The sequence below is a fragment of the Nerophis ophidion genome, linkage group LG10 (assembly GCF_033978795.1).
Source record: "Nerophis ophidion isolate RoL-2023_Sa linkage group LG10, RoL_Noph_v1.0, whole genome shotgun sequence".
NCBI lineage: Eukaryota > Metazoa > Chordata > Actinopteri > Syngnathiformes > Syngnathidae > Nerophis > Nerophis ophidion.
In genome coordinates this window covers 2,192,776-2,438,086 of record NC_084620.1, presented here as the reverse complement: position 1 = coordinate 2,438,086, position 245,311 = coordinate 2,192,776, and the positions used below count along the sequence as shown (strand labels likewise).

Here is a 245,311-nt window from a genome sequence, read left to right as displayed (position 1 = left end):
GTGCCACCCACACTGGTTTAAATGTAACTTAGATATTGGGTTTCACTATGTAAAGCGCTTTGAGTCACTAGAGAAAAGCGCTATATAAACATAATTCACTTCACTTCACTTCTACAACATGTCGTCAGGTCCTCTTTTCCTCCATATAAACAGCGTGCTGGCCAAGTCACATAATATATGCGGCTTTCACACACACACATATGCGAATGCCATGCATACTTGGTCAACAGCCATACATGTCACACTGAGGGTGGCCATATGCCACATGACTAATAGACTCAAGAACTCCTTTTTCCCACACGCCATTAGACTGTACAACTCCTGTCTGGGACGGGGGGTGGAAGGGGGGGGGGGCACTAGGATGACAGGGGATGCAAAACATTAACAGTGCGATACGTTTTCATAACATGGTCACTACTGCCTACTTTGTCTTGTTATATTCTTATTTTACTGTTATATTGTTATTCCCATTGTTTTTATTCTTTTTGTAATATTTCTCTATTTGGTTTCCTTTTAAACCCCCATTATTTACTTTTTACTTTTTTTTAAAAATTGATTTCAACTCTACACTGCTGCTGGAATTTTAATTTTCCTGAAGGAACTCTCCTGAAGGAATCAATAAAGTACTATCTATCTATCTATATAAACAACTTTAACATTGTTACAAATATGCGCCACACTGTGAACCCACACCAAACAAGAATGACAAAACACATTTCGGGAGAACACCCGCACCGTAACACAACATAAACACAATTGAATAAATACCCAGAAACCCTTGCAGCACTAGCTCTTCCGGAACGCTACAATACACCCCCCCCCCCCCTACCACCAAACCCCGCCCACCTCATTTTTATTTTATTTTCGAATTTATTAGCCTGTGGAAAAAGTTAATGTTGATATTTACCTCAGAAGGCTGCAAATAGAAAAGGGGCATTAATGTTTTTAATTACATTTTATTTAATATACCACTGATGTTTTTGGAAAGTTGATTTTGCACTATTACGTTATATAAGTTCTGCCTGTTCCATGGGAGGAAGCCCGAGTACCCGGAGGGAACCCACGCAGTCATGGGGAGGACATGCAAACTCCACACAAAAAGTTCCCGAGCCCGGGATTGAACCCAGGATTACTCAGGACTTTTGTATTGTGAGGCAGATGCTCTAACCCCTGTACCACCGTGCTGCCCTATTTAAGCCTTGCTTGTTCAATATTCATTGCAAACTTGTTTGGGTCCCTATTAAAAGGTTAATTAGTTCAACCTTGGCCCGCGGCTTTGTTCCGTTTAAAATGTTGGCCCACTCTGTATTTGAGTTTGACACCCCTGTTTTAATACATGGGTGTCAGACTCTGGCCCGCCATACAATTTATTTTGGCCCTTGAGGCAATATCAAATTAACATTAGAGCTGGCCCGCCGGTACTATAATCGCACTGCCTTTAGTGTTGTGTACAATATGTTGTCACATCGCTTTTACTCCGTACAAACAGCGTGCCGGCCAAGTCACATGATATATGCGACTTGTACACACACTTAAGGGAATGCCAAGCATACTTGCTCAACAGCCATACAGGTCAGACTGAGGGTGGCCGTTTAAACAACTTTAACACTGTTACAAATATGCGCCACACTGTGAACCCACACCATACATTTCGGGAGAACATCCGCACCGTAACACAACATAAACACAACAGAACAAATACCCAGAACCCCTTGCAGCACTGACTACCACCAAAACCTGCCCCCCACCACCAACCCCACCCATCTCATTATTATTTTATTTTAAGATTTATTAGCCTGTGGAAAAATGTAATGTTGATATTTATCTCAGAAGGCTTCAAATAGAAAAGAGGCATTAAATGTTTTATTTAAATTTTATTTATTTGACTATTTTTTGCGTTTGTTTTTTGAATGTTGATTTTGCACTATTAAGTTGTATAATTATTGCTTGTTTCATATTCATTGTTCAAGCAAATCAGTGTAGCAAATAATTAATTTATTCATGCACTTTCTCTTGTTACTTTAAGGCTTAAATGTTTGATTCATTCATTATTGTTATTTTATTTTGAAATGTATTATTAGCCTGTGGACAAAGTTTGTTTTGATATTTACCTCAGAAGGCTGCAAATAGAAAAGAGGCACTCAATTTTTATTTAAATTTTATTTGATATGCCATTGATATTTTTTAATTATTATTGTTATTATTAGAAACTCGATTTTGGATTCACGGTGGCAGAGGGGTTAGTGCGTCTGCCTCACAATACGAAGGTCCTGCAGTCCTGGGTTCAAATCCAGGCTCGGGATCTTTCTGTGTGGAGTTTGCATGTTCTCCCCGTGACTGCGTGGGTTCCCTCCGGGTACTCCGGCTTCCTCCCACTTCCAAAGACATGCACCTGGGGATAGGTTGATTGGCAACACTAAATGGTCCCTAGTGTGTGAATGTGAGTGTGAATGTTGTCTGTCTGCGATGAGGTGGCGACTTGTCCAAGGTGTACCCCGCCTTCTGCCCGATTGTAGCTGAGATAGGCGCCAGCGCCCCCCGCGACCCCAAAAGGGAATAAGCGGTAGAAAATGAATGGATGGATGGATGCCATTGATATGTTTTAATTATTATTATTATTATTAGAAACTTGATTTTGCAAGTCACTATAAAGTTATTTAAGTCTCGCTTGTTCAATATTCAATGCAAAACTTGTTTGGGTCGCTATTAAAAGGTTCATTTGTTCAGTTTAAAATTTTGGCCCACTCTGTATTTGACTTTGACACCCCTGCTTTAAAGGCCTACTGAAATGAGATTTTCTTCTTTAAACGGGGATAGCAGGTCCATTCTATGTGTCATACTTGATCATTTCGCGATATTGCCAGATTTTTGCTGAAAGGATTTAGTAGAGAACATCCACGGAAAAGTTTGCAACTTTCGGTGCCAAGAGAAAAGCCCTGCCTCTACCGGAAGTCGCAGATGAGGACGTCACACGTGTGGGGGCTCCTAACATAGTCACATTGTTTATAATGGGAGCCTCCGACAAAAAGTGCTATTCGGACCGAGAAAACGACAATTTCCCCATTAATTTGAGCGAGGATAAAGGTTTGTGTTTAAGGATATTGATAGCGACGGACTAGAAAAAAAAGTAAAAAAAAAAAAACCCGATTGGGACGGATTCCGATGTTTTTAGACACATTTACTAGGATAATTCTGGGAAATCCCTTATCTTTCTAATGTGTTGCTAGTGTTTTAGTGAGTTAAATAGTACCTGATAGTCGGAAGGGTGTCTCCACGGGTGTGTTGACGCCAATGTCTCAGGGGAGTCGACGGCAGCTGCATGGACGACACAAGCTCAGCTTTTCTCCGGTAAGAAGCGACTTTTTAACCACAATTTTCTCACCGAAACCTGCTGGTTGACATTCCGTCTTGATTCATGTTCGCTTGACCGCGCTCTGATCCACAGTAACGTTTCACCCCCAGGAATTTTGAACAAGGAATCACCGTGTGTTTGTGTGGCTAAAGGCTAAAGCTTCCCAACTCTATTTTTCTACTGTGACTTCTCCAATATTAATTGAACAAATTGCAAAAGATTCAGCAACACAGATGTCCAAAATACTGTGTAATTATGCCGTTAAAGCAGACGACTTTTAGCTGTGTGTGTGTGCAGCGCTCATACTTCCTAAAAACCTGTGACGTCTTGCGTACACGTCATCATTACACGACGTTTCCAGGACGAAACTCCCGGGAAATTTAAAATTGTAATTTAGTAAACTAAAAAGGCCGTATTGGCATGTGTTGCAATGTTAATATTTCATCATTGATATATAAACTATCAGACTGTGTGGTGGCCTACTGAAACCCACTACTACCGACCACGCACAATTAAACAGTATTCTGGATATCTGTGTTGCTGAATCTTTTGCAATTTGTTCAATTAATAATGGAGAAGTCAAAGTAGAAAGATGGAGTTGGGAAGCTTTAGCCTTTAGCCACACAAACACACGGTGATTCCTTGTTTAAAATTCCCGGAGGTGAAGCTTTACTATGGATCAGAGCGGTCAAGCGAACATGGTTCCCGACCACTTGTCAACCGGCAGGTTTCGGTGAGAAAATTGTGGTAAAAAGTCGCCTTTTACTGGAGATCAGCTGAGCTTGCGGCGTCCATGCAGCTGCCGTCGACTTCCCTCAGAGACACCTGTGGACACACCTTCTGACTATCAGGTACTATTTAATCTCACTAAAACACTAGCAACACAATAGAAAGATAAGGGATTTCCCAGAATTATCCTTGTAAATGTGTCTAAAAACATCTGAATCGCTCCCAATGCAATCGCCTTTTTTTAACTTGATTTTTTTTTATTCTTTTTTTTCCTAGTCCTTCGCTATCAATATCATCATTCACGAATCTTTCATCCTCGCTCAAATTAATGAGGAAATTGTCGTTTTCTCGGTCCAAATGCTGTTGGAGGCTCCCATTATAAACAATGTGAGGACGTGAGGAGCCCTCACCCTTGTGACGTCATCGTCTGCGACTTCCAGTACAGGCAAGGCTTTTTTATCAGCACCAAAAGTTGCGAACTTTATCGGCGATGTTCTCAACTAAATCCTTTCAGCAAAAATATGGCAATATCGCGAAATGATCAAGTATGACACATAGAATGGACCTGCTATCCCCGTTTAAATAAGAAAATCTCATTTCAGTAGGCCTTTAAATCTCCATTATTACGTCACCTGTATACTTTAACAGAGAAATCAAGTGATAGCAATCGGCCCATCCTTGAATTTTAGAAATACTTAACTATCAATTTTCCTCCGTATCACCCTCTCCTACCCACAATTATTCTCCATTTTTCCTCACTCTTGAATTTATTTTCACCACCAACATTCCTGCCTGCTGCATTTAGTATTCATTCCTGTTAATACCACAAGTCGCCGCTAGAGGCCAGTGTTTGACCACATGTCGCAGATGATACCACAAGTCGCCGCTAGAGGCCAGTGTTTGACCACATGTCGCAGATGATACCACACATTGTCGCTAGATGCCAGTGTTTGACCACATTTTGCTTAGTGGACTTTTTTTTTTTTTTTTTAAAGTCAAATAAAACAAAGTCTAAATGGGTTCCAGTGATATTCAGCCCCTTAGCAAATATCATTAGTGTGTTTGTGTGAACAGTAAAAAGCTAATTTGACATCACATTGATGCTTTCTTTATGGCCTTGCAGGCATGTGCGGGTGTTTTAATCATGAACAACACAATAAAGACATTGTGACAAAAATAAAGTGCCCAGATAGCAAGAAACCTGCTCGTCACAACTCCACTCGAGTCATGTTTAATAGATAATTCATGCTCTGCTGTATATGAAATCTGCTGCTGCTGCGATGTAATTTTAATCGGCGCCTGCAGTGAGACAAGAAAGTGAGCAAAGCAGCCAGCTAGGCTGAATTATACCCTCTGCCTTCCATGTTTGATCTTTCTCCTATTTCAAATATAGGCACGTCTGCTCGTCACATGACCCCCTTCCGCCCCTCCCCAGTCGCCCTCGTTTTCAGTGTTTAGTCACACCTCTTGCACCGCGGAAATTTCTGGAACAAACCGGTAGTGATCGCACCACCCCCTGCAATCTCCGGAGCACAATTCCTGCAAGGCATGTGTGGGAAAAATGCAACTTTTATGACCTTTGCCCTCCCTTTGGCAAGAGTTGCAGTGCCTCGTCTGACTACCAGATGTCGCTGTTTCTTTCTCAGAAGACATTTTTGCAAAATTAATGATGAGGTGGCGACTTGTCCAGGGCGTACTGCGCCTTCCGCCCAAATGCAGTTGGGATAGGCTCTAGCATCCCCCGCGACCCCGATACGGACAAGAGGTAGAAAATGTATCTTTTCCTGCCGTTTCTCCCTATCCTTTCCCTGCTGAGTGAGTCCCCGCCCCCTCCCTCAAGTTGCCATGGTAACGGCCTCAGTAAGCGTGACAGGGCAATTGATTGCGCCCCACGAATTCTGCCTTGCGACATGTTGCAACTGTGGAGTTTCATGAGAAAATTATACTTATGCGGCAATGTTTCATGACCAAAATCAGAATCAGAAATACTTTAATAATCCTTGAGGAGAAATGAAGATTTTTAGCACAATCCAATTCAAGAACAGCCAAACATTACAGGGAGACAGAACAGGATCGCTGACGGGTCTGCCAACTTCCGGCGCCCCTTACAAAAATAGTGAGAAACATGTAAATGCTGGGGAGTGGAAGGGCAGGAAAAAAAAAATATTCAGTTGAAGTCCAGACTGAGGCCAAGGAAGAAAAAAAAACTCATAGCCATAGCATACATAAAGAGGGAAACATCAAAGGACACTAAAAGAGCAGAGCTGTTGTAACCAGCCACTTCTACACACAGACCATCCATCCATCAATTTTCTACCGCTTGTCCCTTTCTGGGTCGCTGGGGCTGCTGGAGCCTATTTCTGTTGCGTTCGGGTGGTAGGCGGGTTTACACCCTGGACAAGTTGCCACCCTCGTCACAGGGCTCTACACACAGCCACAAAAGTAAAACAACAACAAAAACATATACACTATGGTGGCCTCTGCGGTGTTCCACGCCATCGTCTGCTGGGGTGGGGGGAGCATGGCCAGGGACAGGAGCGGACCCAACAAAGCAACCAAGAGAGCCGACTCCACCCTCGGCCGCCAACCAACTCTCTTCAGCCGCATCTCCTCTAGTCTCTCCAAATTACATAAACTATTTTTATACAAAAAAAAAAAAAATACAAAAATGTTGACATGGAATGATCAAAAATGTATAATTAACGCTTTTAGAAAAAAACAACATTAACTGGCCAATATTTTGTAACATATACAGTTATGGAAGGAGTAGTAGTACATTTTCAAATCTTAAATAAATAATAAAAACAACCCAAAAATTCTGGAAAAAATAGCAAGCCACATCAAATTATTTTGATAATATTTTAATAACAGAAAGCGCTATGAAAAATGAAGACGCGTTGTTTCAAGACATGTGAATGAACATGTTGCTTGGTGACAAATGTGTCCTGACTCTTTCCTGAGGCTGCTGGAAAACCTGGGTGGTGAGGGGGGGAGGGGCATACGGGGTGGGGGGTCCCCGTTTATATAAACCCCTATTTTTTCTCTCTCTCTCTCTCTCTCTCTCTCTCTCTCTCTCTCTCTCTCTCTCTCAGACTCACAGTACGCACAGTTTAAAGGAGTAATATGAGTCGAATGAGACTCGGCTACAACACAGCTGCACTCTGATTATTTCCGCTCTTTTCCTTTTCCTTCCTTCCGTTTCATTCCAGCCATTTTTCTTCTCGCCGGATGACTCGCTGATGGCCCCCAATCTTTTTTTTCTACGCCCCTCTTGAGGTCTCAGCTGGGACATCCCTTTCTTCCTCTCGCTTTCTCTCCCTTCTATCTCCGTGTGATTTTTTTTTTCCCCCTCCTTCTTTCTTGTAAAATTCATGTGCGGAACCGATCCCGGCAGACGTTCTATAGTCGCGGTTGTAAGTGCTAGAAAATCCTACTTGACCCAAACACGTCACAGCAAGCCATGGGACGTCACTCAGTTCTCCTATAGGTGATAGTAACCAGGAAGTAGTCGTCAAAACATTAAAGGCCTACTGAAAGCCACTACTAGCGACCACGCAGTCTGATAGTTTATATATCAAAGATGAAATATTAACATTGCAACACATGCCAATACGGCCGCTTTAGTTTACTAAATTGCAATTTTAAATTTCGCGCCGAAAATTCCTGCTGAAAACGTCTCGGTATGATGACGCCTGCGCGTGACTTCACGGATTATAGAGGACATTTTCTTCCAGCACCGTTTACAGCTATAAGTCATCTGTTTTCATTGCATAATTGCACAGTATTCTGGACATCTGTGTTGCTGAATCTTTTGCAATTTGTTCAATGAATAATAGAGACGTCAAAGAAGAAAGCTGTAGGTGGGAAGCGGTGTATTGCGGCCGCCTCTAGCAACACAAACATTGTTTACATTCCCAAAAGATGACGGTGAAGCTTTACTATGGAACAGAGCGGTCAAGCGAACACAGTTGGATTGGACCACACACACAAAGTACAGTGTATTATGCAGCGATCATTTCGAAAGATCGTGTTTCGAAGAGGGTTCCTTGCGAAGGGCGGAGAAGGGCATCGCCACCACCCACTCGACAGGTGCTAAAGAAAGGTGCGGGGCCGACCTTCAGGTTGTACAGGTACAACCATATAATCTCACTAAAACAATAGTAACACAATAAGCAGATAAGGGATTTTCCAGAATTATCCTAGTAAATTTGTCTAATATCTGAATTACTCCCACTGTATATTCTTTTTTTTTTTTTTCTAGTCCTTCACTCTCACTTTCCTCATCCACGAATCTTTCATCCTTGCTCAAATTAATGGAGAAATCGTTGCTTTCTCGGTCCGAATCGCTCTCGCTGCTGGTGGCCATGATTGTAAACAATGTTCAGCTGTGAGGAGCTCCACAACCCGTGACGTCACGCGCACTTCGTCTGCAGGGCGTTTTTATTAGCGACCAAAAGTTGCGCACTTTATCGTCGATGTTCTCTACTAAATCCTTTCAGCAAAAATATGGCAATATCGCGAAATGATCACGTATGACACATAGAATGGACCTGCTATCCCCGTTTAAATAAGAACATCTCATTTCAGTAGGCTTTTAAACATGGAGCAAAAAGTGCTTTAATGATGAACAGCAAAACGACAAGTGCCTTTTTTAAGAGGACAATGCGATCATGTATTGTTGGTAAACTAGTGCCTTTTTCTGTTTTAAAGCTGAGTGCCGCTGGGATAAGCTCCAGCCCCCCTTCCAAACCCTATCTCCCCTGTGACACTGAGGGGGATAAATGGTAGAAAATGGATGGAAGTTGCAACATAACAGCGTTTGACTTACTTTTACATTTTAAGCATGTTACAATTGAGCTTCACAAGGCCGACTTTTTGACCCTGAATGAGATTCTAAGTAGTAACAAACACAAAGTAGCACATGTACAAACCCTGTTTCCATATGAGTTGGGAAATTGTGTTAGATGTAAATATAAACAGAATACAATGATTTGCAAATCCTTTTCAAGCCATATTCAGTTGAATATGCTACAAAGGCAACATATTTGATGTTCAAACTGATAAACATTATTTTTTTTTGCAAATAATCATTAACTTTAGAATTTGATGCCAGCAACACGTGACAAAGAAGTTGGGAAATGTGGCAATAAATACTGATAAAGTTGAGGAATGCTCATCAATCACTTATTTGGAACATCCCACAGGTGTGCAGGCTACTTGGGAACAGGTGGGTGCCATGATTGGGTATAAAAACAACTTCCATGAAATGCTAAGTAATTCACAAACAAGGATGGGGTGAGGGTCACCAATTTGTAAGCAAATTGTCGAACAGTTTTAGAACAACATTTCTCAACGAGCTATTTCAAAAAATTTAGGGATTTTATCATCTACGGTCCGAAAAATCATCAAAAGGTTCAGAGAATCTGGAGAAATCACTGCACGTAAGCGATGATGTTACGGTCTTTTGATCCCTCAGGCGGTACTGCACCCAAAACCGTCATCCGTGTGTAAAGGATATCACCACATGGGCTCAGGAACACTTCATAAAACCGCAGTCAGAAACTACAGTTGGTCGCTACTTCTGTAAGTGCAAGTTAAAACTGTACTATGCAAAGCGAAAGCCATTTATCAACAACATCCAGGAACGCCGCCAGCTTTGCTTGGTTCGAGCTCATCTAAGATGGACTGATGCAAAGTGGAAAAGTGTTCTGTGGTCTGACGAGTCCACATTTCAAATTTTATTTGGAAACAGAGGAGGTGGTGTCCTCCAGAACAAAGAGGAAAATAACCATTCGGATTGTTATAGGCACAAAGTTCAAAAGCCAGAATCTGTGATGGTATGGGGGTGTATTAGTGCCCAAGGCATGGGTAACTTACACATCTGTGAAGGCACCATTAATGCTGAATGGTCCATACAGGTTTTGGAGCGACATATGTTGTCATCCAAGCAATGTTATCATGGACGCCCCTGCTTATTTCAGCAAGACAAGTGTTACAACAACCTGGCTTCGTAAAAAAAGAGTGCGGGTTCTTTCCTGGCCCGCCTAAAGTCCAGACCAGTCTCCCATCGAAAATGTGTGGCGCATTATGAAGCGTAAAATAGGACAGCGGAGACCCCGGACTGTTGAAGGACTGAAGCTCTACATAAAACAAGAATGAGAAAGAATTCCACTTTCAAAGCTTCAACAATTAGTTTCCTCAGTTCCCAAACATTTATTGAGTGTTGTTAAAAGAAAAGGTGATGTAACACAGTAGTGAACATGCCCTTTCCCAACTACTTTGGCACGTGTTGCAGCCATGAAATTCTAAGTTAATTATTATTTGCAAAAAAAAAACAAAGTTAATGAGTTTGAACATCAAATATGTTGTCTTTGTAGCATATTCAACAGAATATGGGTTGAAAATGATTTGCAAATCATTGTATTCCGTTTATATTTCCATCCAACACAATTTCCCAACTCATATGGAAACGGGGTTTGTAGAACACAATCACAATATCATTGATTTATATGTATCTGAGCACCATTGAGCATATTTCTATAAGTCTTGAACAACTCTGGGCTTAATCTCACGTCCAGACCTTGTCTGTTACTGCACAGTCTCTCCTGTTATCTCTGAGGTGTGTTGTGTGCAGTGTATGTTGTGTGTCATGTTTTGTGTTTTCTTCAGTCTGAGTAGTCAGTCTCTCTGTTGTGTCCAGGAGATGTCGTCTGTGTCGACTGTATTCTAGCAGGATAACACTCCGGGAGCCACCACTTTTTTGCGCTTGCTATCCCGGTACTTTATTATCCGCCGACCGCCATGTTGCTGTAGGGAGGAAAAGCGGACTGACACACATTGTGGAAATAACATTATTCTCCGTGCGTGGGCTAAATACAAATATATTCCACAACCCCAAACATGTCTTTTTCAAAGCCTGCAGTGAATGGAAGGGTGAGTGACATGCAAAGACAATTCCAGGAAAAGTGGGAGATGCAATATTTCTTTGTTGAGCACAGTAAGGAATACAGTTTGAAACGTCATCATACAACTAAACATGCTGAGGATTATGCAAAACATTTTGGTGGCAGAGGGGTTAGTGCGTCTGCCTCACAATACGAAGGTCCTGCAGTCCTGGGTTCAAATCCAGGCTCGGGATCTTTCTGTGTGGAGTTTGCATGTTCTCCCCGTGACTGCGTGGGTTCCCTCCGGGTACTCCGGCTTCCTCCCACTTCCAAAGACATGCACCTGGGGATAGGCTCCGCCCACCTCCAAAGACATGCACCTGGGGATAGGCTCCGCCCACCTCCAAAGACATGCACCTGGGGATAGGCCCCTCCCACCTCCAAAGACATGCACCTGGGGATAGGTTGATTGGCAACACTAAATGGTCCCTAGTGTGTGAATGTGAGTGTGAATGTTGTCTGTCTATCTGTGTTGGCCCTGTGATGAGGTGGCGACTTGTCCAGGGTGTACACTGCCTTCCGCCCGATTGTAGCTGAGATAGGCGCCAGTGCCCCCCGCGACCCCAAAAGGGAATAAGCGGTAGAAAATGGATGGATGGATGGATATATATTTTTATGAATATTAATATTATATTTTTTAAAACATTTCCTTAGCCTCAGTCTGGATCCCCTCTCCAGGGGCCCAGGCTTTGGTTCCCTCCGGGTACTCCGGCTTCCTCCCACTTCCAAAGACATGCACCTGGGGATAGGCTCCTCCCACCTCCAAAGACATGCACCTGGGGATAGGCCCCTCCCACCTCCAAAGACATGCACCTGGGGATAGGCCCCTCCCACTTCCAAAGACATGCACCTGGGGATAGGCTCCTCCCACCTCCAAAGACATGCACCTGGGGATAGGCCCCTCCCACCTCCAAAGACATGCACCTGGGGATAGGCCCCTCCCACTTCCAAAGACATGCACCTGGGGATAGGCCCCTCCCACCTCCAAAGACATGCACCTGGGGATAGGTTGATTGGCAACACTAAATGGTCCCTAGTGTGTGAATGTTGTCTGTCTATCTGTGTTGGCCCTGCGATCAGGTGGCGACTTGTCCAGGGTGTACCCTGCCTTCCGCCCGATTGTAGCTGAGATAGGCGCCAGCGCCCCCCGCGACCCCAAAAGGGAATAAGCGGTAGAAAATGGATGGATGGATTTTTTAAGAAATCTTTTCTTGCGGCCCAGTCTCACCCAGACTCTGTGTCCAGTGGCCCCCAGGTAAATTGAGTTTGAGACCCCTGTTATAAACACCTGCATGTCCATACCTTCACTGAGGCTATAGTGTCCTGGTCACTTTCTGGAGAGAGTGTCTGCGACAGGAATGTCTTTGCCCGGTCTGTGAGTGATGGTGAAGTTATTCTTCTGTAGCTGAAGCATCATTCTTCGTAACCTTGGAGGCGCTGATTTAAGTGCTTTTTGTGAGATGGATTAAAGTGGCGGAGGAACAGTGTGGTTTTCGTCCTGGTCGTGGAACTGTGGACCAGCTCTATACTCTGGGCAGGGTTCTTGAGGGTGCATGGGAGTTTGCCCAACCAGTCTACATGTGCTTTGTGGACTTGGAGAAGGCATTGGACCGTGTCCCTCGGGAAGTCCTGTGGGGAGTGCTCAGAGAGTATGGGGTATCGGACTGTCTTATGGTGGCGGTCCGCTCCCTGTATGATCAGTGTCAGAACATAGTCCACTCCCTGTATGATCAGTGTCAGAGCTTGGTCCGCATTGCCGGCAGTAAGTCGAACACATTTCCAGTGAGGGTTGGACTCCGCCAAGGCTGTCCTTTGTCACCGATTCTGTTCATAACTTTTATGGACAGAATTACTAGGCGCAGTCAAGGCGTTGAGGGGTTCCGGTTTGGTGACCGCAGGATTAGGTCTCTGCTTTTTGCAGATGATGTGGTCCTGATGGCTTCATCTGACCGGGATCTTCAGCTCTCACTGGATCGGTTCGCAGCCGAGTGTGAAGCGACCGGAATGAGAATCAGCACCTCCAAGTCCGAGTCCATGGTTCTCGCCCGAAAAGGGTGGAGTGCCATCTCCGGGTTGGGGAGGAGACCCTGCCCCAAGTGGAGGAGTTCAAGTACCTAGGAGTCTTGTTCACGAGTGGGGGAAGAGTGGATCGTGAGATCGACAGGCGGATCGGTGCGGCGTCTTCAGTAATGCGGACGTTGTACCGATCCGTTGTGGTGAAGAAGGAGCTGAGCCGGAAGGCAAAGCTCTCAATTTACCGGTCGATCTACGTTCCCATCCTCACCTATGGTCATGAGCTTTGGGTCATGACCGAAAGGATAAGATCACGGGTACAAGCGGCCCAAATGAGTTTCCTCCGCCGGGTGGCGGGTCTCTCCCTTAGAGATAGGGTGAGAAGCTCTGCCATCCGGGAGGAACTCAAAGTAAAGCCGCTGCTCCTCCACATCGAGAGGAGCCAGATGAGGTGGTTCGGGCATCTGGTCAGGATGCCACCCGAACGCCTCCCTAGGGAGGTGTTTAGGGCACGTCCAACCGGTAGGAGGCCACGGTGAAGACCCAGGACACGTTGGGAAGACTATGTCTCCTGGCTGGCCTGGGAACGCCTCGGGATCCCCCGGGAAGAGCTGGACGAAGTGGCTGGGGAAAGGGAAGTCTGGGCTTCCTTGCTTAGGCTGCTGCCCCCGCGACCCGACTTCTGATAAGCGGAAGAAGGATGGATTGAGATTACAGTCCCCTGACCAACTGCGTGTGTGCCAAAAATAAGCATAAAATGGGCTGCGGGTGTGGTTTTGGACAAGAATACCCCTTTAAATACATTTTTTTACATTTGTTCACGCTGGGCTCCTTCTCTGGTTGTTTATCAAACAAATGATGCGCATCACACACAAACACAGGCACGCACATTCATTTTATTGGCGGTGAGGGTGGCGTTTTAGTCCGAGCCTGTGGTTTGTATTTGACAGGTTATTTTTTTTGCCCCGAAGCTTCTCCTGTTCTCATGCTTCTGATTGGACGTATCGACGAGGACTGGGTGACCCACATGGGGCGGTGTCCCAATACTTTTAGTGTTTTTATGTAACACGTCAATTGTTTGTATGTAGCCCTGCGGGAGTCACGCCACAAACAATCGACTCGCCCACCCTCCGTTTTGCATTATTGTGTTGCTTTTTGCCCCCCCCCCCCCCCCCCCCAAGTTCACCCCCGCCCGCATGAAGGTCGCGTCTCATTGACGCCTGGCCACGGAACAGCGCTATCGATCCCATGGGCTTACTGTGCGTCGTTGCGCGCAGAAATTGCCCGTGACAAATGTGATCACGTTGAGTCGTCACCGCTGTTTTTTTTTTGTTTTTTTTAAATGGAAGGAGCGGTAGTTAGCAAGCCAACACTAGCTAGCAACATTAGCGAGAGCTTGCTCATCATACCTTTGTGGAACAATAGTGTGTTGGTCTTGATGCTGGAATTTAACACAGTTTAAAAGTGCTTTTGTCTGTCTGTAGCTTTTATGCTAAAAAGCTGTATCTCCGACACAGTGTGTGGTTCTGTGGACAGACGGAGCCGACGGGCCGACGGCAGGGCGGGACACGCTTTGGCCCGGCTCAGGATGGTGGCCAGGAGGCGGAGTATGCAGCGGAACAAAGAGGCGGGGCGTGCCTGGAGCGACGCCGCCACAATCAAGATCAGGTGCGTGACACACACACCGGTTCTCAATATGCCTATCTCCTTGCGGCGTTTAAGAGGGGAGAAGGAGGAAGGAGCAAGAGAGAGAGTTGGGGTGTCCACAGGAGAGCAGAGGCGACAACAAAACACGAGCGATCGAAGAATGAGCCCCAGGGGAAGACGACGTCACCGGCAGCCGAAAAGCCAGCCGAGACGAGCAATGGAGGAGTAGGCGCTGAAAAGCGGCCCGATCGACTTTGACACTTCAATATTTGAAAAAATAATGAGTCAAACTTACTCGACGCGATGTCATTACTAGAAGGTCCATGCAATCCACGCTACGACGGTCAGAGTCATTCCCAAATCCTCCGATGGTCCATCTGCGTTGGGTGCCATTTGTGAACGACTCTGACCGTCGTAGCGTGGATTGCATGGACCATATAGGAAGGACATCGCGTCGAGCAGGCTTGACTCTTTTATTTTTTCAAATATCAATCAATCAATCAATGTTTATTTATATAGCCCTAAATCACAAATGTCTCAAAGGACTGTAAAAACGACTACGACTACTACATCCTCGGAAGAACCCACATAAGGGCAAGGAAAACTCACCCCAGTGGGCAAGGAAAACTCACACCCAGTGGGACGCCAGTGACAATATTGAAGTGTCAAAGTCGATCGGGCCGCTTTTCAGCGCCTCCTCCTCCGCAGCTCGTCTCGGCTGGCTTTTCGGCTGCCGGTGAAGTCGTCTTCCCCTGGGGCTCATTCTTCGATCGCTCGTGTTTTGTTGTCGCCTCTACGCTCCTGTGGACACTCCAACTCTCTCTCTCTCTTGACTGTGGCGGCGTCGCTCCAGGCATGCCCTGCCTCTTTGTTCCGCCGCATACTCCGCCTCCTGGCCGCCATCTTGAGCCGGGCCAAAGCGTGTCCCGCCCTGCCGTCGGCCCGTTGGCTCCGTCTCTTCACAGTCTCCAAGAAGCACTATTGTGTATTTCATCAGCTTTCTACTTGTACACTCTCCCAACGTAACTGATGCCTTAAATCACATACAATAACGTAACAATGCCAAGTGGGACACGCGGTACACAAACATCAGCAACACTAGCATAGCTGTGCTAGCTACACTGCTAGCTTTAACATCATGCTGGGTTAGCATTTTCGCTGAAGGAAAACAAAACACATCCAACATTATTTTAGGATGTGTAGCAAAGCCTGTTTTACTTCAATGTCAATCAATCAATCAATCAATCAATCAATGTTTATTTATATAGCCCTGAATGACAAGTGTCTCAAAGGGCTGCATATGCCACAACGACATCCTCAGTTCAGATCCCACATAAGGGCAAGGAAAAACTCACAACCCAGTGGGATGTCAAAATGAATGACTATGAGAAACCTTGGAGAGGACCGCAGATGTGGGTGACCCCCCCCCCCCCCCCCCCAATGGTCGTCGAGTGGGTCTAGCATAATATTGTGAAAGTCCACAATACTCCTATGCCTACTTCACTGTACACATTATCGTTGAATCACAAGCTAAACTCTCAGAAAGACGTTTCTTCAGCGCAAAAATTAGGACTGAAGTGGGGAACATATATCGGCATTTGCACTTTAACTTTTATTGACAGTTTATGTAAGAAACAACATTTATTATTTTTTATAATTACTTTAACTAGGATGTATGCATTTTAGCACTGCATTTTCATGAGTGCCTTCTTTTGCAGTAAATTTGATTAGTATTCATTTCTAGGTTATACGTTTTTATTTTTTAGGTTTATCTGGTTCAACTTGAAGTCTGTTAGATATGCCGTATTTTTGGGACTGTAAGGCGCACTTAAAATCCTTTCATTTTCTCAAAACCTGACAGTGCGCCTTGTAACCCGGTGCGCCTAATGCACGGAATAATTTTAGTTGTGCTTACCGACCTCGAAGCTATTTTATTTGATACATGGTGAAATGATAAGTGTGACCAGTAGATGGCAGTCACACATAAGAGATACGTGTAGACTGTAATATGACTCAAGTAAACGACACCAAAATTGTATATGTTCCTTTGAAAATATAGACCATTACACTCGGTGCTAAAAAAATCTATCCACATGTTTTAGTACGACTTTGGTAAACTATGAAGCTGCACCGCTTGATGTGCTTCAACATACGAGTATTATTATGGTGTGTGTATAAGGTAAGACATATCTGCCGTTTTTTTTTTTTTTGCAATATAATGCAAAAGCAACTTTTCTTGCCTTCTGGTACCTGCTGATCTGTATTTGGGATCTGCTTAAAACCTCTAAATGCTTAGTTGGCCACATGCGTGGACAGCACCTTTTAGCTCTTATTTCCAAAATTGTATACACTACTGAATGTCTTATGGCCCTTATGTGTACGCTTATACTGCTATCTAGTGGTGTCAGAAGAGTATAACATACAATGGAATTTGGAAAAAAAAAGTGTAAAAATAAGAATTCGCATGTCACTAAACATGAAGTACACGTTTGTTACTTATGGACTAAGTACATCATATAAAAATATGGTTCTTAGTCCATCCATCCATCCATTTTCTACCGCTTTGGGGTGGCGGGGGGCGCTGGTGCCTATCTCAGCTGTAATTGGGCGGAAGGCGGCGTATACCCTGGACAAGTCGCCACCTCATCGCAGGGCATGATTCTTAGTTTTTATTCTAATTAGGGTCCAATAAGCCCAAATAGCAAAGAGGGGAAAAAAAGCATGGAAATCAACAGCTTCGGCCTTAGGAGGCTGTTGTCCCGAAAATTTGCGCGCATCCGCCTTTGTAGTCCGTGGAGACAACGCAGTCGATAAGCTTCTTCTTTTTCTCTATCTTCTTGTTATGCGACATTCATCATCCGCTGTTGCTAATATGAAATATTGTAAAGTTCTTACTTACATCTGTCAGTGAACTCGCCTTGAAAGCTCTAAAACATACCGGTCTAGTGAGTTTACATTATCCACCCAAGGAACTTTAGTTATTAGAGAGTTCCGGTCGGACATTTTTTCACGGGACACATTTCCGGTGTTATTGCACAAGTAAGCCACGGATGAGGAGATGCTGCTCCATAGTTGATTTAAGTAAAGTCTGAATGTCATTAAGACAGTACACTCCATCTTTGCGCACTTCTTCCACTCCCGTCCTTGCACGCTACACCGCTACAACAAAGATGTCGGAAAAAAGATGCTGTCGAAGGTGAGCCACGTAAATAAGACCCCCCACAAAACGGCGCATCTTGAAGCGACTGAAGATGGTAGGTAAAACATAATCAATGCAACATTTTGAAAAAAGAGCCACCATTACATGTTATGTAGACCACAAGTAAGTGTTTTATATTTATACAAAATAATAGTAATTATATGACTCCTTTAAAGGCCTACTGAAAGCCACTACTACCGACCACGCAGTCTGATAGTTTATATATCAATGATGAAATATTAACATTGCAACACATGCCAATACGGCCTTTTTAATTTACTAAATTGCAATTTTAAATTTCGCGCGGAAGTATCATGCAAAAACGTTGCGGTATGATGATGCGTGCGCGTGACGTCACGCATTGTAGAGGACATTTTGGTCCAGCACCGTTCACAGCTATAAGTCGTCTCTTTTCATTGCATAATTCCACAGAATTCTGGACATCTGTGTTGCTGAATCTTTTGCAATGTGTTCAATTAATAATGGAGACGTCAAAGAAGAAAGATGTAGGTGGGAAGCGGTGTATCACAGGCCGCATTTAGCAACACAAACACAGCCGGTGTTTCCTTGTTTCCTCGTTTACGTTCCCGAAAGATGACTGTGAATATTTACTATGGAACAGAGAGGTCAAGCAAACATGGTTCCCTACCACCTGTCAACCGGCAGGTTTCGGTGAGAAAATGGTGGTAATAAGTCAGCTCTTAACGTAGACATGAGCGGAGAGCTGGCGTTGTTCCTCCTGCACCTGTCAAAGAGGCAGCTGCGGACTTTCTTGCCTCCTCCCAACGGCCGCCCCCGACTGTCGGATGCTTCCACTGTGGAGGAGGAAAAAAAAAAAAAAATCACCCTGGCCCCACTGGCTGTTTTCGCCTCGTCGAGAAACGTGGCTTCCCTTGGAGACACTGGCGGTCACCACACCCGTGGCCACACCCCTCTGACTTTCAGGTTGTACAGGTACGACCATATAATCTCACTAAAACACTAGTAACAGAATAAGCAGATAAGGGATTTTCCAGAATTATCCCAGTAAATTTGTCTAATAACGTCTGAATCGGTCTGCTGTCTAGTTTTTTTTTTTTTTTCTCGAGTCCTTCACTCTCACTTTCCTCATCCACAAATCTTTCATCCTTGCTCAAATTAATGGGTAAAATCGTTGCTTTCTCGGTCCGAATTGCTCTCGCTGCTGGTGGCCATGATTGTAAACAATGTGCGGATGTGAGGAGCTCCACAACCCGTGACGTCACGCGCACATCGTCTGCTACTTCCGGTACAGGCAAGGCTTTTTTATTAGCGACCAAAAGTTGCGAATGCTATCGTCGATGTTCTCTACTAAATCCTTTCAGCAAAAATACGGCAATATCGCGAAATGATCAAGTATGACACATAGAATGGACCTGCTATCCCCGTTTAAATAAGAACATATCATTTCAGTAGGCCTTTAATGCGCCCTTATAGTCCCGTGCGCCTTTTGTATAAAAATAGACCTGACTGGATCCACGCATCGAAAGTGCGCCTTATAATCCGGTGCGCCCTTTGGTCCGGAAAATACTGTAGTTATTAAATATTTGAGTGGGCCCCGGGCCCCTCTGTAGTGGAAAAGTTGGACTCTGATGCCGTAAAGGTTAACAAGCCCTGGTTGAGGGGATGGATGCAGGAAAGAAACTTAAACCATAAAGCGTAGGGGTGACCAAGTCCTTAAAGGTGCAACGATGCACTTTTACAAAGCAATATTTTTCAATGGTCCTTTAAAGATGAAAGGAAATCAGTAGACTCTGCGTTGATTACGATTCTAAAGGCCGCTCGCTTTCATAATCACTTCCATTTTACGACTCCACGCCAAGCGGAAAATCGCGGCAAGGCTGAGCGAGAAGGAGGAGGAGGAGGAGGGGGGCTGGGGGGGCGGCGGCGTTTTCATTTGTGTTTTATTTAGGTCAGTTTGGCTGCATTGATGTGTGTGTTAGCGTCTGTTAGCATACAGATGAGCAGGAATGGCGGGGCGAGGAGGAGGAGGAGGATGATGATGAAGAAGAGGAGGTGCTTAATGAGGGCGAAGAGGGGTGGGCGCTGCGGGCAGGTGGAGACGCACTGAGTTAACCTTTAACACCCCCGTAAGCATCCTCACCGCCGGCTGACAGATTGCAAACAATTCTCCAGGGCCGCGCTGGGAAATGAGGCTCGGGTTGGGGTCTGCCGAGACCTCGGTCTTGAGGCGACTTCATCCTTGTGTCGCCCTGCGCTCCTCATGCTCCTCATGCCCCTCATGCTCCTCATGCTCCTCATGCTCCTCATTTCCCTCACGCCCCTCATGCTCCTCATGCCCCTCATGCTCCTCACGCCCCTCATGCCCCTCATGCTCCTCATGCTCCTCATGCGCCTCACGCCCCTCACGCCCCTCATGCTCCTCACGCCCCTCATGCTTGTCATGCCCCTCTTGCTTCTCACGCCCCTCATGCCGCTCATGCCCCTCATGCTCCTCATGCCCCTCATGCTCCTCATGCTCCTCATGCGCCTCACGCCCCTCACGCCCCTCATGCTCCTCACGCCCCTCATGCTTGTCATGCCCCTCTTGCTTCTCACGCCCCTCATGCCGCTCATGCCCCTCATGCTCCTCATACACCTCACGCTCCTCATTGCTCCTCATGCTGCTCACGCCCCCCATTGCTCCTCATGCCCCTCATGTCCCTCATGTCCCTCATGTCCCTCACGCCCCTCATGCTCCTCATGCTCCTCATGCTCCTCACACCCCCCATTGCTCCTCATGCCCCTCATGTCCCTCATGCCCCTCATGCTCCTCATGCTCTTCATGCCCATCATGCCCCTCACGCTCCTCATGCTCCTCATGCTCCTCATGCCCCTCATGCCCCTCATGCTCCTCATGCCCCTCATGCCCCTCATGCTCCTCATGCCCCTCATGCCCCTCACGCTCCTCATGCCCCTCTTGCTTCTCACGCTCCTCATGCTCTTCATGCCCCTCATGCCCCTCACGCTCCTCATGCCCCTCATAGTCCTCATGCTCCTCATGCCCCTCATGCTTCTCACGCTCCTCATGCTCTTCATGCCCCTCATGCCCCTCACGCTCCTCATGCCCCTCATGCCCCTCATAGTCCTCATACCCCTCATGCTCCTCATGCCCCTCACGCTCCTCATGCCCCTCATGCCCCTCATAGTCCTCATACCCCTCATGCTCCTCATGCCCCTCACGCTCCTCATGCCCCTCATGCCCCTCATAGTCCTCATACTCCTCATGCTCCTCATGCCCCTCACGCTCCTCACGCCCCTCATACTCCTCACACCCCTCATACTCCTCATGCTCGGCCACACCGTACTCACCTTCGCAGTCTTTGCCACAGAACTCATGTCTTATGCACAGTATTTTCATCACTCAGAAATATTAACGCGCTCTTCGCTCCAAAAATGTATTATATCCCCAAACTCTTCTCATTCACCAGAAGTTGGTAACAATTTTATGAATAATAGGTAATAACTTGTACACTATAGTAACATAATACTTGGTAATAACTCATACAGTATAGTAACATAATACTAGGTAATAACTTGTACAGTATAGTAACATAATACTAGGTAATAACTTGTACAGTATAGTAAAACAATATTTGGTAAAAACTTGTACTGTATGGTTACATAATAATAGGTAATAACTCATACAGTATAGTAACATAATACTTGGTAAATCTTGTACAGTATAGTAACATAATACTAGGTAATAACCTGTACAGTATAGTAACATAATACTAGGTAATAACCTGTACAGTATAGTAACATAATACTTGGTAAAAACTTGTACAGTATAGTAACATAATACTAGGTAATAACCTGTACAGTATAGTAACATAATACTTGGTAATAACTTGTACAATATAGTAAAACAATATTTGGTAAAAACTTGTACAGTATAGTAACATAATACTTGGTTATAACTTGTACAGTATAGTAACATAATACTTGGTAATAACTTGTACAGTATAGTAACATAATACTTGTTAAAAACTTGTACAGTATAGTAACATAATACTTGGTATAAACTTGTACAGTATAGTAACATAATACTTGGTAATAACTTGTACAGTATAGTAACATAATACTTGTTAAAAACTTGTACAGTATAGTAACATAATACTAGTTAATAACTTGTACAGTATAGTAACATAATACTTGGTAATAACTTGTACAATATAGTAAAACAATATTTGGTAAAAACTTGTACAGTATAGTAACATAATACTTGGTTATAACTTGTACAGTATAGTAACATAATACTAGGTAATAACTTGTACAGTATAGTAACATAATACTTGGTTATAACTTGTACAGTATAGTAACATAATACTTGGTAATAACCTGTACAGTATAGTAGCAAAATATTTGGTATAAACTTGTACAGTATAGTTACATAATACTAGGTAATAACTTGTACAGTATAGTAACATAATACTTGGTTATAACTTGTACAGTATAGTAACATAATACTAGGTAATAACTTGTACAGTATAGTAACATAATACTTGGTTATAACTTGTACAGTATAGTAACATAATACTAGGTAATAACTTGTACAGTATAGTAACATAATACTTGGTAAAAACTTGTACAGTATAGTAACATAATACTAGGTAATAACCTGTACAGTATAGTAGCAAAATATTTGGTATAAACTTGTACAGTATAGTTACATAATACTTGGTAAAAACTTGTACACTATAGTAACATAATACTAGTTAATAACTTGTACAGTATAGTAACATAATACTAGGTAATAACTTGTACAGTATAGTAACATAATACTAGGTAATAACTTGTACAGTATAGTAACATAATACTTGGTAAAAACTTGTACAGTATAGTAACATAATACTAGGTAATAACCTGTACAGTATAGTAGCAAAATATTTGGTATAAACGTGTACAGTATAGTTACATAATACTTGGTAATAACTTGTACAGTATAGTAACATAATACTTGGTAATAACTTGTACAGTATAGTTACATAATACTTGTTAAAAACTTGTACACTATAGTAACATAATACTAGTTAATAACTTGTACAGTATAGTAACATAATACTTGGTAAAAACTTGTACAGTATAGTAACATAATACTTGGTAAAAACTTGTACAGTATAGTAACATAATACTTGTTAAAAACTTGTACAGTATAGTAACATAATACTTGTTAAAAACTTGTACAGTATAGTAACATAATACTAGTTAATAACTTGTACAGTATAGTAACATAACATGTTTTTGTTCTGTGTCTTTAGCTCATGTCTTGGTCCAGGTTTTTTTTTGTGTGCCTTTGCTTCATGTTTTTGGTCTTTATCTTGGGTCCAGGTTTTTGGTCCATGTCTTTATTCCGTGAATTCTCGGTCCATGCCTTTGCTTGATGTCTTTGCTCAGTATCCTCAGTTCATACCTTTGCTTCGTATCTTTAGTCCGTGTTTTTGTCCTGTGTCTTTGGCTCGTATCTTTACTCTGTGTTTTTGTCCTGTGTCTTTAGCTCGTGTCTTCGGCTCGTGTCTCCGGTCCAATTCTTCGGTCTGTGCTTTTGCTCCGTAAATTTTTAGTCCCGCCTTTGTTCCATACCTTTTAGGTCATGTATTTTCACCATATCTTTAATTCATGTTTTTGTTCTGTGTTTTCAGCTCATGTCTTGGTGCAGGTTTTTGTTTTGTGCCTTCGCTTCATGTTTTTGGTCTTCATCTTGGGTCCATGTCTTTGGTCCGTGCCTTTATTCCGTGAATTCTTGGTCCATGCTTTTTTTCTTGATATTTTTGCTCAGTGTCTTCAGTTCATGCCTTTGCTTCGTATCTTTACTCTGTGTTTTTGAAAATCCTGTGTCTTCAGCTCACGTCTTGATCCAGGTTTTTGTTTTGTGCCTTTGCTCCATGCTTTTGCTCTTTATCTTTGATCCGTGCCTTTATTCCGTGAATTCTTGGTCCATGCCTTTTTCTTGATATCTTTGCTCAGTGTCTTCAGTTCATGCCTTTTCTTCATATCTTTACTCCGTGTTTTTGTCCTGTGTCTTTGGCTCGTATCTTTACTTTGTGTTTTTGTCCTGTGTCTTTGGTTCATGTTTTTGGTTTGTGTCTTTGGCTCGTGTCTTCAGTCCAATTCTTTGGTCTGAGCTTTTGCTCCGTGAATGTCTTTAGGTCATGTATTTTCTCCATGTCTTTAATCCATGTTTTTGGTGTGTGTCTTCGGCTCATGTCTTGGTCCAGGTTTTTGTTTTGTGTCTTTGTTTCACGCCTTTGCTCCATGTCTTTGGTCCATGCATTTGCTTTGAGCCTTTGGTCCAAGCCTTTATGCCGTGAATTCTTGGTCCATGCCTTTTTCTTGATATCTTTGCTCAGTGTCTTCAGTTCATGCCTTTGCTCCGTATATTTACTCCGTGTTTTTGTCCTGTGTCTTTGGCCCGTATCTTTACTTTGTGTTTTTGTCCTGTGTCTTCAGCTCATGTCTTGATCCAGGTTTTTGTTTTGTGCCTTTGCTCCATGTTTTTGTTCTTCATCTGTGATCCGTGCCTTTATTCCGTGAATTCTTGGTCCATGCCTTTGCTTGATATCTTTTCTTAGTGTCTTCATTTCATGCCTTTGCTTCATATCTTTACTCCGTGTTTTTGTCCTGTGTCTTTGGCCTGTGTCTTTGGTGCATGTTTTTGGTTTATGTCTTTGGCTCTTGTTTTCAGTCCAATTCTTTGGTCTGTGCAAAAGGTCATGTATTTTCTCCATGTCTTTAATCTATGTTTTTGGTGTGTGTCTTTGGCTCATGTCTTGGTCCAGGTTTTTGTTTTGTGTCTTTGTTTCACGCCTTTGCTCCATGTCTTTGGTCCATGCATTTGCTTTGAGCCTTTGGTCCAAGCCTTTATGCCGTGAATTCTTGGTCCATGCCTTTTTCTTGATATCTTTGCTCAGTGTCTTCAGTTCATGCCTTTGCTCCGTATCTTTACTCCGTGTTTTTGTCCTGTGTCTTAGGCCCGTATCTTTACTTTTTGTTTTTGTCCTGTGTCTTTGGTGCATGTTTTTGGTTTATGTCTTTGGCTCTTGTTTTCAGTCCAAATCTTTGGTCTGTGCAAAAGGTCATGTATTTTCTCCATGTCTTTAATCCATGTTTTTGGTGTGTGTCTTCGGCTCATGTCTTGGTCCAGGTTTTTGTTTTGTGTCTTTGTTTCACACCTTTGCTCCATGTCTTTGGTCCATGCATTTGCTTTGAGCCTTTGCTCCGTCTGTCTTTGCTTCCCGCGGCATTCACATTTAAACTCTCAAGGGAGGTCACTCAAGTACATTTGGTGCACACCAGGTCTTGGATGGTCGAGTTACTGCTCGACTAAACGAACAGGACGAGCAATCGCATTTTAAAAATTCATATTCAGCACAAAGAGTCCACTTTGTCCTGTCCCTAATCTAAACGTCTTCCGTCTTCTCGGAAGTAGACATTTTTGGTATGGGCCCCCCTAAGCCGCCGCTGTTGTTTGAATAGCCGAGCAGGACATACTGATCCCAGATGCTGCACTTTGCGATGCCAGCTGTGTTTTTAGTTGCCTCGCGGCCCAGCGGGCTTGCACGGCGAGCACCTGCCAAAGGCCACCCCGCCGTGTTTACAACTGTGGCGCAGCGAGGCCAAGGAACTTTAAAGACGGGTTCGGAAGAAGCGTCAATATTTCGCCATCAAGAGTTGTCGCTGATCATTTCGCTCCTCGTCCATCGGGAGCGCCATGTCGTCTCAGCGTAAACACACGACGCTCCATAGGTCTTCGATGTGTACTCGGATGCGAATTGGCTCGAGTATAAAGGAGATCTGAATAAGGCAGGAAGTTGACTCACCTCTCAACTGTTTTTATATTTCTTTACTTTTAATTCAAGTATGGTGACGTCTTACGCAAATACGGTGTTAGCTTTCACTGTTATGCTGATGACACCCAACTCTACATGCCCCTAGTAGTCCGCTGGAGACGTGTCTTAATGAAATTAAACAATGGATGTCCGCTAATTTTTTGCAACTTAACGCCAAAAAAACGGAAATGCTGATTATCGGTCCTGCTAGACACCGAACTCTATTTAATAATACAACTTTAACATTTGACAACCAAACAATTAAACAAGGCGACACGGTAAAGAATCTGGGTATTATCTTTGACCCAACTCTCTCCTTTGAGTCACACATTAAAAGCGTTACTAAAACGGCCTTCTTTTATCTCCGTAATATCGCTAAAATTCGCTCCATTTTGTCCACTAAAGACGCTGAGATCATTATCCATGCGTTTGTTACGTCTTGCCTTGACTACTGTAACGTATTATTTTCGGGTCTCCCCATGTCTAGCATTAAAAGATTACAGTTGGTACAAAATGCAGCTGCTAGACTTTTGACAAGAACTAGAAAGTTTGATCACATTACCCCTGTACTGGCTCACCTGGAGGGGGGTCCAGTCCGATAACCATGGATGAAGTACTGGCTGTTCAGAGTTGAGACCCAGGATGGACCGCTCGTCGGGACCCAGGATGGACCGCTCGCAGGGTGTATCGGTTGGGGACATCTCTACGCTGCTGATCCGCCCCCGCTTGGGATGGTTTCCTGTGGACGGAACTCTCGCTGTCTTGGATCCGCTTTGAACTGAACTCTCGCGGCTGTGTTGGAGCCACTATGGATTGAACTTTCACAGTATCATGTTAGACCCGCTCAACATCCATTGCTTTCGGTCCCCTAGAGGGGGGGGGGGGGGTTGCCCACATCTGAGGTCCTCTCCAAGGTTTCTCATAGTCAGCATTCTCACTGGCGTCCCACTGGATGTGAATTCTCCCTGCCCACTGGGTGTGAGTTTTCCTTGCCCTTTTGTGGGTTCTTCCGAGGATGTTGTAGTCGTAATGGTTTGTGCAGTCCTTTGAGACATTTGTGATTTAGGGCTATATAAATAAACATTGATTGATTGATTTATTTCCATGAGGTACTTTCACTTTCCTTTGCCTGCATATTGATCAGTAAAAGTATTTTTAACCAAAACCACATTCAAATGTAAAAATACCTTTCGTAAACAGGAACCAAAAAATGTCTGCATTTTATGGTATTGCAAGAGCCTTAATGTATGGAATATTGTCATGATCCATAACCCGGATCATGGCATGATTTATGTTTGGTAGTTTTTCTGTGTTAGTCTGTTTCCTGGTTGCACCCTTTTCCAACGTTTCCATGAGCACTGATTCTCATCACCTGTCTTAGTTTTGCAATTGGTGTTCCCACCAGGTGTTTTGGGTTAATCACCTCCCTTTATTGTTTCCTGGCCCCCAGCAATAGTTGCTAGTTCAATGTTTACTATAGGCAACAGTTACGTTTCAAGTATTTAAGTCTCACCTTAAAACTCATTTGTATACTCTAGCCTTTAAATAGACTCCCTTTTTAGACCAGTTGATCTGCCGTTTCTTTTTCTTTTACTCCTATGTCCCACCCTCCCTTGTGGAGGGGGTCCGGTCCGATGGCCATGGATGACATACTGGCTGTCCAGAGTCGGGACCCAGGACCAACTGCTCGTCCAGAGTCGGGACCCAGAATGGACCGCTTGCCTGTGTATCGGCTTGGGATGGTTTTCTGCTGGCTCCGCTTTGGACTGGACTCTCGCGACTGTGTTGGATCCATTATGGATTGAACTTTCACAGTATCATGTTAGACCCGTTCGACATCCATTGCTTTCCTCCTCTCCAAGGTTCTCATAGTCATCATATATATTGCCATATATCAGCTACTGTGTGGAAATGTGGGGGAACACATATAAGAGTAACATAAAGGCATTGTATCAATTACAGAAAAGAGCTATAAGGATTATTCATAAAGTAGATTACTTAGAACACACTAACATTTTATTTATTAACTCTGGACTATTGAAACTACAGGAGCTAGTAAAGCTACAGACATTGTGTGTCATGTTTAAGGCTAGAAGTAAAACATTACCAGCAAATTTACAAAAAATGTTTGTCATCACTTCTGAGAATACAGAGCATAGAAGAAAAGGTCATTTCAAACAACAATATTCAAGGACAACTTTAAAGCAAATGTGTACATCAGTGGTGGGGGTAAAATTGTGGAATTCTCTTTACAACGAGATAAAAAACTGTAAAAATATATTCCAATTGAAAAAAAGATATAAAGATAGAACGATAAGATCATATGGACAGCCATAAGTGTTTACATTTTGTTTTTTATTTATTATTTTACTTATTTTTTGTCTGGTTTGGTATTTGCTCTGTATCATTCCGTGAGGTGTATATTATATTATTACTATTATTTTCTTGGTTTGGTTTATACTTTATGAAGTTTTGCACTTGTTGTGTTTTTCTTGTGTTTTTTGTTTTTGATTGTTTCATCACATTTGGATATATGAGTCGGCTTAAATGATATTCATGAAGTAAGATAATGTATTATGTCAAAGGGGGCAGGAAATTATAAGATTTTCTTCATCCTGCTCCTTCTCAGGAATTGTGTGAATTTAAATTGTATAATTGTGATATAATTATTTATCGTTCTAAATGCACATCAATGAATGAGATAAATAAAAATGAAAATGAAAAATGAAAATGAAAATTGTCACCGACGTCCCACTGGGTGTGAGTTTTCCTTGCCCTTATGTGGGCCTACCGAGGATGTCGTGGTGGTTTGTGCAGCCCTTTGAGACACTAGTGATTTAGGGCTATATAAGTAAACATTGATTGATTGATTGATTGATTTTTCTCTCCTCGCATCTAGTGTTCTTTGTACAGTCTAGCTTTCCTCGTTTTTTCACCCTTGGTGGCATTTTGGTTTTGCTTAGCTCCACGCTGGTTAGCGTCCTCAGTTTGTATTTTTTGTATACATTAAAAGAACTTCATCTCACCTCCACAATTCTCCTGCTTGCTTCCTGCGTCGCTAAGGAACACAACGATCGCGGCCATGCGCCCACGAAGACGCAACAGAATATAACATGGATGTAAGGGAAAAACAAGTAATGGTTAAAAAATATATATATATATATTTAAGCATTTCTTTGTTGCAACTATAAAGGAGAGTGCCCCCTCAATATACAGTTTTTCTTTGTTTAAATGTACTTAGATTTAACTGTAGGTAGCCAAATGAAACATTTCTCAGGTGAGAAACAAGTCAATGAAATAGGTACATCCATCCATTACCTGGTGGTGCCTATCTCAGCTACAATCGGGCGGAAGGCCGGGTGCACCCTGGACAAGTCGCCACCTCATGGCAGTGAAATAGGTACAAAATGACCAACAGCATCTTTGTCTGGACTGGAGCCTGCGATGCCTCAGACTGGAAGTCTCTCCAGAGAGTGGTGAGGACGGGGGAAACTATTATCAGGACTCCTCTTCCTCCTATCCAGGAGATTTGAAAAAGCCGCTGCCTGACCAGGGCTCAGAAAATCTGCAAAGACTCCTCCCACCCCCACCAAGGACTGTTTTCACTGCTGGACTCTAGCAAGAGGTTCCGCAGCCTCCGTAGCAGAACCTCCAGGTTCTGTAACAGCTTCTTCCCTCAGTCGTAAGACTCTTGAAAGCATCATAATTAAATTATCCCCTCAACTCCCCCCAAAATGGATTAACTCGCTGGAATGAAAAATACAATATAACATGCATCCGTAAACATGGACGCATGTGAAAAAGTGAATTGTATTTATCTGTACGGTAATCTATATATTTATATCTGCACCTTATTGCTTTTTTTAAATCCTGCACTACCAAAAGCTAATGCAACAAAATGTTGTTCTTATTTGTACTGTAAAGTTCAAATTTGAATGACAATAAAAAGGAAGTCTAAGTCCAGTCTAAGTTTAAAATACATTAAATAAATTAAATTAGATTAAATAAAACCTTTCTTTCACACCACATAAAACAAATACATTTGCTGTGTTTTCTTGAATTTAATATGATTTATATATCCTATCTCAGTTGTTAGTTGGAGAAACAAAGTCATGCAAACTGCTGTCATGTTCCGCTGCTCGGATCATGACATATTCTGGTTTTGGTTATGTTTTTGTATCTCGTCTTGTTATTTGACTTCCTTAGTTCCTGGTGGCACTTCCTGTTTTGTTTCCTTGCCATGGTGACGTATTAGTGTCACCTGCCTTGTGTTTTGTACGCCCACCTGCCTCCTAATTTCGGTCCCTATTTAAGCGGGCCTCCTTTGTTCATTCATCCTGGCAGTCTAAAAAACTTGCTTTCGATGCAACAGGTGACGTCGCTATCCCTCATTGTGGTAAAGACTATTTTAAAACTTGTTAGCTTCCACGCTATTCGTTTATTTCCCTAGCTCACATGCTAGCGTCTTTCGTTCTTTCTAGCTCACATGCTAGTTCTGTTGGTTTGTCTGTAGTGCCTTTGTGCAAGTATTTTTGTTTAGTCGGTTTTTGTAGTTAAATAAATCATCATTCTTACCTTCACGCTGTGTCATTCCGCCTGCATCCACGAAAGAACAAAACCCCACCATGATGACAGCCAAACGTCACTTTTCCTAGCCTTTTACTACACCTTTTTGCTAGCATTTTTCCTGGCCTTTTGCTACACCTTTTTTTGTCAACATTTTTCCTGGCATTTTGCTACACCTTTTTGTTAGTATTTTTTCCAAGCCTTTTGCTACAACTTTTTGTTAATATTCATTTTCCCGACCTTTTGCTAAACCTTTTTGTTAGCATTTTTCCTGGCCTTTTGCTACACATTTTTTAATCAGAATTTTTTCTAGCGTTTTGCATCACCTTTTTATTTTTATTTTTTTTCTGGCATTTTGCTACACATCTTTTTGTTAGCATTTTTTCCTGGACTTTTGCTACAGCTTTTTGTTTGGACTCCTACTTTGTAGACTACTCTTTTGTGGATACGCTATGTTTATTGAACCTATTCGAGACGTTTGTGTTTTGCAAAACTTAATACTGTAAAGTAAATTCAATGAACAAAAAATATATATATATATTTGCAGTACAATTAAAGGCCTACTGAAATGAGATGTTCTTATTTAAACGGGGATAGCAGGTCCATTCTATGTCTCATACTTGATCATTTCGCCATATTGCCATATTTTTGCTGAAAGTATTTAGTAGAGAACATAGATGATAAAGTTCACAACTTTTGGTAGCTAATAAAAAAGCCTTTCCTGTACCGGAAGTAGCAGACGATGTGCGCGTGACGTCACGGGTTGTGGAGCTCCTCACATCCTCACATTGTTTATAATCATGGCCACCAGCAGCTAGAGCTATTCGGGCAGAGAAAGCGACAATTTCCCCATTAATTTGAGCGAGGATGAAAGATTCGTGGATGAGGAAAGTTATAGTGAACCACTAAAAAAAAAGGCAGTGGGAGCAATTCAGATGTTATTAGACACATTTTACTAGGATAATTCTGTAAAATCCCTTATCTGCTTATTGTGTTACTAGTGTTTTAGTGAGATTATAAAGTCATACCTGAAAGTCGGAGGGCTGCGGTGACCGCCAGTGTCTCTGAGGGAAGCCAATTAGAGGAGCCAAGAAAGTCACAGCAGCCTTTTTGACAGCTGCTGCAGGAGGACGCAAACTCCGCTCAAGTCTCCGGTAAGAGCCGACATAATACCACAATTTTCTCCTCCAAAAACTTGCTGATTGACATGTGGTAGAGAAACATGTTCGCTTGACCGCTCTGTTCCATATTAAAGCTTCTCAACAAATAAAGAAACACCGGCTGTGTTTTGGTTACTAAAGGCAGCTGCAATCCACTGCTTTCCACCAACAGCATTCTTCTTTGACGTCTCCATTATTAATTGAACAAATTGCAAAAGATTCAGCAACACAGATGTCCAAAATACTGTGTAATTATGCGATTAAAGCAGACGACTTTTAGCCGTCAGTGGTGCTGGGACAAAATGTCCGCTCAAGCACGCGTCAACATAAGCGTCATCATTCCGCGACGTTTTCAACAAGATACCTCGCGGGAAATTTAAAATTGTAATTTAGTAAACTAAATCGGCCGTATTGGCATGTGTTGCAATGTTAATATTTCATCATTGATATATAAACTATCAGACTGCGTGGTCGCTAGTAGTGGGTGTAAGTAGGCCTTTAAAACAAAGCTAAAGTTAAGACAAAAATAAAATAAAATTGACAAAAATAAATCAAACTAAAAACATACTAAAACTGAGAATAAAATTGCAATAAAGCTAAGCTTAAATTAAATTAATTCAATGCTAATCCTGTTCAATGTCAAAGACTGGCTGAAGCCTATCACAGCTTGCTTTGAATGAGAGGCGGTTAGATTACTGAGAGGAAAAGTTTAATGAAAAAAAAAATGAGATAAAATGAATGTATTATACAAATAAATGTGTATTAACCAATCAGTCGTGGAACGCAGCAGGCGGAAGCTATATTCATTTTATTGAAGTTTTTTCCAATGAAAGCCTCATAGCGTTGAAACATGATATATTATAAAAATGTTACACATACACACTAAAAAAGCTCCTAATATCTTGTGTCCATCAAACAAGAAGACGCAAGGTCACGCTCTTCTTCGCCCCCCATTTGTAAAACATCCTGGCTTTAATGATCCTTCGTCTATGCGCAAAAATTTAAGATTGAAAAGTCATTAATGATAACAGCATTCTTCTTTGACGTCTCCATTATTAATTGAACAAATTGCAAAAGATTCAGCAACACAGATGTCCAAAATACTGTGTAATTATGCGATTAAAGCAGACGACTTTTAGCCGTCAGTGGTGCTGGGACAAAATGTCCGCTCCAACCAATAACGTCACAAGCACGCGTCAACATAAGCGTCATCATTCCGCGACGTTTTCAACAAGAAACCTCGCGGGAACTTTAAAATTGCAATTTAGTCAACTAAATCGGCCGTATTAGCATGTGTTGCAATGTTAATATTTCATCATTGATATATAAACTATCAGACTGCGTGGTCGGTAGTAGTGGCTTTCAGTAGGCCTTTAAAACAAAGCTAAAGTTAAGACAAAAATAAAATAAAATTGACAAAAATAAATCAAACTAAAAACATACTAAAACTGAGAATAAAATTGCAATAAAGCTAAGCTTGAATTAAATTAATTCAATGCTAATCCTGTTCAATGTCAAAGACTGGCTGAAGCCTATCACAGCTTGCTTTGAATGAGAGGCGGTTAGATTACTGAGAGGAAAAGTTTAATGAAAAAAAAAATGAGATAAAATGAATGTATTATACAAATAAATGTGTATTAACCAATCAGTCGTGGAACGCAGCAGGCGGAAGCTATATTCATTTTATTGAAGTTTTTTCCAATGAAAGCCTCATAGCGTTGAAACATGATATATTATAAAAATTTTACACATACACACTAAAAAAGCTCCTAATATCTTGTGTCCATCAAACAAGAAGACGCAAGGTCACGCTCTTCTTCGCCCCCCATTTGTAAAACATTCTGGCTTTAATGATCCTTCGTCTATGCGCAAAAATTTAAGATTGAAAAGTCATTAATGATAACAGTATTCTTCTTTGACGTCTCCATTATTAATTGAACAAATTGCAAAAGATTCAGCAACACAGATGTCCAAAATACTGTGTAATTATGCGATTAAAGCAGACGACTTTTAGCCGTCAGTGGTGCTGGGACAAAATGTCCGCTCCAACCAATAACGTCACAAGCACGCGTCAACATAAGCGTCATCATTCCGCGACGTTTTCAACAAGATACCTCGCGGGAAATTTAAAATTGCAATTTAGTCAACTAAATTGGCCGTATTGGCATGTGTTGCAATGTTAATATTTCATCATTGATATATAAACTATCAGACTGCGTGGTCGCTAGTAGTGGCTTTCAGTAGGCCTTTAAAACAAAGCTAAAGTTAAGACAAAAATAAAATAAAAATGACAAAAATAAATCAAACTAAAATTGCAATAAAGCTAAGCTTAAATTAAATTAATTCAATGCTAATCCTGTTCAATGTCAGAGACTGGCTGAAGCCTATCACAGCTTGCTTTGAATGAGAGGCGGTTAGATTACTGAGAGGAAAAGTTTAATGAAAAAAAAAATGAGATAAAATGAATGTATTATACAAATAAATGTGTATTAACCAATCAGTCGTGGAACGCAGCAGGCGGAAGCTATATTCATTTTATTGAAGTTTTTTCCAATGAAAGCCTCATAGCGTTGAAACATGATATTATCCATGCGTTTGTTACGTCTCGCCTCGACTACTGTAACGTATTATTTTCGGGTCTCCCCATGTCTAGCATTAAAAGATTACAGTTGGTACAAAATGTGGCTGCTAGACTTTTGACAAAAACAAGAAAGTTTGATCACATTACGCCTGTACTGTATATACCTTTATATACATATATACATACATATATACCTGTACTGTATATACCTTTATATACATATATACATACATATATACCTATACTGTATATACCTTTATATACATATATACATACATATATACCTGTACTGTATATACCTTTATATACATATATACATACATATATACCTATACTGGCTCACCTGCACTGGCTTCCTGTGTACTTAAGATGTGACTTTAAGGTTTTACTACTTACGTATAAAATACTACACGGTCTAGCTCCATCCTATCTTGCCGATTGTATTGTACCATATGTCCCGGCAAAAAATCTGCCTTCAAAGGACTCCGGCTTATTAGTGATCCCCAAAGCCCAAAAAAAGTCTGCGGGCTGTAGAGCTTTTTCATTTCGGGCTCCAGTACTCTGGAATGCCCTCCCGGTAACAGTTCGAGATGCCACCTCAGTAGAAGCATTTAAGTCTCACCTTAAAACTCATTTGTATACTCTAGCCTTTAAATAGACTCCCTTTTTAGACCAGTTGATCTGCTGTTTCTTTTCTTTTTCTTCTATGTCCCACTCTCCCCTGTGGAGGGGGTCCGGTCCGATCCGGTGGCCATGTACTGCTTGCCTGTGTATCGGCTGGGGACATCTCTGCGCTGCTGATCCGCCTCCGCTTGGGATGGTTTCCTGCTGGCTCCGCTGTGGACGGGACTCTCGCTGCTGTGTTGGATCCGCTTTGGACTGGACTCTCGCGACTGTTGGATCCATTATGGATTGAACTTTCACAGTATCATGTTAGACCCGCTCGACATCCATTGCTTTCCTCCTCTCCAAGGTTCTCATAGTCATCATTGTCACCGACGTCCCACTGGGTGTGAGTTTTCCTTGCCCTTATGTGGGCCTACCGAGGATGTCGTAGTGGTTTGTGCAGCCCTTTGAGACACTAGTGATTTAGGGCTATATAAGTAAACATTCATTGATTGATTGATATATTATAAAAATGTTACACACACACACATACACACTAAAAAAGCTCCTAATATCTTGTGTCCATCAAACAAGAAGACGCAAGGTCACGCTCTTCTTCGCCCCACATTTGTAAAACATCCTGGCTTTAATGATCCTTCGTCTATGCGCAAAAATTTAAGATTGAAAAGTCATTAATGATAACACAGCCGCTGTGGTGCAGAGACACAAATAAGCCATTAGAGATTAATGAGTTTTTAGGGGGGAGGGGAGTAGATCAACGCTGGGTGCTGGACTGGAAATTGTCGCTCAGAAATGAAGTGGAGAAACAGGACGGAAGACTTCTGACTTCCATGAGTTTGCTTGGCTTTGGAGGGTCTCTTCCTTGGGACCGCTGAGGTTTTCATGCCTTCCAGCAGTCCGGCATCGAGCTGATAAATCAGCAATCGACTAATCCATCGATTTCACTCGTGTTTATTGCTCGCCTTTCAAGCCGGCCGAGACTAATGAGCGGCAGGCCGTCTCCACGCTACTTTTTTAGCGGCGAAATCATTGTGAGAAATCCTTGTCTGCTTTGTGAAAATCCGGCGGGAACGTGAGCAATAAGAAAATCTCCTAAATTTTATCAGCTGGAGCACTGGTGCGGAAATATTCCTACTCAGCTAAAAGCTTTATGAATACACAAGTGAGGTAGCGGTGCAGTGTTGATCAAGATTGAGACACTTCATTACGTTTTAGCCCTGTTTACAAGGATTAAGAAAACAACAATTTTTAATCCAGATTTGCATGAAAATGCAACCATTTTCTATTTGCCCCCTCGCCGTCTCTCTACACTGCGTTGTGTCTTTGGTGTATGTTAGAAACATTGTGTAAATTGTGTGTGAATTATCAAAAAAAACTTTCAGCTCTCTTTTATTTATTGGTTAGTTGAGAGCTGTCCTTCTTCGACCAAGCAAGGTCTTGGGGCATTCCGCTGCGTACGTTGGAATGCGACGAGAGGGGTTTTCTTTTGTCCTCTAAGACCTGGATCGGTTCGCAGCCGAGTGTGAAGCGACCGGAATGAGAATCAGCACCTCCAAGTCCGAGTCCATGGTTCTCGCCCGGAAAAGGGTGGAGTGCCATCTCCGGGTTGGGGAGGAGACCCTGCCCCAAGTGGAGGAGTTCAAGTACCTAGGAGTCTTGTTCACGAGTGAAGGAAGAGTGGATCGTGAGATCGACAGGCGGATCGGTGCGGCGTCTTCAGTAATGCGGACGTTGTATCGATCCGTTGTGGTGAAGAAGGAGCTGAGCCGGAAGGCAAAGCTCTCAATTTACCGGTCGATCTACGTTCCCATCCTCACCTATGGTCATGAGCTTTGGGTCATGACCGAAAGGATAAGATCACGGGTACAAGCGGCCGAAATGAGTTTCCTCCGCCGTGTGGCGGGTCTCTCCCTTAGAGATAGGGTGAGAAGCTCTGCCATCCGGGAGGAACTCAAAGTAAAGCCGCTGCTCCTCCACATCGAGAGGAGCCAGATGAGGTGGTTCGGGCATCTGGTCAGGATGCCACCCGAACGCCTCCCTAGGGATGTGTTTAGGGCACGTCCAGCTGGTAGGAGGCCACGGGGAAGACCCAGGACACGTTGGGAAGACTATGTCTCCCGGCTGGCCTGGGAACGCCTCGGGATCCCCCGGGAAGAGCTGGACGAAGTGGCTGGAGATAGGGAAGTCTGGGCTTCCCTGCTTAGGCTGCTGCCCCCGCGACCCGACCTCGGATAAGCGGAAGATGATGGATGGATGGATGGACCTGCCGAAGCTGAGACCAGGACGAGCCCAAGCCCGAGGCATCGTCTTCTTTTGTCTTCGATGTGACCGAAAACAACGACTGTTTATATACTCCCCATTCCTGTTTTAACATGTGTTGTTGCGTAAACATTGAATATCTAAATAAAAGAGGAGACGAAAACCTTTTAGTTAGAGCTCGGTGCAGGAACTGTGCAAGGTGTACAGAGGCCATGTCTCTCCTCATGATCTGAGTCCAAATTTAAGTCTGTCTCTGTTTGATTCCTTGCCTTTTTGTCTCGTTTAATAGATGTCAACAGTGTTTGAACCTGACAGCGTATTTTCCACTAACGAACTCCCATGCCAAGCAAGTAACAAGCAGGAATGATAACAAAAGCTCTTGCTTTGCACTTTTTTTGCGCTATGCGAGAAAACTAAAAAGTAACAGGTGTTGTGGTCAGCCGCCCGGATCACGAATGGTTTTGGTTTCTGAGTCCTTTTGTGTTTTGTCGATCGTTTTGGACTCTTCCTGTTCTTAGTTTTTGTACTTACTGTTTTATCTTGTTTCCATGGTTTGTCATTTGTCCCACCTGCTCGTGTTTTTTAGGCGCACCTGTGTTCTGATTATTGTTTCTGTATTTAAGCCTGCCTGCTCTCTTTGTTCGGTCTTGGTCCGTTGTTTGCTACATGCAACAGTCACGTTTGTTTCTCGTATTTGTATTTAACCTTGCTAAGTCTCGTCTCAGCTTCGCGTGCGCTCGGCACGTCATTTTTTGGACTTTGTCTCATGCTAAGTTTAGCGTTAGCTTCCCGTGCGTAGGCACGCGCTTTATTTTGTCGTTTGTACCAGTCTTCTTTTAATTTTTATATATTAAATCAAGTCTTACCTGCTACTCCTTCCTGTCTGGTCCTCGTGCATCTGGGGGTGACACAACACGCGCTCAAGATGCGTTCCAAACGTGACAATAGGAATGAGAATAAAACATACATCGTTGAGAGTAAAGTAGCTACAGAATCTAATGAAAAGAGTCTATGATCACAAAGACAATTGTCTTGTCTTTGTGATCATGTCTGTTTAGTTATGTTTGGTTTTGTTTTTGACTCCATTAGTTCCTCTCATTGTGCACTCTTGTTTGTTTTTGTCACCATGACTACCAATTAGTTTCCACCTGTCATGTCAAGCACCTGGTTCATTTGGACTCATGCACCTGTTAATCACTGCACCTTTTTAAGCCTGTAGTTGCCAGGCAGTCAGCCTGGCGACATCAGTCTCTACCACCCTCTACACACCCTTGCTCTGTGCTGATGATCCATGCTCTTTTCTCGTTCCTCGTAAGTTTTGTTATTCATACCGTAATTGGCAAGTTTTGTTATATGTCCATACTGCACGTTGTCGTAATAGTTTTGTTTCATAGCCAAGTTTTTGTACCTCCTCTTAGAGCTTATTTTGTTTATACCCTTTGTTTTGTTTGTACTTTTCGAGATACAATTAAAACATGTCATTACCTTCACGCCATGTCCGGTCCAGTCGTTTTGCACCACGGAAAAACAAACCTCACCATAGTCCACGTCATGACAACAATAATGACGACCCTATTTTACAGATCGTAGGGCGCATCAGATTATAAGGCACACTTCCGGTATTTTTTTATACAAAAGGTGTACCGAAATGATCAAGTATGACACATAGGATGGACCTGCTATCCCCGTTTGAATAAGAACATCTCATTTCAGTAGCTTCACGGGCTTCACGGTGGCAGAGGGGTTAGTGCGTCTGCCTCACAATACGAAGGTCCCGCAGTCCTGGGTTCAAATCCAGGCTCGCGATCTTTCTGTGTGGAGTTTGCATGTTCTCCCCGTGACTGCGTGGGTTCCCTCCGGGTACTCCGGCTTCCTCCCACTTCCAAAGACATGCACCTGGGGATAGGTTGATTGGCAACACTAAATGGTCCCTAGTGTGTGAATGTTGTCTGTCTATCTGTGTTGGCCCTGCGATGAGGTGGCGACTTGTCCAGGGTGTACCCCGCCTTCCGCCCGATTGTAGCTGAGATAGGCGCCAGCGCCCCCCGCGACCCCGAAAGGGAATAAGCGGTAGAAAATGGATGGAATCATTTCAGTAGGCCTTTAATGATAACAAAAGCTCTCGCCCTGCACTGTTTAGCTAAAATATTTGGAACAGAACTACACCAAAAAAAAAAGTAGCCGTTATTGTGTTTGTGAAAGCAAAACATCATAATGCAGATCTTGTATTAGTTTGTGTAAACATTACTCATAGAGACACTTCATTACCTTTTCTCCCTCGGCTCGCGACAATGTATGTTTTTTATCTCTATGTCTGAGTGCACTTTTTGGGCTGTGGAAGGTGACCAAATTATTAGGAACAGTACACACTGTTTTTTGTGTTGGATCCCTGTTGTGTCGTATTACGGGATGTGTACGCTCACACGGCCTTCCCAGACATCCATGAATCCATTTCCTTGCCCATACGTCGCCCAAATTGAATTGTGGCTTTTAAGGAGAGAAAAAAAAAGCCTGATTATTTAATTTTGCAGCTCAGGAACTGCAGATTTGCAGGCTTCTTGTTGGCCAGCGGACACGTAATCAGTGAAAAAACTTCGGGCCTGGAAGGTCCTCGCAATGACCACAAAGTGAGTTAGGAAGTACTTTTGGTTTTAACCCACCCCCCCCCAAAAAAAAAAAGATCCTGCGTTTGTCCTGTCAGCACGACCTCTCTTGGAATCTTTTTTCATTTCATCTCCTCTAATCAGATGAGGCGAAATGATATCAGGCTCCCGGTGGTGGCCACTAAAGCGTATCCCCGCACTGGAAGGGGGTTGGGGGGGGGGGGCGGGTTGTTCCAGGGACGCAAATGGATGAGATGGATTATTAATGAGAAGAATATGAGACCACTGCAATGCGATGTCCTCATCAGCAGGGCGGGGGAGACATGCTGATGGCGGGGACCACAGCTGGAATCCCGACTGGCGGGAGGCACAGGAACAGGTGTTGCTTGGATTCCGGGTTACTTAACACCGGGAGAAAAATGTTTGAAACACAGGTGGCATACGCAGGCTTTTTGCATGCTTTGCTTTGGATATCAAAACTAGCCTTGGGGACGTCGTGGCGTGGTCGGGAGAGTGGCTGTGCCAGCAACCTGAGGGTTCCTGGTTCAAGCCCCAGCTTCTACCATCCTAGTCACGTCCGTTGTGCCCTTGAGCAAATGGTAAATGGGTTATACTTGTACAGCACTTTTCTACTTTTAATCCAATCCAATCCAATCCCCTTTATTTATATAGCACATTTAAACAACAATAACGTTTCCAAAGTGCTGCACAGCCATGTTAAAAACAAATGTAAAAAAAATAAATAAATAAAATAAAATTAAAAAAATATATATATACATATATATATTATGCACCACCAATGACTGAATAAAAACAAAAAATAAATGAATATAAAACCAATAAAAACAATATAAAAACAAATATGATTAAAAACTATTTTAAAGGGTCAAATCAATTAAAACAGTAAAATAGAAATCAAAGTGTATAAAAAACACAGAGGACAACAGAGAACAGCCATGTTAAAAACAAATGTAAAAAAAAAAATAAAAAATAAAATAAAATTAAAAAAAAGTAACCCCGCGACCCCAAAAGGGAATAAGCGGTAGAAAATGGATGGATGGATATATATATATATATATATATTATGCACCACCAATGACTGAATAAAAACAAAAAATAAATGAATATAAAAACAATATAAAAACAAATATGATTAAAAACTATTTTAAAGGGTGAAATCAATTAAAACAGTAAACTAGAAATCAAAGTGTATAAAAAACACAGAGGACCACACAACTCACGTAGTGTTAAAAGCCAAAGAATAAAAGTGGGTCTTAAGACGAGACTTAAAACACTCCACTGTGGAAGCAGTTTGAACATGGAGGGGCAGAGTGTTCCAGAGCTTAGGGCCGACCACAGAGAAGGTCCTGTCTCCCCTGGTCTTAAGTCTGGTCTTGGGCACCACGAGCTGGAACTGGCTCTCGGACCTCAGAGCGCGCGTAGGAATGTAAATTTGGATGAGGTCCGAGATATATTGAGGTGCCAGTCCATGTAAAGATTTAAAAACAAACAGCAATGTTTTAAAATCAATTCTAAAATGAACAGGGAGCCAGTGCAAACTCTGAAGAATTGGGGTTCTATGCTGGCGTTTCCTGGCCCCTGTTAAAAGTCCTGCTGCCGCGTTCTGGACTAACTGCAACCGGGAGAGAGCTTTTTGGCTAATGCCAGCATAAAGTGCATCGCAGTAGTCCAGGCCACTTGAAATAAAAACATGCACGACTTGTTCAAAAAGGTTAAAAGATAAAAACGGTTTAACCTTTACTAAAAGACGAAGGTGATAAAAACACGATTTTAAAACGCCATTGACTTGTTTGTCTAGTTTAAAATTGCTGTCTATAGTAAGGTAATAAAAGCGCTTTGACACTATTTCCACATTCACCCATTCATCCACACACTGTTGGCGGGAACTGCTATGCAAGGCCCTAACCAAGACCCATCAGGAGCAAGGGTGAAATGTTGTGGTGGAAAATCCGAAACTTAACTGCAAACAAAGTGGTTTTAGTACAAAAGTTTTATTTCCTCAATATCAAAAAGTAGAGGTTGGATTTAATTGCCGATACGCAGGCAGACATCCTCCCGTCCAAAGGCAAAACCTAGTAACTCACTTCTAGCTGATTTTGAGAAAACAAAGGAAAACCAATCTATCTTGATGCTGTCTTACAAAGATCTACAAAGTCATCAAAGGTAGAGATGTTTTCTTGAACTTTCATTTTCTTGCCGATTGAGCCACGGATTGAATCTGCTCTCATGAACGTGTGCCCTTTCTCCAGATATTTTATCACAATCTCGGGTGGGCCCCATTCTGCGTTTGCACATTGGGCAAGAGCCGTGTACAGCGTCCAGTTTTTATTTGGACCTCCACAGTTATCTGCCCAAAAGAGTATGCAAGGTGAAGAATCAAGAACAATACATTTAATGAAGGTGCTTGCAACGTCCTGGGCCAATCTTCCAAATATCCCCTCGTGCCATAATATCACATAATCAGGTTGACCGTCGGCCCCCATTCGTGCAAATGTCTCATTAAAGACAATAAGGCGACTGACAAAGAAGCTTCGATTGGTCCCTTGAGATACTAGGTTTTGTTGTATCTACGCGGTTATGTGGTAGTTGCTAGGTCCTGCCATGCGCGTAACAGCTTACTTACGGAACAAATTACAATATCGCATACACTAATGTAAAACATATCACCTGGGAACTCCAAAATTATTATCAGCTCAGTTTTGACCAAAATTGAGTTACTGGGTTTTGCCTTTGGACGGGAGGCATGTTTCCCACAATGATTATGAACAATAGGCAAAATTAAAAAAAATTAAAAAAGGTGCAGTTTCTCTTTAAATGTAGGAACAGGAACAGGAAGTAGGCGACACCTTCATTCAGGAGTCGGCAACCCAAAGGAGCCGCGAAAAAATTAAAAGCCTTATAAAAAAAAAGTTATAAGGAAGGCGTGACAGTTGCTTGCTGTCATCGCTCGGGTTAAGTGGACTTCTGTCGTGCTGCTGCTGCCGTGACTAATTCCCTCAGAGACTGGCGTCATCACACCCGTGGACACACCCCTCCGACTATCAGGTACTATTTAACTCACTAAAACACTAGCAACACAATAGAAAGATAAGGGATTTCCCAGAATTATCCTAGTAAATGTGTCTAAAAACACCTGAATGGGTCATAATGCAATCCCCCCTTTTTTTTTTTTACTTTATTATTATTATTATTTTTTTCTAGTCCTTCGCTATCAATATCCTTAACCACGAATCTTTCATCCTCGCTCAAATTATGGGGGAAATTGTCGTTTTCTCGGTCCGAATAGCTGTTTTTGTTGGAGGCTCCCATTAAAAACAATGTGAATATGTGAGGAGCCATCAAACATGTGACGTCATCGTCTGCGACTTCCTGTACAGGCAGGGCTTTTCTGTTAGCGACCGAAAGTTGTGAACTTTATCGTCGATGTTCTCTACTAAATCCTTTCAGCAAAAATATGGCAATATCGCAAAATGATCAAGTATGACACATAGAATGGACCTGCTATCCCCGTTTAAATAAGAACATCTCATTTCAGTAGGCCTTTATGGGTTGGAATTGGGGGTTAAATCACCATAAATGATTCCCGGGCGTGGCCACCGCTGCTGCCCACTGCTCCCCTCACCTCCCGGGGGGTGATCAAGGGTGATGGGTCAAATGCAGAGAATAATTTCACCCCATCTAGTATGTGTGTGACAGTCATTGGTACTTTAACTTTTAACTTTATTTACGTAACTATAACTTCCTGTGGGCGTGGCCCAAAACAAAGCATCTTCAATCAATCAATGTTTATTTATATAGCCCCAAATCACAAATGTCTCAAAGGACTGCACAAATCATTACGACTACAACATCCTCGGAAGAACCCACAAAAGGGCAAGGAAAACTCACACCCAGTGGGCAGGGAGAATTCACATCCAGTGGGACGCCAGCGACAATGCTGACTATGAGAAACCTTGGAGAGGACCTCAGATGTGGGCAACCCCCCCCCTCTAGGGGACCGAAAGCAATGGATGTCGAGCGGGTCTAACATGATACTGTGAAAGTTCAATCTATAGTGGCTCCAAGACAGCAGTGAGAGTCCCGTCCACAGGAAACCATCTCAAGCGGATCAGCAGCGTAGAGATGTCCCCAACCGATACAGGCGAGCGGTCCATCCTGGGTCCCGACGAGCGGTCCATCCTGGGTCTCGACTCTGGACAGTCAGTACTTCATCCATGGTCATCGGACCGGACCCCCTCCACAAGGGAGGGGGGGACATAGGAGAAAGAAAAGAAGCGGCAGATCAACTGGTCTAAAAAGGAGGTCTATTTAAAGGCTAGAGTATACAGATGAGTTTTAAGATGAGACTTAAATGCTTAATTGTGTTGACATCCTGGACTGCATGGGGTGAGGTGAGGGGGTGTGGGGTAGGTTGCTGGGTCTCGCCCTCCATTTCCCGTCTCCACTATAGTCGGGGATCCCGGCGGGGCGTCCCCGGAGTGACCTTGGGGGTAATGAGTTCCTGATCACGAGTCCTCGCACCCGCCCCCTGACCCCACCCCCTCACCCGTCCCACACACACAAACACACACACACATAGAAACAGAAGGAGTAGTGGTAGAGGTTCCCGATGAAAAGAGCTTAGAGGAAGACTTTTCTCCCGGCGCTGACACACAACGAGCAGACCTGCGGATAAAATGTAAGTGAGTCTTTGTTTTACTAACGTTGGGAAGACAGAAGGACTACTTTGTCGTTGCCGGCACGCCATCGGAGAAAGTTTAGGATGAAACCCTGAGAAAGTTTTGCTCTCGGCAGTTTTGTTGGAGGAACAAAGGAGGAGGAGAAGAAAAGTTTGTACTGTTTGGAATGGGAGGCCATACTTGTTGGGAATATTGTCGTCCGCGTGAATGTGTTGTTTCTTTTTCCCCAGGATGCTGGGATTTGTGGGATTTGGGTCAGGCCTGAGCGGAATGACAATCCCGCAGCGGGCGCTATTGTATCCGCCTGGTCCAGCGGAGCTTCTCACTGGCTGCCGTTGCCATGGTTTCCCTCATCTAGTCGGGGTCACGCCAAACACTCTTCCTGCGTCTTATGTGCATTCCTGCGACGGACAAAAGCCTTCTCCCCCCCCCTTAACCCCCTTTTATCCCGCTCTCATGCTCTAAATGAGGCGTCATTCGTTGTGGTCCCGATGAAAGGTCGGGCATGGCCGAGTTTTTCCAGGACTTTTACGACTCTTTTGTTCATGGAACCCTTAAAACATCAAAGATTCCTGCCCCTGTTTTCACGATGCCATGTCCAACACCTGTGTCTCTTTCCTTCTGTGATGCATCGCCCCCCCCGAGTTGTTCCTGTTCCTGCTCAGTCTTAATTATTTGTTAGGAACATTTCTAAAAAGAGCATATTATTGAAAGATTCATGCCTGTTTCTGTCACTTTTTGTCCAACACCACTGGATCATCGGCCCCGAGTCCAAATCGTTCCTGTTCAGATGATTCTGGGTCATTATGTTGAGCTCTCGGTCTCGCCCTGCCACATATGTAGGATAGTTCTTGTTCCTTGGTCAGTACTTTATGGCGCAGGTTCCTGCTTTTCTTCACCTGTCTCTACTTTCCTCAATTGCTCACACCATATACAACATATTACAATTACAAACCCCGTTTCCATATGAGTTGGGAAATTGTGTTAGACGTAAATATAAACGGAATACAATGATTTGCAAATCCTTTTCCACCCATATTCAGTTGAATGCACTTCAAAGACAAGATATTTGATGTTCAAACTCCTAAACTTAGTTTTTTTTGCAAATAATAATTAACTTAAAATTTCATGGCAGCAACACGTGCCAAAGTAGTTGGGAAAGGGCATGTTCACCACTGTGTTACATCACCTTTTGTTTTAACAACACTCAATAAACGTTTGGGAACTGAGGAAACTAATTGTTGAAGCTTTGAAAGTGGAATTCTTTACCATTCTTGCCTGATATACAGCTTAAGATGTTCAACAGCCTGGGGTCTTGTTGTTGTATTTGACGCTTCATAATGTGCCAAACATTTTGGATAGGAGACATGTCTGGACTGCAGGCGGGCCAGGAAAGTAATTGCACTCTTTTACTACGAAGCCACGCTGTTGTAACACGTGGCTTGGCATTGTTTTGCTGAAATAAGAAGGGGCGTCCATGATAACGTTGCTTGGATGACAACATATGTTGCTCCAAAACCTGTATGGACCATTCAGCATTAACGGTGCCTTCACAGATGTGTAAGTTACCCATGCCTTGGGCACTAATACACCCCCATACCATCACAGATGCTGGCTTTTGAACTTTGCGCCTATAACAATCTGAATGGTTATTTTCCTCTTTGTTCTGGAGGACACCACGTCCTCTGTTTCCAAATGTAATTTGAAATGTGGACTCGTCAGACCACAGAACACCTTGCCACTTTGCATCAGTCCATCTTAGGTGAGCTCGGGTCCAGCCAAGCTGGCGGCGTTTCAGGGTGTTGTTGATAAATGGGTTTGGGTTTGCATAGTAGAGTTTTAACTTGCACTTACAGATGTAGTGACCAACTGTAGTTACTGACAGTGGTTTTATGAAGTGTTCCTGAGCCCACATGGTGATATCCTTTACACACTGATTTTGGTTTTTGGTTTTTGATCAAAGGTTCGCAATATCATCGCTTACGTGCAGTGATTTCTCTAGATTCTCTGAACCTTTACATGATTTTTATGGACCTTACATGGGGAAAATCCCTAAATTCCTTGCAATAGCTCGTTGAGAAATGTTGTTCTAAAACTGTTCGACAATTTGCTTACAAAGTGGTGACCCTCACCCCATCCTTGTTTGTGAAATACTTAGCATTTCATGGAAGCTGCTTTTATACCCAACTGTTCCCAATTAGCCTGCACACCTGTGGGATGTTCCATATAAGTGTTTGATGAGCATTCCTCAACTTTATCAGTATTTATTTCCACCTTTCCCAACTTCTTTGTCACGTGTTGCTGGCATCAAATTTTAAAGTTAATGATTATTTGCAAAAAAAAAAATGTTATTAGTTTGAACATCAAATCTGTTGTCTTTGTAGCATATTCAACTGAATATGGCTTGAAAAGGATTTGCAAATCATTTTATTCAGTTTATATTTACAACTAACACAATTTCTAACACAATTTCCCAACTCATATGGAAACAGGGTTTGTATTAACATTGCAACACATGCCAATACGGCGTTTTTTGTTTACTAAATTGCAATTTTAAATTTCCCGCGAAGTGTCAGTTTGAAAACGTCGCGGTATGATGACGCATGCGCGTGACGTCTCAAATTGTAGCGGACATTATTTTCCAGCCCGATCCAAGCTATAAGTAGTCTGCTTTAATCGCATAATTACACAGTATTCTGGACATCTGCGTTGCTGAATCTTTTGCAATTTGTTCAATTAATAATGGAGAAGTCCAAGTAGAAAGATGGAGTTGGGAAGCTTTTAGCCTTTAGCCACACAAACACAGTCGGTGTTTCCTTGTTTAAAATTCCCGAAGATGAAGCTTTACTATGGATCAGAGCGGTCAAGCGAACATGGATCCCGACCGGCAGTTTTCGGTGAGAAAATTGTGGTAATAAGTCAGCTCTTACTGGAGACATCAGCGGAGCTTCCGTCTTGCTGCAGCTGTGTGACTTCCCTCAAAGACTCTGGCGTCAACACACCTGTGGCCACACCCCTCCGCTTTTCAGGTACTTTATAATCTCACTAAAATACTGGTAACTTAATAGGCAGATAAGGGATTTTCCACAATTATCCTAGTAAATGTGTCTAACAAAATCTGAATCGCTCCCACTGCCCTCGCCTTTTTTTTTTTTTTACTTTTTTATTTTATTTTATTTTTTCCCCTAATTATTCACTCTAAATTTCCTCATCCACGAATCTTTCATCCTCGCTCAAACTAATGGGGAAAGTGTCGCTTTCTCGGTCCGAATAGCTCTAGCTGCTGCTGGCTATGATTGTAAACAATGTGAGGATGGGAGGAGCCCTACAACCCGTGACATCACGCGCACATGGTCTGCTACTTCCGGTACAGGCAAGGCTTTTTTATTAGCGACCAAAAGTTGCAAAATTTATCGTCGATGTTCTCTACTAAATCCTTTCAGCAAAAGTATGGCAATATCGCGAAATGATCAAGTATGACACATAGAATGGACCTGCTATCCCCGTTCAAATAAGGAAATCTCATTTCAGTAGGCCTTTAACAGTGTGTTTGTTAGGATATTCAATTTTTTTTAAGGCATCTGGAGAAAGTTCCTTCTTGTTTTAGACACATGTGTCTTAGACCTGTCTTAGACTACTAGATCATTCATGTTCCTGTTCAAATGTTTACGGGTCATAATGTTGAGCTTCCTGTTTGGCCCTACCACCTTTTGTAGAATAGTTCCTGTTCCTGGTCAGGTCTTCATGGCTTAGTTGTCTGAAGTTCCTGTTGATCTTATACATCCTTTTCCTCACCCCCGTCTCTCATTGTGTTGATTAATTGTCAATCCATACTGTTCCTGTTCCGGTTCAGACTTATATAGGTTGTTTATTTATTTATTTTTTTAAAAGAGAATCTTGACAAGGGTCTTCTTACACCACTTGAATCATTGAGTCCAGTTCCTGTTCTGTTTGAGAGTCATTATTTTGAGCTTCCTTTTTAGCAGTGCAACCTACGTTGCACCATTTTCCTCACACCTATTTCTCCTTGTGTTCATTGACTCGGAACCCACGTTGTTCCTGTTCCCGCTCAGTCCATCATTGCTAATTTGATTCGGAACATTTTTCTAAAACTAGCACCTTAAAGGGGAACATTATCAGCAGACCTATGTAAGCGTCAATATATACCTTGATGTTGCAGAAAAAAGACCATATGTTTTTTTAACCGATTTCCGAACTCTAAATGGGTGAATTTTGGCGAATTAAACACCTTTCTGTTTACCGCTCATGTGGTGATGACGTCAGAATGTGACGTCACCGAGGTAACACAGCCGCCATTTTCATTTTCAACACATTACAAACACCGGGTCTCAGCTCTGTTATTTTCCGTTTTTTCGACTATTTTTTGGAACCTTGGAGACATCATGCCTCGTCGGTGTGTTGTCGGAGGGTGTAACAACACTAACTGGGAGGGATTCAAGTTGCACCACTGGCCCGAAGATGTGAAAGTGTCTGCCGCCAGACCCCCATTGAATGTGCCAAAGTGTCTCCACATTTTACCGGCAATGCTAAGACAGACATGGCACAGAGATGTATGGATAACCTGCAGATGCATTTGCAACGATAAAGTCAACGAAATCACAAAGGTGAGTTTTGTTGATGTTGACTTATGTGCTAATCAGACATATTTGGTTGCGGCGTGACTGCCAGCTAATCGATGCTAAAATGCTATGCTAATCGATGCTAACATGCTATTTACCAGCGGTGCTAAGGCAGACATGGCACAGAGATGTATGGATAACCTGCAGATGCATTTGCAACGATAAAATCAACGAAATCACAAAGGTGAGTTTTGTTGATGTTGACTGCCAGCTAATCGATGCTAACATGCTACGCTAATCGATGCTAACATGCTATTTACCGGCGGTGCTAAAGCAGACATGGCACAGAGATGTATGGATAACCTGCAGATGCATTTGCAACTATATCACGTTTACTTCCACCCACATTTAATGCGAAAAAAACACTTACCAATCGACGGATTTAAGTTGCTCCAGTGTCAAGAGATGCGAAAGTCCTGATCGTTTGGTCCGCACATTTTACCGGCGATGCTAACGCAGCTATTCGGCCATGCTAGGGCTGTGAATAGCATCAATAGCTATTCGCTCAATAGTTTCAGTTTCTTCTTCAATACTTTCATACTCCAACCATCTGTTTCAATACATGCTTAATCTGTTGAATCGCTTAAGTCGCTGAAATCCGAGTCTGAATCCGAGTTAATGTCGCTATATCTTGCTGTGGTATCTGCCGTTGTTTGTTTACATTGGCAGCACTGTATGACGTCACAGGGAAATGGATAGTCACATCGCAAATAGCGAAAATCAAGCACTTTAAAGCTTTTTTTAGAGATATTCCCGGACCGGTAACATTTTGAAAAAAACTTCAAAAAATACAACAAGCCACCGGGAACAGATTTTTATTGTTTTTAATACCTTTGAAATCGTGATAATGTTCCCCTTTAAGCTACCTTTTTCGTCACATGGCTCTGATGCCATGGGGTTCCTGTTCCTGTTTAGACCTTCAGGACGTATTTGTGTAAAAACCCAATAAAAATAACATTATTTAGAGCTCGGGCTGTGACCTCCATTGGGGGACAAACTCATAAAAAGACAGAAAAGGACCAGGACCTTTTCCAAGCCAGTGTGACAACATTGGGGGCCTTTAGGGAGACCTTTTTGGAATCTCCAAGACCACGTGACGGCACCTATAGAGCACAAAGACCTCTTCCTGCGCCTGCATCTTCACAAATGCTTTCTCCATGGAGGAGCTGCAGCAATAAGGCCGCTCCGGGGGTGTCCGTTTGAGGGGGGGGGATGATGTGAATGGCTCTATAAGTGACAGCAGGAGAAGTGGGGGTCTTATGAGGATGCTCACAGTGAGTGGCTGGTGCATTCTTTAAAGGGGGACACACTGACCCCCCCGCTCCCCAAACCCTCTTCACATCTGAACAGAATGAACCTCCATGGCGAGCAGAGGGCCTCTATAAAGAGTGGGAGGAATAGAAAGCAGGAGAATAAGGTGGGGCGGGAGGGGTGCTGGGGGTCTCTGTCCTCTGAAATGTGCAAAAAAATTCCTAAAGAGCCAGAAAAAGATTAATTTAGTCCCTCGACGTTTGAGGCTTGTGTATGCCTACACCAGCCAATGAGATCCTCTGCCAGGGCCAAATAATTGACAAAAAGTGCAGCGGAATGCCACATTTGTGTTTGTTAACTAGTTAGCATGCTACTTCCTGGTTCTCGGATAATGTCATCGAGACTCAAACTAGCCAGTAGTGTAAATATCGTGCTCAATCTGCACACCGAGTTAAAGTTCTTGTCGAGGTTTCATCCCCTGGTAAATTGTTTCTTGCCTCTGTCGCCCAAGCGGGGAGAAAAAAATGGCGGAATGCCGTATTTGTGTTTGTTAGCTGGTTAGCATGCTACTTCCTGGTTCTCGGATAATGTCATCGAGACTCAAACTAGCCAAGAGTGTAAATATCGTGCTCATTCTGCAAACTGAGTTTAAGTTCTGGTCGAGGTGTCATCCTCTGGTGAATTCTTTCTTTCCTCTGTCGCTAAAGTGGGGGAAATTTTTTTTCGGAATGCCGTATTTGTTTGTTAGCTGGTTAGCATGCTAGTTACCGGTTCTCGGATGACATCATAGTGACTCAAACTTAGCCAATAGTGAAAATATTGTGCTCAATCTGCACACTGAGTTTAAGTTCTGGTCGAGGTGTCATCCTTTTTCCTTGCCTCTGTCGCCAAAGTAAGGAAAATAAATGGCGGAATGCCGTATTTGTGTTTGTTAGCTGGTTAGCATGCTAGTTACCGGTTCTCGGATGATGTCATTGTGACTCAAACTAGCCAATAGTGAAAATATCGTGCTCAATCTGCACACTGAGTTTAAGTTCTGGTCGAGGTGTCATTCTCTGGTGAGTTCTTTCTTGCCTCTGTTGTCAAAGTGAGGAAAAAAAAATATGGCGGAATACCCTCAAACTTAGCCAATAGTGAAAATATTGTGCTCAATCTACACACTGAGTTTCAGTTCTGGTCGAGGTGTCATCCTTTTTCCTTGCCTCTGTCGCCAAAGTGAGGAAAATAAATGTCGGAATGCCACATTTGTGTTTGTTAGCTGGTTAGCATGCTACGTCCTGGTTCTCGTATGATGTCATTTTGATTCAAACTTAGCCAATAGTGTAAATATCGTGCTCAATCTGCACACTGAGTTTAAGTTCTGGTCGAGGTGTCATCCTCTGGTGAATTCTTTCTTTCCTCTGTCGCTAAAGTGGGGGAAATTTTTTTTCGGAATGCCGTATTTGTTTGTTAGCTGGTTAGCATGCTAGTTACCGGTTCTCGGATGACATCATAGTGACTCAAACTTAGCCAATAGTGAAAATATTGTGCTCAATCTGCACACTGAGTTTAAGTTCTGGTCGAGGTGTCATCCTTTTTCCTTGCCTCTGTCGCCAAAGTAAGGAAAATAAATGGCGGAATGCCGTATTTGTGTTTGTTAGCTGGTTAGCATGCTAGTTACCGGTTCTCGGATGATGTCATTGTGACTCAAACTAGCCAATAGTGAAAATATCGTGCTCAATCTGCACACTGAGTTTAAGTTCTGGTCGAGGTGTCATTCTCTGGTGAGTTCTTTCTTGCCTCTGTTGTCAAAGTGAGGAAAAAAATAAATGGCGGAATACCCTCAAACTTAGCCAATAGTGAAAATATTGTGCTCAATCTACACACTGAGTTTAAGTTCTGGTCGAGGTGTCATCCTTTTTCCTTGCCTCTGTCGCCAAAGTGAGGAAAATAAATGGCGGAATGCCACATTTGTGTTTGTTAGCTGGTTAGCATGCTACGTCCTGGTTCTTGTATGATGTCATTTTGATTCAAACTTAGCCAATAGTGTAAATATCGTGCTCAATCTGCACACTGAGTTTAAGTTCTGGTCGAGGTGTCATCCTCTGGTGAGTTCTTTCTTGCCTCTGTCGCCAAAGTGAGGGAAAAAAAATGGCGGAAAGCCATATTTGTGTTTGTTAGCTGGTTAGCATGCTACTTCCTGGTTCTCGGATGATGTCATCGAGACTCATACTAGCCAATAGTGTAAATTTTGTGCTCAATCTGCACACTGAGTTCAAGTTCTGGTTGAGGTGTCATCCTTTTTCCTTGCTTCTGTCGTCAAAGAGAGGAAAATAAATGTTGGAATGCCATATTTGTGTTTGTTAGCTGGTTAGCATGCTGCTTCTTGGTCCTCGGATGACCTCATCGTGACTCAAATTAGCCAATAGTAAAAATATCGTGCTCAATCTGCACACTGAGTTTAAGTTCTGATCAAGGTTTCCTTATCCGGTGAGTTCTTTCTTGCCTCTGTCGCCAAAGAGAGGAAAAAAAAAGGCGGAATGCCATATTTGTGTTTGTTAGCTGGTTAGCATGCTACTTCCGGGTTCTCGGATGATGTCCTCGAGACTCAAACTAGCCAATAGTGTAAATATCGTGCTCAATCTGCACACTGAGTTAAAGTTCTCGTCGAGGTTTCATCCTCTGGTGAGTTTTTTTCTTGCCACTGTTGCCAAAGTGGGGAAAATTAATGGCGGAATGTTGTATTCGTGTTAACTAATTAGCATACTACTTCCTGGTTCTCAGATGACATCATCGTGACTCAAACTTAGCCAATAGTGAAAAAATTGTGCTCAATCTGCACACTGAGTTTAAGTTCTGGTCAAGGTTTCATCCTCTGGTGAGTTCTTTCTTGCCTCTGTCGCCAAAGTGAGGGAAAAAAAAATGGCGGAATGCCATATTTGTGTTTGTTAGCTGGTTAGCATGCTACTTCCTGGTTCTCGGATCATGTCATTTTTGACTCAAACTAGCCAATAGTGTACATTTTGTGCTCAATCTGTACACTGAGTTCAAGTTCTGGTTGAGGTGTCATCCTTTTTCCTTGCTTCTGTCGTCAAAGAGAGGAAAATAAATGTTGGAATGCCGTATTTGTGTTTGTTAGCTGGTTAACATGCTGCTTCTTTGTCCTCAGATGACGTCATCGTGACTCAAATTAGCCAATAGTAAAAATATCGTGCTCAATCTGCACACTGAGTTTAAGTTCTGATCAAGGTTCCCTTATCCGGTGAGTTCTTTCTTGCCTCTGTCGCCAAAGAGAGGAGAAAAAAAAGGCGGAATGCCATATTTGTGTTTGTTAGCTGGTTAGCATGCTACTTCCGGGTTCTCGGGTGATGTCCTCGAGACTCAAACTAGCCAATAGTGTAAATATCGTGCTCAATCTGCACACTGAGTTAAAGTTCTCGTCGAGGTTTCATCCTCTGGTGAGTTTTTTTCTTGCCACTGTTGCCAAAGTGGGGAAAATTAATGGCGGAATGTTGTATTCGTGTTAACTAATTAGCATACTACTTCCTGGTTCTCAGATGACATCATCGTGACTCAAACCTAGCCAATAGTGAAAATATCGTGCTCAATCTGCACACTGAGTTTAAGTTCTGGTCAAGGTTTCATCCTCTGGTGAGTTCTTTCTTGCCTCTGTCGCCAAAGTAGGGGGGAAAAAAATGGCGGAATGCCATATTTGTGTTTGTTAGCTGGTTAGCATGCTACTTCCTGGTTCTCGGATCATGTCATTTTTGACTCAAACTAGCCAATAGTGTACATTTTGTGCTCAATCTGTACACTGAGTTCAAGTTCTGGTTGAGGTGTCATCCTTTTTCCTTGCTTCTGTCGCCAAAGAGAGGAAAATAAATGGTGGAATGCCGTATTTGTGTTTGTTAGCTGGTTAACATGCTGCTTCTTGGTTCTCGGATGACCTCATCGGGACTCAAATTAGCCAATAGTAAAAATATCGTGCTCAATCTGCACACTGAGTTTAAGTTCTGATCAAGGTTCCCTTATCCGGTGAGTTCTTTCTTGCCTCTGTCGCCAAAGAGAGGAAAAAAAAAGGCGGAATGCCATATTTGTGTTTGTTAGCTGGTTAGCATGCTACTTCCGGGTTCTCGGATGATGTCCTCGAGACTCAAACTAGCCAATAGTGTAAATATCGTGCTCAATCTGCACACTGAGTTAAAGTTCTCGTCGAGGTTTCATCCTCTGGTGAGTTTTTTTCTTGCCACTGTTGCCAAAGTGGGGAAAATTCATGGCGGAATGTTGTATTCGTGTTAACTAATTAGCATACTACTTCCTGGTTCTCAGATGACATCATCGGGACTCAAACTTAGCTAATAGTGAAAATATTGTGCTCAATCTGCACACTGAGTTTAAGTTCTGGTCAAGGTTTCATCCTCTGGTGAGTTTTTTCTTGCCTCTGTCGCCAAAGTAGGGGAAAAAAAAATGGCGTAATGCCATATTTGTGTTTGTTAGCTGGTTAGCATGCTACTTCCTGGTTCTCGGATCATGTCATTGAGACTCAAACTAGCCAATAGTGTACATTTTGTGCTCAATCTGTACACTGAGTTCAAGTTCTGGTTGAGGTGTCATCCTTTTTCCTTGCTTCTGTCGCCAAAGAGAGGAAAATAAATGGTGGAATGCCGTATTTGTGTTTGTTAGCTGGTTAACATGCTGCTTCTTGGTCCCTGGATGACGTCATCGTGACTCAAATTAGCCAATAGTAAAAATATCGTGCTCAATCTGCACACTGAGTTTAAGTTCTGATCAAGGTTCCCTTATCCGGTGAGTTCTTTCTTGCCTCTGTCGCCAAAGAGAGGAAAAAAAATGGCGGAATGCCATATTTGTGTTTGTTAGCTGGTTAGCATGCTACTTCCGGGTTCTCGGATGACCTCATCGGGACTCAAACTTAGCCAAAGGTTAAAATATTGTGCTCAATCTGCACACTGAGTTAAAGTTCTGGTGTAGCTTTCATCCTCTGGTGAGTTTTTTTCCCGCCTTTGTCGCCAAAGTGGGGAAAATAAATGGCGGAATGCCGTATTTGTTTTAACTAGTTGGCATACTACTTCCCGGTTCTTGAATGACATCATCGTGACTCAAATATATATATATATATATATATATATATATATATATATATATATATATATATATGTGTGTGTCTTGATTGGATTATCCCGGGAATAGTGCTCGATACCGTGGTAGAGCGCAATATGTATGTGTGGGGAAAATTCACAAAACTACTTCATCCCTACAGGACTGTTTCACGAGGGGTTCCCTCAATCGTCAGGAGATTTTTTTTATTTTTTTAAATCTCCTGATGATTGAGGGAACCCCTCATGAAACAGTTCTGTAGAGATGAAGTAGTCTTGTAAATTTTCACCACACATAATATATATATATATATATATATATGTATATATATATATATTTATATGTGTTTGTGGTGGAGAAGTGAATAACAAAACTGGGAAAAGTGGAACTAAAGTCTGTAATCCTCACACAGTTTCGTTTGACTTGTCTTCTTTAAGGGTGTTTGTTTCCTTGCCTCTGTCGCCAAAGTGGGAAAAAAATAGATAGGTGGGATGTCAACTTTACAATTTCAGCTAGTTGGAGCACTACTTCCTGGTTCACAAAGAAAAATGTACTGGTGGTGGTGGCCGGGCCGTAGGTTGCGGGTTGGCGTGACACGCTGAGCCACCCCACCCGAATAGTTCCCAGCCCTAGCCCCCCTCAAGGAGCGGATACCAGACACGCTCCCCGCGGTCTGCAACCGTTTTTAGGGGTGGGTGGAGGGAGGCCAGGAGGGGGGCAGAATCCTCCCCTTTAAATTGTCCAAACAGTCTTTTCTTATCCACCACCTGGGGTTGTGTGGGCGGGTAAGAATCGGCACAAAGATTCTGCAAAGATCGCAAGGATCATTTTCCTTTCCTCTGTCGCCTCAGTAGGGAAAAACACTGTGCAACGTTTATTAGTTATCAGTCTACTTCCTGGTGACTAAAATAGTAAAACGTCTAAGTAAACAAAGTTCTACACAAAATTTTGGATTCCAGGTTGTTTTCCTTGCTTCTGTCTTGCCTCTAAAGTGCTTGGTTTTCTATAACGTATGCGCTGCTCCACGACTTCCGCAGAGGATACATACGACTTCTAGAACGTTCCGTCTCTCTATGCAAGGCCCAGCTGGGAGTCTGCCAGGTAAAAGTGCCGACCATTATGCTGCAGATCTGCACGTACAGCAAAGGTTTTAATCCAAACGCACAATCAATACGATCTCATTTCATTCCCAGCCTTTGTGTCAGAAAGTGGATTTCGACCCGTTATTAGCCACGTTGTAATCATTCCCGCTGAGGGACGTAAACAATGTCGCCCCCCCCCCGATGAAAAGTTATATTGATTGGGACCTGCCACTTTCCCAAGGCCGCCGCTAATCGGACGACTAATGGCAGGCGCCGATACTCGTTAGATTTCGTTGATGTGTGCGATACTTCCCGACTGTTCCCCATGGACTGAAAGTTTGCAAGGAGCCAATGGGTGAACAGCATCAGTATTCCTGCCACAGACGGTGCTGTGAGACGGACGCCCTGTGCAAACAAACAACCAGCAGACCCCCCCCAAACTCCGTCCCCCCTCGTTATAATTTCCAACCGTCTTTCCCAAGTTCATGTTCGACCCGACGCCTCGACCTCCCGCCCTCGTTCCGCAACTTCCAGGTGCTCAATACTTGGAATTCGACCGCAAACAACAAACTGTGTGTTGTTATCATGAAATAAGTTTTATCTTAAAGGCCTACTGAAATGAGATTTTCTTATTTAGACGGGTCCATTCTATGTGTCATACTTGATAATTTCGCCATATTGCCATATTTTTGTTGAAAGGATTTAGTAGACAACATCGATGATAAAGTTCGCAACTTTTGGTCGCTAATAAAAAAGCCTTGCCTGTACCGGAAGTAGCAGACGATGTGCGCGTGATGTCACGGGTTGTGGAGCTCCTCACATCCTCACATTGTTTACAATCATGGCCACCGGCAGCTAGAGCTATTCGGGCCGAGAAAGCGACAATTTCCCCAGGACGAAAGATTCGTGGATGAGGAAATTTAGAGTGAAGGACTAGAAAGAAAAAAAGACGATTGCAGTGGGAGCGATTCAGATGTTTTTAAACACATTTACTAGGATCATTCTGGGAAACCCCTTATCTGCCTATTGAGTTGCTAGTGTTTTAGTGAGTTAAATAGTACCTGAAAGTCGGAGGAGTTTGGCCACGGGTGTGTTGATGCCAGAGTCTCTGAGGGAAGTCACGGCAGGTGCAGCAGGACAGAAGCCCCGCTGATCTCCGGTCAGAGCCGACTTATTACCACAATTTTCTCACCGAAAACTGCCGGTTGACATGTAGTCGGGATCCATGTTCGCTTAAGCGCTCTGATCCATAGTAAAGCTTCACCTCCGGGAATTTTAAACAAGGAAACACCGTGTGTTTGTGTGGCTAAAGGCTAAAAGCTTCCCACCTCCATCTTTCTACTTTGACGTCTCCATTATTAATTGAACAAATTGCAAAAGATTCAGCAACACAGATGTCCAGAATACTGTGTAATTATGCGATTAAAGCAGACTACTTATAGCTTGGATCGGGCTGGAAAATAATGTCGTCAAACGCAGGCGTCATCATACTGCGACGTTTTCAACAGGAAACTCTGCTGGAAATTTAAAATTGCAATTGAGTAAACTAAAAAGGCCGTATTGGCATTTGTTGCAATGTTAATATTTCATCATTGATATATAAACTATCGGTGGGTAGTAGTGGGTTTCAGTAGGCCTTTAATTAAATTGCTGCAGAAGAAAGTGGTTTCATCTTTGACCCCGTCGGACATTTTGTTTATGGTCTTGAAAGTCTATAATAGCATGCACAGCAGACAACAGACAAGTTGGACCAGGGGCGTCAAACTAATTTTAGATCGGGGGCCACATGGAGAAAAATCTACCCCCAACGCTGGTAAAATCACCGCACGTTAACTTAAAAATAAAGACATCTTCAGATTGTTGTCTTTGTTTAAAAAATACAACAAGCACATTCTGAAAATGTACAAATCATGATGTTTTTTTTTTACACTTACCTTTTGCGGTTAATAGTATATAGCAGGGGTCACCAACGTGGTGCCCGCGGGCACCAGGTAGCCCGTAAGGACCAGATGAGTCGCCCGCTGGCCTGTTCTAAAAATAGATCAAATAGCAGCACTTACCAGTGAGCTGCCTCTATTTTTTAAATTGTATTTATTTACTAGCAAGCTGGTCTCGTTTTGCTCGACATTTTTAATTCTCAGAGAGACAAAACTCGAATAGAATTTGAAAATCCAAGAAAATATTTTAAAGACTTGGTCTTCACTTGTTTAAATAAATTCATTTATTTTTTTACTTTGCTTCTTATAACTTTCAGAAAGACAATTTTATAGAAAAAATACTACCTTAAAAATTATTTTAGGATTTTTAAACACATATACCTTTTTATCTTTCAAATTCATTCCTCTTATTTCCTGACAATTTAAATCAATGTTCAAGTATTTTTTTATTTGTTTTGTCGTACAGAATAATATATACATTTAAATTTAATTCTTCATTTTAGCTTCTGTTTTTTCGACGAAGAATATTTGTGATATATTTCTTCAAATTTATGATTAAAATTAAAAAAAATATATTCTGGCAAACCTAGAAAATCCGTAGAATCAAATTTAAATCTTATTTCGAAGTGGATTTTAACCTATTTAAAACATGTCATCAAAATTCTAAAATTAATCTTAATCAGGAAAAATTACTAATGATGTTCCATAATTTTTTTTTTTTATTTTTTCAAAAAGATTCAAATTAGCTAGTTTTTCTCTTCATTTTTTTCGGTTGAATATTGAATATTAAAGAGTCGAAATTGAAGATAAACTATGTTTCAAAATGTAATTTTTTTTTCATGTGTTTTCTCCTCTTTTAAACCGTTCAATTATGTGTTTTTTTTCATCATTTATTCTCTACAAAAAACCTTCCGTAAAAGGAAAAAAAAATGTACGACGGAATGACAGACAGAAATACATATACATATATATATATATATATATATATATATATATGTCTTGATTGGATTATCCGGAGAATAGTGCTCGATACCGTGGTAGAGCGCAATATGTAGGTGTGGGAGTGTTGTGTTGGGTTTCGTGAATGGTTGGTAGCTGTTATTTCATTCACGAAACCCAACACAACACTCCAATACGTGCACCACGACAGCAACCACCCACCCACCACCACCAAAAGAATACCTACCGGAATTAATAAAAGGCTATCGATGCTGTCATCCAGCAAAGCTGAATTCGACCAAGCAACCCCCCCGTACCAGAAAGCACTTGATGAAAGCGGATACAACTTCACCCTCACCTATGAACCCACTCCAGGAAACCAACCAAAAAAGAGCAGAAAACGAAACAACATCATCTGGTACAATCCGCCATTCAGCAAAGACGTCTCAACCAACATCGGCCGCAAGTTCCTCACTCTGATCGACAAACACTTCCCCAAAGGCAACACCCTAAGAAAAATATTCAACAAGAACAACATTAAATTGAGCTACAGCTGTATGAATAACATGCAACAAATCATTTCAAACCACAACAAAGCAATTGCAAAAGGACTGCCTGCCCCCAGACTAAACGACTCTGAAACCAATAATGTGAATTATATTTATATAGCGCTTTTCTCAAGTGACTCAAAGCGCTTTACATAGTGAAACCCAATATCTAAGTTACATTTAAACCAGTGTGGGTGGCACTGGGAGCAGGTGGGTAAAGTGTCTTGCCCAAGGACACAACGGCAGTGACTAGGATGGCACAAGCGGGAATCGAACCTGCAACTCTCAAGTTGCTGGCACGGCCACTCTACCAACCGAGCTATGCCGCCCCACCATAATGAATGTAACTGTCGCAAGAAACCTGATTGCCCTCTCAACGGAAGGTGCTTACAGACATCAGTCGTTTACCAAGCAAAGGTAATACGCAAGGACATTAACACATCCGACATGTACGTAGGATTAACCGAAGGAGCGTTCAAAACAAGATGGAATAATCACAACGCCTCCTTTAGAAACCAGACTTTGCAGAATTCTACAGAACTCAGCAAACACATTTGGAACCTCAAAGACAATAATGTTGAATATTCAATAACATGGCAAATTCTTGCATCCAGCACACCTTACAACAGTGGTAATAAAAGATGCAACCTATGCTTAAAAGAGAAATTGTTTATTATAGATCATCCAGATCTATCATCCCTTAACAAGCGCAGTGAAATCATTTCAACATGCCGCCATAGACGGAAACACCTCCTAGGTAACACATGAGGCAATCACCACGCCCTACGCCTGCCTGTACCCACCCACTCTGTGCTCTATATAAACCATTGTATGTGAATGCTTCCATTAAAATCTCCTGATGATTGAGGGAACCCCTCATGAAACAGATCTGTAGAGATGAAGTAGTCTTGTGATTTTTTTTCCCACACCTACATATATATATATGTATATATATATATATATATATATATATATATATGTATGTATATATATGTATATATATATGTATATGTATATGTACATATATTTATATACATACATATATATATATGTATATATATGTATATATATATATAAATATATATATATATATATATATATATATATATATATATATATATATATATATACATACATATTAAAGGTAAATTGAGCAAATTGGCTATTTCTGGCAATTTATTTAAGTGTGTATCAAACTGGTAGCCCTTCGCATTAATCAGTACCCAAGAAGTAGCTCTTGCTTTCAAAATGGTTGGTGACCCCTGGTGTATAGACTTTATTTGTCTATATTTACATTTTCTGAATACATTACGTGACAATGTTCATGTTATTAACTTACAATCTCTCTAGATAAAAAAAATATGGGGAACATATTCATAATGAATTAGTGAAGTGAAGTGAAGTATATTTATATAGCGCTTTTCTCAAGTGACTCAAAGCGCTTTACATAGTGACACCCAATATCTAAGTTACATTTAAACCAGTGTGGTGGGTAAAGTGTCTTGCCCAAGGACACAACGGCAGTAACTAGGGTGGCACAAGCGGGAATCGAACCTGCAACCCTCAAGTTGCTGACACGGCCACTCTACCAACCGAGCTGTGCCGCCCCAATTAGTTGCTTATTAACATGATTTTTATGTTTTTTTCCAAATCATTTTAAAGTGTTGTATTTTTTAAATATATTTTTATATATTTTAAAATATATAATTGTTAAAGTAGTATTTTTGTTTTTGTATTTTAACCACATATATTAATATTTTTTTAAGAAATTCCATCCATCCATCCATTTCCTACCGCTTATTCCCTTTCGGGGTCGCGGGGGGCGCTGGCGCCTATCTCAGCTACAATCGGGCGGAAGGCAGGGTACACCCTGGACAAGTCGCCATCTCATCACAGGGCCAACACAGATAGACAGACAACATTCACACACTAGGGACCATTTAGTGTTGCCAATCAACCTATCCCCAGGTGCATGTCTTTGGAGGTGGGAGGGGCCTATCCCCAGGTGCATGTCTTTGGAGGTGGGAGGGGCCTATCCCCAGGTGCATGTCTTTGGAAGTGGGAGGAAGCCGAAATTATTTTTGAAATTTACATTACATACATTAAAATAAGTGTTAAAATGAACCAATTCCGCCCTTTAGGATTGTGCAGGGTGAAAAAAAGGCTTTGTTGATTTGCAGTAAGGAGTAGGACTATGACACACGCGGCGACGTCCATCCATCGACAGCCAGAACAATTTTCATTGCGAAAATATATCAGCCGGTGTGGACCGATGCGCTGCTATTGAATTCCCCTCAGACGTCAAAAAACCTCGAGTGTCAGGCCCCGGCGGTGCTGCTCGCCTTCCCTCCTCTAACTCTTTCTTGTCAACCCGGTGTTGTTTCCGTGCTCATAAGACGGGACTCAAAGGCGTTCATCTTGGAACAGACCGAGTTTTCTATCTCCTGCTTTCATGACAGCATCAGTGAAGGATGTGCGGTTGCATCCGTGACACATCCAACATCTTCAATCCTCGCCCGCCTTGTCTCTATTTCTACTAAATAAACCGCCGCCGCCGCCGCCGCCTGCAAATAGGACTGTCACCGGGTCGTGGATTGAGTCCGCAACGAGCTGGCGGTGATACATGGAAGATCGCGGCGCTGACACTATCGTCGCGGGCTCAGCGGTAAACAAACAAACAAACCGAAAGAATGTCCGTCACGGGGGGATGTTCCTGAGAAGAATTGTTGTTTTTCTTCCTATTTTTCAGTGAAATCAAAGCAGACGTGTGATTATGTACACAACCTTTCCATCTTACTTTTCCACCTTGGCGGAGACATTTTTTAGGACATCTAAATTAATTCGGATTTAGTCTGACAATAAATAAATAAATAAATAAATGATAAATGGGTTGTACTTGTATAGCGCTTTTCTACCTTCAAGGTACTCAAAGCGCTTTGACACTACTTCCACATTTACACACACATTCACACACTGATGGATTTAGTTTAGTTTATTTAGTTTAGTTTATTAAGGATCCCCATTAGTCTACACCGCAGTGGAGACTATTCTTCCTGGGGTCCAGGCAAAAAACATCACACAACCACAGAACAAACGATTAAAATGCAGTACAACATGATCCAATAATAAATTGTCATAATACAAAAATAGCAACAACAAAGAACCAAAAACTACTAATAGATGTTGTTACTTAATAATTTTCATACCAAAGATAAAAATAGCAATATAAAAATAGATATACTGTATACATTTTTGCAAAAATAAAACAAAGAACCAATGGCCTAAAACACATTAGTGTACCAAAGACAAACAATAAGTGACGAAAAAGTATCATCCATCCATTTTCTGCTGCTTATTCCATAATCAATAAAATATTCAATAGTCAATAAAAACAGTCATGACATTAGGTACAATCTAAAATAATCTCTTTACGCAATACTTCTCCTTTTAGTTTATTCTTAAAGCCCACTGGAGGGAGCTGCCATGCAAGGCGCCAACCAGCACCCATCAGGAGCAAGGGTGAAGTGTCTTGCTCAGGACACAACGGACGTGACGAGGTTGGTACTAGGTGGGAATTGAACCAGGGACGCTCGGGTTGCGCACGGCCACTCTTCCACTGCGCCACGCCGTCCAATACTAATTATCAATCAATCAATCAATGTTTATTTATGTAGCCCCAAATCACAAATGTCTCAAAGGACTGCACAAATCATTACGACTACAACATCCTCGGAAGAACCCACAAAAGGGCAAGGAAAACTCACACCCAGTGGGCAGGGAGGGGATTCATATGGCCCAATTCTGGGTGGATCTCCCATGCATACTTGCCGACCTTGAGACCTCTGATTTTGGGAGTTGGGGGGGCGTGGTCGGGGGTTGATCAAGGGGCGTGTTTAAGGGCGTGGCGAGGAGGGGAGGAGTATATTTACAGCTATACATCCATCCATTTCCTACCGCTTATTCCCTTTGGGGTCGCGGGGAGCGCTGGTGCTTATCTCAGCTACAATTGGGCGGAAGGCGTTGTACACCCTGGACAAGTCGCCACCTCATCGCAGTATGTGTAGAAATCTTTAATTATAACTAAATCAAGTGTTTATTTTTCAACAAGTTTTTAGTTATTTTTATATATTTTTTCCCCCCAAATAGTTCAAGAAAGACCACTGCGAATGAGCAATATTTTGCACGGTTATACAATTTGATAAATCAGAAACTGATGACATAGGGCTGTATTTTACGTCTTTATCTGTTTTTTTTTCAACCAAAAATGCAACAACGGCATGCAACAATCTGAAATGCAGCCAATATTACGCACAGATAATGTGTCATGAGACATGCAAAACTAAATTATATACAAAAAGGATAAAAGTAAAGGATATTAAGTGAGCTCAAATATAGCTAGAAGTGAGGCATAATGATGCAATATAGGGGTGGCATGGCGTAGTGGGTAGAGCGGCCGTGCCAGAAACCTGAGGGTTGCAGGTCCGCTTCCCACCTATTGACATCCAAATCCCTGCCGTTGTGTCCTTGGGCAGGACACTCATTTGTATGCTCTAGCCTTTAAATAGACTCCCTTTTCAGACCAGTTGATCTGCCGTTTCTTTTCTTTTTCTTCTATGTCCCACTCTCCTTTGTGGAGGGAGTCCGGTCCGATCCGGTGGCCATGTACTGCTCGCCTGTGTATCGGCTGGGGACATCTCTGCGCTGCTGATCAGCCTCCTCTTGGGATGGTTTCCTGCTGGCTCCGCTGTGAACGGGACTCTCGCTGCTGTGTTGGATCCGCTTTGGACTGGACTCTCGCGACTGTGTTGGATCCCTTATGGATTGATCTTTCACAGTATCATGTTCTCATAGTCATCATTGTCACCGATGTCCCACTGGGTGTGAGTTTTCCTTGCCCTTATGTGGGCCTACCGAGGATGTCGTAGTGGTTTGTGCAGTCCTTTGAGACACTAGTGATTTAGGGCTATATAAGTAAACATTGATTGATTGATTGACACTTCACCCTTTGCCCCCGGTGCCGCTCACACTGGTGAATGAATGATTGATGGTGGTTGGAGGGGCCGTAGGCGCAAACTGGCAGCCACGCTTCCGTCAGTCTACCCCAGTTGCAGCTGTGGCTACAGATGTAGCTTACCACCACCATTGTGTGAATGAATGATGGGTTCTCACTTCTCTGTGAGCGCTTTGAGTATCTAACAATAGAAAAGCGCGATATAAATCTAATCCATCATTATATGTACGTACATACAGCTAGCCTAAATAGCATGCTAGCATTGATTAGCTTGCAGTCATGCACTGACCAAATATGCCTGATTAGCACTCCAATGAAGCACACAGTATAAAATGTTTGGTGGACAAAATGAGACGAATAAGGAGTGGAAGATTTTACATGCGTCACAGTCCAAGAATCGCAAAAATTAGTAGGACAAAACGATGTTCACCAAATACTCTCATCGGTGAAGCATACACACAAACATATTAAACAGTGGGCTTTCCAGCAACTGGGAAGGTTTGTGCCATGTTTGTCCTCAAAAAAACAAAAACATTGTAAAAGAAAAAATATATTTCCCCACATCTTTTTCTATTTTCAATCCTTTTTTAAAACTGCTCCAGGGAGCCACCAGAGCAGCATGCGGCTCGATAGGCGCGGGTTTCTGACCCCCAAGCTAGCCGAATAGTAACACTATTAAAAAACAACAACAAATAAGATAGAATAACAGTGTTAGTAGTAGTCATGTATTAAGCGTTTTCCGTTCGGGCTCCAGTACTCTGGAATGCCCTCCCGGTAACAGTTCGAGATGCCACCTCAGTAGAAGCATTTAAGTCTCACCTTAAAACTCATCTGTATACTCTAGCCTTTAAATAGACCTCCTTTTTAGACCAGTTGATCTGCCGCTTCTTTTCTTTCTCCTAAGTCCCCCCCTCCCTTGTGGAGGGGGTCCGGTCCGATGACCATGTATGAAGTACTGGCTGTCCAGAGTCGAGACCCAGGATGGACCGCTCGCCTGTATCGGTTGGGGACATCTCTACGCTGCTGATCCGCTTGAGATGGTTTCCTGTGGACGGGACTCTCGCTGCTGTCTAGGATCCGCTTGAACTGAACTCTCGCGGCTGTGTTGGAGCCACTATGGATTGAACTTTCACAGTATCATGTTAGACCCGCTCGACATCAATTGCTTTCGGTCCCCTAAAGAGGGGGGGTTGCCCACATCTGAGGTCCTCTCCAAGGTTTCTCATAGTCAGCATTGTCACTGGCGTCCCACTGGATGTGAATTCTCCCTGCCCACTGGGTGTGAGTTTTCCTTGCCCTTTTGTGGGTTCTTCCGAGGATGTTGTAGTCGTAATGATTTGTGCAGTCCTTTGAGACATTTGTGATTTGGGGCTATATAAATAAACATTGATTGATTGAAGTAGTACTTATTAATTTCTTGTTTCACCACTTTTTTCCTCTCCCTGCTTGCCTCTTTGTCTCGTCCTGTCTTGTTTGACTCTTTCTTTGCACTGCTCCCCAAAATATAAACAAAGGAATTGATCAAGTGCCATCTCCACAAAATTTACACAATCTCAGGGTCAGGGTAACCTGTCAGTCCTGTCGGAACGCTTGTTGCTGGACACGTGTCGGACCACCGGGAGAGGAGAGGTGCTACGTGCATGGCGACCCTTTCAGTCATGGACGTTGACGATATCTACCTATTCGGAATCATGATAGCGGGAGATCTACTAATTGGAGTAAGCATCGTCCTGATGTATCGACAAATTGGAAGATGCCGGCAGCCATTCAAAGCTAAGCTGCCTCAAATGATTGGAGGATGCGAGCAGAACTCTGGACGTTTAAGTTAGATAACATCGGACGCCATCTGCCCTCCAGGAGGAATTTAAAGACCAGAAATAGACGATTAGAGCTAAAAGTTTCAATTTGTTTTCGCCCCCTCAAACATATTGATTGTTTTCCCTGGCTGCGACTTTGCAATGTTGTTGCTTCAAAATTCCCCTCGAGGACAGTGCAGCGAAGACGAGACAAACGTCTTCCCTGTCAACAACGCCTGGAAAGATAAACTCTGTTCCTTTGCCACTGAGTGCAGAGCGACTCCATGCCTACAGACTTAGCCCACGTACTTCCACCCCCCACCCCCCACGCCTTTGCCACTGTTTCACCCCACGTGGTGCGCCCCTAGTGGCTGGCAGCTTCAGGCCGAATGCCTGCCCACTCCCCTCCTGTTGCAAGTCTTGTGGTTTCTGTCTCAACATGTGTACATGTGCTTATCGGCTATCCAGTTTCTATTCTCGGCCCCAGTCTGTTCCCTCTCGCCCCACAGCAGCCCAGTCTGAGATAGACTTTTTTTTTTTTACTCACCCTTCCTCAGCGTCCATCTTTTTCCCCATATTTTATGGGATGGCGTAAGTTCCTGTTCTATTAGCCTAGTGGTTGGAGTGTCCGCCCTGAGATCGGTAGGTTGTGAGTTCCAACCCCGGCCGAGTCATACCAAAGACTTTAAAAATGGGACCCATTACCTCCCTGCTTGGCACTCAGCATCAAGGATTGGAATTGGGGGTTGAATCACCAAAATGATTCCCGGGCGCGGCCACAGCTCCCCTCACCTCCCAGGGGGGGATCAAGAGAGATGGGTCAAATGCAGAGAATAATTTTTCCGCACCTAGTGTGTGTGTGTGTGACAATCATTGGTACTTGAACTTAACTGTACAATATTTGTCTAATCTTAAACGGGTTTAATAATTGTAATTGTCCAGTAAAGAGCATAAAGGCTACTTCTCAATCAGGCTAGCTTAGCGGGTAGTAGGTTTCTCGACTGTCTCCTCCTGCCTTTGTTTGGCTTTATGTGTGTCTGCGCTAGTTCCGCAATTTAGAACAGTCTAAATTTTTTATTCGGTATATTTAAATAATTAATATTTGGACGTTTGTCAATCTAATTAGAATCGTCCCTTCTCCGACTAGCTGCTACTACTGTCACGGCCAGGGCGCATTCCAATGCGTCCTCATCTGTGCCTCATGACGAGCGCACCGCGGGCCACGCCCACACGCGCTCTGTCAGGTGGACACGCCCCTGCTTGCGCTGAGAGCAGCACGCCCACGCAGCTACAAGCCTGCAGACAATTGCCTTTCTACACACCTAGAATTGATCAGGGCGAGCTGCTTAAAAGACCAGTCGGACCCAGGGATCCTCACGGGAACTTAGTTTCTCATATGGTGAACCTCTTTTACTTCCGTTTCCCTGAATTTCGACTGCCTCCCTCGTTCCTGGACTCCTCGCTCTCCCCTGGACTCTGACGCCTCTCTCTCGCCCCTGATCTTGCCTGCCCCACCGACTTCCTCATTCCTTCGCTCTCGTCAACACTTTGGTAACACACACTTCAGCTAATCTACACACATAGTCACACGCATACTCTCTTGGATTTTCTTCTCACTGCATTATATAGTTCAGTAGTATTGTTTGTTATTATTATATATACATGACTATATATATAATACATTTATGAACATTACTGACCCCTGGTGTCAGTCTGCTGTCACATCCCCTTAGAAAACATTACTACTACTAATACACTCGTTAGCACCCATGTAGCTAATTTGAATAAATAATTAGGACTTAGCACTATGTTAAACACACACTAATGGGGCGGCATAGCTCGGTTGGTAGAGCGGCCGTGCCAGCAACTTGAGGGTTCCAGGTTCGATCCCCACTTCCGCCATCCTAGTCACTGCCGTCGCGTCCTTGGGCAAGACACTTTACCCACCTGCAACCAGCGCCACCCACACTGGTTTAAATGTAACTTAGATATTGAGCTTCACTATGTAAAAGCGCTTTGAGTCACCTGAGAAAAGCGCTATATAAATATAATTCACTTCACTAATGACTATGTTCTTGGTGCTCTTGATGGTTGGCTAGCTAGTGTTGCTAGCTTACTTGGCTACTCTCTAGTACGGCAGCCTTTGAGGGTTAAACATGGGACAGACGGACAGAAGGTTTTATTCGTCAGCCTACTATAGTTAAGGCGGCTAAAGAACTCAGTACAAAACATGGTTTAAGAGTTTAATATTAAGTAGGCTGACCATATTGGGAAATCCCCAAAAGAGGACACATCTATGCGGGCCAAGGCCGGGACTAGGTGAACATTTGCCAATGATACTCATACTTGTTTTAAAAATAATATATTTATTTAAATAAAGCATTTTTTCTCTTCTGTTAACAGCAGTGTTGGCGCTAGGAATTTTCAAAATGGGGTCCCATGGACCCCAGCAAGTCATAAAAATGGGGTCCCACTGTCAATTTTTGGGGTACCAATTTTTGTAAGCGTTTTGAAAACAAATGACAAACGTGTGCATTGTCCTGTTATATCTCACATTATATACTGTGTTTTGAAAAAAGGTTGTCATAAACATTACTTCATTCCTTGAAAGAAATAATAATAAAAGAAGAAGACAAACGTGTATGCATATGTAAATGTATTCAGTTATTAACATTCAATCAATCAATGTTTATTTATATAGCCCCAAATCACAAATGTCTCAAAGGACTGCACAAATCATTACGACTACAACATCCTCGGAAGAACCCACAAAAGGGCAAGGAAAACTCACACCCAGTGGGCAGGGAGAATTCACATCCAGTGGGACGCCAGTGACAATGCTGACTATGAGAAACCTTGGAGAGGACCTCAGATGTGGGCAACCCCCCTCTAGGGGACCGAAAGCAATGGATGTTGAGCGGGTCTAACATGATACTGTGAAAGTTCAATCCATAGTGGCTCCAACACAGCCGCGAGAGTTCAGTTCAAGCGGATCCAAGACAGCAGCGAGAGTCCCGTCCACAGGAAACCATCTCAAGCGGAGGCGGATCAGCAGCGTAGAGATGTCCCCAACCGATTCACAGGCGAGCGGTCCATCCTGGGTCCCGACGAGCGGTCCATCCTGGGTCTCGACTCTGGACAGCCAGTACTTCATCCATGGTCATCGGACCGGACCCCCTCCACAAGGGAGGGGGGGACATAGGAGAAAAAAAAGAAGCGGCAGATCAACTGGTCTAAAAAGGGAGTCTATTTAAAGGCTAGAGTATACAGATGAGTTTTAAGGGGAGACTTAAATGCTTCTACTCACTTTCATTCACTTTCTTCTGTCCTTCATGGATCTAAACATTACCGCTGCTGGTAGTTTTTTTATATGTTTTAATTAATAAGTCGTAGATGTATTACTTCAGTAAAAATTTTTTTGTTTTTTTGTTTTCCCCTTGGCCTCAGTCTGCACCCCCTCTCCAAGGCCCAGGCTAAGACCGATTTTTTTTTTTATTTCATTTTAATCTTCTATTCCCCCCCCCCCGTTGTTTACCTGTATCTCATCTTTTTTTTTGTAAGGGGCGCTGGAAGCCGGCAGACCCGTCAGCGATCCTGTTCTGTCTCCCTGTAATGTTTGTCTGATCTTGAATGGGATTGTGCTGAAAACTGTAATTTTCCTGAAGGAACTCTCCTGACGGAATGAATAAAGTACTATCTAATCCAAAATTGTAAAAAGGGTTTTGCATGGGCCATGAAATGATAATAATAGTGTGCGGGGCATTCATACATTTTTTATGTAATGCTTAAATCTCTACATCAAATTCCTCATTTTAAAATGTTTTATCTTTTTTTTATGTTTTTTTGTTTGTTTGTTTGTTTTCCGCCCTTTTTTGTCAAACAAAACTTTTTTAATGGCAAACACACAAAATATGTAAAATCTTCCACCAAAATTATTTTTCCAAGTGGAATATTTGATGTGACGTAATTGGGGTGTAAGTGGGCGGAGGAGTAGCCGGGGTGTATATTGCAGCGTCCCGCTGCAAAGGATTCTGGGTATTTTTTGTTTTGTGTTTATGTTGTGTTACGGTGCAGATGTTCTCCCGAAATGCGTGTCATTCTTGTTGGGTGTGGTGCATATTTTCAACAGTGTTAAAGTTGTTTATACGCCCACCCTCAGTGTGACCTGTATAGCTGCTGAGCAAATATGCCAACAGATCCACTGTCTCGCTCTCTCTCACAAATTCTGCTGCGTGCGCACACCTTCACAATTTGTGTTTTCCAACCCTTTCGTAACCATGCACGTCCATTGAAAATACACGCAACCAACCCGGACTCAAAACAGAGGCTTTTAAGAAACCCCGCCCGGACAGCCCGGACATGCCTGTAAAAGAGGACGTGTGGTCAGTCTATATTAAGTCTGTCCAAAATAGCAACAGGTGAATTTCTTGCAGCACAGACAATGTTTTTTTTAATTTTATTTCCTATTGATTCCTTCTGAGTGAAGCCGTGTAAAAGATTTCGGAGCACAACTTCAACACCTTGCTGGATATTTCATGGCCGCTTCTCCTCCATCTATCCTCACGAGCATCCTCCAGCGTCCGGAGCGAGCCTTTGTTCTCGCTCGCGTTTTCATGTATGATCAACCGCTGCCGCAGGCGGCCGGCGGCAAAAGGAGGAAGGAGTGCGGCTTGAGCACGGCCCCGAAAAGCTTGTTTGATCTATTTGAAAAACTTAAACGCTGCTATTCAAAGCCTGTCCGACAGAAAGAAGGTTCACTGCGAGGCGCTCGTATTGATGCGCTGCGGCACACTCTAAAAACTAGCATGGACGTTTCTACGTGGACCCTAGAACTGCTGCTCAACAAGAAATTTAGGTTACAACCACTTCTTCATGTTGAAGCTAACGCTGCTGCTAAACAACTGACAAAGATGAAAACCAAACGTTTATGTTAAAGATAACTATATCTTTACATCAACGCTAACACTGCTGCTAAACAAACTACAAAGATAAAAACTACATATTTACGTTGATGCTAACGCTGTTTATAAATAAACTAAAGACATACTTGCCAACCTTGAGACCTCCGATTTCGGGAGGTTGGAATTGGGGGGCGTGGTTTGGGGGCGTGGTTAAGAGGAGAGTACATTTACAGCCATTTCACCAACTCGAGTATTTCATATATATATATATATATATATATATATATATATATATATATATATATATATATATATATATATATATATATATATGTGTATGAAATACTTAACTTTCAGTGAATTCTAGCTATATATATTTATTTTATTAAACCTATATATAAATAAAATAAATAGTTGAATTTCAGACGGCACCTATCAAATACACAGTAATAAAAACACAGTTGTTCTACTAACTGTACTGTGCTTGCTGGTTACTAAAAAAAACCCAACAACAACACATACCTTTCACTATTTGAGTAACCTCACTTCTGAGTTTCCAGAAGACGGCGCCAGTATGTGCTTTGCCCTGCCGTCTCTTGCGGTCAGCTCTGTTCGTTTTTGTGTTGTTTTCGTCCATTTTCGTCTCTGTCAGCTCACTGCTTGTATATGACCGCCAAACCCTGTTGGATATTTGCCCTTTTCCCACTGATGTGATCAACTTTGACGTTGGTTTTTCGACGTCCCAGTCAGCTTTTTCACCTGGCTGGATTCCTGCCTTCCTTTCCCGCCTCATGGCTCCTCTCCCGCCACCTGCGGGCTGTGTGTCGGGCCCCACCTGGATTAGTTGCGCCCTTGGACGTGCTGCCCCCCCCCCCCGCCAGGTTCGACAAGATCTTTGACAAACAAAACGTTTATCTTGAAGGATTTCTTCACATTCCGCGGACTTGACTTCCTCTGTGTGACGGAAACATGGCTGAGAGCCGGTGAGTCCGCCCCTCTTAATGAACTTCTGCCTCCGGAGTGTTCCTACTTTAATTCTCCGCGGTCATCCATTCGAAAAGGAGGAGGATTAGCAGTCGTTTTAAAAAATGACTTTAAAAGCCATCAGATCCGCCTGCAATCCTCCCTTTTCAAGTTTCGAACCGTGCATGTTTGAGCTGGAGGGGGCGTGGCCTCCAGCTCGAGCTGAATTTCGGGAGATTTTCGCTAGAAAATTTCTTCCGGGAGGTTTTTGGGAGGGGCGCTGAATTTCAGGAGTATCCTGGAAAATCCGTGAGGGTTGGGAAGTATGACTAAAGATGACGAGTACGTCTTTACGTAGAAGCTAATGCTGCTACTGAACAAATGAAAAAGATAGCAACTGCAAATTTAAGTCAAAGCTAACACTTTTACTTAACAAAGAACAAATGAAAAATCTAAGATCTTCACAAATAAAACGAATAAAACAACTATCATTATTACGTTGAAGCTATTGCTACCGCTAAATAAAAGACAAATATAACAACTAACATCGTAACATTGAAGCTGTAATATTGTACATAGTAATTGGGATTTGTTATATATTATATATCCATCCATCCAGTTTCCTACCGCTTGTCCCTTTCCGGGTCGCAGGGGGTGTTGGAGCCTATCTCAGCTGCATCCGAACGGAAGGCAGTGTACACCCTGAACAAGTCGCCAGCTCATTGCACAGCTGTATATATTATATAAAAATATAATGTAACAGCCTGCGATGAGGTGGCGACTTGTCCAGGGTGTACTCTGCCTTCCGCCCGATTGTAGCTGACATAGGCACCAGCGCCCCCCGCGACCCCAAAGGGAATAAGCTGTAGGAAATGGATGGATGGATAATGTAACAGCCTATAATATGCTATGTATATAATATGTAAATATTACCATAATGTTATATTTTATATTGATACTTTGGTACATTTTATTCCACTTTATGCCTTCATTATCCTTTCCATTCTTACACTTTCCATCCTTTGTAACTAAGCTACTGTCTGGAGCTATTTCCCTTGTGGATCAATAAAGTTTGTCTAAGTCCAAGTATAACGCCACTGCTAACCAAACAACAAACAAAACAACCAATATCTTCACGTTGAAGCTAATGTTCCTGCTAAATTACGACAAAGAAAACTATATCTTGAAGTCAAAGATAACGCTGCTGCTAAAGCAACGCCAACATTTTCACGTTGAAGCTAATGCCACTACTAAACAAATGACAAAGATAGCAACAACAAATTTAAGTCAAAGCTAACGCTACTGCTAAACAAAGACAAAAGTAACGATACTTATTTACGTCGATGCTATCGCTACTGTTCAACAAACGGCAAAGATAACTAACTTCATCTCGTTGAAGCTGACGCCCCTGCTATACATACAAAAAAGATAACAAAAAACGTCCTCATGTTTAAACTCACACTGCTGCTAAACAAATGACAGCAATAACAACTACATCTTTATGTTGAAACTTAACGCTGCGTCTGCCAAAAAGACGACAACGAAAACAACTAATATTGTCACAATTAAGCTAACGGTGCTGTTAAACCAACGCCAAAGATAACAATTACATCTTTTCATCGAAGCTAATGCTGCTGCAAAACAAATGACAAACATAACAAATATCTGGAAGCTAGCGCTACTGGTAAACAAAGACATCATTACGTCGATGATAAAAATTTTGCTAAACTAACGACAAGTATAACAACGTCTTTAAGTAAAAAATAACGCTACTCCTAAATTAGTGACAAAGATAACGACATCTTAATGCTACTTCTAAAGTAGTGACAAAGATAACTATATCTTTAAGACGAAAATAATGGTACTCCTCAACTAACAACAAAGATAACAACTATATCTTCATGTCGAAGATAACGCTACTCCTAAACTAACTAAAATCTTAACAACTACACTCTTTAAGTTGACGCTAACACCGTTGCTAAACTAATGACAAGTATAACAACATATTTAAGTTGAAGATAACACTACTCCTAAACTAGTGACAAAGATAACTATATCTTTAGGTCGAAAATAATGGTACTTCTCAACTAACGACAAAAATAACAACTCTATCTTCACGTCGAAGATAACGCTAGTCCTAAACTAACTACAAACAAAACAGCTACAACTTTATGTCAATGCTAACTCTGTTGCTAAACTAACGACAAGTACAACAACGTCTTTAAGTCAAAGATAACACTACTCCTAAACTAGTGACAAAGATAACTATATCTTTAGGTCAAAAATAATGGTACTCCTCAACTAACGACAAAGATAACTCTATCTTCACGTCGAAGATAACGCTACTCCTAAACTAACTACAAACTTAACAGCTACAACTTTAAGTCGATGCTAACTCTGTTGCTAAACTAACGACAAGTATAACAACGTCTTTAAGTCAAAGATAACGCTACTCCTAAACTACTGACACAGACAACTATATATTTAGGTAAAAAATAATGTTACTCCTCAACTAACGACAAAGATTACTATCTTCACGTCAAAGAGAACCCTACTCCTAAACTAACTAAAATCTTAACAGCTACACTCTTTACGTTGACGCTGACGCCGTTGCTAAACTAATGACAAGTATAACAACGTCTTTAAGTCAATGATAACGCTACTCCTAAACTAGTGACAAAGATAATTATATCTTTAGGTCGAAAATAATGGTACTCCTCAACTAACGACAAAGATAACAATTCTATCTTCACGTCGAAGATAACGCTACTCCTAAACTAACTAAAATCTTAACAACTACACTCTTTAAGTTGACGCTAACGCCGTTGCTAAACTAATGACAAGTATAACAACATATTTAAGTTGAAGATAACACTACTCCTAAACTAGTGACAAAGATAACTATATCTTTAGGTCAAAAATAATGGTACTTCTCAACTAACGACAAAAATAACAACTCTATCTTCACGTCGAAGATAACGCTAGTCCTAAACTAACTACAAACAAAACAGCTACAACTTTATGTCGATGCTAACTCTGTTGCTAAACTAACGACAAGTATAACAACATCTTTAAGTCAAAGATAACGCTACTCCTAAACTAGTGACAAAGATAACTATATCTTTAGGTCAAAAATAATGGTACTCCTCAACTAACGACAAAGATAACTCCATCTTCACGTCGAAGATAACGCTACTCCTAAACTAGTGACAAAGATAACTATATCTTTAGGTCAAAAATAATGGTACTCCTCAACTAACGACAAAGATAACTCCATCTTCACGTCGAAGATAACGCTACTCCTAAACTAACTACAAACTTAACAGCTACAACTTTAAGTTGGTGCTAACTCTGTTCCTAAACTAACGACAAGTATAACAACGTCTTTAAGTCAAAGATAACGCTACTCCTAAACTACTTACACAGACAACTATATATTTAGGTAAAAAATAATGTTACTCCTCAACTAACGACAAAGATAACTATCTTCACGTCAAAGAGAACCCTACTCCTAAACTAACTAAAATCTTAACAGCTACACTCTTTACGTTGACGCTGACGCCGTTGCTAAACTAATGACAAGTATAACAACGTCTTTAAGTCAATGATAACGCTACTCCTAAACTAGTGCCAAAGATAATTATATCTTTAGGTCGAAAATAATGGTACTCCTCAACTAACGACAAAGATAACAATTCTATCTTCACGTCGAAGATAACGCTACTCCTAAACTAACTAAAATCCCAACAGCTACATCTTAACGTTGACACAATCGCTGTTACTAGACTAACGAAAAGTACGTTTTTGAGTCGAAGATAACGTTACTTCTAAAGTAGTGACAAAGAAAAATATTTCTTTAGGTCGAAAATAATGGTACTCCTCAACTTACGACAAGGATAACAACTCTATGTTCACGTCGAAGATAACGCTACTCCTAAACTAACGAACAACTCAACAACTACATCGTTACGTCGAAGACATCTCTGCTGTTAAACAAAAAAACAAACAAACATAACACCAAATATTTTCACGTTAAAGCTCACAAGATAGATTGGATAGTACTTTATTTATTCTTTCAGGAGAGTTCCTTGAGGAAAATGAAAAGGCTGCTAAACAAGCGACTAAGATTTAAATGCTCCGCTAAGAGACAACGTTTTTCTTTCGATATGACGCCAAGGCAAAGAAAAAGCCATCTATACACGGAGGTCAGACGTCACATGTTGCGGTCTCAGCAAGAGAAGAAGAGCATTGGATCAATGGGGCATCGAACAACGGCAACAAAGACGCACACTACCTGCGTGGTGACAGGTAATTGCAGAGGCAATCAGCCTTTTGTTTGAGGACCAAATAAAAGGGAGCATTTTCTCAATAGCCCCTTGGAAGGCTAATGATGATGATTAGGATGGATCATGACGACCCCCTGCTGTCACAGACATCACTAATAACCTCTGTGGCCATCAAAAGCAAGAACTGTCACACTACTTAGATTCATTGCCTGTGGGTGATAATGATATTTCAAAACATGATTAAATATTATAATACATGTACATCAAATACAATTTTGTAGATTTACACATTCATTTTCTTCTCTTTTTTACTGTACCATACAACACTATTAGTGTCTGTGATATTAGTTATACGTATAAACAATATCATCTTGATAATAATAATTACAAAATTAATAACGATGAACAATAATATCCATCCATCCATCCATTTTCTACCGCTTATTCCCTTTCGGGGTCGCGGGGGGCGCTGGCGCCTATCTCAGCTACAATCGGGCGGAAGGCAGGGTACACCCTGGACAAGTCGCCACCTCATCACAGGGCCAACACAGATAGACAGACAACATTCACACACTAGGGACCATTTAGTGTTGCCAATCAACCTATCCCCAGGTGCATGTCTTTGGAGGTGGGAGGGGCCTATCCCCAGGTGCATGTCTTTGGAAGTGGGAGGAAGCCGGAGTACCCGGAGGGAACCCACGCATTCACGGGGAGAACATGCAAACTCCACACAGAAAGATCCCGAGCCTGGATTTGAACCCAGGACCTTCGTATTGTGAGGCAGACGCACTAACCCCTCTGCCACCGTGAAGCCCGATTATAATAATACATTAATAAAATATTTAATATTTTTGTCATTTAGCAAGGAAGAAAAAAAACCATTGTAAAATCCAACGGTTGATTTATTTTGTGTATTTGTGACAACAATAATAATACAATTTATGGACGTATTATCGTAGCAAAGTTATTTACGAATGCATTCACAAGTTTGAAACATGAAATATAAACATATGCGCTTGTGTTCAATCACAAAGCTAACATAAGACCGTGCCTGTAACACGACTTTTCTTTTCTGTGTGGCGGGGTTTGCCTTGTCTGATGACCAGGGTTGATAGTCTTGAGCTTTGGGGTTGCGTCGCGTAGCTGAAATAGCAGGTAAGCAACGAGTAGCTTGCAGTCATGGATTGACCAAATATACCTGATAAGCCCTCCAGCAAATCGATAAAATCAACAAAGCTCACTTTTGTGCATTCACGCACAGCATAAAACATTTGGTGTACAAAATAAGACAAAGAAGGAGTGGGATACAACACGTCTTTCGAGGGCAGAATCGGCGAAAGTCGTACATGTAAACAAACTATGATGAGTTCAAGGATCGCTGAAATTAGTAGGACAAAACGATGCTTGCCAAATACACTCATCAGTGAAGCATGTTTAATACCAACAGTGGGATTTTTAACAATTAGGAATGTTTGTGTGATGTTTGTCCTCTTACAGAAAATATAATTAAACAAAAAATATATTTTTCTTCATCTTTCTCCATTTTCACACATCTCTGAAAGAGGTCCAGGGAGCCACTAGGGCGGCGCCAAAGCTAGAGCCGCGGGTTGCCGACCCCCGGACTAAAACTTCACCTTGCCTTCACTTATACCAGGGGCGTCCAAACTTTTTCCACTGGATGCCGCACACTGAAAAATCAAAGCAAGCGGGGGCCATTTTGATATGTTTTTATTTCCAAAACCAATACAATATGTGTGTAAAAATATACATTTAGGCCTCCACTCAGGCTTGATCCTAAGGACCCCAAAGGATTTTGGTCAAAAACAATATTTAAAATGTGTCATTATTTGGTATTATTGTTATTCAAGGTTTAAATCTGTAGATCAACATTAGGTCTATCTGTCAATATGGACGGCATGGCGCAGTGGGAGAGTGGCTGTGCGCAACCTGAGGGTCCCTGGTTCAAATCCCACCTAGTACCAACTTGGTCACGTCCGTTGTGTCCTGAGCAAGACACTTCACCCTTGCTCCTGATGGGTGCTGGTTGGCGCCTTGCATGGCAGCTCCCTCCATCAGTGTGTGAATGTGTGTGTGAATGTGGAAGTAATGTCAAAGCGCTTTGAGTACCTTGAAGGTAGAAAAGCGCTATACAAGTCAATCAATCAATGTTTACTTATATAGCCCTAAATCACTAGTGTCTCAAAGGGCTGCACAAACCACCACGACATCCTCGGTAGGCCCACATAAGGGCAAAGAAAACTCACACCCAGTGGGACGTCGGTGACAATGATGACTATGAGAACCTTGGAGAGGAGGAAAGCAATGGATGTCGAGCGGGTCTAACATGATACTGTGAAAATTCAATCCACAATGGATCCAACACAGTCGCAAGAGTCCAGTCCAAAGCGGATCCAACACAGCAGCGAGAGTCCCGTTCACAGCGGAGCCAGCAGGAAACCATCCCAAGCGGAGGCGGATCAGCAGCGCAGAGATGTCCCCAGCCGATACACAGGCAAGCAGTACATGGCCACCGGATCGGACCGGACCCCCTCCACAAGGGAGAGTGGGACATAGGAGAAAAAGAAAAGAAACAGCAGATCAACTGGTCTAAAAAGGGAGTCTATTCAAAGGCTAGAGTATACAAATGAGTTTTAAGGTGAGACTTAAATGCTTCCACTGAGGTGGCATCTCCAACTGTTACCGGGAGGGCATTCCAGAGTACTGGAGCCCGAACGGAAAACGCTCTATAGCCCGCAGACTTTTTTTGGGCTTTGGGAATCACTAACAAGTACAACCCATTTATCATTTATTTATTTAATATAACGTTTTTAAAGATTTAAGTTGTATGCCCTTTTTGTCTAAGAAAATCCTGTTTTATAATGAAAAAAAAACACAAAATATGCAATAGTTTCCCCCAAAAGAATTTTAAAGTGGAATATTTTCGATTATAGAATAATTGGAGCCTTAAAAATGTCAACACATAACACCATTGATTTCAATTTGTTATTATTTTTTTAGCAATGACACACACACACAAAAAAAAATCGCACTGAAATTATTGGGGATCCAAAAGGGTCCTACTCCTTAAAAATAAAAACACTTTTTTTTTTTTTTAAGGTTTACTTTAAACACAATCATCTTGAGATCAACTTCAGATCCATCCGTCAATTATATCTTTTATTGTTGTTTATGTTTTTTGTTTGTTGTTATTAGGCTGTCACACCAAATTTCTTCCCCCCCCCCCCACCCCCCCATTTACTTCTGGGGTCATGATTAATACAGATGTTGTGTTAACGCTATATTATAAAAATATAACGCTATATTATAAAAATACAGACGTTTTGTTAACGCTATATTATAAAAAACAATTAAAAACAATTTACAAACACAAGCTACGAGATGACGCATTTCCTTCGGGGGTCATGTTTCCTCTTATCCCATAGCTTGTGTTTGTAAATTGTTTTTTAAAATTTTTTATGATATAGCGTTAACAAAACGTCTGTATTTTTATAATATAGCGTTATATTTTTATAGTATAGCGTTAACAACATGTCTGTATTAATCATGACCCCGGAAGTAAATGGGGGGGAAGGTTTTTGTAGGGAGAAGAAATTTGGTGTGACAAGGCCCTTCTTTAGAAAAAAAAAAAACACTTTGTTTTATATATGGCAAACACAAAATATGCAACATTTTCCCCCCAAAATATCTCAAAGTGGAATATTTAAAGTGACATTGATTTTGATTATTTTAAGAAAATAACAGCCTGCATGGCAGCTTTGTGTTTTTAGAGTAAAGATTGGAACATTTTCTTGTCAGAATTCACCTGTTTACTCTTTTATACCACTTTTTCTGTTTTTAATTTTTTTAACTGTATTTTTAGAATGTGCTTAGGTCCGTTAAAAAAATTACCCCCCCCCCCCCCCCCGGCCGCACTTTGGACACCCCTGCCTTATACTCACCACTCGGCCCACTCGCACTTGTATTATCATTGAAGACAAGAACGATGAGCTTTCCATTATTTTCCATAGATAAAAGTTCACATTTTAGCAGTAACCTATTGATCAGAAGTTGTTGTATTCAAATAAGTTATTAGTAATGTTACGACATTTAGTGGCCAAAATGATGGAATTTAGAGGAGTTATGGGTAAAAACGCTGAGATGCCCCCCCGTACGCCCCCTTTGGGAGGTGCCTGGATCTGCCTCCCGGGAGCCTTTTGGCCATGGAGACCAGCTGCTGGGTCTCTGCTACACCAGAGTCTGTTTGGAGGGACTGGAGTAGATGCGGATGAGGGGACAGGGCTGCGGAGCTGGCACTGAGCGCTGGGACGGAGAGGCTTCGCGGTGTCTTGGCTGGGTGAGCAGGTGTCGGACACCTCAGTCACCTTGGACGTATCCTCGCTCATCCATGCGGACTGGACACTGGCCGAGAGTGGAGTCGGCTGTCTTGGTTGCTTTGTTGGGTCTGCTCCTGTCTCTGGCCATGCTCCCTCCACCCCAGCAGACGATGGCGTGGAACACCGCAGAGGCCACCACAGTGGATATGTTTCTTTTACTTTTTATTCATAGCTGTATGTAGAAGTGTCTGCTTGTATCTGCTGCTTTAATGTCTTTAATGTCCTCTGTGTTCTTTGATGTTTGATGTTTCCCTCTTACACACATGGAAGAGGGATGTGTACTATGGCTATGAGTTGTTGTTGTTTTTTTGTTTTTTTTTCCCTTGGCCTCAGTCTGCACCCCCTCTCCAAGGCCCAGGCTAAGACGGATTTTTTTATTTCATTAATCTTCTATCCCCCCCCCCCCTTGTTTACCTGTATTTCATCTTTTTTTGTAAGGGGCGCTGGAAGCCGGCAGACCCGTCAGCGATCCTGTTCTGTCTCCCTGTAATGTTTGTCTGATCTTGAATGGGATTGTGCTGAAAATTGTAATTTTCCTGAAGGAACTCTCCTGACGGAATAAATAAAGTACTATCTAATCTAATCTAATCTAAGTTTAGGACACATCTGACAGTCTCACAGTCACAGCACATTCTCTTGAAATAGTGAGTTAGGGTTCAAACCATTACTGACCTCCGAGGAGCAATTAAGGGGGTTTGGTGACTTTTGAGGGATTCAAACCTCGTGTTCGTTGGTCGTGGGCCACATCCTTAAACACAGCATCTAATATAAAGTTCGAATGCCAAAGACATTTTTTTTTTTGACAAACAGAATGAATGCGTATGAATGAATAGATTGGACATGACCAAAGATGACTTTTTGCAGGGATCACAGATCTTGCCAAGACTTTACTGTACGGGCATCATAACCCTCAAAAAGCATCGATAAAGAAGGACTTTTTTCCTTTGATGTCTTTATTTAACGTTATGTACTGCAGAGAGGCTCCCTTTACTTCAGCAAGCTCTCAGAAGATAACAGCTGTGATTCACCGTGTTGGCTGAGCAATGTGATGTCAAAATACTTTTACTTTATACGTCTATCTATACATCCATCCATCTATCCATCTACAAACCCCGTTTCCATATGAGTTGGGAAATTGTGTTAGATGTAAATATAAGCAAAATACAATGATTTGCAAATCCCTTTTAAACCATATTCAGTTGAATGCACTACAAAGACAAGATATTTGATGTTCAAACTCATAAACATTTTTTTTTTGTTGCAAATAATAATTAACTTAGAATTTCATGGCTGCAACACGTGCCAAAGTAGTTGGGAAAGGGCATGTTCACCACTGTGTTACATCACCTTTTCTTTTAACAACACTCAATAAGGAAACAAGGAGGAAACTAATTGTTGAAGCTTTGAAAGTGGAATTCTTTCCCATTCTTGTTTTATGTAGAGCTTCAGTCGTTCAACAGTCCGGGGTGTCCGCTGTTGTATTTTACGCTTCATAATGCGCCACACATTTTCGATGGGAGGCAGGTCTGGACTGCAGGCAGGCCAGGAAAGTACCCGCACTCTTTTTTTTTTTACAAAGCCACGCTGTTGTAACACGTGCTGAATGTGGCTTGGCATTGTCTTGCTGAAATAAGCAGGGGCGTCCATGAAAAAAACGGCGCTTAGATGGCAGCATATGTTGTTCCAAAACCTGTATGTACCTTCCAGCATTAATGGTGCCTTCACAGATGTGTAAGTTACCCATGCCTTGGGCACTAATGCACCCCCATACCATCACACATGCTGGCTTTTGAACTTTGTGTCGATAACAGTCTGGATGGTTCGCTTCCCCTTTGGTCCGGAAGACACGATGTCGAATATTTCCCCCAAAAATTTGAAATGTGGACTCGTCAGACGACAGAACACTTTTCCAATTTGTATCAGCCCAATTTAGATGATCTCGGGCCCAGAGAAGCCGGCGGCGTTTCTGGATGTTGTTGATTAATGGCTTTCGCTTTGCAAGGTAGGGCTTTAACTTGCACTTACAGATGTAGCGACACACTGTATTTAGTGACAGTGGTTTTCCGAAGTGTTCCTGAGCCCATGTGGTGATATCCTTTAGAGATTGATGTCGCTTTTTGATACAGTGCCGTCGGAGGGATCGAAGGTCACGGTCATTCATTGTTGGTTTCCGGTCATGTCGCTTACGCGGAATAATTTTTCCAGATTCTCTGAACCTTTTGATAATATTATGGAGCGTAGATGTTGAAATCCCTACATTTCTTGCAATGTCACTTTGAGAAACGTTGTTCTTAAACTGTTTGACTATTTGCTCACGCAGTTGTGGACAAAGGGGTGTACCTCGCCCCATCCTTTCTTGTGAAAGACTGAGCATTTTTTGGGAAGCTGTTTTTATACCCAATCATGGCACCCACCTGTTCCCAATTAGCCTGCACACCTGTGGGGTGTTTGAAATAGGTGTTTGATGAGCATTCCTCAACTTTATCAGTATTTATTTCCACCTTTCCCAACTTCTTTGTCACGAGTTGCCGGCATCAAATTCTAAAGTTAATGATTTTTTGCAAAAACAAAACTGTTTATCTGTTTGAACGTCAAATATGTTGTCTTTGTAGCATATTCAACTGAATATGGCTTGAAAAGGATTTGCAAATCATTGTATTCCGTTTATATTTACATCTAACACAATTTCCCAACTCATATGGAAACGGGGTTTGTATATACTATCCCTACAAGCCTGAAACAGGCATGTAGGGATGATATTAATTTCTGACCGTATATATATATATATATATATATATATATATATATGTATATATATATATATATATATGTATATATATACATATATATATATATATATATATAGTTACTTTACATGCAGTCAGCTTTTTGCCCCCGGCCAACATTTTTTCCGCCCAAAGTGGCCCCCAAGTCAAAAATGGTGTACAGGTGCTGGTCATATTATTAGAATATCATGAAAAAGTTGATTTATTTCATTAATTCCATTTAGAAAGTCAAACTTGTAGAATGTATACATTCATTCAGAACATACTGATACATTTCAAGTGTTTTTTTTACCAAAAAGGAGATGATTATAGCTGACAACCAATGAAAACCCTAAATTCAACATCTCAGAAAATTAGAATATGGTGAAAAGGTCAGATATTGAAGACACCTGGTGCCACACTCTAATTAGCTAACTAACTCAAAACACCTGGAAAAGCCTTTAAATGGTCTCTCGTTTTGATTCTGTATGACACACAATCATGGGGAAGACTGCTGACTTGACAACTGTCCAAAAGATGACCAATGATACTTTAAAGAAGGAGGGCAAGACACAAAAGGTCATTGCCAAAGAGGTTGGATGTTCCCAGAGCTCTGTGTCCAGGCACATTAATAGAGAGACCAAGGGAAGACAAAGATGTGGTAGAAAGTACAAGCAAGAAGGATAACCGCGCCCTGGAGAGGATTGTCAAACAAAACCGATTAAAAAATGTGGGGGACATCCACAAAGAGTGGACTGCAGCTGGAGTCAGTGCTTCAAGAACCACCACGCACCGACGTATGCAAGATATGGGCTTCAGCTGTCGCATTCCTTGTGTAAAGCCACTCTTGAATAAGAGACAACGTCAAAAGCGTCTCGCCTGAGCTCAAGACAAAAAGGACTGGACTGCTGCGGAGTGGTCCAAAGTTATGTTTTCAGATGAAAGTACATTTTGTCTCTCCTTTGGAAATCAAGGTCCCAGAGTCTGGAGGAAGACAGGAGAGGCACAGAATCTACGTTGCCTGAAGTCCAGTGTCAAATTTCCACAATGGGTAATGGTCTTGGGTGCCATGTCCTCTGCTGGTGTTGGTCCACTGTGTTTCCTGAGGTCTAGGGTCAATGCAGCAGTCTACCAGGAAGTTTTACAACACTTTATGCTGCCTGCCGCGGACCAATTTTATGGAGGTGAAGATTTCATTTTCCAACATGACTTGGTACCTGCACACAGTGCCAAATCTACCAGTACCTGGTTTAAGGACCATGGTATCCCTGTTTTTGATTGGCCTGCAAACTCACCTGACCTTAACCTCATAGAAAAGCTATGTGGTATTGTGAAGCGGAAGATGCGAGATGCCAGACCCAACAATGCTGAAGAGCTGAAGGCCACTATTAAAGCAACCTGGGCTCTCATAACACCTGAGGGTGCAACAGACTGCTGGACTCCATGCCACGCCGTATTGCTGCAGCAATTCAGGCAAAAGGAGCTGCAACTAAATATTGATTGCCGTACATGCTGAAACTTTCCATGTTCATACTTTTCAGTTGGCCCACATTTCTAAAAAATATTTTTTGGTACTAGTCGTAACTAATATTCAAATTTTCTGTGATACTGAATTTGGGATTTTCAGTAATTGTCAGTACTAATCATCAATCAATCAATCAATGTTTACTTATATAGCCCTGAATCACTAGTGTCTCAAAGGGCTGCACAAACCACTACGACATCCTCGGTAGGCCCACATAAGGGCAAGGAAAACTCACACCCAGTGGGACGTCGGTGACAATGATGACTATGAGAACCTTGGAGAGGAGGAAAGCAATGGATGTCGAGCGGGTCTAACATGATACTGTGAAAGTTCGATCCATAATGGATCCAACACAGTCGCAAGAGTCCAGTCCAAAGCAGATCCAACACAGCAGCGAGAGTCCCGTTCACAGCGGAGCCAGCAGGAAACCATCCCAAGCGGAGGCGGATCAGCAGCGCAGAGATGTCTCCAGCCGATACACAGGCAAGCAGTACATGGCCACCGGATCGGACCGGACCCCCTCCACACGGGAGAGTGTGACATAGGAGAAAAAGAAAACAAACGGCAGATCAACTGGTCTAAAAAGGGAGTCTATTTAAAGGCTAGAGTATACAAATGAGTTTTAAGGTGAGACTTAAATGCTTCTACTGAGGTGGCATCTCGAACTGTTACCGGGAGGGCATTCCAGAGTACTGGAACCCGAAATGAAAACGCTCTATAGCCCACAGACTTTTTTTGGGCTTTGGGATTCGTGTTTTGATACGTTCTAATAAAATATTATGATCGACGGTATCGAAAGCAGCGCTAAGATCGAGGAGCAGCAACATAGATGACGCATCAGAATCCATCGTTAGCAATAGATCATTAGTCATTTTTGCGAGGGCTGTCTCCGTGGAGTGATTTGCCCTGAAACCGGATAGAAAGGTTTCACATAGATTGTTAGACGCTAAGTGTTCATTTAACTGCTCCGCAACAATTTTTTCGAGGATTTTTGAAATAAAGGGAAGGTGAGACACCGGTCGGTAGTTTACCATGAGGTCAGGATCGAGGTTAGGTCTTTTAAGAAGAGGATGAATAACCGCTTTTTTGAATGCTAGGGGAACAGTGCCCGAGGAGAGTGATAAGTTTATAATATTTAGCACTGATGGACCTAATAATACAAAGAGCTCCTTGATCAGTTTCCCAGGAAGTGGGTCAAAATTTAAAGAAATAAACATTTCAAATATATCACTATGTGTGTAATTAATTGATATAATATGTAAGTTTCACATTCTGAATATAATTACTGAAATAAATCCACTTTTTCATGATATTCTAATAATATGAACAGCACCTGTATAATATCAAGTGTTAGTCAGTAGAAGCATTTAAGTCTCACCTTAAAACTCATCTGTATACTCTAGCCTTTAAATAGACCTCCTTTTTAGACCAGTTGATCTGCCGCTTCTTTTCTTTCTCCTATGTCCCCCCTCCCTTGTGGAGGGGGTCCGGTCCGATGACCATGGATGAAGTACTGACTGTCCAGAGTCGAGACCCAGGATGGACCGCTCGTCGGGACCCAGGATGGACCGCTCGCCTGTATCGGTTGGGGACATCTCTACGCTGCTGATCCGCTTGAGATGGTTTCCTGTGGACGGGACTCTCACTGCTGTCTTGGAGCCACTATGGATTGAACTTTCACAGTACCATGTTAGACCCGCTCGACATCCATTGCTTTCGGTCCCCTAGAGGGGGGGGGGGGTTGCCCACATCTGAGGTCCTCTCCAAGGTTTCTCATAGTCAGCATTGTCACTGGCGTCCCACTGGATGTGAATTCTCCCTGCCCACTGGGTGTGAGTTTTCCTTGCCCTTTTGTGGGTTCTTCCGAGGATGTTGTAGTCGTAATGATTTGTGCAGTCCTTTGAGACATTTGTGATTTGGGGCTATATAAATAAACATTGATTGATTGATTGATTGATTAGACTGTGCTGCTATTGTATTATAATCCTAGCTCATTATGCTATTGTGCTAACCTGGGCTCCATGTTGGTGGCTGTGAAAAAAAAAGTGGAACCGAGCTGAGTGGTTCTAGTGAGCGTGGTCATGGGAGACGCTGCTAAGTGCTTGGTTGACCTCGTCTTCATGTTCTTATCACATTGTCATCCTGCTGAGCGGCGTCTTCCGGACCCCCAAGAGTTCCGGCAGGGAACCCTTGGCTGTGCTGACCTTTGCCGAACACCAAATGTGTTATTGGCCTCCAGGAATGACGACATTTTGGCTGCAGGAGGGATTCACCTTGATGCATGCTTGCACCCCCTGATCAGTACATTCATTTTTTCATATTTTATTATTAGCTTGTGCACTAACTGGTCGTCGGTGATAAACGTGCGTCAATCAACTCCCTCTTTCCCCACTGTGTGTGTGTGAGTGTGTGTGTGTGTCTGTGTGTGTTTGCACACACTCACGAGAGGTTCCATTGATTGTTGCCCGCCCACTATTGGCTCTCTGCCCCGCTGTAACCCGCCAGTCCATTGTGTGTGAAACCTCAGCGGTGTGTAGATCGATATGGCAAATGGGAGCTTTGATCGCTCCAGTTCTCAGCGATTTTTCATAGGTTCAAGGTTCAAAGTTTATTCGTCACATGCAGACCACACCACAGTGAAATGTGTTTTTCCATGCTCTTCAGATACAGTGCTGCAAAAAAGTATTTAGTCAGCCACCGATTGTGCAAGTTCTCCCACTTAAAATGATGACAGAGGTCTGTAATTTTCATCATAGGTACACTTCAACTGTGAGAGACAGAATGTGAAAAAAAAATCCAGGAATTCACATTGTAGGAATTTTAACGAATTTAGTTGTAAAGTATTTGGTCAACCATTCTAAGCTCTCACGGATGGAAGGAGGGTTTGGCTCAAAATCTCACGATACATGGCAACATTCATTCTTTCCTTAACACGGATCAATCGTCCTGTCCCCTTAGCAGAAAAACAGCCCCAAAGCATGATGTTTGCACCCCCATGCTTCACAGTAGGTGTGGTGTTCTTGGGATGCAACTCAGTATTCTTCTTCCTCCAAACACGACGAGTTGAGTTTATACCAAAATGGATACATGGAGGATACAGCAGAGGATTGGGAGAATGTCATGTGGTCAGATGAATAAACTCAACTCGTCATGTTTGGAGGAAGAAGAATACTGAGTTGCATCCCAAGAACACCACACCTACTGTGAAGCATGGTGGTGGAAACATCATGCTTTGGGGCTGTTTTTCTGCTAAGGGGACAGGACGATTGATCCGTGTTAAGGAAAGAATGAATGGGGCCATGTATCGTGAGATTTTGAGCCAAAACCTCCTTCCATCAGTGAAAGCTTTGAATGGTTGACCAAATACTTATTTTCCACCATAATTTACAAATAAATTCTTTAAAATTCCTACAATGTGAATTTCTGGATATTTTTTTTTCACATTCTGTCTCTCACAGTTGAAGTGTACCTATGATGAAAATTACAGACCTCTGTCCTCATTTTAAGTGGGAGAACTTGCACAATCGCTGGCTGACTAAATACTTTTTTGCCCCACTGTATTGCGTACAGTGGGGTCCAAACACTAGTTGCTGAATCTAATCCACTAAATACAAGAAAATACAAAAAATTAAATAGCTGTGATGTACATTAATTACATGACAATTAAGTTGCACAATAAGTCACAGTAGTTATGGTAGAAGTATTGTTATGGTTTGCAAGGGGAGTGACGGCAAACGGACACCAGGTGGCAGTAGTGTACAGAGATTTATTATATAAATAGTAAATATATATATATATACAGTATATAATACTCCTACTTCTCCTACTACTACTAATAATAATAAACAATACTAATAACTCAGCTTTCCCGGTAAGGTTTATTCAGGTGTACTGGAGAGGAGGCTACGTCGGATAGTCGAACCTCGGATTCAGGAGGAACAGTGTGGTTTTCGTCCTGGTCGTGGAACTGTGGACCAGCTCTATACTCTCGGCAGGGTTCTTGAGGGTGCATGGGAGTTTGCCCAACCAGTCTACATGTACTTTGTGGACTTGGAGAAGGCATTGGACCGTGTCCCTCGGGAAGTCCTGTGGGGAGTGCTCAGAGAGTATGGGGTATCGGACTGTCTGATTGTGGCGGTCCGTTCCCTGTATGATCAGTGTCAGAGCTTGGTCCGCATTGCCGGCAGTAAGTCGAACACATTTCCAGTGAGGGTTGGACTCCGTCAAGGCTGTCCTTTGTCACCGATTCTGTTCATAACTTTTATGGACAGAATTTCTAGGCACAGTCAAGGCGTTGAGGGGTTCCGGTTTGGTGACCGCAGGATTAGGTCTCTGCTTTTTGCAGATGATGTGGTCCTGATGGCTTCATCTGACCGGGATCTTCAGCTCTAAATGGATCGGTTCGCAGCCGAGTGTGAAGCGACCGGAATGAGAATCAGCACCTCCAAGTCCGAGTCCATGGTTCTCGCCCGGAAAAGGGTGGAATGCCATCTCCCGGTTGGGGAGGAGACCCTGCCCCAAGTGGGGGAGTTCAAGTACCTAAGAGTCTTGTTCACGAGTGGGGGAAGAGTGGATCGTGAGATCGACAGGCGGATTGGTGCAGCGTCTTCAGTAATGCGGACGTTGTACCGATCCGTTGTGGTGAAGAAGGAGCTGAGCCGGAAGGCAAAGCTCTCAATTTACCGGTCGATCTACGTTCCCATCCTCACCTATGGTCATGAGCTTTGGGTCATGACCGAAAGGATAAGATCACGGGTACAAGCGGCCCAAATGAGTTTCCCTCTCCCTTAGAGATAGGGTGAGAAGCTCTGCCATCCGGGAGGAACTCAAAGTAAAGCCGCTGCTCCTTCACATCGAGAGGAGCCAGATGAGGTGGTTCGGGCATCTGGTCAGGATGCCACCCGAACGCCTCCCTAGGGAGGTGTTTAGGGCACGTCCAACCGGTAGGAGGCCACGGGGAAGACCCAGGACACGTTGGGAAGACTATGTCTCCCGGCTGGCCTGGGAACGCCTCGGGATCCCCCGGGAAGAGCTAGACGAAGTGGCTGGGGAGAGGGAAGTCTGGGTTTCCCTGCTTAGGCTGTTGCCCCCGCGACCCGACCTCGGATAAGCGGAAGAAGATGAATGTATGGATGGAATACTAATAAACTATAGAATGATGTGTGTCAAAAACCCAAGAGTGTGTAAGGTGTAAGACTATGTGAAGTATTTAATTGAAACGTTTTACCATAAGTGTTGGAGACGCGGTGTTGTCAGACAAGGGCGATACAGGCAGGATTGTTCAGGGGCGGAAGTGGGGTCGAGGAACGAAGGAGGCAGTCAGAGAAAGACGGAGATCCGGGGAAAAGTGAGACGCACAACTCACTTTGCAGGCACTGGATGGTACTGCGGGGACACGGGAGAAGACAAGAGACAAGTCAAGCCTCGGAGAGGAAACAAGAATAGCGCATCAAGCAGTCGCTTACGGTACATTATGGAAAAACTAAGTTCCCGCGCCGATCCTTGGGTCCACTGGTCCCTATAGTCAGCTCGCCCTCATCAATTGCAGGTGTGCAGATTGACTCATGGTGTGCAGGCTTGTAGCTGCGTGGGCGTGCTGCGCTTAGCGTGTCCGCAGGTCCTCTGGGCGGTCTCGCAGCGGAGGAAGACGCAGACTGCGCGTGTGCCGCAACAAGTATCAGTACAATTAGAAGTACAGCAGTAAAATACAGTACCAGTGCAAGGTCAGATAGTATAACAGTATATACAGTATGTACAGTATAGGAAACAACAAATATTAAGGTGTTTACATTTCTTTGGCAGTTGAGTAGTGACAGTAATATGAACAAAGGTAATGGAACAGTATGACTTCTTTATACTCTTGTTTTACATACACTTGAGTCGTGTACTTCAAGAGACAATGTTGGACTTCACTGTTAGCCGGCTTCAAAATTTAGCGTTATAGCCGCGATGTTAGCTGGTATTAAAGTTAGCCTTATAGCCGCAGTGTAATCTGGCATACAAGCACTGTAGCTGTTATTTTAGCTGGCTTTATTGTTGGCATATTAACTGTGATGTTAGCTAGCTTCACTGTTATCAAAATAACTATGACGCAATCTGGTTTTACTATTAGCATAATAACTACAATGTTAGTTGGCTTCCTTAGTTAGCTGGATTAATCTTTTTTAGCATTGTGGCTGCTGTTTTAGCTGGCTAACATGCAATTATAGCTGTGATGTTAGCTAGCTTCACTGTTATAATTACTATGATATTTACTTGTTTCACTGTAAGCATAATATAAACAACATTAGCTAGTTTTACGTTACCATTGTAGCTATGATGTTAACTAGCTTCACCAATATAATTACTATAATGTTAACTTGTTTCAGTGTTAGCATAATATAAACAACATTAGCTAGTTTAATGCTACCGTTATAGCTGTAATGTTAGCTTGCTTCACTGTTAGCATAATATTAAACAACATTAGCTAGTTTTACGTTACCATTGTAGCTAATTTTGTTTATATTTTGCTAACAGTAAAACAAGTTAACATAGCAGTAATTATAACGATGAAGCTAGCTAACGTCATAGCTATCATGGTAACATCCATCCATCCATCCATTCTCTACCACGCGTCCCTTTCGGGGTCGCCAGCTAATTTCGTTTGTATTATGCTAACAGTGAAACAAGTTCGCAGTAATTATAATGATGAAGCTAGCTAATGTCATAGCTATCATGGTAACATCAGACATCAGACATCTCTAATTGGAGCACTCCAAGTCGCTCTGGAGAAAGACCCAAGCGACATTGTCGTCTCTCGCAGGACATTTATAACGAAGTCCCGGCTCAACGTCCCCAGAGTGACCCCAGACGGCGTCTCATCTTGTTAAAAAAAACGAATACTATCCCTTTCATGCCGTCTTCTTTGCTCCGAGACGTCTCCCCGTATGAAAAAAGTGGCAATTAATCCTGGCGTTTGCATCAAATCACAAGTTTAACAACTCATTACGGCCTTCAAGCGAGACACCGATCAAACCTCAGCTCCGATCAAAGTGTCAAAGTTAATGGAAATTCATCACTGCTCCGAGTCGACGTACCTTTAATCAAAAGTGACACCGCCGTCTGCCTACTTTCCCTGCAGCGTGACAACGGGATTCTTATTTATTTATCCATTCTTCTCAGGATGGATGAAACGTCTTAACTTGCAGAGATCTAAAGTAATTTTGCTGCAACTTTAAGGAAGGAAAATGACTGTCTGCTAAACTCCCTTGTGGTTTTTAAACCTAAATGAACAAATCATTAATAGGTGAACGCTCCAAAGCATTCACACATATGGGTTTCGACATCAAAATTAATCTATTTATTAAACTTCTTCAACTTCTTCTTCTTCTTCTCCAGATTTGTCGCGCTTCTCCTTTCACATTTTTTACCCGATTCAAACTATTCCAACTTCAAACTGTTCATCCTTGACCATTTCCAAAAAATCCCAGATTTCCCATAATTCCAGGTTTTCCGGGACATTTTTACCAATCAAAGTGAATTGGCCATTTTTCAAACTTACACTATTTCTAAATTTTTCAACCGATTCAAACCATTCCACCAGTCTGGAAATTTAAACGACCTTTTTTTCCAAGCTAAAAGCAAATCCAGGATTTTCCAGAATTCCTGGTATTCCAAAGCCCTATTTCCACCCTTTTTTCTGTTGACTACTCCTTCCACATTTTTTAACGCATTTCAACTAGACATGTCTGATAATGGCTTTTATTGCCGATATCCGATATCCCGATATTGTCCAACTCTTAATTACCGATACCGATATATACAGTAGTGGAATTAACACGTCTTCCTATGAGGAAGCATTGCCTGGGGAGTCTGTGGTGGACACTCCTATTTCTGGGGCTGAGGTTGCTAAGGTAGTTTTAAAAGCTCCTCGGTGGCGAGGCCCCAGGGGTGGATGAGATCCGCCCGAGTTCCTTAAGGCTGTAGATGCTGTGGGGCTCTCTTGGTTGACAAGACTCTGCAGCATCGCGTGGACATCGGGGGCGGTGCCTCTGGATTGGCAGACCGGGGTGGTGGTTCCTCTCTTTAAGAAGGGGGACCGGAGGGTGTGTTCCAACTATCGTGGGATCACACTCCTCAGCCTTCCCGGTAAGGTTTATTCAGGTGTACTGGAGAGGAGGCTACGTCGGATAGTCCAACCTCGGATTCAGGAGGAACAGTGTGGTTTTCGTCCTGGTCGTGGAACTGTGGACCAGCTCTATACTCTCGGCAGGGTTCTTGAGGGTGCATGGGAGTTTGCCCAACCAGTCTACATGTGCTTTGTGGACTTGGAGAAGGCATTGGACCGTGTCCCTCGGGAAGTCTTGTGGGGAGTGCTCAGAGAGTATGGGGTACCGGACTGTCTTATTGTGGCAGTCCGGTCCCTGTATGATCAGTGTCAGAGCTTGGTCCGCATTGCCGGCAGTAAGTCGAACACATTTCCAGTGAGGGTTGGACTCCGCCAAGGCTGTCCTTTGTCACCCATTCTGTTCATAACTTTTATGGACCGAATTTCTAGGCGCAGTCAAGGCGTTGAGGGGTTCCGGTTTGGTGGCCGCGGGATTAGTTCTCTGCATTTTGCAGATGATGTGGTCCTGATGGCTTCATCTGGCCGGGATCTTCAGCTCTCACTGGATCGGTTCGCAGCCGAGTGTGAAGCGGCCGGAATGAGAATCGGCACCTCCAAGTCCGAGTCCATGGTTCTCTCCCAGAAAAAAGGTGGAGTGCCATCTCCGGGTTGGGGAGGAGACCCTGCCCCAAGTGGAGGAGTTCAAGTACCTAGGAGTCTTGTTCACGAGTGAGGGAAGAGTGGATGGTGGGATCGACAGGCGGATCGGTGCGGCGTCTTCAGTAATGCGGACGTTGTACCGATCCGTTGTGGTGAAGAAGGAGCTGAGCCGGAAGGCAAAGCTCTCAATTTACCGGTCGATCTACGTTCCCATCCTCACCTATGGTCATGAGCTTTGGGTCATGACCGAAAGGATAAGATCACGGGTACAAGCGGCCCAAATGAGTTTCCAGGTCTCTCCCTTAGAGATAGGGTGAGAAGCTCTGCCATCCGGGAGGAACTCAAAGTAAAGCCGCTGCTCCTCCACATGGAGAGGAGCCAGATGAGGTGGTTCGGGCATCTGGTCAGGATGCCACCCGAACGCCTCCCTAGGGAGGTGTTTAGGGCACGTCCAACCGGTAGGAGGCCACGGGGAAGACCCAGGACACGTTGGGAAGACTATGTCTCCCGGCTGGCCTGGGAACGCCTCGGGATCCCCCGGGAAGAGCTAGACGAAGTGGCTGGGGAGAGGGAAGTCTGGGTTTCCCTGCTTAGGCTGTTGCCCCCGTGACCCGACCTCGGATAAGCGGAAGAAGATGGATGATGGATGGAATTAACACATTATTATGCCTAATTTAGTTGTGATGCCCTGCTGGATGCATTAAACCAGTGGCTCTTAACCTGGGTTTGATTGAATCCTAGGGCTTCGGTGAGTCGGCCTCAGGGGTTCGGCAGAGCAAGACACACCCGACTCATCGTGTAAATAAAAACTTGTCCCTCTCGGCGTATCATGGATACCCCCTGAAAATGTTCCCTCTAATTTTCCATATTTGTGAGCAAACGCAAAAACTTGAGTGGAGCGCATGTGAGCCACATCATAACAAGTTCAATGTTGTATTATTATAATCAAAAGACAGCAGTCATTCCCATGATATTATTTTGCAATATAAGTGTTTTGTCGCACTTAAAAGGACTATAACATATTGTTTTTCATGAGCTGTGTACGAGTATTATATGTTTGGGTGGGGGGTCCTGCTTCGGAAACAATGTGTACCCCTTTCAGATATCGCATTTAGTTTCCAATAAAACACGGGCCAAATTCACACAATATTTACGGATTTTACACACACATAAGTGAATGCAAGTCATACTTGGTCAACAGCCATACAGGTCACACTGAGGGTGGCCGTAGAAACAACTTTAACACTGTTACAAATATGCGCCACACTGTGAACCCACACCAAACAAGAATGACAAACACATTTCGGGAGAACATCCGCACCGTAACACAACATAAATACAACAGAAGAAATACCCAGAACCCCAGCGCCCCACTAACTTTTATCCCACGCTACCACCAAACCCCACTCCCTAGCTTGTTCAATATTCAATGCAAAACCTGTTTGGGTCCTCTTAAAAGGTTAATTTGTTCAACCTTGGCCCGCGGCTTTGTTCACTTTAAAATGTTGGCCCACTCTGTATTTGAGTTTGACACCCCTGCACTAAAACAGTCACATGTTGCACAATGAGATGTAAACATGGGATTATGTGTACTGTACATTCCTGTAACTTTCAGTTTCTAAAATATAACTTCATTAGTATTTCTTTAATATAATAATATCATTTTATGATTACGGTTCGGTGAATTCGCATTTGAAAATGGTGGGGTTCAGTACCTCCAACACGGTTAAGAACCACTGCATTAAACAATGTAACAAGGTTTTACAAAATAAATTAGCTTAAGTTATGGAAAGTCACAATATACATTTTTTTTTTTAACATGCCTCAAAACATCAGCTTGGAATTTGGGACATGCTCTCCCTGAGAGAGCATGAGGTGGTTGAGGTGGGCAGGGCAGTTGGAGGGGGATTCGGGGGTAGAGGGGTGGTGTATATTGTAGCGTCCTGGAAGAGTTAGTGCTGCAAGGGGTTCTTGGGTATTTGTTCTGGTTTGTTTATGTTGTATTACGGTGCGGATGTTCCCCCGAAATGTGTTTGTCATTCTTGTTTGGTGTGGGTTCACAGTGTGGCGCATATTTGTAACAGTGTTAAAGTTGTTTATACGGCCACCCTCAGTGTGACCTGTATGGCTGTTGACTAAGTATGCCTTGCATTTACTTGTGTGTGTGAAAAGCCGCAGATATTATGTGACAGGGCCGGCACGTAAAGAAAGTACCTTTAAGGTTTATTGTTGCTTTGTACTCCTCCCTATGTCTGTGTACACAGCGGCATTTTAAAAAGTCATACATTTTAAATTTTTAAACCGATACCGATAAATTCCGATATTACATTTTAAAACATTTATCGGCCGATAATATCGGCAGACCGATACCAAATTTAAACTGTTCCACCGTCCCAACATTCCTCTTAATCAGGACAAAAAACAAAGTTGTTTTTTGAACAGGAAAAATTCCTGGTTTTTCCGAAATTCCAACACGTTTCTACTTCGACATTTCTCGACCGATTTGAACTATTCCAACACCAACCATTTTACCTCATTCAGACCATTCAAGTATTTTTTTGGGTTTTTTTTTACCATTTTCAAAAAAAAAAAAAAAAAAGAAAGAAAAATCCCGCTTTTTTCAAAATTCCCAAATTTTTGAGAAATTCCCATTGTAATCAATGGGAGGTTCTTCAAAGTTCTACAACTCCCACACTTTTCATATGATTCCAACTGTTCCATCTTCAAAATATTCAGCCTCTTTGGGAATTGTGCGCTCTGATTAAAAAATAAAAAAAATAAAAATTCCAGGATTTCAGTTCAAATTCCGCATTGGAGCATTCACACGCAATTCCTTCAGGAATTGCCTCATCTAGTTATTACATTATAATATTTATTTGCAAAGAGTACACATTTTGAAGTTCATAATAAATAAAACATGTTGAATATATTAGTGATGCTTTCAATGAATGCTTACTTAAAAAAATATGTCTATTATTTTTAGTACAATATTTGTTTTGTCATTATTAATCTGTTCATGTAATATGTATTGACTTTAGAAATCTGGTTAATTCCAATAAATTGTCTAAAAATGTGTTTTTTTGCAGGATGTATGTGCAAAAGCAATGGACGCGGGCGGCCATGATGGCCGTGCTGGTGCTGACGGCCATGGCGGCCGAGGGCGGCAAGTCTGAGAAACAAGGCAAGGAAACAACCGCCACATTTGTACGAAAACACTGTTGTGTTTTATTTATAGGAAGCGTGCTAAAAACCCTCCGGAGAGAACAGCACGTGTTTAATCACGTTATACAACATGTCTGAAAAGGCGTAGGAAGAAGTCGAGTTATTCTAATCTTACCCTTTCTTCATGACCTTTTAATGACTGATACTTTGTTCACTTAGTGGTGTTAATTAGATAATAATAAACCACTTGAGTCAGCACAATCCAAAGATATCAGACACTCGTGCATTCATCATTCACTGGCACATGCATGAATTTAGGATAAACGGTATCAGACATTATGGCATTCATTGGATAATATACTGTAAAACATACATAAACGTAGGCTAAATGATATCTGACATTGGCTTTCATTAGATAATATAAAATGTAGATTATCCTAGGACAGGGGTCGGCAACCTTTACCACTCAAAGAGCCATTTTGGCCCATTTCCCAAAATTAAGAAAACAATGATAGCCGCAACCATTCTTGCGAATATCTGCTGATGGCCACTCAGTTAACAATAATGAGGGCGTGCTATGAAGCCATTGCCAACATGTACCAACAGCGTGCCAGCCCAGTAACATGTCGTGTGTGGCTTCCGCAGATACACGTACACGACTGCAAGGCATGTAGTCAACAGCCATACAGGTTACACTGAAGGTTTTGATACAAACAACTTTAACACTCTTACTAATATGCGCCACACCGTGAACCCACACCAAATAAGAATGACAAACACATTTAGGAAGAACATCCGCACTGTAACACGTTATAAACGCAACATAACAATTACCCAGAATCCCACGCATCCATGACTCTTCTTGGCTATATTATACACCCCGCTAGCACCAAACCCCGCGCCCCTCCGTGCGTCGGTTGAGGTGGGCGGGGTTGGAGAAGCGGGGTGTATGATATAGCCAAGAATAGTCATGGATGCGTGGGATTCTGGGTATTTGTTATGTTGCGTTTATAATGTGTCACAGTGCGGATGTTCTCCCGAAATGTGTTTGTTATTCTTGTTTGGTGTGGGTTCACGGTGTGGCGCATATTAGTAAGAGTGTTAAAGTTGTTTGTATCACAACCTTCAGTGTAACCTGTATAGCTGTTGACCATGTATGCCTTGCAATCTCGTACGTGACGTGTGACGATAGAAGCATCGAAATGCATGCGTCCGACAAGCAAGCAGATAGCATGGTGTAAAAGCGGGCGCTATGACGTGTTGTAGAGGACATTCAAAGTAAAGCCATCACGGCACGCCCTCTATATTGTAGTCCGAGTGAAAATCGGAGAATGTTAACCCCGGGTGATTTCCGGGAGAGGCATCAAAATCCGGAAACCCCCCGAAACGATCGGGGTGGTCGGCGATTATGCAGCTGAGCCGCGGGTTGCCGACCCCTGTCCTAGGACAAATGATATCAGACACTGGGATTCATTGGATAGTATGATACTTACATGATTTTAGTATGAATATTATCAGACACTGCCATTAATTAGATTATATAATACATTTAAGATCAAATGTCTGACACTGGTATTCATTACATCGTAATAAAAAAATGAGGATAAATTATATCAAACACTGGAATTTTATTGGAGAATATTATGCATAAATACATTTAGTATAAATGGTATCAGACACTGCCATTAATTAGAAGATATAATACAAAAATACATTTAGGATGGATTATATCAGACACGCGCCCTGCGATGAGGTGGCGACTTGTCCAGGGTGTACACCGCCTTCCGCCCGGTTGTAGCTGAGCTAGGCACCAGCGCTCCCCGTAACTCCAATTTTGGATCGCGGGGGTGCTGTAGCCAATCTCAGCTGCATTTGGGTAATCCATCCATCCATCCATTTCCTACCGCTTATTCCCTTTGGGCTCGCGGGGGGCGCTGGTGCCTATCTCAGCTACAATTGAGCGGAAGGCGGTGTACACCCTGGACAAGTCGCCACCTCATCACAGAGCCAACACAGATAGACAGACAACATTCACACTCACATTCACACACTAGGGACCATTTAGTGTTGCCAATCAACCTATCCCCAGGTGCATGTCTTTGGAGGTGGGAGGGGCCTATCCCCAGGTGCATGTCTTTGGAGGTGGGAGGGGCTTATCCCCAGGTGCATGTCTTTGGAGGTGGGAGGGGCCTATCCCCAGGTGCATGTCTTTGGAAGTGGGAGGAAGCCGGAGTACCCGGAGGGAACCCACACAGTCACGGGGAGAACATGCAAACTCCACACAGAAAGATCCCGAGCCTGGATTTGAACCCTGGACTGCAGGACCTACGTATTGTGAGGTAGACGCACTAACCCCTCTGCCACCGTGAAGCCCCTCAGTTGTTTATGTGAGAGCATTTCAATAAGTGTATGTAAGAGGTCATTCTGAATAATGTCCCTAACGGCCCCTCATATATTGCAGCTGCCTTTAGCCACACAAACACACGGTGATTCCTTGTTTAAAATCCCCAAAGGTGAAGCTTTACTATGGATCAGAGCGGACAAGCGAACATGGATCCCGACCACTTGTCAACAGGCAGGTTTCGGTGAGAAAATTGTGTTAAAAAGTCGCCTCTTACCGGAGATCTGTGGAGTTTGCGCCAGTGTTAATTTTGTTGACGAAACATTTCGGTGAGAGAATTGTGGTAATAAGTCGGCGATTATCGTAGACATCAGCGGCGCTTGCGCCCTGCTCCAGCTGCGTGGCTTTCCTCAGAGACACAGGCGGTCACCACACCCGTGGCCACACCCCTCCGACTTTCAGGTACGATATAATCTCACTAAAACACTAGTAACACAATAAGCAGATAAGGGATTTTCCAGAATTATCCTAGTAAATGTGTCTAATAACATCTGAATCGCTCCCACTGCAATCGCCTTTTATTTTTCTTCACTCTCATTATCCTCATCCAAGAATCTTTCATCCTTACTCAAATTAAATAAATAAATGGGTTGTACTTGTATAGCGCTTTTCTACCTTCAAGGTACTCAAAGCGCTTTGACACTACTTCCACATTTACCCATTCACACACACATTCACACACTGATGGAGGGAGCTGCCATGCAAGGCGCCAATCAGCACCCATCAGGAGCAAGGGTGAAGTGTCTTGCTCAGGACACAACGGACGTGACGAGGTTGGTACTAGGTGGGATTTGAACCGGGGACCCTCGGGTTGTGCACGGCCACTCTTCCGCTACATTGTCGCTTTCTCGGTCCGAATCGCTCTCGCTGCTGGTGGCCATGATTGTAAACAATGTTCAGATGTGAGGAGCTCCACAACCCGTGACGTCACGTGCACATGGTCTGCTACTTCCGGTACAGGCAAGGCTTTTTTATTAGCGACCAAAAGTTGTGAACTTTATCGTCGATGTTCTCGACTAAATCCTTTCAGCAAAAATATGGCAATATGGCGAAATGATCAAGTATGAGACATAGAATGGACCTGCTATCCCCGTTTAAATAAGAAAATCTCATTTCAGTAGGCCTTTATGGAGTGTACAGTGAATAAATTGAGAAAAGGAAGTTAACAAAAGTGTGGTATGTAAAGGAAAAGGGGTAGGACTGAATAAACTCCTTCTTCCTACCCTTTTTTTGAACATGTTGAGAAGAGAGACTTGAAATAATGATGCATCATGTTGTAATTGTATGCATGTTCCAAATAAACTCAAACTCGTATTTTCTGCTGAGTCATATTCCTGCTCTGCTGCGGACAAGCAAAGTTGCACACATTTTATTTCCCTAAAATGCTTGCTTATGTTAAACAGCAACACAAGTGGAGTAAAATATCATTACCATAAACAGATGTTGGGAGTGGAGTAATTGTGTCTCCTTTGAGGATTGAGTTCAAAACAAATAGCCTGCAAGAAAAAGGCAGCTAAGTGGGATCATCCCACTCGGGCAAATTAAAGATGATTCATATTCCGCCGCAAAGCTTCATTTGCATGTCGAATTAGCATCAAAGCGACACAATGCTGTACTCTTAAACGCTCCTGTTGTCAGCCCCGCTGTTGCCGTCTGTGCAGGCAAGAAGGAGCGCAAGTCGGACTGCGGCGAGTGGCAGTGGAGCGTCTGCGTGGCCAACGAGGGCGACTGCGGCCTGGGCACCCGCGAGGGGACACGCACCGGCACCGACTGCAAGCAGACCATCAAGACGCAGCGCTGCAAGATCCCCTGCAACTGGAAGAAGAAGTTTGGAGGTATACGCTCTGTATTAAATACAAACCCTCGTTTCCATATGAGTTGGGAAATTGTGTTAGATGTAAATATAAACAGAATACAATGATTTGCAAATCCTTTTCAAGCCATATTCAGTTGAATATGCTACAAAGACAACATATTTGATGTTCAAACTGATTAACATATTTTTTTTTGTGCAAATAATCATAAACTTTATAATTTTATCCCTGCAACACGTGACAAAGAAGTTGGGAAAGGTGGCAATAAATTCTGATAAAGTTGCGGAGTGCTCATCAAACACTTATTTGCAACATCCCACAGGTGTGCAGGCTAATTGGGAACAGGTGGGTGCCATGATTGGGTACAAAAGCAGCTTCCATGAAATGCTAAGTAATTCACAAACAAGGATGGGGCGAGGGTCACCACTTTGTAAACAAATTGTCGAACAGTTTTAGAACAACATTTCTCAACGAGCTATTGCAAGGAATTTAGGGATTTTACCATCTACGGTCCGTAAAATCATCAAAAGGTTCTGAGAATCTGGAGAAATCACTGCACGTAAGCGATGATATTAAGGACTTTTGACCCCTCAGGCGGTACTGCATCAAAAACCGACATCAGTGTGTAAAGGATATCACCACAGAGGCTCAGGAACACTTTATAAAACCACTGTCAGTAACTACAGTTGGTCGCTACTTCTGTAAGTGCAAGTTAAAACTCTACTATGCAAAGCGAAAGCCATTTATCAACAACCCCCAGGAACGCCGCCGGCTTGGCTGGGCCCGAGCTCATCTAAGATGGACTGATGCAAAGTGGAAAAGTGTTCTGTGGTCTGACGAGTCCACATTTTAAATTATATTTGGAAACTGTGGCCGTGGTGTCCTCTGGAACAAAGAAGAAAATAACCATTCGGATTGTTATAGGTGCAAATTTCAAAAGCCAGCATCTGTGATGGTATGGGGGTGTATTAGTGCCCAAGGCATGGGTAACTTACACATCTGTGAAGGCACCATTAATGGAGTGCAGGCTAATTGGGAACAGGTGGGTGCCATGATTGGGAATAAAAGCAGCTTCCATGAAATGCTCAGTTTAATAACAACATTTCTTAACGAGTAATTACAAGGAATGTAGGGATTTTACCATCTACGGTCCGTGATATCATCAAAAGGTTCAGAGAATCTGGAGAAATCACTGCACGTACGCGATGATCTTACGGACATTTGATCCCTCAGGCGGTACTGCATCAAAAAGTGACATCAGTGTGTATAGAATATCACCACATGGGCTCAGGAACACTTCAGAAAACCACTGTCAGTAACTACAGTTCGTTGCTACATCTGTCAGTGCAAGTTAAAACTCTACTATGCAAATAGAAAGCCATTTATCAACAACACCCAGAAACGCTGCCGGCTTCGCTGGGCCCAAATTCATCTAAGATGGACTGTTGCAAAGTGGAAAAGTGTTCTGTGGTCTGACGAGTCCATGTTTCAAATTATTTTTGGAAACTGTGGACGTCGTGTCCTCTGGAACAAAGAAGAAAAGAACCATCCGGATTGTTATAGGCACAAAGTTCAAAAGCCAGCATCTGTGATGGTATGGGGGTGTATTAGTGCCCAAGGCATGGGTAACTTACACATCTGTGAAGGCACCATTAATGCTGAAAGGTCCATACAGGTTTTGGAGCAACATATGTTGTCATCCAAGCAACGTTATCATGGACGCCCCTGCTTATTTCAGCAAAACAATCCCAAGCCACGTGTTACAACAGCGTGGTTTCGTAGTAAAAGAGTGCGGGTACTTTCCTGGCCCGCCTGCAGTCCAGACATGTCTCCCATGGAAAATGTGTGGCGCATTATGAAGCCTAAAATACGACAACAAGACCCCGGACTGTTGAACAGGATGGACCGCTCGCCTGTATCGGTTGGGGACATCTCTACGCTGCTGATCCGCTTGAGATGAATTCCTGTGGACGGGACTCTCGCTGCTGTCTTGGAGCCACTATGGATTGAACTTTCACAGTATCATGTTGGACCCGCTCGACATCCATTGCTTTCGGTCCCCTAGAGGGGGGGGGTTGCCCACATCTGAGGTCCTCTCCAAGGTTTCTCATAGTCAGCATTGTCCCTGGCGTCCCACTGGATGTGAATTCTCCCTGCCCACTGGGTGTGAGTTTTCCTTGCCCTTTTGTGGGTTCTTCCGAGGATGTTGTAGTCGTAATGATTTGTGCAGTCCTTTGAGACATTTGTGATTTGGGGCTATATAAATAAACATTGATTAATTGATTGATTGATTAAGCTCTACATAAAACAAGAATGAGAAAGAATTCCACTTTCAAAGCTTCAACAATTACTTTCCTCAGTTCCCAAACGTTTATTGAGTGTTGTCAAAAGAAAAGGTGACGTAACACAGTGGTGAACATGCCCTTTCCCAACTACTTTGGCACGTGTTGCAGCCATACAATTCTAAGTTAATTATTATTTGGAAAGAAAAAAAAAAGTTTATGAGTTTGAACATCAAATATGTTGTCTTTGTAGTGCATTCAATTGAATATGGGTTGAAAAGGATTTGTAAATAATTGTATTCCATTTATATTTACATCTAACACAATTTCCCAACTCGTATGGAAAGGGGGTTCGTAGAAACTTTATCAAATAAGAAAACAGACATTAAGGTTATATGGTAAAGTGTCTACCTCAGCAGGCGCAAGACATCGATGCAACGTTGATTACACATAAAAGTCAACTAAAACTGACTTTGAAACAAAGTTACAAAATAGTTGCATTTGTAAACTGAGTACATTGATGGTTGGGAAATGACCACATTTTAAAAGTCGACTCAGCGTCACAACCTGACATTGAATAAACGTCAAAAATGATGTTTCTACGTTGTTAAGTTAAAAGTTAAAGTACCAATGATTGTCACACACACACTAGGTGTGGCGAAACTATTTCCTGCATTTTGACACATCACCCTTGATCACCCCCTGGGAGGTGAGGGGAGCCCGGGAATAATTTCTGGTGATTTAACCCCCAATTCCAACCTTTGATGCTGAGTGTCATACAGGGAGGTAATGGCTCCCATTTTTATAGTCTTTGGTATGAACTTCCTGGCAGTAAGTCGGACACATTTCCAGTGAGGGTTGGACTCCACCAAGGCTGTCCTTTGTCACCGATTCTGTTCATAACTTTTATGGACAGAATTTCTAGGCGCAGTCAAGGCGTTGAGGGGTTCCGGTTTGGTGACCGCAGGATTAGGTCTCTGCTTTTTGCAGATGATGTGGTCCTGATGGCTTCATCTGACCGGGATCTTCAGCTCTCGCTGGATCGGTTCGCAGCCGAGTGTGAAGCGACCGGAATGAGAATCAGCACCTCCAAGTCCGAGTCCATGGTTCTCGCCCGGAAAAGGGTGGAGTGCCATCTCCGGGTTGGGGAGGAGACCCTGCCCCAAGTGGAGGAGTTCAAGTACCTAGGAGTCTTGTTCACGAGTGAAGGAAGAGTGGATGGTGAGATCGACAGGCGGATCGGTGCGGCGTCTTCAGTAATGCGGACGTTGTATCGATCCGTTGTGGTGAAGAAGGAGCTGAGCCGGAAGGCAAAGCTCTCAATTTACCGGTCGATCTACGTTCCCATCCTCACCTATGGTCATGAGCTTTGGGTCATGACCGAAAGGATAAGATCACGGGTACAAGCGGCCCAAATGAGTTTCCTCCGCCGTGTGGCGGGTCTCTCCCTTAGAGATAGGGTGAGAAGCTCTGCCATCCGGGAGGAACTCAAAGTAAAGCCGCTGCTCCTCCACATGGAGAGGAGCCAGATGAGGTGGTTCGGGCATCTGGTCAGGATGCCACCCGAACGCCTCCCTAGGGAGGTGTTTAGGGCACGTCCAACCGGTAGGAGGCCACGGGGAAGACCCAGGACACGTTGGGAAGACTATGTCTCCCGGCTGGCCTGGGAACGCCTCGGGATCCCCCGGGAAGAGCTAGACGAAGTGGCTGGGGAGAGGGAAGTCTGGGTTTCCCTGCTTAGGCTGTTGCCCCCGCGACCCGACCTCGGATAAGCGGAAGATGATGGATGGATGGATGGATGGTTTCAACTCATGACCTACCAATCTCAGGGCGGATACTGTAACCCAGTGGTTCTTAACCTGGGTTCGATCCAACCCTAGGGGTTCGGTGAGTCGGCCTCAGGGGTTTGGCGGAGTTCAAAACACACCTGACTCATCGTGTAAATACAAACTTTTCCCTATCAGCGTATTATGCATACTCCTAAACAATGTTCCCTCTAACGTTCCATCTGATTTGCAGATGTGTAATTAGTTGTGGGTTCATGCACTGTGTTGGTTTTGTTCTTTGAACAAGGTGATGTTCATGCATGGTTCATTTTGTGCACCAGTAAAAAACATACAACTTTGTCTTGAATTTGAAAAAATAAAAATAAAAATCACTAAAGCAGGGTTCGGCGAATGCACATATGAAACTGGTGGGGTTCGATACCTCCAACAAGGTTAAGAACCACTGCTCTAGCCACAAGGACACTGAACAGGTTGTACAGTGGGGCAAAAAAGTATTTAGTCAGCCAGCGATTGTGCAAGTTCTCCAACTCAAAATGATGACAGAGGTCTGTAATTTTCATCATAGGTACACTTCAACTGTGAGAGACAGAATGTGAAAAAAAAATCCAGGAATTCACATTGTAGGAATTTTAAAGAATTTATTTGTAAAGTATTTGGTCAACCATTCAAAGCTCTCACTGATGGAAGGAGGTTTTGGCTCAAAATCTCACGATACATGGCCCCATTCATTCTTTCCTTAACACGGATCAATCGTCCTGTCCTCTTAGCAGAAAAACAGCCCCAAAGCATGATGTTTCCACTCCCATGCTTCACAGTAGGTGTGGTGTTCTTGGGATGCAACTCAGTATTCTTCTTCTTCCAAACATGACGAGATGAGTTTATACCAAAATTAGGGGTGTAACGGTACACAAAAATTTCGGTTCGGTACGTACCTCGGTTTAGAGGTCACGGTTCGGTTCATTTTCGGTACAGTAAGAAAACAACAAAATAAAAAAATGTTGGTTATTTATTTACCAAATATGTAAACAATGGCTTTATCCTTTTAACATTGGGAACACTACAATAATTCTGCCCACGTTAATCCACATTAAACTGTCTCAAGTTGTTGCTTAGATGAAAAAAAATTACACAACATTTCTTCTACATATAAAAAGTGCAACATTAAACAGTTTCAAGTCAACTCATCATGCTTAATTTATTACAGCATTGGGGAAGCCTGTAGAAGATTGTTTATTATGTAAATGTATCAACATGTGATAGCAGGGACCCTGCTATTCAAAACTAGGCTGCTACATTACTAATGATTCATGTAACTATAGCTGAAAATTCATCCCTGACCACCGTGGAGTTATGTAGACTTTATGATGCACTTGAATTATTTTATACACTATCAGAGACAGAAACTCTTCATTTAATATAATGTCCTTTTTTCAATCAATCAATCAATGTTTATTTATATAGCCCCAAATCACAAATGTCTCAAAGGACTGCACAAATCATTACGACTACAACATCCTCGGAAGAAACCACAAAAGGGCAAGGAAAACTCACACCCAGTGGGCAGGGAGAATTCACATCCAGTGGGACGCCAGTGACAATGCTGACTATGAGAAACCTTGGAGAGGACCTCAGATATGGGCAACCCCCCCCCCCCTCTAGGGGACCGAAAGCAATGGATGTCGAGCGGGTCTAACATGATACTGTGAAAGTTCAATCCATAGTGGTTCCAACACAGCCGCGAGAGTTCAGTTCAAAGCGGATCCAAGACAGCAGCGAGAGTCCCGTCCACAGGAAACCATCTCAAGCGGATCAGCAGCGTAGAGATGTCCCCAACCGATACAGGCGAGCGGTTCATCCTGGGTCCCGACAAGCGGTCCATCCTGGGTCTCGACTCTGGACAGCCAGTACTTCATCCATGGTCATCGGACCGGACCCCCTCCACAAGGGAGGGGGGGACATAGGAGAAAGAAAAAAAGCGGCAGATCAACTGGTCTAAAAATGAGGTCTATTTAAAGGCTAGAGTATACAAATGAGTTTTAAGGTGAGACTTAAGTGCTTCTACTGAGGTAGCATCTCTAACTGTTACCGGGAGGGCATTCCAGAGTACTGGAGCCCGAACGGAAAACGCTCTATAGCCCGCAGACTTTTTTTGGGCTCTAGGAATCACTAATAAGCCGGAGTCTTTTGAACGCAGATTTCTTGCCGGGACATACGGTACAATACAATCGGCAAGATAGGCTGGAGCTAGACCGTGTAGTATTTTATACGTAATTAGTAAAACCTTAAAGTCACATCTTAAGTGCACAGGAAGCCAGTGCAGGTGAGCCAGTATAGGTATATATGTATGTATATATGTATATAAAGGTATATACAGTATAGGTATATATGTATGTATATATGTATATAAAGGTATATACAGTATAGGTATATATGTATGTATATATGTATATAAAGGTATATACAGTATAGGTATATATGTATGTATATATGTATATAAAGGTATATACAGTACAGGCGTAATGTGATCAAACTTTCTTGTTCTTGTCAAAAGTCTAGCAGCCGCATTTTGTACCAACTGTAATCTTTTAATGCTAGACATGGGGAGATCCGAAAATAATACGTTACAGTAATCGAGACGAGACGTAACAAACGCATGGATAATGATCTCGGCGTCTTTAGTGGACAAAATGGAGCAAATTTTAGCGATATTACGGAGATGAAAGAAGGCCGTTTTAGTAACGCTTTTAATGTGTGCCTCAAAGGAGAGAGTTGGGTCGAAGATAATACCCAGATTCTTTACAGTTTTTTGCTGCTTCAACACACTTCAATCAACACTGTCCGTAACACACGCACACACACGTGCGCACACACACACTCGCGTTGCGAGTGAGCTGAGATGCAGTTTGTTTCTAGAAGGTCAACGGGCTCATAGTGATGTTTAGAAAGTGGTTCACTTGGAATATAATTTGGGGAGGGTGAGTTGTTCCCCTGCTAAAGACCTATCTGCTCGACATCGACATTGCTGATTGGCTTTGTATGTAACCAATCAGATGGTTGTGTGGGCGGGACAATGCAGGGTGCTGTGTACAGACAGAGGCAGAACGGAGCGGAGCAGCTTGTTAAGACTTTAGCATAGGCGGCGACTTCATATGTTCGTGTGGAACTCGTTCGGTATTCCTCCGCACCGAACCAAAACCCCCGTACCGAAACGGTTCAATACAAATACACGTACCGTTACACCCCTAACCAAAATGGATACATGGATGATACAGCAGAGGTTTTGGAGAATGTCATGTGGTCAGATGAAACCAAAATAAAACTTTTTGGTATAAACCCAACTGGTCGTGTTTGGATGAAGAAGAATACTGAGTTGCATCCCAAGAACACCACACCTACTGTGAAGCATGGGGGTGGAAACATCATGCTTTGGGGCTGTTTTTCTGCTAAGGGGACAGGACGATTGATCCGTGTTAAGGAAAGAATGAATGGGGCCATGTATCGTGAGATTTTGAGCCAAAACCTCCTTCCATCAGTGAGAGCTTTGAATGGTTGACCAAATACTTATTTTCCACCATAATTTACAAATAAATTCTTTAAAATTCCTGGATTTTTTTTTTTCACATTCTGTCTCTCACAGTTGAAGTGTACCTATGATGAAAATTACAGACCTCTGTCATCATTTGAAGTGGGAGAACTTGCACAATCGCTGGCTGACTAAATACTTTTTTGCCCCACTGTATTTGTGTTGTAGAATATTGCTTGGGTTGCATCCCAAGAACACCACACCTACTGTGAAGCATGGGGGTGGAAACATCATGCTTTGGAGCTGTTTTTCTGCTAAGGGGACAGGTCGATTGATCCGTGTTAAGGAAAGAATGAATGGGGCCATGTATCCTGAGATTTGGAGCCAAAACCTCCTTCCATCAGTGAGAGCTTCGAATGGTTGACCAAATACTTATTTTCCACCATAATTTACAAATAAATTCTTTAAAATTCCTGGATTTTTTTTCCCCATTCTGTCTCTCACAGTTGAAGTGTACCTATGATGAAAATTACAGACCTCCGTCATCATTTTAAGTGGGAGAACTTGCACAATCGGTGTCCGACTAAATACTTTTTTGCCCCACTGTATTTGTGTTGTAGAATATTGCTTGGGAAATGACCAAAATTCGATGGTCAAATCAACGTCTGAACCCGACATTGATTAAACGTCATCAAAAAGCGCGTTGTTTCAACGTTATGTTTGAGTTGCTCAATGTCAGGACCTAATTGAACAAGTTTTCAACGCTGTTTTAATGTCTTGTGCCTGCTGGGACAACACTGACTGTTCACTTGTTCGGTTTGGGATGCTGTTTCGCTCCAGTGACCAGAAGCCAGCGTGCCCCCGCCCTACTGCTGTCAACCCCCCCTCCCCCCGATCCTCCTCAAGTGACTCAAACGTTTACAGTCTGACCTCACACATCTTCAACACTTGTTCCTCCTCCAGCATCAACATCATCTCCCAACAGGCTGCTTGTCTGTTCCATCCCCAAGACATGTACTTCTTTGGGAAAAGCAAAGTTACTTTCAAGTTGCCAGGAAGAATCAAACTGACGTGTTGTGATGTCCCCGAGCGGGTGGAAAAAGTTCTCTACAGCAGTTATGTCCGAACCACAGAGTTGGGTGATATTGTGAAGTGAAGTGAATTATATTTATATAGCGCTTTTCTCTAGTGACTCAAAGCGCTTTACATAGTGACACCCAATATCTAAGTTACATTTAAAGCAGTGTGGGTGGCACTGGGAGCAGGTGGGTAAAGTGTCTTGCCCAAGGACACAACGGCAGTGACTAGGATGGCAGAAGCAGGAATCGAACCTGCGACCCTTAAGTTGCTGGCATGGCCCCTCTACCAACCGAGTTGTGCTACATTTACTTAAAGGGGAACATTATCACAATTTCAAAAGGGTTAAAAACTATAAAAATCAGTTCCCAGTGGCTTGTTGTATTTTTTGAATTTTTTTTCAAAATTTTACCGGTCTCGGAATATCCCTAAAAAAAAAGCTTTAAAGTGCTTGATTTTCGCTATTTGCGATGCGACCATCCATTTCCCTGTGACGTCACACAGTGCTGCCAATGTAAACAAACAATGGGAATACCACAGCAAGATATAGCGACATTAGCTCGGATTCAGACTCGGATTTCAGCGGTTTAAGCGATTCAACAGATTACGCATGTATTGAAACAGATGGTTGGAGTATGAAAGTATTGAAGAAGAAACTGAAGCTATCGAGCGAATAGCTATTGACGCTATTCATAGCCATAGCATGGCCGAATAGCTGCGTTAGCATCGCCGGTAAAATGTGCGGACCAAACAATCAGGACTTTCGCATCTTGTGACACTGGAGCAACTTAAATCCGTCGATTGGTAAGTGTTTTTTTCACATTAAATGTGTGTGGAAGGAAACGTAATATAGTTGCAAATGCATCTGCAGGTTATCCATACATCTCTGTGCCATGTCTGCTTTAGCACCGCCGGTAAATAGCATGTTAGCATCGATTAGCTGGCAGTCAACATCAACAAAACTCACCTTTGTGATTTTGTTGACTTTATCGTTGCAAATGCATCTGCAGGTTATCCATACATCTCTCTGCCATGTCTGCTTTAGCACCGCCGGCAAATAGCATGTTAGCGTCGATTAGCGTAGCGTGTTAGCATCGATTAGCTGGCAGTCACACCGCGACCAAATAAGTCTGATTAGCACATAAGTCAACATCTACAAACAAAACTCACCTTTGTGATTTCGTTGACTTTATCGTTGCAAATGCATCTGCAGGTTATCCATACATCTCTGTGCCATGTCTGCTTTAGCACCGCCGGTAAATAGCATGTTAGCGTCGATTAGCATAGCGTGTTAGCATCGATTAGCTGGCAGTCACACCGCGACCAAATATGTCTGATTAGCACATAAGTCAACATCTACAAACAAAACTCACCTTTGTGGTTTCGTTGACTTTATCGTTGCAAATGCATCTGCAGGTTATCCATACATCTCTGTGCCATGTCTGTCATCGCCGGTAAAATGTGGAGACACTTTGGTACATTCAATGGGGGTCTGGCGGCAGACACTTTCGCATCTTCGGGCCAGTGGTGCAACTTGAATCCCTCCCTGTTAGTGTTGTTACACCCTCCGACAATACACCGACGAGGCATGATGTCTCCAAGGTTCCAAAAAATAGTCGAAAAAACGGAAAATAACAGAGATGAGACCCAATGTTTACAATGTGTTGAAAATGAATATGGCGGCTGTATTACCTCGGCGCCGTCACATTCTGACGTCATCGCAAAAAGAGCGATGAACAGAAAGGCGTTTAATTCGCCAAAATTCACCCATTTAGAGTTCGGAAATCGGTTAAAAAATATATGGTCTTTTTTCTGCACCATCAAGGTATATATTGACGCTTACATAGGTCTGCTGATAATGTTCCCCTTTAAAGGAGCCCTACTATGCAAAACCAAATATTCTTACATAGCCATGCTAGCATAGCTAACATTTGTGTCATCCTTTCAAGCCCCTTTGTGTTATTTTCATGTGTAAAGTTACAGTGAAAATGCAAAATGTCATGTTAGCACTTTAGCACGCATAGATAAACATTTGTATCATCCTGTCCCACTCTGTATTGTCAGGTTGTTGTATGGCAGGGGTGTCCAAACGTTTTCCATGAGGGTCGCACACAGAAAAATGTAAGTTTGCGTGGGCTATTTTGATATTTTTCATTTTCAAACCATAACAAAATATATGGATTTTTTTTTTTTTTTTTGAATCTTTAGGGCTCCTGGGCAGCATAGAGGGTCTAAGTCACTAAAATGTTAAAAATAAGTCAAATTATTATTATTATTTTTTATTTAATGCTTACAGTAAATCTCTATATCAACTTGAGGTTGATGTAAATGAAAACAAAGAAGGTTTTATGCCTTTTCTGTCAAAGACAACTTTGTTTTTTTATAGTAAAACTGATATATGCAGTATTTAGATGGATAGATAGATAGTACTTTATTGATTCCTTCAGGAGAGTTCCTTTTATTTAGCAATTAAAACCCTCAAAGATCAATAATGCAGGACACCATTGATGTTAATTATTTAATATTTTTGAGTAATCACAGTGAACAGTCAAATAAAATCCGACTAAATATATTCGAGATCCGAAAGGTTCCCCACTCATAAAGTGATACATTTTTATTATTATTTTTTTTTAAACTTTTAACACTTAAATGTCAAGATCAACTTCCGATATATCTGTCGATTTGAAGTTTGAACTTTTATTTTGTTTGTTTTATGCTCTTTGGTCAAAACTTTGATGTTTTTAGATGGCAACCCCACAACATATGCAATATTTTTTCCACATAAAACATTTTAAAGTGATAATTTTAAAGTGATTATTCATTATAACTTCGATTTTTTTTGTCCTTTTTTTTGGAGCAATGGAAAAAAATTGGCTTCACGGTGGCAGAGGGGTTAGTGCGTCTGCCTCACAATACGAAGGTCCTGCAGTCCTGGGTTCAAATCCAGGCTCGGGATCTTTCTGTGTGGCGTTTGCATGTTCTCCCCGTGAATGCGTGGGTTCCCTCCGGGTACTCCGGCTTCCTCCCACCTCCAAAGACATGCACCTGGGGATAGGTTGATTGGCAACACTAAATGGTCCCTAGTGTGTGAATGTGAGTGTGAATGTTGTCTGTCTATCTGTGTTGGCCCTGCGATGAGGTGGCGACTTGTCCAGGGTGTACCCCGCCTTCCGCCCGATTGTAGCTGAGATAGGCGCCAGCGCCCCCCGCAACCCCGAAAGGGAATAAGCGGTAGAAAATGGATGGATGGATGGATGGATGGAAAAAAATTGAAAATAAAGACAAAAGGAACAAAAAAAAACTGCCTGCATGGCAGCTTTGTGTCAACATTGCCACTTTTTCTCATTAGATTTCACCTCATTCCACTGTTTTAATTTTTATTTTTTTATTTTTGCAATACTATCAATTTTGCAATGTTTGCAGAATGTGTGGCGGGCCTCACTTTGGACACCCCTGCTGTATGGCATCAATTACATTGGCCAAATTACAGTGTACTTTGAACAATTCTACAAAATGGGACCTTAAAGAGAGGAGGTGGCTTCCTGCCAGATTCCCAGGATCCTTAAGGCTTTTTCAAATGTGGGACATCCTCGCAACAAAGGCTCATCCTCCTCCCCTGATGATGGGCGCCCTCGGAATGTTGATGACAAGGGGGTTCTTTCATGTGTCGCCCCCCTACCAACTCCCCAAATGACTCAGAGTAATATAAGACAAATGTCCCCCAAATGGAAGCTGTCTTCACGTCAAAGCAACACATGCCACATGTAATAGCTGCCAGGATCCAATCCGGAAGTTTCTCCGGCATCCTGGATGCTCCTGATTGCCGTCATCTGTTAGCGGGCGCCATCACGTATCCTCGCCGCCATCTGTTCCTGTTAGCAGACAGCTATAAGCGCCTTTTATGCCGCCAATAAAGACAAAGCATCTGGCGGCGGACGCATTAGCGGGCGGGCGATGAGGAGACAATAAACAAAGCTGCGGAATATTTCTCTCCGCAGGGGAGTGCAAGTACGACTTCCAGGCCTGGGGGGAGTGCGATCCGGCCACGGGCAAGAAGAACAGGACGGGCGTGCTGAAGAGGGCGCTCATGGATGCCACCTGTGCTCCCACCGTCACGGCCAGCAAGCCTTGCGGGAAGATTCCCAAGACTAAACTGCAAGGTGAGAACTTTTACAAAAAAAAAAAAACACATTTCACTGTTAGAGTAACTTTTTAGAGCCTTTAAAAACGTATAACTTTTGTCCAGAGTGTGGCCTTGCTCTCGGTTTTTGTTGAAATGCTCCTCATTTTGTCAGGACCGCCCCTGCAGCTTACATCTGAATAGAATAGAATGGACTTCATTGTCATTAAGTTTGCATTTAAAGCAGGGCAGTCGAACTCAAATACAGAGTGGGCCAACATTTGAAACGGAACAAAGCCGCGGGCCAAGGTTGAACTAATTAACCTTTTAATAGGGACCCAAACAAGATTTGCAATAAATATTGAACAAGCAAGGCTTATATAACTTTAGTGACATGCAAAATCCAGTTTCAAATAATAATAATAATAATAATAATACAAATATCAATGGCATATCAAATACAATTTAAATAAAAATGTAACGCCTTTTTTTCTATTTGCAATCTTCTGAGGTAAATATCATTTTTCCCCCACAGGCTAATAATACATTTGAAAATAAAATAGCAATAATGAAAGAACCAAACATTCAAGCCTTGACGTAGCAAGAGAAAATGCATGAATTAAACGTTAATTATTGCTCAGTTTGCTGGAAGTTTCCTGGAAGAGTTAGTGCTGCAAGGGATTCTGGGTATTTTCTCTGTTGTGTTACGGTGCGGATGTTCACCCGAAATGTGTTTGTCATTCTTGTTTGGTGTGGCTTCACAGTGTGGCGCATATTTGTAAAAGTGTTAAAGTTGTTTATACGGCCACCCTCAGTGTGACCTGTATGGCTGTTGACCAAGTATACGTTGCATTCACTTGTGTGTGTGTGTGTGTAAAAGCAACAAATATTATGTAACACGCTGTTAGTATGAATGAATGAATAAATAGTTTATTTTGAGCCATGCAAACAAAACAAGAGAATGAAATAAAATACAAGAGAAATATATAGATACATTATTTTTACACCTACATTGAAAACATTACATGTGCCTAATCTTTTGTAGATGTCAAGATTGGCTCAAAAGGGAGTGGGAAGAAGTAAACTTATTAGGTCCCACCCCTATACATATACAATATATATATACAATATATAATATAATTCAATTCAGTGGTTGCTGCTATATATTGTCTATATAAAATACATTTAAATTCACACACACTTACATATATACATATGTACACACATATATACACACACACATATACAATTTATATACATATATACATATATATATACATATACATATATACATATATATATACATATACACACACAATCACATACATACACACATGCATATACCCAAAATACACACATATCCATCACACACACACACACACACACATACACACCTATATAAATACAATATATATAATAGTATAATAGTATATAATAGTAGCATACAGGCACACTGTACAACAATGAAATATAAAACCTAATAAACCAATAAAATTAGAGATATCCGATAATGGCTTTTTTGCCGGTATTCCGATATTGTCAAACTCTTAATTACCGATACCGATATTTACAGTCGTGGAATTAACACATTATTATGCCTATTTTTGTTGTGATGCCCCGCTGGATGCATTAAACAATGTAACAAGGTTTTCCAAAATAAATCAACTCAAGTTACGGAAAAAAATGCCAACATGGCACAACCATATTTATTATAGAAGTCACAAAGTGCATTTTTTTGTTTTGTAACATGGCTCTAAACAGCAGCTTGGAATTTAGGACATGCTCTCCCTGAGATTGCATCAGGAGGTTGAGGTGGGCGGGGTTGGGGGGGGTGTATATTGTCGCGTACCGGAAGAGTTAGTGCTGCAAGGGTTCTGGGTATTTGTTCTGTTGCGTTTATGTTTTGTTACGGTGCGGATGTTCTCCCGAAATGTGTTCGTCATTCTTGTTTGGTTTGGGTTCACAGTGTGGCACACATTTGTAACAGTGTTAAAGTTGTTTATACGGCCACTCTCAATGTGACCTGTATGGCTGTTGACCAAGTATGCCTTGCATTCACTTGTGTGTGTGTGTGTGAAAAGTCTTAGATATTATGTGATTGGGCTGGCACGCAAAGGCGGTGCATTTAAGTTTATTGGCACTCTGTACTTCTCCCTACATCCGTGTACACAGCGGCAAATTAAAAAAGTCATACATTTTAGTTTTTGAAGCCGATACCTATAATTTTGAAACCGATACCAATAATTTCCGATATTTCATTTTAAAGCATTTATCGGGCGATAATGTCGGCAGTCCGATATTATCGGATATTTCTAAATAAAATCATTGTGATCCCTAGCTCCTTACTGCTGTAATATAATGGAAAATCATTGTGTGAACGACTTAAGTCGTCGTCGTGTGGGTTCCATGGACCACTCAGGAAGGACATGATTGCTTGAGCAGGTTTGACTCTTGTTTATTTTTCAATAAAGCTTTCGTCGTCGCCGGGTTGCTCACGGTCCGCTTTTCAGCCGCCGTCCTCGTCTGCTCTTTGCTTTCGCTGCTGCTGCTCTTCATCCGTTGTTGCAGGCTCTCCAACTCCTTCTGCCCCGATCTCTCCTACTTCTCCCCTTTTATGCAGCGTGAGAAGAAATGTTAATCGTGTGCCGCACCTGAATTAGATTGCGGCGTCGCTACCGGCACGCCCCGCCTCTCCGCTCAGCCGCATTTCCCGCCTCCTTGCCGCTCCAGCGTGCCCTGCCCCGCTGCTCGTTCGTCGGCTGCGCCTCTCCACACCCTGCTTTTAATTATTCTCCGTCGGAAGTGTGTCAGGAAGGTTTGAAAATGTGTGTTTTTAAGTATGTGGAATTTATTATTTGTCACCAAAAAAATAGTGAATTATTAACATATCCAGTAATGTATTTTGGTACAAAACATGCATCAAAAAAAGTTTGATTTAAAATAGTGCAAAAATCCCTGGTTCATTTTTTAACCTTGTCTGCCGGTGGTGTGCCTTTGTATTTTTTTTTAATTAAAAGAATGTGCCTTGGCTCAAAAAGGGTGAAAAACACCGTCTTAATAAAACTAGATGATCTTTTGAGAATGGCGGTGATGGTAATAACGCTGATGTTGATTATGATTTTGATATTGGTATGAGATAGGCTCCAGCAACCCCCGCCACCCCGAGAGGGACAAGCGGTAGATAATGGATGGATGGATGGTGATACTGATGTTGATGATGATGACAAAGAAATAATGGAGAGTGCCATGCCCTTTGAGGGTAGACACTACATACTAAATGCACTTTATGAGGCAGCATCAAATGATGTTGGGTATGATGACAATTTGTGTTGCTATTTTACTTTTTTTATTTATTTATCATACTGTTTTGTATCATTGTCTCTCACTGAAACACGATCTTTCGAAAATGATCGCTGCATAATACACTGTACTTTGTGTGTGTGGTCCAATCCAACCGTGTTCGCTTGACCGCTCTGTTCCATAGTAAAGCTTCACCGTCATCTTTCGGGAATGTAAACAATGAAACGCCGGCTGTGTTTGTGTTGCTAAAGGCGGACGCAATACACCGCATCCCACCTACAGGTTTCTTCTTTGACGTCTCCATTATTCATTGAACAAATTGCATAAGATTCAGCAACACAGATTGTCCAGAATACTGTGCAATTATGCGATGAAAAGAGACGACTTATACCTGTGAACGGTGCTGGAACAAAATGTCCTCTACAATGCGTGACGTCACACGCACGCGTCATCATACCGCAACGTTTTAGCATGATACTTCCGTGCGTAATTTAAAATTGCAATTTAGTAAATTAAACCGGCCGTATTGGCTAGTAAGGTAAAGTGTTGTACCTGACAAGTACACGTCAGTAGGCTAAATGAACCTCTTCAACATATTACGTATTGGCATGTGTTGCAATGTTAAGATTTCATCATTGATATCTAAACTATCAGACTGCGTGGTCGGTAGTAGTGGGTTTCTGTAGGCCTTTAAACAGAGACAGAATTAAATTGGGCTCAATGAGGAGAAACGTCTGGACTGTACTCTTTTTACAGTTCCACCATGTTTTAACCAGTGTTTATTTGGACTTTTCCTGATTACACGGCAACAGCTGTTTTTAAGGGACGGAGGCCGTTAACAATCGGGCGAAAGGCGGGGTACACCCTAGACAAGTCGCCACCCCATCGCAGGGCCAACACAGATAGACAGACAACATTCACACTCACATTCACACACTAGGGACCATTAAGCGTTGCCAATCAACCTGGGGCCCGATTGTAGCTGAGATAGGCGCCAGCGCCCCCCCGCGACCCCGAAAGGAAATAAGCGGTAGGAAATGGATGGATGGAGGCCGTTAACAGCCTTTGCCTTTGATTACAACAGTTCAAAGAAAAGGTTGTAAAACAGTTCAATGAAACAGTCCCTGGAGGGGAGTCAGGTCCTGCTCCCTCTTTGCTTTGTAGTTTTCCGGTCAGGACAATATCTTTCTGTTGATAACAAGACACCAAAGAAACAGAACACTTTCATGTTGCTTCCCATCCTACACAGTGGAGTTTTACAAGCCTTCTTCTTGGTAGGATCAAAGACAGCTTTTGTCTTCTCGCCGGGAACTCATGGCAACAGAAAGTTTTGTGATAACTTAGATACAATTGTTTAACAGTAGCACAAGTTGAGGTTGATGGTAATTGTGAGGAAAAAGATTGTAATGATAATTGTTTGTGTTTGCTAATGGGCATGTATTGAAGTGGTGTGCTATTTCTGGGTCTGGCACCTTGCAGGGAAAAGTTTGGCCACCTTGGTGTGAGCTGGCAATCCCTGCTGCTTCCTGCAGCGCATGTTTGTTCCTCGGCTCCACACTTGCTGACTGACTCCATTTTATTGCAATACTTCTTCAAACAGACTTGTTGAAGCCGCTGCCTTCAATGAATAAATACGTGAAAATGTCCTTTGTCGGTGTCGGCCACAGCGAGGCATGTCGGCGCTGACTGAAGCTGGCGGTTTTGTGGTGTCAGCCAGGAAGTGTGTGTGTATGAATTATGGATGGCGTTCAGACACGCTAAGACTATCGAAAACTCGGAAAGCAACAAGAGCTCACAACATTGTCTTCTTCTACGTCCTGCATGCCAATAAGGACCTGCATCCCGGCATCCCTGTTGCAGGAATCCTTTAGAACAGGGGTGTCAAACTCAAATACAGAGCGGGCCAAAACTTAAAACTGAACGAAGCCGCGGGCCGAGGTTGAACAAATGAATCCTTAAATAGCGACCCAAACAAGTTTTGCATTGAATATTGACCAAGCAAGGCTTATATAACTTTATAGTGACATGCAAAATCCAGTTTAAAATAATAATAATTAAAAAATATCAATGGCATATCAAATAAAATAAAAATACAAATTGAATGCCTCTTTTCGGCGGTGGGTTTGAGTTGGGGCGGGGTTTGGTGGTAGCGGGGATGTATATTGTAGAGTTCCGGAAGAGTTAGCGATGCAAAGGGTTCTGGGTATTTGTTCGGTTGTTTTTACGTTGTGTTTATGTTGTGTTACGGTGCGGATGTTCTCTACAAAAGTGTTTGTCAATCTTGTTTGCCGTGGGTTCACTGTGTGGCGTATATTTGTAACAGTGTTAAAGTTGTTTATACGGCCACCTTCAGTGTGACCTGTATGGCTGTTGACCAAGTATGCATTGTGTGTGTGTGTATGAGCTGCATATATTATGTGAGTGGGCCGGCACGCTGTTTGTATGGAGGAAAAGCGGACGTGGCGACATGTAGAGAACGCCAAAGGCAGTGCTTTTCAACCCGCCCCCAATATTATTGTCCAGGTGGTAATCAGGAGAAATTCGGGAGGGGCACTGAACTCCAGGAGTCTCCTGGGAAAATCGGGAGGGTTGTCGAGTATGAGTAATTGTGGTGAATGCGGTGTTACAGCGGCGGGCCAGCTATAATGTTAATTTCATATTGCCTCAAGGGCCAAATGAAATTACACGGCGGGCCAAATTTGGCCCGCGGGCCAGAGTTTGACACCCATGCTTTAGAATATCCTCACTCTTCTGGCCCAGATGACAAAAAACGTTGGCTTCCCAAAAACTGCTGCCAAAATAGGAAAATGTCATGTTTTTTTTTCCCATTTTAGACAAGTCAGTCTTTCAATAATACTTCAGCGTAAAATGTACCGTCTTTTTTGGATTATAAGTCGCTCCGGAGTATACGTTGCACCGGCCGAAAATGCATAATAAAGAAGGATAAAAACATATACCGTATTTCCTTGAATTGCCGCCAGGTATATAGTATTGGCCTGCCTACAATTACTGCCGGGTCAAACTCGTTTTGCAAAATAATTAGCGCATGCTTAGCATTGCCGCCGGCTCAGGATTAACGCCGGGTCAAACTCGTTTGGCAAAATATTATTTTTATTAGCGCATGTCTAGAATTTCCGCCGGGTCAAATTCGTTTCGCAAAATAATCAGCATATGCCTAGAATTTCCGCCGGGTCGAACTCGTCACGAGTGAGACTTCACCTGTCATCATTTTCAAAATGGAGGAGGTGATTTGAATAATTTAAATCGCATAAAGGGAAGAAGATTAAGAGCTATTCAGTAGGATTAAAGGTCCAAGCTATTGAATATGCTAAAAAGAACAGTAAGCAGCTATGTTTTATTAATATACCGTAGCTGCGTGTGTCAAGTATGAGTCATTAAATGACTCCCACCTCCTGGTGGTAGAGGGCGCTAGTGATCTCGGCTGCAGAAGAAGTGACAACAAGCAGCAAGAGTGAGCAGCGATCGTTTATTTTTTCCTCTCGCCTGCACTTTTAACATGGAGGATTTCATATCTAAAATAATACCATTTTCTAAACTGGAGTTTCAATTGAAGCAGGAAGTAATAAAAGAAGATCTCCATCCAGACAGAGAGACTTTTAAAACTGAAGAAAGATAAGGAAGACTTCTACAAACAAGGTATCGATGTTTTTGATCAGAAGGAGCTGCGCATGGATTTCATTTATAAGTAAAGGTAAGACCATATTGTTTTTTTTTTAATTAAATGCGCTTTTCATGATGGTATCCTTACATCACACTCAAATTTATAAGCGCAGGCCTAAAGTTACCGCATGCCTTTGGTAAACGACGGAGTGAGAAGAGGTTTTAAATTAATTAGCGCCCTAGCGGTAATTCAAGGAACTACTTTATATGTCGCACTGGAGTATAAGTCGCATTTTTGGGGGAAATGTATTTGATAAAACCCAACACCAAGAATAAACATTTCAAAGGCAATTTAAAATAAATAAAGAATAGTGAACAGGCTGAATAAGTGTACGTTATATGAGGCATAAATAACCAACTGAGAACATGCCTGGTATGTTAACCTAACATATTATGGTAAGAGTCATTCAAATAACTATAACATATAGAACATGCTATACGTTTACCAAACAATCTGTCACTATACGTCGCTTCCTCTTGTCGTTTTCTGCTGCATATTTCACTACATCCATCTTGTAATCTGCACTACATGATTTCCTTTTCGGTGCCATTTTTGTTCAGCCCTTCTCAGTTTTTATAAGTTACTGCCAACGATGAAATGATCCATTTTAATAGCTACGACAGTACCATATAGCAGTTAGCATCCCACGACCCACAATGCACTTCTGCCATGACCCTCCCCCGCCGTATTTTTATTGGCTGACGTGTGTGTGTGACGATTATGGATATTTTCCTCGTCTCTTGCGCGAATGAGATAAATTATATTATTTGATGTTTTACGGTAATGTGTTAATAATTTCACACATAAGTCGCTCGGGAGTATACGTCGAACCCCCGGCCAAACTATGAAAAAAAAACTGCGACTTATAGTCGGAAAAATACGGTACTTATTAAGTAGCACTTATGTTTTTGAGATCCAAATCTCTTAAAATACACTATATTGCCAAAAGTATTTGGCCAGCCATCCAAATCATTAGAATCAGGTGTCCTAGTCACTTGATGTACAAAGCAAAATTTAAATCTTAGTATTAATAATGCATGGATTATATTTGTACAACATGCTAACAAAAAATTAGCCCCCCCGGGCGCACTTTGGACACTCCCCCCCGGCTTCCTCCCACTTCCAAAGACATGCACCTGGGGATAGGTTGATTGGCAACACTAAATTGGCCCTAGTGTGTGAATGTTGTCTGTCTATCTGTGTTGGCCCTGCGATGAGGTGGCGACTTGTCCAGGGTGTACACCGCCTTCCGCCCAATTGTAGCTGAGATAGGGACAAGCGTCCCCCGGGACCCTAAAGGGGAAAAGCGGTAGGAAAAATGGATGGATGGATGGTACAGAACATATCTGTCTTTGAGTTTAATCTTTCTGTGCATTGTCCCTTCAAATAAAGACTAAACATAATGTATTCAGAAAGTATAAATAACGACAAATAAAGATAGAATATAATTAGCCGTAGATTGTAAGTTAAAAAAAAATCCAACAACATGATTTGTACATTTTCAAAATGTGCTTCTTCTATTTTTAAACAAAGTGTCACGCCAAAGATATCATGTTTTGTTTCGGTCTTGTTATGTTTTGCTTTTTGGACACTTGTTTCCTGTTTTGCACTTCCTGGTTTGTTTTCGTTACCATGCCAACTCATTAATTTCAGCTGTCATGTCACGCACCTGTTCCATCACTGCTATTTAAGCCATTTTGTTTCTGTTCTTCGGCCTGGCAACTTTACATGTACCCACTTTACACATGTATACCTCAACTCCTTCATGTCTTTCCATGCTGTTCCTTTTATCCACGCCACGTAAGTTTTTGGTTTGTTGTTCATGCTACAGCCCAAGTGTTTTTGTTTCACGTTTATACTTTACAGCCTTTGTTCTAGTCATTTGTTTTTGTAGCCAAGTATTTGTTCTCCGCCATTGTGCGCGCCCTTTGTTTGCCTTTTTGTAGTTTGTTTGTGTATTTTTCTGAATGACCTAAGTTTACTTAGCGAGCGAACAAACATGAAACTCTGACGTACTCGCTCCACACAATTTGTACTCTGATGTAATCCTGCAATAATCCTGTTGGATTATTTCCAGTTTTACAGATTTGGTACTGATTCATGAAAAATCAAACCATAGTACCATAGTTTTAGCCCATTTTTACACATATTCATAGTATCAATCAGAGTAGTATTGATAATAGTCATAGTATCAATCATAGCCCTTAATCACAAGTGTCTCAAAGGGCTGCACAAGCCACGACGACATCCTCGGCTCAGATCCCACATCAGGGCAAGAAAAAACTCAACCCAATGGGATGACAATGAGAAACCTTGGAGTGGACCGCAAATGTGGGTGACCGGGGAAATGGACATCGAGTGGATCTAGTTAATAGTGTGAGAGTCCAGTCCATAGTGGATCTAGTTGATAGTGTGATTCCAATCCATAGTGGATCTAGTTAATGGTGTAATTCCAGTCCATAGTGGATCTAGTTAATGGTGTGAGTCCAGTCCATAGTGGATCTAGTTAATGGTGTGAGTCCAGTCCATAGTGGATCTAGTTAATGGTGTGAGTCCAGTCCACAGTGGATCTAGTTAATGTGTGAGTCCAGTCCATAGTGGATCTAGTTAATGGTGTGAGTCCAGTCCATAGTGGATTTAGTTAATAGCATGAGAGTCCAGTCCATAGTGGGTCTAGCATAATAGTGTGAGAGTCCAGTCCATAGTCAATTTAGTGAATGGTGTGAGTCCAGTCCATAGTGGATCTAGTTAATGTGTGAGTCCAGTCCATAGTGGATCTAGTTAATGGTGTGAGTCCAGTCCATAGTTGATCTAGTTAATGTGTGAGTCCAGTCCATAGTGTATCTAGTTAATGGTGTGAGTCCAGTCCACAGTGGATCTAGTTAATGTGTGAGTCCAGTCCATAGTGGATCTAGTTAATGGTGTGAGTCTAGTCTATAGTGGATCTAGTTAATAGCGTGAGAGTCCAGTCCATAGTGGGTCTAGCATAATAGTGTGAGAGTCCAGTCCATAGTCAATTTAGTGAATGGTGTGAGTCCAGTCCATAGTGGATCTAGTTAATGTGTGAGTCCAGTCCATAGTGGATCTAGTTAATGTGTGAGTCCAGTCCATAGTGGATCTAGTTAATGGTGTGAGTCCAGTCCACAGTGGATCTAGTTAATAGTGTGAGTCCAGTCCATAGTGGATCTAGTTAATGGTGTGAGTCCAGTCCATAGTGGATCTAGTGAATGGTGTGAGTCCAGTCCATAGTGGATCTAGTTAATGGTGTGAGTCCAGTCCATAGTGGATCTAGTTAATGTTGTGAGTCCAGTCCATAGTGGATCTAGTTAATGGTGTGAGACTCCAGTCCATAGTGTGTCTAGCATGATAGTGTGAGAGTCCAGTCCATAGTGGATCTAGTGAATGGTGTGAGTCCAGTCCATAGTGTATCTAGTTAATGGTGTGAGTCCAGTCCATAGTGGATCTAGTTAATAGTGTGAGTCCAGTCCACAGTGGATCTAGTTAATAGTGTGAGTCCAGTCCACAGTGGATCTAGTTAATAGTGTGAGTCCAGTCCACAGTGGATCTAGTTAATAGTGTGAGTCCAGCCCACAGTGGATCTAGTTAATAGTGTGAGTCCAGTCCACAGTGGATCTAGTTAATAGTGTGAGTCCAGTCCACAGTGGATCTAGTTAATGGTGTGAGTCCAGTCCACAGTGGATCTAGTTAATAGTGTGAGTCCAGTCCACAGTGGATCTAGTTAATAGTGTGAGTCCAGTCCACAGTGGATCTAGTTAATGGTGTGAGTCCAGTCCACAGTGGATCTAGTTAATAGTGTGAGTCCAGTCCACAGTGGATCTAGTTAATGGTGTGAGTCAAAGAAACAAGCAAAGTCCAAGTCCATGCTTGACACAAAGAAAACAATCTGAATTTGTCTTTATTCTTAAGTTATTGTGCCGTGATTTTACCAGTCCGGCCCACTTGGGAGTAGATTTTTCTCCATGTGTCCCCCCATCTAAAATGAGTTTGACACCCCTGTCTTAAAGGCTAAAATGCTAATTTTGTTTTCTGCCTGCTTCAAACTCGCTAAATGTCTTCACCATGACAAAAAAGTCGTCTTTGATTGTCTGTCATCTTCCAAGACAAGCTGATTGCACATTCCCAGCGCCGCAAAAAACAACGGCGCTCTGCCGTAATTAGCGCTTGGCGTGATGGAAATCCACCTACTTAAGTGTCGCTGATGAAGCGGCGTTGACGGCGAGGTGAGGAGGTTAACTCGCTATTCATCCGTAATCACACTGTTTGCTTTGCTTCTCACTCCCAACTTCCATCGCCCGCGCGCTGACGGGCGAATGTCAAACAACGCGCACTTTTGTTAGCTCCGCAAACGAGGACGTAATTGACCCGCCGACGTTTGTCCGAACAAGAGCGCCAGATTGATGCCAGTCTTATCGCGCTCGGCAGATGACTTTGCTTAACCCCGTGGTCTCGCTTGTTTGAACTCCATTACGCCCGGCGAAGCCTCGCATTTGCATAGCGAGCACGGACAAGGCTTTTCTTTGGCGCAAAAACGCTTGCTGCTCCACTTTGTTTGTTTCAATATCATTTTCTAGAACAATAACGCAATACTTTTTTGTCATCCCTCCACGTTGGGTTTTGTTGTCGCTACTTTCACTGCACTGCAAAAAGTCAGTGTTCAAAAACAAGAAAAATTAAAGCTGCAAGCAGCGATGGAAGGAACTGCTTTGGCTGCTGCCCCCGCGACCCAACCCCAGATAAGCGGTAGAATATGGATGGATGGATTATTACACCGAGAAAAAGTTGTATACATGTAGTGAGTCTTATTCTGCGTTGTGTAGTTTTTTAAGTAAGAGACACTTCACCAATTTCGTCGTTTCATCATTTATTGGCCACCTGTTTTGGAAACACGAAGTGAATTGTGAATTATATTTATATAGCGCTTTTCTCTAGTGACTCAAAGCGCTTTACATAGTGAAACCCAATATCTAAGTTACATTTAAACCAGTGTGGGTGGCACTGGGGGCAGGTGGGTAAAGTGTCTTGCCCAAGGACACAACGGCAGTGACTAGAATGGCGGAAGCAGGAATCGAACCTGCAACCCTCAAGTTGCTGGCACGGCCACTCTACCAACCGAGCTATGCCGCCCCACATTAACAGGTCTCTACTTTCCTGGCGGAGTGATACCTAACTACATATATATTCCTATTTTACTGTTATATTTGTATTCCCATTGTTGCTTTTTATTTTTTATTCTTATTGTAATATTTCTCTATTTTGTTTCCATTTAAACCCCATTTACTTTTTACTTTTATTTAAATTGATCTCAACTCCGTACACTGCTGCTGGAATTTTAATTTTCCTGAAGGAACTCTCCTGAAGGAATCAATAAATTACTATCTATCAATCTATCTATCTACCTCATCATTAAAAGTCCGATAGAAGAGGAAGTAAATACTCGAAAAAACAGCAAAGTCACTTCCTGCAACGGACATCTGGTTCTTCAAAGTACAACCAATACTTCAAAATAAAACATAACACCCTGTCTCCTTCATAATATAGCGCACCAACATCACACTATTCCATACACATGTGTTATACATCGGTCTCATAGTAATAACAGTTGTAAAGTGGCTTGGGCATTTTATAAGGACGCCTTAGTGCCGCCATTTTGAGACTCTAAAGCAGGGGTCAGCAACCTTTTTGAAACCAAGAGCTACTTCTTGGGTACTGATTAATGCCAAGGGCTACCAGTTTGATACACACTTAAATAAATTGCCAGAAATAGCCAATTTGCTCAATTTACCTTTTTTTTTATTTTAAATTGTTTTATATACCTTTAATAAATAAATCTTTATATATAAAAAATGGGTATTTCTGTCAGTCTTTTCCGTCGTACATTTTTTTCCTTTCACGGAAGGTTTTTTGTAGGGAATAAATGATGACAAAAACACTTAATTGAACGTATTAAAAGAGTAGAAAACACAAAAAAAATGAAAATAAAATTTTGAAACATAGTTTATCTTCAATTTCAACTCTTTAAAATTCAAAAGTAAACCGAAAAATATGAGGAGAAAAACTAGCTAATTCGAATATTTTTGAAAAAATTAAAAGAAGAATTTATGGAACATCGTTAGTAATTTTTCCTGATTAAGATTAATTTTAGAATTTTGATGACATGTTTTAAATAGGTTAAAATCCAATCTGGAATATATAACAAATTGGACCAAGCTCTATTTCTAACAAAGTCAAATCATTATTTTTTCTAGAATTTCCAGAACAAAAATTTGAAAAGAAATTCAACACTTTGAAATAAGATTTAAATTTGATTCTACAGATATTCTAGATTTGCCAGAATATTTTTTATTTTATTTTAATCATAAGTTTGAAGAAATATTTCACAAATATTCTTTGTCGAAAAAAACATAAGCTAAAATGAAGAATTCAATTAAAATGGATTTATTATTCTTTACAATAACAAAAAATACTTGAACATTGATTTAAATTGTCAGGAAAGAAGAGGAAGAAATCTTTGGGGGTTCAAGACCAGCGCCGCCATGTGGTTTGTTTGTCAGAGAAATAGTAGCAAAAAAAGCACCGCAGGTGTGCATGTTTTGTCAAAATGTCACCCTTTTTGTGCCCAGCATGTCAGGACAACAAGGGGGCGTGGTCATTTTCTCTCACGTCTGCTGGTTTGTCACTAAAATGACATCATGAAAATCGGCTGGGGTAGGTTCCTGCATCCCCTATTAGAAAATGGATGGATGGCTTCCTTCTCTTCTCTCCATGATCCCCACCAGCGCTGCTTCATTACCGTTAGCGTCATTTGAAATGAATATATCCACTAAATTGAATCCATAATTATCCCAACCGGGGAGTCAGAAATACCCTGACGGGGGTGGTAAAAATTCAATTAAAAAAACTTTTGTTTACGCCGTTGCTTTCATTACGTCGTGTTGACGTTCATCTTGTCGCAGTGCACATCGTTTGCCGTAATGCGGCGTGAACAGCAGGCAGCGGCGGTGGCGTTGTTTCCCCCGCATCCAATTCAATTCCCTGTAATGACGGCGCGGCTAAACCGGAGGAATTCGATTAGCTCAAATGTGATTGGGGCTATGTAACAAGCTAGGAGGACACAAAAACACACGAGGGGTGTTTGACTCCGTGCGAATACGAGTGTTTGTGACAAACAACATCAGCAGTCATGGACGTCCATCCACAGCTAAACCACGTTCTACGAGCGGCCAGGTTTTTTTCTGAATGACCTAAGTTTACTTAGCGAGCGAACAAACATCCAACTTTGACGTACTCGCTCCACACAACTTGTACTCTGATGTAATCCTGCGATAATCCTGTTGGATTATTTCCAGTTTTACAGATTTGGTACTGATTCACGAAAAATCAAACCATAGTACCATAGTTTTAGCCCATTTTACACAAATTCATAGTATCAATCAGAGTAGTATTGATAATAGTCATAGTATCAATCATAGCCCTTAATCACAAGTGTCTCAAAGGGCTGCCCAAGCAACTACAACATCCTCGGCTCAGATCCCACATCAGGGCAAGAAAAAACTCAACCCAATGGGATGACAATGAGAAAGCTTGGAGGGGACCGCAGATATGGGTGACCGGGGAAATGGACATCGAGTGGATCTAGTTAATAGTGTGAGAGTCCAGTCCATAGTGGATCTAGTTAATGGTGTGATTCCAGTCCATAGTGGATCTAGTTAATGGTGTGATTCCAGTCCATAGTGGATCTAGTTAATGGTGTGAGTCCAGTCCATAGTGGATCTCGTTAATGGTGTGAGTCCAGTCCATAGTGGATCTAGTTAATGGTGTGATTCCAGTCCATAGTGGATCTAATTAATGGTGTGAGTCCAGTCCACAGTGGATCTAGTTAATGGTGTGATTCCAGTCCGTAGTGGATCTAGTTAATGGTGTGAGTCCAGTCCATAGTGGATCTCGTTAATAGTGTGAGTCCAGTCCATAGTGGATCTAGTTAATGGTGTGAGTCCAATCCATAGTGGATGTAGTTAATGATGTGAGTCCAGTCCATAATGGGGCCAGCAGGGAATCATCTTGAATAGAGACAAGTAAGCAGCGCAGAGACGTCCTCAACTAAAGCACAGATGAGAGGTCCACCACGGGTCCCGACTTTGGACAGCTAGCGCGTCATCTGTGGTCACCGAATATAACCTCCCCACGCAGGAGAGGGGGGCAGAGCAGAAAAGAGACGGCAGATCAACTGGTATAAAAGGGGGGTATATTTAAAGGCTAGAGTATACAAATGAGTTTTAAGATGGGACTTAAATGCTTCTACTGAGGTAGCATCTCCAACTATTACCGGGAGGGCTTTCCAGAGTACTGGAGCCCGAATAGAAAACCCTTTACAGCCCACAGACTTTATTTTGGGCTCTGGAAATCACAAATACACATATTCATAGTATCAATCAATCAATCAAAGTTTATTTACATAGCCCTCAATTACAAATGTCTCAAAGGGCTGCACAAGCCACAACGACATCCTCAGCTCAGACTCCACATCACCGCCCCCCTCCGTGCGTCGTTTGAGGTGGGCGGGTTTTTGTGGTAGCGGGGGTGCAGCCCGGAAGAGTAGCGCTGCTTGGCATTCTGGGTATTTGTTTTTTTTGTGTTTATTTTGTGTTACGGTGAAGATGTTCTCCCGAAATGTTTGTTGTTCTTGTTTGATGTGGGTTCACAATGTGGGGCATATTTGTAACAGTGTTAAATTTGTTTGTACTGCCAACGTCAGTGTGACCTGTATGGCTTGTGGCTGTTGATCAAGTATGTCTTGCAGTCAACCTCGTGTATCATATTACAGAGAAAAATGTTAAATTATTAGTATGAGTACAAACCTTTATATAACGGGGCTACAAATATTTTCCAACTTGAATATAAAAATACACATATATATTAAAAAAATAAGATTTTCCCTAAAATTACATATAAAACTGTTAGATTGTTAGTATGGACATAGACTTTTATATAACAAGCTACATATTAAATGAAAGTTAATTACTGTAATTTTACATGAATTTGAAAGTAATTTGAGAAAACAGAAATGATATATTTAATATGGTATTTTTCTGTAAAAAAAAATAGAAATATACATAGTTTGTCATTACTGGCATATTACTTAAAATAACAGGCGGTTTGTTTATTTACAGATAATGTCTTCAATTCTACAGTTTTATAACCTATTTTAAAAAAAATAGAAAAATTACAGTAGAGTAAATTAACCATAAAAATAAGATTTTTTTTACAGTGTAGAGTATAGAAATGAGTTTTAAGATGCGACTTAAATGCTTCTACTGAGGTAGCATCTCTAACTATTACCGCGAGGGCATTCTAGAATACTGGAGCCCCAATAGAAAACGCTCTATAGCCCGCAGTCTTTGTTTTAGGCTCTGGGAATCACTAATAAGCCAGAGTTCTTAGAATACAGATTTCTTGCCGGGTAGACTGCCTGAGGCTAAGTCCACACAAACACAGATTCTTAATAAACGCATACTTATCTCTGTGTTAAGGCCTCTTGTCCACACGCAGACGCATACTTTTTTCTTTAAAAACGCAGACTTTTACAACCGCAGGCCGAACTGTAGCGATCCAAAACTCTCTGCTTAGCGTATGCGTGTACACAGCACAAACGGAGACTTGTGATGACGCCACGTTTGTGCGCTGTCATTTCCAAGCTCAACAACACTGCCTTGCTGCCTTTAAACACACAATAAGATGACTTTATTCTATGTCTGACTGTAAACATGCTGCTCTTTTCACTCAACATTAATAAAAAAGACACATCAAAATGGGCTTTGGGACACACCCGCTAACACAAATGACAGTTAGCTGTTTTGGATATGATGGCTGTGCAAAATCCACCTGATGAGACAACTTTGACAAGCAAGACTTTTTGCTCTGTGTCATAACAAAGGTGCAACATTTTCTTATGTTTTTAGTCCTTGTTTAACGACAACTCATGAAGTTAACTTACGTGTCCTGCTTTCGTTTTTGTAGACGGGCGCGACAGTGCTGGCGCAATAAAAGCGACCAAGCAAATAAAAAAAAAACAATGCAGCCTCTTCCTTGTAGTGTGTACTGATGTTAAAGACAATATACACTTCATTGCACATGTACCATAACACCATATCCATGATTATCAATCAATCAATCAATTTTTATTTATATAGCCCTAAATCACTAGTGTCTCAAAGGCTTGCACAAACCACAACGACATCCTCGGTAGAGCCCACATAAGGGCAAGGAAAACTCACACCCAGTGGGACGTCGGTGAAAGTGACAATGATGACTATGAGAAACCTTGGAGAGGACCTCAAATGTGGGCAACCTCCCCCCTCTAGGGGACCGAAGGCAATGGACGTCGAGCGGGTTTAACATGATACTGTGAAAGTTCAATCCATAGTGAATCCAACACAACCGTGGGGGTCCAGTTTAAAGTGGATCCAACACAGTAGCGAGAGTCCCGTCCACAGTGGAGCCAACAGGAAACCATCCCAAGCGGAGGCGGATCAGCAGTCCCCAGTCGATACACAGGCAAGCGATCCATCCTGGGTCCCGACTCTGGACGAGCGGTCCATCCTGGGTCCCGACTCTGGACAGCCAGTACTTCATCCATGGTACACCGGACCGGACCCCCTCCACAAGGGAGAGTGGGACAAAGGTGAAAAAGAAAAGAAACGGCAGAGCAACTGGTCTAAAAAGGGGGTCTATTTAAAGGCTAGAGTATACAAATAAGTTTTAAGATGAGACTTAAATGCTTCTACTGAGGTGGCATCTCGAACTGTTACCGGGAGGGCATTCCAGAGTACTGGAGCCCGAACGGAAAACGCTCTATAGCCCGCAATACTTTTTTTGGGCTCTGGGAATCACTAATAAGCCGGAGTCCTTTGAACGCAGATTTCTTGCCAGGACATATGGTACAATACAATCGGCAAGATAGGGTGGAGCTAGACCGTGTAGTATTTTATACGTAAGTAGTAAAACCTTAAAGTCACATCTTAAGTGCACAGGAAGCCAGTGCAGGTGAGCCAGTTTAGTCGTAATATGATCAAATTTTCTTGTTCCGTAATATGATCAAACTTTCTTGTTCTTGTCAAAAGTCTAGCAGCCGCATTTTGTACCAATGTAGTGAGTCTTATTCTGCGTTGTGTCGTTTTTTAAGTAAGAGACACTCCACCATTCCGTCGTTTCATCATTTATTGGTCACCTGTTTTGGAAACACGAAACACATAAACAGGTCTCTACTTTTCTGGCGGAGTGATACTTCATCAGCAAAAGTCCGATAGAAGAGAAAATAAACATTCATTCATACAAAAAATAATAATTTAAATTACATTAAAAAAACGTTTTATCACAAAACAATAATAATAATACACAAATCCACATACCTGTTTTGGAAACACGAAACACATAAACAGGTCTCTACTTTTCTGGCGGAGTGATACCTCATCAGCAAAAGTCCGATAGAAGAGAAAATAAACAACATTCATTCATACAAAAAATAATAATTTAAATTACATTAAAAAAACGTTTTATCACAAAAAAATAATAATAATACACGAATCCACATACCTGTTTTGGAAACACGAAACACATATACAGGTCTCTACTTTTCTGGCGGAGTGATACCTGCGTAAATACCATGTGTAATTATGACCAAACATTTCAAACATTCGACGCTCTAATCCTTACTTAACAAACTTGTGCATAAAAAAATACTTAAAACAACACATCACTTATACCTACAACATTAATGTTTTAACTTTCAAAGTATTATGAAAGTTTAGAAATAATATTTACACAAGAAACACAGAGCAATGAAGAACTATTACCTCATCAGCAAAAGTCCGATAGAAGAGGAAGTAAATATCCGAAAAAAACGCAGTCACTTCCTGCACCGGACATCCGGTTCTTCAAAATAAAACTAATACTTCAAAATAAAACATAACACCCTGTCTCGTTCATAATATAGCGCAACAGCATCACACTATTACACCAACTGTAATCTTTTAATGCTAGACATGGGGAGACCCGAAAATAATACGTTACAGTAATCGAGGCGAGACGTAACAAACGCATGGATAATGATCTCGGCGTCGTTAGTGGACAAAATAGAGGACATTTTTGCGAAATTACGGAGATGAAAGAAGGCCGTTTTAGTAACGCTTTTAATGTGTGAAACAAAGGAGAGAGTTGGGTCGAAGATAATACCCAGATTTTTTACTGAGTCGCCTTGTTTAATTGTTTGGTTGTCAAATGTTAAAGTTGTATTATTGAAAAGAGGTCGGTGTCTAGCAGGACCGATAATCAGCATTTCCGTTTTTTTGGCGTTGAGTTGCAAAAAGTTAGCGGACATCCTTTTTACATGCTTTATAACATGTAAAATGGTTTCCTTGGCTCGTTAGTGCATGCTGATTTTTAGAAATAATGTACACTTCCCTGCACATGTAATACATCACCGTGTTGCTAAACATGTTATAATTTGATGAGTGTTGGCTTTCAGCAGCACAGGCGTGCATTCGCTCTTTAATAATGTTCCCAGGAATGTGCAGGCTGGTTTTAAAGGGGAACATTATCAGCAGACCTATGTAAGCGTCAATATATACCTTGATGTTGCAGGAAAAAAACCATATGTTTTTTTAACCGATTTCCGAACTCTAAATGGGTGAATTTTGGCGAATTAAACGCCTTTCTGTTTATCCCTCTCTGAGCGACGACATCAGAACGTGACGTCACATCGGTCATCAACGCCATTTTCCTTACCACATGGAGTCAAATCAGCTCTGTTATTTTCTGTTTTTTCGACTGTTTGCCGGTACCTTGGAGACATCATGCCTCGTCGGTGTGTTGTCGGAGGGTGTAACAACACGATCAGGGACGGATTCAAGTTGATTTACGTAGAATGTGCATCGATTAGCACGGCATGCTAATCGATGCTAACATGCTATTTAGGCTAGCTGTGTGCATTATGCCTCATTTGTAGCTATATTTACATCCAGCCTTTCCCTCCATCCACATTTAATGCCAAAAACACACTTACCAATCGACGGATTTAAATTGCTCCAGTGTCAAGAGATCCGAAAGTCTCTCGTTTGGTTTTTACTGGCGATGTTACGACAGAGATGGCACACTGATGACAAGAATGTGTGGATATCCTGCTACACTCAAAGCAGATGCATTCCCAGCGATAAAGTCAACGAAATCACAAAGGCGAGTGTTGTTGTTGTTATTGGCTTATTGATTCAGTGTCAATACGAAAGTCCTGATCGGTTGGTCTGCACATTTTACCGTCAATGGCTATTCGCTCAATAGCTTCAGTTTCTTCTTCAATTTCGTTTTCGCTATCTGCCTCCATACTCCGACCATCTGTTTCAATACATGCGTAATCTGTTGAATCGCTTAAGCCGCTGAAATCCGAGTCTGAATCCGAGCTAATGTCGCTATATCTTGCTGTGCTATTCGCCATTGTTTGTATTGGAATCGCTATGTGACGTCACAGGGAAAAGGACCGTGGCATCGCAAATAGCGAAAATCAAGCACTTTAAAGCTTTTTTTAGGGATATTCCGGGAGATGTAACATTTTGAAAAAAACTTCGAAAGATAAAATAAGCCACTGGGAACTGATTTTTACTGGTTTTAACCCTTCTGAAATTGTGATAATGTTCCCCTTTAATGTTCGTCTAAAGCAGGGGTGTCAAACGTACGGCCCGCAGGCCTGATCAGGCCATGTGTACACCGCCTTCCGCCGTAATGCAACTGAGATAGGGACAAGTGGTAGAAAATGGATGGATGGATGTTCATTTTGTCCAATCAGAAGTCAGAAGAATCAACAACAGCGGAATTATTGTTTTTCGACATACCAAAAAAAGCACAGATTTTCTGAAAGAAAGTTTCTGTGTGAACGACAGACTCAAATATTAGCGTTTGTGGGGCCATATCTCTAGCGGATCAGGAGTCACTCCTGTTGGATCACAAGACTTGTGATGAAGGCCAGTGGCAACAAAGCAGGAGAAACCCAATATGACAGCAGATGGAGTTCCCAGCACAATTGGGAGATAAAGCTCCTAGAAGCAGAAGGGTCAGAAAGTAAAGGGGAAGGGATTCCGTTCCCCCGGCGTGGGATCAGAGGGCTTAGGTGGCAAGACAACAAAAACAGGAAAGTGTTTGACTGGGAGCAGCAGGGGGAGATTGAAGGAAGTCCTGTTTGCAATTCAGAGCAAGAAGCCATGTTGGATGGAGTGTGAGATCCCTCATGTCCACAGAGACATGACGTCTCCAAAGAACACAATGGACGGTTTGGGCAGAGTTTCTAGAAGCTTCTGTCTCGACATTTCAACTCACTTTCATTTTCACCGTGACCCACCGTGACGTCACATTTAAACAACACATTTATTGAGTTTGAGTATACACGACCAGTCATAAGTGGCTGGTCTATCAAAATAAAGAAAATTGTATCAAAATCAAATTACCGAGGGGGCGTGGCCTGCAGACCTGCAGCGAAGCGGGGTGTGCCAGGACCGGCTTCGATATCAGCGACAGGTAATTAGATAAAAAGGTACAGGTGATCTCAAACCCGGTCCTCGCACACCCCTTCACCGTTATTTATGTAGTTTGATCATTTTTCTCGACTGATGTACTAACATCACGTGGTTTATTTTGTACATACTTAGAATAATCTTCATAGATACAAAGAATTGCTATTGCGACATCCAGTGGCCGCATTTAGAACAGCTGTTTCTTTCATTCAAACATTTCAGGTTAATTTTTGTACTTCACAAACTCCTCCCGTAAAACCTGTCGGCGGGCCTGAATGGTACGTTTGACACCCCTGCTCTGACGTGATTACTCGTAGCTCAAACTTTGTTCTCGTTCTTTCTGCAGCGCTAAGCCTTCCGGGTAATGTAGTGTGTAAAGATTTATGGCTAAAAACTAACAAAGACAAGGTTGCAGAATACGCCGTATGGTTGAAACAAGACTACTAGGAATAAGTGGAGTGAAGTGAATTATATTTATATAGCCCTTTTCTCTAGTGACTCAAAGCACTTTTACATGAATCCAGATGGATCTCTATTACAATCCCCAAAGAGGGCACTTTAAGTTGATGATTACTTCTATGTGTAGACATCTTTATTTATAATCGAATCACTTGTTTATTTTTCAACAAGTTTTTAGTTATTTTTATATCTTTTTTTTCCAAATAGTTCAAGAAAGACCACTACAAATGAGCAATATTTTAGCACTGTTATACAATTGAATAAATCAGAAACTGATGACATAGTGCTGTATTTTACTTCAATCAATCAATCAATGTTTACTTATATAGCCCTAAATCACTAGTGTCTCAAAGGGCTGCACAAACCACCACGACATCCTCGGTAGGCCCATATAAATAAATAAATAAATAAATTGGTTGTACTTGTATAGCGCTTTTCTACCTTCAAGGTACTCAAAGCGCTTTTGACATTACTTCCACATTCACACACACATTCACACACTGATGGAGGGAGCTGCCATGCAAGGCGCCAACCAGCACCCATCAGGAGCAAGGGTGAAGTGTCTTGCTCAGGACACAACGGACGTGACGAGGTTGGTACTAGGTGGGATTTGAACCAGAGACCCTCGGGTTGCGCACAGCCACTCTCCCACTGCGCCACGCCGTCCCAGGGCAAGGAAAACTCACACCCAGTGGGACATTGGTGACAATTATGACTATGAGAACCTTAGAGAGGAGGAAAGCAATGGATGTCGAGCGGGTCTAACATGATACTGTGAAAGTTCAATCCACAATGGATCCAACACAGTCGCGAGAGTCCAGTCCAAAGAGGATCCAAGACACAGCAGCGAGAGTCCCGTTCACAGCGGAGCCAGCAGGAAACCATCCCAAGCGGAGGCGGACCAGCAGCGCAGAGATGTCCCCAGCCGATACACAGGCGAGCAGTACATGGCCACCGGATCGGACCGGACCCCCTCCACACGGGAGAGTGGGACATAGAAGAAAAAGAAAAGAAACGGCAGATCAACTGGTCTAAAAAGGAGGTCTATTTAAAGGCTAGAGTATACAAATGAGTTTTAAGGTGAGACTTAAATGCTTCTACTGAGGTGGCATCGCGAACTGTTACCGGGAGGGTATTCCAGAGTACTGGAGCCCGAACGGAAAATGCTCTATAGCCCGCAGACTTTTTTTGGGCTTTGGGAATCACTAATAAGCCGGAGTCTTTTGAACGCAGATTTCTTGCCGGGACATATGGTACAATACATACATCTCTTTTTTTCAACCAAAATTGCTTTGCTCTGATTAGGGGGTACTTGAATTAAAAAAATGTTCAAAGGGGGTACATCACTGAAAAAAATGTTGCTTTAATGTGTGGCAGCAGGTGAGTGACGTCAGGGAGTGTGTGGGCGAGCGAGGAGAGGGAGCGGTCGCTGAGGGCGGGGGAGAAATACATTGGCATCAAACTCCGTAGCTTGCTAGCTTTCTGAGACTCTTATTTTGTTAGCACAGGCAGGATGAAACAGGTCTTTTATGGTGAAGACAGGAACTGTGCAGTCGGTCTTTAGAGTTTTGACAGCAGGTACGGCCCAAGAGTCTGTTGAAATAAAAAGTGTTTCTATCCGCCCTGTTAGTGATTTTTTTCTTAATAGTGAGCTCGCAGCAGCCAGCGTCATCTCACAAGATCCTCGGGTGCCGAGAATGTCAAACAAATGACGAAAGTGAAGTCTTGGTGAAGATTGATGATTGCTCATTTTATGTCTATTTTTTTAATGCCTGGCTGGCGATCGACTGACACACCCTCCGCGATCGACCGGTAGCTCGCGATCGACGTAATGCCCACCCCTGGTCTAACCACTCGGCCACTGAGCAGGATGAATGGATGTGTGCATGGTTGGGTGTATGGGTTGGTTGATAGACATGGATGAATGGATGGATAGGTTGGTTGAAAGATAGGTGATGGCTGGATAGGGTGTGTGGAGCAGGGGTCACCAACGCGGTGCCCGCGGGCACCAGGTAGCCCGTAAGGACCAGATGAGTCGCCCGCTGGCCTGTTCTAAAGATAGCTCAAATAGCAGCACTTACCAGTGAGCTGCCTCTATTTTTCAAATTGTATTTATTTACTAGCAAGCTGGTCTCGCTTTGCTCGACATTTTTAATCCTAAGAGAGACAAAACTCAAATAGAATTTGAAAATCCAAGAAAATATTTTGAAGACTTGGTCTTCACTTGTTTAAAAACATTCATTTATTTTTTACTTTGCTTCTTATAACTTTCAGAAAGACAATTTTAGAGGAAAAAAATACAACCGTAAAAATTATTTTAGGATTTTTAAACACATATACCTTTTAACCTTTTAAATTCCTTCCTCTTCTTTCCTGACAATTTAAATCAAAGTTCAAGTAAATCAATATTTTTATTATAAAGAATAATAAATACATTTTTATTTAATTCTTCATTTTAGCTTCTGTTTTTTCGACGAAAAATATTTGTGAAATATTTCTTCAAACTTATTGTGATCAAAATTCAAAAAAAATATTTTGGCAAATCTAAAACATCTTTAGAATCAAATTTAAATCTTATTTCAAAGTCTTTTGAATTTTTTTTTTAATTTTTGTTCCGGAAAATCTAGAAGAAATAATAATTTGTCTTTGTTAGAAATATAGCTTGGTCCAATTTGTTATATATTCTAACAAAGTGCAGATTGGATTTTAACCTATTTAAAATCAATCAATCAATCAATGTTTACTTATATAGCCCTAAATCACTAGTGTCTCAAAGGGCTGCACAAACCACTACGACATCCTCGGTAGGCCCACACAAGGGCAAGGAAAACTCACACCCAGTGGGACGTCGGTGACAATGATGACTATGAGAACCTTGGAGAGGAGGAAAGCAATGGATGTCGAGCGGGTCTAACATGATACTGTGAAAGTTCAATCCACAATGGATCCAACACAGTCGCGAGAGTCCAGTCCAAAGCGGATCCAACACAGCAGCGAGAGTCCCGTTCACAGCGGAGTCAGCAGGAAACCATCCCAAGCGGAGGCGGATCAGCAGCGCAGAGATGTCCCCAGCCGATACACAGGCAAGCAGTACATGGCCACTGGATCGGACCGGACCCCCTCCACAAGGGAGAGTGGGACATAGGAGAAAAAGAAAAGAAACGGCAGATCAACTGGTCGAAAAAGGGAGTCTATTTAAAGGCTAGAGTATACAAATGAGTTTTAAGGTGAGACTTAAATGCTTCTACATGTCATCAAAATTCTAAAATTAATCTTAATCATGAAAAATGACTCACGATGTTCCATAAACTATTTTGTTAATTTTTTCAAAAAGATTTGAATTAGCTAGTTTTTCTCTTCTTTTTTTCGGTTGAATTTTGAATTTTAAAGAGTCGAAATTGAAGATAAACTATGTTTCAAAATTTAATCTTCATTTTTTTTCCCAGTTTTATCCTCTTTTAAACCAATCAATTAAGTGTTTTTTTCATCATATATTCTCTACAAAAAAATCTTCCGTAAAAGGAAAAAAAATGTACAACGGAATGACAGACAGAAATATCCTTTTTAAAAAAAAAAAAAAATATATATATATATATATATATATATAAAAGGTACATAGGGCTTCACGGTGGCAGAGGGGTTAGTGCGTCTGCCTCACAATACGAAGTTCCTGCAGTCCTGGGTTCAAGTCCAGGCTCGGGATCTTCCTGTGTGGAGTTTGCATGTTCTCCCCGTGAATGCGTGGGTTCCCTCCGGGTACTCCGGCTTCCTCCCACTTCCAAAGACATGCACCTGGGGATAGGTTGATTGGCAACACTAAATGGTCCCTAGTGTGTGAATGTGAGTGTGAATGTTGTCTGTCTATCTGTGTTGGCCCTGTGATGAGGTGGCGACTTGTCCAGGGTGTACCCCGCCTTCCGCCCGATTCTAGCTGAGATAGGCGCCAGCACCCCCCGCGACCCCCAAAGGGGAATAAGCTGTAGAAAATGGATGGATGGATGGATGAGCAAATTGGCTATTTCTGGCAATTTATTTAAGTGTGTATCAAACTGGTAGCCCTTCGCATTAATCAATACCCAAGAAGTAGCTCTTGGTTTCAAAAAGGTTGGTGACCCCTGGTGTGGAGAGTGTGATGGGATGGTGAGTAAATAAATGTATTTGTCAGAATAATTGTATCTAAGTTATCACCAAACTTTGTGTTACATTGAGTCCAGCTCACCCTGCGAGGGGACAAAAGCTGTCTTTGATCCAACCAAGCAGAAGGCATGTAAAACTCCTCTGTGAAGGATGGGGTGCGACATGAAGGCGTCTGTTTCTTCTGAAGTATTGTAATCCACAGGAAGATTTTATCTTGACCCGAGATCTACAAAGCGGAGAGTAAGCAGGGCCTGACCCCACTCCAGGCACCTTTTCTTTGAACTGTTCTCACTGTTTCTTGCTGTTTTACCAATTTCTGCTGGTGTTTTGTGTTTGTTTTTTGATATGTGCATAGGGCCAATGTCACGGGCCACAGATGCCCATATGCCACATTTTGGGCACCCTTGCTGTAGAAGCTAACTGTTTATAGTTTTTTGATATTTATATATATATATATATAGATCGACGGGTTGGCAAGCCCTGGTACGAGTGTATGTTAAGTAATTTACATACACAATAATTCACTTTTTAAACATAAAGAAACATCGTTAAATAACAAAGACAAAAGACAAAATCAAAACCTAAGAGAAATGTTTGAATTAATAATGATTTTAAAATGAAATATGTTTAAATATCGGGGTGAAAATCTGACACAAACCTTTGATTCTGTCAGGCTTGCCACTGACAGCTTGTTAGTGTTTTAGTTTTTCCTCTGTTTATTATTTCCTGTCCTTAGTTCCTGTCAGCACTCTTATTTTGGTTCAGCTTCCTGTTTGTCTTCTTGAGTGCTTTGTTTCCCCTCAGGCGCGGCCGATAGGCACCTGGCCACACCTGGTGTCAATCAGCCCGCTTCTATTTGTACGTGCTTTGTCTTCCAGTCAGGGCTGGATTATTGTCTTGTCAATGACTTCCGTATTGTCTCTCCTGTCGTGTCGTGCCGTGTCTTGTAGTTGCAGCGTAGCGGTAAGCTATATCTGTTAGATGTTTGTAGTTTACTGTTCTTTGTTCCCTGCTTCCAGTTTGTTTTTTACTACACATTACGACTTCTGTTTTCCTGCTCCCTACCCGCTAGCTTCCGCGCTAGACCCTTTTTGTTTTTGCTAGCTTCCATGCTAAGCTCCTTTTGTTTTTTCTATTTTCCAGGCTAAGACCTTTTTGTTTGTTATCCGCCTCGTGCGCGCTTTTTGTTGTACCCCTTTTGTTTCAACTGCGGCTGATTGGCACCTGGCCACACCTGGTGTCAATCAGCCCGCTCCTATTTGTACCTGCTTTGTCTTCCAGTCAGAGCTGGATTATTGTCTTGTCAATGACTTCTGTATTGTCGCTCCTGTCGTGTCGTGCCATGTCTTGTAGCGGTAAGCTATATCCGTTAGATGTTTGTAGCTTACTGTTCTTTGTTCCTTGCTTCCAGTTTGTTTTTTACCACACCTTACGACTTCTGTTTTCCTGCTCCCTACCCGCTATCTTCCGCGCTACACCCTTTTTGTTTTTGCTAGCTTCCATGCTAAGCTCCTTTTGTTTTTTCTAGCTTCCATGCTAAGACCTTTTCTGTTTGTTATCTGCCTAGTGCGCGCTTTTTGTTGTACCCCTTTTGTTTCAACTGCGGCTGATTGGCACCTGGCCACACCTGGTGTCAATCAGCCCGCTTCTATTTGTACGTGCTTTGTCTTCCAGTCAGGGCTGGATTATTGTCTTGTCCATGACTTCTGTATTGTCGCTCCTGTCGTGTCGTGGCGTGTCTTGTATTTTCAGCGTAGCGGTAAGCTATATCCGTTAGATGTTTGTAGTTTACTGTTCTTTGTTCCTTGCTTCCTGTTGGTTTTTTACTACACGTTACGACTTCTGTTTTCCTGCTCCCTACCCGCTAGCTTCCGCGCTAGACCCTTTTTGTTTTTGCTAGCTTCCATGCTAAGCTCCTTTTGTTTTTTCTAGTTTCCAGGCTAAGACCTTTTTGTTTGTTATCCGCCCCGTGCGCGCTTTTTGTTGTACCCCTTTTGTTTCAACTGCGGCCGATTGGCACCTGGCCACACCTGGTGTCAATCAGTCCTTTCCTATTTGTACCTGCTTTGTCTTCCAGTCAACTGGATTATTGTCTTGTCCATGACTTCCGTATTGTCGCTCCTGTCGTGTCGTGCCGTGTCTTGTATTTTCAGCGTAGCGGTAAGCTATATCCGTTAGATGTTTGTAGCTTACTGTTCTTTGTTCCTTGCTTCCAGTTTGTTTTTTACTACACGTTACGACTTCTGTTTTCCTGCTCCCTACCCGCTATCTTCTGCGCTAGACCCTTTTTGTTTTTGCTAGCTTCCATGCTAAACTCCTTTTGTTTTTTCTAGCTTCCATGCTAAGGCCTTTTTGTTTGTTATCCGCCTCGTGCGCGCTTTTTGTTGTACCCCTTTTGTTTCAACTGCGGCTGATTGGCACCTGGCCACACCTGGTGTCAATCAGTCCTTTCCTATTTGTACCTGCTTTGTCTTCCAGTCAACTGGATTATTGTCTTGTCAATGACTTCCGTATTGTCGCTCCTGTCGTGTCGTGCCGTGTCTTGTATTTTCAGCGTAGCGGTAAGCTATATCCGTTAGATGTTTGTAGCTTACTGTTCTTTGTTCCCTGCTTCCAGTTTGTTTTTTACTACACGTTACGACTTCTGTTTTCCTGCTCCCTACCCGCTATCTTCCGCGCTAGACCCTTTTTGTTTTTGCTAGCTTCCATGCTAAGCTCCTTTTGTTTTTTCTAGCTTCCATGCTAAGGCCTTTTTGTTTGTTATCCGCCTCGTGCGCGCTTTTTGTTGTACCCCTTTTGTTTCAACTGCGGCTGATTGGCACCTGGCCACACCTGGTGTCAATCAGCCCGCTTCTATTTGTACCTGCTTTGTCTTCCAGTCAGGGCTGGATTATTGTCTTGTCAATGACTTCCGTATTGTCGCTCATGTCGTGTCGTGCCGTGTCTTGTATTTTCAGCATAGCGGTAAGCTATATCCGTTAGATGTTTGTAGTTTACTGTTCTTTGTTCCTTGCTTCCAGTTTGTTTTTTACTACACGTTACGACTTCTGTTTTCCTGCTCCCTACCCGCTAGCTTCCGCGCTAGACCCTTTTTGTTTTTGCTAGCTTCCATGCTAAGCTCCTTTTGTTTTTTCTAGCTTCCATGCTAAGGCCTTTTTGTTTGTTATCCGCCTCGTGCGCGCTTTTTGTTGTACCCCTTTTGTTTCAACTGCGGCTGATTGGCACCTGGCCACTCCTGGTGTCAATCAGCCCGCTCCTATTTGTACCTGCTTTGTCTTCCAGTCAGAGCTGGATTATTGTCTTGTCAATGACTTCTGTATTGTCGCTCCTGTCGTGTCGTGCCATGTCTTGTAGCGGTAAGCTATATCCGTTAGATGTTTGTAGCTTACTGTTCTTTGTTCCCTGCTTCCAGTTTGTTTTTCACTACACGTTACGACTTCTGTTTTCCTGCTCCCTACCCGCTATCTTCCGCGCTAGACCCTTTTTGTTTTTGCTAGCTTCCATGCTAAGCTCCTTTTGTTTTTTCTAGTTTCCAGGCTAAGACCTTTTTGTTTGTTATCCGCCTCGTGCGCGCTTTTCGTTGTACCCCTTTTGTTTCAACTGCGGCTGATAGGCACCTGGCCACACCTGGTGTCAATCAGCCCGCTCCTATTTGTACCTGCTTTGTCTTCCAGTCAGGGCTGGATTATTGTCTTGTCAATGACTTCCGTATTGTCGCTCCTGTCGTGTCGTGCCATGTCTTGTAGCGGTAAGCTATATCCGTTAGATGTTTGTAGCTTACTGTTCTTTGTTCCCTGCTTCCAGTTCGTTTTTCACTACACGTTACGACTTCTGTTTTCCTGCTCCCTACCCGCTATCTTCCGCGCTAGACCCTTTTTGTTTTTGCTAGCTTCCATGCTAAGCTCCTTTTGTTTTTTCTAGCTTCAATGCTAAGACTTTTTTGTTTGTTATCTGCCTAGTGCGCGCTTTTTGTTGTACCCCTTTTGTTTCAACTGCGGCTGATTGGCACCTGGCCACACCTGGTGTCAATCAGCCCGCTTCTATTTGTACCTGCTTTGTCTTCCAGTCAGGGCTGGATTATTGTCTTGTCAATGACTTCTGTATTGTCGCTCCTGTTGTGTCGTGCCGTGTCTTGTATTTGCAGCGTAGCGGTAAGCTATATCCGTTAGATGTTTGTAGTTTACTGTTCTTTGTTCCTTGCTTCCAATTTGTTTTTTACTACACGTTACGACTTCTGTTTTCCTGCTCCCTACCCGCTAGCTTCCGCGCTAGACCCTTTTTGTTTTTGCTAGCTTCCATGCTAAGCTCCTTTTGTTTTTTCTAGTTTCCAGGCTAAGACCTTTTTGTTTGTTATCCGCCTCGTGCGCGCTTTTTGTTGTACCCCTTTTGTTTCAACTGCGGCTGATTGGCACCTGGCCACACCTGGTGTCAATCAGCCCGCTCCTATTTGTACCTGCTTTGTCTTCCAGTCAGAGCTGGATTATTGTCTTGTCAATGACTTCTGTATTGTCGCTCCTGTCGTGTCGTGCCATGTCTTGTAGCGGTAAGCTATATCCGTTAGATGTTTGTAGCTTACTGTTCTTTGTTCCCTGCTTCCAGTTTGTTTTTCACTACACGTTACGACTTCTGTTTTCCTGCTCCCTACCCGCTATCTTCCGCGCTAGACCCTTTTTGTTTTTGCTAGCTTCCATGCTAAGCTCCTTTTGTTTTTTCTAGTTTCCAGGCTAAGACCTTTAGGTTTGTTATCCGCCTCGTGCGCGCTTTTTGTTGTACCCCTTTTGTTTCAACTGCGGCTGATTGGCACCTGGCCACACCTGGTGTCAATCAGCCCGCTCCTATTTGTACCTGCTTTGTCTTCCAGTCAGGGCTGGATTATTGTCTTGTCAATGACTTCCGTATTGTCGCTCCTGTCGTGTCGTGCAGTGTCTTGTATTTTCAGCGTAGCGGTAAGCTATATCCGTTAGATGTTTGTAGTTTACTGTTCTTTGTTCCTTGCTTCCAGTTTGTTTTTTACTACACGTTACGACTTCTGTTTTCCTGCTCCCTACCCGCTAGCTTCCGCGCTAGACCCTTTTTGTTTTTGCTAGCTTCCATGCTAAGCTCCTTTTGTTTTTTCTAGTTTCCAGGCTAAGACCTTTTTGTTTGTTATCCGCCTCGTGCGCGCTTTTTGTTGTACCCCTTTTGTTTCAACTGCGGCTGATTGGCACCTGGCCACACCTGGTGTCAATCAGCCCGCTCCTATTTGTACCTGCTTTGTCTTCCAGTCAGAGCTGGATTATTGTCTTGTCCATGACTTCTGTATTGTCGCTCCTGTCGTGTCGTGCCATGTCTTGTAGCGGTAAGCTATATCCGTTAGATGTTTGTAGCTTACTGTTCTTTGTTCCCTGCTTCCAGTTTGTTTGTTACTACACGTTACGACTTCTGTTTTCCTGCTCCCTACCCGCTATCTTCCGCGCTAGACCCTTTTTGTTTTTGCTAGCTTCCATGCTAAGCTCCTTTTGTTTTTTCTAGCTTCCATGCTAAGACCTTTTTGTTTGTTATCCGCCTCGTGCGCGCTTTTTGTTGTACCCCTTTTGTTTCAACTGCGGCTGATTGGCACCTGGCCACACCTGGTGTCAATCAGCCCGCTTCTATTTGTACCTGCTTTGTCTTCCAGTCAGGGCTGGATTACTGTCTTGTCCATGACTTCCGTATTGTCGCTCCTGTCGTGTCGTGCCGTGTCTTGTATTTTCAGCGTAGCGGTAAGCTATATCCGTTAGATGTTTGTAGTTTACTGTTCTTTGTTCCTTGCTTCCAGTTTGTTTTTTACTACACGTTACGACTTCTGTTTTCCTGCTCCCTACCCGCTAGCTTCCGCGCTAGACCCTTTTTGTTTTTGCTAGCTTCCATGCTAAGCTCCTTTTGTTTTTTCTAGTTTCCAGGCTAAGACCTTTTTGTTTGTTATCCGCCTCGTGCGCGCTTTTTGTTGTACCCCTTTTGTTTCAACTGCGGCTGATTGGCACCTGGCCACACCTGGTGTCAATCAGCCCGCTCCTATTTGTACCTGCTTTGTCTTCCAGTCAGAGCTGGATTATTGTCTTGTCAATGACTTCCGTATTGTCGCTCCTGTCGTGTCGTGCCATGTCTTGTAGCGGTAAGCTATATCCGTTAGATGTTTGTAGCTTACTGTTCTTTGTTCCCTGCTTCCAGTTTGTTTGTTACTACACGTTACGACTTCTGTTTTCCTGCTCCCTTCCGCGCTAGACCCTTTTTGTTTTTGCTAGCTTCCATGCTAAGCTCCTTTGTTTTTTCTAGCTTCCATGCTAAGACCTTTTCTGTTTGTTATCTGCCTAGTGCACGCTTTTTGTTGTACCCCTTTTGTTTCAACTGCGGCTGATTGGCACCTGGCCACACCTGGTGTCAATCAGCCCGATACTATTTGTACCTGCTTTGTCTTCCAGTGATCAATGCATGCAGTGCATTGATCGTTGTTGTTGGACTGGGATTCTTTTCATTTGGATGTATGCGTTACTTCACGTCAGGTGACCAAGGTGAAAGGTCAATCGACGCCTTCTCTCGTCCCGTCTCACGCGTCTTCTTCCCGTTCCCCTTCGTCCCCCAGATGCCAAGAAGCAGAAGAAAGAAGGCAAGAAGCGAGAGCGCGGCCAGATGGACTGATGGCCGCCCGGGCGAGGACGACGACGGTGAAGACCGAGAGGAGGAGGATGAAGACGACGACTGCCCCAACATGGCCGCCGGTCCCCCTGTCTCGTAGGCCGTGCAGATTTGTCCTGTAGTGTTTGACGCTAGCGGTTACTTGTGTTCTTACTTAGCTTCATTAATGCCGGCAGAGACCTGTTCAAAAGTCCAGATCTTAACTCCTACTGACAACGCAAAAACTGTACATGAACTTTAACCTCTTAACTATGCTGCTTTCTTTCATTTTTGGTTACCTCAATTTGCCCCAATTTTAATCCTCATTAACGTCTACGCTAACACAACCCCCCCCCCTTCCTTCCTGAATAAATAAATAAATAAAAGAAGACATTTCAAACATTTTTTTTTATTATTATTAGTATCAACATTTCCATCCTGAAAGAATATGGCACAGTTGAAGCACTAAATGACGTGAAAAATCAATACCACTGTTACTCTACAGGGGGCGCTGTCGACAGGGAAGGGGGCGGGGCTTGGGGAGGGGGTGGAGTCAGGCTTCATAGATATTAGCTATTAAACACACACATTATGTACATTTTCCAACAGACTTATATAGTTCATTTTATATTTACCGTATTTCCTTGAATTCCCACTGGACATATAGTATGCGCCTGCCTTCAATTACTGCCGGGTCAAACTCGCTTCGCAAAATAATTAGCGCATGCTTAGTATTACCGCCTGGTCAAACTCGTGACGTCACGAGTGACACTTCCCCTGTCATCATTTTCAAAATTTGATTTCAATACCGGTAATTTGAAATCGTATAAAGGGAAGAAGATTAAGTGGGATTTAAGGTATAAGCTTACATCACACTCAAATTTTTACTGCATGACTTTGGTAAGTGCCGGAGTGGGAAGAGGTTTTAAAAAGTTAGCGCATGCTTACTTTTACCGCATGCCTTTGGTAAGCGCAGGAGTGAGAAGAGGCTTTAAATTAATTAGCGCCCCGGCGGCAACTCAAGGAAATACGGTAATTCAATATTTACAGCGCCAACAACTAAGCCACACGTCACAGGAAACAAGCACAGACACGAGCAGCAGGCTACTTGTGCGCCCCCTAGCGCCCAACGTTGCAAACCATGCCCACACAAATCGAGGGAAAAAATCAAATAAAATACAAATAAAAAGCAGACTAAAGCGTTTTTAGTTTATTTACAAAAAAAAAAAAAAAAGTGTGAAAATAGTCCACCCAGTTATTACACAAGTCTTTGGAAGCTTGTTTGTTCAACACTTTCTCTCGCTCTAATGTGCCATTTAGAAAACACACACACACACACACACACACACACAAACACACACACACACACACACACACACACACACACACACACACACACACACACACACACCCAGTGATGACAATGGCGGCTGTCAAACGAAAGTATAGCAGGAGCTCAGAGCGAACAAACACACAAGAGCAATTTGTCACATTCTCGCTAGAAGGCACTTTTAAAAAATTGCTCCGTACAATCTGCCGATATAGTTTTTTTATTTTTTTGGAGGACGCCTCGTTCCTCGGCGTCCTCCCTCCCACGTCCCCGCGAGACGTCCTCCGTGCTCCCTAGAAGGAGTCGAGCCCTTTGACATTAGCCGTGTGAAGACGAGCCCGTTTAGCTCTGACGGCACGTTGACGTCGTTTGTCATGACGACCGAACAAATACAACGAGAAGGGAGAAGATGGGATGTTGAATGTCTTCCACGTATCCCTTTTATTGCCATGGAGATGAGCGAGTCACCGATGAGTCGATGCTAGTTTTCTGTACCGCGAGCCGGATTGCAGTTTTTTTCTCAGTCACTGTGGTCCAATTATTTGATCAGAATCCCCAAAACTACTTTCACTTCGTTGTCGTCTGCTTGGGAGAATCGGCGACTGAATCGAGTGAGTGATTCGCGGTGACTCGACTCAGTCACTTTTTCAAAATGTTCCTCAATTCTGGGGTGAAAGTTCCACGGTGTTCGCACCGTTAGAACGTTTCGCTCAAGTAAGTAAATAAAGTAGCAATGATTGTCACACACACACTAGGTGGGGCGAAATTATTCTTTCCATTTGAGCCATCACCCTTGATTACCCCCTGGGAGGTGAGGGGAGCAGTGGGCAGCAGCTGTGGCCACGCCCGGGAATCAACATGTGTTAGCGTAGATGCACTTTTTTTTTTTTTTTAAGTCAGTAGATTTTACGGTAAAATACTGGCAGATCAGTCTGCAGAATTTTATCGTAAAAATAAAAGTGACAGCGTTTTTAATGTTCCGTACAGTAATGCGTTGCAAAAACAAATGTAATTTTTACGCTAAAATTTTACAGTAAAAATAACAGAGGTAACGTTTTTCCATGAACAGAAACAAACTGTAAAAACGACCATCGATTTTGCGTTAAAATACTGGAATTTTACAGTAAAAATAAAAGTGATAGCGTTTTTAATGTTCCATAGAGTAATGCGTTTCAAATTTTTATTTTTATTTTACGGTAAAAAAAAGAAAAAAAAGGCAGCCCAGTTGGGAAAATTTCACAGTAAAAAATTTGATTGATTGATTGATACTTTTATTAGTAGATTGCACAGTACAGTACATATTCCGTACAATTGACCACTAAATGGTAACACCCGAATAAAATTTTCAACTTGTTTAAGTCGGGGTCCACGTTAATCAATTCATGGTAAATGGTAAATAACAGCAGTAAAATTTAACAGTAATAATAACAGCTGTAACGTTTTTCCATGAACAGTAAAAACGACCATCAATTTTGCGGTAAAATACCGGCAGCTCATTCTGCAGAATTTTATCGTAAAAATAAAAGTGATAGCGTTTTTAATGTTCCATAGAGTAATGCGTTTCAAATTTTTATTTTTATTTTACGGTAAAAAAAAGAAAAAAAAGGCAGCCCAGTTGGTAAAATTTCACAGTAAAAAATTTGATTGATTGATTGATTGAAACTTTTATTAGTAGATTGCACAGTTCAGTACATATTCCGTACACTTGACCACTAAATGGTAACACCCCAATAAAATTTTCAACTTGTTTAAGTCGGGGTCCATGTAAATCAATTCATGGTAAATGGTAAATAACAGCAGTAAAATTTAACAGTAATAATAACAGCTGTAACGTTTTTCCATGAACAGTAAAAACGACCATCAATTTTGCGGTAAAATACCGGCAGCTCATTCTGCAGAATTTTATCGTAAAAATAAAAGTGACAGCGTTTTTAATGTTCCGTACAGTAATGCGTTGCAAAAACAAATGTAATTTTTACGGTAAAATTTTACAGTAAAAATAACAGAGGTAAGGTTTTTCCATGAACAGAAACAAACTGTAAAAACGACCATTGATTTTGCGGTAAAATACCGGCAGCTCATTCTGCAGAATTTTATCGTAAATATAAAAGTGACGGCGTTTTTAATGTTCCGTACAGTAATGCGTTGCAAAAGCAACTGTACATTTTTATGGTAAAAAAAAAAAATGGCAGCTCAGTAGGTAACATTAACAGTAATAATAACAGCTGTAACGTTTTTCCATGAACTGTAAAAACAACCATCGATTTTGCGGAAAAATACTGGCAGCTCAGTCCGCAGAATTTGATCGTAAAAATAAAAGTGACAGCGTTTTTAATGTTTCATACAGTAATGCGTTGCAAATTTTTTTTTAATTTTACGGTTAAAAAAATGGTGGCTCAGAAGGTAAAATTTTACAGTAAAAATAACAGCTGCAACATTTTTCCATGAACAGTAACAAACTGTAAAAACGACCATCAAATTTGCTGTAAAATACTGGCAGCTCAGTCTGCAGAATTTGATCGTAAAAATAAAAGTGACAGCGTTTTTAATGTTCTGTACAGTAATGCGTTGCAAAAGCAACTGTACATTTTTATGGTTAAAAAAAAAAAAAAAGGCAGCTCAGTAGGTAACATTTTCCAGTAAAAATAACAGCTCTAACGTTTTTCCATAAACAGTAACAAACTGTAAAAACGACCATCGATTTTGCGGAAAAATACTGGCAGCTCGGTCAGCAGAATTTTACAGTAAAAATAAAAGTGACAGCGTTTTTAATGTTACGTACAGTAATACGTTGGAAACAATGTTTAAAATTTTACGGTAAAAAAAAAAATGGCGGCTCAGAGGGTAAAATTTTACAGTAAAAATAACAGCTGCAACGTTTTTCCATGAACAGTAACAAACTGTAAAAACTACCATCACATTTGCTGTAAAATACTGGCAGCTCAGTTTGCAGAATTTTACAGTAAAATAAAAGTGATAACATTTTTAATGTTCTGTACAGTAATGCGTTGCAAAAACAACTGTAATTTTTATGAAAAAAAAAAAAGGCAGGTCGGTAGGTAAAATTTTACAGTAAAAATAACAGCTGCAACATTTTTCCATGAACAGTAACGAACTGTAAAAACGACCATCAAATTTGCTGTAAAATACTGGCAGCTCAGTCTGCAGAATTTGATTGTAAAAATAAAAGTGACAGCGTTTTTAATGTTACATACAGTAATACGTTGGAAACAATGTTTAAAATTTTACGGTAAAAAAAAAAATGGCGGCTCAGAGGGTAAAATTTTACAGTAAAAATAACAGCTGCAACGTTTTTCCATGAACAGTAACAAACTGTAAAAACTACCATCACATTTGCTGTAAAATACTGGCAGCTCAGTTTGCAGAATTTTACAGTAAAATAAAAGTGATAACATTTTTAATGTTCTGTACAGTAATGCGTTGCAAAAACAACTGTAATTTTTATGAAAAAAAAAAAAGGCAGGTCGGTAGGTAAAATTTTACAGTAAAAATAACAGCTGCAACATTTTTCCATGAACAGTAACGAACTGTAAAAACGACCATCAAATTTGCTGTAAAATACTGGCAGCTCAGTCTGCAGAATTTGATTGTAAAAATAAAAGTGACAGCGTTTTTAATGTTCCGTACAGTAATACGTTGGAAACAATGTTTAAAATTTTACGGTAAAAAAAAAAAAGGCGGCTCAGAGGGTAAAATTTTAAAGTAAAAATAACAGCTGCAACGTTTTTCCATGAACAGTAACAAACTGTAAAAACTACCATCAAATTTGCTGTAAAATACTGGCAGCTCGGTCAGCAGAATTTTACAGTAAAAATAAAAGTGACAGCGTTTTTAATGTTCCGTACAGCAATACGTTGGAAACAATGTTTAAAATTTTACGGTAAAAAAAAAATGGCGGCTCAGAGGGTAAAATTTTACAGTAAAAATAACAGCTGCAACGTTTTTCCATGAACAGTAACAAACTGTAAAAACTACCATCACATTTGCTGTAAAATACTGGCAGCTCAGTTTGCAGAATTTTACAGTAAAATAAAAGTGATAACATTTTTAATGTTCTGTACAGTAATGCGTTGCAAAAACAACTGTAATTTTTACGAAAAAAAAAAAAAGGCAGGTCGGTAGGTAAAATTTAATAGTAATAATAACAGCTGTAATGTTTTTCCATAAACAGTAACAAACTGTAAAAACGACCATCGATTTTGCGGAAAAATACTGGCAGCTCGGTCAGCAGAATTTTACAGTAAAAATAAAAGTGACAGCGTTTTCAATGTTCCGTACAGTAATACGTTGGAAACAATGTTTAAAATTTTACGGTAAAAAAAAAATGGCGGCTCAGAGGGTAAAATGTTACAGTAAAAATAACAGCTGCAACGTTTTTCCATGAACAGTAACAAACTGTAAAAACTACCATCAAATTTGCTGTAAAATACTGGCAGCTCAGTCTGCAGAATTTTACAGTAAAATAAAAGTGATAACATTTTTAATGTTCTGTACAGTAATGCGTTGCAAAAACAACTGTAATTTTTACGAAAAAAAAAAGGCAGGTCGGTAGGTAAAATTTTACAGTAAAAACAACAGCTGCAACGTTTCTCCATGAACAGTAACAAACTGTAAAAACTACCATCAAATTTGCTGTAAAATACTGGCAGCTCAGTCTGCAGAATTTTACAGTAAAATAAAAGTGATGAAATTTGTAATGTTCTGTACAGCCATGCGTTGCAAAAACAACTGTAATTTTTACGGTAAAAAAAAAAAAAGGCAGGTCGGTAGGTAAAATAAGTAGTAGGTAAGCCTTCTGGGTAATGTAGTGTGTAAAGATTTATGGCTAAAAACAAACAAAGACAAGGTTACAGAATACGCCGTTTGGTTGAAACAAGACTACTAGGAATAAGTGGAGTGAAGTAAATTATATTTATATAGCCCTTTTCTCTAGTGACTCAAAGCACTTTTACATAGTGAAACCCACTACCTGGGGCGTGCCAGCAACTTAAGGGTTCCAGGTTTGATCCCAGCTTCCGCCATCCTATCCGCTGCCGTTGTGTCCTTGGGCAAGACACTTTACCCACCTGCTCCCAGTACCACCCACATTGCTTTAAATGGAACTTAGATATTGGGTTTTTAATATGTAAAAGCGCTATATAAATATAATTCCCTTCACTTCACAATACCTAAGTTGCATTTAAACCAGTGTGGGTGGCACCGAGAGCAGGTGGGTGAAGTGTCTTGCCCAAGGACACAACGGCAGCGACCAGGATGGCGAAATCGGGGATTGAACTTGGAACCCTCAAGTTGCTGGCACGGCCACCTCAACCAACCGAGCTATGCCGCCCCAATATTAATGTCATAATCATTCACAGGTAAGATTAATTTTTATTACAAAAGTTAAAATGTTTTTACTTTCGCAATAAGATAAACCACATGAAAATTAATTGAAGTATGGTTTATATTTCAAAGGCCTACTGAAATGAGATGTTCTTATTTAAACGGGGATAGCAGGTCCATTCTATGTGTCATACTTGATCATTTCGCGATATTGCCATATTTTTGCTGAAAGGATTTAGTAGAGAACATCCACGATAAAGTTCGCAACTTTTGGTCGCTAATAAAAAAGCCTTGCCTGTACCGGAAGTAGCAGACGGTGACGTCACCGGTTGTAGAGCTCCTCACATCCTCACATTGTTTACAATCATAGCCGGCAGCAGCTAGAGCGATTCGGGCCGAGAAAGCGACAATTTCCTCATTAATTTGAGTGAGGATGAAAGATTCATGGATGAGGAAATTTAGAGTGAAGGACTAGAAAAAAAAAGGCGATTCAGTGGGAGCGATTCAGATGTTATTAGACACATTTACCAGGATAATTCTGGAAAATGGGCTTCACGGTGGCAAAGAGGTTAGTGCGTCTGCCTCACAATACGAAGGTCCTGCAGTCCTGGGTTCAAATCCAGGCTCGGGATCTTTCTGTGTGGAGTTTGCATGTTCTCCCCGTGACTGCGTGGGTTCCCTCCGGGTACTCCGGCTTCCTCCCACTTCCAAAGACATGCACCTGGGGATAGGTTGATTGGCAACACTAAATTGGCCCTAGTGTGTGAATGTTGTCTGTCTATCTTTGTTGGCCCTGCGATGAGGTGGCGACTTGTCCAGGGTGTACCCCGCCTTCCGCCCGATTGTAGCTGAGATAGGCGCCAGCGCCCCCCGCGACCCCAAAAAAGGGAATAAGCGGTAGTAAAAATAATGGATGGAATTCTGGAAAATCCCTTATCTGCCTATTGTGTTGCTAATGTTTTAGTGAGATTAAATAGTACCTGAAAGTCGGAGGGGTGTGGCCACGGGTGTGTTGACGCCAGGACGGAAGCTCCGCTGATGTCTCCGGTGAGAGGCGACTTATTACCACCATCTTCTCACCGAAAACTGCAGATTGACATGTAGTCGGGATCCATGTTCGCTTGACCGCTCTGATCCATAGTAAAGCTTCATCTTCGAGAATTTTAAACAACGAAACACCGTGTGTTTGTGTGGCTAAAGGCTAAAAGCTTCCCAACTCCATCTTCCTACTTGGACTTCTCCATTATTAATTGAACAAATTGCAAAAGATTCAGCAACACAGATGTCCAGAATACTGTGTAATTATGCGATTAAAGCAGACTACTTATAGCTTGGATCGGGCTGGGACGTCATTCCGCGACGTTTTCAACACGACACTTCGCGGGAAATTTAAAATTGCAACTTAGTAAACTAAAAAGGCCGTATTGGCATGTGTTGCAATGTTAATATTTCATCATTGATATATAAACTATCAGACTGCGTGCTGGCTAGTAGTGGGTGTCAGTAGGCCTTTAATATACTACAGATTGCCTTGTATGAGAAAATAGCCGCCACTATCATATCTGTTTCTTGATAAAGGTGTCATCACTTCCAATCAGGCACCCGTGTGGCCTACTACCACGAGGACCCTGCTGCCGCTATCTGACAGCTTTGCGGCCTAATGGCACATTCCTGGACGCTCTTCGGCACACAAAGAACACGTGAGAGCGATATCTGACAGCTACAAGGCCTCCTTTCGTTCCTTCACCCATGCGAGGAACATTTCTGAACAAAAAGACATTCTAACTTCTTCCGCTCACTTTGACATCCTCGCTCACGTTCCAGCCGTCGAAGAAGGTCAGTCTGGCGCAACAAAAGACCAAATTAACCTCCTGGTCAGCGGATTAATGTGAAATCTTGTCATTGAATGGAGGAAATTGAAGGTTTACTTCTGCTGGTGAGCATCTATGCGCTCTCGCTGCGCGTGTAATGAGCTAATAGTTCATCCTTCTTCTAAGTGGATTATGCTCATGTTGAGTGTGGATCTGACAAATACAAACCCTGTTTCCATATGAGTTGGGAAATTGTGTTAGATGTAAATATAAACTGAATACAATGATTTGCAAATCCTTTTCAAGCCATATTCAGTTGAATATGCTACAAAGACAACATATTTCATGTTCAAACTCATAAACTTTATTTTTTTTTGCTAATAAAATTACTTAGAATTTCATGGCTGCAACACGTGCCAAAGTAGTTGGGAAAGGGCATGTTCACCACTGTGTTACATCACCTTTTCTTTTAACAACACTCAATAAACGTTTGGGAACTTCATAACTTTTATGGACAGAATTTCTAGGCGCAGTCAAGGCATTGAGGGGTTCCGGTTTGGTGGCCGCGGGATTAGGTCTCTGCTTTTTGCAGACGATGTGGTCCTGTTGGCTTCATCTGACCGGGATCTTCAGCTCTCACTGGATCGGTTCGCAGCCGAGTGTGAAGCGACCGGAATGAGAATCAGCACTTCCAAATCCGAGTCCATGGTTCTCTCCCGGAAAAGGGTGGAGTGCCATCTCCGGGTTGGGGAGGAGACCCTGCCCCAAGTGGAGGAGTTCAAGTACCTAGGAGTCTTGTTCACGAGTGGGGGAAGAGTGGATCGTGAGATCGACAAGCGGATCGGTGCGGCGTCTTCAGTAATGCGGACGTTGTACCGATCTGTTGTGGTGAAGAAGGAGCTGAGCCGGAAGGCAAAGCTCTCAATTTACCGGTCGATCTACGTTCCCATCCTCACCTATGGTCATGAGCTTTGGGTCATGACCGAAAGGATAAGATCACGGGTACAAGCGGCCGAAATGAGTTTCCTCCGCCGTGTGGCGGGTCTCTCCCTTAGAGATAGGGTGAGAAGCTCTGCCATCCGGGAGGAACTCAAAGTAAAGCCGCTGATCCTTCACATCGAGAGGAGCCAGATGAGGTGGTTCGGGCATCTGGTCAGGATGCCACCTGAACGCCTCCCGAGGGAGGTGTTTAGGGCACGTCCAACCGGTAGGAGGCCACGGGGAAGACCCAGGACACGTTGGGAAGACTATGTCTCCCGGCTGGCCTGGGAACGCCTCGGGATCCCCCGGGAAGAGCTAGACGAAGTGGCTGGGGAGAGGGAAGTCTGGGTTTCCCTGCTTAGGCTGCTGCCCCCGCGACCCGACCTCGGATAAGCGGAAGAAGATGGATGGATGGATGGATGGAACTGAGGAAACTAATTGTTGAAGCTTTGAAAGTGGAATTATTTCCCATTCTTGTTTTATGTAGAGCTTCAGTCGTTCAACAGTCCGGGGTCTCCGCTGTCGTATTTTACGCTTCATAATGCGCCACACATTTTTGATGGGAGACAGGTCTGGACTGCAGGCGGGCCAGCAAAGTACCCGCACTCGGTTTAGCTCGGTTGGTAGAGTGGCCGTGCCAGCAACTTGAGAGTTGCAGGTTCGATTCCCGCTTCCGCCATCCTAGTCCCTGCCGTTGTGTCCTTGGGCAAGACACTTTACCCACCTGCTCCCAGTGCCACCCACACTGCTTTAAATGTAACTTAGATATTGGGTTTCACTATGTAAAGCGCTTTGAGTCACTAGAGAAAAAGTTCTATATAAATATAATTCACTTCACTTCACTTCACTACTACGAAGCCACGCCGTTGTAACACGTGGCTTGGCATTGTCTTGCTGAAATAAGCAGGGGCGTCCATGATAACGTTGCTTGGATGACAACATATGTTGCTCCAAAACCTGTATGGACCTTTCAGCATTAATGGTGCCTTCACAGATGTGTAAGTTACCCATGCCTTGGGCACTAATACACCCCCATACAATCACACATGTGTAAGTTACCCATGCCTTGGGCACTAATACACCCCCATACCATCACAGATGCTGGCTTTTTAACTGTGCGCCTATAACGATTCGGATTATTATTTTCCTCTTTGTTCCGGAGGACACCACATTCTCTGTTTCCAAATATAATTTGAAATGTGGACTCGTCAGACCACAGAACACTTTTCCACTTTGCATCAGTCCATCTTAGATGAGCTCGGGCCCAGCCAAGCCGGCGGCGTTTCAGGGTGTTGTTGATAAATGGGTTTGGCTTTGCATAGTAAAGTTTTAACTTGCACTTACAGATGTAGCAACCAACTGTAGTTACTGACAGTGGTTTTATGAAGTGTTCCTGAGCCCACGTGGTGATATCCTTTACACACTGATGTCGGTTTTTGATGCAGTACCGCCTGAGGGGTCAAAGGTCCGTAATATCATCGCTTAAGTGCAGTAATTTCTCCAGATTCTCTGAACCTTTTGATGATTTTGCAAAAAAAAAAAATAAAAGGTTTATCAGTTTGAACATCAAATATGTTGTCTTTGTAGCATATTCAACTGAATATGGGTTGAAAATGATTTGCAAATCATTGTATTCCGTTTATATTTACATCGAACACAATTTCCCAACTCATATGGAAACGGGGTTCGTAGATATCACAAACCTTTTCCACCAATGACCGCTTGGTCTTGTGGGGGAGGATAAGAATCAACTTAATATGTTACTGTATGTTTTAAAAAAAATAATTTTTCTGTTAAATGTGTTTTTGTCAATAAGCTATTAGCATAAGTGCTATCTGGCTATGTTACATGTATTTGCTCGTTCTGTGCTTAAAAAAAGTCACTCCTACTACTTTTCAGTTCTGTTACCCGTTCCATTGATTGATTGATTGAAACTTTTATTAGTAGATTGCACAGTACAGTACATATTCTGTACAATTGACCTCTAAATAGTAACACCCGAATAAGATTTTCTACTTGTTTATTAAGTCATGGTAAGATGAGCTTTACATAATTATCGCTGTTAATTGGTTCCAATAGTGTTGTCCCGATACTGAATATTTTAGTACCGGTACCAAATTTATTTTGATACTTTTTGGTACTTTTCTAAATCAAGGGGACCACAAAGAATAGCAATATTGGCTTCATTTTAACAAAAATTCTTACAGTACATTAAACATATGTTTTTTATTGCAAGTTTGTCCTTAAATAGAATAGTGAACATGAAAGAAAACTTGTCTATTAGTAGTAAGTAAGCAAAAAAAGGCTCATAATTTAGCTGCTGACATATGCAGTAAAGTACTGTGTCATTTTACATTGTATTATTTTATGTATTATAAAATATTATTTTTATTTATTATTAATCTACTTGTTCATTTACTGTTTATATTTGTTTATTTTCTCTTTTAACATGTTGCATCTACACTTCTGTTAAAATGTAACAATCACCTACTATATTTCCTTGAATTGCGCCTGCCTAGAATTACTGCCGGGTCAAACTCGTTTTGCAAAATAATTAGCATATGCCTGGAATTTCCGCCGGGTCAAACTCGTCACGTCAGGAGTGACACTTCACCTGTCATCATTTTCAAAATGGAGGAGGCTGATTTCAATAATTTGAAATCGCATAAAGGGAAGACGATTTAGAGCTATTCAGTAGGATTTACGTTCCAAGCTATTGAATATGATAAAAAGAACAGTAAGCAGCTATGTTTTATTAATATACCGTAGCTGCGTGTGTCAAATATGAGTCATTAAATGACTCCCGCCTCCTGGTGGTAGAGGGCGCTAGTGATCCTTCTTGCGACTACTCGGCTGCAGAAGAAGTGACAACAAGCAGCAAGAGTGAGCAGCGATCCTTTATTTTTTCCTCTCGCTTGCACTTTTAACATGGAGGATTACATATCTAAAATAAAACAGTTTTCTAAACTGGACTTTCAATGGAAGCAGGAGGTAATAAAGGAAGATCTCCATCGAGACAGAGAGACTTTTAAAACTGAAGAACGATAAGGAGGATTTCTTTAAACAAGTTATCGATGCTTTTGATTAGAAGGAGCTGCGCATGGACTTCATTTATAAGTAAACGTAAGAACATAATAACGTTTTTTTTATTAAATGTGCTTTTCATGATAGTATCCTTACATCACACTAAAATTTTTGAGCGCAGGCCTAAATTTACCGCACTCCTTTGGTAAGCGCCGGAGTGAGAAGAGGTTTTAAATTAATTAAGGCCCCGGCGGAAATTCAAGGAAATACGGTATTCTTCTATTGTTTGATACTTTACATTAGTTCTGGATGATACCACAACATTTTGGTATCAATTGTTACAGGATCCTACATTGGTCATATTCAAAGTCTTCATGTGTCTAGGGACATATTTCCCGAGTTTATGAACATAATATACATTAAAAGAAAAATGAAAGAAGTATCATAGTAGTATCAACTCCATACGCTACTGACTGGTACTTTTCAGAGGCGGTATAGTACCGAATATGATTGATAAGTATTGCAGTACTATAGTAATGCCGGTATATCGTCCAACCCTAACTTACGGTGTTAAATGAATTTCCGGAACATAAAAATGATGAATTATTAATCTAGTATATAGCACTTTACAACCCGAGACCCTGTAGACATGAAGTAAAAACCACATAGCCAACCTCACTCCTGTTTAACACAAATGGTAATGGTTTCCGAGGCTTCTGGTCTAATCTAGAGGCCAATACTATTGTAGTATTGACATTTTAAATTCAATTAGCATTCTTTTTTTTGTTGCTTAAGTTAGCGCAATAAAATGTGGAATATGCTTACAAAGCAAACAAAAATATGTGGTGAGGGACGACTGTAGTTCAATATGTAGATTTGGAAAGTACGGCCCGGTGGGCCATTTTTGGCCCGCTGGTAGTTTTTATTGGCCCTAATACATTATTAATTACTTTTAATAACCAGTTTCCTTGTTACCTACAACAAAAACGCTAAATATAATATTTTTCCCAGATAGCTTAGCATATATCGACGTGCATTGAATTTGTTTTCAGCGTATTTAATTTACAAAATGTATCAGTCTCTCATTTTTCAGTATGCAGTCCTCAGGGACAAAACGTTTGGACACACCCGATTACAGTTATTTGTATAACAATGTGCCTTTTTGCTGTTTTTTTTTCCCATTTTAGCATATTTTTTTTTGGGTTAATTTGACCCTGCTGTACAAAATGAGACACCTCTGGCTTAAGGAAACAACACAATGATGGACACGATAAGACTTATGACGATATGCACGCAAAGTGATGGATTACATTTAACCTCTTAAGCCCGACACCACGTTTTTCGGGGATACGAAAAAAATCTAAATAATTTAGATTGAACTCTTGAGTCTTTGAAGTGAAGTGAATTATATTTATATAGCGCTTTTTCTCCTCTAGTGACTCAAAGCGCTTTACATAGTGAAACCCAATATCTAAGTTACATTCTAACCAGTGTGGGTGGCACTGGGAGCAGGTGGGTAAAGTGGGGCGGGGATCGAACCTGGAACCGTCAAGTTTCTGGCGCTCTGCCAACAGGGGCTATACTGACCCAGATGTGGTTTTAATGTCGCTAAAATGGATTTTACTGAGCTTGTAGCGGACGTTGATTACTAGGGCTGCGAATCTCTGGGTGTCTCACGATTCGATTCAATATCGATTGTTGGGGTCACGATTCGATTCGATTCCTCGATTCAAAAACTATATTTTTCCCATTCAAAACGATTCTGTGAAGTGAAGTGAAGTGAATTATATTTATATAGCGCTTTTTCTCTAGTGACTCAAAGCGCTTTACATAGTGAAACCCAATATCTAAGTTACATTCTAACCAGTGTGGGTGGCACTGGGAGCAGGTGGGTAAAGTGGGGCGGGGATCGAACCTGGAACCGTCAAGTTTCTGCCGCTCTACCAACAGGGGCTATACTGACCCAGATGTGGTTTTAATGTCGCTAAAATGGGTTTTGCTGAGCTTGTAGCGGACGTTGATTACTAGGGCTGCGAATCTCTGGGTGTCTCACGATGCGATTCAATATCGATTGTTGGGGTCACGATTCGATTCGATTCCTCGATTCAAAAACGATATTTTTCCCATTCAAAACGATTCTGTGAAGTGAAGTGAAGTGAATTATATTTATATAGCGCTTTTTCTCTAGTGACTCAAAGCGCTTTACATAGTGAAACCCAATATCTAAGTTACATTCTAACCAGTGTGGGTGGCACTGGGAGCAGGTGGGTAAAGTGGGGCGGGGATCGAACCTGGAACCGTCAAGTTTCTGGCGCTCTGCCAACAGGGGCTATACTGACCCAGATGTGGTTTTAATGTCGCTAAAATGGGTTTTGCTGAGCTTGTAGCGGACGTTGATTACTAGGGCTGCGAATCTCTGGGTGTCTCACGATTCGATTCAATATCGATTGTTGGGGTCACGATTCGATTCGATTCTCGATTCAAAAATGATATTTTTCCCATTCAAAACGATTCTGGGAAGTGAAGTGAAGTGAATTATATTTACATAGCGCTTTTCTCTAGTGACTCAAAGCGCTTTACATAGTGAAACCCAATATCTAAGTTACATTCTAACCAGTGTGGGTGGCACTGGGAGCAGGTGGGTAAAGTGGGGCGGGGATCGAACCTGGAATCGTCAAGTTTCTGGCGCTCTACCAACAGGGGCTATACTGACCCAGATGTGGTTTTAATGTCGCTAAAATGGGTTTTGCTGAGCTTGTAGCGGACGTTGATTACTAGGGCTGCGAATCTCTGGGTGTCTCACGATTCGATTCAATATCGATTGTTGGGGTCACGATTCGATTCGATTCTCGATTCAAAACCGATATTTTTCCCATTCAAAACGATTCTGTGAAGTGAAGTGAATCATATTTATATAGCGCTTTTCTCTAGTGACTCAAAGCGCTTTACATAGTGAAACCCAATATCTAAGTTACATTCTAACCAGTGTGGGTGGCACTGGGAGCAGGTGGGTAAAGTGGGGCGGGGATCGAACCTGGAATCGTCAAGTTTCTGGCGCTCTACCAACAGGGGCTATACTGACCCAGATGTGGTTTTAATGTCGCTAAAATGGGTTTTGCTGAGCTTGTAGCGGACGTTGATTACTAGGGCTGCGAATCTCTGGGTGTCTCACGATTCGATTCAATATCGATTGTTGGGGTCACGATTCGTTTCGATTCTCGAATCAAAAACGATATTTTTCCCATTCAAAACGATTCTGTGAAGTGAAGTGAAGTGAATTATATTTATATAGCGCTTTTTCTCTAGTGACTCAAAGCGCTTTACATAGTGAAACCCAATATCTAAGTTACATTCTAACCAGTGTGGGTGGCACTGGGAGCAGGTGGGTAAAGTGGGGCGGGGATCGAACCTGGAACCGTCAAGTTTCTGCCGCTCTACCAACAGGGGCTATACTGACCCAGATGTGGTTTTAATGTCGCTAAAATGGGTTTTGCTGAGCTTGTAGCGGACGTTGATTACTAGGGCTGCGAATCTCTGGGTGTCTCACGATTCGATTCAATATCGATTGTTGGGGTCAAGATTCGATTTGATTCTCGATTCAAAAACAATATTTTTCCCATTCAAAACGATTCTGTATTCATTCATTACATAGATTTCAGCAGGATTTACCCCAGTCTGCTGACATGCAAGCAGAGTAGTATTTAAAAAAAAAAAAAGCTTTTATAATTGTAAAAGACAATGTTTTACAACACTAAAATTGGCCCTAGTGTGTGAATGTGAGTGTGAATGTTGTCTGTCTATCTGTGTTGGCCCTGCGATGAGGTGGCGACTTGTCCAGGGTGTACACCGCCTTCCGCCCGATTGTAGCTGAGATAGGCGCCAGCGCCCCCCGCGACCCCGAACGGGAATAAGCGGCAGAAAATGGATGGATGGATGAATGTTTTATCAACTGATTGCAATAATGTAAATTTGTTTTGACCATTAAATGAACCAAAAATATGACTTATTTTATCTTTGTGAAAACATTGGACACAGTGTGTTGTCAAGCTTACAAGATACGATACAAGCCACTGTGACACTATTCTTCCTTTTTTTAGTTCTATAAATGTCTAATGATAATGTCAATGTGGGATTTTTAATCACTGCTATGCTGAAATTATAACTAATATTGATACTGTTGTTGATAATATTCATTTTGGTTTCACTACTTTTGGTTTGTTCTGTGTGGTGTTTGTGTCTCCTAAATTGCTCTGTTTATTGCAGTGTTGCTGGGTCAGGTTCTGTTTTGGAATTGGATTGCATTGTTATGGTATTGCTGTGTATTGGTTTGTTGGATTGATAAAAAAAAATAAAATAGATTTTTTTAAAATGAGAATCGATTCCCACACCCCTAATGATTACATTAGGTAGATGTTTATCTTAGGTATAAAGATCAAACCATATAGCTAATACAGCCAAAGCCTGGTGGACCTGCTACTGGGGTACACTGGTGTCCATCGGGGCACACAGGGGTGTCGCGCTCAAGAGGTTTTAAATACATCAACTAGCGAGTATGCTAGTAGCCCTTTTTGTTCAAAAAGGTCAGCAGTTCATTAAGCCGCGACCCAAAAAGTTCACCCCAAATTCGGAGTGCGCAAACACGCATCAGCATGCACGGTTTGCACGTACGCTCACACCCGTCCTATTCATCCACCGCACACTCATACAAACACGCTAATCAGCTCTGAGCTCCAACTATAACTTCTTTGACAGCACACATGAATATGTTATTAGCCCGCGTTAGCAAACATTGAGATTCTGTCAACAGAACAAACACCTTCCTTCCGTGTACGAGCTCCTGAAAACGTCATAGCATTTAGAACAGTGGTTCCTAACCTTGTTGGAGGTACCGAACCCCACCAGTTTCCGCCGAAACCTTCTTTAGTGAAAAAAAAAAATATATATATATATATATATATATATATTTTTTTTTTTTTTACATATTCAAGACAAAGGTATGTTTTTTTTTACCGGTGCACAAAATGAACCGTGCATGAAAATCACCCTGTTCAAAGAACAATACAAACACAGTGCATGAACTCACAACAAATTACACACCTGCAAATCAGAGGGAAAATTGTTTGGGGGTATCCGTAATACGCCGATAGGGAGAAGTTTTTTTTTTTTACACAATGAGTTGGGTGTGTCTTGACCTCCGCCGAACCCCAGACTCACCGAACCCCTAGGGTTGGATCGAACCCAGGTTAAGAACCACTGATTTAGAAGAAAAATAACACAGTGACGCCCAAAATCTTGAACTTGAACATTAAAGGCCCCATGTCAGAATATACCTGTATATTTCTACTGGTCTTACTGGTAACATGCCGTTTTCTCTGTCTGTACCTTTCAGGGTAATGAGGTGTGTGTGTCTCCAGGAAGTGCTATCGTGCTATCGTACATTTGATATATACATTGTAACGCTGCACTTAGGTAATAGAAGCCATTTATCAACTGAATTTTAAGCAGTGGGAGAGAGGACATCAATGTTAGCAACACTGGCGTACATGCTAACACTTGAACGATATGCTAGGTTCGCATATTCACTGGAAAAAGAACATCTCCCAAGAACCAGTCGCTCCCACATCTCTAACTGACTAAGGACAATTTGACTCCTCGGTTTATTCCAGATGCTTTTCCGAATGAGCTCTGACAGGGGTTGGTACCCATTTATTTGTTACTGATGTACAACCCAGATTAGACCGGGTAAAAGTAGACTATTAGAATGTATCCCTGAAATTTCAATGGCTCCCCCAAAACTGACTTAGCCTGAATAGGCTTCCCCTAAAGGTCCATGGTTTCACTCAAACAGGATTTATCTCGAGGGGTCCCAGTGACTCCACAGGGGGATGAAATGTGCCCGAAGAATAAGGGCTGGGGTCATTTCTGCAAATGGGGTGAATTCAAACCTTTTAGTTTTTTGCTTAAGTAGATTAACGTTTGATTAGGGTTAGGCAGCATCGCGTGGACATCGGGGGCGGTACTTCTGGATTGGCAGACCGGGGTGGTGGTCCCTCTCTTTCAGAAGGGGGACCGGAGGGTGTGTTCCAACTATCGTGGGATCACACTCCTCAGCCTTCCCGGTAAGGTTTATTGAGGTGTACTGGAGAGGAGGCTACGTCGGATAGTCGAACCTCATTCAGGAGGAACAGTGTGGTTTCCGTCCTGGTCGTGGAACTGTGGACCAGCTCTATACTCTGGGCAGGGTTCTTGAGGGTGCATGGGAGTTTGCCCAACCAGTCTACATGTGCTTTGTGGACTTGGAGAAGGCATTCGACCGTGTCCCTCGGGAAGTCCTGTGGGAAGTGCTCAGAGAGTATGGGGTATCGGACTGTCTTATTGTGGCGGTCCACTCCCTGTATGATCAGTGCCAGAGCTTGGTCCGCATTGCCGGCAGAAAGTCGAACACATTTCCAGTGAGGGTTGGACTCCGCCAAGGCTGTCCTTTGTCACCGATTCTGTTCATAACTTTTATGGACAGAATTTCTAGGCGCAGTCAAGGTGTTGAGGGTTTCCGGTTTGGTAGCCGTGGGATTAGGTCTCTGCTTTTTGCAGATGATGTGTTCCTGATGGCTTCATCTGGCCGGGATCTTCAGCTCTCAATGGATCGGTTCGCAGCCGAGTGTGAATCGACCGTAGTGAGAATCAGCACCTCCAAGTCCGAGTCCATTGTTTTCGCCCGGAAAAGGGTGGAGTGCCATCTCCGGGTTGGGGAGGAGACCCTGCCCCAAGTGGAGGAGTTCAAGTACCTAGGAGTCTTGTTCACGAGTGAGGGAAGATTGGATCGTGAGATCGACAGGCGGATCGGTGCGGCGTCTTCAGTAATGCGGACGTTGTACCGATCCGTTGTGGTGAAGAAGGAGCTGAGCCGGAAGGCAAAGCTCTCAATTTACCGGTCGATCTACGTTCCCATCCTCACCTGTGGTCATGAGCTTTGGGTCATGACCGAAAGGATAAGATCACGGGTACAAGCGGCCGAAATGAGTTTCCTCCACCGTTTGGCGGGGCTCTCCCTTAGAGATAGGGTGAGAAGCTCTGCCATCCGGGAGGAACTCAAAGTAAAGCCGCTGCTCCTCCACATGGAGAGGAGCCAGATGAGGTGGTTCGGGCATCTGGTCAGGATGCCACCTGAACGCCTCCCTAGGGAGGTGTTTAGGGCACGTCCAACCGGTAGGAGGCCATGGGGAAGACCCAGGACAGGTTGGGAAGATTATGTCTCCCGGCTGGCCCGGGAACGCCTCGGGATCCCCCGGGAGGAGCTAGACAAAGTGGGTGGGGAGAGGGAAGTCTGGGCTTCCCTGCTTAGGCTGCTGCCCCTGCGACCCGACCTCGGATAAGCGGAAGAAAATGGATGAATAGGGTTAGGCTAGGTTGAAAATAATAGTTCAACTTTCCCCAATGTGCCTGATATTTGGCAGTTATAGTTGTTTTAAGATAGTTAACAAACCCTGAACTTCAAACATTTAAAGGGGTCATATTGTGTCTTTTAATTCACTGTATTTTTCCCACTATTAGGCTTACTTTACATCCTTTCATTTTCCCAAAAAGAAAAGACTCATGTACGTATAATTCTGTTTAGGCATACCGACCTCCAAGCATCTGCATTTGGTAAATGGTGTAATGATAAGTGTGACCAGTAGACTGCAGGCTGATGCCCCCTGTTTAATAAAGGACGCTAGAAAGTACAGGTAAGCAAGTAAAACCAAAACTTTGATACTTCATTAATAATATAGAACATTACACACGGCACTCAAAAATCCGTCAAAATGTTTAAGTACGATTTTGGTAAGCTACAAAGCTGCACCGATAGTGGATTGTCGGAGCATTACAGCTACATTAATCCAGTCCTTTCTTAAATAGTGGGGCGCACCCAAAAATGTGCGTGCGTCCGCCATTGTAGTCCATGACAAAGTCAATAAGCTCCTTCTTTTTCTTTATCCTCATATCGTCTGATGTTGCCATTTCTAATATAAAGTAGCGTGCAGTTCTGTAAGTAGACTCGCCATAGAAGCGCTAAAACTACTGGTACCACAAAGAGGACGGGGAGAATATGTTATCGAGGTGGAGCCATTTAAATAAGACTGTCCACCAAACGGTCAGAAAGCGGCTTGAGGATGGTCTGTAAAACAATCTTCAGTATGTAACATTTTGATCAAAGAACCACCATTACATGTTACTTACACCAGTGTGTGTTTAAATGTGGAAAAAAAATACATTCAAGGGCCTTATATTCTGGTGCGCATTTTGTATGAAAATAGACCTGCTTATCAGAAGTCTACCTTATAATCCGGTGCCCCTACAACCCAAAAAATATGGTTCATTTAAACACTTCCTTGTGGTCTATATAAAATATACCGGTAGTCCAAATCTTCGATACATTTACAGACTATCTTCAAGCTGCTTTCGAGCTGTCTCTTAACAAGCCCTTTTATGGGGGGTCTTATTTACATTTTAAAGACCTACTCGCCCCGACCGCTCAAGGAAGCCATAACGAAACACAAAAGTTAGCCAAGCAGTTTTCACTTCTTCAGACTAGGATGCAAGATAGATAGATAGTACTTTATTGATTCCTTCAGGAGACGTCCCTCAGGAAAAGTTTGTGCAACTTGCAAGTTTGTGGAGTGATCTGCGTTGGTTAACACAACCAATTACAGAGCATTTATAGTCCTCGGATCGCACTGTGGATGTATTTTATTTGGACAACAACCATGATTAGGGAGAATAAAAACGTCAGACTTGCGCAGACGTCTACTGGAAAACCTTATACCAGGTCGGTAACCTTTTTGGCTGAGAGAGCCAAGAAGCCAAATATTTCAAAATGTATTTCCGTAAGAGCCATATAATATTTTTTTTTAACACTGAACACAACTAAACGAGTGCATTTTTAAGTAAGACCAACATTTCTAGAGTATAACAGGTCTCTTATTCTTTGTAATAACATTGTTATTCGGAAGCTAACTGTGGAGGGGGGCGTGGCCTGCGGGCCTGCAGCGAAGCGGGGTGTTGCCACGATCAGCCTCGAAATCAGCAAGAGGTGCGTAGATGGCCTACCTGGGCCTTGTTATCTAATCACCTGTCGCTCTGTTATAAGCAGCAGCCAGGAGAAGAGATGGGGTTGGAGCTGGAGCCGAGCGTGAGCGAGAACGAAAGAGAAAAAGACAATTGCTGGAAAGCAACTGAGAGACTTATTGAAAAATAAAACAATATTGTAACCCTGAAACAGGCTCTCAGGTTGGTGCTTGGTGGTCTGGAGAACCCCCAGGAGGGCAAGCCCCACACTAACCAATAATAAATAAATAACTTCTTACCATTAACGCGACTTCTCGAACAGGTGCGGTAGAAAACAGATAGATGGATTAAAAATGCATGAGAATGTTTTATATTTTGAACGTTATTTTCAACACTGTGATTACAAGTGGAATTATTCATTACTTATCGTGTTCAGCAAAGTCAGCTCAGATTTATCCGAGAGCCAGATGCAGTCATCAAAAGGGCCACATCTGGCTCTAGAGCCATAGGTTCCCCACCTGCGCCCTATACCATGGATGGAGATAGCCGCAACAGCTTGTTTGGAACACAGCAAAATCTCCTCAACCTCAATGGTTTTAATTCACATTTCTGGCACTTGTTGGGGGCTTCACGGTGGCAGAGGGGTTAGTGCGTCTGCCTCACAATACGAAGGTCCTGCAGTCCTGGGTTCAAATCCAGGCTTCGGATCTTTCTGTGTGGAGTTTGCATGTTCTCCCCGTGAATGCGTGGGTTCCCTCCGGGTACTCCGGCTTCCTCCCACCTCCAAAGACATGCACCTGGGGATAGGCTCCTCCCACCTCCAAAGACATGCACCTGGGGATAGGTTGATTGGCAACACTAAATGGTCCCTAGTGTGTGAATGTGAGTGTGAATGTTGTCTGTCTATCTGTGTTGGCCCTGCGATGAGGTGGCGACTTGTCCAGGGTGTACCCCGCCTTCTGCCCGATTGTAGCTGAGATAGGCGCCAGCGCCCCCCGCGACCCCGAAAGGGAATAAGCGGTAGAAAATGGATGGATGGATGGCACTTGTTGGGATCCCAAATTTAAAAAACAGGTGCCAACTGTCAAGAACGTAATAGGACTCCTTTAGAGACTGACTATTTATTTCAAAAGTGGAGCACACAAGTGCGAGAGATGGTATATTTAGTTTTCTTTAGAACATAACTCTTAGGTATATTACAGTAGAATGGGGATTCATATGGCTCCATTCGTCGTGGTTTACCTGACACACTGAACATGACGAATTGAGGGTGTGCACTATGCACTTTAGCAGCCAGATGGCAGTAGAGTGTTGAATATCTTAAAAGTGTTCAGTGGCAATTCTAACTTTGACTGGTTCTGGCTATTCAGAGTGGCCCGTTCCATCATTTTCAGCAGACTGCACCACAAAATGATTTACCCCCCTCCCCCCTACACCTGCTTCCTCTCACATGATATCAACCCTGGAATGGGGCCATACTGTAGATATGTTTCCTACGGTGCTAACATTACATTCACATTTTAACACCGTGCTAGGTTTGCTTATTTTCTGCAACAACAAAATGATTCATCTCCCAAGTGTGGGTTTATTTAAAGATGTAAAGCAAAGTGATGTGTGTGTCTGTGTGTGTGTGTGTGTGTGTATAAATGGTGCAGGCGGAGGCAGTACCATGAGGTTTTTCCATCAAAAACAGGCTCTCGGGAGACATAGTACTGTTAAAATATAATTAAAATGTTACTATTAGGGCACCTTTAAAGGCCTACTGAAATGAAATTTTCTTATTTAAACGGGGATAGCAGGTCCATCCTGTGTGTCATACTTCATCATTTCGTGATATTGCCATATTTTTGCTGAAAGGATTTAGTAGAGAACATCGGCGATAAAGTTCGCAACTTTTGGCGCTGATAAAAAAGCCTCGTCTTTACCGGAAGTCGCAGACGATGACGTCACAAGGGTGAGGGCTCCTCAAGTCCTCACATTGTTTATAATGGGAGTTGTCGCGCCAAATTTCTTCCCCCTATAAAAACCTTCCCCCCCTCATTTACTTCCGGGGTCATGATTAATACAGACGTTTTGTTAACGCTATATTATAAAAATACAGATGTTTTGTTAAGGCTATATTATAAAAAAAAATTAAAAAACAATTTACAAACACAAGCTATGGGATGACATAAGAGGAAACGTGACCCCGGAAGTAAATGCGTCATCCCATAGCTTGTGTTTGTAAATTGTTTTTTAATTTTTTTTATAATATAGCGTTAACAAAACGTCTGTATTTTTATAATATAGCGTTATATTTTTATAATATAGCGTTAACAAAACGTCTGTATTTTTATAATATAGCGTTATATTTTTATAATATAGCATTATATTTTTATAATATAGCGTTAACAAAACGTCTGTATTTTTATAATATAGCGTTATATTTTTATAATATAGCGTTATATTTTTATAATATAGCGTTAACAAAACGTCTGTATTTTTATAATATAGCGTTATATTTTTATAATATAGCGTTAACAAAACGTCTGTATTTTTATAATATAGCGTTATATTTTTATAATATAGCGTTAACAAAACGTCTGTATTTTTATAATATAGCGTTATATTTTTATAATATAGCGTTAACAAAACGTCTGTATTTTTATAATATAGCGTTATCGGATCGGTGCGGCGTCTTCAGTAATGCGGACGTTGTATCGATCCGTTGTGGTGAAGAAGGAGCTGAGCCGGAAGGCAAAGCTCTCAATTTACAGGTCGATCTACGTTCCCATCCTCACCTATGGTCATGAGCTTTGGGTCATGACCGAAAGGATAAGATCACGGGTACAAGCGGCCGAAATGAGTTTCCTCCGCCGTGTGGCGGGTCTCTCCCTTAGAGATAGGGTGAGAAGCTCTGTCATCCGGGAGGAGCTCAAAGTAAAGCCGCTGCTCCTCCACATCGAGAGGAGCCAGATGAGGTGGTTCGGGCATCTGGTCAGGATGCCACCCGAACGCCTCCCTAGGGATGTGTTTAGGGCACGTCCAGCTGGTAGGAGGCCACGGGGAAGACCCAGGACACGTTGGAAAGACTATGTCTCCCGGCTGGCCTGGGAACGCCTCGGGATCCCCCGGGAAGAGCTAGACGAAGTGGCTGGAGATAGGGAAGTCTGGGCTTCCCTGCTTAGGCTGCTGCCCCCGCGACCCGACCTCGGATAAGCGGAAGATGATGGATGGATGGATGGATGGATGTATTTTCATAATATAGCGTTATATTTTTATGATATAGCGTTAACAAAACGTCTGTATTTTTATAATATAGCGTTATATTTTTATGATATAGCGTTAACAAAACGTCTGTATTTTTATAATATAGCGTTATATTTTTATAATATAGCGTTAACAAAACGTCTGTATTTTTATAATATAGCGTTATATTTTTATAATATAGCGTTAACAAAATGTCTGTATTTTTATAATATTGTGTTATATTTTTATAATATAGCGTTAACAAAACGTCTGTATTTTTATAATATAGCGTTATATTTTTATAATATAGCGTTAACAAAACGTCTGTATTTTTATAATATAGCGTTATATTTTTATAATATAGCGTTAACAAAACGTCTGTATTTTTATAATATAGCGTTAACAAAACATCTGTATTAATCATGACCCCGGAAGTAAATGGGGGGGGGGGGAGGTTTTTGTAGGGGGGAAGAAATTTGGCGTGACACCGCCTCCAGCAGCAAAAACTATTCGGACCGAGAAAACGACAATTTCCCTATTAATTTGAGCGAGGATGAAAGATACGGGGATGATGATATTGATAGCGAAGGACTAGAAAAAAAAAGTAAACAAATGAAGTAAAAAAATAAAAGGGCGATTGCATTGGGACAGATTCAGATGTTTTTAGACAAATTTAATAGGATAATTCCGGGAAATCCCTTATCCTTCTATTGTGCTGCTAGTGTTTTAGTGAGATTAAATAGTACCTGATAGTCGGAGGGGTGTGTCCACGGGTGTGTTGACGCCAGTGTCTGAGGGAAGTCTACGGCAGATACAAGGACGGCGCAAACCAGTGTTAATTTTGAAAGCAAACTTTGATTTAGTTTTAGTCATAGTCTTTTGACTAAAATGTAATTTAGTTTTAGTCATAATGTAGTTATTTAAATTGTTTTAGTTTTAGTCTAGTTTTAGTTGACGAAATATCATAAGATTATAGTCGACGAAAACTACAGTAGATTTAGTCGACTAAAGGGTAATATGTAAACTTTCCCTTCAATTTCTGAAAGTCAAAGCAAAACAGCGGAAAAATCACCGATAAAAGTTGTATTTTGATGAAAATCATGTCTCAAATTTAGTATTTCACGAGTAACGTCGAGTGAGTTTTATGTTGTGGAAAATGCTTACCTGGGTGTGGATTTCCGGGTGATTGGACTGTAAATGTCGCTTCAAGTTTGTTGTGTTTTTCCCCGTAATCCTCGCGCTGCATTTCTTACACTGCGGCTTGTTATCTCTGACGTCAAATATAACATTTCCCCATATGTCCTCTCTCCTCTTCCTCCCCGGCGTTGACATGTTGTCTTCTCAAACGCAAACTACGTTTACGTAACTTCCTTACCTCGTCGCTCCGATTGGTTCTCTTCCCAACTCCTCCCGCCTCTTCCTAACGAAATGAGTTCCGATTGGATTTTGTCTCTGGCAGACATTTTCGTCTTGTTTTTATTCGTTGACGAGTATGTCAATACAACTCGTCCACGTAAATTATTTTTTATTTAGTTATTGTCTCGTTTTAGTCAGAAAAAAAGGTCGTTGAGGGGGTCCGGTCCGATGACCATGGATGAAGTACTGACTGTCCAGAGTCGAGACCCAGGATGGACCGCTCGCCTGTATCGGTTGGAGACATCTCTACGCTGCTGATCCGCTTGAGATGGTTTCCTGTGGACGGGACTCTCGCTGCTGTCTTGGAGCCACTATGAATTGAACTTTCACAGTATCATGTTAGACCCGCTCGACATCCATTGCTTTCGGTCCCCTAGAGGGGGGGGGGTTGCCCACATCTGAGGTCCTCTCCAAGGTTTCTCAGAGTCAGCATTGTCACTGGCGTCCCACTGGATGTGAATTCTCCCTGCCCACTGGGTGTGAGTTTTCCTTGCCCTTTTGTGGGTTCTTCCGAGGATGTTGTAGTCGTAATGATTTGTGCAGTCCTTTGAGACATTTGTGATTTGGGGCTATATAAATAAACATTGATTGAACTATGACGAAAATGTTTCGCAAACTACACAGATCTCCGGTAAGAGCCGACTTATTAGCACAATTTTCTCACCGAAACCTGCCTGTTGACAAGTGGTCGGGATCCATGTTCGCTTGACCGCTCTGATCCATAGTAAAGCTTCACCTCCGGGAATTTTAAACAAGGAATCACCGTGTGTTTGTGTGGCTAAAGGCTAAAGCTTCCCAACTCCATCTTTCTACTTGGACTTCTCCATTATTAATTGAACAAATTGCAAAAGATTCAGCAACACAGATGTCCAAAATACTGTTTAATTGCGCGATGAAAAGAGACGACTTTTAGCCGCAAATGTTGCTGCGCTAATGTTTCCTGACAGTCCGTGACAAGAAACTCCGCGGGAAATTTAAAATTGCAATTTAGTAAACTAAAAAGGCCGTATTGGCATGTGTTGCAATGTTAATATTTCATCATTGATATATAAACTATCAGACTGCGTGGTCGCTAGTAGTGGCTTTCAGTAGGCCTTTAAGATTCACAAGTGCAGAAGATTTAGTGGCTTCAAGTGGCGAGGTTGCACATTGCAGCCACTGGAATTTAATCAAAAGGTATTCGATCCAGTTTTACGTCCGGTCAGGGATGTGCAGCGATGAAGTGTGAACACAAATAGGGGTGTGGTTTTTACACCTATCTACAAGTTTTGTCACTGAACTTAAAAGTCGCTAAAAAGTTAGTAAATTCAGGCAGCCCTATTGCCCCGGAGTGAACAACATGTTCACTCGTCCTCTTGAAGGAGGAACAACATGTTCACTCGTCCTCTTGAAGGAGGAACAACATGTTCACTCGTCCTCTTGAAGGAGGAACAACATGTTCACTCGTCCTCTTGAAGGAGGAACAACATGTTCACTCGTCCTCTCGAAGGAGTGAACAACATGTTCACTCGTCCTCTCGAAGGAGGAACAACATGTTCACTTGTCCTCTTGAAGGAGGAACAACATGTTCACTCGTCCTCTCGAAGGAGGAACAACATGTTCACTTGTCCTCTTGAAGGAGGAACAACATGTTCACTCGTCCTCTCGAAGGAGTGAACAACATGTTCACTCGTCCTCTCGAAGGAGGAACAACATGTTCACTTGTCCTCTTGAAGGAGGAACAACATGTTCACTCGTCCTCTCGAAGGAGTGAACAACATGTTCACTCGTCCTCTCGAAGGAGGAACAACATGTTCACTCGTCCTCTTGAAGGAGGAACAACATGTTCACTCGTCCTCTTGAAGGAGTAACAACATGTTCACTCGTCCTCTTGAAGGAGGAACAACATGTTCACTCGTCCTCTTGAAGGAGTAACAACATGTTCACTCGTCCTCTTGAAGGAGGAACAACATGTTCACTCGTCCTCTCGAAGGAGTGAACAACATGTTCACTCGTCCTCTCGAAGGAGTGAACAACATGTTCACTCGTCCTCTTGAAGGAGGAACAACATGTTCACTCGTCCTCTTGAAGGAGTGAACAACATGTTCACTCGTCCTCTCGAAGGAGGAACAACATGTTCACTCGTCCTCTTGAAGGAGTAACAACATGTTCACTCGTCCTCTCGAAGGAGTAACAACATGTTCACTCGTCCTCTCGAAGGAGGAACAACATGTTCACTCGTCCTCTCGAAGGAGGAACAACATGTTCACTCGTCCTCTCGAAGGAGGAACAACATGTTCACTCGTCCTCTTGAAGGAGGAACAACATGTTCACTCGTCCTCTTGAAGGAGGAACAACATGTTCACTCGTCCTCTCGAAGGAGGAACAACATGTTCACTCGTCCTCTTGAAGGAGGAACAACATGTTCACTCGTCCTCTCGAAGGAGGAACAACATGTTCACTCGTCCTCTCGAAGGAGGAACAACATGTTCACTCGTCCTCTTGAAGGAGGAACAACATGTTCACTCGTCCTCTTGAAGGAGTAACATGTTCACTCGTCCTCTTGAAGGAGTAACAACATGTTCACTCGTCCTCTCGAAGGAGGAACAACATGTTCACTCGTCCTCTTGAAGGAGGAACAACATGTTCACTCGTCCTCTTGAAGGAGGAACAACATGTTCACTCGTCCTCTCGAAGGAGGAACAACATGTTCACTCGTCCTCTTGAAGGAGGAACAACATGTTCACTCGTCCTCTTGAAGGAGGAACAACATGTTCACTCGTCCTCTTGAAGGAGTAACAACATGTTCACTCGTCCTCTCGAAGGAGGAACAACATGTTCACTCGTCCTCTTGAAGGAGGAACAACATGTTCACTCGTCCTCTTGAAGGAGGAACAACATGTTCACTCGTCCTCTTGAAGGAGGAACAACATATTCACTCGTCCTCTCGAAGGAGGAACAACATGTTCACTCGTCCTCTTGAAGGAGGAACAACATGTTCACTCGTCCTCTCGAAGGAGGAACAACATGTTCACTCGTCCTCTCGAAGGAGTGAACAACATGTTCACTCGTCCTCTCGAAGGAGGAACAACATGTTCACTCGTCCTCTTGAAGGAGGAACAACATGTTCACTCGTCCTCTTGAAGGAGGAACAACATGTTCACTCGTCCTCTCGAAGGAGGAACAACATGTTCACTCGTCCTCTTGAAGGAGGAACAACATGTTCACTCGTCCTCTCGAAGGAGTGAACAACATGTTCACTCGTCCTCTCGAAGGAGGAACAACATGTTCACTCGTCCTCTTGAAGGAGTAACAACATGTTCACTCGTCCTCTTGAAGGAGGAACAACATGTTCACTCGTCCTCTCGAAGGAGTGAACAACATGTTCACTCGTCCTCTCGAAGGAGTAACAACATGTTCACTCGTCCTCTCGAAGGAGGAACAACATGTTCACTCGTCCTCTTGAAGGAGGAACAACATGTTCACTCGTCCTCTCGAAGGAGGAACAACATGTTCACTCGTCCTCTTGAAGGAGGAACAACATGTTCACTCGCCCTCTTGAAGGAGGAACAACATGTTCACTCGTCCTCTCGAAGGAGTGAACAACATGTTCACTCGTCCTCTCGAAGGAGGAACAACATGTTCACTCGTCCTCTTGAAGGAGGAACAACATGTTCACTCGTCCTCTCGAAGGAGGAACAACATGTTCACTCGTCCTCTTGAAGGAGGAACAACATGTTCACTCGTCCTCTTGAAGGAGGAACAACATGTTCACTCGTCCTCTTGAAGGAGGAACAACATGTTCACTCGTCCTCTTGAAGGAGGAACAACATGTTCACTCGTCCTCTTGAAGGAGGAACAACATGTTCACTCGTCCTCTTGAAGGAGGAACAACATGTTCACTCGTCCTCTTGAAGGAGTGAACAACATGTTCACTCGTCCTCTTGAAGGAGTAAGTCCCTTTGTGAACAACACAGCTAATTAGTGTAAAGTGCTCCGACATGAATGAAAGAATGGTCACAAACATCCACACATGGCACTCTCTCCATACCAGCATCTCTACCTGGCGGACCGACTGCTCTTGTACTGGCAGAGCAGGAGGTGCTTGAACGTCTTTTTGAAGGTGACGTTGCACAGGGCGTAGCAGGCGGGGTTGATGGTGCTGTTGATATAGCATAGCCAGTACCCCAGCGTCCACACCGTGTTGGGGATGCAGCTGGAGCAGAAGGTGTTGATGAGCACCATCACGTTGTAAGGCGTCCAGGTGGCCACGAACGCCACCAGGATGGCCATGATGGTGCGGGTCACCTTCTTCTCCCGCGACGGCGCCGCTTTCTTCTTTTTGTTGGGCGGCTGCTTGGTCATCTTGACGATCTTGCGCGCCACGTGGTTCTGCCTGTCGGAGGCGGGGACTATTTCTACGGTGGTGTTGGAGGGCGTGTAGCAGTCCCCTTTGGGGGATTTTGCTTTAATTTTGATGCAGGTCAGCTTGGAGACGCCTGCCTTGGCCCGCTGGCGGGGAAGAGACTGGCCGGGGTCCGCGCCGGAGTTGGCCGCGGAAGGCACCGCCCCCTCGTCTTTCAGGTTGGTTGCGGCCACGCTGCCCGAGGTGGAGTCGTTGGAGCTCTCCTTCTCTTCTGCGGGAGCGCAGACGTCCTTCGCCACATCGTCACCCTCGGTTTCGCCCTCGTTCGTGTTCGAAGAAGGTGCTTTGCCGTTCTGCATCCTTTCGTCATGTTGGCTTGCGCCATCGTCCACGTTCTGGCTCTGGGAACACCCCACGCTCTCGGCAGGTATGTTGTTATTGTTGGGTTTGTTGTTCCTCCGCTGGGCTGGCGACAGAGGCTCGGCGTTGCCTCCTGACGGCTTTCGGTTATCCTTCTTCACCCGGCTTTTGCTCGCCCTGGAGATCTGCCAGTAGAGCTGAATCATGATGATGACGGGCAAGTAAAATGCGGCAATGGCTGTGCCGAAAGTGACAGCGGCGTTGGAAAAGAACTGAATGTAACACTCCTTCTCAGGCACTGTCCGCCCACCCACAATAAACTGCCAGAAGAGGATGGCGGGCGCCCACAGGATGAAAGACAACACCCAGGCGGCGGCAATCATCATCCCTGCCATCTTGGTGGTTCTTTTGACAGGGTAGCTGAGGGGCTTGGTGACGCAGAAGTATCTGTCAAAGCTTATGATAAGAAGATTCATGACAGAGGCGTTGCTGACTACATAGTCCAGCGCCAGCCACAGGTCGCAAACCACCGGGCCCAGAGGCCAGTACCCCATGACGATGTAGACAGTGTACAAGTTCATGGAGCACAGTCCGATAATGAGGTCAGCGCACGCCAGGCTGAAGAGGAAATAGTTGTTGACGGTCTGCAAGTTCCTGTTGACTTTGATGGAGAGCATGACCAGGATGTTTCCAATGACGGTGACCAGACTGAGGGAGCCGGCCACCAGCACGATGAACACCACCTCCACCGTCTTGTAGGCGCTCTCGCCCTCCTCCGCCGCGTCGGTGTCATTGCCTTCCGAGGCGTTCCAGTAAGTGAAGTTAAACACGTCCATGGCATCTGCTCCTGGTTGGCGACGCCTCCTGCTCACGCTGAACCTGCCGAGGAGAACAAAGAGCGTTTAGAACAGGGGTCAGCAACCTTTTTGAAAGCAAGAGCTACTTCTTGGGTACTGATTCATGTGAAGGGCTACCAGTTTGATACACACTTGAATAAATTGCCGGAAATAGCCAATTTGCTCAATTTACCTTTAATAAATAAATCTATATATATATAAAAAAAAAAAAATTATTTCCGTCTGTCATTCCGTCGTACATTTTTTTTCCTTTTACGGAAAAGAATAAATGATGAAAAAAAAAACACTTAATTGAATGGTTTAAAAAAGGACAAAACACGAAAAAAAATGAAAATTAAATTTTGAAACATAGTTTATCTTCAATTTCGACTCTTTAAAATTCAAAATTCAACCGAAAAAAATCAATCAATCAATGTTTATTTATATAGCCCCAAATCACAAATGTCTCAAAGGACTGCACAAATCATTACGACTACAACATCCTCGGAAGAACCCACAAAAGGGCAAGGAAAACTCACACCCAGTGGGCAGGGAGAATTCACATCCAGTGGGACGCCAGTGACAATGCTGACTATGAGAAACCTTGGAGAGGACCTCAGATGTGGGCAACCCCCCCCCCCCTCTAGGGGACCGAAAGCAATGGATGTCGAGCGGGTCTAACATGATACTGTGAAAGTTCAATCCATAGTGGCTCCAAGACAGCCGCGAGAGTCCCGTCCACAGGAAACCATCTCAAGCGGATCAGCAGCGTAGAGATGTCCCCAACCGATACAGGTTGGGGACATCTAGCTAATTCGAATCTTTTTGAAAAAATTAAAAAAGGAATTTATGGAACATCATTAGTAATTTTTCCTGATTAAGATTAATTTTAGAATTTTGATGACATGTTTGAAATAGGTTAAAATCCAATCTGCACTTTGTTAGAATATATAACAAATTGGACCAAGCTATATTTTTAACAAAGACAAATCATTATTTCTTCTAGATTTTACAGACATTTAAAAAAAAAAAGAAATTCAAAAGACTTTGAATAAGATTAAAATTTAATCCTACAGATTTTTTAGATTTGCATGAATAATTATTTTGAATTTCAATCACAATAAGTTTGAAGAAATATTTCACAAATATTCTTTGTCGGAAAAAAAAGAAGCTAAAATGAAAAATTAAATCAAGATTTATTTATTATTCTTTACAATAAAAAAAATGAATTTACTTGAACATTGATTTAAATTGTCAGGAAAGAAGAGGAAGGAATTTAAAAGGTAAAAAGGTCTTTGTGTTTAAAAATCCTAAATTCATTTTTAAGGTTGTTTTTTTCTCTCAAATTGTCTTTCTGAAAGTTATAAGAAGCAAAGTAAAAAAATACATGAATGTATTTAAACAAGTGAAGACCAAGTATTTTCTTGGATTTTCAAATTCTATTTGAGTTTTTTGTCTCTCTTAGGATTAAATATGTCGAGCAAAGCGAGACCAGCTTGCGAGTAAAAAAATAAAATTTAAAAAATAAAGGCAGCTCACTGGTAAGTGCTGCTATTTGAGCTATTTTTAGAACAGGCCAGCGGGCTACTCATCTGGTTTTTACGGTCGACCTGGTGCCCGCGGGCACCAAGTTGGTGACCCCTGGTTTAGGACGAGGCTAAAATGAAAGCGCTGTCACATCAGTGTTTCCTGAACATGTGTTTAATAATCAGTCTTGCTTGCATTTGACAACGGTGTCAAAAAAAATTAACCTGCTGAGAAATGTTTGCGTTGTTAATTTCCCTCAACAAATTCATTGAAGCATTAATATAACATCAAATAAGCCGTATTATTTATCATATCGAAATGCATTTACATTAAAATCAATTTAATTATCCCCACAAATTATCTAAATATTGTACCACACAAGCAGTTCCGCAGCGTGTCAACATCTAAATATCCTCCATTATGCACACAAGGTTGGTCTTTTTGTGTATTATAGTCAAGTAATTCACAAAAAGTCAACATGGTTGGCCAAAGACTACTAGGAACAAGCAGCTACACAACAGCTAAGCACACAATAGCACACAAGTTAGACTTACACATTAAGTGTCCCCTATAGCAGTCTAAAACAGCACATTTGTCAATACGGTAATCTCTCATTAATTTACTGTATTTCCTTGAATTGCCGCCGGATATACAGTATGCGCCTGCCTAGAATTACTGCCGGGTCAAACTCGTTTTGCACAATAATTAGCGCATGCTTAGCATTACCTTGCTCAGGATTAACGCAAGGTCAAACTCGTTTCGCAAAATATCATTTTTATTAGCGCATGTCTAGAATTTCCGCCGGGTCAAACTCGTTTCACAAAATAAGTAGCATATGCCTAGAATTTCCTCCGGGTCAAACTCGTCACGTCACGAGTGACACTTCCCCTGTCATCATTTTCAAAATGGAGGAGGCTGATTTCAATCATTGGAAAACGCATAAAGGGAAAAAGATTAAGATCTATTCAGTAAGATTTAAGCTCCAAGCTATTGAATATGCGGCAGCTATGTTTTATTAATATTCCGTAGCTGCGTGTGTCAAATATGAGTCATTAAATGACTCCCGCCTCCTGGTGGTAGAGGGCGCTAGTGATCCTTCTTGCGACTACTTGGCTGCAGAAGAAGTGACAACAAGCAGCGTGTGTTTATTTTTTTCCTCTCTCTTGCACTTTTAACATGGAGGATTACATATCTAAAATAAAACAGTTTTCTAAACTGGACTTTCAATCGAAGCAGGAGGTAATAAAGGACGCTCTCCATCGAGACGGAGAGACTTTTAAAACCGAAGAAAGATAAGGAAGACTTCTATAAACAAGTTATCGATACTTTTGATCAGAAGGAGCTGCGCATGGACTTCATTTTTAAGTAAAGGTAAGACCATAATAACGTTTTTTTTAAATTAAATGTGCTTTTCATGATGGTATCCTTTCATCACACTCAAATTTATAAGCGCAGGCCTAAATTTACCGCATGCCTTTGGTAAGCGCCAGAGTGAGAAGAGGTTTTAAAATAATTAGCCCATGCTTACCTTTATCGCATGCCTTTGGTAAACGCCGGTGTGAGAAGAGGTTTTAAATTAATTAGCGCCCCGGCGGCAATTCAAGGAAATACGGTATACTAATAAGTCCTGCAAAGTAGGAATCAAAAATCATTAATCAAATATGTTTTAAATTACAAGAGCCCTCTACACATGAAATAACCTCATAATCACTTTTATACTTGTTTAAACCAATATATTAATGCTGCCTGAGGCTGATCATATCAGTGGCCACAATATTGAAGTGAGGTGAATTATATTTATATAGCACTTTTATTTAGAGACTCGGAGCAGAGCGCTTTACATAGTGAAACCCATTATTTACGTATTTAAGCTACATTTAAACCAGTGAGGAAAGTACTGGGAGCAAGTGGGTAAAGAGTTTTGCCCAAGGACACAACGGCAGTTACTAGGATGGCGGAAGCGGGAATCAAACCTGGAACCTTCAAGTTGCTTGCATGGCCTCTCCACCAACCGAGCCACGCCCCACTCCAATAATGAACAGCGCACTGATTGGTTTAGTGTCATCTACTGGCTAATACTACTGTTGCTATTTTTAATTCAATTAGTCATGTTTAGACTTTAAAATGCTTTATTTAAGCAAAAGATACATCGTATATACGAATAAATTAGACATATTTGTGAACAATGCCCCAAACTTCGAAGCCAGTTGTGGTAAGTTTCATACTGACTATTGTTCTCTGACTAATTTCACTTGATCCAAAAGGCTCTAACATAAAGATCTACAAAATAAAACTACTTGGTGATATCATATCAGGTCAATATCCTAGAGTCTGTTTTTTTGCGGTCCAGTTGGTATCAGTAACTGTGTCTACCCCGCAGTTTTGAGGACCAGTCAAAGACAATTTAGAGTGAAAAGCCAATTTTATTTTCACCCGCATACAAAACATTCTAACTTGGACTGTTTCCCTGGCTTCGAGATTCTCCCGAAGACGGTGCGGTGAAGACACAACAAACTCCTTTCTTGTCTCTCTTTGAACACACCCCTGTTGTTGTTGACTTTGGACTAGCGACTGCACAATACATCAAGGCCGCGGAACAGAGACACACTACGGGCTTACACACACACACATCCACAAAAATATACGCCACACATACACACCCCATCCCCCCAATCCAAATCCCATAGGGGTGATGAATGGATAATCAGCGCCTGAGAGCTCCGGCCTACCATCATGACCCCGAACCCCCTTCACTCTGTTGCTAGATATCTCGAGATGTATGTTGTAATATGTATATGTGCTTTGCTATGGAGGTTTTTTCCCACTCCGGACTGGGCCCCCTTAGGATCCCGGTCTGAATTGTATTTTTTTACTCATCCTTCCCCACCGTTTACTTTTTTCCCACCTTTTACGGGGCGCCTTATGGCGACCCATCAGCGTTCTTGTTCTGTAACCCTGTGCACTGTTTGTTTGTCTAAACTTGAACAGGTTTGTGCTGAAAACAAAGTTTCGTTGTACTTGTGCAATGACAATAAAGACCTATCCTATCCTATAACCCAGGGGTGGGCATTACGTCGATCGCGATCGACTGGTCGATCTTGGAGGGTGTGTCAGTCGATCTCAAGCCAGGCATTAAAAAATAAGAAAAAAATCACTAACAGGGCGGACGCAGAGAAACACATTTTATTTCTAGAGACTCCGTACCTACTGTCAAAACTCTAAAGAGCGACTGCACACTTCCTGTCTTCACCATAAAAGACCTGTTTCATCCTGCCTGTGCTAACAAAATAAGAGTCTCAGAAAGCTAGCGTGCACAAGCTAGCAAGCTACGGAGTTTGATGCCAATGTATTTCTCCCCCGCCCTCAGCGACCGCTTTCTCACTTGCTTGCCCACCCGCACACTCACCTGCTGCCAGACATTAAAGGGCCACACACATATGCTACTCTCATAACAAAGTGTTTAAAAAGGAGTATGCAAGTTGGACAAATGAGATGCCAAATCCAACCACTTTCATGTGGTATTGGACAGAAAGGAGGACTTTTTTTTTTCCTCCATTTGAAAATGCGGACGTTATCAGCACCACTGTCTGATTCCAATCAATGCAAGTCATCAGAATCAGGTAATACACCAACTTATATTCTTGTCTTCATGGAAGAAAGGAATCTATGTGTGTTAAACATGCTTGTATTATCATTAAACACCATTAACTTGTTAACAAAAATGTCTCTTTCATAAATATAAATTATAAATAGGAAAGAGGTAGATCTCCTCGACTTGGTCAATTGAAAAAAAATTAGTTTATTAGTTTATTAAGGATCCCCATTAGTCTACACCGCAGTGGAGACTATTCTTCCTGGGGTCCAGGCAAAAAACATCACACAACCACAGAACAAACGATTAAAATGCAGTACAACATGATCCAATAATAAATTGTCATAATACAAAAATAGGAACAACAAAGAACCAAAAAATACTAATAAATGTTGTTACATAATAATTTTCATACCAAAGATAAAAATAGCAATATAAAAATAGATATACTGTATACATTTTTGCAAAAATAAAACAAAGAACCAATGACCTAAAATATACACATTAGTGTACCAAAGACAAACAATAAGTGACGAAAAAAGTATCATCCATCCATTTTCTGCTGCTTATCCCATAATCAATAAAATACTCAATAGTCAATAAAAACAGTCATGACATTAGGTACAATCTAAAATAATCTCTTTACGCAATACTTCTCCTTTTAGTTTATTCTTAAAGCCCACTATGCTGGTGATTGATAGCAGATATTGTGGAAGTCTATTCCAGTAAGTGATTGCCTGATACATTACATCCATCCATCCATCATCTTCCGCTTATCCGAGGTCGGGTCGCGGGGGCAACAGCCTAAGCAGGGAAACCCAGACTTCCCTCTCCCCAGCCACTTCGTCTAGCTCTTCCCGGGGGATCCCGAGGCGTTCCCAGGCCAGCCGGGAGACATAGTCTTCCCAACGTGTCCTGGGTCTTCCCCGTGGCCTCCTACCGGTTGGACGTGCCCTAAACACCTCCCTAGGGAGGCGTTCGGGTGGCATCCTGACCAGATGCCCGAACCACCTCATCTGGCTCCTCTCGATGTGAAGGAGCAGCGGCTTTACTTTGAGTTCCTCCCGGATGGCAGAGCTTCTCACCCTATCTCTAAGGGAGAGACCCGCCACACGGCGGAGGAAACTCATTTCGGCCGCTTGTACCCGTGATCTTATCCTTTCGGTCATGACCCAAAGCTCATGACCATAGGTGAGGATGGGAACGTAGATCGACCGGTAAATTGAGAGCTTTGCCTTCCGGCTCAGCTCCTTCTTCACCACAACGGACCGGTACAACGTCCGCATTACTGAAGACGCCGCACCGATACATTACAGTCTTTTTCAAAACATCACTTTTGGGTTTAAGACGGGTGAGAGCACCTCTTTGGGCTAGCCTGGTACTGTAGTTGTGACTGTCACTGGCAAGCAAGAGCTGAGAATACAGATGTGAAGTAGCTCGCCTGCAGAAAACGTGTGAGCGCCCCTGCTATAGCCCTACAAACACACCCCCTGGTGGCTGTGAAAAGCATTCTCTCACAAATGTTGTGTATTCCGGAACCATTAGGTCACTAGGTGTGACATCTGTGCCTCAGTCTTGAACCTTCACTTATCTGCTTTGCCAGAAATCCCTAATGGTAACATCGGGGCTGGGAGCTAAACTGTCCTAATCCCCATAAAATGCTTAAGTCCAAGTGATTTAGGCTGGGAAACGCTAACAACACAAATGGGACACACTTGTTTCCCCGCTGAGGACAAGTGGATTAGAGCGGCGGCGAGAGGGCCATATAGCGTGGTACTGTAGCCCCACAGGTGGCTGCTCTTTGTGCACCTTTGTGCTGCCCCGTTAAGCCTCACAGTCCGCAGAGGCCAAACACTGCGGACACTTTTCCCTCCTCCCCTCTCGTTTTGACAGTCTTTCTGCTGGAACATCTCCCCGAGGCACCAGCAGTCATCGCGCTCAAGTTGAAAGCGCCGACTCGAAATCTCGCCGGCACGCTGAGCGAGCGATTGCCCGGGGAGAGCGACGGCGACGACTATCTTAGCGTAGCGATCAATCACGGGCATCCCTACCCCCCGCTGTTTCCTGGACGCAACCTCATCAGGATAGTGATGACAATGATCGTAGCCTTTTGACTGATGAGCATAAGGTGTGTGCCAGCCTCCTTTCAGTTCCACACAAACGCCTAAATGGCTTCTTTTGTCTTATGTGGCTTCATGGGACAATGGAAATAAATGAGCTTCGCTATTGTTCTTGCTCCGGCCGACGTATCTCTGCTCACTCGAGCTGAAAATTGCTTACAGAGAGAGCAGAAAAGGGCCAAGCTCACCCTTTCGCCACCACCTTTACCTCCATCTTTTCTTTCGTACCAAAGAGAGGGAAAGAGTTCTGAAACGACGAAACCGGCCTTTAATTTGATGCCACTTAAACGGGTCAGCGGTTCTGTCGAGGACACACAACAGGTGGCACATGTCGCCGCTTCGAGCACACAGTGTGATTTGTGAGCAGCTGTGTCGCAGTCCAGCTTCGCTCCCCATCTGATCCAAACTATATCCCCGGGGGGGTGAGGTGGGTTGGGGGCGGGCATACCCTGCTATCAATGAGGACATGCATTTTCATCTTTGGCAGCGCCGACTCAATCCTCGCAAAAAGCGCCTAGGTTTATTTGCCATTTGCAGGGGAGCATGACTAGAATGCACACACTGCCATTGCGGCGCCACAGCTGGGACCTGGAGACGGGCCGACAGCGGGGTCCGAAAAATCCACTCAAGGTTCCTCCCAATCATGTCTCAAAGTTGGGTGCAAGGACAAGTTACTTCCTATGCACACTTTTGCAAAAAAAAAACTACGGCAGGGATTTCCATGAAACTTTTCAGCTAGTTGGCACGTATCCAGAGAAAGAACTCATTAAAGTTTGGTGCGAATGGAAACAGATGTACAAAGCTGCAGAATGCAAATAGAACATTCTGCCATGCTACCCAACACGACATCAATCTACGGCTTTGTGTAACTAGCAGTGTCGGTTGTTGGTTGTTCATCTCCAAATCCCAATTGGTGCAGTACTTTCTAATAATCAATCAATCATTGTTTACTTATATAGCCCTAAATCACTAGTGTCTCAAAGGGCTGCACAAACCACTACGACATCCTCAGTAGGCCCACATAAGGGCAAGGAAAACTCACACCCAGTGGGACATCGGTGACAATGATGACTATGAGAACCTTGGAGAGGAGGAAAGCAATGGATGTCGAGCGGGTCTAACATGATACTGTGAAAGTTCAATCCACAATGGATCCAACACAGTCGCGAGAGTCCAGTCCAAAGCGGATCCAACACAGCAGCGAGAGTCCCGTTCACAGCGGAGCCAGCAGGAAACCATCCCAAGTGGAGGCGGATCAGCAGCGCAGAGATGTCCCCAGCCGATACACAGGCAAGCAGTACATGGCCACCGGATCGGACCGGACCCCCTCCACAAAGGAGAGTGGGACATAGAAGAAAAAGAAAAGAAACGGCAGATCAACTGGTCTAAAAAGGGAGTCTATTTAAAGGCTAGAGTATACAAATGAGTTTTAAGGTGAGACTTAAATGCTTCTACTGAGGTGGCATCTCGAACTGTTACCGGGAGGGCATTCCAGAGTACTGGAGCCCGAAATGAAAAAGCTCTATAGCCCGCAGACTTCTTTCACAGTATCATGTTAGACCCGCTCGACATCCATTGCTTTCGGTCCCCTAGAGGGGGGGGGTTGCCCACATCTGAGGTCCTCTCCAAGGTTTCTCATAGTCAGCATTGTCACTGGCGTCCCACTGGATGTGAATTCTCCCTGCCCACTGGGTGTGAGTTTTCCTTGCCCTTTTGTGGGTTCTTCCGAGGATGTTGTAGTCGTAATGATTTGTGCAGTCCTTTGAGACATTTGTGATTTGGGGCTATATAAATAAACATTGATTGATTGATTGGGCTTTGGGAATCACTAATAAGCTGGAGTCCTTTGAAAAAAGTCATAGTAAAGAACAATTTGATCACTCCTCTCGCTTCTTGATCGGATTCTTTACAGCAATAACAAGAGTCACACAAAATAATCCACAAGTCAAAGCACAGGTTTGCACAAAGGGCCTGGATTACTTTACAAATACCTAACGCTAAACTGTCTGCGCATTCTATAAAACAGTGTGTACCATTAGTGGACGTGTGATCTACTAAGACTGTGTGCAATTGAAAAGTGGTGCAAACCGCCTCATTTACGTGAGGATTTTGCGTGTACTATATGGGGTGGATGTAAGCTTTGCTTGGTGAAATAACTCGACTTCAAGGCATTGCAATCCATAAACTTAAAGTGTATAATGTAGCCCGGAAGAGTTAGGGATGCAAGGGATTATGGGTATTTGTTCTGTTGTGTTTATGTTGTGTTACAGTGCGGATGTGTTTGTCATTCTTGTTTGGTGTGGTTTCACAGTTTGGCGCATATTAGTAAGAGTGTTAAAGTTGTTTATATCACAACCATCAGTGTAACCTGTGGGGCTGTTGACCAAGTAAGCCTTGCAGTCGATGATGTGTGCTAACAAGGGTCGCATGCTACATGTGACCGGCCGGCACGCAGATAGCATGGCGTGAAGGCCGGCGCGACGATATGTTTTAGAGAACGTTAAAAGCATTGTTACCACGACACGCCCTCAAAATAGTTATGCGGGTGAAAACCGGAGATTGTTAGCCCAGGGATATTTCTAGGAAAGGCACTGAAATCCGGGCAACCTCCCGGAAAAATCTCGAGGGTCGGCAAGTATGCAGCTGAGCCACATCAGAGTGATCAAAGATTCGCATGCTGCTCCGGGGCCGCGGGTTGCCGACCCCTGATCAACAAAGATACACAGAATTGCTATTGTGACATCTAGTGGACATATTTAGAACAGCCGTTTCTTTCAGTCAAAAATTTTGTCTCATTTCTATATCTAGCGAACTCATCCCGCTGGTCGGATAAAACCTGTTCGAGGGCATGTTCTTTATTGTCTTATTGTCCCGAATAATTCGACAAGACTTGGTACCTGCACACAGTGCCAAAACTACCGGTACCTGGTTTAAGGACCATGCTATCCCTGTCCTTCATTGGCCGGCAAAGTCGCCTGACCCCCAGAGGAAAATGCGATAAGCAAAACCCGACAATGCAGAACCCTGACCAAGTCTTGAATGCTGCTCATGTTCATACTTTTCAGTTGGCTAACATTTTTTGAAAACCTTTTTAGAAATTGTTGGTCATATTCTAATTTATTGAGCAGCACCTGTGTTATTCGCAGTCACAAGCGGCCTTCTGAGGGCAGCCATACCTACGGTGTGGCCCTCAATGAAAACACCCCTGATCTAACATATCAAATTGAACCATAAAAATCCTTCATGAAAGACAGCCTTAGTATTATCCACTGACAACATACAGTCATGGTCAAAAGTTTACATACACTTGTAAAGAACATAATGTCATGACTGTCTTGAGTTTTTCAATACTTTTTACAACTCTTATTTTCCTACTTGCCAACCCTCCCGGATTTTCCGGGAGACTCCTGAAATTCAGCGCCTCTCCCGAAAACCTCCCGGAAGAAATGTTCTCCCGTAAATCTCCCGACGTTCAGCCGGAGCTGGAGGCCACACCCCCTCCAGCTCAAACATGCACAGTTCGAAGCTTGAAAACGAGGATTGCAGGCGGATATGACGACACACAGCCCGCAGGTGGCGGGGGAGAGGAGCACCGAGGCGGGAAAGGAAGCCAGGTGAAAAAGCTGACTGGGACGTCGAAAAACCAACATCGAAGTTGATCGTATCAGAGGGAGAGGGGCAGAGATCCAACAGGGTTTGGCGGTCATACACAAGCAGTGACCTGACAGAGACGAAAATAGACGCAAACAACACAAAAACGAACAGAGCTGACAGCGAGAGACGGCAGGCCAAAGCACATACTGGCGCCATCTTCTGGAAACTCGGAAGTGATGTTACTCAAACAGTGAAAGGTAAGTGTTGTTGTTTTTTTAGTAACCAGCAAGCACAGTACAGCTAGTAGAACAACTGTGTTTTTATTACTGTTTATTTGATAGGTGCCGTCTGAAATTGAACTATTTATTTTATGGGACGGCGTGGCGCAGTGGGAGAGTGGCCGTGCGCAACCCGAGGGTCACTGGTTCAAATCCCACCTAGAACCAACCTCGTCATGTCCGTTGTGTCCTGAGCAAGACACTTCACCCTTGCTCCTGATGGGTGCTGGTTGGCTGCCTTGCATGGCAGCTCCCCCCATCAGTGTGTGAATGTGTGTGTGAATGGGTAAATGTCGAAGTAGTGTCAAAGCGCTTTGAGTACCTTGAAGGTAGAAAAGCGCTATACAAGTACAACCCATTTATCATTTATTTATTTATTTATATATATATAATAAAATAAATATATATAGCTAGAATTCACTGAAAGTCAAGTATTTATACATATATATATTTATATATATGAAATATATATGAAATACTCGAGTTGGTGAATTGGATGTAAATATACCCCTCCCCTCTTAACCACGCCCCTCCCCTCTTAACCACGCCCCTGCCCAACCCCCCACCCCCCACCTCCCGAAATTGGAGGTCTCAAGGCTGGCAAGTATGCTTATTTTTTTTGTGATAGAGTGTTTGGAGCACATACATGTACTTGTTGGTCACAAAAACATTCATAAAGTTTGGTTCTTTTATGAATGTATTATGGGTCTACAGAAAATGTGACCAAATCTGCTGTGTCCAAAGTATATATACAGGAATATTTGATTATACAAGTCACTTGGCAAGTTTCACTGCAATACACCGCTTTTGGTCGCCCTCCACAAGCTTCAGCATTGTCCACACATTTAAGTCAAGACTTCGGGAAGGCCATTTTAAAACCTTAATTCTAGCCTGATTTAACCATTCCTTTACCACGTTTGACGTGTACATGGGGTCATTGTCCTGTTGGAACACTCAACTGAGCCCAAGTCCCAACCTCCGGGCTGATGATTTTTGGTTGTCCTGAAAAATTTGGAGGTAATCCTCCTTTTTCATTGCCCATTTACTTTCTGTAAAGCACCGGTTCTATAGCAGCAAAACAGGCCCAGAGGATAATACTACCACCACCATGGTTGAAGGTAGGTATAGTGTTCCTAGGGATTAAATGCCTCACATTTTCACCTCCAAAGCTGTTGTAACACGTGCTGAATGTGGCTTGCTGAAATAAGCAGGGGCGTCCATGAAAAAGACGGCACTTAGATGGCAGCATATGTTGTTCCAAAACCTGTATGGACCATTCAGCATTAATGGTGCCTTCACAGATGTGTAAGTTACCCATGCCTTGGGCACTAATGCACCCCCATACCATCACAGATGTGTAAGTTACCCATGCCTTGGGCACTAATGCACCCCCATACCATCACACATGTGTAAGTTACCCATGACTTGGGCACTAATGCACCCCCATACCATCACAGATGTGTAAGTTACCCATGACTTGGGCACTAATGCACCCCCATACCATCACACATGTGTAAGTTACCCATGCCTTGGGCACTAATGCACCCCCATACCATCACAGATGTGTAAGTTACCCATGACTTGGGCACTAATGCACCCCCATACCATCACAGATGTGTAAGTTACCCATGACTTGGGCACTAATGCACCCCCATACCATCACACATGTGTAAGTTACCCATGACTTGGGCACTAATGCACCCCCATACCATCACAGATGTGTAAGTTACCCATGACTTGGGCACTAATGCACCCCCATACCATCACACATGTGTAAGTTACCCATGCCTTGTGCACTAATACACCCCCATACCATCACAGATGTGTAAGTTACCCATGTCTTGGGCACTAATACACCCCCATACCATCACACATGTGTAAGTTACCCATGCCTTGGGCACTAATACACCCCCATACCATCACACATGTGTAAGTTACCCATGCCTTGGGCACTAATACACCCCCATACCATCACACATGTGTAAGTTACCCATGCCTTGGGCACTAATACACCCCCATACCATCACAGATGTGTAAGTTACCCATGACTCGGGCACTAATACACCCCCATACCATCACACATGTGTAAGTTACCCATGCCTTGGGCACTAATACACCCCCATACCATCACACATGTGTAAGTTACCCATGCCTTGGGCACTAATACACCCCCATACCATCACACATGTGTAAGTTACCCATGCCTTGGGCACTAATGCACCCCCATACCATCACAGATGTGTAAGTTACCCATGCCTTGGGCACTAATACACCCCCATACCATCACACATGTGTAAGTTACCCATGACTTGGGCACTAATACACCCCCATACCATCACAGATGTGTAAGTTACCCATGCCTTGGGCACTAATACACCCCCATACCATCACACATGTGTAAGTTACCCATGACTTGGGCACTAATACACCCCCATACCATCACACATGTGTAAGTTACCCATGCCTTGGGCACTAATACACCCCCATACCATCACAGATGTGTAAGTTACCCATGACTTGGGCACTAATACACCCCCATACCATCACACATGTGTAAGTTACCCATGCTTTGGGCACTAATACACCCCCATACCATCACACATGTGTAAGTTACCCATGCCTTGGGCACTAATACACCCCCATACCATCACACATGTGTAAGTTACCCATGCCCTGGGCACTAATGCACCCCCATACCATCACACATGTGTAAGTTACCCATGTCTTGGGCACTAATACACCCCCATACCATCACAGATGTGTAAGTTACCCATGCCCTGGGCACTAATGCACCCCCATACCATCACACATGTGTAAGTTACCCATGCTTTGGGCACTAATACACCCCCATACCATCACACATGTGTAAGTTACCCATGACTTGGGCACTAATACACCCCCATACCATCACACATGTGTAAGTTACCCATGCCTTGGGCACTAATACACCCCCATACCATCACAGATGTGTAAGTTACCCATGACTTGGGCACTAATACACCCCCATACCATCACACATGTGTAAGTTACCCATGACTTGGGCACTAATACACCCCCATACCATCACACATGTGTAAGTTACCCATGACTTGGGCACTAATACACCCCCATACCATCACACATGTGTAAGTTACCCATGCCTTGGGCACTAATACACCCCCATACCATCACACATGTGTAAGTTACCCATGCCTTGGGCACTAATACACCCCCATACCATCACAGATGTGTAAGTTACCCATGACTTGGGCACTAATGCACCCCCATACCATCACACATGTGTAAGTTACCCATGACTTGGGCACTAATACACCCCCATACCATCACACATGTGTAAGTTACCCATGCCTTGGGCACTAATACACCCCCATACCATCACACATGTGTAAGTTACCCATGCCTTGGGCACTAATACACCCCCATACCATCACACATGTGTAAGTTACCCATGCCTTGGGCACTAATACACCCCCATACCATCACACATGTGTAAGTTACCCATGTCTTGGGCACTAATACACCCCCATACCATCACAGATGTGTAAGTTACCCATGCCTTGGGCACTAATACACCCCCATACCATCACACATGTGTAAGTTACCCATGCCTTGGGCACTAATACACCCCCATACCATCACACATGTGTAAGTTACCCATGCCTTGGGCACTAATACACCCCCATACCATCACACATGTGTAAGTTACCCATGCCTTGGGCACTAATGCACCCCCATACCATCACACATGTGTAAGTTACCCATGCCTTGGGCACTAATACACCCCCATACCATCACACATGTGTAAGTTACCCATGTCTTGGGCACTAATACACCCCCATACCATCACACATGTGTAAGTTACCCATGCCTTGGGCACTAATACACCCCCATACCATCACACATGTGTAAGTTACCCATGCCTTGGGCACTAATACACCCCCATACCATCACACATGTGTAAGTTACCCATGCCTTGGGCACTAATACACCCCCATACCATCACACATGTGTAAGTTACCCATGCCTTGGGCACTAATGCACCCCCATACCATCACACATGCTGGCTTTTGAACTTTGCGTCGATAACTGTCTGGATGGTTTGCTTCCCCTTTGGTCCGGATGACACGATGTCAAATATTTCCAAAAACAATTTGAAATGTGGACTCGTCAGACCACAGAACACTTTTCCACTTTGCATGAGTACATCTTAGATCAGTGGTCCCCAACCACCGGGCCGCAGAAGAATTTTTTATTCATTTTTATAAAAAAATAAAAATAAATATATATATATATATATATATTTTTTAATTAAATCAACATAAAAAACACAATATACGCTTACAATTTGTGCACCAACCACAAAAACGTCCCTTTTTCATGACAACAACCTCCCTTTTTCATGACAAAGAAGAAGAAAAAAAAAAAGATTCCCCCCCTGCGGTCCGCGGATACAAAAACGTGGGGGACAACTGTCTTAGATGATCTCGGTGGTTTTCTGAAGTATTCCTGAGCCCATGTGGTGATATCCTTTACTCTCTGTAAAGCACCGGTTCCATCCATCCATTTTCTACCGCTTATTCCCTTTCGGGGTCGCGGGGGGCACTGGCGCCTATCTCAGCTGCAATCGGGCGGAAGGCGGGGTACACCCTGGACAAGTCGCCACCTCATCGCAGGGCCAACACAGATAGACAGACAACATTCACACTCACATTCACACACTAGGGACCATTTAGTGTTGCCAATCAACCTATCCCCAGGTGCATGTCTTTGGAAGTGGGAGGAAGCCGGAGTACCCGGAGGGAACCCACGCATTCACGAGGAGAACATGCAAACTCCACACAGAAAGATTCCGAGCCTGGATTTGAACCCAGGACTGCAGGACCTTCGTATTGTGAGGCAGACGCACTAACCCCTCTGCCACCGTGAAGCCGGTTCCATTAGCAGCAAAACAGGCCCAGAGAATAATACTACCACCACCATGGTTGAAGGTAGGGATGGTGTTCCTGGGATTAAATGCCTCACCTTTTCACCTCCAAACAAACATATTGCTTGGTTTTGTGGCCAAAAAACTCCATTTTTGTTTCATCTGACATCACATGGACAAAGATAAGACCTTCTGGAGAAAATTAATGAGGTAAGCTTTCGACCACGACTGTATACTCTAATAAAAATGCTTGCTGAAATGTGAAGAGTGTACAAGTGAATATTAAGCCACCAAATAAGGAGATGTTTTGTTGTCGCCGGAAGCCTTATTTCTTAAAATTAATAGATTTAGACACAGGTCCTAAGAGCACTGAGCTCCTTTTTAGACTCCCGAAGCAGCACTGAGGACAGACAGTCTTTTGGCTCGCTGTCAGTGAGACGTTACCCAGACTGTGGACAGTGAACATTGACGAACAGGCTTTGAGGTCGCTCAGGCTGGAAATAAGCCCGAAAAAAAAAATGGTTTTCTAAAATCCTAACCTTATTCCCAGGGGTGTCCTCCCGAGCAAATATATCCTCCTGCATTAGAGAGGAGCGAATACAAAGGTATCGCTAGAGGTTGGGGATGGAAAAAAAGGACGTGTTTTTCTAGCTGTCTAAATATTTATGTTGTATCTCTGCAGGCATCTGTTGGGACCAGTCCTGCTGCGAGCCAGGTACCCCTGAGACAGGAATGGCAAAAGGGGGGAGGTGCGAGGAAATGAATGCAAATCTGTAAATATATCTCTGGTTGTGTTGCCATGTTTAATTTCCTGCCTCTCGTGCGTCCCCACTGCCACCTCGCAGTTTGAGTCACCTGCAGCCGGTGTTTGCCGAAATGTGACGCTTCTATTTTTCTCACATGTCTCGCAGCGCTCGCAGGAAGGAGGTGTCAGAAAGAAGCTGTGCTAATGTGCTCGGTCAGTACTCAGACATTCCCAGGAGAGCCCGCAGGGGGTCCAAAGCTTTGCAATTATTATCATGGTAGCGAGTTGGGATTTGTTGTTGTGACATTTCATTAAAGGCCTACTGAAAGCCACTACTAGCCACCACGCAGTCTGATAGTTTATATATCAATGATGAAATATTAACGTTGCAACACATGCCAATACGGCCGCTTTAGTTTACGAAATTGCAATTTTAAATTTCCCGCGAAGTGTCCTGTTGAAAACGTCGCGGAATGATGGGGCAAAAAAGTATTTAGTCAGCCAGCGATTGTGCAAGTTCTCCCACTTAAAATGATGACAGAGGTCTGTAATTTTCATCATAGGTACACTTCAACTGTGAGAGAAAAAAATCCAGGAATTCACATTGTAGGAATTTTAAAGAATTTATTAGTAAATTATGGTGGAAAATAATGGATACATGGATGATACAGCAGAGGATTGGGAGAATGTCATGTGGTCAGATGAAACCAAAATAGAACTTTTTGGTATAAACTCAACTCGTCGTGTTTGGAGGAAGAAGAATACTGAGTTGCATCCCAAGAACACCACACCTACTGTGAAGCATGGTGGTGGAAACATCATGCTTTGGGGCTGTTTTTCTGCTAAGGGGACAGGACGATTGATCCGAGTTAAAGGGGAACATTATCACCAGACCTATGTAAGCGTCAATATATACCTTGATGGTGCTCACAATGTTGTATGCAGGGGACCAAAGATTTGGAACCAGCTTAATGAGAGCTCAGTGCTCCAACTTCAAAAAGAAACTGAAAACTTCCCCATTAACCACCTACCTATAATGCCTCATGTGGGGTAGTCTACTGTTGGGTTTTGCATGGTTGTATGAATGTATGTATGTATATATGTGTATGCTTGCTTTGGTACTACTATCTTGTGTTTATTATGTGACTTTAAGGTTTTACTACTTACGTATAAAATACTACACGGCCTAGCTCCATCCTATCTTGCCGATTGTATTGTACCATATGTCCCGGCAAGAAATCTGCCTTCAAAGGACTCCGGCTTATTAGTGATTCCCAAAGCCCAAAAAAAGTCTGCGGGCTATAGAGCGTTTTCCGTTCGGGCTCCAGTACTCTGGAATGCCCTCCCGGTAACAGTTCGAGATGCCACCTCAGTAGAATCATTTAAGTCTCACCTTAAAACTCATTTGTATACTGTAGCCTTTAAATAGACTCCCTTTTTAGACCAGTTGATCTGCTGTTTCTTTTCTTTTTCTTCTATGTCCCACTCTCCCTTGTGGAGGGGGTCCGGTCCGATCCGGTGGCCATGTACTGCTTGCCTGTGTATCGGCTGGGGACATCTCTGCGCTGCTGATCCGCCTCCGCTTGGGATGGTTTCCTGCTGGCTCCGCTGTGAACGGGACTCTCGCTGCTGCGTTGGATCCGCTTTGGACTGGACTCTCGCGACTGTGTTGGATCCATTATGGATTGAACTTTCACAGTATCATGTTAGACCCGCTCGACATCCATTGCTCTCCTCCTCTCCAAGGTTCTCATAGTCATTATTGTCACCGATGTCCCACTGGGTGTGAGTTTTCCTTGCCCTTATGTGGGCCTACCGAGGATGTCGTGGTGGTTTGTGCAGCCCTTTGAGACACTAGTGATTTAGGGCTATATAAGTAAACATTGATTGATTGATTGATTGATAGTAAATGTGTCTAAAAACATCTGAATTTTTACCTTATTATTATTATTTTTTTTTTCTAGTCCTTCGCTATCAATATCCTCAGCCACAAATCTTTCATTCTCGCTCAAATTAATGGGGAAATTGTCGTTTTCTCGGTCCGAATAGCTCTTTTTGCTGGAGGCTCCCATTATAAACAATGTGAGGATGTGAGAGTCCTCACACTGGTGACGTCATCGTCTGCGACTTCCGGTAAAGGCAAGGCTTTTTTATTAGCGACCAAAAGTTGCGAACTTTATCATCAATGTTCTCTACTAAATCCTTTCAGCAAAAATATGGCAATATCACGAAATGATCAAATATGACACATAGAATGGACCTGCTAGCGGCAGCATGTAGAAGCTGAAGAGTGCAGGGCCAAGGACCGAACCCTGGGGAACTCCACACGTTACCTTAACGTAGTCAGAGGTCACATTGTTATGGGAGACACACTGCATCCTATCAGTAAGATAAGAGTTAAACCAAGGCTGATCCGCCTCCGCTTGGGATGGTTTCCTGCTGGCTCCGCTGTGAACGGGACTCTCGCTGCTGTGTTGGTTCCGCTTTGGACTGGACTCTCGCGACTGTGTTGGATCCATTATGGATTGAACTTTCACAGTATCATGTTAGACCCGCTCGACATCCATTGCTTTCCTCCTCTCCAAGGTTCTCATAGTCATCATTGTCACCGATGTCCCACTGGGTGTGAGTTTTCCTTGCCCTTATGTGGGCCTACCGAGGATGTCGTAGTGGTTTGTGCAGCCCTTTGAGACACTAGTGATTTAGGGCTATATAAGTAAACATTGATTGATTGATTGATTGAACATCTCATTTCAGTCGGCCTTTAACGAAGGCCAGCCTGCAGAGTTCTGTCTCGATAAAGAATGAAAGGCTCACTTTCAAGAGGCGTCTTTATCGCGTCGGCAAAACTTTCTGCTGCATTGTCCTCTGTGACTCTGACGTTGATATTCCGGCCATCTGTGAAAAATGACCGTGTCATTACGACCTGGGCTGCGTCAAAGACACACGTATCGCAGGACGTGGTCCGGGAACAAAAAGGTGCAGACAAGGGCCCGTCTTGCATCTGGCGCTAATAACTATGAACCCTCCTCTGATTTGCCAGTAATTAGCAGATTTCCATACGTCCGAAGATAATGGCTTCTCCAGAGAAGAGGCAGCTGCTGCCTTCACCTGCAGCAATCTCCTCCCTCTGCACCTCCATGGGGACTTTTTTGATATCAGCAAGAAAACGGCAGCTGTTAATAGCAACTCCGGGCTCCGTCCAAACTTTTCTAAACATCTCCTCTTTTGGTTCCTCCTTGGCTGAAGCTGGAGGACGTGATTCAGCACCACTCAAGGACGTTAGCTCGGAACCATGAGCAGAACAGCGGCGCTTGCCAAAATCCTGCAGCCGTATCGCAGAGAGCAATGCGACGCCGCGCTGTGTGGATGCTCAATCCCCCGGGAGTTTGGATACATTTACTGCCGTGTCCCGGAGAATATGTGAAAGAGAATATGCCAGCGTGTGTGTCTTTCAGGCGTAGAAGCTGTTCTTGCTTCAGCAAACACCAAGGAAATGGAGTCTCTGCTAGGCTGGAACAGCATCTTGTCCTACATAATGCTTCCACATAATGGTGTCTCGCTATTGTTGCTGCCCGTTAAGATCATTTCCCGGGAAAGCTGTTTATGACGTGGAGCCTATTGTATGTTGCCTGTGGGACTCACCTGCTTCTTCTAGCATGCATGCTAATGAGCCGGCCCGCTATAGTCTCTGCTGGCTCATTATGGGATGCATGCAGACCCGCTATGGAGGCCCTGCATTCATGTTACAGCTATTTGTGATGCTAGTTAAAGGCCTACTGAAAGCCACTACTAGCGACCACGCAGTCTGATAGTTTATATAAATAAATAATAAATAAATGGGTTGTACTTGTATAGCACTTTTCTACCTTCAAGGTACTCAAAGCGCTTTGACACTACTTCCACATTTACCCATTCACACACACATTCACACACTGATGGAGGGAGCTGCCATGCAAGGCACCAACCAGCACCCATCAGGAGCAAGGGTGAAGTGTCTTGCTCAGGACACAACGGACGTGACGAGGTTGGTTCTAGGTGGGATTTGAACCAGTGACCCTCGGGTTGCGCACGGCCACTCTCCCACTGCGCCACGCCGTCCCTATATATCAATGATGAAATATTAACATTGCAACACATGCCAATACGGCCTTTTTAGTTGACTAAATTGCAATTTTAAATTTCTCGCGGACTTTCTTGTTGAAAACATCTGTGCAATTTTCAATTTTTTCAATTAATAATGGAGAAGTCACAGTAGAAAACGGAGTTGGGAAGCTATAGCCTTTAGCCACACAAACACAAGGTGATTCCTTGTTTGAAATTCCTGGAGGTGAAGCTTTACTATGGATCAGAGCGCTCAAGCGAACATGGATCCCGACCACTTGTCAACCGGCAGGTTTCGGTGAGAAAATTGTGGTAAAAAGTCGCCTCTTGCCGGAGATCAGCTGAGCTTGCGCCATCCGTGCAGCTGACGTCGACTTTCCTCAGACACTGGCCTAAAGACACACCCCTCCGACTATCAGGTACTATTTAATCTCACTAACACACTAGCGACACAATAGAAAGGTAAGGGATTTCCCAGAATTATCCTAGTAAATGTGTCTACAAACATCTGAATCCGTCCCAATGCAATCGCCTTTTTTTTTTTTTTACTCTATTTTATTTTTTTATTTTTTTCTAGTCCTTCGCTATCAATATCATCATCCACAAATGTTTCATCCTCACTCAAATTAATGGGGAAATTGTCGTTTTCTCGGTCCGAATAGCTCTTTTTGTTGGAGGCTCCCATTAAAAACAATGTGAATATGTGAGGGGCCATCAACATGTGACATCATCGTCTGCGACTTCCGGTAAAGACAAGGCTTTTTTATCAGCACCAAAAGTTGCAATCGTCATCGTGGATGTTCTCTACTAAATCCTTTCAGCAAAAATATGGCAATGTCGCGAAATGATCAAGTATGACACATAGAATGGACCTGCTATCCCCGTTTAAATAAGAAAATCTCATTTCAGTAGGCCTTTAAAGTCTTCTAAGCCCCTTTGAGACATTTGTGATTAAGGGCTATATAAGTCAACTTTGATTGATGTTTCATTGATAATGCCAAATTTGTCAAACCATGGACCGCTTTATTGTTATTATAATTATTAATATTTTTCTGTGGATGTGAATGTTGTCTGTCTATCTGTGTTGGCCCTGTGATGAGGTGGCGACTTGTTCCAGTTTGTACACAGCTTTCCTCCCGCCCCCCGCTACCCCAAAAGGGAATTAGCGGTAGAAATGGATGGAATATTTTTCTGAAAAATATGCCACATGTATTAATCCCCAAAGTTTGACTTGAAATGTGTTTAAATCCATTCATCCATCCTTCTTCTTCCGCTTATCCGAGGTTGGGTCGCGGGGGCAGCAGCCTAAGCAGGGAAGCCCAGACTTCCCTCTCCCCAGTCACTTCGTCCAGCTCTCCCGGGGGATCCCGAGGCGTTCCCAGGCCAGCCGGGAGACATAGTCTTCCCAACGTGTCCTGGGTCTTCCCCGTGGCCTCCTACCGGTTGGACGTGCCCTAAACACCTCCCTAGGGAGGCGTTCGGGTGGCATCCTGACCAGATGCCCGAACCACCTCATCTGGCTCCTCTCCATGTGGAGGAGCAGCGGCTTTACTTTGAGTTCCTCCCGGATGGCAGAGCTTCTCACCCTATCTCTAAGGGAGAGACCCGCCACACGGTGGAGGAAACTCATTTGGGCCGCTTGTACCCGTGATCTTATCCTTTCGGTCATGACCCTAAGCTCATGACCATAGGTGAGGATGGGAACGTAGATCGACCGATAAATTGAGAGCTTTGCCTTCCGGCTCAGCTCCTTCTTCACCAAAACGGATCGATACAACGTCCGCATTACTGAAGACGCCGCACCGATCCGCCTGTCGATCTCACGATCCACTCTTCCCCCACTCGTGAACAAGACTCCTAGGTACTTGAACTCCTCCACTTGGGGCAGGGTCTCCTCCCCAACCCGGAGGTGGCACTCCACCCTTTTCCGGGCGAGAACCATGGACTCGGACTTGGAGGTGCTGATTCTTATTCCGGTCGCTTCACACTCTGCTGCGAACCGATCCATACACGTAGATCGACCGATAAATTGAGAGCTTTGCCTTCCGGCTCAGCTCCTTCTTCACCACAACGGATCGATACAACGTCCGCGTTACTGAAGACGCCGCACCGATCCGCCTGTCGATCTCACGATCCACTCTTCCCCCACTCGTGAACAAGACTCCTAGGTACTTGAACTCCTCCACTTGGGGCAGGGTCTCCTCCCCAACCCGGAGGTGGCATTCCACCCTTTTCCGGGCGAGAACCATGGACTCGGACTTGGAGGTGCTGATTCTCATTCCGGTCGCTTCACACTCGGCTGCGAACCGATCCATACACGTAGATCGACCGATAAATTGAGAGCTTTGCCTTCCGGCTCAGCTCCTTCTTCACCACAACGGATCGGTACAACGTCCGCATTACTGAAGACGCCGCACCGATCCGCCTGTCGATCTCACGATCCACTCTTCCCCCACTCGTGAATAAGACCCCTAGGTACTTGAACTCCTCCACTTGGGGCAGGGTCTCCTCCCCAGCCCGGAGGTGGGACTCCACCCTTTTCCGGGCGAGAACCATGGACTCGGACTTGGAGGTGCTGATTCCTATTCCGGTCGCTTCACACTCGGCTGCGAACCGATCCATACACGTAGATCGACCGATAAATTGAGAGCTTTGCCTTCCGGTTCAGCTCCTTCTTCACCAAAACAGATCGATACAACGTCCGCATTACTGAAGACGCCGCACCGATCCGCCTGTCGATCTCACCATCCACTCTTCCCTCACTCGTGAACAAGACTCCTAGGTACTTGAACTCCTCCACTTGGGGCAGGGTCTCCTCCCCAACCCGGAGGTGGCACTCCACCCTTTTCCGGGCGAGAACCATGGACTCGGACTTGGAGGTGCTGATTCTCATTCCGGTCGCTTCAGACTCGGCTGCGAACCGATCCATACACGTAGATCGACCGATAAATTGAGAGCTTTGCCTTCCGGCTCAGCTCCTTCTTCACCACAACGGACCGGTACAACGTCCGCATTACTGAAGACGCCGCACCGATCCGCCTGTCGATCTCACGATCCACTCTTCCCCCACTCGTGAACAAGACTCCTAGGTACTTGAACTCCTCCACTTGGGGCAGGGTCTCCTCCCCAACTCGGAGATGGCACTCCACCCTTTTCCGGGCGAGAACCATGGACTCAGACTTGGAGGTGCTGATTCCTATTCCGGTCGCTTCACACTCGGCTGCGAACCGATCCCTACACACACCCATACACCATACACATACGACATATATATATATAATATATGTCATATACTATTTATTATTATTATTGTTTATTGTGAGCGAACTGTGGTGCTGAATTACCCCCAGAGATCAATAAAGTACTTTCTATTCTATTCTATTCTACTCTAAAAGACTGACATCACCTGACCATAACTGATCCAATATTTTGAAAGTTAACATAGTGGATTTCTTTTTTGCGTTTTGTGAACCTGCAATAAGGTGAAGTCCCACTGCTGCTTATGTCGGTGGATTTAAATGGACTTAATAGGCGATGGCCGTCCTGGCCCGCCAGCTCCCCGTGTGCCCTGCTTGCTTGCCTGCAATGCATCGCTCAGGCTGGCGCTCGCCCTTGATGGAAAGCCGGCGCTCATTAAGATAGCCGGCGATAGCGGAAAAAAAAAAAATGGAGAAAAGGCAATGGGAAAACGGGGATGAGATAAAGTGGGTGCCTGTTGGATTGGTTCCACTTCATTGTTTCGCCAGCCATCCTCCACACATCCTCCTGTGATTCACAGCAAAGCGATAAAACAGCCAAGCAAATGTTGCCCTTGGACAGCTTGTGCTATTTACAGTTCTCCCAGTCTTAAAATGCAAGGAGGAGTGCGGTTTGTGCGAGAAAGTGATGTTCAGATCTTTAAAATGTGACTTCACCAGAAGGGGCTACGACAACGCACTCCGCCGTCAATCAGCAGCTCTCGCGGCGGTAATCATAGCGTGCCGACGCCTACTGAAAATAAAAGCTGACGGAATGTTAATCCGGCAGAGTCAACCTTGACCGACGCCTTAAAAGCCCGATGGTCCTTCAAAGCATTGTTATGACAGGACCCGCTTAGGTCCCTGAATCCACCGCTGTGCGTCCCGTTTATCCTACGATGAAGAGATTAGCACCGGGATAATGTTACACCTGTCAGGATGATTTTCATCCTTTGATTCCCACTTATGTCGTTTTTAGAGGAGGCACGTCTCACAAGAAAAAAAAAGGCACAAACTTCAACTCTGCAGATCTAATTTCACAGATCTGTGATGCTCGCCCTTAAAGAACCTCTCTGATGCAAACTTACTGGTGCCAAACATTAACAGTCAGACTTGATGGCCGGGTCTAATGGCGTCTACAGCTGAGGATCTATTAAAGAAGTAGACGTACAGTATTAGTGCTTCTCTATATTGAACATTTTATCTAGACCAGTGGTTCTCAAATGGGGGTACGCGTATACTCTAGCCTTTAAATAGACTCCCTTTTTAGACCAGTTGATCTGCCGTTTCTTTTCTTTTTCTTCTATGTCCCACTCTCCCGTGTGGAGGGGGTCCGGTCCGATCCGGTGGCCATGTACTGCTCGCCTGTGTATCGGCTGGGGACATCTCTGCGCTGCTGATCAGCCTCCGCTTGGGATGGTTTCCTGCTGGCTCCGCTGTGAACGGGACTCTCGCTGCTGTGTTGGATCCGCTTTGGACTGGACTCTCGCGACTGTGTTGGATCCATTATGGATTGAACTTTCACAGTATCATGTTAGACCCGCTCGACATCCATTGCTTTCCTCCTCTCTAAGGTTCTCATAGTCATCATTGTCACCGATGTCCCACTGGGTCATTATTGTCACCAATGTCCCTCTGGGTGTGAGTTTTCCTACCGAGGATGTCGTGGTGGTTTGTACAGCCCTTTGAGACACTAGTGATTTAGGGCTATATAAGTAAACATTGATTGATTGATTGATTGATACTTGAAGGTATGCCAAGGGGTACGTGACATTTTTTTTTTAATATTCTAAAAATAGCGACAATTCAAAAATCCGTTATAAATATATTTATTGAATAAGACTTCAACAGATTATTAATGTAAGTTCATAAACTGTGAAAAGATTTTTGTGGACATGTTCCATAAATACTGATGTTAAAGATTTATTTTTTTGCGAAGAAATGTTAAGAATGAAGTTCATGAATCCAGATGGATCTCTATACAAAATGCGGCTGCTAGACTTTTGACAAGAACAAGAAAGTTTGATCATATTACGCCTGTACTGTATATACCTTTATATACATATATACCTATACTGTATATACCTTTATATACATATATACATACATATATACCTATACTGTATATACCTTTATATACATATATACATACATATATACCTATACTGTATATACCTTTATATACATATATACATACATATATACCCGTACTGTATATACCTTTATATACATATATACATACATATATACCTATACTGTATATACCTTTATATACATATATACATACATATATACCTATACTGTATATACCTTTATATACATATATACATACATATATACCTATACTGTATATACCTTTATATACATATATACATACATATATACCTATACTGTATATACCTTTATATACATATATACATACATATATACCTGTACTGGCTCACCTGCACTGGCTTCTGTGCACTTAAGATGTGACTTTAAGGTTTTACTACTTACGTATAAAATACTACACGGTCTAGCTCCATCCTATCTTGCCGATTGTATTGTACCATATGTCCCGGCAAGAAATCTGCGTTCAAAAGACTCCGTATTATTAGTGATTCCTAGAGCCCAAAAAAAGTCTGCAGGCTATAGAGCGTTTTCCGTTCGGGCTCCAGTACTCTGGAATGCCCTCCCGGTAACAGTTCTAGATGCTACCTCAGTAGAAGCATTTAAGTCTCACCTTAAAACTCATCTGTATACTCTAGCCTTTAAATAGACCTCCTTTTTAGACCAGTTGATCTGCCGCTTCTTTTATTTTTTCTCCTATGCCCCCCTCCTTTGTGGAGGGGGTCCGGTCCGATGACCATGGATGAAGTACTGGCTGTCCAGAGTCGAGACCCAGGATGGACCGCTCGTCGGGACCCAGGATGGACCGCTCGCCTGTATCGGTTGGGGACATCTCTACGCTGCTGATCCGCTTGAGATGGTTTCCTGTGGACGGGACTCTCGCTGCTGTCTTGGATCCGCTTGAACTGAACTCTCGCGGCTGTGTTGGAGCCACTATGGATTGAACTTTCACAGTATCATGTTAGACCCGCTCGGCATCCATTGCTTTCGGTCCCCTAGAGGGGGGGGGTTGCCCACATCTGAGGTCCTCTCCAAGGTTTCTCATAGTCAGCATTGTCACTGGCGTCCCACTGGATGTGAATTCTCCCTGCCCACTGGGTGTGAGTTTTCCTTGCCCTTTTGTGGGTTCTTCCGAGGATGTTGTAGTCGTAATGATTTGTGCAGTCCTTTGAGACATTTGTGATTTGGGGCTATATAAATAAACATTGATTGATTGATTGATATTACAATCCCCAAAGAGGACACTTTAAGTTGATGATTACTTCTATGTGTAGAAATCTTTATTTATAATTGAATCACTTCTTTATTTTTCAACAAGTTTTTTGTTATTTTTATCTTCTTTTCCAAATAGTTAGAGAAAGACCACTACAAATGAGCAATATTTTGCACTGTTATACAATTTAATAAATCATAACCTGATGACATAGTGCTGTATTTTACTTCTTTATCTCTTTTTTTCAACCAAAAGTGCTTTGCTCTGATTACGGGGTACTTGAATTAAAAAAAATATTCACAGGGGGTACATGACTGAAAAAAGGTTGAGAACCACTGATCTGGACTATAGCACTGATTATTTGACCCTAATTGTGCCTTTTCCAGGACCCAGAACAACTGAAGTCTGATCCCAAATTGTAAACATTCAATACCAAGTGTTGAAAACCAGAACCTTTCTCATCTTGCACAAAATACAACTTTTTCTAAATTCCTTTTTTCGGTGGGCAGCACAGTGGGAGAGGGGTTTGTGCATCTGCCTCACAATACGAAGGTCTTGAATAGTCCTGAGTTCAATACCGGGCTCGGGATCTTTCTGTGTGGAGTTTGCATGTTCTCCCCGTGAATGCGTGGGTTCCCTCCGGGTACTCCGGCTTCCTCCCACTTCCAAAGACATGCACCTGGGGATAGGCCCCTCCCACCTCCAAAGACATGCACCTGGGTATAGGCCCCTCCCACCTCCAAAGACATGCACCTGGGGATAGGCCCCTCCCACCTCCAAAGACATGCACCTGGGGATAGGCCCCTCCCACCTCCAAAGACATGCACCTGGGGATAGGCCCCTCCCACCTCCAAAGACATGCACCTGGGTATAGGCCCCTCCCACCTCCAAAGACATGCACCTGGGGATAGGCCCCTCCCACCTCCAAAGACATGCACCTGGGGATAGGTTGATTGGCAACACTAAATTGGCCCTAGTGTGTGAATGTTGTCTGTCTATCTGTGTTGGCCCTGCGATGAGGTGGCGACTTGTCCAGGGTGTACCCCGCCTTCCGCCCAAATGCAGCTGAGATAGGCTCCAGCACCCACGTGACCCCGAACGGGACAAGCGGTAAAAGATGGATGGATGGGTCCTTAAACGGTAGTTCCACGTTCGTATTCTCCCGCACGACTCCAGAGTTTCATGAAAATTGGTCTAGTCGACCCCCCGCAACCCCAAAAGGGACAAGCGGTTGAAAATGGATGGATGGACGGTTTGAATTGGGCTAATCATAGTAAAAAGAAAAGAAAAATGGTGATTACAGTTACCAGCCTTGAAGGTAATTTTAAGTAGACCCTTGCCCCAGAGCACTTCCTGCTTCCGCCATCCTAGTCACTGCCGTTGTGTCCTTGGGCAAGACACTTTACCCACCTGCTCCCAGTGCCACCCACACTGCTTTAAATTAAAAAATTAGATATTGGGTTTCACTGTGTAAAGCGCTTTGAATCACTAGAGAAAAAGCGCTATATAAATATAATTCACTTCACTTTATGTGGTTGGCAGGTTTTTGCCTGGTAAAAATGTGATGTTGGTGAACGAGTTGTCTTTTGAACAACATTTTTGAGTGAAAGATGACATTCACAGTCAAGTCCTTGGTTTACGAGCCCTTCTTACATGCGCACATCAACATTGAGAATGTCATCAGTTTAATCAAGACTAGTCGCAGACCGGGGTGGTGGTTCCTCTCTTTCAGAAGGGGGACCGGAGGGTGTGTTCCAACTATCGTGGGATCACAGTCCTCAGCCTTCCCGGTAAGGTTTATTCAGGTGTACTGGAGAGGAGGCTACATCGGATAGTCCAACCTCGGATTCAGGAGGAACAGTGTGGTTTTCGTCCTGGTCGTGGAACTGTGGACCAGCTCTATACTCTCGGCAGGGTTCTTGAGGGTGCATGGGAGTTTGCCCAACCAGTCTACGTGTGCTTTGTGGACTTGGAGAAGGCATTGGACCGTGTCCCTCGGGAAGTCCTGTGGGGAGTGCTCAGAGAGTATGGGGTATCGGACTGTCTTATTGTGGCGGTCCGCTCCCTGTACGATCAGTGTCAGAACATAGTCCACTCCCTGTATGATCAGTGTCAGAGCTTGGTCCGCATTGCCGGCAGTAAGTCGAACACATTTCCAGCGAGGGTTGGACTCCGCCAAGGCTGTCCTTTGTCACCTATTCTGTTCATAACTTTTATGGACAGAATTTCTAGGCGCAGCCAAGGCGTTGAGGGGTTCCGGTTTGGTGGCCGCAGGATTAGGTCTCTGCTTTTTGCAGATGATGTGGTCCTGATGGCTTCATCTGACCGGGATCTTCAGCTCTCAATGGATCGGTTCGCAGCCGAGTGTGAAGCGACCGGAATGAGAATCAGCACCTCCAAGTCCGAGTCCATGGTTCTCTCCCAGAAAAGGGTGGAATGCCATCTCCGGGTTGGGGAGGAGACCCTGCCCCAAGTGGAGGAGTTCAAGTACCTAAGAGTCTTGTTCACGAGTGAGGGAAGAGTGGATCGTGAGATCGACAGGCGGATCGGTGCGGCGTCTTCAGTAATGCGGACGTTGTACCGATCCGTTGTGGTGAAGAAGGAGCTGAGCCGGAAGGCAAAGCTCTCAATTTACCGGTCGATCTACGTTCCCATCCTCACCTATGGTCATGAGCTTTGGGTCATGACCGAAAGGATAAGATCACGGGTACAAGCGGCCCAAATGAGTTTGGGTCTCTCCCTTAGAGATAGGGTGAGAAGCTCTGCCATCCGGGAGGAACTCAAAGTAAAACCGCTGCTCCTCCACATGGGGAGGAGCCAGATGAGGTGGTTCGGGCATCTGGTCAGGATGCCACCCGAACGCCTCCCTAGGGAGGTGTTTAGGGCACGTCCAACCGGTAGGAGGCCACGGGGAAGACCCAGGACACGTTGGGAAGACTATGTCTCCCGGCTGGCCTGGGAACGCCTCGGGATCCCCCGGGAAGAGCTAGACGAAGTGGCTGGGGAGAGGGAAGTCTGGGTTTCCCTGCTTAGGCTGTTGCCCCCGCGACCCGACCTCGGATAAGCGGAAGATGATGGATGGATGGATGGATAGTCGCCTACGGGTGTCCCCATCCGACTTTTTCCCCTTCCGATCCGATACGATATCAGCACAAATTATACGTTTGTACTTGCTTTTATTATTTTGTAGAGTGGAATGTTACAAATGGCTTGATTAAGTTGAATGACTCAGAGAAGAATGCTCGGTAGTGAAAAGACTAGCATATTTATTATTACCTGTCTGGAATGAACTTATGCATTTAGATGTTAACCAGCAAGGCTTTTTTATTAGCGACCAAAAGTTGCGAATTATATCGTCGAATTTCCAGAATTATCCTAGTAGATGTGTCTAATAACATCTGAATCCCTCCCACCGCCCTCTTTTTATTCTTTTTTTTTTGGGGACGGCGTGGCGCGGTTGGGAGAGTGGCCGTGCCAGCAACCGGAGGGTTCCTGGTTCCATCCCCACCTTCTACCAACCCCGTCACGTCTGTTGTGTCCTTGGGCAAGACACTTCACCCTTGCTCCTGATGGTTCGTGGTTAGGGCCTTGCATGGCAGCTCCCGCCATCAGTGTGTGAATGTGTGTGTGTATGGGTGAATGTGGAAATAGTGTCAAAGCGCTTTGAGTACCTTGAAGGTAGAAAAGCGCTATACAAGTATAACCCATTTACCATTTTTTGTTTAGTCCTTCACTCTCACTTTCCTCATCCACGAATCTTTCATCATCGCTCAAATTAATCAGGAAATCGTCGCTTTCTAGGTCCGAATCGCTCTCGCTGCTGGTGGCCATGATTGTAAACAATGTTCAGATGTGAGGAGCTCCACAACACAATGTCTGCTACTTCCGGTAAAGGCAAGGCTTTTTTATTAGCGACCAAAAGTTGCGAACTTTATCGTTGAATTTCCGGAATTATCCTTGTAGATGTGTCTAATGACATCTGAATCGCTCCCACTGCCCTCTTTTTATCCTTTTTTTTTTCTAGTCCTTCACTCTCACTTTCCTCATCCACAAATCTTTCATCATCGCTCAAATTAATGGGGAAATTGTCGCTTTCTAGGTCCGAATCGCTCTCGCTGCTGGTGGCTATGATTGTAAACAATGTTCAGATGTGAGGAGCTCCACAACACAATGTCTGCTACTTCCGGTAAAGGCAAGGCTTTTTTATTAGCGACCAAAAGTTGCGAACTTTATCGTCGAATTTCCAGAATTATCCTAGTAGATGTGTCTAATAACATCTGAATCCCTCCCACTGCCCTCTTTTTATTCCTTTTTTTTGGGGGACGGCGTGGCGCGGTTGGGAGAGTGGCCGTGCCAGCAACCGGAGGGTTCCTGGTTCCATCCCCACCTTCTACCAACCCCGTCACGTCTGTTGTGTCCTTGGGCAAGACACTTCACCCTTGCTCCTGATGGTTCGTGGTTAGGGCCTTGCATGGCAGTTCCCGCCATCAGTGTGTGAATGTGTGTGTGTATGGGTGAATGTGGAAATAGTGTCAAAGCGCTTTGAGTACCTTGAAGGTAGAAAAGCGCTATACAAGTATAACCCATTTACCATTTTTTGTTTAGTCCTTCACTCTCACTTTCCTCATCCACAAATCTTTCATCATCGCTCAAATTAATGGGGAAATCGTCGCTTTCTAGGTCCGAATCGCTCTCGCTGCTGGTGGCCATGATTGTAAACAACATTCAGATGTGAGGAGCTCCACAACACAATGTCTGCTACTTTCGGTAAAGGCAAGGCTTTTTTATTAGCGACCAAAAGTTGCGAACTTTATCGTCGAATTTCCAGAATTATCCTAGTAGATGTGTCTAATAACATCTGAATCGCTACCACTGCCCTCTTTTTTTTCTTTTTTTTGTCTAGTCCTTCACTCTCGCTTTCCTTATCCACGAATCTTTCATCATCGCTCAAATTAATGGGGAAATCGTCGCTTTCTAGGTCCGAATCGCTCTCGCTGCTGGTGGCCATGATTGTAAACAATGTTCAGATGTGAGGAGCTCCACAACACAATGTCTGCTACTTCCGGTAAAGGCAAGGCTTTTTATTAGCGACCAAAAGTTGTGAACTATATCGTCGAATTTCTAGAATTATCCTAGTAGATGTGTCTAATAACATCTGAATCGCTCCCACCGCCCTCTTTTTATTCTTTTTTTTGGGGGACGGCGTGGCGCGGTTGGGAGAGTGGCCGTGCCAGCAACCGGAGGGTTCCTGGTTCCATCCCCACCTTCTACCAACCCCGTCACGTCTGTTGTGTCCTTGGGCAAGACACTTCACCCTTGCTCCTGATGGTTCGTGGTTAGGGCCTTGCATGGCAGCTCCCGCCATCAGTGTGTGAATGTGTGTGTGTATGGGTGAATGTGGAAATAGTGTCAAAGCGCTTTGAGTACCTTGAAGGTAGAAAAGTGCTATACAAGTATAACCCATTTACCATTTTTTGTTTAGTCCTTCACTCTCACTTTCCTCATCCACGAATCTTTCATCATCGCTCAAATTAATGAGGAAATCGTCGCTTTCTAGGTCCGAATCGCTCTCGCTGCTGGTGGCCATGATTGTAAACAATGTTCAATGTCTGCTACTTCCGGTAAAGGCAAGGCTTTTTTATTAGCGACCTAAAGTTGCGAACTTTATCGTTGATATTCTTTACTAAATCCTTTCAGCAAAAATATGGCAATAACGCGAAATGATCAAGTATGACACATAGAATGGACCTGCTATCCCCGTTTGAATAAGAAAATCTCATTTCAGTAGGCCTTTAATCTTACTTAATATGCAGGTTTTGCAGTGCATTGTTTAGTCCAACCACAATGAAGACTTTGGCCATATACTGTACATCCGCCCTATCGATTTCTAGCATTTTCCGGGTGGTTCTGTTGCATCCGCAAGAGGTCGTCAGTTCTTAACATGATTAAGCCTCCTTGTTAATTTGCTTTGGTCTGGTCTCCTCTTTCATGTCGTGTATTTTTGCTTGTTTGGATATGACTGAGGACGTTGATGTATTGCCTCTTCATCCTATTTGATCATGAAGCTGTCTTTCTAGTGAGTGAGTCGCATTGCTTTCTTCTGTTCTCTTCAATAAAGCTCAACCCCGAAAATAAAGGACAAAAAGATCCATGCATACCCAAACAAAGGCGTCTTTTGAATCATTACTGTAGAAACCTGCAAAATACTCAAACTGCAGCTGTGTAATTACGACTTATTCATCTCTCCCTCTCCCTTGTGTTCCCGCTGACAGCTTTATTTTTCAAGGCGGGCACGCCGCCGTACCGCCGCGGCCCACAAGCACTTTCCGCCCCGTTCCGTGCGACTAATTAGCGCAAGCCCGAGGAACAACAGCGCGTCTGTCTTGACATGGCGTCAACAAAATGCCCGCAGCCAATCACATCCTTCCATCTGAGCTTTCATTAGCATGACTGATGGCTGCGTTTTTCTAATTTATCATTACGTTGGCAGCGGAGGAAAGACGCCGAAGGAAACCGTCTGTCATTGCGGATTTAGTTAATCGTTGGGCCTCAGGGTGAAGTCCAGGGAGAAGGCCAAGATTTGACCCAATTTTCACTGATGACAATATTTGTCATTGGGTTCAATACTTGGTCCAAAGCCTGCTGGTGTGTTCAGCCTGTTGGCAGCCGTCAGCGCCGGGTGCCATCTTTTACGGATAATTGAGCTCGAATGTTTTCTCAGGGAGAGCGGTAAAGTTCTTCAATTTGGTTCGATTGTGTCCGTGACTGAAGGGTTCGTAACCATGCCATGGTGAAATGAGACCAACAATAGCCAGTGCAGACTACTGCCCTCTGCTGGCATAGGAGATATTTATCAACATCCATCCATCCATTTTCTACCGCTTATTCCCTTTTAGGGTCGCGGGGGGCGCTGGCGCCTATCTCAGCTACAATCGGGCGGAAGGCGGGGTACACCCTGGACAAGTCGCCAACAATCATGTACAAAACCCAAAACCAGTGAAGTTGGCACGTTGTGTAAATTGTAAATAAAAACAGAATACAATGATTTGCTAATATTTTTCAACCCATATTCAATTGAATGCACTACAAAGACAACATAGTTGATGTTCAAACTCATTAACTTTATTTTTTTTATGCAAAAAAATAATTAACTTCGAATTTCATGGCTGCAACACGTGGCATAGTAGTTGGGAAAGGGCATGTTCTCCACTGTGTTACATCACCTTCTCTTTTTAAAACACTCAATAAACGTTTGGGAACTGAGGAAACTAAATGTTGAAGCTCTGAAAGTGGAATTCTTTACCATTCTTACTTGATATACGGCTTAAGTTGTTCAACAGTCTGGGGTCTGTTGTCGCATTTTACGCTTCATAATGCGCCACACATTTTCCATGGGAGACAGCTCTAGACTGCAGGCGGGCCAGGAAAGTACCCGCACTCTTTTACTATGAAGCCACACTGTTGTAACACGTGGCTTGGCATTGTCCTGCTGAAATAAGCAGGGGCGTCCATGATAACGTTGCTTGGATGACAACATATGTTGCTCCAAAACCTGTATGTACCTTTTAGCATTAATGGTGCCTTCACAGATGTGTAAGTTACTCATGCTTTGGGCAATAATACACCCCCATACCATCACAGATTCTGGCTTTTGAACTTTGTGCCTATAACAATCCGGATGGTTCTTTTCTTCTTTGTTCCAGAGGACACGACGTCCACAGTTTCCAAAAATAATTTGAAACATGGACTCGTCAGACCACAGAACACTTTTCCACTTTGCAACAGTCCATCTTAGATGAATTTGGGCCCAGCGAAGCCGGCAGCGTTTCCGGGTGTTGTTGATAAATGGCTTTCTATTTGCATAGTAGAGTTTTAACTTGCACTGACAGATGTAGCAACGGACTGTAGTTACTGACAGTGGTTTTCTGAAGTGTTCCTGAGCCCATGTGGTGATATCCTTTACACATTGATGTCGGTTTTTGATGCAGTACCGCCTGAGGGCTCAAAAGTCCATAATATCATCGCTTACGTGCAGGTATTTCTCCAGATACTCTGAACGTTTTGATGATTTTACGGACCGTCGATGGTAAAATCCCTAAATTCCTTGCAATAGCTCGTTGAGAAATGTTGTTCTAGAACTTTTCGACAATTATCTTACAAATCGGTGACCTTCGCCCCGTCCTTGTTTGTGAATGACTTAGCATTTCATGGAAGCTGTTTTTATACCCAATCATGGCACCCACCTGTTCCCAATTAGCCTGCACTCCTGTGGGATGTTCCAAATAAGTGTTTGATGAGCATTCCTCAACTTTAAAAGTCTTTTTTTTTTTGTTACTTGTGTCAGCATTTTTGAAACATATTGCAGGCATCACATTTCAAATGAGATAATATTTGAAAAAAAAAAGTTTTCCAGTTCGAATGTTAAATATCTTGTCTTTGCAGTCAATTCAATTGAATACAGGTTGAAAATAATTTGCATTTCATTGTATTCGGTTTTTATTTACGATTTACACAACGTCCCAACTGCACTGGTTTTGGGTTTTGTAAAAGAATATAAGACAACTTACTGTAAAACACATTTGTGGTGCCCTCAAAGGGTTGTGGTCAAAATAATTAGTACACCTTGCTAGCATAATACTTAAAGTTGTATAATCAACAGACAAATGGTCAATGACTTATGGGCATACAGCCCCACCCAATGCAAAGATATGTTTTTCAACCAACCTTGCTCTGATTTTACACACCAAATTTAGCGTTGATTCAACTAAACATTCTTAAGTTACCGTGTTTTTGTTGAGAGCATGGAGCTCTGCGAAAAGTTCCCAGTCAATACCATTACAGGAATGTAGCAATATGACAATTTTATATCGAGGTTTTGCAGCCAAAATTGTCACAGTTATCATTATTGTCGCGGTATTGTTGAATGCGTGTCACGTCTACATGATCATGTTTTGTTTTGGTCAAGTTCGGTTTTGTTTTTTGGCCGGGTGCCAATCAGCCGCACCTGAGGGGAAACAAAGCACTCAGGGAGACAAACAGGAAGCTGAACCAAAATGAGAGTGCTGATAGGAACTAAGGACAAACTAAAACACAAACAAACTGTCAGTGGCAAGCCTGACATGCTATATGTTTACCAAATAATCTGTCACTCCTAATCGCTAAATCCCATGCAATCTTATACGTCTAGTCTCTTACGTGAATGAGCGAAATAATATTATTTGATGTTTTACGGCTTGGGTGTCAAACTCTGGCCCGTGGGCCGAATTTGGCCCGCCGTGTAATTTAATTTGGCCCTTGAGGCAATATCAATCTAGCATTAGAGCTGGCCCGCCGGTGTTATACAGCGTCGGTGCCGCTGTAACGCCGCATTCACCGCTAATACTCATACTTGCCAACCCTCCTAATTTTCCCAGTAGACTCACGAAGTTCAGTGCCCCTCCCGAAAATCTCTCGGGGCAACCATTCTCCCGAATTTCTACCGATTTCCACCTGGACAACTATATTGGGGGCGTGCATTTAAGGCACTGCCTTTAGCGTTCTCTACAACCTGTCGTCACGTCCGCTTTTCCTCCATACTAACAGCGTGTTACATAATATTTGTGGCTTTTACACACACACACATACACAAGTGAATGCAAGGCATACTTGGTCAACAGCCATACGGGTCACACTGAGGGTGGCCGTATAAACAACTTTAGCACTGTTACAAATATGCGCCACACTGTGAACTCACACCAAACAAGAATGACAAACACATTTCGAGTGAACATCCGCACCGTAACACAACAGAAGAAATACCCAGAATCCCTTGCAGCACTAACTATTCCGGGAAACTTCCAGCAAACTGAGCCATAATTAACGTTTTATTCATGCATTTTCTCTTGCTACGTCAAGGCTTGAATGTTTGGTTCATTCATTATTATTTTATTTTCAAATGTATTATTAGCCTGTGGAAAAAAATGATATTTACCTCAGAAGATTGTAAATAGAAAAAAAGGCATTACATTTTTATTTAAATTTAATTTGATATGCCATTGATATTTTTATTATTATTATTATTATTTGAAACTGGATTTTGCATGTCACTAAAGTTATATAAGCCTTGCTTGTTCAATATTTATTGCAAAACTTGTTTGGGTCCCTATTAAAAGGTTAATTTGTTCAATCTTGGCCCGCGGCTTTGTTCCGTTTAAAATGTTGGCCCACCGCTAATACTCATACTTGCCAACCCTCCTAATTTTCCCGGTAGACTCACGAAGTTCAGTGCCCCTCCCGAAAATCTCTCGGGGCAACCATTCTCCCGAATTTCTACCGATTTCCACCTGGACAACTATATTGGGGGCGTGCATTTAAGGCACTGCCTTTAGCGTTCTCTACAACCTGTCGTCACGTCCGCTTTTCCTCCATACTAACAGCGTGTTACATAATATTTGTGGCTTTTACACACACACACATACACAAGTGAATGCAAGGCATACTTGGTCAACAGCCATACAGGTCACACTGAGGGTGGCCGTATAAACAACTTTAGCACTGTTACAAATATGCGCCAGACTGTGAACTCACACCAAACAAGAATGACAAACACATTTCGGGTGAACATCCGCACCGTAACACAACAGAACAAATACCCAGAACCCTTTGTAGCACTAACTATTCCGGGAAACTTCCAGCAAACTGAGCCATAATTAACGTTTTATTCATGCATTTTCTCTTGCTACGTCAAGGCTTGAATGTTTGGTTCATTCATTATTATTTTCTTTTCAAATGTATTATTAGCCTGTGGAAAAAAAATGATATTTACCTCAGAAGATTGCAAATAGAAAAAAAGGCATTACATTTTTATTTAAATTTAATTTGATACGCCATTGATATTTTTATTATTATTATTATTATTTGAAACTGGATTTTGCATGTCACTAAAGTTATATAAGCCTTGCTTGTTCAATATTTAATGCAAAACTTGTTTGAGTCCCTATTATAAGGTTAATTTGTTCAACCTTGGCCCGCGGCTTTGTTCCGTTAGAAATATTGGCCCACTCTGTATTTGAGTTCGACACCCCTGTTTTACGGTAATGTGTTAATAATTTCACACATAAGTCGCTCCTGAGTATAAGTCGCACCACCGGCCAAACTATGAAAAAAACTGCGACTTATAGTCCGAAAAGTAGGGTAAGTCTCCCAGTTCTATTTGGACGCCTCTTTCTGAAAACTAGTTGACACAAACGAATCATCATTTGAAGAGCGAGCTTACAGTCCTTCTTTCGCCGAGACATGCAATCTTCGCAGGGATCTTTGCCCAAATCCCGCGGCAGGTTTGGATAATATGCAATCACAGCAACACCCGTCTCAAGTGGGAACGAAACCGGTCGCCTCACCATGTGGCTTTTTGGCGCCGGCCACAGGTCAAGCCGCAAGCCTCGCCAAAGTCAAGCACGGCGCTAAGACGCTCCCTGATCGCGCTAATCCGCCCGTGGACACCTTGGCGTCAGGCACGCTGCGTGCGAGCGCATCTCGCCGGGAGTTAAACCTACGGCCTTTATGACCATCGTGGCGAGAAAGACTGGAAGGAAAAAAAAAAAAAAAGCGTCTTGATTGTTTTTTGAAAGGCATGAGGAATAATAAAGTGTGCTGATTTGGTGTGATTGAAGTGAAGCCAGAGTGAAGAGTCTTCTTATCTTGATTGCAAGTGTGCTCGCTAAACAAAGGCAAGCAGGAGAGAGCTTCTTCGAGGACGAGCCAGGCAGGTAAAGGTGACCACACACAAAGTTGCAAACCCCGTTTCCATATGAGTTGGGAAATTGTGTTAGATGTAAATATAAACGGAATACAATGATTTGCAAACCGTATTCAGTTGAATATGCTACAAAGACAACTTTTTTGCAACTCAATGCCAAAAAAACGGAAATGCTGATTATCGGTCCTGCTAGACACCGAACTCTATTTAATAATACAACTCTAACATTTGACAACCAAACAATAAAACAAGGCGACGCGGTAAAGAATCTGGGTATTATCTTCGACCCAACTCTCTCCTTTGAGGCACACATTAAAAGCGTTACTAAAACGGCCTTCTTTCATCTCCACAACATCGCTAAAATTCGCTCCATTCTGTCCACTAAAGACGCTGAGATCATTATCCATGCGTTTGTTACGTCTCGCCTCGACTACTGTAACGTATTATTTTGGGGTCTCCCCATGTCTAGCATTAAAAGATTACAGTTGGTACAAAATGCGGCTGCTAGACTTTTGACAAGAACAAGAAAGTTTGATCACATTACGCCTGTACTGTATATACCTTTATATACATATATACATACATATATACCTATACTGTATATACCTTTATATACATACATATATACCTGTACTGTATATACCTTTATATACATATATACATACATATATACCTATACTGTATATACCTTTATATACATATATACCTATACTGTATATACCTTTATATACATATATACATACATATATACCTATACTGGCTCACCTGCACTGGCTTCCTGTGCACTTAAGATGTGACTTTAAGGTTTTACTACTTACGTATAAAATACTACACGGTCTAGCTCCATCCTATCTTGCCGATTGTATTGTACCATATGTCCCGGCAAGAAATCTGCGTTCAAAGGACTACGGCTTATTAGTGATCCCCAAAGCCCAAAAAAAGTCTGCGGGCTGTAGAGCGTTTTCCGTTCGGGCTCCAGTACTCTGGAATGCCCTCCCGGTAACAGTTCGAGATGCTACCTCAGTAGAAGCATTTAAGTCTCACCTCAAAACTCATTTGTATACTCTAGCCTTTAAATAGACTCCCTTTTTAGACCAGTTGATCTGCCGTTTCTTTTCTTTTTCTTCTATGTCCCACTCTCCTTTGTGGAGGGAGTCCGGTCCGATCCGGTGGCCATGTACTGCTCGCCTGTGTATCGGCTGGGGACATCTCTGCGCTGCTGATCCGCCTCCGCTTGGGATGGTTTCCTGCTGGCTCCGCTGTGAACGGGACTCTCGCTGCTGTGTTGGATCCGCTTTGGACTGGACTCTCGCGACTGTGTTGGATCCATTATGGATTGATCTTTCACAGTATCATGTTCTCATATGTTCTCATAGTCATCAGTATCATCAGTATCACAGTATCATGTTCTCATAGTCATTATTGTCACCGATGTCCCACTGGGTGTGAGTTTTCCTTGCCCGAGGATGTCGTAGTGGTTTGTGCAGCCCTTTGAGACACTAGTGATTTAGGGCTATATAAGTAAACATTGATTGATTGATTGATATTTAATGTCAAACTCTTTTTCAAATAATCATTAACTTTAGAATTTGATGCCAGCAGCACGTGACAAAGGAGTCGGGAAAGGTGGCATTAAATACCAATGAAGTTGAGGAATGCTCATCAAACGCTTATTTGGAACATCCCACTGGTGTGCAGGCTAATTGGAAACAGGTGGGTGCCATGATTGGCTATAAAAACAGCTTCCCAAATAATGCTCAAATAGTCAAACACTTAAAGTTGAAGTACCAATGATTGTCACACACACTCGAAATGATTCTCTGCATTTGACCCATCACCCTTGATCACCCCCTGGGAGGTGAGGGGAGCAGTGGGCAGCAGTGATGCCGCGCTCGGGAATCATTGTTGGTGATTTAACCCCCAATTCCAACCCTTGATGCTGAGTGCCAAGCAGGGAGGTAATGGGTCCCATTTTCATAGTCCTTGGTATGACTCGGCCGAGATTTGAACTCCCAATCAAACCGATCTCAGGGCGGACACTCCAACCCAGGGGTGTCAAACTCAAATACAGAGTGGGCCAAAATTTTAAACGGAACAAAGCCGCGGGCCAAGGTTGAACAAATTAACCTTTTAATAGGGACCCAAACAAGATTTGCATTAAATATTGAACAAGCAAGGCTTGTATAACTTTAGTGACATGCAAAATCCAGTTTCAAATAATAATAATAATTAAAACATTATCAATGGCATATCAAATAAAATTTAAATAAAAATGTAATGCCTTTTTTTCTATTTGCAATCTTCTGAGGTAAATATCATTTTTTTCCACAGGCTAATAATACATTTGAAAATAAAATAACAATAATGAATGAACCAAACATTCAAGCCTTGAAGTAGCAAGAGAAAATGCATGAATAAAACGTTAATTATGGCTCAGTTTGCTGGAAGTTTCCCGGAAGAGTTAGTGCTGCAAGGGGTTCTGGGTATTTGTTCTGTTGTGTTACAGTGCGGATGTTCACCCGAAATGTGTTTGTCATTCTTGTTTGGTGTGGCTTCACAGTGTGGCACATATTTGTAAAAGTGTTAAAGTTGTTTATTTGGCCACCCTCAGTGTGACCTGTATGGCTGTTGACCAAGTATGCCTTGCATTCACTTGTGTGTGTGTGTGTGTGTGTGTGTGTAAAAGCCACAAATATTATGTAACACGCTGTTAGTATGGAGGAAAAGCGGACGTGACGACAGGTTGTAGAGAACACTAAAGGCAGTGCCTTAAATGCACGCCCCCAATATAGTTGTCCGGGTGGAAATCAGTAGAAATTCGGGAGAATGGTTGCCCCGGGAGATTTTCGGGAGGGGGACTAAACTTCGTGAGTCTACTGGGAAAATTAGGAGGGTTGGCAAGTATGAGTATTAGCGGTGAATGCGGCGTTACAGCGGCACTGACGCTGTATAACACCGGCGGGCCAGCTCTAATGCTAAATTGATATTGCCTCAAGGGCCAAATTAAATTACACTGCGGGCCAAATATGGCCAGAGTTTGACACCCATGCTCTAACCCAGGGGTCGGGAACCTTTTTGGCTGAGAGAGCCAAGAATCCAAATATTTTAAAATGTTTTTCCGAAAGAGCCATAAAAAAAAATTGTCAACACTGAACAACTAAATGTGTGCATTTCTAGAGTATAAAAGGTCTCTTATTCTTTGTAATAACATTGTTATTCTGAAGCTAACTGTGGAGGGGGGCGTGGCCTGCGGGCCTGCATCGAAGCGGGGTGTTGCCAGGATCGGCCTCCAAATTAGCGACAGGTGCGTAGATGGCCCACCTTTGCCTTGTTATCTAATCACCTGTCGCTCTGTTATAAGCAGCAGCCAGGAGGAGAGACAGGGTTGGGGCTGGAGCCAGAGTGCGAGCGAGAACGAAAAAGGAAAAGACAATTGCTAGGAAGCAACTGAGAGACTTATTGAAAAACAAAACAATATTGTAACCCTGAAACAGGCTTTCTTGTCGGTGCTTGGTGGTCTGAAGAACCCCCAGGATGGCAAGCCCCACACTAACCAATAATAAATACATAACTTCTTACCATTAACGCAACTTCTTGAACAGGTGCGGTAGGAACGGATGGATGGATTCAAAATACATGAGGATTTTTGATATTTTGAGCGTTATTTTTAACACTGTGATTACAAGTGGAATTATTCATTACTTATCGTGTTACGCAATGTCAGCTCAGATTTATCCGAGAGCCAGATGCAGTCATCAAAAGAGCCACATCTGGCTCTAGAGCCATAGGTTCCCTACCCCTGCTCTAACCACTAGGCCACTGAGTAGTAAAAAGTAAAAAGTTTAAGCTGATCCGCTTGAGATGGTTTCCTGTGGACGGGACTCTCGCTGCTGTCTTGGAGCCACTATGGATTGAACTTTCACAGTATCATGTTAGACCCGCTCGACATCCATTGCTTTCGGTCCCCTAGAGGGGGGGGGTTGCCCACATCTGAGGTCCTCTCCAAGGTTTCTCATAGTCAGCATTGTCACTGGCGTCCCACTGGATCTGAATTCTCTCTGCCCACTGGGTGTGAGTTTTCCTTGCCCTTTTGTGGGTTCTTCCGAGGATGTTGTAGTCGTAATGATTTGTGCAGTCCTTTGAGACATTTGTGATTTGGGGCTATATAAATAAACATTGATTGATAAACATTGAAGAACAACGTTTCTCAAAGTGCAATGGCAAGAAATTTAGAGATTTAAACATCTACGGTCCATAATACCATCGAAAGGTTTAGAGAATCTGGAGAAATCACTCCACGTAAGCGGCATGGCCGCACGTGTTACAACAGCGTGGCTTCGTAAAAAAAGAGTGAGGGGATGGCGTGGCGCAGTGAGATAGTGGCCGAGCGCAACCTGAGGGTCCCTAGTTCAATCCCCACCTAGTACCAACCTCGTCACGTCCGTTGTGTCTTTGAGCAAGACACTTCACCCTTGCTCCTGATGGGTGCTGGTTAGCGCCTTGCATGGCAGCTCCCTCCATCAGTGTGTGAATGGGTGTGTGTGATTGGGTGAATGTGGAAGTAGTGTCAAAGCGCTTTGAGTACCTTGAAGGTAGAAAAGTGCTATACAAGTACAACACATTTATCGTTATCATTTAATTTCAGTCCAGACCTGTCTCCCATCGAAAATGTGTGGCGCATTATGAAGCGTAAAATACGACAGCAGAGACCCAGCACTGTTGAACGACTGAAGCTCTACATAAAACAAGAATAGGAAAAAATTCTACTTTCAAAGCTTCAACAATTAGTCTCCTCAGTTCCCAAACGTTTATTGAGTGTTGTTAAAAGAGAAGGTGATGTAACACAGTGGTGAACATGCCCTTTCCCAACTACTTTGGCATGTGTTGCAGCCATGAAATTCTAAGTTAATTATTATTTGCCAAAAAAAATTCAGTTTATGAGTTTGAACATCAAATATGTTGTCTTTGTAGCATATTCAACTGAATATGGGTTGAAAATGATTTGCAAATCATTGTATTCCGTTTATATTTACATCTAACACAATTTCCCAACTCATATGGAAACGGGGTTTGTATACGCCGACACGAGCGCGCACACACAGGAAATGATCAATGCTATTTAAAGCGAGGTTCATTTACTTCCTGAAGCACTTCCACGTTCTCTCACGGGTCATTTAAAAAAATAAAAAATAAAAAAAAGGACAATTCTCTAGAATCACAAAGCACTAAAAGCTCCCAGGCAATCTTTAAACTGTTAAACTGCAAACTTGCTTGAGAAGTTCTCACATTTAAGAGAAAACCGTCAAGGAAAGAAAAAAGGATTTCCAGCCGCGCCAGTTCTGTTTAATTTGTCTGCGAAGGACATAAAAGCCAATAAATAAGCAAACGACATGGAAGGGGGTTCGGCGGGGGAGAGCTCGCCTGCCGCAGTCGCCGCAGTCGCCGCAGTCGCCGCAGTCGCCGCAGTCGCCGCCATCTTATCTCCCAGCGATGCTCTGATCACAATCCTCATGCATTGAAATATGTCATTTAGACGTTTTTTTCCCCCGGCATTTGTGTTGGCCGCCAACATGCTTGAGGAGAGTATATTTCTTCCTCTCTATTTTTAGACGTTAACCTTCACAATTTCTATGCCGATTCTCCGTCCATTCATTTAAAATGTCACCACGCAATATTGCATCTGCTCCACGAGGGGCCACTTTTATTGCAGCGCGTGCGATTCAATAATTTTTTTCTCCCTTTTTGTGACTAATCTGTTACAAGAAGCGCAAAAACCTAATTGTACGAAAATCGAAGCAATTTTTTCCCATTATGAACAATATAAGTCCGATACAGTCGGTCATTGCTTAGCACAGCTAATGACAAAATTAATTTCAGCAAATTATGATTTTTATGAATGCATACTACCATTTTATTCTGTATAGACCATCCATCCATTTTCTGCCTTATAGACCAGAAGTTCTTATTGGAAAAATGTTTTGTTTGTTGTTTGCTAAGCTGTTGAATTACTCCCCCAGGCCTCAGGGGGCAGTGCGCATACGTGGCTGTGGAAGAAGGAGACCAGGTAAAGAACTTTGTTATATTTGTTATAAATATGCGCAAATGCAATACACATAATAATTATATATATATATATATGTGTGTGTGTATGTATATATATATATATATTGTATATGTATATATGTATATATATATAAATGATAAATGGGTTGTACTTGTATAGCGCTTTTCTACCTTCAAGGTACTCAAAGCGCTTTGACACTACTTCCACATTTACACACACATTCACACACTGATGGAGGGAGCTGCCATGCAAGGCGCCAACCAGCACCCATCAGGAGCAAGGGTGAAGTGTCTTGCTCAGGACACAACGGACGTGACGAGGTTGGTACTAGGTGGGATTTGAACCAGGGACCCCTGGGTTGCGCACGGCCACTCTTTTCCACTGCGCCAGGCCGTCCCTAAATATAACCGCATTTTTCGGTGTATAAGTCGCACCTGCCGAAAATGCATAATAAAGAAGGAAAACCACATGTATAGGTCGCATTTTGGGAAAGTTATTTGATAAAACCCAACACCAAGTTCTCCCACTTCAAATGATGACAGAGGTCTGTAATTTTCATCATAGGTACACTTCAACTGTGAGAGACAGAATGTGAAAAAAAAATCCAGGAATTCACATTGTAGGAATTTTAAAGAATTTATTAGTAAATTAAGGTGGAAAATAAGTATTTGGTCAACCATTCAAAACTTTCACTGATGGAAGGAGGTTTTGGCTCAAAATCTCACGATACATGGCCCCATTCATTCTTTCCTTAACACGGATCAATCGTCCTGTCCCCTTAGCAGAAAAACAGCCCCAAAGCATGATGTTTCCACCCCCATGCTTCACAGTAGGTGTGGTGTTCTTAGGATGCAACTCAGTATTCTTCTTCCTCCAAACACGACCAGTTGAGTTTATACCAAAAAGTTCTATTTTGGTTTCATCTGACCACATGACATTCTCCCAATCCTCTGCTGTATCATCCATGTATCCATTTTGGTATAAACTCAACTCGTCTTGTTTGGAGGAAGAAGAATACTGAGTTGCATCCCAAGAACACCATACCTACTGTGAAGCATGGGGGTGGAAACATCATGCTTTGGGGCTGTTTTTCTGCTAAGGGGACAGGACGATTGATCCGTGTTAAGGAAAGAATGAATGGGGCCATGTATCGTGAGATTTTGAGCCTAAACCTCCTTCCATCAGTGAGAGCTTTGGATGGTTGACCAAATACTTATTTTCCACCATAATTTACGAATAAATTATTTTAAAATTCCTACAATGCGAATTCCTGGATTTTGTTTTCACATTCTGTCTCTCACAGTTGAAGTGTACCTATGATGAAAATTACAGACCTCTGTCATCATTTTAAGTGGGAGAACTTGCACAATCGGTGGCTGCCAAAATACTTTTTTGCCCCACTGTATGTATACAAACGTTTGCAGATATATTGTGTACATCTTGTGCTCAAAGTATGTAGACCTTCTCCTGATTTATTTGTTTATTCTCTTCTTGCAGCCTCCCTCTGATGATTTTTTACGCCCCTGTGGAGCACAGCTAAATGAGGTGCAGTCCACACACACACACACACACACACACACACACACACACACACACACACACACACACACACACACACACACGCAGAATGTGGCACATATTTCTGGCAGGGACTAGCGGGTACAGGGACAGGCGTCGCCACGGGTTCCTGCCTGTGAGATTGGATGGTTGATTTTTGTCTTTAAAGAGACAGCAAATGTGAAATATTGAGTGTCGCCATGGAAACACATCAGCATGTCAGGACTCTAACAGTTACAGCTGCGAGTACACACATGGCACTGGCGTAGTCAAAATGGTTTTGCAAAATTGGCTAAATGTTTCAATTTTGGGCCCTGGAATCCATAGAGGGCCCTGTTTTACACAAATAATTGCATATTTCTTTTCGTTATTGAATGACAGGGCACTTCATATGAAATTTTGCCACAAATGTACTCCTAGCACCTTCCTGCTCTGCCAGTAAAGGAATATAATTGCACATTTCCCTGTTTCACTGTACCTGTCAGAGTTGCCATTGACAGTTTGTTTGTGTTTTAGTTTCTCCTCTGTGTGTTTAGTATTTCCTGTCTAGTGCTCTTATTTTGGTTCAGCTTCCTGTTTGTCTCCCTGTGTCCTGTCTTCACTCAGCTGCGGCTGATTGGCATCTGGTCACACCTGGTGTCAATCAGCCAACTCCTATTTTACCTGCTTTGTTCCTCCAGTCAGTGCTGGATTATTGTATTGTCGTTGCCTCATGTCACTCCTGTGTCTTTCCTACCTGTCGTGTCTGGCATCATTTCAGCTACTACCTGTCGTGCTACATCTTGTCCTGGTCGTCGTAGCGGTAAGCTGTTTTTGTTAGCCATTGGCTATTTCCGGTTTTTCTGTTTGTTAACCTCTAGCTTCCATGCTAAAGTTCCTTTTTGTTTTTCTAGCTCCCAGTGCTAGCTCTCTTAGTTTGTTATTCCGCCCACGTGCGTGCTTTTCGTTTGTTCTTGTGTAGTTTTAATTAAATCAGGTTTTCATATACCATGCCTGCCTCCGTCTCTGCAACTTGGGATTCAATAACAGAGAATCCTGACAGTAGTCCGTGGTGCGAAGCATGAGTGCTGATCTTTTAAGGCAGTTGTACTTGTCTTCCATCTATGGTTGGAGTTAGAAATGCTTTAAAATGGTATATCGGAAATTATAGGTATCGGTTTCAAAAAGTAAAATGTATGACTTTTTAAAATGTATGGAGTGGTACACGGATGTAGGAAGAAGTACAGAGCAGTTGCGTCTCCCAGTCGTACTTGCCAACCCTCACGATTTTCTCGGGAGACTACCGAATTTCAGTGCCCCTACCGAAAATGTCCCAGGGCAACCATTCTCCCGAATTTCTCCCGATTTCCACCCAGACAACAACATTTGGGGCGTACCTTAAAGGCACTGACTTTGCGTGCTGGCGCAATCACATAATATCTACAGCTTTTCACACACAAACAAGTGAATGCACGCATACTTGGTCAACAGCCTTACAGGTCACACTGAGGGTGGCCGTATAAACAACTTTAACACTGTTACAAATATGCACCACACTGTGAACCCACACCAAACAAGAATGGCAAACACATTTCGGGAGAACATCTGCACGGTAACAAGTGAATGCACGCATACTTGGTCAACAGCCTTACAGGTCACACTGAGGGTGGCCGTATAAACAACTTTAACACTGTTACAAATATGCACCACACTGTGAACCCACACCAAACAAGAATGGCAAACACATTTCGGGAGAACATCTGCACGGTAACACAAAATAAACACAACATAACACATACCTAGAACCCCTTGCAGCACTCACTCTTCCGGGACGCTAGAATATACACTCCTGCTACTCAGATCACTTGCCCTTCCTTTTGTGTCATCAGTCTGACGTCATCCCTGATTGTTTCCACCGGTTTCCCATTACCCTCATGTGTCTTATAAGCCCACGCCTCCCCTTGTTCTCTACCATTTTGTCATGAGTATTTGTGCCTCTCTACCCTCCCGTCACGTTGGTATACCTTGATCCTGAATTCCTTTGTTGGTATTTTGAGTTTTCTTTTTCTCCTCCTCAGCAGAGTGATTTTGTGTTATTTAGTTTTACAGCCAAAGTGGTGAGTTGTCAGATTTTTCTCACGCTTCCTTTCTTTCCTCAAGTTTTTGAGTGACATTTTTTGTTAACTCGTATTAGATCAGAGAAAGTGTAAAATTTTTCATAGCCATTCTTTCTTCCTCCTGTTGGAGCGTTTTGTGTTTATAATACATTTCATAACTGTCATGTCTTGGTGATCATGTTTAGTTTGGCTATGTTCTGTTTGGTTTTTGGATTTTGTCAGTTCCTGTTTTATCACTCTCTGTTTTGTTTCCATGACAACCCATTAGTTTTCACCTGTCCTCATGTCACGCACCTGATTCATTTGGACTCACGCACCTGTTGTTAATCACCTCACCACTATTTAAGCCTGTACTGACCTGGCAACATCACATTCATGCTCTGCACTCTTGACACTCTGAGGAGTACTCTGTCCAGGTCATAGTTCATGCTGCCCTTTTCTTCCCACCGTCGTATTTTTTGTTTATCCAAGCCACAGTTTAGTGAGTTTTTTTAGTTCATGTTTTCATGTCTATAGTTTACGTTATAGTAATAGTTTTTGTTTTCTTAGCCGAGTTTTGTACCTCCGCTGTGAGCGCCTTTTGTTTTCACCTTTTGATAAATTCATTAAAAGATGTCATTACCTTCACGTGGTGTCCGGTTCAGTCGCTTCGCATCACGGGAAATCAAACCGCACCAAAGTCCACGTCATGACAATAACATATACGGCGCCAATTAGAGTTCCTCATTGTTTTTGTGTTTTCGGTTGTTCCCTTTTTTTTTTTGGAACTTTTTTCGCCGACTAGATTAGTTATTGTAGGTATTGAATTACCCTGACTCTGGAGGTGAAAGGAAGCTTTCAAAATAAAAGCCTGCGGAAATATTCCCTACTCTGCATATTATCTCTCTCCTTTTGACCAGGCCTGACATTAATTATATAAAATACCGTATTTTTCGGACTACAAGTCGCAGTTTTTTTTATAGTTTGTCCACGGGTGCGACTTATACTCAGGAGCGACTTATGTGTGAAATTATTAATACATTACTGTAAAATCCATCCATCCATCCATCATCTTCCGCTTATCCGAGGTCGGGTCGCGGGGGCAGCAGCCCAAGCAGGGAAGCCCAGACTTCCCTCTCCCCAGCCACTTCGTCTAGCTCTTCCCGGGGGATCCCGAGGCGTTCCCAGGCCAGCCGGGAGACATAGTCTTCCCAACGTGTCCTGGGTCTTCCCCGTGGCCTCCTACCGGTTGGACGTGCCCTAAACACCTCCCTAGGGAGGCGTTCGGGTGGCATCCTGACCAGATGCCCGAACCACCTCATCTGGCTCCTCTCGATGTGAAGGAGCAGCGGCTTTACTTTGAGTTCCTCCCGGATGGCAGAGCTTCTCACCCTATCTCTAAGGGAGAGACTCAAACTCATTGGGGCCGCTTGTACCCGTGATCTTATCCTTTCGGTCATGACCCAAAGCTCATGACCATAGGTGAGGATGGGAACGTAGATCGACCGGTAAATTGAGAGCTTTGCCTTCCGGCTCAGCTCCTTCTTCACCACAACGGATCGATACAACGTCCGCATTACTGAAGACGCCGCACCGATCCGCCTGTCGATCTCACGATCCACTCTTCCCTCACTCGTGAACAAGACTCCTAGGTACTTGAACTCCTCCACTTGGGGCAGGGTCTCCTCCCCAACCCGGAGATGGCACTCCACCCTTTTCCGGGCGAGAACCATGGACTCGGACTTGGAGGTGCTGATTCTCATTCCGGTCGCTTCACACTCGGCTGCGAACCGATCCAGTGAGAGTTGAAGATCCCGGTCAGATGAAGCCATCAGGACCACATCATCTGCAAAAAGCAGAGACCTAATCCCGTGGCCACCAAACCGGAACCCCTCAACGCCTTGACTGCGCCTAGAAATTCTGTCCATAAAAGTTATGAACAGAATCGGTGACAAAGGGTGTACTGTAAAATATCAAATAATATTATTTAGCTCATTCACATAAGAGACTAGACGTATAAGATTTCAAGGGATTTATCGATTAAGAGTGACGGATTGTTTGGTAAACGTATAGCATGTTCTATATGTTATAGTTATTTGAATGACTCTTACCATAATATGTTAGGTTAACATACCAGGCACCTTGTCAGTTGGTTATTTATGCCTCATATAACGTACACTTATTCAGCCTGTTGTTCACTATTCTTTATTTATTTTAAATTGCCTTTCAAATGTCTATTCTTGGTGTTGGTCTTATCAAATAAATTTCCCCCAAAAATGTGACTTATATATGTTTTTTTCCTTCTTTATTATGCATTTTCGGCGGGTGCGACTTATACTCTAGAGCAGGGTTGTCAAAGTCAAATACAGAGTGGGATAACATTTTAAACGGAACAAAGCCGCGGGCCAAGGTTGAACAAATGAACCTTTTAAAAGGGACCCAAACAAATATTGAACAAGCAAGGCTTATATCAATCAATCAATCAATGTTTACTTATATAGCCCTAAATCACTAGTGTCTCAAAGGGCTGCACAAACCACCACGACATCCTCGGTAGGCCCACATAAGGGCAAGGAAAACTCACACCCAGTGGGACGTCGGTGACAATAATGACCCAGTGGGACGTCGGTGACAATGATGACTATGAGAACATGATACTGTGAAAGATCAATCCATAATGGATCCAACACAGTCGCGAGAGTCCAGTCCAAAGCGGATCCAACACAGCAGCGAGAGTCCCGTTCACAGCGGAGCCAGCAGGAAACCATCCCAAGCGGAGGCGGATCAGCAGCGCAGAGATGTCCCCAGCTTGACTTTAGTGACATGCAAAATCCAGTTTCAAATAATAATAATAATAATTAAATATAATTTAAATAAAATGATTGCCTCTTTTCTATTTGCAGCCTTCTGAGGTAAATATCAAAATAAACTTTGTCCACAGGCTAATAATAAATTTGAAAATAAAATAACAATAATGAATGAATCAAACATTCAAGCTTTGAAGTAACAAGAGAATGTGCATGAATAAATTGTTAATTATTGCTCAGTTTGCTACACTGTTTTGCTTGAACAATGAATATGGAACAAGCAATAATTATACAACTTAATAGTGCAAAATCCACATTCAAAAAACAAACAAACAAAAAAAAAGGTAAAATAAACACAATTTAAATAAAGCATTTAATGCCTCTTTTCTATTTGCAGCCTTCTGAGGTAAATATCAACATTACATTTTTCCACAGGCTAATAAATCTTAAAATAAAATAATAATGGGATGGGTGGGGTTGGTGGTGGGGGGCAGGTTTTGGTGGTAGTCAGTGCTGCAAGGGGTTCTGGGTATTTGTTCTGTTGTGTTTATGTTGTGTTGGGACGGCGTGGCGCAGTGGGGAGAGTGGCCGTGCGGAACCCATGCGTCCCTGGTTCAATTCCCACTTAGTACCAACCTCGTCACGTCCGTTGTGTCCTGAGCAAGACACTTCACCCTTGCTCCTGATGGGTGCTGGTTGGCGCCTTGCATGGCAGCTCCCTCCATCAGTGTGTGAATGTGTGTGTGAATGGGTAAATGTGGAAGTAGTGTCAAAGCGCTTTGAGTACCTTGAAGGTAGAAAAGCGCTATACAAGTACAACCCATTTATCATTTATTTACGGTGCGGATGTTCTCCCGAAATGTATGGTGTGGGTTCACAGTGTGGCGCATATTTGTAACAGTGTTAAAGTTGTTTATACGGCCACCCTCAGTCTGACCTGTATGGCTGTTGAGCAAGTATGCATGGCATTCACTTAAGTGTGTGTACAAGTCACAAATATCATGTGACTTGTATGGAGTAAATGCGGACGTGACAACATATTGTAGACAACGCTAAAGGCAGTGCGATTATAGTACCGGCGGGCCAGCTCTAATGTTAATTTGATATTGCCTCAAGGGCCAAATTTGGCCCGCGGGCCAGAGTTTGACACCCATGCTCTAGAGCGACTTATATTCCGAAAAATTTGGTATATACAATGTGTTTCTGTCAGCAGCTACACATACAATAAACATTACAAAAGTATAAGGGTCATTGTGTATTTCACATGAATTCAATGGAAAGTTTAGTGGCGATACATTGACACAATAAACTGAATATGTTTACTGGCCATTAGGAACTGGCCAAATGAACTTGCCTGACCCACGCGGGAATATTTTTCCCCCTGGCAATAAATCATCCTGGTTTTGTCGGGGCTAATTTTAGATGCAATGCAGAAATCACTGAAAATACGGTCAATACCAGAGGGAAATGTTGCCAACAAGAGAGTTCACAAGTCTCTTTTATGTCTGTGGTGTATTTAGGGCAGAACGTATGTCGCACCATCACTACTAAGGGGCTGACAACCAGGGGGGATGCGGGGCCAGGACTTGCCGTCCTATCAGAAGCAGGCAGTGGTCTTTGTAAAACAAAATTTGAAAAAGAAAACGGTCATCTACTGGCAGCTACGGCTGACAAACGAAAACCATAAAATTAAAGTAAAACATTGTAAACCCATCCATCCATCCATTTTCTACCGCTTATTCCCTTTCAGGGTCGCGGGGGGCACTGGCGCCTATCTCAGCTACAATCGGGCGGAAGGTGGGGTACACCCTGGACAAGTCGCCACCTCATCGCAGGGCCAACACAGATAGACAGACAACATTCACACACTAGGGACCATTTAGTGTTGCCAATCAACCTATCCCCAGGTGCATGTCTTTGGAAGTGGGAGGGGCCTATCCCCAGGTGCATGTCTTTGGAAGTGGGAGGGGCCTATCCCCAGGTGCATGTCTTTGGAGGTGGGAGGGGCCTATCTCCAGGTGCATGACTTTGGAGGTGGGAGGGGCCTATCCCCAGGTGCATGTCTTTGGAAGTGGGAGGAAATTGTAAACCAAATAATGATAAAAAACATTATATTTACAGAAATGTTCATGTAACATCTTGCAGATTCTTACTAAATTATTAAGATCAACCACCTTTAATAAAGTGATGATGCAAACAGTTCTGCAGGAAAAATACCTTTATTCTACAGAGTTTTTACAAATTATTACGATTAACCAACTTTAATGAAGTGATGCAGGCAGTTCCACAGAAAAACACCATTATTTTACGGATTTTTTCTGAATTGTTAAGATCAGGTGTCTCAAATTCAATTTACCTGGGGGCCACTGGATACAGAAATTACATGAAAAGTGGATTCACTTTCTGCGAATGGCTATCTCGACCTAGCAACATACTTGCCAATCCTCCCGGTTTTACCGAGAGACTTCCTGTGACCCTTGCGAAGGATTGTCCCGATGTTCGCCCGGACGAATATTTTAAGGGGGTGTCGTGACAGCACTGCCTTCATCGTCCTCGGCGACCTTTCGTCGCGTTCGCTCATTCACCGTACAAACAGGGTTTCGACTAAGACGCATGTTGTATAAGGCTTTGTTGGACATACATTAGTGACTGCAAGACATACTTGATCAACAGCCATACAGGTCACACTGAAGGTGGCTGTACAAATTGAATTATATTTATATAGCGCTTTTCTCAAGTGACTCAAAGCGCTTTACATAGTGGCACCCAATATCTAAGTTACATTTAAACCAGTGTGGGGGGCACTGGGAGCAGGTGGGTAAAGTGTCTTGCCCAAGGACACAACCGCAGTAACTAGGATGGCACAAGCGGGAATCGAACCTGCAACCCTCAAGTTGCTGGCACGGCCACTCTACCAACCGAGCTATGCCGCCCAAATTTAACACTGTTACAAATTCGCGCCACACTGTGAACTCGCATCAAACAAGAAAGACAATCACATTTTGGGAGAACATCCGCACTATAACACAACATAAACACAAAAGGACAAATACCCAGAATCCCATGCAGCGCTACTCTTCCGGGCTACACCCCCGCCGCCACCCCACATCACCGCCCCCCTCCGTGCGTCAGTTGAGGTGGGCGGGGTTTGGTGGTTGCATCCCAGAAGAGTAGCGCTGCATGGGATTCTGGGTATTTGTTCTTTTGTGTTTATGTTGTGTTGCGGTGAAAATGTTCTCCCGAATTGTGTCTTTCATTCTTGTTTGATGTGGGTTCCCAGTGTGGTGCATATTTGTAACAATGTTAAATTTGTTTTTACAGCCACCGTCAGTGTGACCTGTATGGCTTGTGGCTGTTGATCACGTATGTCTTGCAGTCACCAAAGTGTGTCATATTACAGAGAAAAACGGTAAATTGTTAGTATGAGCATAAACCTTTACATAACAGGCTACATATAATTTTCAACTTGAATATAAAAATACACATAAATATTAAAAAAACAAGATTTACCTTAAAAATATTTATACAACTGTTAGATTGTTAGTATGGACATAGACTTTTATATAACAAGCTACATATTAAATGAAAGTTAATTACTGTAATTTTACATGAATTTGAAAGTAATTTGAGAAAACAGAAAATGATATGTATACTTTGGTATTTTTCTGTAAAAAACATAGAAATAGACATAGTTTGTCATTACTGGCATATTACTTAAAATAACAGGCGGTTTGTTTATTTACAGATAATGTCTTGAATTCTACAGTTTTGTAACCTATTTAAAAAAAATTGAAACATTTTGAGTAAATTAACCATAAAAATAGGATTTTTCTTTCTTACAGTGTTCCAGTTGTGCATTTCGAACGGGTTCGACGTCCAAGAAGACTCCATATAAACCTCTTCTAGATGGATGACATTTAAGCACCAACATGGACGTCCACCCCACGTAATGCAGCCCCCGAGAAAAGTATTTTTCCTCGTCGTCCGCTCCCCCGCCTGCTTTGCTCCTCTAATCAGATTATATTCGAGGTTGTGGCCTTAATCAGCGTAATGAAGGATCTCCGAGAGCACCATTAGCATCGTTAGCGAGAGGAGGGGGGGGGGGGGTGGGGGGCTCCTTCTCTCAGGTGAGCCTATTGATCTGTTTTTTTTTTTCAGGCCACACTCATAGGAGTTCTCATTCTTTGCTCCTCTTGCATAACCGCTTTTTTGTTGTATTTCTTTTTTTTTTCTTTTTTTTAGCATCGCTGGCACCCAAAAGGCCGATTTATCAATAGACGCATTAGAGACAAACAACGCCGACTGGCGGTAATTGTCAATGTTGAAGCAGGAGCGCCGGATCAAGCCTGCCGGATGATCCCGCCAGTGTTTGGGGAGCAAATATTGTTGTGTTTTTGGTGTAAAGTTGCAGAGGACGCGCTAATTCCATCTGGCGGCGGCGTTTTGTTGTTACACAACATTTCACGTGTCTTTTCACAGTCTTTGTTGGTCCAGCTGGACCGGGACATGTCCATATTCAGCCTGCACGGCGGAATGTCAGCCACCCGATTAGAAGAAGGGCTTTGTTTTGTCTCATATGCACAACAGTCAGAGGACCGCCACATTTGTCTCGGCCTATAACATATCGTCATCCATCTTCTTCCGCTTATCCGAGGTCGGGTCACGGGGGCAGCAGCCTAAGCAGGGAAGCCCAGACTTCCCTCTCCCCAGCCACTTCTTCCAGCTCTTCCCGGGGGATCCCAAGGCGTTCCCAGGCCAGCCGGGAGACATAGTCTTCCCAAAGTGTCCTGGGTCTACCGGTTGGACGTGCCCTAAACACCTCCCTAAGGAGGCGTTCGGGTGGCATCCTGACCAGATGCCCGAACCACCTCATCTGGCTCCTTTCGATGTGGAGGAGCAGCGGCTTTACTTTGAGTTCCTCTCGGATGGCAGAGCTTCTCACCCTATCTCTAAGGGAGAGACCCACCACACGGCGGAAGAAACTCATTTCGGCCGCTTGTACCCGTGATCTTATTCTTTCGGTCATGACCCAAAGCTCATGACCATAGGTGAGGATGGGAACGTAGATCGACCGGTAAATTGAGAGCTTTGCCTTCCGGCTCAGCTCCTTCTTCACCACAACGGATCGGTACAACGTCCGCATTACTGAAGACGCCGCACCGATCCGCCTGTCAATCTCACCATCCACTCTCCTCCCACTCGTGAACAAGACTCCTAGGTACTTGAACTCCTCTACTTGAGGCAGGGTCTCCTCCCCAACCCGGAGATGGCACTCCACCCTTTTCCGGGCGAGAACCATGGACTCGGACATGGAGGTGCTGATTCTCATTCCGGTCGCTTGTACCCGTGATCGTATCCTTTCGGTCATGACCCAAAGCTCATGACCATAGGTGAGGATGGGAACGTAGATCGACCGGTAAATTGAGAGCTTTGCCCTCCGGCTCAGCTCCTTCTTCACCACAACGGCGGAAGAAACTCATTTCGTCCGCTTGTACCCGTGATCTTATTCTTTCGGTCATGACCCAAAGCTCATGACCATAGGTGAGGATGGGAACGTAGATCGACCGGTAAATTGAGAGCTTTGCCTTCCGGCTCAGCTCCTTCTTCACCACAACGGATCGGTACAACGTCCGCATTACTGAAGACGCCGCACCGATCTGCCCGTCGACCTCACGATCCACTCTTCCCTCACTCGTGAACAAGACTCCTAGGTACTTGAACTCCTCTACTTGAGGCAGGGTCTCCTCCCCAACCCGGAGATGGCATTCCACCCTTTTCCGGGCGAGAACCATGGACTCGGACTTGGAGGTGCTGATTCTCATTCCGGTCGCTTGTACCCGTGATCTTATCCTTTCGGTCATGACCCAAAGCTCATGACCATAGGTGAGGATGGGAAGGTAGATCGACCGGTAAATTGAGAGCTTTGCCTTCCGGCTCAGCTCCTTCTTCACCACAACGGCGGAAGAAACTCATTTCGGCCGCTTGTACCCGTGATCTTATTCTTTCGGTCATGACCCAAAGCTCATGACCATAGGTGAGGATGGGAACGTAGATCGACCGGTAAATTGAGAGCTTTGCCTTCCGGCTCAGCTCCTTCTTCACCACAACGGCGGAAGAAACTCATTTCGGCCGCTTGTACCCGTGATCTTATCCTTTCGGTCATGACCCAAAGCTCATGACCATAGGTGAGGATGGGAACGTAGATCGACCGGTAAATTGAGAGCTTTGCCTTCCGGCTCAGCTCCTTCTTCACCACAACGGCGGAAGAAACTCATTTGGGCCGCTTGTACCCGTGATCTTATTCTTTCGGTCATGACCCAAAGCTCATGACCATAGGTGAGGATGGGAACGTAGATCGACCGGTAAATTGAGAGCTTTGCCCTCCGGCTCAGCTCCTTCTTCACCACAACGGCGGAAGAAACTCATTTGGGCCGCTTGTACCCGTGATCTTATTCTTTCGGTCATGACCCAAAGCTCATGACCATAGGTGAGGATGGGAACGTAGATCGACCGGTAAATTGAGAGCTTTGCTTTCCGGCTCAGCTCCTTCTTCACCACAACGGATCGGTACAACGTCCGCATTACTGAAGACGCCGCACCGATCCGCCTGTCGACCTCACCATCCACTCTTCCCTCACTTGTGAACAAGACTCCTAGGTACTTGAACTCCTCTACTTGAGGCAGGGTCTCCTCCCCAACCCGGAGATGGCACTCCACCCTTTTCCGGGCGAGAACCATGGACTCGGACTTGGAGGTGCTGATTCTCATTCCGGTCGCTTGTACCCGTGATCTTATCCTTTCGGTCATGAACAAAAGCTCATGACCATAGGTGAGGATGGGAACGTAGATCGACCGGTAAATTGAGAGCTTTGCCTTCCGGCTCAGCTCCTTCTTCACCACAACGGATCGGTACAACGTCCGCATTACTGAAGACGCCGCACCGATCCGCCTGTCGATCTCACGATCCACTCTTCCCTCACTCGTGAACAAGACTCCTAGGTACTTGAACTCCTCCACTTGAGGCAGGGTCTCCTCCCCAACTCGGAGGTGGCACTCCACCCTTTTCCATGAACTCGGACTTGGAGGTGCTGATTCTCTATCGTCTTGATGAAAGTGACTAACGTATTTTTCGGAGTATAAGTCGCTCCGGCCGAAAATGAATAATAAAGAAGGAAAAAAAACATATATACGTCGCAATGGAGTATAAGTCGCATTTTGGGGGGAAATTTATTGGATAAAATCCAACACCAAGAATAGACATTTGAAAGGAGATTTATAATAAAAAATAAAGAATAGTGAACAAAAGGCTGAATAAGTGTACGTTATATGACGCATAAATACATTGAGACCTCCGATTTCGGGAGGTGGGGGGGTGGTCACGGGTTGGGCGAGGGGCGTGGTTGGGGGTAGGGCGTTGTTGGGGGCGTGGTTAAGAGGGGAGGAGTATATTTACAGCTATCCATCCATCCATTCTCTACCGCTTATTCCCTTTGGGGTCACGGTAGGCGCTGGTGCCTATCTCAGCTACAATTGGGCGGAAGGCGGTTTACACCCTGGACAAGTCGTCACCTCATCGCAGTATGTGTAGAAATCTTTATTTATAATTGAATCACTTGTTTATTTTTCAACAAGTTTTTAGTTATTTTTATATCTTTTTTTCCAAATAGTTCAAGAAAGACCACTACAAATGAGCAATATTTTGTTTGCACTGTTATACAATTTAATAAATCAGAAACTGATGACATAGTGCTGTATTTGACTTCTTTATCCTTTTTTTTTCAACCAAAAATGCTTTGCTCTGATTAGGGGGTACTTGAATTAAAAAAATGTTCACAGGGGGTACATCCCTGAAAAAAGGTTGAGAGCCACTGCTCTAAAATCCGTAGATGTTATTGTCACATATGCATGCACAGTAGACGGCAGTATTGTCCTGTTTAAGAGTGTAACAACATTGCTGTTTACGACGGACGAACTGCTTTACGGAAAACAAAAACGTGACTGCTGTTGTTGTGTGTTGTTGCCGCGCTGGGAGGACGTTTATGAAACTGCCTAACAATAAACTCGCATAAGAAACCAAAAACTCGCCTTCGATCATTCTACAGTTATAACGTCATTGGGCAGGCACTCTGTTTATATAGTGGGAAAGCGGACGTGAAAACGGGCTGTCGACACGTCACTCGGGTCGGCATGGAGCTGGAGGGGGCGTGGCTTCCAGCTCCGCCTGAGTTTCGGGAGGTTTTCGGGAGAGGTCCTGAATTTTGGGAGTCTCCCGGAAAATCGGGGAGTCTTGGCAAGTATGTATTAATAACCAACGTAGAACGTGCCTGGTATGTTAACATAACATATTATGGTAAAAGTCATTCAAATAACTATAACATATAGAACATGCTATACGTTTACCAAGGAAACAATCTGTCACTCCTAACCACTAAATCCCATGAAATCTTCTTCCCCGGTGACACTTCTGAACAACTCTGCCAACTCCAAAGGTAGACAATGAGCCGCTTCCTCTTCTATCGGTACGTCGCTTACGTCAGAGTCATCGTCATTGGCATAATTCACAACTTCCAGCTTGTAACCTGCAGTATATGACTTCCCTTTCGGTTGCCATTTTTGTTCAGTCCTTCTCACTTTTTATAAGTTAGCGCCAATGTTGACATGGTGGAAGTAGTAGCAGGTAGCATCTTTTTTTTCCCCCACAATGCACTTCTGCCATGACCCTCCTCCGCTGAATTTTCATTGGTTGACGTGTGTGTGACGATTTCTGATATCCGGCTAGTCTCTTACGTGAATGAGATAAATAATATTATTTGATATTTTACGGTAATATGTTAATAATTTCACACATAAGTCGCTCCGGAGTATAAGTCGCACCCCCTGGGCCTTAATCTGCCCAGGTCTGCTGTAGCGCCCTCCTGAGGGCAGCAGGTCAAACAGGTCAAACCCAGAGTGAGCGCTGTCCTTGATAAAGTTGGTAGCTCAGCTGAGGCAGCGGGATGATCCGATGTAACACCTTTTCCCTAACTCTTCTAATGAGTAGAATAGGTTAGTATAGATATGTCTGATACTGTTCCATAATATCATACTCAATCAATCAATCAATCAATCAATGTTTACTTATATAGCCCTAAATCACTAGTGTCTCAAAGGGCTGCACAAACCACTACAACATCCTCGGTAGGCCCACATAAGGGCAAGGAAAACTCACACCCAGTGGGACGTCGGTGACAATGATGAGTATGAGAACCTTGGAGAGGAGGTAGTGAAGTGAATTGAATTATATTTATATAGCGCTTTTCTCAAGTGACTCAAAGCGCTTTACATAGTGACACCCAATATCTAAGTTCCATTTAAACCAGTGTGGGTGGCACTGGGAGCAGGTGGGTAAAGTGTCTTGCCCAAGGACACAACGGCAGTAACTAGGATGGCACAAGCGGGAATCGAACCTGCAACCCTCAAGTTGCTGACACGGCCACTCTACCAACCGAGCTATGCCGCAATGGATGTTGAGCGGGTCTAACATGATACTGTGAAAGTTCAATCCATAATGGATCCAACACAGTCGCGAGAGTCCAGTCCAAAGCGGATCCAACACAGCAGCGAGAGTCCCGTTCACAGCGGAGCCAGCAGGAAACCATCCCAAGCGGAGGCGGATCAGCAGCGCAGAGATGTCCCCAGCCGATACACAGGCAAGCAGTACATGGCCACCGGATCGGACCGGACCCCCTCCACAAGGGAGAGTGGGACATAGGAGAAAAAGAAAAGAAACGGCAGATCAACTGGTCTAAAAAGGGAGTCTATTTAAAGGCTAGAGTATACAAATGAGTTTTAAGGTGAGACTTAAATGCTTCTACTGAGGTGGCATCTCGAACTGTTACCGGGAGGGCATTCCAGAGTACTGGAGCCCGAAATGAAAAAGCTCTATAGCCCGCAGACTTTTTTTGGGCTTTGGGAATCACTAATATTCCATCTAATACTAATACTCCATCCAATCATTGTCCATACTGCCACGATATCCGGAGCTGGGGCATTGTGAGTGTGATGGAGGAAACGTGATTGGAACCGGGAACCCTCCGGTTACTGGACCACGCGCTCTACCTCCTGAGACAGGATTAGATACGAAACTGGATTTCGTTGCGAGAAAGTCCCCCGTGCAAATCAAATCTGCATGGAAATAAGTTCCATCATTTATCAACTGCTTGCCTGGACCAGACCATCGCTCATCTCGCCGCTGTCAACTTTCCCTCACTGTCGAGTCCTACTGATGAAATTATCAGACGTGGATATTTTATTATTATTGCTTGCCCAAAAAAAAGCGTATAAAATAGATTCGATCAGACAGTTTGGTCTCCCCGCAGATCTTTATTCCATTATTGGCTTCCTGCAGAGAGATGATAGGCATTCAGCATAGAAATGCTGCACATTCCATTCCAGGCAGCTCTTTTTTTTTCCCCTCATATTCTCATCACCAATAGCAATAAAAGTCATAAATCGAACTTTGCGGAGTGAATGCATGAGAGGAGTGATTCAAACTCGGGGAAAAAGTTTAATTTAAAACCTTAGTGTGCTCAAAGAACGCTAAGAACGTTTGGTATATCAATATGCAGAACGATATTACATACGGGATCGAGCAAACAATGTCGTAATATGATCGGGTTTAACAAAACTGATGGTGTTTATAGGAAGAAGAAGGAGAATACTGAGCACAAGGGATGTAACGGTACGAGTATTTGTATTGAACCGTTTCGGTACGGGGGTTTCGGTTCAGTACGGGGGTGTACCGAACAAGTTTTTAACCTAAAGTCTTAACAAGCTGCTTTGCTTCTTCTGCCTCTGTGTCAGCACCCAGTATTGTCCCACCCACACAACCATCTAATTGGTGACGTATATAGCGGTAACAGCCAATCAGCGGTGCGTATTCAGAACTGTAACAGCCAATCAGCAGTGCGTATTCAGACCGCATGTAGTAAATACTTCAGCGTCGAGCAGATTGGTGTTTAGCAGGTGAGCTTAAGGCAGCGTACTCTCCCCAAATGATAATAAACACCTCCCAGTCAACTACTATTAACATCACTATGAGCCCGTTGACGTTCTAGAACAGGGGTAGGGAACCTATGGCTCTAGAGCCAGATGTGGCTCTTTTGATGACTGCCCCTGGCTCTCAGATAAATCTTAGCTGACATTGCTTAACGCGATAAGTAATGAATAATTCCACTGGTAATCAGTGTCAAAAATAACGTTCAAAATATAAAACATTCTCATGCATTTTCATCCATCCATCCGGTTCCTACCGCACCTGCTCAAGAAGTTGCATTAATGGTAAGAAGTATTTCATTTATTGTTGGTTAGCCTCAGAATAACAATGTTATTAAAAAAGAATAAGAGACTTAATAAACTCTAAAAATGTTGGTCTTTCTTAAAAATGCACGCATTTAGTTGTATTCAGTGTTTAAAAAAAAATTAAAAATTATATGTCTCTCAAGGAAATACTTTTAAAAATATTTGGCTTGTATGGCTCTTTCAGCCAAAAAGGTTTTCCGACCCCTATTCTAGAAACTTATACTGCAGCTCAGCTCGCTCGCAGTTCTGACTTGAGGTGAAGGCTAATTAGCTTTCAGCGTAATGTTAGCTCATTTTGCGGTGTGTGTGTGTGTTTTACTGACAGAAACGTTTTGAATGGCAGGGTCCCTGCTATCACATGTTGATAAAAATATAAGATTTACATAATAAAAATCAACTACAGGATTTCCAAATGCTGTAATAAATTAAGCATTATGACTTGAAACTGTTTAATGTTGCACTTTTTGTATGTAGAAGAAACATTTTGTCATTTTATTTAATCCGAGCAACAATTTGAGGCAGTTTAATGTGGATTAACGTGGGCAGAATTATTATAGTGTTCCCAATGTTAAAAGGATAAAGTCATTGTTTACAAATTTGGTAAATAAATAACCCTGAAAATTATATTTTGTTGTTTTCTTACCGAGGTACGTACGGAACCGAAATGTTTGTGTACCGTTACACCCATACTGAGCACGACATCATTTATCCTGAATATATTCATTTATTACCTCCGCCAGCAAGGTTGGTATGTCTGTTACTTGGTTCGCAACATCATTCAAAATTGTGATCAGATTTTCATGAAACTTCCACTAAATGTCCTAAATGGTACAAGAAGCAAGTCATTTCTACGACGTTACTTTACGTTTATGTTATATTATGTTATGTTTTTGCTCAGTGGCCTTGCGGTTAGAGTGTCCGCTCGGAGATCGGTAGGTTGTGAGTTTAAACCCCGGCCGAGTCATTCCAAAGACTATAAAAATGGGACCCATTACCTCCCTGCTTGGCACTCAGCATCAAGGGTTAAAATGATTCCTGGGCGCGGCCACTGCTGCTGCTCACTGCTCCCCTCACCTCCCAGGGGGTGAAGAAGGGAATGGGTCAAATGCAGAGGTTAATTTCACCACATCTAGTGTGTGTGTGTGACAATAATTGGTACTTTAACTTTAACTTTATAAGTCATCTCCACCCACATAGACCAAGATAGTGGAAGACTTACAAAAGTGTTCACTCTGTTATTTTTTTCCATTCCACAATGGGTAACTCAAAAGGTACTCCCGAATTTTCATCGACCTGTCAGGAAAACGTCCAAAAATCGAACAGGAACTTGTGATCATTGTGCTGTAAACCTCCATGTAGATGCTATTCACTAGTTTTGTCAATACATGTATTTTTTACCTGCGCTTTGCCTACTGTCTGCATTCTGGGGTCTAGACCAGGGGTCTCAAACTCAATTTACCTAGGGGCCACTGGATGCAGAGTCTGGGTGAGGCTGGGGCGCAAGAAAAGATTTCCTAAAAAAAATATTTTTAAATGTCTTTATTTTTATTTTCAACGCAAAATAAAATCACAATAAAAATGAACAAAATGAGGATTAAGAAATGTGAGGCAATGGAAATTAAATAATGAAAAAAACAAATGACGGTTCGAATTGGTCCAGGTTATCGGGGACTGTTATTACTAACGGTATTACTGACTGCAGCCAGGCATGTTAGAAAACCCTCGTCTCCATGGCAACGTCTCTGCCGCTTTCACTCATTTGCCGCTTTTTCACTAATGCATGGGTAGGCAACCCAGAACGTTCAAAGAGTCATTTTGGACCCAAATAACAAAAATCATCTCTGTCTGGAGCAAATGCGGGGGGTTTCTCTGCTTGCATCACACAAGTGACGTCAATGTTCGGCCCTGGAAAGCCACATGCCACACCGTGATTGGTAGATTAGCTCCACACACAGCGCTGTCAAGCGCCATTCCAACTGCACTAACATTAAACTTTCATATTAAGGTGAGGGCTGCAAAATAACGTGTGTCTGAGACCCCTGGTCTAGACCAACACAACTGTGGCATTTGACACGTGACGCACACCGTTCATTAATTTTTTTTTAACAAAATGTGTTAGGCTGACCAAAGAGGTTGAAAGTGAAGAATTAAAGTCAATTCAAAAAGAGTGATCAGTTCCAGACACTCACAAATGTAAACACAATACACATTTTACAGAGAAAAACCACAGTTTTACGAATAGGATTATTTGTTACATATTTGATTCTGCTGAATGATACAGTATGAAAGGGAAAACTGACTAATTTGCCGTACGACACCCAAAAAGATACATGAAAACCGGTGCAGAAGGCCGGTGGAAGGCTCGTAACCTGAATTTTATTTTGGCTCGTAACATAAAACTTAAGAAGCATTTAAGTCTCACCTTAAAACTCATCTGTATACTCTAGCCTTTAAATAGACCTCCTTTTTAGACCAGTTGATCTGCCGCTTCTTTTCTTTCTCCTATGTCCCCCCCTCCCTTGTGGAGGGGGTCCGGTCCGATGACCATGGATGAAGTACTGGCTGTCCAGAGTCGAGACCCAGGATGGACCGCTCGCCTGTATCGGTTGGGGACATCTCTACGCTGCTGATCCGCTTGAGATGGTTTCCTGTGGACGGGACTCTCGCTGCTGTCTTGGAGCCACTATGGATTGAACTTTCACAGTATCATGTTAGACCCGCTCGACATCCATTGCTTTCGGTCCCCTAGAGGGGGGGGGGTTGCCCACATCTGAGGTCCTCTCCAAGGTTTCTCATAGTCAGCATTGTCACTGGCGTCCCACTGGATGTGAATTCTCCCTGCCCACTGGGTGTGAGTTTTCCTTGCCCTTTTGTGGGTTCTTCCGAGGATGTTGTAGTCGTAATGATTTGTGCAGTCCTTTGAGACATTTGTGATTTGGGGCTATATAAATAAACATTGATGATTGATTGATAATAACAATTTGCAGAGTCAGCTGGTATGCCCCAAAACACTATTTTGGCTCATGTAAGAGAGCCAACCTTTATTATAAGGAGCTTCCCCTAACGTTCCGTAGTCGCAGCGACCATTGATTTCTTTCTGATCTTTTCCCGGGATATTTGTGTATGGTGTACCGTGCCATCATCTCCATTTTAATGGCCTTACCCGCAGCGTGCTGGATCAAGGTCACGCGCTCGGGCCGCCATTGATTGGACCTCGCTTGCGTCGCCGTGACCCGGACGGCCCAGATCCATCACACTCCATGGCCTCGCATGTAATGACCAGATTCCACTTTGAGGTTGGCTATCGACGTAACAAGTGTGCCGACGTGAAATATCTCTTCATATTCCCGCTCTTGAAGCCCCACTGCAGCTCATTTACTGGGATGCCCGTGACATTTGGAGCTCGAGTTGAAGGATTCATCTTCTACCGAAACAGGCCAGATATTCCCCGTGTCCGTTTATCTTCCGCGGCTTCGCATATCCTTGTCTCACCTCATAAAAGACTCCAAATTATA

The 245,311-nt window shown here is 43.0% G+C and overlaps 2 protein-coding genes and 2 long non-coding RNA genes across 5 annotated transcripts in view; 3 read left to right on the top strand and 1 right to left on the bottom strand.

The window, feature by feature from the left end:
- The first annotated feature begins 14,512 nt into the window (after positions 1 to 14,512).
- ptn (pleiotrophin) lies at positions 14,513 to 147,457 on the top strand. Of its 2 annotated transcripts, none has more exons than XM_061912007.1 (5): positions 14,513 to 14,706; positions 97,192 to 97,286; positions 101,330 to 101,503; positions 114,150 to 114,311; positions 147,024 to 147,457. In XM_061912007.1, exons 1-5 carry the CDS (start codon positions 14,528 to 14,530, stop codon positions 147,077 to 147,079), a joined length of 666 nt encoding a protein of 221 aa, XP_061767991.1. In that variant the 5' UTR covers positions 14,513 to 14,527; the 3' UTR covers positions 147,080 to 147,457. The 2 variants fall into 2 exon arrangements, with proteins under 2 accessions (XP_061767991.1, XP_061767992.1); XM_061912008.1 differs by lacking the exon at positions 14,513 to 14,706 and adding an exon at positions 44,090 to 44,226.
- A 7,866-nt stretch (positions 147,458 to 155,323) lies between these two features.
- On the top strand, positions 155,324 to 195,891 carry LOC133559989 (uncharacterized). The gene is made up of 3 exons (XR_009808365.1): positions 155,324 to 155,564; positions 195,492 to 195,558; positions 195,721 to 195,891. It is a non-coding gene; the product is annotated as an uncharacterized LOC133559989 (long non-coding RNA).
- The window catches only part of chrm2a (cholinergic receptor, muscarinic 2a), a 110,611-nt gene continuing 42,476 nt past the window's right edge, over positions 177,177 to 245,311 (bottom strand). Inside the window, exon 3 of the mRNA XM_061912005.1 lies at positions 177,177 to 178,817. Within this exon, the coding sequence (XP_061767989.1) occupies positions 177,272 to 178,774 (1,503 nt within the window). The 5' untranslated portion in view covers positions 178,775 to 178,817 and the 3' untranslated portion in view covers positions 177,177 to 177,271. The remainder of the gene's footprint in view (positions 178,818 to 245,311) is intronic.
- The window catches only part of LOC133559990 (uncharacterized), a 135,130-nt gene continuing 113,786 nt past the window's right edge, over positions 223,968 to 245,311 (top strand). The window contains exons 1-2 of the long non-coding RNA XR_009808366.1: positions 223,968 to 224,017; positions 225,515 to 225,562. This is a non-coding gene — a long non-coding RNA (uncharacterized LOC133559990). The remainder of the gene's footprint in view (positions 224,018 to 225,514; positions 225,563 to 245,311) is intronic.

Coding starts and splice junctions, on each gene's coding strand:
- ptn (XM_061912007.1), top strand. CDS start 14,528: ATGCTAAAAAGCTGTATCTCCGACACAGTGTGTGGTTCTGTGGACAGA. Junction 97,287..101,329: donor CGGCAAGTCTGAGAAACAAG/GCAAGGAAACAA, acceptor CCGTCTGTGCAG/GCAAGAAGGAGCGCAAGTCG. Junction 101,504..114,149: donor CTGGAAGAAGAAGTTTGGAG/GTATACGCTCTG, acceptor TTCTCTCCGCAG/GGGAGTGCAAGTACGACTTC.